The 288,358-nt window shown below is 40.4% G+C and overlaps 1 pseudogene; it reads left to right on the forward strand.

Moving 5' to 3' along the window:
* Nucleotides 1–33,033: 33,033 nt before the first annotated feature.
* Nucleotides 33,034–33,151, forward strand: LOC126196045 (5S ribosomal RNA; annotated as a pseudogene).
* The last annotated feature ends 255,207 nt before the right edge of the window (nt 33,152–288,358 follow it).

Below are 288,358 nucleotides of genomic sequence, written 5' to 3' on the forward strand. Positions count from 1 at the left end.
CGTGTTCCGAAGCTGTGACTCTTAATTACAAAGACGAAATTTCGTGTCTGCGTTATATACAGTTCCGCTGAGTTATGAATACCAGTACTTTGTTAATTTCGTCCGAACGATAACTCGTGTCCTTAGACCTATTCGTTTCGATTCTCCAATATCATTACAGAACACAGCAAGTATATCACCTGAGTTGCACTCCCGACCGAGCGATAAGGTTACAACAAGGCGATAAAGTGTTGTGAGATAGCGGGTTTGTACCTGCAAGCAACAAATAAAATCACTCAGGCAGCAAAAATCAGAAACTGTCAATTGTAGACACTTTTATTCAAGTTGAGTTATCACGATACTGAAAACGAAGTAGAATTCATGTTTTATGGCCACGATTTCTGAGAATCACGCCACCTAATATACGTGAAGGAGCATTATCTCTCTTTTATGCGTTGACAATTTTGTTGTTCAGTCTTACACTGCGAGGCTGTTTCCCATCATAGAAATAAACAACTTCTTAATGACAAAGAGCTTCCTTGAGGCGTTTTGAATTACATAATTTCTTTCAAGGCTATATGTAAGAAAAGTCTTCAATTTCGTCCTCTACGATAATTTAACACTGGCATAACTGTCACAATGACAGCGGAATTATTAAAGAACTCTGGTTCATCTCTTTCTTTTTGAGGGGGGAGGGGGCGCCACGAATTCCAGTCTTGTGCCATAATTTTCATCTCAGCGTAGCTCCTGCAACCTATGTCATCCACTATTTTGCTCTATGTGTTCTAATCTCTGCCTTCCTCTACAGTTTTTACCTCTACAGCTCCCTCTAATAACATGGAGCTTATCCCCTGATATCTTAACAGATGCCCTCCCATTCTCTCCCTTCTTATTGTCACTGTTTTCCATATACTCCTTTCCTCGCCCATATTGCGGAGAACCACCCAATTTCTTACCTTATCAGTCCATGTATTTTTCAACATTCTTCTGTAGCACCACATCTCAAAGGCTTCGATTTTCTTCTGTTTGGTTTTCCACAGCCCATGTTTCAGTACCATACAATGAAGTACTCCAAGCATAGATTATCAGAAATTTCTTCCTCATATTAAAGGCCTATGCTTCAAACCAGGAGACTGCTCTTGGCCAAGAACTCGCTTTTCCCAGTGCTAGTCTGCTTTTTATGTACTCCTTGCTCCGTCCGTCATGGGTTACTTTGCTTCGAAGGAAGCAGAATTCCTTAACTTCATCTGCCTCGTGTTCATGGATCTTGATGTTATCTATCTCACTGTCCTCATTTCTGCTGCTTCCCATTACCTCGCCTTTCTACGATTTACTCCCAATCCACACAGACCGTTCACTCCATTCGTCATGTCCTGCAATTCTTCTTGTCTTTCAATAAGGATGGCAACGTCATTAACGAGTCTTATCTATTCTTCTTTATGGACTACTTTTTCTTCTTCCATCAAGTCATCAAACATGTTTCTCCTATTACAGAAGCCTCAATGTACTATTTCAACCTGTCGTTTTCTCCTCTTCATTTAACAGTGGAATTCCCGTTGCATTCTTAATGCTACCAGCCTTGCTTTTAATTTCACGGAAGGCTGACTTTTATATAAGCTGAGTGAGTCCTTCCAACAAGCATTTCTTTTCGAATTCTTCACATTTTACCTGCATCCATTTCACGTTAGCTTTCCCTCACTTACCACTTATTTCATCCATAAGTCATTTGCATTTCTGTATTTGTCAGTTTTCCTGAACATTTTCGTACTTACTTCTTCCACCATCAACAGAAGTATTTTTCCTGTTACCCATGGTTTCTTTGCAGTTACCTTCCTTGTAGCTACCTTTTTCTGTGCAACTTCTGGGAACCCTCAACTGAACCGTCTATTAAGGTATTCATTATCAAAGAATCTATAGTCTCAGAGAAATTCAAGGGTCTCATTTCATTCCTTAGTATTTCAGTAAACCATGTCTTTGCACACTGATTCTTCCTGGCTCGTTTCTTATGCTTAAGCTTGCTTTTCAGCACTACTAGATTGTGATCTGTGTCTATATCTGCTCCTGGTTACACCCTACAGTCGAGTATTTGATTTCGGAATCTCTGCCTGACCACGATGCAGTGTAACTGGAATCATCCCGTATTTCTCGGCCTTTCCCAAGTATACCTCCTCCTCTTGTGATTCTTCTACAGATTATTCGCCGTTACTAGGAAAAAATTTATTGCAGAACTGAATTAGTCTTTCTCCTGTCTCATTTCTACTACCAAGTCCATATTCTCCCATAACCTTTTTTTCCCCTGCAACCACATTACAATCCCCCATGACTATTAAATTTTCATATCCATTTACATACTGAATTACTCGTTCAGTATCCTCATATTCTCTCTCTCTATCCCTTCACATTTTTTCGACGTCGGCATGTATACATCAACTATGGTTGTCGATATTGATTGCTGTAGATTACGTTGAGAAAAATCCTGTCACTGAGCTGTTCACAGTAACTCATTCTCTGCCCTACCTTGCTACTCATAACGAATCATACTCCCGCTATATCCTACCCCGCTGCTGTTGTGTTGCCCTATACTCGTCTGACTTGGAATTCTCATCGTCTGTTCATTTCACTTCACTGATCCCTACTATATCTAGACTGACACTTGGCGTTCCCCATTTCAGATTCTCCATCTTCCGGGCCACGTTCAAATAACTGGTATTCTGCGTCCTGACTCGTAAAACACTATCCTTTCGTTCTTTCAGGAAATTCAAAGTTACTTGCACCCCAAGTCCATTCTCACGAACCCCTTGCTATATGTATCCAGTACAATGTAGAATAAGATCAACAGAACTGTTTTGGAACTAAGCGTTACTTTGTTCACTATGTCGCGAACACTTTTTGAGCAACGCTTATGGGGTTTGAAATACAGTGTTTCGATGTTGGGATTCTTAGTGACAAATATGATACTGCATGGGTACATTAGATATACTTCCGTTCAGTTTTGAACTATACTACTCTGTTAATTTCGTCTGAACGATAATTCGTGTCACTTAGACTTACTCCTGGCGATCTCCAGCATCATTAAAGAAGACAGCAAGTATGTCAGGTGACTGAGCTCCTGAATCGGGGAAACGAGAGATAAAGCTACGACAAGGGAACAACCTGTTGTGAGATAGCAGGTTTATTACTGCGCACACTAAATTAAATGATTTAGGTAGCAGATGGTAGGCACTACAGAATGTAGACACTTTCATTCAAGTTGAATTCCCACGATACTGAGATTTAGAACTCATCAGCAAGGACCACGGGTTTTGGAAACCCCACCACCTAAAATATATGGGGGACCATTAACTTTCTTTGATGCACTAAGACTTTTATTGTTCCGTCTTACGTTGCGAGGCTATCTACCTCGTAGGAATAAACATTATTTTTAATTCAAAGTGTTTCCTGGGGAATTTTGAATTACATAACTTCTTTCCTTCCTTTTGGGTTTGTGTAATTCAGAGCCCAAGAAAGAAACAGATACAGCCCCCCCCCCCCCCCCCCCCCCGACACACACACACGACGAATTTTTAATTTTTAACGCGTCACATTCCTCCTAGATAAGGCAGTTCTAGGTTGGCAGTAATATTCTAGGAAATGTGTCCTCACAGTCTTTCATGCAGTCATACCTGTCAAAAAGACAGGTAATTCATTAGAGAACTATTTCATGCCAACTTAAATGCTGAAGAAATTAACGGCAGGTGTCGCCAGACATCCCAGGCTTCATGAACCGCACAGATACACAAGGATCATTTCCGTCTCAGTCCTACCGTCAGTGTAATCAGTTCGCCGACTTTTTTTTTTTTTTTTTTTTTTGGGGTCATCGCTCTTGTGACTGGTTTGATACTGCCGGCTACGAAATCCTCTCCTGTGCTAACCTCTTCATATCAGAGTAGCACTTGTCACCTATGTCAACAATTATTTGCCGGATGTATTCCAATCACTTTTCCTCTACAGATTTTGTCCTCTACAGCCTCCTCTAGTACCACTGAAGTCATTCTCCCACGTCTTAACTGATGTCGTATCATCTGGTCCCTTCTCCTTATTACTGTTTTCCACACATTCCTTACCTCTCCGATTCTGCGCAGAACCTCCTCTTTCCTTATGTTATCAGTACACCTGATTTTCAAAATTCAATTGTAGCTTCGATTCTCTTCTGTTCTGGTTTTCCCATAGTCACGCTTCACTAACATACAATGCTGTACTCCAGACGTACAATCTCAGAAATTTCATCCTCAAATTAAGGCTAAACTTTGATGCTAGTAGACTTCTCTTGGGCAGGAATGCCCTTTTTTCCAGTGCTAGTCTGCTTTTGATGTCCTTCTTGCTCCGTCCGTCATTGTTCCTTTAACTGCCTAGGTCCGTCATTGTTCATTTTACTGCCTAGGTAGCAGGATTCCTGAACTTCATCTGCCTCGTGTTCATGAATCTTGATGTCAACTATCTCACTGTTCTCATTTCTGCTGCTTCTCATTACTTTCGTCTTTCTTCGATTTACTCTCAATCCATACTCTGTACACATTAGGTTGTTCATTCCATTTAGCAGAACATGTAATTCTTCATCACTTTCAGTCAAGATAGTAATGGCATCAGCGAATCGTATCTTTGACATCCTTTCACCTTAAATTTCAATTCTACTTCGTTCTTGGTCGTTCACTCTTATTATTGCCTTATAGCTCTTGTACATATTATTTATTAGCCGTCTTTCACTATAGCTTACCTCTATTTCTCTCAGAATTAATGACTGGTAAAAACCTGGTAGGTTTGTTAGCACCCAAACTGGGACCACGTTGTTAACTCGCAGACGTTTGTTGAGGTACTCAAAAACTGAAAATTGGCCAAAATGACATAGCGGTTAGTCCAGATGTGGTGTTACTTTTCACGAGGGTGCCAGCAGAGGACGCGCTGGATCGTTTGGTTCAACACTCTCCACCTGGGATCGTCACGTTGTTGTGCCATGCCTTAAAGACAAAGTACTTCATGTACCGCGACGATCATTGTAAGATGACGGACGGCACAGCTGTGGGATCCCCACTGTCTGAAGCGAAGGAAGCAACCTTCGCTGTGTTGACACCTTCCTGACGTGGTCTCATGTTGAAGATGCGCGGCAGCGATTCGTTCATCACGTGAACGGTGTCCATCCATATATTCAATATTCTGTCATGAAGGAGCTACCATTCTTGGATGTTTTAGTTAAGCTGAGCTTTAGTTGAGATTGGTCATTCAAAGACAGGAAACCTATGTATACTGACCGATACTTAACAAAAATAGTTTTCACCACTCTGTACACAAGAAAACGGCCGGAAAAGTTTTCTATTTTTGACGACGACAACGTGACCACCATCACCGCCAACAGTCTGTCACGCAGCATTTGAGATGCTTGTTAAAAGAAAATAATTACAGCAGGGAAAGTAGTTACAAACGCCCTCAGATGCCACTGCCAAGGGATGCCTCGTGAAGAGGCAAAAGAGTTCAAGACGGCAGCATTCTTTCCATAATGTAGGGCAACAAGCAGAAAGACAGGAGGTGTGCTGCAGAGATATGTACAAAGACAAGAGTTCCAGCCCACTCCCCCATTAATACCAGCATCGTTCTTCAAGTGCCTGGGGTGCACGGCGTCTCAGTGAATGCAGCAGCATGCACGTAGGTCAAACTATTTTCTCTGCTACTGAGCATTGTGCTAAACATATGAGACGTGTTAAACAAAGGAACATGAGAAGTTCACGGTATCTAAATATTGTCTAAAAACCTAACATAAAATACAAATTGAAAATACAACAGTCTTGGCTCATAGTCATCATACATGGATCTTTTCTTAGAAGATGTTAAAGAGTAGAGTAAATCCCAACGATTTTAACACATAACGGAAGAAAGGCCCACATTTGACATTTGTGAGAAGGCACAGTTTGAAACGTAGCGCCGGCCCCTAGCACCACCTGACGTCATTGCTCCCCATGGCGAACCTAAGCTCCTCTGAGCTGCCCAACTCGTATTACTCGTCCCTTAGACCCCCTCTGGAAGGTTCCGCCGCAGCTGCAGCGCCTATATAAGCAGAATACCGTGCCGGAACCTGAATTCAGTGATGTTTTATTCGAAGCGACGTGGCTAGCAAACTAAGAAGTTTCTTAGCATTCTAGGAAATATCCTAAGATGCGTATAGTTTGTCGTTCGAAATACACTTTCATTAATAAGCAAAAGTTGTATTTTTCCCAGTACTGTTTTGCTTGGTTTCTAAACAGTCTGCTGCGACTTCCTCTCCTGTGGTAATCTCTGCATCTCAGAGCATCACTTGCACCCATATTTTACAGTTATTCACACCTTGGTTCGAACCTCGCCACTGCTTAAATTTCGAATAAATATCATCAGCAACGGCCTGAGAAGGTGGAGGAGCGGACAAAGGTGCTGGGCACTCTCTCACACTTTTTACAGACTAGCCTGAACAGTCAATTTGGTGCAACTTCCCCCCATGATTTTAGAAATTCTAATGGAATGTTATCGGTCCCTTCTGCCTTATTTGATATTATATCACCCAAAGCTCTTTTAAATTCTGATTGTAGTACTGGATCCTCTATCTCTTCTATATCGACTCCTGTTTCTTCTGCTATCACCTTATCACACTAGCCCTACCTTCAAAAAAGCCTTCGTGTACTCCTTCCACCTAATCGCTTTCTGTTCTGCATTTAAAAGTGAAAATCCGATTGAAATCTTAATATTATAGCCCATGCTTTTCATTTCACAGTAGGTAAACTTTTCTGTGCGCTGAGTAAGCCATTCCGACAAATATTTCTTTATCGCTTTCTTCATATTGTTCATGCAGCCATTTCTCCTTAGCTTTCCTGAACTTCTTAGTTATTTCATTCCTATGTGACTTGTGTTTTTGTATTCCAGAATTTCCGTGAGCATTTATGTACTTCTTTCATTCGTCGACCAATTGAAGTATTTCCTCTGTTACTATGATTCCTTCACAGTTACCCACCTTGTAGCTGTAACAGGACATTCTCCTCTAGCATTAATTTTCCTTAACAGCAGTTGTCGACGCCAGTTTCATTTTTCGAATTTCGGACAAGTCAATATTATGTCAGACGTTTTTCTGAAAACTTTCAGGTAATTTTATACTCAGTGTGTTACACTTCAAGCTCAAATTCATAAAATGAATTACTTTATGATACGTTTCAGTCTCGATGCCATGAACGATTAGTACTAGTCCTGAATGTTTAATTAAAATTATTGTTTTAGAAACATTTGAAATTACGAATTACTGGCATACTCAAAATCTCTATTATTAATTACGCAGCAATTTACTGGTTACTACGTTCATTTCTGGATTATTTTATGAAATAGTAATCCAAAGTAATAATGTAACAGAAACTGGTAGAAATTCATTTTGTTTGAAAATTTTTTAACCCTTTGGAACACGGTTATTTCCGCAGTGTATGAGAGTCGTAAGCACGCCTCTGATGTGATCTAATGTAATTTTTTTTTATTTTGTGCGAACAGTGTAATTTCGACTTTGTTATTGTGAAAAATCAACAGATTGTATGCTGTACTAAAATATGAGTAAATATATTAACATACAAACAAAAATTCTGCAACAACAATCTTCAAATTTATTTACAACAATTCAACGATGAGGACCTAAAATGTGACATGTTCAGCTTCAAGAATCAGACCCCTAGACTAGAAGAAATGGAGCCAGATCTACGTGAAAAGCTAAATAAACCAGAAATCTTCATAAAAGACTAATGTGGACAATAGGTGGAATAAGGAAGGAGGAGGGACATTACATAGCTATGTTTTTCTTTCCGTTTTCTGTGATTTTCCTCTTCCGAGTTGTCCATTCCCTTCAACTGAACTGCCTGCTGGGCTATTCATTATAGCAGAAGCTATAGGCTCACACAACTTCACAACTTCAAGCGTCTTTCTTCATTCCTTAGTTCAAATGGCTCTGAGCATTATGGGACTCAACTGCTGAGGTCATTAGTCCCCTAGAACTTAGAACTAGTTAAACCTAACTAACCTAAGGACATCACAAACATCCATGCCCGAGGCAGGATTCGAACCTGCGACCGTAGCGGTCTTGCGGTTCCAGACTGCAGCGCCTTTAACCGCACGGCCACTTCGGCCGGCCATTCCTTAGTATTTCCTTATAACACTATGCATATTAATTCTTCCTGACTAATCTCTTTAACTTCAGCGTATTCTTCATCACTACTAAATTGTGATCTGAGTTTGTATGTGCTCCTGGCTAAGGCCTACAGTCCAATATATGATTTCGGAATATCTGTCTGACCATGATGTAATCTAACTGGAGTCTTACCGTATGCCCGCCGTTTCCCTAGTATACCTCCTCCTCTTGTGAATCTTGAAAAGAATAATAGCTGTTACTAGCTGAAATTTTTTGCAGAACTGAATTAATATTTCTCCTCTTTCATTCGTACTACCAAATCCCTGCTCTCTGGCAACGATTTTTTATATTCCTTCTCCTATAGCACTACTGCAGTCCCCCATGACTATTATATTTTCATCTACCTTTACATATTGAGATACTCGTTCAATATACTCGTATACTTCCCCTACCACTTCTTCTTTTGCTTGTGACGTCAGCATGTATACCGGTACTATCGTTTCTGGTGTTGGTTTTCTGTCGATGAGAACAATACTATCACTGAGCCGTTCACGGTAACTCACTCTCTAGCCACGTTTCCTGTTCATAGTGGCTTCTACTTCTGTTATACCATTTCCTGCAGTTGATGATATTATCTTATAATTTGATCAGAAATCCTTGTCTGGTTTCCATTTACTTTATTGACCCCCACAGTATATTGAGTGAGCCTTTGCATTTCCCTTGTTCCACGCCCAGGTAGTATAGCTTCACCCTTTCATTGGTTGTTCAGTCTTTTTCTGCTGGTCACCTCTGTCTTTGCAGTCCCCTCTCGGAGATCCGAACAGGGGACTGGTCTGGAATATTTTGCCAATTGAGAGATCATCGCCCCACTTTTTCAAGTAAAGGCCGCATTTAGTGTGGATCCACATCATGTCTTTGTTGTTGTTGTTGTTGTGCTCTTCAGTCCTGAGACTGGTTTGATGCAGCTCTCCATGCTACTCTATCCTGTGCAAGCTCCTCCATCTCCCAGTACCTACTGCAGCCTATATCCTTCTGAATCTGCTTAGTGTATTCATCTCTTGGTCTCCCTCTACGATTTTTATCCTCCACGCTGCCCTACAATGCTAAATGTGTGATCCCTTGATGCCTCAGAACATGTCCTACCATCAGATCCCTTCTTCTAGTCAAGTTGTGCCACAAGCTCCTCTTCTCCCCAATTCTATTCAATACCTCCTCATTAATTACGTGATCTACCCATCTAATCTTCAACATTCTTCTGTAGCACCACATTTCGAAAGCTTCTATTATCTTCTTGCACAAACCATTTTTCGTCAATGTTTCACTTCCATACATTGCTACACTCCATACAAATACTTTCAGAAACATGTGTTTACTGCAGTAGTTTTGCCTTAACCATGCTCATGCCGTAGATCATTGACGATTCTTCCACCTTTAGGGACAGTTTCCCACCCATCAAACTTTCATGAAAGACATCATCCACATAGCCCTCAGAATTGCAAAAGCCAAGAGCGACAATTATCGTTATCAGCTTACCAACTCATGCCTCCACATTCCTGGCAAGCTTCATATTCAGAAGAATGGAAGAGAAAAGTGAGGATATGTTAGATGACGATGAGTTTGGCTGGAGGGAAGGTGAAAGGACCAAAAAGACAGTACTGACGTTATGGTTGATAATGGAAACAAGACTGAAGAAAAATCAAGACACGTTCATAGGATCTGTAGACAGTGTAAAATGTTGCAAGACTGAAAACTCTGAGAAAAATAGTGTCAGGCTACAGGGAAAAACGTGTAATGTAGAATTTGTACAAGAACCCAGAGAGAACACTATGAATAGGAAACCAGGAAGGAAGTGTTAGTATCTAAAAAAGATAGTAAGACAACGTTACTATTGATTGTACATACCTAAGAAGCAACAAAGGAAATAAAAGAAAGTTTCAAGGGTGGGATTAACATTCTGGGTGAAATGATACCAATGATAAGATTCAGTGATGACATTCTTAATGTCAGAATTTGGGACCACGAAGCTAAGGTATTCTGCTTCCTAGGAAGCAAAATTACCCATGATAAACGGAGCAAAGAGGTCACAAGCAGCAAAATAGCACGTGGAAAAGGGCTTTCCTGGGCAAGAGAACTCTGCTAGTATCAAACTCGGGCCTTAATTTGACGAAAAAATTTCAGATTGGGCACATCATTGTATGGGAGTGCAGCAAGGGCTGTGGGAAAAATGGAACAGAAGAGAGACGAAGGATTTGAAATGTGCTGCTGCAGAAAAATGTTGAGAATTAGGTGGACTGATAAGGTAAGAAGCGAGGAGGTTCTGTAAGAGTCGACGACGAAAGTAATTTAAAATACTGACAAGAAGAAGGGACAGGATGATAGGACATCTGTCAAAACATCAGGGAATTATCTCTATGGTGCTACACCGAGCTGCAGTGGTCAAAAAGTGCAGAGGAAGACAGAGTTTGGAATACATCCAGCAAACAATTGAGGACATCGTAAGGGGGATGATCATCTGATAAAACGATGGGGACAAATAGTTGAGTACACCTACAGCTTAAATAGTGACATTAATGACTTAATTTCATACAAGCTCGTAACAGATGCGGTTGGGGGGGGGGGGAGGGATAGGCATTTTTTTTATCAAAATTACAGAACAGCTCTACGATATGCTGGCCAAGACCCATACTAATAAAACCATACATGATTCAAGAAACGAGGATGGCGTGTTGGATTGGGAATGGGTCAGAGGAGGGCACATGACAGAACAAAAGGAATACTGAAAGGGAAGTAGAAAACAAAATATTACAATAGGATCTATTCTAATCAATCAGATGAGAGCCAGATGTGTGTCACATATACAATCCTATAAATATCTAATTTTACATACATTTTGAAACAACAGACCATACCCAGTATCTCTGTTATGTTTTAGAAATAAATAATAAAATATTATTGTCCGAAATTCATCAAAATATTACATTTAACATTTACATATTTTACCTGGAGTATTCTGTTTCCAAAAACAAAGTTAACCAATCTAAATTAGAAAACATATTGTACATAGAAAAATGTTAAAACACAGTTTTGCTTAAAGAGTGAAAAACAAGGCTAACATGAGGAACGTATATATACTTAAAACTCATGATCAATTTTGGGGTCAAATAAGAGAGAGCATCTCCATAATTACTTGAGAAGATCCAACCTGTGTATGCTTACAAAATCTTGACATAGAATAGACTTCACATAAGTAATATTATCGACCAATATCAGTACTGCAGTACTACAGAAGAATATACAGCATGACGTATATTAACTTTATATTGGATCTACTAAAAGACATTAATGTGTTTAAGAGAATCCAAAATAATTATAAGGGCCTAGAAAATATAAAACATACATGATAATTTCCAGAAATAATTGACATGCATTTATGCACATCTACCAATTTACGTTCAGTAATGGTGCCCACAGAGAGAGATCATTAGTCTCCAAATATTTACATCCTTACATGAAAAATCCAAACATGTACACACACACACACACACACACACACACACACACACACAGACATTGCATCTAGTGTATTCAATGTAAAATCGTATCAGATCTGAGTTGGTGTACTAAAAAATAAAATAAATAAAAAAGTGACAATTTTACAAAAGTATCTACAGTGTCAGCTTGTAAACTTTATACTTGCATTGTCATTACTATGGGACCCATACAGATAAAAGGGGGAGAGGAAAACCGTTGTACACCTAAAGAGTGAAGCATTTAAGATAATGAATGATCATTGTATCTATAATTTTAAAGCATACATGACAATTCCATAAATAACGACATTCCCTGAAGTGCACATAAAAATTTGTTTTCATTAATGTGGCACAATGAGGGAGACCATCAATCTCCAAACATTCCATAATTACAAGGGAAAGTCTAACATACCATGTCTACAAAACACTTTCCATAGAAACAGTTATCAATTCATAGCTCAGAGGGTTTGGTACACTAGGACTCAAATTACAAAACCTCTATAGGAAATACAACACATCTGGCCTTTATATTTGCATTGTAATTAATATTAATTTTCTAGGGAGGAGGAAGAGGATAGGGAACCTTGTTTACAACCAGAGAGTAATTCATATTAAAGTAAATTACAAGACTCATATAAAACATAGAGCAATGTTAAATTTTTCATAAGTAACTGACATGTATTCAAGTACAAAAAAACACCTTAGTGATTAAGATATACTCCAAAACATTGTAACTGTACTCAGTAAAAAATTTCATCCCACTAGAGAGGGTAAAGTAAAGCCTAGTATTCAGAAAAGGGCACATATCTATCCTACCTTATAGCTTACCAAGTACCTACTGTATTAAAACTGGGATAATGTTCCAATTTTGTCTGTAGTGTGTTCTAGAGTAGTCCCTCTGGCCACCTGAATCTTCCATTCGTTATGTCGAATTAATATTTTAATAAACTTTTAATACCTACTTCTACATCTGCATGGTACTCTCCAAATCGCATTTAAGTGCATGGAAGATGATTCATCGAACCACCTTCACAATTCTGTATTCTTCCAACCTTATATAGCTCACGGAAGAAGCGAACACCAGTATCTTCCTGTGCGAGCTCTTATTTTTCCTTATTTTATCAGGGTGATCGTAGGTCGGCGTAGGCCGGCGTCAACAAAATATTTTCGAATTCGAAGGAGAAAGTTGGTGGTTGAAATTTGGCGACAAGATTCCGCCGCAACGTAATAGGCCTTTGTTTTAATGATGTCCACCCGAAATCCTGTTTCATTTCAGTGATACTCTCTCTCCTATTTCGCGATAATAGAAAATGTGTTGCCCTTCTTTGCACTCCATCAGTACTATCTGGTAAGAATCCCACACCATGCAGCAGTATTCTAAAAGAGGTTGGACAAGCGTAGTGTAGGCGGTCTCTTTAGTAGCTCTATGTGTTCCTTCCAATTTAAGCTTTTCGTAATTGCAATACCTAGGTATTTAGGTGAATTTATGGTCTTTAGATTGGACTGATTTATCGCGTAATCCAAGTTAAACGGATTACTTTTAACTCTTATGTGGATGATCTCACACTATTGGTTATTTTGGGTCAATTGCCAGTTTTCGCACCATACAGATATCTTTTCTAAATCGTTTTGCAATTCCTTTCCACTTTTGTAGTCGATAAACGACAGCGTTATCTGCAAACAACGTAAGACGGTTGCTCAGATTGTCCCCCAAATCCTTTATGTAAATGAGGAACAGCAAAGGGCCTTTGTCACTACAACATTGGCGAACGCCATAAATCACTTGTGTTTTACTCGATGACTTTCTACCAATTACTCCGAAGGACAGTGAGTTCTCTGACAGGACATCACGAATCCAGTCATATAATTGAAGCGATATTCCATAAGCACTCAATTTCACTACAAACCACTTATGTGGTACAGTGTCAAAAGCCTTCCGGAAATCCAGAAATAAGAAATCCATCGGAAATCCCTTGTCAACAACAGTCAGCACTTTGTGCTAGTAAAGAGCTGGCTGTGTTTCACAAGAAAAATGTTTTCTAAATCCGTGTTGACTGTGTGTCAATAGACCGTTCTCATCGAGGTAATTCAAAATGATTGAACACAATTTATGTTCCAGAAACATGCTGCATACCGATCCTTAATGGTATGGGCCGTAATTTAGTGGATTTCTCCTACTAACTTTCTTGAATGTGGTGTCATCTGTGCAACTTTCCAGTCTTTGGGTACAGGTCTTTCGTCGAGCGAAATGTTGTATATGATTGTTACGTATGGAGTTATTGTATTAGCACACTCTGAAAGAAACGTAACTGGAACACAGTCTCGACCGGAAGTCTTGCTTTTGTTAAGTGATTTAAGTTGCTTCACTACTCCTCGGATTTCTACTTCTAGGTTACTCATGTTGTCAGCTGTTCTTGATTCGAATTCTGTAATATTCACTACATCTTCTTTGGTAAAGGAATTTTGGGCAGCTGTGTGTACTAACTCTGCTTTAGCAGCACTGTCTTCGATAGTATCTCAATTCTTATCGTGCAGAGAAGGCATCGATTGAGTCATCGTTAGCGTACTTCACATACGACTAGAATCTCTCTGGATTTTCCGCCAGGTTTCCAGACAAAGTTTCGTTGTGGAAACTGTGATAAGCATCTCGCATTGAATTCCGCTCTAAATTTCAAGCTTCCATAAAAGATCGTCAATCTTGGAAATTTTGCATCTGTTTAATTATGGCATGTTTTTTTCCTTGTTTATGCAACAGTGTTCTGATCCGTTTTGTGTACCAAGGAGGATGGGCTCCGTTGTTTGTTAATTTATTTGATATAAATCTCCAAGTGTAGACGATATTATTTCCTTGAATTCCAGCCACATCTGGAACGCATGTAAATTGTTAATTTGGAAGGTGTGGATACTGTCTCTCAGGAAGGCGTAAGTGAATTTTTATCTACTTTTGTGAATTATTATATTTTTAGTTTGTTTTGAGGGATTTGGGGGTTACAATATTCAATCTCGCTACGAAGACCCTGTGTACACTAACCTCTGTAACTAACTGTTTTGATGCTTGTTATTAGCGCAGGATTATTTGTTGCTAAGAGTTAAAGTGTGTTTTCACAATCTTTTATTATTCGCGTGGGCTCATGAACTAACTGCTGGAAATAATTTTCAGAGAATGCGTTTAGTACGATTTCGAATGAGGTTTTATGTGTATCTCCAGAATGAAACACGTGTTTTCGCCAACACATCGAGGGTAAATTAAAGTCACCACCAACCGTAATTGTATGAGTCGGGTAAGTGTTTGAAACAAACTCCAGTTTTGTTTGAAACTTTCAGTAAATTGTAATATTTGACTAGGGAGGACAGTTAAAGGATCCAATTATTAATTTATTCAAGTACCCAAGAAAGACCTCTGCCCATACTAGTTCACAAGAGCTACCTACTTCAATTTCGCGACAAGATAAACTAATTCTAACAGCAGCAAAATCGCCACCACTAACTGCGTTTAGCCTATGCTTTCGGAACACCGTTAGGTGCTTCCCAAAAATTTCGGCTGCACTTACGTCATGCTTTAGCTAGATATCAGTGCCTGTAAGGAAGTGGTAACAGTGCTTTCTACTAGCGCTTGGAGCTCTGGCACTTCCCCCAACAAGGCTACGACAATTTGAAGTTGTTATACCGATGGTTCCTGTATCTACGTTCCTTCTGCGTTCGGGATGCATCCCTTGTGACTGAAACCCTTTTTGTCTTCCCGAGGCCCTCTTAACCATAAAACCACCCAGTCCACGCCACAGAGCCCCTGCTCCTTGTGTAGCCGCTTCCTGCGTATAATGGACTCGTGACCCATTTAGCGGAAACAAGAAACTCAACCACCCTATGGCTCAAGCCGAGTAATCTGCAGCCTACACGGTCGCAGAACCGTCTGAGCCTTTGATTCAGACCCTCAACTCGGCTCTGTACCAGACGTCCGCAATCGGTCCTGTTCACAAAGCTGAAAATGGTCAGTTTTGCTTTCATCTCACAAGCAAGACTGGCAGCCTTTACCAATTCTGTTAGCCAGTCGACACCAGAGAGAATCGCTTCCAATCCGAACTGTTACACATTACTGGCACCGACGTGAATCACCAACCTCAAGTTGGCTGCTCCCTGTGCTCTTTGTGAAATCCGGAAGGGCCCATTCCACATCTGTAATGACTCCAACCGGTATGCACACTGAGTGTACATTCGTTTTCTTTCCCTTCTTGGCAGCCATGTTCCTAAGGGGCCCCACAATGTGCCTAACATGGGAGCTCCCAGCTATCAATAATCCCACCTTCTGTGATTGCCCAGATCTTGCAGGCTGAGAGGTTCCCTCTGAATCAGGACAGGCGACAGCATCTGGCTGAGCGACATTGTCAGCCACAGACAGCACCTGGAACCTGTTTGTCAGGCTAGCCAGGGAGGCCTTAGAACGGCTGCCTGAGAAATCTTTCACCACCCACCACCCCCCAAGGCCACCTCCCACTCTACCACAGGTCACAGGTCAACCTCACAGCGCGCAGTAACTGGACTGGCCATTGGTGAGGACTGACTGGAGGGCTCTGACATTCTGGATGTGCATTGGATCCCCACTGCCAGCCCACAACCGTGATGCCCAGCTTCAAAGTGTGTAACCGAAGCCATCACAGCCTGGAGCTGAGAGCGTAGCATCACAAACTCGGTTCACATCTGCACACAACAATCACAGTCCCTATCCATACTAGAGACCGTGGAAAACTGAACTACCCAGACAAACGAACTATCGGCAAGTGTTGCGCAACTCTACTGTAGACGCTGACTAAAACGCAGGAACTATGTGTAATAGCTGGCCGGGGTGGCCGAGCGGTTCTAGGCGCTACAGTCTGGAACCGTGCGACTGGTACGGCCGCAGGTTCGAATCCTGCTTCGGGCATGGCTGTGTGTGGTGTCCTTAGGTTAGTTAGGTTTAAGTAGTTCTACAGGACTGATGGCCTCAGACGTTAAGTCCCATAGTGCTCAGTCAAAAAGAACAAAAATCGGAACCAGAATCAAGGAGGCTGTCGAACTAGACGCCTTTCGGGACAGCAGCTGCAAAGCGAGGAAAAGTGCACTGCCGCGAAAATACGGTAACCTCCAGGGCAAGTAAATGGGGCTTTAGCGGCCCCTGGGTAGAAAAATACTGATGGTTGAACTTCGTGAATAAACACAAGGAAGTCAATGATTAATAATAAGAGGTGGAGGATGGCTAATTAATTTCGCTAACTCCAAACACTCCACTCGTTGCTCTTCGTCTCAGCGACCCTGTGAGGAGCAACGCACGAACAAACGGCGTTATCTCAAAATAAAGAAGGTTTCACTACTGGGTTAATGTTCACTCAACTCAAACGTCCTGGGTTCGGCGGACAACGAGGTTGTGGCCCTCGCAACTACAGTCCCTCGATGGGGCAATGCCTGCGTGCTGCCAGAGGCCCCGGCATGTCCTTGCGCTGCGAGACCATCCTCCAGCTCCGTCCCAACCGAACTACCGACACACCCGACCCGGAAAACACTTCACGTCCTTCCAAAGAGAGTACCACGGTACTAGATATCAATAAACGCTGCTACTGCCACTAGCGGACAGACAACGCTAGCAAACGTAGTGGTGCCAGTAAACACAAGAAGAAAACGCGACGCCCCTATCACTATTACACAATGCGAGCCGCACACGGATCAGGGAAGGTTCAAAAATTGAATGTTGAGGTACCAGATGTCCTGAGCCAAAATCACAAAAATCTGCGTGTGGATATATGTGCATCTTTGTCTGCTCTTCGTCAATTGGTTCCTGAACGGCACCGACCACTCCTGTCCTAGATTACTATTGGTTTCGAGAAATGGTGTTTTAATGCTAACATAAGGAAAGAAAAGCAATACTTGAGCCCAAACAAAGGAGCAACTCCCCATACAAAGATCTGCGCGAATTCGCAAAAGATGATATTATGCTTCTGCTGCAATAGCTACGGTGTGCTGTATTGCGAATACTTCCTCAAGGTGTAACTATTACTGCTGAACTTTATTGTCAACAACTGAGACGTCTTGCAGGCGCAGTCCAAGGACAACCACAAGGAAAACTAGCTCCGGCCCGCATTCTGCTGGACTGACGAAAACACTACTGGAGTTGTTTTGAGAAGTTACTCTGTACCATTCTTATTCACCTGATCTTGCGCTCTCAGATTTTCACTTTTTTCGCCCTCTATCGAACAACACTGTAGGAATTTCCTTTCCGTGTGAAAATACGCTCTGCACATGACTCAACGAGCTCTTCTCCTCAAAGCTACGTGATTTCCACACTCGCGGAATCTAAGAGTTACGACCACGTTAGCAGACTGTTGTAAATGGTGAAGAAGACTGTGTTATTGACTATTAAAGTTCCCATATAGTGCATCTGCTGTATTTATTAAATTTATGGAAAAATGCTAGGAACTTGTAACCTCCCCCTCACTTATCGGCCTTAATGACAGTGAAAAATTAAACCACGTGCACCAAATGGAGATTTGGGAAAAGCAAGCGTCACCGAAGTTAATTTGTCGGTAAAGAGGGAGGAAAGGAGTACATCTAAATGACAGGAAAAATGCAAATGAAATTTGTGGAAATTAATTTTGAGAAAAGGGTCAAATAAATAAAGAAAGTAAATGTGCGGTCATTACGTTAACAATTAATTGGCGTTAATTAGATATTTTAGGTTTGGCGGAAATTACGGTCGCCAGTCCTATGGACAACTACTATAATAACTGAAAATGAAAGATTAATGCACATATAATTAGCACTAAAAGCGTGGTAACTGAAGGTTGACATGTGTTGTGTGAAAACTGAATGTTTGTCAGGAGTAATAAATTTCGCTACACTCTGACTTAATTTAGCAAAAGAATTAACAAAACCGGAAAATTGAAAGTTAATTTAGTGACTGAAATTAATAGTGAACTTGGTTTCTCAAGCACTACGAAATTCAGTAATATAAGGTTTGTCTTGGGCTACCTCAACAATCATTTCAAAAGCTACTTGAATCTACGCAATTTTGAACTTGAATTAAATGACTCTGAACAATTAACAATAGTAAAATTTAGTATGTACCAAGCTGAGCAGCAGTCACAGGTAAGCTGAAATATGGTAACAAAACTCGCACTCTTAATTTCTCCTTGTGTAATCTAAATATTGTAGCCAGCTATGAATACTTTAACTGAACTTTGAAATTAAAGCACTGAAATGGAGTGATATTACTTTAATGCTAACGTATGAATTTCAACGACACTCGGGTTCATTCCAGAAAAGGAAGGGACCATACTTGGTAATGCAATTAGGACAATGAGCAACAAAGGTTCATGCTAAGTTGCTGTATTTTTGTGATGCACCAGTTAGAAAAGCTGAGGTCTGCCATACAGTTCTAAAACCTTATGTGCTTTTAGTCTTCCTTGTTGGTTGATTGAAGGTTTGCAGTCGTCGATCGGGGAGGTGGCAACAGTCACTCATTGTCGGCCGTCGCTGTAGCAGAAGCTGGATGTTGGCGCGCCTTCTTCTCGACACGGTCACCAGGCGAAACGGGATCTTGATGTGCGCCAGCTAATGCTTCCCGTCCGCGACGCTGTGTCAGAAACTATCATAGCAAGTCGAGCGCAATTACATGCTGCCAAACACCGAAAGCGCGGCAACTCGCGGGAGCGTCACCCAACACACCTGCTCCACCGCCCTACTCCAGGCAGACTCCGCTCTGCCCGCGCTCCACACGGCCGAGTTAACACTATCAAAGATCCTAAACACTTTGGTTCTCCACATGACCTATCGATGTAGTCGTTCGATAGCATAGTTTTCCCTAGGCCAGACCCAACGTAAAAATACAAATAATATTTACAAAACAAACCAATTATACATCGACATAAATGCATATATATATATATATATATATATATATATATATATATATATATACAAATAGTAAAACAATTACAATATATAAAGACACAGAAATGTCATATCTTCAGGTAAGAAATAAAGGAAAAAAAATTATAGTGCAATAGATGGAAATAGGAGGATATGCATTTCCAGCTTTACAAACTTATGAACCAAACTAATATGATGCGTCTGTTGCTTTACGCAATGACAGTAGTGATAGATCGGTCACCCCACTGTTGATCAGACAACGATTTCACCCTGTAGCTTTCATAAACCGGAAAAAAACAACGATCACTGTGCTCACATCCGTTACAATATCCACAAAAAACATTTTTCGGAGATGAATGAATGTGAATTCGAGTTTCATACTCAGCATTCACGAGTTATTCCGCAAATAAGGTGGTTTTTCAGTTAGTATGGAGCAATGGCACGTCTGTAAAAGTAAAATGTTTTCACAGCTATCACAGCCGCCTGCTGCCTGGGAAGGAGTGAGGGACGCGCTGGAGGAAGTTGGGACCAGTTGCTACCAAGACCGAGATGGCTACCTGTTCGGAGACGAGGACTGCCTCTGCCTCAACGTCTACACTCCCACGGTACGTCCCCCACCTGCCGTCTTTCGTCTGTGTTTACGCACCTGACAATATCTTTGACAGAAGCTGGCGGTTGCTCTGTTTGGTATCCATCTCCACAGTTGTCAGTTTGCAGGTTTTCATTGCCGTTGCCATTGGAGGTAAAATCTTTCTTCGTTAGGCTGTATCATGTATCTTTTCCAATTTTTCCTTCATAGCAAACTTCTGGACACCCCTCCTGACACCTTATTGAGAATATTAATCTTTGAACTGGAAGAAAAATCTGAATACGAACATAAAGTTCCTAAGAACCGAGTATATTTCCCCATTTATTGTTTCTTAGCTTACAGTAAGTTAAAAACACGCGATGGACAAGTATTTTTTTTCACCTTAACTCCATGTGGTGTTGTGTGAATAGAGAAAAGTTTGCAATAATAGTGCACAAGGCATTTGTGACGGAGTGACGTTCGAAAACTTCACCGTTGCATGGGACCTGCATAGGCAGTTAAGATGTATATTTTGAAACTGCAGACGGCTGCAGAGGCCTTTTTCCTGTAAATCTCTCCCAATATCTAATGAGATGGTTTGTTAATTCCAGGTAAAGGCTTCCCTTTTCTTTTCTTTTTTATTTTAGAAAATAGGTAATATATCAGCCCATGACTGATGTATTAGCGACTACTTTCTGAAAGTATTTGGAGTCTAGCATTATATGGAAGCGAGAGAAGGGACATTCAACAATACATAAAAGACTAGAAGCTACTGAAGACTAGATAATTGAATAGGGTAACTGAGTAATCATAATGGGGAGAAAAGAGATTTAGACCGAAAATTACGAAAAGGAAATACAGGCTGAAAGGACACACCCTGATGCTTCAAGCAATAGATAATTTCGCGTTGGACGGAAGTGTTTGTATGGTTTGGAAGGGAGAGGAGAGTAGGGGCGGGATGGGAGAGACCAAGGCTTGAAAGTTTAAAAGTATTTGTCAAGCTTGTTGAAATTGTCAACCGGGAGATCCGCGGTCTGTTGTAAAGTTTTTTATTTGTTATAGGGATTGAAAACCCAAGAATTCAAGGTCGCACATGAAATCCCATTTACGTGAAGGAATTACAAGTTTCGTTTAAAATCTAGCCATCTTCAGTTGATAAAACTTTCTTCTACAATTTTAATGCCATTACAGCCTCAAACATCATTTAAATCTTTCTTAAAATGACAAGATTTTTTCATCGTCCGTGTCCTGTGTAATTGAACAATCCTCGAAAAAGCTTAGTAACTGACACAGTAAATATTATGTATGGTTCAAAATGGTTCAAATGGCTCTGAGCACTATGGGACTTAACATCTGAGGTCATCAGTCCCCTAGAACTTAGAACCACTTACACCTAACTAACATAAGGATAGCACACACATCCATGCCCGAGGCAGGATTAGAACCTGCGACTGTAGCAGTCGCGCGGTTCCGGACTGAAGCGCCTAGAACCGCTCGGCCACCGCGGCCGGCAATATTATGTATGGATGTTGTCAATTTTAAGAAATATTTCAAAGATATTTGAACCTGTAACTGCACCAACACTAATCAAGAGCGTTTTTATGATCTGAAGATGGCTAGATTGTTAGCCGAAACTAGTAATCAGTCCAAATAATGAACTTTTCACGTGCAATCTTGACGTCTTTAGATTTCAATCCCTAACATAAACAAAAGGATTTGGGTTACAGTGGTTAAGCAGACTCGCAAAGGATAGACAAGATGTACCGAATTAATCGTCGGTCTGGTTACAGTGAATAAGACGGCGTTCTTTTAGATGAAGTGTCATTACTGCAGCCTGACTGTTATTCTTTTTAAAATCCTCCTTCTCCTTTTTTGAACTAAATTGGGCGCATAACTGATATAATTTCAGTGAAAATTCCCTGAATATATTCACGTTTTTATACAAAAATCTGGCTCAAGATTGCATAGAGTTATGACCTAGATTTGATGGATATATTCAGAAGTTGTGAATACTTCCATAGCGCAACGAAAAGTGCAAAGTGATATATAACGGAATGCAACATTATAACATCACCCTCTAATTTCCTTGCAATATCAGTGTCATTGCCTCCTCCATTGCAGAAAGGGCTAGTGCTACGAAAACATAAAAATTCACTTTGTACACCCTAGAACATATTCACAAATGAACTTGATATGCAACAACACAATTAAGCATAGTAAGGATCAATATGAAGTTTCGAAGTTCACGGAAGCACCAGCTTACCTTATAATGGTCTTAAAACGCGTGCAAAGAATTGCAAAATACATCTGCTGACGGGAGCTTGTTTGAACAATGAACATGCTGAAGATACAATACATTTAATAGCATGAGCGCGCATCAGCTACTGATTTAAATAACAATAGGAGAGCGCATGACAACAACGAAGAAATATGTTATAATTTTAATAAATTACAATGGGACGAAAAGTAAATCTATGGGATTTAGATGGCATTATTCAATAACGTAGTAAGAAACTGCAATATCAAGAATGACATCGCCTTCCGACGATCCACGTAAGATGCAATTACATAAACGCAAGACCCAAAAGGAAAGCTCACTCCATACAATTTAGAATGCCCCTAGGCAGATAATGTATATCATTTCCTACATTTAATGATGAATAAGTGAACTAGCGATGTTGATCCTTCAATGGGGGAGACGGTCTCTCTCATTGAAGAGCGAATCTTGAATACAAAGGAGGGTACTACCATGAAACTGAAAACTCTGCAACGAAACATTACGCCAGGTTGCGCCTGCTAGGAACGCCCTTACCACCAGTTCTTGTCTGTTGGCGCGTAGAAATGTCCATCGAAATGAAAAATCAGACAAATAATTGTCTGACTACAGGCAACGACAAAGCGTTCTAAGTACTCCCGACTCCGGAAACAATAGAGCTCAGAACACCTTGCAGAGGCGGTAAGCAAAATACTAAATGCTTTATCCCACCGTCTGTTTGAGCACACTGCCTGCAAACTCTCGCATGCTGACCAGAGGTGTACAAATTTTCCCTCCAGCCTGCCTTCCTCGAACTCGCCCGCAAGGACTGAAACATCTCAGTCTATGGATGGGCAAATTTCTGAAAATATCGATATAAACTGTATCAATATTTTTAGATTACATCGATATTACGGTGGCTAAAGTATGTACGTTTCGATGGTATAGTCGATATTTTCAACACCTACAGGTACTTTAATAAAAGCTGATAGAAGTCACAGAAATAATCAACAAATATTCAAAGACTGAATAATACATTAAAAAATAAAAGACACAAAATCAATAAGTTACAAAAAAAAAAAACAAAGTAATGAAACCAATAATAATCACTGATAGACATTATCAGAGCTCTTTGTTTAACATGTTCCCCTGTCAGTCAGCTTCTGTTATCTGGCACAACCAAGTTTACAAAATACCAGTGCTGTAATATGTGCGATTTTTATGCCGAGTGCTTGTTGTTTTACAGTGCGTCTATCTTTTCCTGATTCAGGCAGTCAGTTGGTAAGAGAAGCCCACATTATTCCTCATAGTTGGGAGCAGGGAGTAATAGTTTCCACCATTCCCATTCACTACTGTTACAAAATGTGTGCGTTGTCCACCTCGTACCTATCATTTGCACTAGCAGAAATGATTGTCCACCTTGTACCTATTATTTGCAATAGTAGAAACGACTCACGGAAGTAACAAGCTCTCATAAATATTCAGGCCGCGCGGGATTAGCCGAGCGGTCTATGGCGCAGCAGTCGCGGACTTTGCGGCTCGTCCCTGCGGAGGTTCGAGTCCTCCCTCGGACATGGGTGTTTGTGTTTGTCCTTAGGATAATTTAGGTTAAGTAGTGTGTAAGCTTAGGGACTGATGGCCTTAGCAGTTAAGTCCCATAGGATTAAAAAAAAGAAAAAAATGAATATTCAGTATAGATACATTCATGTTCAAATATAGTACTCATTTGCAGTTCTGAATATAAAATTAAAATAAACTCATTGTAAGACATTTACTGTCAGACTGCAAATATTGATGGTAGTTGGAAAGGCAAGAAATGTGCAGATGGGGACTATAATGGCTATGAATCAAGAAAAGATTGACAACAAAGTATCGCTATCGATATTCAGTATTAAATGCCAATTATCGATATATCCATAATTTTAAGTCCGCAGTATAAACCGATTTTGTTTTTAAGAAATATCGATTTTATGATGTATCAATATGTTTTGCCCATACCTTGCTCAGCCTGCCGCACCGGACACCAAGGTATATATATGTACTGAAGTACAGTGGTTGAAGCAGGCTAACTTGGGTTTCCGCGGACGTGGTAAGCTTCACAGAATCCTTTCAGCCTGCTGTACCCCAGGTTGCGCAAACTATCCAACTTGACTAATACATGTCTGAGTACGTAGTTCCACAGCAGATCATTTATCATAACGCTCAGATCATCAAAACGAACTTACCAAACTTAACGGAGATGGAGGATAAATTAAGAATAGAGGAGTATATACTTGTCACGAAACAGAGTTGAAGTGCAGCAGAGGAAAAGATGTGTGTCTATAAGCCACCTTCAAATAAATCGGTAGGTGTCGCGAAATGCAAATTGTATGAAACTTATTAAACACTCATTCGGAAACCTCGAGCCTATCACGATATGTTTGTAACTTTGACCAGCTGTTTCCTCTCTCCATAAATATTTTATGAGAAGAGAAGGATTAAGTGGCTGACAAGCGTGTGGAAATGTGTGCTACAGACTTGAGACCATTTAGCAGTATATGAGCTATCTAAATTTACGGCAAACATTGGCGAAAATAGGAAAAAATATGGCTCTGTAGATATTAAAAACCTTATTCTGGCGGTATGCAACTTACTGCGAAGAACGTTTAGTATGAAAGAAAAACTTCTTATTTCACACATGTGCTTTTTAGATTAACATAAGATGGTAAACGAATTGGTGTTCGCTAAACTGCGTTTGGGGAATTTAGAGTCAACCATCTCGTCCGCCTAGAATGAATTCAGCGAATCCACAGTACACATCCTGCAACAAAAAATTAAAATTGGTGTAACTGGGATCATATTTGGCTGAAGAACAATAATATTACAGAAACTAGACTTTCAGAACTTTACTTGGCGTTGCCGTATAATAGAAATCGTCAGGTTCCTAGATACAAAAGGATCTCGAGTTTCATAGATGGTTCTCATTACTACAGAAATCGTCAGGTTCCTAGGTACAAAAGGATCTCGAGTTTTATAGATGGTTCTCATTACTACAGAAAACATGTATTAGAGGTGACCTGATGATGATTCGAACTGATAACAGCCGGCACTTGTCGAAAGAGGGTGAAGCCGCAGAGAAAACAGTGTGCATCGAAATAAATAAAAATTCCCGAAAATAGCCGAAAATGAAGAAAAAGGACAGATAAAATTCACCATTTTATGGCCTGCAATCACCCAAAATGAATTTTACATTTAACTGGGTCTCGTCTTGTGATACTGGGGTATTTTCATCAACTTCCCAACGCTACTCATAGCACTACAGTGAAAGGAAACAGAATAAAATGCCACGAGGCGTAGCACAGTGGGCAAACGCTTGGGTTGCCTGCTTGGGTTGGGCACAGCTTGGCTTGGATGGGAGTAAAGCAGCCTGCCATTTCTGCTGATAATGTACGGCATCTTGCCTGCCTGACTAACAGGCGAACATGGGAAGATTAAAAGCGGAACGTGTACACTTCTGATGCTGGCACCTCTTTGGTTAGTCAGCTATCCTCGAAACACAGCTTATACGTATACCTTCACTACCTCGCAAAATACTTACCAGATGAGAATCCGAGCACAGAAGACACTCTGGTACCTCGCCAGCGACTCATAACTCACGTAAAAGTGAATGACTTGAAAGACATTTTTTAATGTATGGAATTCAACTTTACGTCATTTACATAGAATGACTTGTCAAGTCATTTGAAAATAATATCCTCGTTGAGGATATATCTCTGAAATGCAGGACACAGTGTCATTTCTGTTATTGAAAAGAACTGTCCCAATTTTCTGTACAGAATGAAGTCGTTGGCGCTTGCTGTCACTATGCACCAGAAAATTTAATTTGATGGCCTCTAGAAAGTGCTCTTCGTTCATAAATAAAATGATTGAGTTTCCAAGGGCACGCGTTAACCATCGATTTCGCTCAGATGCAAAACAGAGATCAGTAACCAAGTTAGTTGATTATATCGTTGGTCACTGACGGACAGTAGCATTGTAGGACAGTTGAATAGCGGTTCGTCTGCAGACTGAACCCGCGCACAGCGAGTAGCGGATAAAGTATGGGGGGAAGAGAATTGTTAGATGTAAGCAAAATCTATAATGTCTTAAGAACAAGTTATGATGCAACTTCAATAAAATCAAAACATGGGTTATGGTTTGTAACCGAATTGCGTCAGGTGACGCTTAGGGGATTAGATCAGGAAATGAGGAACTAACTGTGATGGTTGAAGATGCGAAACCAGACTGGCAACAGAAAGAAAATCATTTCTAAAAGGCAGATAAAATTTTTGGTACTCATCAGAAATTTAAGTATTACGAAATAATTTTTGTGAGTATTTGTTTGGAATGTCATCTAGTACGGAAATGAAAAAAAAAGTTAACCTCTTCAGGCAAGAAAAGACGCTTTTACAGTGTATCCAGAAGTATGCTGAGGATTAACTGGGTAGATCGAATAAGTAATGTGGAGGTATAGACTATAACAGTGGAGAAACGAAATTTACGACACAACTTAACTAAAAGAAGGGATGGGAAGACAGGACAAATCCTGAGGTTTCACGAAATCGTCAGTTTGGTAAAGGAGGAATTAAACACTGTAGCAGGGAACAAATGGTTGATTACAACAGCAGGTTCACTGGATGTAGCCCGCGGTGGGTATGCGGAGCTGAAGAGCCTAGCTAGCACATAATAAATTAGATGGAGAGCTGCATCGCAGCATACTTTGCACGAAGACCACAACGACCAGAAATATTTCAGATGTCTTAAAGTAGCAGACTAATGACTTCTTACCATTTGCGGTCTAAAACAACTTAATAAAGGTAATTTTTCTGTACAGCCACAGAATACAAATGTATGAAATACAAAATAAAAAAAAATGAGGCTAGCATGCAAACTTTCTTTGCCCTCACACTGTCGCTTCATATAATGTGCCCATATGTTCAATTTCCTCACAGAGCGGGAATGGACTAGTAATTTGAAGTTGCTAATATGTGTATCCGGAGGATAATACAAATACATGCGAGAACAAATACTGTGTTAAGTTGTGACATTACTGCCATGTTTCGCTGTGCGATATTAATTCACTTTCTGTCGCTATTTCGTGGTTATTTTATAGAGAATACTAGAGCTGTGTGCTTGGAAAGATAACCGTGTTCCTCCCGACTCCCCCCCCCCCCCCCACATTGGGGTGGCGTATCGCTGGGATTGGCTCTATGGTCTCTTTTATTGGCAAAAGGCAGTCTGCCAATCTCTAATGGGGATAAAGGAATTTGTCGCCGAATGCGTACTAGTAACCTGCTTCACAGCTTTTAAAAGCCGGTTGGGCGCCTGCACCCCTTGTGGTCAGAGAACGATATGGCCGTCCTACAGTTCCCAGAGAATAACTGAACATGTCGTTTCTGCCTTTCTGTGCGAACATGAAAGAGAAAGACAGCAAAGCATCATCCAACGAGAGCGACGGGGTCAGTTGTGTTCACTCGAAAAATTTGGCTTAGGTACTAGAATTGCATCGCTATAGGAAGTTGTCATGGCACGTAAGGCTTACCAATCTTTAAAACACTGATTCTGCCCAGTGCCAACTTCGTGTTTAAAAATAGAGGGGAGTTACTTGTGCATTTCCCTGGTTTTTCCTGAATTTATGAGTAATTATCCCCTGCCATATTGGAAACAGCGTTGCGTCATCCCTCCCGTGTAGAATTTTTTTTTTAACGGGTGTTAGGAAAAAGCAAGGAACTGAGAATAAATCGGCGGCTTGCTACTTTTTGGAGAGGTAATTTTGGGGAATGGCGTCCTAATGGCCATCTGGTGCTGTTCTGAAATCTTTGCAGTTGTTGAGAAAATGTAGGTCCGCAATCTGTGGTAGCACGAGCCTTATTCTTCTAAGCAGATCGTTTGCTTTGGTATTTCTAATATCCAGCTTGCGTCGCTGATATGATTTACTATATACTGGAACTGTGGATTGACAAAATCGCTTCATTCTTAAGGTTTGTTTTCTTTTTTCTATTTTCCCGTAACTAGACCACGATCCGTTTCGGGCTTTTACATGCCCGAAAATAAACGAGAGACCGAAGTTAATAATAATTTTTACACGCAGTAGTACGCATGAGAAAACAGAGAAAAAGTAACATGTACCACTTCCAGAAAACAGCGGTGTGGCTGGTTGCGGGAAAACATAAGTTAATGAAAAAGCGACACCTGAAAATACAACGGACGACTGCCTGGGTACAGAAAAATAGAATAGACACTAGGGCTCTTACACTTCAGCTACAACCGCGAACACCGTGGTGGACGAGTATAGGACCCGTTGTACCACCAGCGAGTGCAGAGCACCGAGTAGCGTAAACGATAGCTGGAAGTAAATTGGTGAATCAGATTGGCAAAAGTACTGCCATCTATTGACGAGAAGCGTGGTGAAGGACAAACTAGCCGGGCCATTCACAATGTCAATTAGTGATTTACACGCAAAAGGAAAAAAATTTACAAAAAAAGCTGCATGATTACACTATGAGTGGTACAGGAACATATCGAATCGGATGCAGAACTGGCACTAACTTACGCTTTACCACTCCTAGCCCGACCGCCGTTTTCTATAAAAGTTATAGGATACTGTTTTGTTTTCTCATGTATACTGCTGTGATTAAAAACCATTATTAGCTTCAGTCTCTCGTTTATTTTAACGGATACAGATCCTTTACATCCCCCGTAAACTAGATCCCATCACCCGCTTGTCTCTCTCATCCTTTCCCACCCCTGTCTGCTACGGCGCCTGTACTACTACTGCATCCCATCCAATCTCCATCTTACCAAACTCCATACCCTTGCCCAAGGTGGCTTCCACCAACTTCCCCTCCTGGATGATGCCCTCGTCCCCTCTGTCAACCCCAGCTACCATCTTTGATCCTCCCCTTCCTCCTCCTGTGTTTTGTCCGCGAGGGCACCCTCTCTCCCTTCTCTCCACTTCCTCCCTCCTTTCTCCCTCTCCTCCCCCCTCCCTGGGCTTCCACCCCCCCCATACCCCCTCCTCTCTCCCTCCAATTTTCTCTCTACCTGGCATCCTTCCCCTCTCCCCCCTCCCCTCCCGTATTTCCCTGAGGCAGACCCACCCCCTTTCTTTCGTGCAACAGAGTGTTTATAGTGCGCCGAAGATCGCCGACATTGTGTTAGTGTTGCTCTTTGTCTTAGTGCAATGGTGTTTCTTCGTCAGTGCTCCTACATTCACGTGCTCAATCGTCTGTCTACGTTTGTGCACTGAGCTGAACTTCCCTGTGCGACCAGTGCCTTCCGTGAACGACTTCATTTCTTTTTCATTTGTCTGTCTCCTGTTTTTATCCTACATGTACTTCTGTTTTATGTCTTCACGTTTCTTGTATGTTTTTTTCTGTGGCCAAAGAGCGGCGTGGACAGGACGCTGCTGGCCTACCTTTTGTAAAGGATTAAAATAACAATAAAGGGAAAAAAGAGTATTTTCAGTATCACAAGTGATGATCGGCATGTAATAGCCCGACATCCTTGGTGGTCTAATAATTGAAAATGAAAGAAAAGATCTAGAGTTGAAGCGATTTTTCAATCTCTACTATAATGCTCAGTTGCGGATGTTCTTCCGGCAGGATTGCTTTAACTTTGAATTCACGAATTGAACTGATAAGGACCTTGGTGTTGAATTTTCTATGAAGCCTTCTAGGTAAATTTTGGTACGTTCCAACGTGTTAGCGTCTTTCTAGGTCAGTTTCATTGAATATTGAGAACGCATTGCTTTCAGTCAATTTGTTGTTAACTTCATGAGACACAGAGAAAATAAACGCCTGTTACACACAGAATTGACTTAGTTCAAGATCCTTTAACTCTACCTACAGCTTTTCCGGGTTAGGCGGCCCATTAAAAATAAATGTAACCTGCTGTTACCCAGTTGGCTAACTTCACAATGTCACTGCTGCAATGTGCACAGGGGCCAAGTGCAAACCAAGGAGCAGTGCACTCGGTCGTCTTGTATGAGTACAATTTCGTTTTGGTTCTTATTCTGTGAGACTAACTAGTATTGGGCCCACTGGTCTTGAATTGCTGCGATTTGGTTAATTAAACTGTGGAGAGAGGAGTCCACTTCATCTGCCTGCGCGGCCCCTCCCGCCAGACGTTCGAGTCCTCCCTCGGGCACGGGTGTGAGTGTTGTTCTTAGCGTAGGTTAGTTTAAGTAGTGTGTAAGTCTAGGGATCGATGACCTCAGCAGTTAGGTCCTTAGGAATTTACACACAGTTGGACAGTTGGGAACCAATATTTCTGTAAGACTATTGCGTATGAAACGGTGTAGTTTACGTCCATGTTCATAATATTCCAGAAAAGCACAATATTCATCATAAGTGTGTCCATTGAACTTCACGGTGGAATAATTGGATAAAATGTGGTCGATTTTGAAGCAACAGTAATTGAGAAAATTTTTTTCTGATTTTCAGTAGCTGTCTCCGCCACCCTATTTAGGAACTACTACTTCTCACTGCTGGATTAGGCAAGGTATACACAGTCAGACGTCTTAACTACTGAGGAAAATGGTGATGATAGCTGCCGAATGCTCGATTTTTTTATTTCACTTGGTTGCTTTCAAAGCCCTCAGTACTATGGTTGTATTTCTGTATATGACAGGTGCCCGAGGATGCACTGCTACCAGTCATGGTCTGGATCTTCGGTGATCACTTCACTGGTGGCAGCAACTCTAATGAGGACCGGGGGCCCGACTTCTAGCTCGGCCAAGGGGTCGTTGTTCTCTTCCTCAACTACTGACACGAAGTCATGGGTAAGTCCCGCTCTGAACACCAGCTGTGTCGCCAAATAAATACTACCAGAGCGTGCTGAAAAGTAATGCCTCCTTAACTGTTTTGGGAGAATTCTTAAAGCTTTGTGAGGAAAAGAAACGTTACTAGCATTCTACAAGTTTATTATTCACATCTACTTATTTGTAGCCGTCTCCCGCCAGAAGGATCCGAAATTTAGCGTGTAACCTTCAGCATGACGATGACAGACCACAGTCGAGCGCTGCGACATCTGACGCCTTCTGTTCACTCTCATCGATCACCTTCCATGCAGTCCTGATGTGGCCCCATCCAACACCAGCTAATGGTGGGTATATGTTAGAAGCTTCAATGGCATCTCACCTAATATTAAGAGTGCTCAACTTGTTTTGCCACGCAGGTTATTTACTTCTGTCGTACGATTCGTTAAATCTAACGTCAGGATATTATGTTCAAACAGTTTCATTTTTGTATCGTATGTTTTCCTCATTTCCGCCTAATGATACAACGGTTAAAGAGAACATCTCCTCGGCAAATTGTGTAAATTCGTGACTAATTCGTTTATCAGTATGAGGATATTTGGTAGCAGTGTTAATCAACTTGACGAAGGCTTCGTATATTGTAACCTCCCCGCAGAATTTTGAAAAGACAATAATTAAATGTAAATCGGCATCGTGCTAAACGTAACCTCCCAGCTAATTTTTACAAGACAATACAAACGTTAATGTGAATAGGCCCAAGTGTAACCTCCCCGCAAATGTTATAAATGACAATAATTTCCCCGCAAATAATGTCAAAACAATAACCTCCCCGCAAAGTAATGTAAAAAGACTATATTTGAATGTTAATCGAAACAGAGCTAAATGTTGTTGAGCTCCCACAAAACATCGTTAAATTGAAATAAAAGCAACTATACCTTCGCTACAAAAATATTGAAAAATAATGGCCCAATGTACACTCGACACAAAAAAATTAAGAAATGAAGATTAATCATTAAACCCACAATAATACGGCAGCAGCGCTGACCTTAGGCCCTGTGCAATAATTAATCTGATAAATTGATTCTGGGAGGAAAAGCATAGGAAATATTGTTTCAATTGGAATGATTCTTTTCTTAAAAACGATTGCTTTGAAAACAAAATTATTATTGGGGCATTTCTTGAACAAATTAATTACAATTAACATACATTACATTATCAGATGTGCGCAATGCTGCTTCATTACCTTATTTAACAATATACCTCGTCCCGAACCTTGACCAGAGATGTAAAGGGCGCACGCCGCCGACCCATGCCGACGACCGCTCAGTACTACCGTCCACTCGCTACTACAGTCGGCTGACTACTGCCGACTCAGTGCAGCTCGCAACTTCCTACTCGCTCTGCCGACTCCACACACACTACTGAACTCTCGCGCGGTCAAGAGCAGACTAGCAACGATAAACAACTCTCTGGTCAGAGATTCTGTCATGCCTCGCCATCGCTGGTACTGAATACAAACGCGTTTCAATATTTGTGTTCCATTTCTTAGGTACTCCTCGTAGCCTACGACCATCTTATCTAACGTAGAGTGACGAGCGAGACAGCACACAGGACTTGTTTTGGACAGGATGTCGCTTCAAACCCCTATCTAGCAGTCATGCTTGCCCTTGTTCACCTGAGAAAAACGGGTGGCTAATTTGGAAACGCCTTTGACGATTTCCTTCTCCGTCCTTAACCAAACTGAGCTGTTGAGTCTCTTATGACTGATTTGAGATCCTGCCCGCTCGTCTGTTATAGGGTGCCTAGGAAACTGCTTTCTCGGATCGCAAGCAATTTGTGATATGCAAGAAATCAGTGTCCTTCGTTATATACACTAACGGCCTTGCCGCAGTGGTAGCACCGGTGCCCGTCAGATCACCGAAGTTAAGCGCTGTCGGGCTAGGCTAGCACTTGGATGGGTAACCATCCGGTCTGCCGAGCGCTGTTGGCAAGAGGGGTGCACTCAGCCCTTATGAGGCAAACTGAGGAGCTACTTGATTGGCATGTAGCGGCCCCGGTCTCGTACTCTCGATATACGGCCGGGCGAGCGGTATGCTGACCACATCATGGCTCTCCATATCAGCATCCGGTGACGCCTGTGGGATGAGGATGACACTGTGACCGGTCGGTACCGTTGGGCCTTTCAAGGCCTGTACGGATGGAGTTTTTTTCGTTATATACAATGTCCATGCAGGTAATCACTCTAGTTCATAAGTCACTGCCATCGTGAATATCACTGCTCTTCTAATGCGGCTCTTTTAATGTGACTCTTCTAGTCCTCTCTTCCATCGCGCCCGAGGCAAGGCGGCGCGGCGCTTTTATCCTCTTCGTGTAAAGTCCGTTCCTGTAGTGGCGATGTCCTAGTCAGCGTGCTATTGGCTGACGTTATCTCACAGTAATCTCTGCTTTATCGATCTTGATCTACGTGCCGGAACAACTGACTCTTATAAGTGAATGTAGGAGGACAGAAGATAGCTTAGACAAAATTTGCAATTGATGTGATGAACTGCAACTAGCTCTAAATGTAGAAAAATGTAATTAAACGCAGACGAGTAGGAAAAAGAAACCCAGCATTAGTAGTGTTCTGTCTGACACAGTCAAAGTGTTGAAATATCCAAACATTAAGTTGCAAAGTAGTATGAAATGGAATGAGCATGTATGGACAGTAATAATGAAGGCGGATAGTCGACTTCGGTTTATTGGCAGAATTTTAGGAAGATATGGTTCTTCTATAAAGGAGACCACATGAAGGACACTCGTGCAACTCATTGTTGAGTACTTTTCTGGTGGCTGTGTTCCGCACCAGCTCGGATTATTGGAAGACATCGAAGCAAGTATTACGGAGATGGTTCGGGAACTCAAATGGAAAACGCTGGAGGGAAGGTGGTGCTCGTTTCGAGGAGCACTGTTTATAAAATTAGAGAACCTGCATTTGAGGTTGACTGCAGAATGATTCTACTGCCATCAACATACCTTTCGCTTAATAACCATCAAGATGAAATTAGACAGTTAGGGGTCGTAAGGGGGCATATAGATAGTCGTTTTTCTGTCGCTCTGTTTGCAATTGGACACGAAAGGAAATGACTCGTAGTGGTACACGGTATCGTCCACAACACACCATACAGTGGCTTACCTAGTATGTATGTAGATGTAGACGTAGATGCAGATGTAGAAGTCGTCGACGAGACGTTAAATACTAATATTCGTCACTTCCTATGCAATCTTGCTTTCCTCTTCTTTGTCTTACCTAATTTCAACATTAAGAAATATACTATTTTCCCTTCCGCTGTTCCTCATGGGTTCCACGTTGGTTACATTTATCTTGCATTCGACCACACAGATTTAGTGTTTCCGTGAAATCCCTGAATCTTTCATGGTAAATGCCGGCATAGTTTCTATGAAATGGCACGACCGATTTCCTTTCTCACCCTTAAAAAATGCTATCCGACCGCCTGCTCCATATTTAAAGACATAGTTACCGAAGGCACCTTAAACCATCGTCTCCCTTACATACTTCCTTCCTTCCTTACGTTTATCTTAACCGATGTTTGGTGCTGTGACGCCCATTCCACGTAACCCATCCTCCAACTTGCTTTGCATTTTCCGCAAGCACTCACGTGTCAGCTATCTGCGATACTTTATATTTGTGTCATTCCTTACATTCCTTACATGTTTATAGTTTTCTACTTTCTTCTCTGTAGAAAGTTTATTTTGTAGCTTTGATCAGGTTCTGACTTCACATGAGGTGTTATGTGTTCTGCGCAGGACTGCTGAGTCTGAGTGACCCCATCGCCATGGGCAACAACGTGTTGAAGGACCAGGCAGCTGGTCTGCAGTGGGTGCAGGACAACATCCACGCATTTGGTGGCGTCCCGGACGAGGTGACGCAGTTCGGAGAGAGCTCCCGTGGCTGCAGTGTCGAGATGCACATGTACTCGCCGCTCTCCAGAGGTGCGCATCTGTCGTCATCTCAGAGTTCACACAAATTATGTGCTGGTGCGTCTGACGGGCAGTCAACACGGACTAGTTTTGTAGGGATTTGAGTAGCGTTACCCGCTTTGCAGATGTTCTAGGGAAAATTTCGTCAATGTATCTTACCATACTTGGCTGCCTGAGAGCACTATCAACTAGTATCTTTGTGTTCAAGAGAAAATTTAAACTTCAAAATAAAAGCCTCCTTCAGGAAGTACAGATATTGACAGACGGAAACAGAAAGAAAAATTATTATTGGGGTGTTGAACTTCTACTGCAATGAAAGTAACGACAAATAAATTTTGGTACTTCCTTCCTTGCTAAAGCAGATTTATTTTTATAATCCGCTCTGTAATTCAGATTATCAGGTAAAGACACTATTTCTAGAAACGCCTCGTTTTTGTCTTTTATTTACATGCTAATTATAGCAATTCAAAATCGTTAATCCCCTCCTTTAGCGGCTGCGTGCTCTATAATTTCTGTAGTACTATTCCACTCTCCAGTTATATTGCGATTTGGGACTGATATGTGAATGAAATGGAATATGATATTCATGTAAGCCAAAACAAAGCATACAAAATTATAAAGCACTTGATTAAAGAAGAACTATGTATTTTACAAGTAAATGTAATATCGGAAAAGTAATGGTTGTGATACTTCAAATATCTCCGGACATATTATGAAGAAGAACCAGAATTAAACACCACTACCAGCGACTCTGTAGATCTCATAACAATGGGTGAGCTACAAAGTGTGATTACAGAAGCAAAAAACAGTTAATATAAACATATAGTTTATTAAATATACATCTGATCAACTACGGCACAGTCACTTAAATTTTATGAATTTTTCCTGGACAAGGGGACTTGCTCCCCAAGAACCATGGACCTTGCCGTTGGTGGGGAGGCTTGCATGCCTCAGCGATACAGATAGCCGTACTTCAGGTGCTACCACAACGGAGGGGTATCTGTTGAGAGGCCAGACAAACGTGTGGTTGCTGAAGAGGGGCAGCAGCCTTTCCAGTAGTTGCAGGGGCCACAGTCTGGATGATTCACTAATCTGGCCTTGTAACACTAACCAAAACGGTCTTGCTGTGCTGGTACTGCGAACGGCTGAAAGCAAGGGGATACTAGAGCAGCAATTTTTGTCGAGGGCATACAGCTTTACTGGAGAGCTGCATCAATCCAGACTGAAGACCACAATAACAACGAGAAGTGGACATATGTCAGACGCATGGAATGAAGCTTTGATATACCCTGCTTACATGAAATGCGATAAATCACAACGCACAAATTACCGTGGAATAAGTCTACTAAATTCCTGTTACAATTGTATGCTGTAATATTATCAAGAGATACGTACCAATTGTGGAAGCACGTATGTTACAGATAAAACATGGTTTTAGAAAAGGTAGATCGTGTTCTGACTGTCTTTTCACTTTCGCACAGGTAACCGAGGAAAGAAGCGGATTTAGAGTGCCAGTTTATTATGATTTCACCGACTAGGAAAAGACGTTTGACAAGAGAAAGCAGAAAATGCTATGGTAATCACTTAAGGAATTGAAAATGAAATGATCGTATGGCATTGTTGGCCAGAATGTCCCAGTCAGGTTTGGCCGCCAAGTGCAAGTCTTCTTTCAGTTGGCGCCACATTGGGCGACTTGCGGCCGATGATGAGGATGAAATGATGGTGAGGACACCACAACAGCCGGCCGCGGTGGTCTAGTGGTTCTAGGCGCGCAGTCCGGAACCGCGGGACTGCTACGGTCGCAGGTTCGAATTCTGCCTTGGGCATGGATGTGTGTGATGTCCTTAGGTTAGTTAGGTTTAAGTAGTTCTGAGTTCTAGGGGACTGATGACCACCGATGTTAAGTCCCATAGTGCTCAGAGCCATTTGAACCATTTGAACCATTTGACACCATAACACCCAGTCCCCGAGCGGAGACAATCTCTAATCCGGCGGGGAATCGAACCCAGCCCAATGCATGGCACGTAAGCATGTTACCACGCAGCTAAGGAATCGAACACTTAAGAAATTGGAAGTACCAGAACATCTGTCTTCGGCATTTCGGTTATTACACAAAAGCAACAAAATAAGTTTTACGAAGGAAAATCACCAAAGCAGCCGTATCTTTTGAGATGTTATCCTATTCAGACAGCCAGTTTCGGCATCTCAATAACGTCTTCAAGTCCCTATGCACTTCATGTATAGACAATTAGATATATCGATACTTGCGTGTGGAGCACTCAGTATCTGGATTCCGTGAATACGTTTCTGAATAGTTTACTTCTGGGATTTGTCATTAAGGCTTCGAAGTAAACACACCATGTCCGAAGGAACAGATACCATATCCATATAAGTATATAGTTCTGGCAATACCGGCCATGACCTCCTTCTTCTGTGCGGATGCACAATATTCCCCGAACTCTTATGGGACTTGGTAAGAATGTCTTCCACGAGTGAGAATGTGGGTCTCGCGGGAGGCATGTGCGAGATAGTCCCTGCAGTCTCTCTATGCTCTGTACACTTGGTGGTTCAGGTGGATAGGGCGTCTGCCATGTAAGCAGGAGATCCCGGTTTCGAGTCCCGGTCGGGGCACACATTTTCACCTGTCACCGTTGATGTATATCAACGCCCATCAGTAGGTGGAGGTATTAATATAATTCTAATTTCCTTTTGAACTCCATCTGGCGTGAGCCCGACCAAAACCTGGCCCCTGACTCTGACGAGCAGAAGGTGCACTCCACGGTCGTCAAGCTGTGGACGAACTTCGCCAAGTACCAATGAGTATTTGCTGACACACTACATAATTTTTGTAGACTAACTATGGCTTTACCTTGCAGTTGGTTCAAATGGCTCTGAGAACTATGGGACCTAACATATGAGGTCATCAGTCCCCTAGAACTACTTAAACCTATCTAACCTAAGGACATCACACACATCCATACCCGAGGCAGGATTCGAACCTGCGACCGTAACAGTCGCGCGGTTCCAGACTGAAGCGCCTAGAACAGCTCGGCCACTGCGGCCAGTGCTAAATAGCAGATTGTGGAATACTCTTAGCGTATGTAAATTGTATGGCCTGACTGTCAACATAACGTAACACGCCAGCAATTCACGTGGTCACAACGGCATATACGACGCTGTTGTTGAGTCTCGATGAACTATAACTGACGTTAAACGTCAGTCTCATGCTGCTACCTCCGTTGTTGGTTAATTAACTATTACTTTATTACGTTACTAACCAATTTCGGACTCACAGGCAAATCTCAAGTGGTAGCTACAAAAGAACACATCACGAATACGAAGAGTTTATGTTTGGCGTAATAACAACCAAAAATATATCAGGTACTACAAACTAAACGTTAATACTGTAATTAGTGTACATGATAGTTCCGAAAGTGAGAAAATACTTGTGCAAGCGCCATGTTTAAACTATATTTAGTGAATATTTTTTTAAACAATGACCTATTGCCAACTGGGAGCATGTGACCTTTGTAAATGGTTGTATGATAATTTATCACGTCATGATCGTTTAGATATACAAGAATAATTCACATTAATGGCTTCGGCAAATAGTTTCCATCTTCAGATATGGTTAACCTATAAAAAAGCTTCTTACAGGTATACAAAAAAGATGGTTCTGCATTTTGAACATCATGAAGTCATTTAATGTATTTCAAAGAATATACAGCATATAGTCACATGATGAAAAGGCTAACTATTCCTGCAGCCAGTTTCCCCGCACTTTCAATTTATTCCATTCCTAAGTTAGTAATAGAGTTGTATTCCTGTCGTTACCTTAACATTTTTGTACTTTCTTCTTTCGGAATAAATTGAAGGGTTTCTTTTATTATTCAAGGTTTCTCTACAGTTATGTTCCTTGTACCTATGACAGTCAGTCCAATTTCTGTGATCGCCTTTTTTTTCAGATGTCAATTGGACGTTATCTGACCTGTCTGCTGTAGTATTTACTACTGCAGTGTCTGCAGCCTTACAGAACCTCAAAGGCATCTCGTCATTAACCACTTGTTAATTCACTTTCTCCCACAATGATTCTTCCGAAAGATTCTCTTACACTTCAGTCTCCTATTCGTCATTATTAAATTGTGATCTGTGTCTACGTCTCCGACAAATTAAGCCTTAAAACCCAAATTCTCATTACAAAATCTCTGTCTGACCACAATATAGTCCAGCTAAAATCTTACTCTGTCCGAAAATACTTACTGCTCCGTAATTCTGAACCAAGATTTTCTACTATAAGCTAAAATTTGTTGCAGAACTCTATTAGACTTTCTCATGTTTTACTCTTACTACCAAACTGACATTCTTCCGAAACTCTATTCCTTCCCCTGCAATAGCGTTGAAGTATCCGTGATTATTGGATTTCATCTCGCTTCGCATATCGTCGCATAGACTCATGGAATTTCCGTGTTTCTTCATATTCTTTTTGACGTTCTTATTGACGCTTTTTGCTGTCGACAAGAATCACAGTAAGCTGTACGGAACTCATTTTCTTCCCTACCTTCCTATTCATAACGAATCCTTCTCCCCATGTACCATTTTTGCTGCCATTGATGTTGACCTATAATCGTCTAACGAGAAATCGTTACTTCTTTCCATTTTGCTTCACTGATCCTAACTGCAGCTAGTTTGAGCCTATCTCTTTCAGTTTTTCTAGTTCCTCCACCAATTTCGAACCTACGACAGCCGAATCTCCTACCAGTATAATGTTATCCTTTCGTCGGTTATTGAATCACTTTCACATGATTACCTCCCCCCTGGCCTTACGCCTCCGGAGATCCAATCCGAAAGGGCGACAGATCCGTAATTTTTTGCCAATCGATAGATTATCATTACACTTTTTCAATACAGGTCATATTTCCTTTGGATACAGATTATGAGTAATTCAATGGTTTCGTTGACCTTCCCTCCTCATGCTTCTTCGTTGTTTTTATGGTCAGTTTCCTACCTCGAAGGCAAGGTGTTGTCCACTCCTCTTCCCTCTTTGACAAGGCTGTTGGCAGAATGAGAATGATTCTAGACATAAGAAGTCTTCATATGCCACTGATATTGACTTCCACTCAAAATATTAGTACTGGTGGACTTCGAATCTAGGAAACAGGATGTCTTAGTTACGTCATAAACGCTACTTTTAGACCACATATTCTGTCACTGTTATTTAGCAAACACAATAAACGTTGATCATTCGCAAAACTGCGTTGATAGGTAACCAGCCGAGATCGCTACCAAGAATGTTAGCAGTCGCACCATAAATCAGTTAGCTGGCAACAACGGGTGACGAGTTACGTTAACAAGGTACCAGCACTGCCTGCTAGAGCCAGAGAATCCAAGACATTTTTTGTTACATTTTTATTAACGCCGTGTGTATGTGACCAGTGGCACGTTTTCCAGAATGTCTTGAAATGAATAAGTGGCTTACCAAATAAAAAATGCAGACTGCAGTTTAAAAATGCTATTCATACCTTTGTAATGGACAAAGTTACAAGAATAGTTATGACGGTTTTGTCAGCATGAACCTAAACAGCATTGGCTTCATACGTTATATTGCTCGGAATACATAAGCACAAGAGAGCCGTATGTTATAATATCGTAAAACGAATCATAGTGCATCGCAAGTTGTCAGAAAAAGCACAGTTTCGTCGGTAGTGGATGTGCCCTGCAAGACTGCGAGTTATTTGTGTATCGCCAGCGTTTCTGACGATGTGACAGCCTTCCTTCGCCGTCTCGCAACGGTCGGTGCCGTCGTCCTCGGAGACTGTATTATGTTGTCGATCTCGCTATCGGAAGACAGAAGTTGTAATATTATTGGGTTTCGGATACTCTGTATGTAAAATATTTGTCATAAAAGAGAAGAACAGCCACGTTACACATCACAGCGCAAATGTAAAGAATAGAATTATTTTTGTAATGTGCGTCTACACAAAGACGCTAGTCTAGCATTAACTGCTTCAAATAAACACTACGACTCACCGAGTGGAGATATGCAAATAATTGCAGCAGCGCTCGATCCTGATAAGATACGAAACATATGAAACATAAAAGTTTTTTCTTTTGTTATGAATAGTTCTAGAGACTTGGTTACCTTTTACTGTTTCGATGCTGACGTGTTAAGAAGTGCAGTGTAGCATCTAGAAATGTTTTATATAATATTTGTGTACCAGTAATGGAAATTTTCGAACGAACGCTTCGATCAACAGTGTGACGCTATGAAATATTCACGCGCACGCAAGGAGAATTAATTCTGAAAAAATATTGAACATACAAGAAAGGTCATCGCCGTTGCACGGAATGTGCGTAAGAAGTGCAAAATGTAAGTTTTACATTCCATGGTTATTTGTTCGTTCTTAGTGGTATGGATTCTATCAGAATATAATGATGTGTTATAATGAAATCCCTTTTTTCTTTAATTCTTTTCTTTGAGCAACCTCAGTGCTTTTACGTTGTATGCATACTATATTACAGGGCAGCTCATTACAGCGGTATCTTGGTTGTTTTCGTGAGCCTACTAATATATTCAATTGTAGATTTCATAACCATTTCCATAACCCACTTTCCTTCATGTATTTCCCTTTCAATACTCAGTTAGGTCCCTTAGGCATTTGTATCGAAAAATCAGATTGCGTGAAGGCAATTCGGGTTAAATGTCAGGTTCAAACCACGTTCGCGTAATCAAACACTATTCCTTCTGGACACAATCGAGCACCGAGGCAACGCAGTTCACAAAATCTGCTCTCCCTCTCCAAGCTCTACCAAAATCGGTGAAGATCTAGTACAATTAGCATCGTCATACCGCAGTACATACAACTTATAAAAATATATTCTTTATATAGAGTCTGTACAACTTCTGTCTTAACTACATGGGTCACACTGTTTTGTAAAGGGATTCTGGTCTCCTTTTGCCGCAGAATAGCTTTAATAGAGCTATAAGCGTCACGTCTTGGCCGACCACCGAGGTATTATAGTAAATGTTCTAAAATTTCTCTCTCAAGTTTAAATCATTCTCTCTCAACACAAATATTATACTAAATGTTCTAAAATTTCTCTCCCAAGTTTAAATCATACTCTCTCAACACAAATTCGTAACTCCCACCATGATCTCAATTCCAAGTATAGATGGATCTTATTTTCGGAATATCCATACAGCTCGTACACCTAACTCAGTCTCCTTTGCTGTGTTGTCAGAATCAGTGATGGAGCACGCTCTTCAACCCCCAACGATGTTCTAAGTTTTTCACGCTCTCAGTATTTTCATTGACAGTCATATGACTTTTTTTTGAGTTGATTGATGAGTTCCTAGGTAACAGAACGCTCTTAATGGAGAGAAGTCTTCCGAAGTAAGAGTCATTTCAGGTGTGCCGCAGAGGAGCGTAGTAGGACCGTTGCTATTCACAAGACACATAAATGACCTTGTGGATAACATCGGCAGTTCACTGAGGCATTTTGCGGATGATGAGATTGTAACAATTGGAAATTGTACTGAAATGCAGGAGAATCTGCAACGAATTGATGCATGGTGCAAGGAATGGCAATTGAATCTCAATGCAGACAAGTGTAATGTGCTGCGAATACATAGAAAGAAAGATCATTTAGCTACAATATAGCAGGTCAGCAATCCTAAGGAAATACAAACCGAAAACAAAGGAAGTAGGTTACAGTAGAATTGTTCGCCTACTGCTTGAATATTGCTCACCAGTGTGGGATCCGTACCAGATAGGATTGATAGAAGAGATAGAGAAGATCATTTAGTAATCGCGAAAGCGTTACGGAGATGATAGATAAAATCCAGTGGAAGACTCTGCAGGAGAGACGCTCATTAGCGCGGTACGGGCTTTTGTTGAAGTTTCGAGAACATACCTTCACCGAGGAGTCAAGCAATATATTGCTCCCTCCTACGTATATCTCGCGAAGAGACCATGATGATAAAATCAGACAGAATAGAGCCCACACAGAGGCATACCGACAATCTGTCTTTCCATGGACTGTACGAGACTGGAATAGTAGGGAGAACCGATAGAGGTACTCAAAGTACACTCCGCCAGATACCGTCAGGTGGCTTGCGGAGTATAGATGTAGATGCAGAAAGATCAGTAAAATCGCTTTTATTCGTACACTAACTGTCTCTTTTTTCTCGCCTTTTATCCTTTAGAATATGGTTCCAGTATTTTCTGTAGAATCTTGGAGAAAACTTTGTAGGCTGTGATTATTAATTAGGTGCCACTTCTAATTTCTACATTCTTGTTTATTGTCCTTTTTATGGATTGGTACTATGATGGCTTCAGTCCACTAATCTGGCGTTCCTTTTTCGTTTCAACGGATAGTCACGAATTTGTGTACTCGTTTTTCGATTTTATCTCCTCTCTTCTTAGGTAGTTTAGCTCTTATTCTACATCTTTATGTAGCTTTGTAGGTTTCAGTATTTTGATTGCGTCTACATTGTCTTTCATTGTCAGCGGTCCAACTATGCGATCTACGTTCTAATATTTGTGTTGTTCCTGTATTGTTTACACCTCATCTTCATCATTTAGAAACTCTTCATAATTTTCCTTCCAAATATCGGTACTTTTTGTTCTCACCAGACATGTACTGCTAATTTCAACTTTAATGCCGTATATCTATGGTCTATATCAAATGCTTCATATGGCTCTAAGCAATATGGGACTTAACATCTGAGGTCATCAGTCCCCTAGACTAAGAACTACGTAAACCTAACTAACCTAAGGACATCACACACAGCCATGCCCGAGGCAGGATTCGAACCTGCGACCGTAGCAACCGCGTTGTCCCGGATTGAAGCGCCTAGAACAGCTCGATCGCAGCGGCTGGCATGGTCTATATCCATTTGTGAAGAACGCAATTGACGAAATCTCTTACATTCCCTGGAATTTTGTACTATTCGTTCCTTTTAAATTATACCCATTTCCTCCCTATTTTTCTTCTCAGTCAATTTTTGGTTCCACTATTGGCGTTTTTATATGCTACTTTGCTTTCTCAGTCTATCTTTCCCTACTCTTTTGGCTTACGTTCTTCTGAGAGTTATGCATGTTTCTTCCATCTTTTTCTTTTTTTGAACATTTCTACTGATAATTCCTCCACTTTTGTTTTTAATCATTCCCCACTGATCATCCATTGCTAGAATCTTGAATCTTTTTTGAAGTAATGGCAAACTCCTCTGCCTTGTCATTAACCTTCATTTTCTCTATGCCAATATTTCTTTCTGCTATGCTGTTTCCTCTACTTGTCTTTTCTATTGCTTGCCGTACGTCTTTCATTACTAAATAGTGTTCTATTCCTGCCTTGAATTCCTTTACACTTTTCACATTGAGACACTGCTTCAGTACCTTTGTTGTACCAGTACATGGCCTATTTGGGATCTTGTTCTACCATCTGACGATATTCAAGATGGCTCCTGAAGAAAATATCTGCTCATAGCCTGTAGGGTGGCTGCACTTCATAGCTGGGTTGTCTCATACAGGTTCGTCACTTTCGGAGCTAAGGCTCTCAGCAAATTCTGTTCATTGCCAAATAGTCCATCTACCGCCGTTTGCACTGGCGTGTCCAATTATGGTTTTCATATTATACCTCGGTCGCTTACTAATTTCTTTGTCAAGTACTTCACTTGAGTAACAAGGAAATAGGATGCGTCGGTGTGGCGAAACAACTTAATTACTTAATGAAGGTAAGTTTCCGGTACAGACTGTATAACAATAAGGTTCCTTTCCAAGTATGCTTTATTGGTCACTGCTGCTCCTAATCTAGCATACAAATGATTAGTAAAAGGAATCCGTTAAATTTCGATACCACAAGAAATCACACAAAAACCAATGACCATCAAAGCAGCTAATATCTAAGGTTTATCACTGCGGATACCTTAAATTGTAACGATTCCTTACATAACGTTGTTGGCAAGGCGAACGAATGACTGTGTGTATTGGCAGAACACCTAAAAGATGCAACGGGTGTACTAAAAGACAGCCTACTACGTACTTTTCTGCCGTCTTCTGGAATATCTCTATCCCGGAGTGGAATCCGTACCAGATCGGATTGACGGAGGACGTCGAAACATTTCGAAGATAGCCAGTTTATTTCATTTATTCGCCAAACATGGGAGACAATGTCAAGGATATGGGAAGAGAATTGTGGTGGTTTCAATTAAAACGACAGCGTTTCTCTTTGCGGCGTCACCTTGTCAAGAAATTTTAATCGTCAAATTTCTGCTCCGAATGCGTAAATATTTTGTTCACTCCAGCGTACAAAAAGAAAAATTTTCGTGGTGATAAAATGAGAGGAATGAGATCTCGCACTGAAAGATGTAAGTTTACGTTTTTCCCACAACGGTAGAGAAACAGTCTGAATGTGCTTCGAAAATCCTTTTGTGTGAACTGCAGAGCAGTCTTGTAGATGTAGATGAGTGAGCGCTCGGCGGATTCGAGTAAATTGTAAATGAGAGAACAAACTGAGCAGCACAACTGCATAAAATATTGCAAAAAAACTTGACGATATCAGAATGAAGATCATCCGCAAGATTTAAGTAATATAGGGACGATGCTATGAGCAGCTAACCGATAAAGGAGTGGTAGAACCACTTCAAGGGTAGTCCGACCTCACCGGATAGCGAACCGTCGTGACACAGATCCTCAACGAGTCAACAAGTCTCAATGTCATTGAACAAGTACGCAATTTGGTCATGGAAGAGCACTGTAAAACATTACGAGAACTTGAGGAAGGGGTAGGCTTACGGACTGGATTGGTACATTCGATATTGATCAACGGAGTATGATGTATGCATAAGGAGAGTGTATAAGAAATTCGTATTGAAACTGCTGTCCACTGAGCAGATGCAAAGCCGCCTGGAAATTGCACAGAACGTGCGAGACCTTGCAGAACGCAATCACACCGGTTCGAACACCACGAACAAAGGCGATGAGGCGTCGGCCGTAGTCTGAGTGGAAATAACCGACATCCACGAGGGAGAAGAGGGGCAGGTTAGCAGCGATATAGCGATATCAAAGTAATGTTGACTGTCCTCCTCGTGCCTCGTGGGATGGTGCACCATGAGATGGCACCACAATCCATACGCAGTGGAAACGAACGCGTATGTTGTGTGCAGGAGAAAGCTGGCGCCTTCATCATTATATCACATCCATCTACTCGGAGCACCTAATTCATACTTCTCTCACGAAAAACTACCCCTCGTTAATCATGGCCACAAATGGCTTATGGCTAGTTCCAAAGTTCAAAATGCTCTTGAAACGATCACTGTTTGAGTCAAAAGAAGAAATCATGCGGACAGCCATTCAAAAACACTCCAGAACCGTTTCCAGCAATGGAACTAAAATGTGTGCATTGAGAAGAAGACTACGTTGAAGGGGATTAGAGTTCTATAGCTCCATCATCAAGAGTATTACTGCCAACCATATTTTCGATACTCTTTGAGATCTTCCGTTAATTTAGTTTCTAATGAATTAATAAATTGCTATACTTTAATAAATCATCATTTTGTCTACATAACCAACCGCTGGTGTTCTTTTAGAAAACACTTTAATGACGATATGGGTTTTAACAAGATTCATAACGTCGAAGGGAATACGATTAAGAGCTTTGACAGTGTAATTGCCCTGTTTAAGCAACAAACTATTCTTAAATGTGCGTTATTAGAATCAGTGGTTCGTTAATAATGTCGTAATAAATAACATTTCGTAAACGGGAAATACGAGTATATGGAAGAGATACATCAGCTCAAGAGAAATGGACGAATGGATAGAGTCAGGTGTTTGTTAACTAGTTACTTGTACATTGCACAGTCCACGTTAATAATTCTTTTATCAAAATGATGTGGAATGAGTTAATAATATGTGATAAAAAGTATCCGAACACTCCAGAAACATACGTTTTTCATACTAGGTGCATTGTGCTGCCACCTACCGCCAGGTACTCCATATCAGCGACCTCCATCGTCATTAGACATCGTGAGAGAGCAGAATGGGACGTTCGGCGGAACTCAGGGACTTCGAACGTAGTCAGATGATTGGGCGTCACTTGTGTCATACCTCTGTACGCGTGATTTACACACTCCTAAACATCCATAGGTCCGCTGTTTCCGATATGATAGTGAAGTGGGAACGTGAAGGGACACGACAGCACAAAAGCGTACTAGTCGACCTCGTCTGTTGACTGACAGAGAGCGCCGACAGTTGAAGAAGGTAATAGGCACACATCTATCTGGAGCATCATACAGAAACTACAAACTGAATCAGAATCCACGGTGAGTAAACTTGGATTTCATGTTCTAGCGGCTGCTCATAAGCCACACATCACGCCGGTAGATGCCAAACGACGCCTCACTTGGTATAAGGAGCGTAAAAGCTGGACGACTGAATAATGGAAAAGCTTTGTGTGGAGTGATCCAAAAAAGGCAACACAAAGGCGTCTTTGGTCGATCTTGTGATACAATATGAATTTAATGGTAATTAGAGAAAATGTCAACAGTCGAAAGATAGCAGTAGTTTCTCAATCTATCCGATGTTTCGTCGATACGGGGTAGAGGGTAAGTGTCATGAGTCAATACCTTATTTACCCATGTAATATCGAAACATAGATTATAGGTTTTCTCTCCATTGACTGATTTCGTTCTGACCCTGAAGGTTAGTGATGACCAGGGGATGGCAGAACGTTGAACAGTTTCCTCAACAACAGGTTGTGGATGAAATCGTGGTCTGTATGGTTTCTGACGGACTGGTCTAGTCTCTCTATTAGAGATTTCATATGGTACCTGAATAGTAACAGGAAATGCTTCCATTCCTCGCATAGTCGCGTAAATTCTTCAAAGGCTGGGAGTAAAGGATTCTATTCTGTCTCAGATAGATGTACTAAATTCTCTTGTAACAGATTCACTAAAAAAGGCATAACTGCGCAGAACTTCCTAAATAACAACTACTTCTTCTTACTCTGCTTAAACTGCTTCTCACATTGAACTAATTCTTCAATAATTTCTTCTCCACTAGCTTCTCCACTCGTTGTTGCACACATGATCTTGACATTTTTATGAACAAAATTTAACAACACACACCAGCACTGAAATTTTCTTTCCTATTGCTTCCGCGTTGCTTTTGCTTCTTTTGACTGGAATTTACAGCTGGTCGAGACATCGTTCAGGCTAATTGGATCATTTGGAAAGCCTGGTCTTTGCGGTATCTGAGTTTTGACATCAATCCAAAGACGTTTGGTTGTACCTCCGCTGATTCTGAATAGCGGTGCTAGTTTTTAACGCCGATGTACACGGTTCTATGAGAGATAGGGAAGTTGCCTTACACACAGATACCTCATGATTGAGGCACACGCTTACAGTCCAGATAGTGAATTGTCTCATTGGACAGCGCAGTTCCTATCCAATAATAAATTACAGCCTTGATACAGTTTAGGAAGTTGTTTCCTAAAATTAGAACAAAAAGCCGGCAGCGTCATCCCCATGTTGAATTCGTATTGGCTCCCATCAGTCTGCAAACGTGCCAAACAGATACCTAAAGGAACTATTATCTCCTCACCTACTCGACCTATGTTATAATACAGTATCTGAGTGCACACGTGTTTTGTGAAACAATTAAAACAGTAATCTAGTCTCCTGTATCTATTAAGATTTGGTATTCCTTCCTCTGAGCTTGCTTCTAAGACTGTGTTTGCCATCTCTTTGATTTCTCCATTTTTCGCTGGGTTCATTGTTCTTGCAGGGGGTGAGAGTGGGTGTCGGCCTACCTCACACTCGTTTCCCCCATCTGCATTCTCGTTTCCTCACTGCTACTTTTCATTCCGCGTATTACTTGCGCCTCTGAGTTTGCAGGCAGCTACAGTTGCATGCTCTATCGAACGAAATTTCGTTCAACAAGGAGGACGACAGCTCCAAGACAAATCGTCTGGCATTTCACACAACTGAGAGTTTCTACCATTTACAAAAAGATGCCAAGGCTCATTGCGCGAGCAGGATCAGAAACAAATCGTCCGCCCTTCCTCCCACAGCACAGCCAGTCTAACGGCTTTATGTGATGAGGTGGGAGATGCCACCTTAACCTCAGCCCAAATCTGTGCATTTACTCCTCATGATATATGCATCGATATCTCTTGCTTTATCTTCTGTAAAAAGAACCTCATTAAAACGTAGTATCATTGCACAGTTTGTATTCTCTCTCTCTCTTGGATCAGAGCTGCATTATCTAACTTAGCATAACGGACAGCAGCCATTCTTTACAGTTTCTGCAGTCCATTGACCGAAACCTAGTGTCAGGCATGGTTACAAAACTGAAGGCCAAACTGCTAGAGGAGCTAAACGTTAAATAGAAAATTAAAGTATCGACATTAAACCCCTAACATAAAAACCGTATCAGGAAGGCGTTCATCGGTGACAGCTCTCTGAAATATTTTCATGTGAAATAAGTGTTCATAACAGCTATAGGTGGAGAAATTCGGTAGCGGCGGCATTGGTGTGGTCAGCGACACGGCACATTGTTTTGGGAACGATGGAGTCGTCGGCGTCGGTGTAGGCGTCGCCATGGACCCCCACAGGACGGTGCACTGATGTGAGAAGTCTCCTCAGCCCCCGACACCAGTGGTTCTGACAAGACGTGCACCAGCTAAGTCGACACAGCAGAGAGGTGTGTGGCGTGGTAGCGCAGAGGCAGCGATTCCTGGGCCTAAGAAACTGTCGTCGTGGCAATCTGGATGTAGGCGCTCGGCTGTGCTAAAAGTTTTCTAGAAATGAAAGTCGTAACAAGGAAACTTTACTGTTACATCAGGAATTTATTGTCTCCTATTCATAAAAGTAAGAGATACGTATGATGGGTGCTACAGTGTCAGGAGACTGCCACTGTCAGCCTGAGGGCATAGTGTTCTAGGAAAGGAACTAGGAAACACTTCTTGGTTGGAAGAGAGCCTGTAGGAGAAAGCGTGACCGCCGGCCTGCTCTACGTCCCACAAGTGTCTATTTGCAGCTTTCCTATTTGTTGGTAGAGGAGCACCTGTAGGCGTTTCACAGCAGTGCCTTCGGGAGTGAGTCCCCTACCAGCGGGATCCGCTGTGGGATTGCTGTCTACACGAACTGAGCATGGCCAGAGGCGCGTCTGGCAACATCCGGGAGGCACCAGCCCATGCGCGGCCGCTGTTTCATCAAAGCAATTTATAACAGTATCTCAGAATGGAAATTCATTAGATATTCCTCCCTGTTGGACTGCTCGCCAAGCACACTTACTTCCAGTAGAATGAGATTTGCATCTGCCGAGAAAACATCATTGTTTTTGATGCGAACTGTCTTAGGTAACGTCTCATAAATGTTGCTGTATAAACATACACTGTTATTATTAATCTTATCATATTATGATTTTTTAAATTTCTCTTTGAATACCTGTGCTTCTATAACGTTAATGTTTGGTTTACTTACGTTGTAAACAACGACCAATTTGTCGTTTATGAATGATTTTTCAGTTAATGTTTTAAAATTTTTCTCTTGCTACTTCGAAGTGCCGCTGATGACTTGGTGTTAATAGACTTACGAAATGACAGGAGCGTGTTCTCGCTTTACATCTCTTTTGTAGCTATGATTTCCGACAAATCTTTCGAAACACGCAATCCACTAAACGGCTGGTTTTAAGCCTTTTCTTCCACAACTTAAAAGTCGGTATGCGCACAACAAGTGAAACTGTAGAGTGTAATTCAAACTGTCCCTTACTAACTGGTAAAAGGAACTAACTTCTTCAAAAAAAAAAAAAAAAAAAAAAAAAAAAACGACCGTGATACCTTTAAATCATTCAAACACTACGATAAAAGTTTAGTAACATTTAATTAGAATTATACACAAGGTAAAGGGAAAAGAGATACTTTCTTTTGCGAATGATAGGCCACTCTTTGGCATCCTAACGACTTGTAACAGATAAAGGGGAAGTGGAGAGTCATTCCTAACGTCTGCACAACAAAACGGGCACCTTTATTCATGATTGATTGAGAGAGGAAACTCTAATACAACGGAAGAAGAACACTGAAGCTCTTTCCAGTTGAAACTTCCACTAGACAAAGCTCTTGCGAAGAAATAGAACTTTATGAACCAGAAACAGACGCTGTAACTTTAACTTTAACGACTCCAAAGAACTAGTGGTGCATGGCGATGAATACTGTTCCAGAATTAACAGCTGCTGAAAACGTTGACAGTAGCAATCATAACAACTTTTCAAAGAAAGTGATAATCGCTGTGAGTCCCAGAGATTCCATCATGTCCAGCAAAACAACAAGCCTTGGGGTTGGGGATTTACTGAGTAGTGGATAACTGGGAAATCACCGATAATATTCGTGCAGTATTATGTGATACGACATCAAACAACACAAATCACACCCTTGGATCAGGGTCGGTAAGAAAATATTGTGTAGCTTTGATACTATTTTTAATCTGTTACTTTCTAAAATGTTTAGAGAATCCTCGACGAAATATGCTGTAATGTTTTTCGTGGCTGGTAGCATTGAAAAGCATGACCGTGTGCGGTTTACTATTCTTCGATTTCTTGTACACTACCTTTACACGCAACAAAATTACTGAGATGATTGTCGAGGAATGCTGGAATCTAGTGGCGACATTCCCAAAGGTTCCTCAACGTATACCATGAGCTGGAAGTCTTACTAGCTCGTTGCTAAAGACCGTTTCCATTTCCGAGACATACCTCTTTCTAGATTAGGTTCATTAACTTTGCTGGGATAATAACTCGTTAAGCAGAATGATGTATACATTTCCTTTTTCACCAGATCAAGTTTAAATCCCTGATTTCATACTAACCGCTCATGTAAGATACTTTCACAATACTGAACTGGAAATCTGTACGTTTTTTCCCTGAGTTTTCCAACTGTCCCAGGAATACAGCTCCTGAATGTATTACTATCCTTAACTGATGCTGATGTTCATACAGCGATTAGGTCAAATACAACATAAGCACCCAAACGCAATGGTATCTTCATATTCATCTAAGTATTATTCTGCAACTCACATTCAAGTGCCTAACAGAGGATTCACAGAAGCACTTTCACGCTGTTTCTCTGCCATTCTGATATCGCACAGTTTGCGGATGAAAGGAACAACTAAAATTTTCCGCGAGACCTCAGATACCTATTATTGTTTTTGATGATTATCCCAATCTATATAGGCAATCACCAAAATTATATCTCTCCGTCGGAGGAGAAAGTTGGTGTTCGAAATTTCGTGAGAGACCACGCCGCAACGAAAAACCTCTTTGTTTTAATAACTGGCAGCCAAATTCACTTATCACACCCACATTCCACGATAGTACAAAATGAGCTGCTCTTCTTCGAAGTAAATCATTTCTATGAAAAATAACGTTCAGTACCTATTCGCTCACACCATGTGACTGATTAGTAGAATTTGCAGATAGGAATGTTGTTTCTGTTTTAGACGTTTCTATCATTAATAAAGAAAAACAGTTTTTTAAACTTTTTATGTTTTCACAAAATTATGACAAACTTAATTGGAAAGATTGGTCGAAATATTCTTAAGATACGCATTTATGAACTTGATATGTAATTCTTAAACTCCTCTTACAATAAAATGGTGCAGACGAAAAGTATGCCAGTTTTGAACGCTGTGAATCAACGTCTAGTAGTTACTCCGTTGGATAGGTGTTTTGCAGACTTCCAGACTGGTACAGAACAACGTCCGTGTGCAGCAAACCTTCACCTTTCAGAAAATTACCTATCGGTAGTGGCTAGACTTATAGCTACTCATGTTATCTCCTTTGTCGCTGCGGATGTGAATATTGGTATATTGCTTTTCCTCTGCGTACGTATTTCTGGACACGGATACCGTGGTATGGCTAATGTCTTGTGACTAAGCTTTAACAAATTATGAGGTTATTTTCAAAAGTACGCTTTGATTTACTAACTTTGTTACAAGGGTAGTACCACCAATTGAACACACATTTCCACTAAATTCATCAAACATTTAAAAATTTCCTGTCATGGTTCATGAAAACATCTCACTATTTTACTATTTCCTGCATGTTACAAATACAGCACAGGCCTGGGAAGTGGGCGGATACATTCATGTCTCCTTTTTGTGCTACCACAAAATGGTTTGCGTTATTGGGATGCAAAAGTGTGTGCACAAGGTCTTTCCTGGAGACGTTAATTCACTTGGGGGACATAGTAATTACTTCCACACACGCATTTCGAACCTGTTTTCAACCGTAACATCACCTCCTGCATAGATTCCTCCTTAAATAACTGTCATTATATTGGAAGTGGCGGCATTTGGATCTAAGGTGACTCCTTTAAACCATAGCAGCTATTTCTTAGACTCGTTTGACTCTCGAACGATTTGTACTCCTTCCTAACTTTTATTCAGTAACTGAAAGAAGCATCTGACTCAACAATGAACCACAGATCTGCTCACTGCATCGGCCATAAAACCTCAAAAATGTCTGATGCCAACATATTTCGTCGAAGTAGAGGTTCAATGTTATCTAATCCTTGCAAGATGTGGATCACTCAGACTTGTTCATGTGCATAAGCTACGTGATGTAGTGATTTAAAAATACAAGAAAGGCGGTTCGTCGACCTGTTACACAGTTCTTCAGCCACCTGCATGTAGCTCCTCTCAGTTTCAACAACTTATCTCAGAGAGTGACGTCATTCCGTGACTTTTGAAAGAGAGATAATTCCTTTATATAGTATTACTTAAGAAAAAAATAATCTGAGGGCGAAATTTTATATTCAGTGCTAGCTAATTCACTGTTGGAAGTTACAAATACGTTTTTTAATTGTGCTTGTACTCTTGTAATTTGTTATTAACGTAACACTCCACTAACGTATTACGAAGGCCCTGTGCTATATATAGACAGAAGTGGTCATCGCTCTTTAGCTTTGGTCCCGCGAGAATTTGTCAACAATGATATAGAGCACGTCATGATGCGAGCAGTTGCGTGGCAACATTGCGATTGCGAATCGTGTTGCGTAAACATATTGTCTGTGCTTACGTGATTTTTCTTGAGCAGTTCTTTGTGCTGTAGTGTTTATTGTTGTGTGAGACAAGCGCATTCACTGAATATCTGCATTGCTTGTCGAGACCAGTCTTCCGGTAGAAGAACGCACAAAGCCAGCGTTGGAAGGGACGCTCTACGGAACCGTAAGTGAGCAATCAGCATCTTCTCATGCTCTCCGCTTACCCACACAACATTCTCTGCTGTTGTCTCTAAACTACTAATGCTGTAAGCTTTATCATCACATGCCAGATCAGACGTATTTTTTTAGTTATACGTTTAGCCTTACAGCTACATTTCTACCGAACAAAAAAAGATCATTTCCAGAGCTCCGAGTTGGCGATTAATCTATGAGAAAAAGTTTACAAAATCTTCAGTCACGGTTTCGGATTTTCACGTACCGCGCTGTGTTCATAGCGCTCAATAAATGCTAATGCAGTTTTTGTTTGGATTATCACGCTGACTTCTTGGCTGTGGGCCGAAGTTGTTCAGCGTGGTATTAGCTAACTGTATAATTAAATATTCTGCATCTTGCGTAGATTATCAAGATTCTTTATTTCGTTCTTATCCCAGTCAACGATGGCCAAAATTGGTCGAATCGGGAAAAAATTCGTATAGTTGCAAATTTTTGTGCATTGGTAATAGGAAGCGTCATAAACATTACATTAAAAGTACAGACCGGTGGGATGTCAGCTAGATGGTGTTCCGGATTGTGGAAGTGAAGTTATTGTTTTACTGAAATAACTCGAAATCTGCGGCTTCAGACAAACATATCTCTCCACACACAATCAAGATACATTAAATTTCCAACAAAATTGGTGCTATCAATTTTTTCTCTATTCAGTTTTCTCACAGACGGAAAAATATTGAAAATAATGATTTGTGGAACAAAAGTAATGTTTACTTCCAAATGATTTCTGTAGGATGAAATATTCAACTGATGTACCACATCTAAGTGCAGTTGCACCGTTTTAAGGGATGAATTGTTCTCTGTGTGTTTTCTGGGTCTGTGACAGGATTGGGGGGGGGGGGGGGGAAAGGAGGCAGTAAGTGTGGTACATGTGTGAGGGAACGAATTTTTCCGTCATGTGCTCACGCATTTCCCTCTTCGTAGTCCTGGAAACATAATAGCGACCTGGCAATTCCCTACTACCTCTCTACCCTACTATGTCTCAAGAAGCAACTACAGGGCTTTCAGAAAGTTTTACTGACGCTCCCACTGCTCGCCTGTTGAATTACTTGGGGGGGGGGGGGCAGTGCGCACATACGTCCAGGTGCTTATTTTCGACAAAGTGTGTTAACACTACTCGGAATACGCAGGTGCGTTGCTAATAATAACAACGAAAGAAATGCATATGGAGAGATTCTATATAAATGTCCTAAATGTCTGCAACCTGTCTATACAGCTAGAGGGAAACCCGATGTCAGTCATCATGTACAATAGTTGTAGTGCCTTCCTATAGCACGAGAGCTACTCGCTATTCAGCTTACAGGGAGGCTATACGTTTTCGCCCTCACCCCTCCCCAACATTTACTATACAGTTCTATTATGTGGGTACAAAAACTAACCTTGCTTGTCGATATTGAAGGAGACAAATTTGTTCTGAAATTTTTCATGTTTCCAGAAAACTGTGCAAAATTTTAGGTGTATAATTCATTTGCAGTATTTTTTGGGAAGTGTCTTGGTGACCTGGATGTGTCTTCCTTAAGTTTATTATTACAATGCGAAAGGGAGTGCCAGATGTGAATCGGAATAAATCAGTGTGTATACTAAAATATTTATCTGTTGTGTGGCTGCCTGGAGGATTTATAATTTATTGGTTCTTTCTTTTAGATATATATTTTTAGTTTTGAGTGTTGACAATAAAATTTTTTACTGCTGTTGCATTGTTATATGGCTAATGTCTTGTGACTTAGCTTCCACTTTCATAGCTCTGCTGACGTTATGTTAAAAAATATCCTGTGATTATTCGTTATGTCTCACTTTGGACCATATATAGTATATGAGATTTACCATTAATTTTGATAGAATACTTTTCCGTTGTCAGTGGTAAACTTATCCCAATATGTCCATGATTCCTCAATATTTCACTACATAGATTTACTTCCATTTATCAATTTTTCTTTTGTTTTCTTGAAATTTTTATTCCTTTGTGGGAAGTCTCTCGTCTATAACACTTCCTTCACATCACAAAATGTTTCACGTTCGTAGTGTTCAAACATGTGTATATTTGGTCATTACGAAGAATATTAAATCGCTTGAGGAACCTAGCATTTACAACGACACAGGCAAATCGACTGTGTCTCACCGCTTCACTTCCTGAAATTTATTCGCCATCGTGTTATATATGTGGTCTTCGCGAACGGGACAGGCCCTTTCAAAAGCAGCACTATGCCTTCAGGACGCAAGTGGCCCATTGTGACCATCCGACCACCGTGTCATCCTCAGCTGAGGATTCAGATAGGAGGGGCCCATCGCTCTCCTGGTCGTTATGATACTTTTCTTTGACCAGAGCTGCAACTATTCGGTGGAGCAGCTCCTCGAATAGCATATCGAGGCTGAGTGCACCCCGAAAGGTGGTAACTGCACGTGGCGGTCCGGGTGGTCACCCATCCAAGTGCCAGCCACGCCCAATAGCGCTTAACATCGGTGACCCGACGGAAACGGTGTATCAACTGTGGAAAAACCGTTGCCTATCCTTTGAAACAGTCTCATCTATTTTTTAGTCTCTTTGGACACTAGGACTGTGAGAACACCATCTTAATTTCATTCGAGATCTGAATGGACACATCTTCACACCCCAATGAACCACACACCCACTGAGTGCGTATGCTTTCTTCTTGGTAAATGACACATACAACGTACTAAATTCAACAAAAAGTTCAGTGTTATTCAAACTTTACAAGATGTGGATATTTCAAATCTGCCCACATTCATAAGTACTCATCACCATCACCTGACAACTCATTACAAAATAACAGAAGGTACCCCTCTGGCCAGAGAGACGTGTTGTAGTAGTCAAACAAATATGGGTACTCGTGAAGTCCACTGACCACGTCTGAATCAAAGTTATTATGCAGTTGTGCAGTCACCTGCGTGTAGTTGCCCACCCATATGTCGACTTGTACCACGTTAGCTTCATTTCATATATTTTCTACTTGACATTATTCCTTTATCTTGCTCAATAGGTGAGTGACATTTTAATTCGATACTAACTTGCTGTGTGATGAAAGTCACAAATGTCTTTGTGCATGTAACTTCTACTTTTGTACTGCAGTCATTATGGTATATTATGATCCTGGCAGAGCAGACTGAGACATGTTACTTATAGTTGATAAAGCGCTGTGGTAAAACAGTTGAACTCTCACTCTTTCGCTAAGGTCCCAGATGAATTTGTCAACAATGAAATATCAGACGACATGTCACGGGCAGCTGCGTGCTAACATTGCTATTGCGAATCCATTTGCGTAGACATCTGTGATCACGTGATTTTCCTTGAGCAGCTCTTTGTGCTGTACTGTTTATTCTTGTGCTAGACAAGCTCATTAACTGAACATCTCAATTGCTTGTCCAGAACAGTCCTCAAATAGAAGAACGCATAAAGGCAGCGTTGGGTGGGACGCTGTACGATCCGTAAGCGACCAGTCAACATCTTGTCTTAGTCTTCTCTAGCTCACACTAACACATTTGCTGTTGATGTCGACTCTACATCGCTAATGCAGAACGCTGTGGTTCCCCATAATAAACGGGTAATTTTATTTGGATGTTTAACTTTACCAGCTACATTTTACTAGAAAAAAAACGACGATCCTTTCCAGTAATCCCAGTTGATGTTGAAACTTCAACTACAGTTTTACGAAAATTTGACACCATTTGGGTAAATGGTGTACCCTGATTGGTTTTTTGTATTCTGTAAATTCCGATGAATTTTTGTTTCCATTGTAAAGCGGGTTTAATGGTTGTGAAACAGCGTTGTTCTGCATCGTATTAGTTTAATTTATTGTATTAAGTACTGCATTACGTGTACGTTATAAGGGACTTTATCTTCTTCTCCGTGACATACCAGCTTTGGATGTATATACAGTACATACGCAGTTGGTTTTTTTATGGTTCTGGATCATGGACATATAAACCAGGGCTAAGAGGGGCGAGGAGCAAGCTTACCTCTCCAGGGAGATATTAGCATCCTGTCTTAGGAACTATAGAGGCGTAAGAAACGGATTATCAGTGTAAAGAAAAGCGTAACACGTATTGTGTACTGACTAGGGGCGTGTATCCTGAAATCTCTACGTCATTCCAAACTTCACAGCAAAGCTAATGTACGTCACCTACACGCCTCTCCCCATGACAGCCCTCCTACCAAGCATTAGAAGTACGCAGTTGTTCTGTAGTGTAAATACATGCTTTTTATCACGTTGTGTATGTTTTAAATAAATACAATACATGGATCACTCAAAATACTGATCATACACCGGAGGCTTCCACGACTTGCTACTTAGGTACTGGTTCATTTTTCGGGATCTTTGATCGTTACCCATAAAAATCTCTCTTTCTGACACTTCCTCCAGAGTTTCGTTGGACGTCTTCAGAGGTGCTCCTAATTCTGCTGACTGTCCCAGACAGAATAGGTCAGCCAGCAAGACGTGGTGGAATGACGAGCACCCCAATAGTTGCCCAATGAAGATCTGGACGAAACACTACGAACAAAAAATATTACGTGTCACGACTTTACAACACACAACATTCACCAGTAGGTGTTTAAGATATTGTTTAACATAGAGTTTTCATCCATGTGCCTTTTCGCTTTAGAGATGGCTGATCTTAGTATGATACTGTAATTTTGTGTGAGACAACTGGTAGAGAAGCAAAAAGAATTTTAATTTGAGACGTAATAAATTTTGCAATTTAAGAAAAAGCGATTAACAAAATGCTGTGGCAGTTTATGAATAGAATTAGGCTTCCCGAGGTATCTATCATTTCTGTTGAAGCGTTTTACAAAGAGAAAAAATTATAATAGAGGATGTAGTTGACTTGTCTAAATAACTAACAAAAAAACAGGCAGTGCGACAAGAATGCGGTCTTCCAAAAGCTTTGTCACTTCTGCGTAGATGGGCTACTAAAGCCCCGGACTACGACACTGAAGGTCAACATGGAGAAACATTGTCGTAGTCCTGCATATGAAGACGATCAAATGAACGCAATCTGCCGAACAATTGGAAAAATGCTACGAAAAGAAACCGTGAAAGATATAAAGAAGAAGTTTACTAAGTCAAATCAGGACCGAATACGCTCTGTGGATCTTAAACCTGCTCTCACACGCAAGCGGATGTGAGCAGCATTCAAGCTGCGGAAATAAGATATCTCCCTATTGTCAAAGGGTGCACCACGTAATATAGTTTCCGAAATGCAGACATGAAGAATGAACTACAGGTTCATTCAAAGCACAAGAAAATAGACTTAGGCTAAATAGTGAAGCTGAAGTCGTGTGCCAAACGTTGATTAGAACTCTAAGCCTCGACTTCAGCGGGCAGACCGTCTACCCTTTGTCCGAAGCAAGCACGTGTTTCTGTTTCTCTGCCTCTCTCCCTACCTCCCCCCCCCCACCCAACTCACTCTCTCTCTTTCTCTCTCTGTCTCTCTCTCTCTTTCTCTGTCACTCTTTCACCCTCCAATACACTTACACGAATTTCTTTACACAATGAAATGTTAATCCACGGTGTTACTTTTTTTCCTAGAAGCACAACTCTGAAAATTATGTATTTAGTTAATAAGGACACTGTTGCCCACAAGAACACATCTGGGATCGAATATGCCAGTGGCATACAGCTGTCGCACGTTTAGCTGTATCTGACTCATACTCTTGTCTTGACATATGAGTATATGATTCATGAATATGTGAGTGCTTACCTGTACTGTTTTCTCCTTTCATATGATATTTCTCTAATATGACATTGCCACAAAAGCGCCATTTTTCACAATGTTTCTGTCCGATTGCTTTCTCGTCTGTTTGCCAGTTTCTTAAACATTTTGCAATTGATTCTAAATTAACTTACCAAGGAACTGGAGGACTGAAACTTTCAACATAGCCCATAACTCGATGACAGTGGAATGTTAACTCTATTTTGTGTTTTGCTTGTGACGGAGGGTACTTCGCTAAACAGTGCCATTTCCCAATGAGCTGGACATTGGAAACTTCCATCTTAGCTCCAAAGTATTTGACAATGGATTATTATCTTACTGTCTTGTTTAGTATGTGGTGGAGGGTACATTGTGTACCGCTGCTATCTATCCCATTTCCTGTTCGTGTTGCGAATGGGACAGGGCAAGGACGATTGCCACTAAGTCTCCTTGCGATTCCAAATCTGTTTCTTATCGCAAGATTGGTGCGGGAGGGGGCAAAGAACTTGTGATCTCGGCCGAAGACAAACATATTCATTGTTGTGATACCATCATGATGTTTGAAATGGATTGGAAAATGCCACACAGATATAAGTATGAGTAGAAGATGATTATCTCAATTAAAATGAGTTTTTAATACATCAAATTTTTAAATTCAACTGAAAAATAGTAAGTAATTTCTCATTGCCCCATACAGATTCCTAAGCACGTCATGTAAGTCTTGCGATTTGTGATGGTGATTTTACAATACTTATGAAAATAGTTGTAAGATCTAAAATGAAAAATATTTGGCTTAAACGATATATAATTGATGCATGAATAGTTTACATCCTACCTATCACATATTGTATACGCTCCATGCCTTTTGTTTTAAAAATACTATATTTTCATATACATTTCTAACTTCACATTTAGAAATTTTGAAGACAATCTCTGTGGTGTTAGGAATTCATAGTTCTCAGTCCGATTTAAATCGTGATGTACTAAAAATTTATTTGATTTAAACAATCAACTGTGATTCTTACTCTAGGAATATTTAAATTTTTGAAAGGACCTCAAATGCTCCGCAATCACATCAGAGACGTGTTGTATATTAGAAGTTTATTCCCGATTCTTTTCATCTAAGCTAACGCGTTTACTGCTTTCTCTTACATGTATATCGCGGTATGTGCTTTTTTCTTCGTTCAGTTTAACGTTTCAGGGTTATTGCGATTAGGAGGACATCAACACTGCGTATTTGGATGCCGGTACACTCCTATGAGCTAGAGTTTTATTTTGCTTTGAGAGATATTTTTGGACCCTTGATTGTAAATCACATATAAATCACTGTGAGCTTCAGCGAACGCACAAAGTTGCAAAAGGGAAACACATAAAAGCAGATTCAAGAACAGCATGTTGAGTTCCGCTTCACTGCCAATATGAGCAATAGAAGCTATCTACGCTAATTGACTAGTGACTAGTTTCAAAATGCCACATTGTAGATGCAGTAATCGAAAGATATATGCTACTAAACATTATTTTTTATGTATGAGAAGTTACGTGTGTTACTCTGTACCCTATTCCATCTCCAAATGAAGTGGTCAGTGGTGTTCCGTAGCTTCAATAAGGAATAAAAGTTAAGCACCTCAATTACCAGTTCACATACAACGTTTACTGTTTCAAAATGTACATCTAACTATCGGAAATTTTGACTTCGCCTACAGGATAAAGATGAGGCAAAACAAAGGTAAACTGTAGAGAATATCTCTTTGGTGGCAGAATTGGAAAACTATGTGACGGCAAACCACCATTTCCTTATCAGAAGGGAAATCACAAAATCACGTGTTACCCCTCATGTGCCGTACCTAAGGCAACTATTAAAGTCAGTTAAACTGGATCAACAATGAACAATAATCTGAAACCAATTAAAGCCGTATAAAGTACAAATAACACACTCCCACCTCACTCAACTATTTCTTCTCGTGCTTTTTTAAGATATGCGCCACGGCGTACGTGGAAATTGATCAAGAAGTGGAAAGTGGGTGGTTGGAAATTCGGAAATTTTCACATCGGCGTCTCCGTTTCTTTTGGTTTCCGTTTACGAGCAAATAGCTAGTAGTCCGTTTACGTGTCGAAGTCTTTTAATATTTATAGGCGTGGAGGGTGTGGAAAGATCTGGAGAGGGCACAAATACGTCGAGCGACACGCCCTGGTGTGAGCCATAGCTTGTCCATGTGCAGTCAGTTGACGAGAAGAACAGAGAAAGATACCGAAGAGAAACAGAGAAACGTATCACATGGGTAACGTATAACGCTGCATCCTGTTCCATGACATCACGTGTACTGTTGGCACTACGTTTCGAAATGAACAAAGAAACCGCTCACCCTTCACATTGTGTTCTAACATAACTGTAATCCGAAAACATTTTGAGTTGCACTTTTACCGGCCAACGTATGTTCCCACAACGCAACTGACCCTTACTCACTGATTTATTTGTTTCTAAATAGGTTGATTCTGTATGTAGCATTTTATCGCCTAAAACTGTCACACTGTCCCGAGTTTATAAATTTTACGTGAACTTCTATTTTTATTTAGTAGAAATCCAAGACTATCACAGAGTTTGACGCTCCAGTGGTTACATCTGCATACTGTTTAGACTAAGAAGTTTTTGTAGGACCTTCGCCTTATTCAACAATGGACGAGCTGTAACTGTATTACATTAATGTGTAGTCCCACCTCTACTTCATGTGATATTTATCATTGCTTCGCAGATGTTCCGGAGGCTACTGGGCGTGTTCTGCCTCCGATCTCGGAGGGAGTCTGACCTAGTAGACGCAGATTTGGTTGGAAAACCAAAGGTGAGGAACACCGAGATGTACTGAAAAAACACCAATCCATCTTATAATCATACATTTTCTACTGTATAAAACCATTAACAATACAAGACAGATTACGGTGACGACTTTCGGAATTTGCAAATATGTTTTATTTACAAATAGTTATGAACAGTATATCGTGGAAAAACAACTTGTTATGTACATAGGTATAAACTTACTTGTAGTGTCAACCAAACGAACTGCCGATTGATTGGCTAAACATTCGTTATTAAGAACTCTACATAGACGACGAAATTACTCTTAGTAGAGAAGGTTACATAGAACGTTAGAAGTAATAGTAACTGAAGTTCGCTAGGTTATTTCTCACTTTTGATGTCTTATGGAAGTTTTGGAGCTCACGACAACAGCTTCATACCAATCCGCACCATGTGGAGAAACGTCTTCTTACAATCTTCTCTGGTGGTTCCCAAGTCTGCAACCGTATAATTTACAGCTCATATAACGCATGCTATAACATCGTTCAATCACTGCGGAAATTTCCCATCTAGATTCTGATATAATTGCTGTAGAAATTTTACCGAGCCATATCGACGCATCTTAGTGTATTTCTGGAAACTGTCTAGGCAAATTACATTTTCATTTCACAAGTAGTTGTATTAGTACGGTAAGAGCTTTGGACAAGCTTGTCCATTGAATAGAACTGCTTTGTTCCTAATCACTGTGCTTTATGGACACAATCTGCTCCCAGCTAGAGTGGGAAACACCCAAGAAGGTGGCGTGGTTGTTGGAACAGTGAAATTAAGTAAGGTTATGATCCTAGTCGGACAATCCAGTTTCACTACTTCCAATACTTCCTCAAATAACTGAACGGGCGGCTCTTCCAGCTGCCTAAGGAAGGACACAGCTGATATCATGGGTCATCATTCCCCACTCTGAGCTGCTGTATTGACATCGTTATCATGTTATGTTTAGGTAGCATATTATGAGAGTGAGTTGTTAGATACTAGTTGGAAGATATTTAATGTCTGTTTGGGCTAATGATTCTCAGTTCGTGTTGACATATGTCAGTGTCATCTGGAAGTAGTTTTGATGCAGGAATTTATTGAGTGATATAAAAGTGGTGTCCCGACTTTCATAGTGATTAAGTTGACCGATATTGGCACTTAACCAACATTTACAGCTGTCCAGAAAATTAATCATGGTCTCCCAAGAAATTTTTTTTCAGTATGTTTGCCGAGGAACTCATGAATCCTCTATGTCTTTACACGTCTAGGTGCGGAGAGATCCTCCACATCGCTTTATATTGAAAAAATAATTGATGAAGTATTTCGCTTGTATCGCTGTACTAACTACCACATACTTTCGATCCACACTTACGGCAAATTAATACTGAGATTCTCACCTAATGGCACTCTAGACAACACTCAAACAGTGTTCTGTCTAGCTTGTACTTTTGGCCCGTTTGCTCTTACTTGAAAGGCTGCATCATTTCATAACTCCAATGGTACAATAATTTTTATTTTATGGCATGAATAAACACAAAGAATGTATAAAATATTAGATCAACGGTATGAACAAAATGCTAAAACCAATAAATGAATGAATTTTGACGGTGAATCAAATCTCCCACAGAGGATGGGCGCCGCGCGTTGGCGGCTGCGCTCAGAGGTGGACGAGTTGGTGCTGCTGGCAGTGCAGGCGGAGAAGACCCGGCCACAGCCTGCTGCTGTTGATGGAGCCTGCGGCAAAGTCATCGGGAAGGTAAGGCGGCGCTGAAGGCCAACTTAATTAATAACGGACTAGTAATAAATGAGTTAGATTATATCTAACTAGTTATAGAAGGTAGTATGTATGATCCTTGTCTCCGTTATGATCCTTGATTCTGTTAAGGAGCATCATTGAAGCTCTTTCCTTACTTTCATACCATACACAAAATATAGAAAGTTGTCGTCTCCTGGTGAACGCTTTGTGCTTCAATATCAGTGTTGTGAATTTTTTGATACTGATGTTAGATGACATAAATTTTAATTATTTAATGTGAAGAACTCCTCTTCTGTGCAGGTGAACGATGGCTGGGTAGTTCTGACGACCGCCGAGGTCCACGAGCCACCAGTGACGGAGTGTGAGGAGGACATACCGCCGATTCCTCGCAGCCGGAGGGGGTGTCGCAGGTGCTGGGAGGAGAGAGTCGGGGCGAAGGCTGTGATGCGTCCAGGCGGTGGGCGGCGACATCGGCTCACTGCTCGCTAAACGTGTTAACGACGAGGACATCACGTCGATGTCTCTTCGTTGGAGAGGAAGTTGGGAGTGCTGAGTGAAGAAAGACAGTGATACGACTTTTTGTGTGTGGAAAGTGGACAAAGATACCGTCTCTTTACCCAACAAATTATTCACTAAGAACTCAGAACAGTGTATAAGAAAGACAAATCAAGTGTTCCTCAATGTTGGTAAGGGTGGTGGAAGTGCTGGACAGAAAAATTCAGGGCTAAGACTGTTGCGTGACTGCGAAGAGAATAGGGACACTGGCTAACTAGTCAATAAATCTATTCAAGTGGAACCAAGAAGAGTGGACGATTGGGACATCACGCCAATGCTTCATCGTTGTAGAGGCTGTTGCATGTTTTGGGAGGATAAAGTTAAGGCTAAGAGTGTTGTGTGTTGCCAAATTGGACCGGGACACATGTTTGCTAGCCAATAAACATATCAATGATTAACCAACAGAGGACTGTGAATGAGGGTTTTGGATGTGCTGAATGAAGAACGTCACGGCTGAGACAGTAATGTGCCTGGGCAGTGGATGGGGACAACGACTCACAAATAACTAAACTGAATAAATTATTAAACGAAAGAATAAAATATCTTGGAAAGTCGGACTTAATATATCTTCTTGTAAAACAATATTAATGAAGCATTAATCTCTCTCAAATCCAATTAAACAGATGCAGAATAAAAATTATTACTTTAACCAAAGTTGTTTTATTTTGTTTCTATTTACTTATGGGGCTCCATACAGACAAATATTTGACGCGTTATCTTTTTAGATGTTCATCTCCCACAGCAAAATTACACATGGACTGTCACACAGATATAACGTTAGAGGGTGAATGATGTGAACAAAATTAAAACATTCATATAACTAACTCCTAGAACAGATAAGCTTGAAAGTCACTTGCTCTCATCTGAAGAGAAGGGATACGAGTCACGATATAATGAAATTAATATTCTTTCGGTTAATGGTATAGTTATGATGTTACAGTGCCGCTAAGGGCTACAGAAATTACATTTGGTATTCGTGCAGAGCTTCAATTGTGATACAACAGATGAAGATATCGAGACACTGTTTATCACTCTTGAAGATTTACTGGTAAATGCAATTTCTGGTTTAAGTAGTGAATGAAATTCATGGCTAATTACACTGACACCGAATTGCAGAGTCAATTTACATATATGTATTTATGATGTAGAGAAGAAAAGGATTTCCAACTCGTGTTGACCAGCAATTTAGCAAGTTGTGTACTCTTTACTGGACCTATTGTAACGTCTTGTAATAAACAAAGACAATATATTATGTAATAATTAAAATATTAGATGTGTCATATTGTGTCATTATGTAAAATTATGTATTATTTTCTTTATTTTTTATTTTTGAGAACGTCTGTGTCGGCGAATAATAAGACCGACACAGAAGATAAATGTTGTACAAAGATCACCAAATGAATTTGTATATAAGGCATGATGTAAAGCAATGTCTTTGTCTTCTTAATCTGAAAGCTGTGAGAGAAAGATCTCCTGTTATTGTCGAGAGCGCGAAGGTAGCATTCTTTTGTCGAGATTGTGAATTGGACGCCATTGCGCGTGAATGTACACAGGTCTGTAATTATTAAGATATTTAAATGTTTAAATAGAGTTGTTTAAATGAAAACTTGTATTACTTAAATGTTAAAGTGTGCCTGCCTATTATCCCATCCTGTTAAGATATTTTTCAGCCATATAAAAATATTATCTGTGGAGCTGAGCTGTGTGGAGAAAGAAGAGCCGCTGCCGCGGCGTATTTAAACGACTTACAATATAGTCGAGTATACCGCAAGGAAGCGGTAAAATAATAGTAAAAAATAATATTATTTCTTTTAGCTCCCAGGCTGGCAGTGAAGATCAGCAGATTTTATGATGTGTTGCAGGTTGACGCGGGCTGCTGATAGGATATAATTTTCAGTGCAAATAACTTTATGTACCTAAAGAATCTGATAGGAAACTTGCTGTGCTCCGTTCTGATCTGGCTAAATTTTATAGTGAATACGTAATTTTCTTTAATGAGAGTCTCATGTTCTTGGGCTAGCCGTGGTATGAAATAGCATTTAGTAAGAAATAAAATCCACTGCAAACTTGTATTTGTGAACGATCGTACGAACTGTAACATCAGTGATCATAGGACATTAATTTCAACTTTGAATAATTATGAAGTAGGAAGGATATATTGATACTTAGCATGAGTTGCAGTTACTAAAAATCGTTCTTTAAATTGTAGGCCAGATTCAGAACAATAATACTTCCATCATTTTATTTTGCTAAAAAAAAGGTAACGATGATAAAGCAATTAAAAGCACAGCATTGTTAAAAGAATTTCACGTCACTCTTTCCATATATGCGTTGTTACGCCAATAATAATTAAAAATAATTAAATAAACCAGAAGGAGCAAAAACAATTTTTATAAAAGCAACAATTAACGAAAGGGCAGTCGGCAACAGCTATAGTAGTTTTTTTCAGAGAGACGTGAAACTGGCGCCCAAAAACGCGGGGCCCGAATTTGCAGTGGCCACAATTATAAAATTTTATGTATTTTCTTTCAGTGTCTATTGTTATGTAGGTGTATATGTATATGTATTTAGTGTTAAATGTATGTATATCATGATCTATGCTATGTATTAATGAATGTTCAAACACTCTTACATGACAAAACGTACTACTGCAAGCGAGTTTGAGAAGACGATCCTGATTGTACTGAGAAGCTCTAACGACTACGTAATCCGGGGGCAGCCGGACCCCGAGATAATAGAAACTAAAGGTAAGACTACAGTGTAGTTGTCCTGTTTGTAGAAGTTGAGCTCCAGTGAAGTAATCTCATATCGCTAGTGGTGTGCATACTGTACGTAGTTTGATGTTAGTATTTGTGACAGGACAAAGTTGATGTAGATAGTAATTTTTAGTGTGCAGTGTAGTGTATATAAAGTGATGTATTTTGTGTGCAAGGGGAAAAACTGTTAGATTTTGTGTTTTAGTAAGCAATTTAGGAATATGGTTAAGTTGCGTAGTCAACGTCCAAGCAATATGGATACTGAAGAACAACAATTAGCTAGTGAAGGAAATGTGGAACCGGGTGCCTCAAGTAGTACTAGTACTCTCTTTGAAGATATAACTGGCGAAAATGTGGGGGCAGGGCCACAGGAAGTAGTGCCACCGCCCACTAGTCATCAAGTCGATGTTGATAAAGAAATTGTACCACCACCAGAAAAGCAGGAACCAGAGAGTGGTAATCTGCCTGGTGGGTATGCAATTCAGGCTATATTAGAGCGTGTGCTAAATTACCAGGCAAAATTTGCGCAACAGCAAGCCGAGCGAGATCGCCAGCAAGCTGAACGAGATCGTCAGCAAGCTGAGCGAGATCGCAGGCTAGAAGAAAATTTACTTGCCCAGCAAGCCGAGCGAGATCGCCAGCAAGCCGAGCGAGATCGCCAGCAAGCCGAGCGGGACCAGCAACTTGTGCAATCGTTAGAAAATATGAAAAAAGAGATAGCAGATATGAAAAAGAATTACGAGTCGATACCTAAGGCCGTGCAGGAGCTGACTGAACAGGTCACCCACCTGCAAGTAGCAAACACTAACATGGTAGATGAAATAGGTGTCTTAGCCAACAGAGTAGAAAAGCTAGAAATAGATTCCACACAGCTTGTAGAGCAGAAGTGGAATGAACAGGCAAATAAAATTGAAACAGAATTTAAATCATGGATAGAAGTGAAGGAGACTGAGATTGACACGAATATTAATTCTAAAGTAGAAGCAGCAATAGCAAATAGAGATTCAGAGTTCAGTACCGCCGTAAATAGTCAGGTACAGAACGATGTGCAAACCATTAAACAAATACTCAGTGAGGATATTCCGCAGTGGCAAGTGAATGTTAACAAACGGATATCCGATCTGGAGAAGGGTTTAGCACAAAGCAGGAAACAAGTGGAACAGGAACCTCTGTCGCCAACAGCCCATGGTTTTGGCAACGCACAAGCTTATATGCGATACAACAATGGGGAATCTGTAGTCGATAATGCGAAGAGCTGTAGCTCCGGTTCGGAGCACCCAGCATATGTCCCAGCAGCAAACCCCTGTAGTTCAAAAATATTAGTGGAAGAAAGTTTAATTAAAAATAGACAATTTCAAACATTTACTACTGAAAGGAAATCAGTACACCCAGTAGTATTTATAAAAAGCTTTAAAAATATCTTACCCAGTGTATGGAACGAAACACAGAAAATCCAATACGTAATGTCGTACATTCAAGGTGACGCAGCACTGTGGGCTACAGAAGTAGCAGACAGCTGCAAGACATACGAACAGTTTGAAAGGGCATTTTTATCGAAATATTGGTCGCCGTGTATACAAGAGCGACTAAGAAAAGAGGTATATAATCCCGAACCGTACTCACCCCGTCTTGGGAATTTGAGGCGGTACTTTGAAAAATATATAAACAAAACACGCTACTGGGACGAGCCTATATCACCGAGAGACATAATAAGACTACTCAAATCCCATTTACCAATTCAGATCAAGGAGAAGTTAATACATGTACCAGAAAGCGACATGGAAAACTTCCTGTCGGTCCTAGATTCCATAGATTTGATACAGGAAGATGTAAAATCGGCGTGCGACCATTTGCGGAATAATGGGTCAGGATGTAATCACGACAGAAACAGTAGTGCACAGAACCACAACCATAGAAATGGTGGGGGTGGTAGCAAGCGACAAGAACAATCGCAAAATGGTAGTAACGGTAGAGGCCAAAACGGGTATGGACAACCAAATTATAACAAAAAGCGTCGATTTGACGACAGATACGAATCCGGAATGTCAGGGACCAACCGCTGGAAAAATGCGCGAGGTCAGTGGCAGAGTAATTGTAATGATAGTAATCGAAATTGGCAACAGAATCAGTGTAGAAGCCCAGAGCGACAGGCTAGTGACCGGTATGACAACAATAGACCACCACCGCAAAACGCGCCTATTGCGCAGCCGTGGCGGCCTACAGATCAGAACGTACATATAGTGGAGGTCGCGGACAATAGCCGTCCAAGTACCTCCCAAGTAACTAATCCAACAAACTAGAATCGGCCTCGATATGCTCTCCATCGACGGCCGAGGGATGGAGTGAGAGCAACTCGAGTAATAACAGTAATAGACCTGGGATACGCATGCTGCGATACAACGAAGGTGTCAGTATGGATAAAGATCTGCTGAACAAACCGCACGAATGTAAGAAGGATAATAACGAAAATGTGCAAGCTATTATTGAAGCTAGAATCAATGATGTTGCAGTAAACATAATTATCGACACAGGTGCCTCAGTAAGTGTGATGAGTATGGAGCTATTTAAAGCACTGGGAAAGGGACATAGTATTCCGACCTTCCCGGTTAATAATTGTAAGGTGTCTGGAGCCATTAGTGCACAGAGCCAATCAGTTAAGTACCAGGTGCAGGTGGAGATTTATAAGGAGGGCGAAGCCATAGTGAGCTCGTTCCTCGTGGTTAAAGGATTGAAGGTGGCCTGCATTCTGGGAGTAGATTTTCTCCGTGAGAGGGACGCATTGATCGACCTCTCCGTGGGGAAACTAAGCATAATTAATAGGGGTAGAAGGATTGAATTATCTATGATGAAATCGAAGGAGGTACTTGTGCCGTACTGTAATCGAATCGATATCAAAGGTAGGAACCCTTGGGTACTACACATCGATGATTTTTCACATGCAACAGACCTCTATTACCCGAACTTAGAGGATCAAAATTTCGAAACAAATGTTGAGGCATTTCAGACTAAAGTGCACGAATCGGAAGGTTTAAATGATACGCAAAAGCAACAGTTGACGCAGCTGCTATCGGAATATACTATGGTATTTACCGACCGTCCAGGAATAGTCAAAGGGTACCACTATCACATAGAGGTGATACCCCATAATACATACTGTCGCGCAACCTACTCCATCCCTTGGTCGAGGAGGGAATTCGTAGCTAAAGAGATTCAGAAGACGTGAAGTTATTTATTCAGTGACACATAATATATAAAGAGTAATAGGTGTAAAAAGATTTTAATTGTGTTTTAGAATATAAGTGTGTTAGTATTTAGAAAGAAATTTGTGTGTAATGAAGTTGGGAGGAAGTGGAACCAGAAAGTGAGCAATAGCTTACACAGGACAGATTTTGTTTACAGACAATTAGTCATTAAGATATTATGTGCTTATTAAAAAATGAACAATTTTCTTGTTGTATAAAGGATTAATTTCTTGAACCATTTTCTATGTGTAGTGTGTAAGTGCAATTAATGATGCAATCTTATAGAGTAAGGGAATAGCTGTAATTGTATTAGGATAAGAAACCCTGAGAGAGAGAGTCTTTACTAGCCAGACATTGACTTTGCAATAGGCAACAATGATGTAATGTGATGTTGGCTGCCAGTAGTGATTTGAGAACGACACTGGAGCAGAACCTAATTAAAAACGAGCCCGTTCCGTGGAAACTCCGTTCTGTATGTAGCAATGCTTCAATTGAAGCCTGTGTACTTGGTACACGACCTTGAATATTCATTACGCGATACGCGAGTTAAGTCAGACAATGCAGAACCTACACTGTAGTCATATAGGAAAAATCATTAAAAAAAATGTTATTGCTGAACGAAGTATTTATTGAACAATATGCCCGAGTCAAGCTGTCATGCACATGGTAAAATCTGTTTGATAGATGGGTGATAATCAGGCAAGCTACACTAAGAAAAAAAAAATATGTATAAAAAAAAAAAAAAAAAAAAAAATTCACACACCGTTAAAAAAAAAAAAATTACAAAGGGCCAAATACGCCTAGCAACAATATGAAGAGTATGTTGTGATAAAGTGAAAACAAATAAATGCTATGTAAATCAGAGTGACTATGCAAAGAACAGTTAAAAGGTGTTAAAAAATAAACTGTGTGCATAAACACTTAAGGACAGGACGGAATATTGTGTGTAGTAGGGACAGAAAATGACTGTTGTATCTGCACCAATATATACGTCGATAAATCTAGTGTTGAGTGATAGACTGTCCTAGTGCAGCGCTCAACGAACAATAGACAGTGTATAAAAACAGTAGTTATTGATCCGTTCGGAGACGATTTACACAAACATCGCTCAACGGAGACATGTGGTATGAGTGTAACGAACCATTTTCGCGTGTTGAAAGACGCTCTGGCAGTGTATCAACCGTGGAAGTGAGTGAAAACGTGTAGTACAATGTGCGTGTGACGAACTCTGAATACCAGTGTCACGATGCCACAAAAAACCTGTTATCACGACAAAACATCCTGTGCATACCAGTGAAGCGACGGCTTACTGAACAATAAACGCTTTTAACAAATTGCCTCTTCTTCCACAGCTAGTAATCTGTGTCCTTAAAGACAGTACACCGTTGTGGAATGTTTGTTTCATGCGCCACGACGGGGAGCCATGCGGAGAAGCAGAGACGAGTGCCGTGCCGCCATCCAGCCGGTTGCGGTAAACCACTGCCACTCGCCGACAACAGCGAATGGTTCAGCGCGGTTCGCGACTGCTTGGACGCCACGCTAGCACGACCTCACTGTTATTGAGAGCCGGTCGTCGAACCCAGCGGCCGTCGGTACGCGGCGTTCCAGACGACGCTACTCAACAATTGCTTCGCGCCGCCAGCTCCATACCACATTGTTGTCATTCAAATGAACTATTAACTATATGTATAATGTGCTAACATGAATGGTGTTTAATGGACACGCAATGACGTGATAAACATTTTTTTTGTTGTTATCCAACACGAACTCACAATATTCATGGATTTAGTGATGTATCGATCTAATATGTTTGCGTCATGTTAATGAAAGGTACTCGCACGAATGCTAGACATTTTAAACCAACTGTCGCGAGTAAGTGCAAAGACGGTTCATTATACTATTGTAAAAATGCGTAATAAGTGACTTTCATAACAATCCAAAATACAAGTAGTAGATTGATAACAAAGAGACTAAAAGTGTAGCATGCTATCACAAATAGCCTTTGTTATATGTGGACATTGAATAGAGTCTAAACTTTTCGTGAGATGACCATGGCTCCGGCGCAGTTTTCCCAGGTTTTCTGATCGCACGTAGCCCGAATGGGGGAGCCAAATAAATGTAATGACCCTGGGACTAGGTTGACGGTCACCTCGCAAAGTGTAAGAACAGTATACGAAGTGTAATTAAACCTACCGTGTAAAAGAACTGAGTAGTGTAAAGTGAATGTTCCAACCAAAGTAATAAACCATAAACAAGACAGACGTTAGTGGCAGCATATTGCCGAACATTTTCATCGTTAGTCAAATGCTGCCAGGGGGCAGTGTAACGTCTTGTAATAAACAAAGACAATATATTATGTAATAATTAAAATATTAGATGTGTCATATTGTGTCATTATGTAAAATTATGTATTATTTTCTTTATTTTTTATTTTTGAGAACGTCTGTGTCGGCGAATAATAAGACCGACACAGAAGATAAATGTTGTACAAAGATCACCAAATGAATTTGTATATAAGGCATGATGTAAAGCAATGTCTTTGTCTTCTTAATCTGAAAGCTGTGAGAGAAAGATCTCCTGTTATTGTCGAGAGCGCGAAGGTAGCATTCTTTTGTCGAGATTGTGAATTGGACGCCATTGCGCGTGAATGTACACAGGTCTGTAATTATTAAGATATTTAAATGTTTAAATAGAGTTGTTTAAATGAAAACTTGTATTACTTAAATGTTAAAGTGTGCCTGCCTATTATCCCATCCTGTTAAGATATTTTTCAGCCATATAAAAATATTATCTGTGGAGCTGAGCTGTGTGGAGAAAGAAGAGCCGCTGCCGCGGCGTATTTAAACGACTTACAATATAGTCGAGTATACCGCAAGGAAGCGGTAAAATAATAGTAAAAAATAATATTATTTCTTTTAGCTCCCAGGCTGGCAGTGAAGATCAGCAGATTTTATGATGTGTTGCAGGTTGACGCGGGCTGCTGATAGGATATAATTTTCAGTGCAAATAACTTTATGTACCTAAAGAATCTGATAGGAAACTTGCTGTGCTCCGTTCTGATCTGGCTAAATTTTATAGTGAATACGTAATTTTCTTTAATGAGAGTCTCATGTTCTTGGGCTAGCCGTGGTATGAAATAGCATTTAGTAAGAAATAAAATCCACTGCAAACTTGTATTTGTGAACGATCGTACGAACTGTAACATCAGTGATCATAGGACATTAATTTCAACTTTGAATAATTATGAAGTAGGAAGGATATATTGATACTTAGCATGAGTTGCAGTTACTAAAAATCGTTCTTTAAATTGTAGGCCAGATTCAGAACAATAATACTTCCATCATTTTATTTTGCTAAAAAAAAGGTAACGATGATAAAGCAATTAAAAGCACAGCATTGTTAAAAGAATTTCACGTCACTCTTTCCATATATGCGTTGTTACGCCAATAATAATTAAAAATAATTAAATAAACCAGAAGGAGCAAAAACAATTTTTATAAAAGCAACAATTAACGAAAGGGCAGTCAGCAACAGATATAGTTTTTTTTTCAGAGAGACGTGAAACTATCTGAACGTATGGGTACAAAAGGAGTCACAAATAGTCCTCACATCACACTACATGCGTTGACGTACACATAATTGGTCCAACAGACCAAATGAAGGCATCACATAAGTAACTGTTCTGTAGTAAGTAATGAAATTTGCTTAGTATAACTAACTGAATTACTAAACGCAGTAAAGGATAAACAATGTATGTAGAGAGAAGAATATTTGCATCACATGAGAAAAGGCTTACACAATATGTATCACAAATATCTACAGACCGAATGTGACGGAATTCATAAGACCGTTCGCCTTATAGTTATGCGGAACTGCACAGCTGTATTGTCTCTTCCACAGAATTGATTTGATTATCCCCCCCCCCCCCCGCCCCTCCCCAATGAACCACGGACCTTGCCGATGGTGGGGAGGCTTGCGTGCCTCAATGAACCACAACGGAGTGGTATCTGTTGAGAGGCTAGACAAACGTGTGGTTCCTGAAGAGGGGTAGCATCCTTTTCAGTAGTTGCAGGGGCAGCAGTCTGGATGATTGGCTGACCTGCCCTTGTAACACTAACCAAAACCGCCTTCCTGTGCTGGTACTGCGAACGGCTGAAAGCAAGGGGAAACTACAGCCGTAACTTTTCCCGAGGGCATGCCGCTTTACTGTATGCTTGAATGATGATGTCGTTCCCTTGGGTAAAATATTCCGAAAGTAAAATAGTCCCCCATGCGGATTTCCGGGCGGGGACTACTCAAGAGGACGTAGTTATCAAGAGAAAGAAAACTGGCGTTCTACGGCTCGGAGGGTGGAATGTCAGATCCCTTAATCGGGCAGGTAGGTTTGAAAATTTAAAAAGGGAAATGGATAGGTTAAAGTTATATATAGTGGGAATTAGTGATGTTCGGTGGCAGGAGGCACAAGACTTTTGGTCAGGTGAATACAGGGTTATAAACACAAAATCAAATAGGGATAATGCAGGAAGTAGGTTTAATAATGAATAAGCAAATAGGAGTGCGGGTAAGCTACTACAAACAGCATAGTGAACGCATTGTTGTGGCCAAGATAGACACGAAGCCCACGCCTACTACAGTAGTATAAGTCTATATGACAACTAGCTCTGCAGATTATGAAGAAATTGATGAAATGTATGTTGAGATAAAAGAAATTATTCAGGTAGTGAATGGAGACGAAAATTTAATAGTCATGGGTGACTGGAATTCGACACTAGGAAAAAGAATAGAAGGAAACGTAGTAGATGAATATGTATTGGGGCTAAGGAATGCAAGAGGAAGCCGCCTGGTATTGCACAGAGCATAACTTAATCATAGCTAACACTTGGTTCAAGAATCATGAAAGAAGTATACATGAAAGAACCCTGGAGATAATAGAAGGTTTCAGATAGAAAGACGTGAAAGTGCGTCCGCATTACCATGTTGAGCTGCCGGACGATACACAATCTCGTACTGGTATCGAGACAACAACAAAACGCATCTTTGCAATTTTGGGCAGTTCGTACAGGAACAAGCTTCATCGGATGAAATAAGCTCTTCAAGTCTTGTAATCCGTTACTAAGTAGAATTTTCTGCCACACGAATAGTGATTGAAGTTAATGATACCATGCAAAATACTTAATGCCTCTTTCTCTGTTTGTGAATAGTTACACAGAGCTTTGGATAACACTATTGATGCAAAAGCATTAGGCCCGTCTTCACCACCAAATCTGTGTGCAAGCACTGCACATATTGTGTAAGGAGAAGTTTTTGAAAAAGACTCTTGGCCCTCACCTGTCCTAACAAAGAGGGCATCCTTGCAACGCAAGCGATGCAATGGAGCTGCGATTTGAGCAGCATTTGTTATGAACAGATTATAATAGATCATTTTCCCTAAGAGTGACTGCGATTCCGTGACACTGCGAGGAACTGGCAGTCACGTATGGCTAAGAAATCTGACTGAAGAGGATGTACACCTTCACTGCTTATGACGGAATAAAGACACTGCAACTCAGGTTTAAAAAAATCACACTTGTCCAGTCTACACTTTAGTCCTGCATCAAATAACACAAGAAACGATGCACGCATATTTGCTATGTGTTCTTCAGGTGTGCGACCTGCTTCGACAATAGCGCCCAAATAGTCTGAGTAGTTTGGTGCTTGAGCAGTCAGCTCTTCCAAATACTGTTGGAAAAGGGCGAGTGCGGAAACACTGCCAAAAGGGAAACGCAAATATGTAAACACTGCCAAATGAGTGTTGACGACACACACGGTTTGAAATTATTGATATAGTGGTATTTCAAGATATGCGTCGCACAAATCAATTATTAAAAAGTAACGACCAGCGCCTAATCTGTCCATGACATCCTCTTGCCGCAGCAACGCATAAGTAACAATTATAGTTTGTGGGTTGACTGTTGACTGAAAGTCAAAACGGAGGTAAATTCGACCTGCAGGTTTGCTCATTGACTAGCTTGTATGGGCACAATATCTCCGCTATCTTGCAACTCTTTAAGTTTTGCAGCCACTTTGTAAAGCAATGGAAACAGTTCTGGTCTGGAAAAATTTCGGCTGAGCATTGTGTTTCAGAGTAACATGTGCATTAAAATTGTTAGCCTTGCCTAAACCTCCTGAAAAGAGTTCAAGGATACCTTTCAGCAAGCGAGCTTTAGTGTCATTGGTATTGAATGCAGTCACTGACAACACATTTTCCTGTATTTGAAAGCCAAACAAATCACAATCCCGTGATGTAGAGCAGTGAAAGTCACAGTTCGTGTATGCGATACCTGGCGGGAAAAGTACGTTTTATGAGAATGGCAATGCTGGTCTCTTATAAACTGTCAGGTGCGTGGTAGTTTTAGACACACATTGAGGGCCTAACTGTTCATATGTTTTACGATTCAGGAATGCAACAGAGGTACCCGTGTCCAACTGAAATTTCACACCTTTTTCACTGAGATACAAATGAACAAAAAGCTTGTTGGACTGGTGTAGCACTGAAGAGGCTGTTTGCTTTCTAGTTTCGCTAATGACTGCAGCATGCTTTAAATACATTGCATCGATTACATGGCCCATGTGACTAGATTTTTGTGATAGAGCAAAATTCTAATGTTTGTTCCGTTGGAAACGTACAGATTGTACGTAACCTTTCTTTCCACAAGCGCAACACTGTGCTTGTCTGGGCGAGCAGTCTTGGCGTTTGTGCAGTGAATTGCATCGTAGGCTTGACCTAATTCTATTCACTGATGTAGCAGCCCGTTTAGAGAACTGTTTATGCGGCTTGGTGCATGCGTGTTGGCACTGCCTACTGGGTCAGTCGTGGGCAAGGCACCACGCAACCTGATAAATATGTGGCTGCTCAAGTTTGTTGGCCACTATGACACCTGAATCATACTGATCTAGAATTTGCACTATGTGATGAAATCAAGGATCTGACTGTTTTAAAATGTTTTCTCGGAGTTTGACACCAGTTACATTGTACACGATTAGATCATGCTACATCACATCGGAATATGGAGCACCATAAGCAAATCTGAATTTGCATTTCCTCATCATACCCCGCAAATCTGTTACCCACTCGCGATAAGTTTGTTCTGACCCTTTCTTGCAACAAAGGAATTGGCACCTAGCTGCCACTACATTCACTTGTTGATCATAATAGTTAGTTAGAGAACCTATAACCTGACCAAAGGAAAGTTGGAGTGGAGTGGCGTTAGGGAACAATTTCTGAACGAGGCAAAAGACTGTACTTCCTACCGTTGTCAAAAAGACACCTAGTTTCACAGTACCTCATAATGTTTCAATCACTTGCGCCATTCCTCTTGTTCTTCGTTAAACCTGCGAAAAGATTTTATGGCAATCGGAGCTACAGTTCATGAGTTTGTTACTTGGTTGGCGAAGAACTTCTGTACCGTGTTTTAGATGGGTTGCAGTCTGCTGTGTCTGGAACTGAAACATCTGTGTTAGCTGCATTGCATGTATTTCTTGCAGCTGAGGCGCCTGAGCAGGGGGTGGAAGAGGCAGGTTGCTCATTTTGGAATAGGCAAATGCAATAAACAGACAATGGAAGGAATATAAATAAGCACACAAACAAAGAAAATTTCTGCAACGCCCACCTGAAAACACTAAATAGGAGAAATACTATAAGAGATACTATTAACCATGAAAACACACCCCTGCAAAGAAAAGACAAGGCAGAATTAAGACACCAGAAAAACCTAAAGCCCAAGACAAAACAATCTGGGCGCTACAGTTTGGAACCGCGCGACCACAACGGTTACTGGTTCGAATCCTGCCTCGGACATGGGTGTGTGTGATGTCCTTAGGTTAGTTAGGTTTCAGTAGTTCTAAGTTCTAGGTGACTGATGACCTTAGAAGTTAAGTCCCTTAGCGCTCAGAGCCATCTTAACCAAAACAATCTGTGGCAACTGTTGCACGGAGTTCGAGGCGTTAACAGGTAGTCGCTATGTTATTCTTACAGCTTTTCGCCAGTGTTAGTCATCCCATCCTCATCGCCAATGTTGTTGTTTCTAGGAATCCACCCTACTCGGTTCGCTTGAAAAGCAATCAAACAACTCGTATTAATGAGTTTTATTGAAACAAAGCAATTACGATAGTCAACTTTGGCAACTACACAGATGTGTTGAAGCAAAGGACGACACACTTAATAATCAGTCGTTGTAGTGACTGCTGAACTCTGACAAAAGTCTGTCCTGAACTGCTACCGAAGAGGCTAACGTTAAAGCTGCTTTTGAAATGGGTTGCCATCAGTTTGGTGCGGCACTCATATCCTCTTCACCTAGGGTCTGAGGCTGATGCGTTATCGTTCTGGAAGGGAGGTCGATCAGTGTGCGATCGGCTGACTTCTTCTCACAGCCTTCTCTTCCTGTTGCTCCCAACCGGGGTGCTGGTGCTGACGTTACGCCATAACACTTATCATTTCTGTTGTTTACTTCAACCCCCCGATATTTAAAATCAAATATTTGATTATCAGTCTGTTGAGTTTTCCTCCTTTTTGTCTTGTATTTCTTTCTGCATTCACGAGTTTTGTTTTCTCGACATTTTATCTCTGACCCCACTACCTTTGCTTTTTGAAACAGATTTCTTGTCAGTGATTGCAGGTCATCCAGATTTTCAGCGGTAAATTATACATCATCCACAAAGGTTAATAAACTCGTTTTTATTCCTGTGCTAATTGTCCCTTTTTTCTAATCTTCTATCCTTTTGAATATAGTTCCAGGGTTTCTGGAGAAACTTAGAGAAAACTTTGTATGCTGTGATTATTATTAGATACCTCTTCTGGTTTCTGCATTCTTGTTTACTGTCCTTTTTACCGATAGGTACTACGATCGCTTCAGTCCACTAATCTGGCGTTCTTTTTTCGTTTCAAAGGATAGTCACGAATTTGTGTGATAGTTTTGCGATTGTATCTCCTCCCTTTTTAGGTAGTTCAGCTTTTATTCCACATCTTTATGTAGCTTTGTAGGTTTTAATATTTAGATTGGATCTACTTTGTATTTCATTGTCAGCGGTCCAACTAAGTGATCTAAGTTCAAATATTTGTGTTGTTCTTGAATTTCTATATTCCATTTTCATCATTTAGAAACTCCTCATAATATGCCTTCGAAATATCAGTACTTTTTGTTCTTACCAGACAGTTATTGCTACTTTCAATCCCGTATATCCGTGATCTGCATCAAATGGTTCAAATGGCTGTATGCATTATGGGACTTAACATCTGACGTCGTCAGTCCCCTAGACTTAGAACTACGTAAACCTAACCAACGTAAGGACATCACACACAGCCATGCCCGAGGCAGGATTCGAAACTGCTACCGTAGCAGCCCCGTGGTTCCGGTCTGAAGAACCTAATACACCTCAACCACAGCGGCCGGCGTGGTTTATATCCATTTCTGAAGAACGCAATTGACGTAATCTCTTGCATTCCGGGGACTTTTGTACTATTCTTTCCATTTAATTAAATTATAAACTTTTCCTCTCTTTTTTAATTGTGAGACAGTTTTTGGTTTCTCTACTGGCTTTTTCAAAGGTTACAGTGTTTTCTTACAAAATTGTTAAGGCTTTCGTGGCCACTTGTTGACAAACAGCCTATTGGCTTCTGTCTCGGATTCCTCGGCCGACGTTCATCTAATGATTTTTCTGACGTTTCGCCAGCACGAGTGGCTGGCATTGTCAGAGCTTCACCCTCCATTGCCGGTGGTGAACTGGAGCCGTGCTCGCGGGCGCAGACTATATGAACTTGGCGCGCCAACTTCCGAGGGCTTCTCCGCGGTCATTTCCGGTGCGGTTCTCCTCTTGCTACCTGCGACGGTCGTTCGCTACAGTACGGGAAGCCAGGATCCGTTTACCTTAAGGCTTTCCTCTTTCTTGTTCAAACTGTTCGCGTGTTTTTGTATTTCTACAGCTTCTCTGAACAATCGCGTGTGATAGTGCTTCTCTACAGCCAGAATTTCCGTGTCGGCGAGTTTTATTACGTGGTAGGTCTCATTCAGTGCGTGCTCTGCCACGGCCGATTTCTCCACCTGCCCCAACCTGCAATGTCGCTTATGCTCTTTGATCCTGGTGTTGATGGATCGTCCAGTCATTCCGACGTAAACTTTTCCGCATGTGCATGGTATACGGTATATTCCCGACATTGCAAGTGGGTCTCTTTTCTCCTTCGCCGATCTAAGACACTCTTTGATCTTCCTTGTCTGTCCACGAAACGACTGGTTTTAAGCCTTTTCCTTCACATGTTAACAGTCGGTATGCGCACAACAAGTGAAATTGCAGCGTTGTTATACAAACTGTCACTATTTGGTAAAAGGAACTAACTTCTTATTAAAAAAATAATAAAAAGGAAGAAAAAGAAGAAGAAAAAAAAACCTTCCGTGAGACCTGTAAATCCGACAAACGCTACGATAAAAGTTTAGTAACATTTAATTAGAAGTACATACAAGGCGAAGGGAAAAAGAGATATTTTCTTTTGCGAATGATATGCCTCTCTTTGACATCCTAACTACTAGTAACAGATAAAAGGGAAGTGGAGAGTCCTTCCCTAATGTTTGCACAACAAACGCATCACCGGTATTCATGGTTGATTGAGATAAAAAACTATAATACAACGGAAGAAGAAAACTGAAGCTCTTTACACTTGAAACTTCCACTAGACAAAGCTATTGCGAAGAAATAGAACTTTATGAACCATAACAGAAGATGCAACTTTAACGACTCCAAAGTACTAGTGTTGCATGGCGATGAATACTGTTCCAGAATTCACAGCTGCTGAAAAGGTTGACAGTAGCAATCATAGCAACTTTTTAAAGGAAGTAACAATTGCTGTGAGTCCCATCACTTTCAGCAAAAGAACAAGCCATTGGTATTTACCGAGCAGTGGAGAACTGGGAAATCACCGATTATATTCGTGCAGTATTATGTGATACGACAGCAAACGACACAAATCTCACACATACAGCAGGGTCGATAAGAAAATACTTATTACTATTTTTAGTACGTAGCGTTCTAAAATGTTTAGAGAATCCTGGGCGAAATACGCTGGTAATATTTTACGTGACTGCACTGAAACGCATGATCGTTTGCAGTTTACTGTTCTTGGATTTCTTGTACACTATGTTTCTACGCAACAACATTAAAGAGAGGAAACCCGAGAATTCTGGAATCTAGTGGCGGCATTGCGAAGATGTCTCTCGTATACCACGAGCTCGAAGTCATACTAGCTGGTTGTTAGAGGCCGTTTTCACTTACAAGGTATCACTCTTTGAAGATAAGTTTCGTTGACTTTACTAGGTAACACATTAAGCAGAACGCATGTATACATTTCCTTTTGCATCAGAACCAGTTAAAATCCTTGATTTCGTAAACATTGGTCAACTAAAATACTATCACAGTACTGATCTCGAAATCAGTAAGATTCTTGCCTCAGTTTTCCAACTGCCCCAGGAATACAACTCCTGAATGCGTGACTATAACTATTTGGTGTTGATGTTCACACAGCGATTAGGGCGAATACAACACAAGTTATGCTTCAGGACGTGCAAGAAAATAATTTATTCAGAAAAGTGCTGTCTGTGATAAAGAGATTTTTTTTCCTTCGCAAGCATCGAGTTCCCCTCTTTTTTATCTACTGCTATTAACTTTCATCTTGACGTTTTTCATCGTCACCGACTTCCTCATCTACATACAGCCGAACTAAGTTAATAATTGGCTCCTTCTACCGACCCCCAGACTCCGATGATATAGTTGCTGAACAGTTCAGAGAAAATTTGAGTCTCGTAACAAATAAATACCCCACTCATACTGTTATAGTTGGTGGGGACTTCAATCTTCCCTCGATATGTTGGCAAAAATACTTGTTCAAAACCGGTGATAGGCAGAAATCATCTTCCGGGATTATCCTAAATGCTTTCTCCGAAAATTATTTCGAGCAGTTAGTCCACGAACCCACGCGAATTGTAAACGGTTGCGAAAACACCCTTGACCTCTGAGCCACAAACAATCCAGAGCTAATAGAGAGCATCATGACTGATGCAGGAATTAGTGATCACAAGGTCGTTGCAGCTAGGCTCAATACCGTTTCTGCCTAATCCACCAGAAACAAACGCAAAATAATTTTATTTAAAAAAGCGGATAAAGTGTCACTAGAAGCCTTCCTAAGAGACAATCTCCATTCCTTCCGAACTGACTATGCAAATGTAGACGAGATGTGCCTCAAATTCAAAGATATAGTAGCAACAGCAATTGAGAGATTCATACCTCATAAATTGGTAAGAGATGGTACTGATCCCCCATGGTACACAAAAAAGGTCCGAACGCTGTTGCAGAGGTAACGGAAAAAGCATGCGAAGTTCAGAAGAACGCGAAATCCCGAAGATTTGCTAAAATTTACAGACGCGCGAAATTTGGCACGGACTTCAATGCGAGATGCCTTTAATAGGTTCCACAACGAAACATTGTCTCGAAATTTGGTAGAAAATCCGAAGAAATTCTGGTCGTATGTAAAGTACACAAACGGCAGTGCCGATGGTACTGTTACCGACGACTGTGCCGCTAAAGCGGAGTTATTGAACGCAGTTTTCCGAAATTCCTTCACCAGGGAAGACGGATGGAATATTCCAGAATATGAAACACGAACAGCTGCTAGCATGAGTTTCTTAGAAGTAGATACCTTAGGGGTCGCGAAGGAACTCGAATCGCTTGATACGGGTAAGTCTTCAGGTCCAGATTGTATACCGATTAGGTTCCTTTAAGATTACGCTGATACAATAGCTCCCTACTTAGCAATCATATACAACCGTTCGCTCACCGATAGATCTGTACCTACAGGTTGGAAAATTGCGCAGGTCGCACCAGTGTTCAAGAAGGGTAGCAGGAGTAATCCATCGAACTACAGACCTATATCATTGACGTCAGTTTGCAGTAGGGTTTTGGAGCAATACTGTATTCAAACATTATGAATCACCTCGAAGATAACGATCTATTGATACGTAATCAGCATGGTTTCAGAAAACATCGTTCTAGTGCAACGCAGCTAGCTCTTTTTATTCGCACGAAGTAATGGCTGCTATCGACAGGGGATCTCAAGTTGATTCCGTATTTCTAGATTTCCGGAAAGCTTTTGACACCGTTCCTCACAAGCGACTTCTAATCAAGCTGCGGGCCTATGGGGTATCGTCTCAGTTGAGCGACTGGATTCGTGATTTCCTGTCAGGAAGGTCGCAGTTCGTAGTAATAGATGGCAAATCATCGAGTAAAACTGAAGTGATATCAGGTGTTCCCCAGGGAAGCGTCCTGGGGCCTCTGCTGTTCCTGATCTATATAAATGACCTGGGTGACAATCTGAGCAGTTCTCTTAGGTTGTTCGCAGATTATGCTGTAATTTACCGTGTAGTAAGGTCATCCGAAGACCAGTATCAGTTGCAAAGCGATTTAGAAAAGATTGCTGTATCGTGTGGCAGGTGGCAGTTGACACTAAATAACGAAAAGTGTGAGGTGATCCCCATGAGTTCCAAAAGAAATCCGTCGGAATTCGATTACTCGATAAATAGTACAATTCTAAAGGCTGTCAATTCAATTAAAATTACGTACAACTTCAGTTGGAAAGACCATATAGATAATATTGTGGGGAAGGCGAGCCAAAGGTTGCGTTTCATTGGCAGGACACTTAGAAGATGCAACAAGTCCACTAAAGAGACAGCTTAGACAACACTCGTTCGTCCTCTGTTAGAATATTGCTGCGCGGTGTGGGGTCCTTACCAGGTGGGACTGACGGAGGACATCGAAAGGGTGCAAAAAAGGGCAGCTCGTTTTGTGTTATCACGTAATAGGGGAGAGAGTGTGGCAGATATGATACGCGAGTTGGGATGGAAGTCATTAAATCAAAGACGTTTTTCGTCGCGGCGAGATCTATTTACGAAATTTCAGTCACCAACTTTCTCTTCCGAATGGGAAAATATTTTGTTGAGCCCAACCTACATAGGCAGGAATGATCATCAAAATAAAATAGGGTCCTTACCAGGTGGGATTGACGGAGGACATCGAAAGGGTGCAAAAAAGGGCAGCTCGTTTTGTATTATCACGTAATAGGGGAGAGAGTGTGGCAGATATGATACGCGAGTTGCGATGGAAGTCATTAAAGCAAAGACGCTTTTCGTCGCGGCGAGATCTATTTACGAAATTTCAGTCACCAACTTTCTCTTCCGAATGCGAAAATATTTTGTTGAGCCCAACCTACATAGGTAGGAATGATCATCAAAATAAAATAAGAGAAATTAGAGCTCGAACAGAAAGGTTTAGGTGTTCGTTTTTCCCGCGAGCTCTTCGGGAGTGGTATGGTAGAGCGATAGTATGATCGTGGTTCGATGAACCCTCTTCCAAGCACTTAAATGTGAATTGCAGAGTAGTCATGTAGATGTAGATGTAGATGTAGATATTTATCGCTCAGCTAAAATACTTTCGCAATACTGAACTGGATATCGGTTAGTTTTTTGCCTCAGTTTTCCAAATGTCCCAGGAATACAGCTCACGAATGTATGTCTATCCTTATTTGATGTTGATGTTCGTACAGCGATTAGGTCGAATACAACAAAAGTTATACTGCAGGAAGAGCAAGGAAATAGGTTATTCACAAAAGTGCTGCCTGTGTTAAAGAGATTTTTCTTCCTTAGCAAACATCGAGTTCCCTTCTTTTTGTCTACTACTATTAAAGCTTTCATCGTGACGTTTTCCATCGCCGCCGACTTCCTCATCTACATGAACGTTTGCCATGATTACAACGGTGGATATGGAAAAAGTCAGAAAAAAGTAATGTGCATAAATAGATTACAAACTCATCCACAGTTACAAAAATGGCTTCACAACAGATAAAAATGAGAAACGAATTGTTTGACAGATCGTTATTGAAGAGAGTGGAATAAGAGCACTCAAACGCAGTGGTATCTTCATCTTCATCTAATTGTTATACTGCAATTCACATTTAAGTGCCTAAAAGAGGATACACAGAAGCACCACTTTTTTTATGATAATCCCTATCTATATAGGTGAGCGCCAAAAATATCTTTCTCCTACGCAGGAGAAAATTGCTTATCGAAATTTCATGACAGACCCCGTCGCAACGAAAAGCCTCTTTATTTTAATAACTGGCGGCCAAATTCCCTTATCAAACCAATATTTCGCGATAATAGAAAACGAGTTGCTCTTCTTTTAACTAAATCATTTCTATGAAAAAATAACGTTCAGTACCTATTCACTCACACCATCTAACTGATTAGTAGAATTTGCAGATAGAAACGTACTTTTTGTTTTAGACGTTTCTGCCATAAATAAATAAAACACAGTTTCTAAAAATTTTTACGTTTTCAGAAAATTAGGTAAAACTTAAGTGGAAAGTGGGGTCGAAACATTCTTAAGATATGCATTTATGATCTCGATATGTAACCCTTAAACTTCTCTTACAATATAATGGTGCATACGAAAATTATGCCAGTTTTGAACGCCGTGAATCAAAGTCTAGTAGTTACCCCGTTGGATAGGTGTTTTGTAGACTTCCATACCGGTAGAGAAAAACGGCTGTGTTGAGCAAACTTTCACCTTTTAGAAAATCACCTGTAGGCAGAGGCTAGTTTTATAGCTACTCGTGTTCTCTCCTTTGTCGCAAAGGAAGTGAATATTGGTATATTTCCTTTCTTCTGCATACGTACTTCTGAAAACGGATACCGTGGTATGGCTAATGTCTTGTGACTAAGCCTTAACAAATTCTGAGGTTATTTCAAAAGTCTGCTTTGATTTACTAACTTAGTTATAGGGGTAGTACCAGGAATCTGATACACATTTCCACTAAATTCATCAAACATTTAAAATTTGATGTCATGGTTTATGAAAACATCTCACTGTTTGAGTACTTCCTGCGTGTTACAAATACAACACAGACCTGGGAAGTGGGCGGATACGTCTTTCTTAGACACGTTAATTCAGTTGGGGAACATAGTAATTACTTCCACACACGCATTTAGAATCTCTTTTGAACCGTAACATCACCTCCTGCATGGATTCCTCCTTAAATAACTGTCATTATATTGGAAGTGTCAGCATTTGGAACTAAGGTGACTCCTTTGAACCACAGCAGCTATTTCTTAGACTCGTTTGACTCTCGAACGATTTGTACTCCTTCCTAACTTTTATTCAGTAACTGAAAGAAGCATCTGACTCAACAATGAACCACAGATCTGCTCACTGCATCGGCCCAAAAATCTCAAAAATGTCTGATGCCAACATATTTCGTCGAAGTAGAAGTTCAATGTTATCTAATCCTTGCAAGATGTGGATCACTCAGACTTGTTCATGTGCATAAGCTACGTGATGTAGTGATTGAAAAATACAAGAAAGGCGGTTCGTCGACCTGTTACACAGTTCTTCAGCCACCTGCATGTAGCTCCTCTCAGTTACAACAACTTATCTCAGGAATTGACGTCATTCCGTGACTTTTGAAAGAGAGATAATTCCTTTACATACTATTACTTAAGAAAAAAATAATTAATCTGAGGGCGAAATTTTATATTCAGCTCTAGCTAGTTCACTGTTGGAAGTTACAAATTGGTTTGTTAATTGTGCTTGTACATTTGTAATCTATTATTCTGAACAATTTTGAACGTAACAGTCCACTAACGTATTACGAAGGCGCTGTGGTATAGTCAGAAGCAGTCATCGCTCTTTAACTTTGGTCCCAGGAGAATTTGTCAACAATGATATATCGCATGTCATGATGCGAGCAGTTGCGTGGCAACATTGCGATTGCGAATCGTGTTGCGTAAACATATTGTCTGTGCTTACGTGACTCTTCGTGAGCAGTTCTTCGTGCTGTAGTGCTTATTCTTGTGCGAGACAAGCGCATTAACTGAATATCTGAATTGCTTGTCGAGACCAGTCTTCCGGTAGAAGAGCGCACAAAGCCAGCGTTGGAAGGGACGCTGTACGGAACCGTAAGTGACCAATCAGCATCTTCTCATGCTCTCCGCTTACGCACACAACATATTCTCCTGTTGATATCGTCTGTGAATTAATAATGCTGTAAGGTTTGGCATCACATCTCAGATCAGACGTATTTAGCTTTATTCAGACGTTTAGCCGTGTCAGCTACATTTCTACCAAAGATCTTTTCCAGTGCTCCGTATTGGCAATTAAACTGTGAGAAAAATTTACAAAATCTTCACTAACGGTTTCGGATTTTGACGTACCGCGCTGTGTTCATAGAGATCAATAACTGCTAATTATGATTTTGTTTGGATTGTCATGCGGATTTCTTGGCTGTGCGACGACGTTGTTCTGCGTGGTATTAGCTAACTGTATAAACACATGTTCTGCATCTTGCGTAGTTCATCAAGGTTTTTTATTTCGTTCTTATCCCAGTCAACTATGGTCAAAATAGGTCGAATCGGGAAAAAATTCGTATACTTGCAAATTTTTCTACATTGGTAAAAGGAAGCGTCATAAATTTTACATTAAAATTACAGACCGGTGGGATGTCAGCTAGTTGGTGTTGCGGAATGTGGAAGTGAAGTTATTGTTTTCCTTAAATAGCTCGAAATCTGCAGCTTCAAACAAACATGTCTCTCCACACACAATCAAGATACATTAAATTTCCTACAAAATTGGTGCTATCCATTTATTCTCTAGGACTATTTTAGTTAGTTTGTCGCAGATGGTGAAATAAAAGATTATTGAAGATAATGATTTGTGGAATAAAATTAATGTTTATTGCTAAATGATTTTTTTGGAATAAATATTAAACTGACGCACCACATCTAAGTGCAGATGCACCGTTTTAAGGGATGAATTGTTCTCTGTGTGTTTTCGGGGTCTATGACAGAATTGGTGGGGAGGGAGGGGGGGAGGCAGTGAGTGTGGTACATGTGTGAACGCAGATTTCCGACATGTTCTCACACATTTCACTCGTAGCTCTGCAAACTGAAAAGCGACCAGGCGACTCCCTACTCCCTACTCCCTCTCAACTCTACTATGTCACAAGAAGCAACTACAGGGCTTTCAGAAGTTTATACCGACGCTCCCACTGCTCGCCTATTGAATTACTCGAGGCAGCTCGCAGATACGTCCAGGAGGGTGTATATGTTCTACGTAGTGCCTTGACACTACATAGAATACAGAGGTGCTTTATTAATAATATCAACGCAACAAAATTATATGGAGGGATTCCACATAAATGTCCGCAAACTGCTGTACACAGCTAGAGGGACACCCGATTTTAGTCAACTTGTACAAGAGTTGTAACGCCTTCCCCCAGCACGAGAGCTGCTCGCTATTCAGCTTATAGAGAGGCTATCAGGGTATACGTCCCCCTCCCCCCCTCCCCCCCCCCCCCCATTTACTGTACAGTTCTCTTATGTGGGTATAAAAAATAACTTCGGTTGTCGGTATTGAAGGAAACAATTTTGTTCTGAAATTATTCATGTTTCCAGAAAACTATGGAAACTTTATGTGTATAATTTATTTGCAGTATTTTTTGGAAAGTTTCTTGGTGACCTGGATGTGTCTTCCTTAAGTTTATTATTACAGTGCGGAAGGGAATGGCAGATGTGTTTCGGAATAAATGAGTGTGTGTACTACAATATTTATGAGTTCTGTGGCAGCCTGGAGGATTTATAATTTATTGGTTCTTTCCTTTTGATATGTATTTTTAATTTTGAGCGTTGACAACAAAATCTTTTGGGTGCTGTTGCATTGTTATATGGCTAATGTCTTGTGATTTAGATTCCACTTTCATAGCTCTTCTGATGTTGTGTTCAAGAATATGCTCTATTTATTCATTATGTTTCACTTTGGACGAAATATAGTATACGAGATTTACTATTAATTTCGATAGAATACTTTTCCGTTGTCAATGGTAAACTTATACGGCTATGTCCATGATTCCTCAATATTTCACTACGTAGATTTATTTCCATTTATCAATTTTTCTTGTATTTTCTTGAAATTTTTGTTCCTCTGTGTGAAGTTTCTCGTCTGTAACACTTGCATCACATAACAAAATGTTCAGTCTTCGAATTGTTGAAACGTGTGTGTATTTGTTCATTACGAAGAATATTAAATCGCTTGAGTCACTTAGTATTTACAACCACACAGGCAAATCGACTGTGTCTCACCGCTTCACTTCCTGAAATTAATTCGCCATCGTGTTAGATATGTGGTCTTCGCGAACGGGACAGGCCCTTTCAAAAGCAGCACTAAGCCTTCAGGACGCAAGTGGCCCATTGTGACCATCCGACCACCGTGTCATCCTCAGCTGAGGATTCAGATAGGAGGGGCCCATCGCTCTCCTGGTCGTTATGATACTTTACTTTGACCAGAGCTGAAACTATTCGGTGGAGCAGCTCCTCGAATAGCATATCGAGGCTGAGTGCACCCCGAAAGCTGGCAACTGCGCGTGGCGGTCCAGGTGGTCATCCATCCAAGTGCCGGCCAACAGTGCTTAACTTCGGTGACCAACAATGAAATGTCAGACGACATGTCACGGGCAGTTGCGTGGTAACACTGCTATTGCGGATCCATTTGTGTAGACTTCTGTGATTACGTGATTTTCCTTGAGCAGTTCTTCGTGCTGTACTGATTATTCTTCTGCGAGACAAGCTCATTAACTGAACATCTGAATTGCTTGTCCAGAACAGTCCTCAAATAGAAGAACGTATAAAGCCAGCGTTGGGTGGGACGCTGTACGAACCGTAAGTGACCAGTCAAATTCTTGTCTTGGTCTTCTCTAGCTCACACTAACACATTTGCTGTTGATGTCGACTCTACATCGCTAATGCTGAACGCTGTGGTACCCCATAAAAAAGGACAGTTTTATTTGGATGTTTAACTGTACCAGCTACATTTTACCAGAAAAAAACGACGATCATTTCCAGTGATCACAGTTGATGTTGAAACATCGACTACAGTTTTACAAAAATTTGACATCATTTGAGTAAATGGTGTACCCAGACTGGTTTTTTGTATTCTGTAAATTGCGATGAATTTTTGTTTCCATTGTCAAACTGGTTATTGGTTGGTAAACAGCGTTGTTCTGCATCGTATTAGCTTAATTTATTGTATTAAGTACTGCATTACGTGTACGTTATAAGGGACTTTATCTTCTTCTCCGTGACATACCAGCTTTAGATGTATATACAGTACATACGCAGTTGGTTTTTTTATGGTTCTGCACCATGGACATAGAAACCAGGGCTAAGAGTGGCGAGGAGCAAGCTTACTTCTCCAGGGAGATATTAGCATCCTGTCTTAGCAACTAGAGAGGCGTAAGAAACGGATTATCAGTGTAAAGAAAAACGTAACACGTATTGTGTGCTGACTATAGGCGTGTATCGTGAAATCTCTATGTCATTCCAAACTTCACAGCAAAGCTAATGTACGTCACCTACACGCCTAACCCCATGACACCCCTCCTACCAAGCATTAGAAGTACGCAGTTGTTCTGTAGTGTAAATACATGCTGTTTATCACGTTGTGTATGTGTTAAATAAATACAATACATGGAGCACTCAAAATACTGATCATACACCGGAGGCTTCGACGACTTGCTGTCTTAGGTACTGGTTCATTTTTCGGGATCTTTGATCGTTACCCATAAAAATCTTTCTTTCTGACACTTCCTCCAGAGCTTCGTTGGACATCTTCAGAGGTGCTCCTAATTCTGCTGACTGTCGCAGACAGAAGAAGTCAGCCAGCAAGACTTGGTGGAATCACGAGCACCCCAATAGTTGCCCAATGAAGATCTGGACGAAACGCCAGGAACAAAAAATATTACGTATCACGACTTTACAACACACAACATTCACTAGTAGCTGTTTAATATATTGTTTAACAGAGAGTTTTGATCCATGTGCCTTTTCGCTTTAGAGATGGCTGATCTTAGTATGATACTGTAATTTTGTGTGAGATAACCGGTAGAGAAGCAAAGAGAATTCTAATTTGAGACGTAATAAATTTTGCAATTTATGAAAAAGCGTTTAACAAAATGCTCTGGCAGTTTATGAATAGAATTAGGCATCCCGAGATATCTATCATTTCTGTTGAAGCGTTTTACAAACAGAAAAAATTATAATATAAGATGTAGATAACTTGCCTAAATAACTAACAACATAGGCAGTGCGACAAGAATGCGGACCTTCCAAAAATTTTGTCACTTCTGCATAGATGGGCTATTCAAAGCTCGGACTACGGCACAGCAGATCAACAGGAAGAAAAATTGTCGTAGTCCTGTATATGAAGACGATCAAGTGAACGCAATCTGCCGAACAATTGAAAAAATGCCACGAAAAGAAACCGTGAAAGAGACAAAGAAGAAGATTACTAAGTCATATCAGACCTTAATGCGCTCTATTGATCTTAATCCATCTCTCACACACAAGCGGATGTGAGCAGTATTCAAGTTGCGGGAATAAGATATCTCCCACTGCTAAAGAGTGCACCATGTAATACATTTTCTGAAATGCACACATGAAGATTGAATTACACGCCACGCGGGATTAGCCGAGCGGTCTAAGGCGCTGCAGTCGTGGACTGTGCGGCTGGTCCCAGCGGAGGTTCGAGTCCTCCCTCGGGCATGGGTGTGTGTGTTTGTCCTTAGGATTATTTAGGCTAAGTAGTGAGTAAGCTTAGGGACTGATGACCTTAGCAGTTAAGTCCCATAAGATTTCACACACATTTGAACATTTTTTTGAATTACACGTTCATTCAAAGCACAAGAAAATAGACTTAAATAGTGAAGCTGAAATCGTGTGCCAAACGTTGACTAGGACTCTAAGCTTTGACTTCAGCGGGCAGACCGTCTACCCTTTGTCCCAAGCAAGCACGTCTTTCTGTTTCTCTGCCTCTCTCCCTCTTCCCCCACCCCCACCCCTCTCTCTCTCTTTCTCTCTCTGTCTCTCGCTCTTTCTCTGTCACTCTTTTACCCTCTAATACACTTACGCGAATTTCTTTACACAATGAAATGTTAATCCACGGTGTGACTGTTTTTCCTAGAAGCACAACTCTGAAAATTATGTATTTAGTTAATAACGACATTGTTGCCCACAAGAACACATGTGGGATCGAATATGTCAGTGGCACACAGCTGTCGCACGTTTAGCTGTATCTGACTCATACACTTGTCTTGACATATGAGTATAATTCATGAATATCTGAGTGCTTACTTGTACTGTTTTCTCCTTTCATATGATATTTCTCTAATATGACATTGCCACAAAAGCGCCATTTTTCACCATGTTTCTGTGCGATTGCTTTCTCGTCTGTTTGCCAGTTTCTTAAACATTTTGCAATTGATTCTAAATTAACTTACCAATGAACTGGAGGACTGAAACTTTCAACATAGCTCATAACTCGATGACAGTGGAATGTTAACTCTCTTTTGTGTTTGGCTTGTGACGGAGAGTACTTCGCTAAACAGTGCCATTTCCCAATGAGCCCGACATTGGAAACTTCCATCTTAGCTCCAAATCAATTGACAATGGATTTTTATCTCACTGTCTTGTCTGGTATGGGGTGGAGGGTAGTTTCTGTACCGCTGCTTACTATCCTTTCCTGTTCGTGTTGCGAATGGGTCGGGGCAAGGACGATTGCCACTAGGTCTCCTAGCGATTCCAAATCTGTTTCTTATCGCAAGATTGGTGCGAGAGGGGGCGAAAAACTTGTGATCTCTGCCGAAGACAAACATATTCATTGTTGTGATATCATCACGATGTTTGAAATCGATTGGAAAATGCCACACAGATATAAGTATGAGTAGAAGATGATTATCTCAATTAAAACGAGTTTTTAATACATCACATTTTTAAATTCAACTGAAAAATAGAAAGTAATATCTCATAGCCCCATACAGATTCCTAAGCACGTCACGTTAGTCTTGCGATTTGTGATGGTGATTTCACAATACTTATGAATATACTTGTAAGATCTAAAATGAAAAATGTTTGGCTTAAACGATGTATAATTGATGCATGAATAGTTTACATCCTACCTATCGCATATTGTATACGCTCCATGCTTTTTGTTTTAAACATACTGTGTTTTCATATACATTTCCAACTTCACATTTAGAAATTTTGAAGACAATCTCTGTGGTGTTAGGAATTCATAGTTCTCAGTCCGATTTAAATCGTCATATACTAAAAATTTATTTTATTTAAACAATCAACTGTGATTCTTACTCTAGGGATTGTTAAATATTTCAAAGGACTTCAGCCGTTCCGCAATCACATCAGAGACGTGTTGTATATTACAAGTTTATTCCTGATTCTTTTCATCTAAGCCAACTAGTTTACTGCTTTCTCTTACATGTATATCGGGGTATGTGCTTTTTTCTTCTTTCAGTTTAACGTTTGAGGGTTATTGCGATTAGGAGGACATCAACACTACGTATTTGGATGCGGGTGCTCACCTATGAGCAAGGGTTTTATTTTCCTTTGAGAGAATTTTTGGAGCCTTGATTGTAAATCACATATAATTCACTGTGAGCTTCTGCGAACGCACAAAGTTGCCAATGGGAAACACATAAAAGCAGATTCAAGAACAGCATGTTGAGTTTCGCTTCACTGCCAGTATAAGCAACAGAAGCTATCTACGCTAGTTGACAAGTGACTAGTTTCAAATTGCCACATTGTAGAGGCAGTAATCGAAAGATATATGCTACTAAACATTATTTTTTATGTATGAGAAGTTACGTGTGTTACTCTGTATCCTACTCCATCTCCAAATGAAGTGATCAGTGGTGTTCCGTAGCTTCAATAAGGAATAAAAGTTAAGCACCTCAATTACCAGTTCACATAGAAAATTTACTGTTTCAAAATTTACATCTGATTAACGGAAATTTGAGCTTGTTGCGACTACGCCTACAGGAGGAAGATCATGCAAAACAAAGGGAAATTGTAGACACTATCTCTCTGGTAGCAGAACTGGATAACTATTCGACGGCAAACCACCATTTCCTTAGCAGATGGGAAATTACGTGTTACTCCTGATGTGGCGTACCTAAGGAATCTATAAATGTCAGTTAAACTGTATTATCAATGAAAGATAATCTGAACCCAATTAAGGACGTATAAAGCACAAATAACACTCTCCTACCTCACTCAACTATTCCCTCTCTTACTTAGTACAAGATATGCTTCTCGGCGCATGTAGTAATTGATTAAGAAGTGTAAGGTGGGTCGTTGGATAATTGGAAATTTTCCCATCGGTGTCTCTCTTTCTTTTCGTTTCCGTTTACGAGAAAATAGCTGGTAGTCCGTTTACGTGCAGAAATTTCTTAAAATGGATAAGGCGAGGGGCGTGTGGAAAGATCTGGCAAGGGCACAAATACGCCGAGCGACGAGCCCTGGTGAGAACCATAGGCTGCCCGCGTGGAGTCAGTTGACGAGAAGAACAGAAAAGATTCCGATGAGAAATAGAGAAACGTATCACTTGGGTAAGCTATAACGCTGCATTCTGTTTTATGACATCACGCGTGCTGTTGGCACAACGTTTAGAAATGCACAAAGAAACCGGTCACCCTTCACATGGTGTATCTAACATAACAGTTATCCGAAAACCTTTTGTGTGGCACTTTTACCGGCCAACGTATGTTCCCACAACGCAACTGACCCTTACTCACTGATTTATTTGTTTCTAAATAGGTTGCTTCTGTATGTAGCATTTTATCGCCTAAAACTGTCACTCTGTCCCGAGTTCATAAATTTTATCTGAACTTATATTTTTATGTAGTACAAATCCAAGACTGTGAGAGAGTTTGGCGTTCCAGTGGTTACATCTGCATATTGTGTAGACTAAGAAGTTTTTGTAGGACCTTCACCTTATTCAACAATGTACGCGCTGTAATTGTATTACGTTAATGTGTAGTCCCACCTCAGCTTCATGTGCTATTTATCATTTCTTCACAGATGTTCCGGAGGCTACTGGGCGTGTTCTGCCTCCGTTTTCGGAGGGAGTCAGACCTGGTAGACGCAGATTTGGTTGGAAAACCAGAGGTGAGGAACACCGAGATGTACTGAAAAAACACCAATCTATGTTATAAGCGTACATTTTCTACTTAATAAAACCGTTAACAATACAAGACACATTACTGTGACGACTTCCGGAATTTGCAAATATGTTTTATTTTCAAATAGTTATGAACAGTATATCGTGGAAAAACAACTTATTATGTACATAGGTATAAACTTACTTGTAGTGCCAACCAAACGAACTGCCGATTGATTGGCTAAACATTCGTTATTAAGAACTCTACATAGACGACGAAATTACTCTTAGTAGAGAAGGTTACATACAACGTTAGAAGTAATAGTAACTGAAGTTCGCTAGGTTATTTCTCACTCTTGATGTCTTATGGAAGTTTTGGAGCTCACGACAACAGCTTCATAACAATCCGCACAATGTGGAGAAACGTCTTCATATACTCTTCTTTGCTGGTTCCAAAGTCTGCAACCGTATAGTTTACAACACGTACAACGCATGCTAAAACATCGTCCAATAACTGCGGAAGTTTCCCATCTAGATTCTGATGTAATTGCTGTAGGAATTTTATCGAGCCATATCGACGCAAATTAGTGTATTTCAGGAAACTGTCTAGGCAAATTACATTTTCATTTCACAAGTAGTTGTATTAGTACGGTAAGAGCTTTGGACAAGCTTGTCCATTGAATAGAACTGCTTTGTTCCTAATCACTGTGCTTTATGGACACAATCTGCTCCCAGCTAGAGTAGGAAACACCCAAAAAGGTGGCGTAGTTGTTGGAACAGTGAAATTTCGTAAGGTTCTGATCCCAGTCGGACAATCCAGTTTCACTATTTCCATTACTTCCTCAAATAACCGAACGGGCGGCTCTTCCAGCTTCCTAAGGAAAGACACAGCTGATATCATTGGTCATCATTCCCCACTCTGAGCTACTGTACTGAAAACATTATCATGTTTTGTTTAGGTATCATATTATGAGTGTGAGATGTTAGACACTAGTTGGAAGTTATTTAATATCTATTTGCGCTAATCCTTCTCTGTTCGTGTGGACATATGTCAGTGTCATCTGGAAGTAGTTTTGCTGCAGGAATTTATTGAGTGATATAGAAGCGGTGTCCCGGCTTTCAAGATGATGAAGTTGACCGATAGTGGCACTCAACCAACATTTACAGCTGTCCAGAAAACTAATCAGGGCCTCCCAAGAAACGTTTTTGAGTATGTTTGCGGAGTAACTCATGAAGCCTTTATGTCTTTACACGTCTAGTTCCGGAGAGCTCCCTCAACATTGTTTTGTATTGAAAAATTAATTTAAGCAGTATTTCTCTTGAATCGCTATACTAGCTGCCACAAATATTCAATCCACACATAATGTAAATTAATACTGATATTCCTACCTAATGACAATCTGGAAAACACTCCAACGGTGTGCTGTCTATCTCGTTCTTCTCGCCCGTTTGCTCAGCCTTGAAAGGCTGCGGCATTTGATAGCTCCAGTACTACAATAATTTTTATTTTATTGCCTGAATAAACACCCAGAATGTATAAAATATTAGATCAACGGTATGAACAAAATGCTAAAACCCATAAATGAACGCATTTTGACGGTGAATCAAATTTCCCACAGAGGATGGGCGCTGCGCGTTGGCGGCTGCGCTCAGAGGTGGACGAGATGGTGCTGCTGGCACCGCAGGCGGAGAAGACCCGGCCACAGCCTGCTGCTGTTGATGGAGCCTGCGGCGAAGTCATCGGGAAGGTAAGGCGGCACTGAAGGCACAACTTCATTAATAACACACTAGTAATAAGTGAGTTAGATTATATCTAACTAGTGATAGAAGGTAGTATGTATGATCCTTGTCTCCGTAAACAAACATCTTTGAAGCACTTTCCTTGCTTTCATACCATACACAAAATATAGATAGTTGACGTCACTTGATGAACGCTTTGTGCTTCAATATCAGTGTTCTGAATTTTTTGTTAGTGATGTTGGATGACATAAATTTTAATTATTAAATGTGAAGAACTCGTCTTCTGTGCAGGTGAACGATGGCTGGGTAGTTCTGACGACCACGGAGGTCCACGAGCCACCAGTGACGGAGTGTGAGGAGGACATCCCGCCGATCCCTCGCCGCCGTAGGGGGTGTCGGAAGTGCTGGGAGGAGAGAGTCGGGGAGAAGGCTGTTGTGCGCCCAGACGTTGGGCGGCGACATCGGCTCACTACCCACTAGACGTGTTAACGATGAGGACATCACTACGATGTCTCTTCGTTGGAGAGGAAGTTGGGAGTGCTGAGTGGGGAAAGCCAGTGATACGATTTTGTGTGTGTGGAAAGTGGACAAAGATACCGTCTCTTTACCCAGTAAATTTATTCACTAGGAACTGAGAACAGTGTGTAAGAAAGACAACTCAAGTGTTCCTCAATGGTGGTAAGGGTGGTGGAAGTGCTGGACAGAAAAATTCAGGGCTAAGACTGTTGCGTGTCTGCGAAGAGAATGGGGACACTGGCTAACTAGTCAATAAATCTATTCAAGTGGAACCAAGAACAGTGGGAGGTTGGGACATCACGCCAATGCTTCATCGTTGTAGAGGCTGTTCCATGTTTTGGGAGGAAAAAGTTAAGGCTAAGAGTGTTGTGTGTGCGCAAATTTCACAGGGACACATGTTTGCTAGCCAATAAACATATCAATGACTAATCGAGGACTGTGTATGAGGAGGACTTACCACCGATGCCTCATTCTTGGAGAGGGTTTTGGATGTGCTGAGTAAAGAACGTCAGGGCTGAGACAATAATGTGCTTGCGCAGTTAATGGGGACAACGACTCATAAATAACTAAACTGAATAAATTATTAAACGAAAGAATATAATATATCTTTCAAAGTCTTTCGTAACATGCCTCCATGTAAAACAATATTAATTAAGCATTAATCGCTCTCAAATCCAATTAAACAGATGCAGAATAAAAATTATTACTTTAACCAAAGTTGTTTTCTTTTCTTTCTCTTTACTTATGTGGCTGCATACAGACAAATATTTGACGCGTTTTCTTTTTAGATGTTCATCTCCCACAGCAATATTACACATGGACTGTCACACAGATCAGTACAGAGTATATCAGTCTTCAAAATAGAAAAAAAAAATCAACAGATTATTTGGTTCGCAACTAGTTACCAGATAAAGTATAGCGATTTTTTATTTACCTCAGTATTTTAATGACTTCTTCCCATTGGGCTCTGTGTAGTAATAAATGCATGTTATCCTGACCAAGTGGCAAAAGATTTTGAAGTATAACATTATGAGCAACAATGGCCGAATGTGTGTCATTCCTCGAATGCCCGGGACAGCTATAACGTTAGAGGGTGAATGATGTGAACAAAATTTAAACATTCATTTAACTAAATCCTAGCACAGATAAGCTTGAAAGTCACTTGCTCTTATGTGAATAGAAGGGCTACGAGTCACGATATAATGAAATTAATATTCCTTTGATTAATGGTATGGTTATGATGTTGCAGTGCCGCTAAGGGCTGCAGAAATCACATTTGGTTTCCGTGTAGAGCTTCTATTGTGACACAACAGATGAAGATCTCTAGACACTGTTAAGCACAATTGAATATTTACTGGTAAATGTAATTTCTGGTTTTAAGTAGTAAATGAAACTCATGGCTAATTACACTGACATCGAATTGTAGGGTCCATTTACTGAATTACTAAACGCAGTAAAGGATAAACAATGTATGTAGAGAGAAAAATATTTGCATCACATCAGAAAAGTCTTAGACAATATGTATCACAAATATGTACGGAATGAATGTAACGGAATTCACAAGACCGCTCGCCTTATCGTTATGCGCAAATGCACAGCTCTATTGCCTCTTCCACAGATTTGATTTGATTACCCCCCTCATGAACCACGAACCTTGCCGTTGGTAGGGAGGCTTGCGTGACTCAACGACACAGATAGCCGTACCGTAGGTGCAACCAAAACGGAGGGTAATCTGTTGAGAGGCCAGACAAACGTGTGGTTCCGGAAGAGGGACGGCAGTCATTTCAGTAGTTGCAGGGGCAACAATCTGGATGATTGGCTGAACTGTCCTTGTAACACTAACAAAAACGGCCTTACTGTGCTGGTACTTCGAACTGCTGAAAGAAAGGGGAAACTACAGCCGTAATTTTTCCCGAGGGCATGCAGCTTTACTGTATGATTAAATGATGATGCCGTCCTCTTGTTTAAAATATTCCGGAGGTAAAATAGTCCCCCATTCAGATTTCCTGGCGGGGTTTATTCAAGAGGATGTCGTTATCAGGAGAAAGAAAACTGGCGTTCTACGGATCGGAGCGTGGAATGTCACATTCCTTAATCGGGCAGGTAGGTTAGAAAATTTAAAAAGGGAAATGGATAGGTTAAAGTTAGATATAGTGGGAATTAGTGAAGTTCGGTGGCAGGAGGAACAAGACTTTTGGTCAGGTGATTACAGCTTTATAACTACAAAATCAAATAGGGGTAATGCAGCAGTAGGTTTAATAATGAATAAAAAGATAGGAGTGCGGGTAAGCTACTACAAACAGCATAGTGAACGCATTATTGTGGCCAAGATAGACACGAAGAGCACGCCTACTAGAGTGGTACAAATTTTCTATGCCAACTAGCTCTGCAAATGTTGATTAAATTGAAGAAATGTATGACGAGATAAAAGAAATTGTTCAGGTAGTGAAGGGAGACGGAAATTTAATAGTCATGGGTGACTGGAATTCGACACTAGGAAAAGGAAGAGAAAGAAAAGTAGTAGGTGAATATGCATCGGGGCTAAGAAATGCAAGAGAAAGACACCTGGTAAGATTTTGCACAGAGCATACGTCAATCATAGGTAACACTTGGTTCAAGAAGCATGAAAGAATGTGGTATACATGGAATAATCCTGGAGATGGTAGAAGGCTCCAGATAGATTATATAACGGTAAGACTGAGACTTAGGAACCAGATTTTAAATTGTAAGAGATTTCCAAGGGCAGATGTGGAATCTGCCCGCTATCTATTAGTTACGAACTGTAGATTAAAACTGAAGAAACTGCAAAAATGTGGGAATTTAAGGAGATTCGACCTGGATAAACTAACTAAACCGGAGGTTGTACAGAGTTACAGGGAGAGCATAAGGGAACAATTGACAGGTATGGGGGAAAGAAATACAGTATAAGGAGAATGGGTAGCTTTGAGGAATGAAATAGTGAAGGCAGCTGAGGATCAAGTACGTAAAAAGACGAGGGCTAGTAGAAATCCTTGGGTAACAGGAGAGATACTGAATTTAATTGATGAAAGGAGAAAGTACAAAAATGCAGTAAGTGAAGCAGTCAAAATGAAATACAATCGTTAAAAAATGAGATCGACATGAAGTGCAAAATGGATAAGCAGGGATTGCTAGAGGACAAATGTAAGGATGTTCAGGCTTATCTCACGAGGGGTAAGATAGATTCTGTCTACAGGAAAATTAAAGAGAACTTTCGAGAAAAGAGAACCACTTGCATGAATATCGTGAGCTTAGATGGAAAAACAGTTCTAAGGAAAGAAGGGAAAGCAGAAGGGTGGAAGTAGTATACAGAGGGTCTGTACAGGGGCGCTGTTCTTGAGGACAATATTATGGAAATGGAAGAGGAGGTAGATGAAGATGAAATGGGAGATATCATACTGCGTGAAGAGTTTGACAGAGCACTGAAAGACCTACGTCGAAACAAGGCCCCGGGAGTAGACAACATTCCATTGGAACTACTGACAGCCTTGGGAGAGCCAGTCCTGACAAAACTCTACCATCTGGTGAGCAAGATGTATGAGACAGGCGAAATTACCTCAGACTTCAAGAAGAATATAATAATTACAGTCCCAAAGAAAGCAGGTGTTGACAAATGTGAAAATTACCGAACTATCAGTTTAATAAGTCAGAGCTGCAAAATACTAACGCGAATTCTTTACAGACGAATGGAAAAACTTGTAGATATCGAACTCGGGGAATATGAGTTTGGATTCCGTAGAAATGTTGGAACACGTGAGGCAGTACTGACCCTACGACTCACCTTAGAAGATAGATTAAGGAAAGGCAAACTTACGTTTCTAGCATTTGTAGTCTTTGAGACAGCTTTTGACAATGCTGACTGGAATAGTTTCTTTCAAATGTAAAGGTGGCAGGGCTAAGATACCGGGAGCGAAAGACTATTTACAATTAGTACAGAGAGCAGATGGCAGTTATAAGAGTCGAGCGACATGAAAGGGAAGCAGTGGTTGGAAAGGGAGTAAGACAGGGTTGTAGCCTCTCCCCGATGCTATTCAATCTGTATATTGAGCAAGCAGTAAAGGAAACAAAAGAAAAATTCGGAGTAGGTATTAAAATCCATGGAGAAGAAGTAAAATCTTTGAGGTTCGCTGATTGTAATTCTGTCAGAGACAGCAAAGGACTTGGAAGAGAAGTTGAACGGAATGGACAGTGTCTTCAAAGGAGGGTGTAAGGTGAACATCAACAGAAGCAAAACAAGGATAATGGAATATAGTCGAATTAAGTCAGGTGATGCTGAGGGAATTAGATTAGGAAATGAGACACTTAAAGTAGTGAAGGAGTTTTCCTATTTGGGAAGCAAAATAACTGATGATGATGGTCGAAGTAGAGAGGATGTAAAATGTAGACTGGTAATGGCAAGGAAAGCATTTCTGAGGAAGAGAAATTTGTTAGCATCGAGTATAGATTTAAGTTTCGGGAAGTCGTTTCTGAATGTATTTGTATGGAGTGTAGCCATGTATGGAAATTAAATGTGACGATAAATAGTTAAGACATGAAGAGAATATAAATTTTCGAGATGTGGTACTACAGATGAATGCTGAAGATTAGATGGGTAGATCACTTAACTGATGAGGAGGTATTGAACAGATTTGGGGAGAAGAGGGGTTTGTGGCACAACTTGACCAGAAGAAGGGATCGGTTGGTAGGACATGTTCTGAGGCATCAAGGGATCACCAATTTAGTACTGGAGGGCAGCGTGGAGGGTATAAATCGTAGAGGGAGGCCAGAGATGAATACACTAAGCAGAATCAGAAGGATGTAGGCTGCAGTAGGTACTGGGAGATGAAGAAGCTTCCACAGGATAGAGTATGATGGAGAGCTGCATCAAACCAGTCTCAGGACTGAAGACCACGACACCAACAACAACAACAACAGCCTTAAGGAGTATTGGGAGACGCTATACGGCTTCCTTGCCAGACTCTATTTTTCGGTCTCTATCGACGTGATCAGTTTGTGGTTTCGTCCCTCCTGAGCTTCGCAATTGAAAGATTGGGTGTGGTGGTTACATGCTTCTCAGTACACGTCTACACCTACGGGATTCTCACTTAGTATCCATCGTGTGTAGATGTTTTTTAAGACACCCATAAACAATCATCAGTCCTAATATGACTTTGATCTATCTCCTGTTCACCTTTAGTTTTACAGAAATTCTCTTGAAACATGGCTTCGGCATCATTACGTTGACTTATTTTGTTTTTTGTTCGTATTTCAGTATTCTACGTGCTGCTTCGTATTCAACAATGTAGTTGTCATTTTACCACAGCCTTAGTGACCGTTAGGTTATGCTCCTGTCCAGTAAATGGAGTTGTCGTGCCTGTCCTATCTAGTCTATCAGCATACTCATGGCCACTACCACAAAAAATGTTCAAATGTGTGTGAAATATTATGGTACTTAACTGCTAAGGTCATCAGGCCCTAAGCTTACATACTACTTAAGCTAAATTTTCCTAATGACAAACACACACACCCATGCCCGAGGGAGGACTCGAACCTCCGCCATGACCAGCCGCATAGTCCATGACTGCAGCGCCCTAGACCGCTCTGCTAATCCTGTGCGGTCCACTACCACAGGTCCTTGTACTACTAATAAGAATCCATTATGGTTTGCAACGTGTATTCCTTACGATCACAGAAAGTGTCCCCAGCAGCGTTGAAGCCGTCATAAAGTTAAAGGCTGGACACAGCCTACATTAAGGTCCACTAACAGATGCCCAGATACCTTCTGATCAGATAGTGTGTACATTTTTCTTTACAGTGGTTTCGATGCTGAGGAACTGTTAATGAAGATGGTTTTGATAGTAATTCAGTTTAGTTAATTTAAATTATATTTGTTCTGAGGTGTGTATATACGTTGTATTAAACAGCCAGAGCTAGTTCGCGATTCAACAACGAAAAAGAATTAAGGAAGTGCAGGAAACCCGACCACCGAGCATCATACGGTTGGAGTTCAATCGTAGACGAAACGCTAATGAACAACTGTGTGTTAAGAAAACTAGTCGATTAAATACCTTGGAAAATAGACACAACGGACCGAAAAATCCTATCACAGAACCGTGAAAAAAGTGTGGTGAGTTCGTCGATTCGATGACTGTGACAGCCGGTGTGGCGTGGACACTGGCGAGCCAGAGAGATAGCCGCGGACCGGACACTTTATGCATACAGGTTGCTAGTTTATATCGCTGCCTTTATACCAAGAATAGGCGCGAAGGTATATGTCCAGAGGCAGCCGTTTCATGAGCGACCTCTGTGACTTACGTGCTCTCTGCCAATACTGCTCCGCCAAGGGCGCACAAGTGCATGCTTAATGTGATTCTATGTAGGAATGCGCGCTCGCGCAGTTATAATACAGTTGGCAAAATTAATAAAATTAAATGTCAGCTGACGTTTCTATGGTAGTAAAATATTTTCATTTTGAAGAAATTATATGTCACTGGGTCCTATGCATTAACAAGTTGAAATCCATTCTCACAATTTGTAGGCTGCAGCCTTAATAAAGCTGTAAGCTACAATATATCTCGTCAGTGTGGCAAAGCCAACATTGGTCGGACGATGCGCACAGTGCGTGAAAGATACTTGAACACAATCGTCACAGTCGTCTTTCGCAGTCCGCTAAGTCAGCCAGAGCGAAGAATTGTATCTCCACAGGACATTCCGTGGATTACTCTGCCACGGAAATCTTGACCTCGACTAAATCCTTCGGGGATTTAATTATTAATGGAGCGGTGGAAATTGGTTTAGCATAAGATCTTATTAATGTTAACAGAATCTTATGTACGTTCTTGGTAGGACAACATTATAATAAATGAATAGCACCAGTTTGCGTTTGTTCTAAAACAATACTTTTATTGTTAACCGAATTCCGGCTTACAAGGTCGTCTTCAGACATTTACTGAGTATTATCACCAAAGAAGTTACAATGTTTACAAACAATATTGAAAGAGAAGTAACAAGTCTAGACTGCAGAAGAAACATACTGTAAGTAACATCTTTGACAGTGTGGCAGTAATGCAATGAAAAAATAAAAAATCAACGGTACATAAATAACAATGGAGTATACAGGAAAAACTTTAACACGAAATAGGAATAGCATGCCTACATAACAGTATCTTTTAATAAACAAAACTAATAAATAAAATAAAATTAGCACTAGACAAGGTTACATCTGGAGGTATGAAACAAGGAGAGTGATACCCAAACCAATTAAAAGAGAGGCAATTATCAATGTAACTGTTGTTGTTGTTGTTGTTGTTGTGGTCTTCAGTCCTGAGACTGGTTTGATGCAGCTCTCAATGCTACTCTATCCTGTGCAAGCTTCTTCATCTCCCAGTACCTACTGCAGCCTACATCCTTCTGAATCTGCTTAGTGTATTCATCTCTTGGTCTCCCTCTACGATTTTTACCCTCCACGCTGCCCTCCAATGCTAAATTTGTGATTCCTTGATGCCTCAAAACATGTCCTACCAACCGATCCCTTCTTCTAGTCAAGTTGTGCCACAAACTTCTCTTCTCCCAAATCCTATTCAATACCTACTCATTAGTTACGTGATCTACCCACCTTGTCTTCAGAATTCTTCTGTAGCACCACATTTCGAAAGCTTCTATTCTCTTCTTGTCCAAACTAGTTATCGTCCATGTTTCACTTCCATACATGGCTACACTCCATACAAATACTTTCAGAAACGACTTCCTGACACTTAAATCTATACTCGATGTTAACAAATTTCTCTTCTTCAGACACGATTTCCTTGCCATTGCCAGTCTACATTTTATATCCTCTCTACTTCGACCATCATCTGTTATTTTACTCCCTAAATAGCAAAACTTCTTTACTACTTTAAGTGTCTCATTTCCTAATTTAATTCCCTCAGCATCACCCGATTTAATTTGACTACATTCCATTATCCTCGTTTTGCTTTTGTTGATGTTCATCTTATATCCTCCTTTCAAGACACTGTCCATTCTGTTCAACAGCTCTTCCAAGTCCTTTGCTGCCTCTGACAGAATTACAATGTCATCGGTGAACCTCAATGTTTTTACTTCTTCTCCATGAATTTTAATACCTACTCCGAATTTTTCTTTTGTTTCCTTTATTGCTTGCTCAATATACAGATTGAATAACATCGGGGAGAGGCTACAACCCTGTCTCACTCTTTTCCCAACCACTGCTTCCCTTTCATGCTCCTCGACTCTTATAACTGCCATCTGGTTTGTAACTACAGAATACATAAGGAACTTAAGCAATATCAATAAGATAAACAGAAATAAATAAATGCAGGAAAATGGAGGCATTTGAGGGAATCAAAAGTAAATGCAATCTTTGAGAGTGTGGTGGTACTGCAATTTAACTTGAACATTATAATCAAAATAGTGGCTGTGTAACACAGTGTATTAAATAAATGAACAAAGTAAAATATGAACAATGTATGATCAGACCACTACAAGGGGTGTTAAACATGGACAGTATTACAAATACCAGTTAAAAGAAAGCCTGAACTATTGAAAGTACTGTCTACATCTACATCTATATCTATACTCAGCAAGCCATCTTAAGGTGTGTGGCGGAGGGTACCTTGAGTACCTCTATCGGTTCTCCCTTCTATTCCAGTCTCGTATTGTTCATGGAAAGAAGGATTGTCGATATGCCTCTGTGTGGCTCTAATCTCTCTGATTATATCCTCAATGTCTCTTCGCGAGATATACGTGGGAGGCAGCCATATACTGCTTGACTCCTCGGTGAAGGTACGTTCTCGAATCTTCAACAAAAGCCCGTACCGAGCTACTGAGCGTCTCTCCTGCAAAGTCTTCCACTGGAGTCTATCTATGATCACCGTAACGCTTTCGCGATTGCTGAATGATCCTGTAACGAAGCGCGCTGCTCTCCGTTGGATCTTTTTTATCTCTTCTATCAACCCTATCTGGTACGGTTCCCATACTGCTGAGCAGTAGTCAAGCAGTGGGCGAACAAACGTACTGTAACCTACTTCCTTTGTTTTCGGTTTGCATTTCCTTAGGATTCTTCCAATGAATCTCAGTCTGGCATCTGCTTTACCGACGAACAACTTTATATAATGATTCTATTTTAAATCACTCCTAATGCGTACTCCCAGATAATTTATTGAATTAACTGCTTCCAGTTGCTGACCTGCTATATTGTAGCTAAATGATAAGGGATCTTTCTTTCTATGCATTCGCAGGACATTACACTTGTCTACATTGAGATTCAATTGCCATTCCGTGCACCATGCGTCAATTCGCTGCAGATCCTCCTGCATTTCAGTACAATTTTCCATTGTTACAATCTCTCGATATACCACAGCGTCATCCGCAAAAAGCCTTAGTGAACTTCGGATGTCATCCACAAGGTCATTTATGTATATTGAGAATAGTACCGGTCCTACGACACTCCCCTGGGGCACACCTGAAATCACTCTTACTTAGGAAGACTTCTCTCCATTGAGAATGACATGCTGCGTTCTGTTATCTAGGAACTCTTCAATCCAATCACACAATAGGTCCGATAGTCCATATGCTCTTAGTTTGTTCATTAAACGACTATGGGGAACTGTATCGAATGCCTTGCGGAAGTCAAGAAACACGGCATGTACCTGGGAACCCGTGTCTATGGCCCTCTGAGTCTTGTGGACTAATAGCGCCAGCTGGGTTTCACACGATCGTCTTTTTCTAAATCCATGCTGATTCCTACAGAGTAGATTTCTATTCTCCAGAAAAGTCATTATACCCGAACATAATACATGTTCCAAAATTCTACAACTGATCGACGTTGGAGATATAGGTCTATAGTTCTGCACATCTGTTCGACGTCCCTTGTTGAAAACTGGGATGACCTGTGCCCTTTTCCAATCCTTTGGAACGCTACGCTCTTCTAGAGACCCACGGTACACCGCGGCAAGATGTGGAGCAAGTTACTTCACGTACTCTGTGTAAAATCAAACTGGTATCCCATCAGGTCCCGCGGCCTTTCCTCTTTTGAGCGATTTTAATTGTTTGTCTACCCTCTGTCGTCTATTTCGAAATCCACCATTTTGTAATCTGTGCGACAATCTAGAGAAGGAACTACAGTGCAGTCTTCCTCTGTGAAACAGCTTTGGAAAAAGACATTTAATATTTCCGCCTTTAGTCTGTCATCCTCTGTTTCAGTACCATTTTGGTCACAGAGTGTCGGGCCATTTTGTTTTGATCCATCTACCGCTTTGACATGAGACCAAAATTTCTTAGGATTTCCTGCAAGTCAGTACATAGAACTTTACTTTCAAATTCATTGAACGCCTCTCGCATAGCCCTCCTCACACTACATTTTGCTTCGCGTAATTTTTGTTTGTCTGCGTGGCTTTGGCTATGTTTATGTTTGCTGTGAAGCTCCCTTTGCTTCCGCAGCAGTTTTCTAACTCGGTTGTTGTGCCACGGTGGCTCTTTTCCATCTCTTACGATCTTGCTTGGCACATACTCATTTAACGCATATTGTACGATGGTTTTGAACTTTATCCTCTGATCCTCAACACTATCTGTACTTGATACAAAACTTTTGTGTTGAGCCGTCAGGTACCCTGAAATCTGCGTTTTGTCACTTTTGCTAAACAGAAAAATCTTCCTACCTTATTAAATATTTCTATTAACGGGCATTGTGACCGTTTATTAATGAGAGCAGTTCTGGGACCTTTCTATAGACGCTCCTGCAGTTTACTATTACCACATTAATATTCTTATTCCTTGTTGCATTTTGCCTACTCCTACCTTGCAACATCTCAGCAGACGTCTTGTCCGGCCTAGGGAGGGAATTCTCTAACTTAAAAACCCCACATGTGCACTCCACATGTACTCCGCTACCCTTGTAGCCGCTTCCTGCGTGTAGTGCACGCCTGACCTATTCAAGGGGACCCTTAATTTCTCCACCCAATAGCGGAGGTCGAGAAATTTGCACCCCAGATCTCCGCATAATCGTCTGAGCCTATGGTTTAAGCCTTCCACTCTGCTCCACACCAGAGGACCGCGATCGGTTCTGGGAACGATGCTACAAATAGTTAGCTCGGATTCCACCCCGCGAGCGAGGCTTTCCGCCTTCACCAACTCCGCCAACCGCCTATATGAACTGAGGATGACCTCTGAACCCAGACGGCAGGAGTCATTGGTACCGACATGCAGTCGGGTACACCAAGTTCCCTCTATAGCCGCCGGCAAGGCCTCCTCCACATCTCCGATAAGACGCCCCGGCAAGCAGACTGTGTGAACACTTGCCTTCTTCCCCGACCTTTCCGCTATTTCCCTAAGGGGCTCCATCACCTGCCTAACATTCGAGCTCCCAATCATTAATAAATCCCTGCCACCATGTGCCTGCTCGGACTTTGCTGAAGGAGCGGCCACATTTCCACTGACAGGCACAGTGGGCGATGCCACACAGCCAGCCTCCACATTGACCCTCCAGCTCGTGCGCCGCGAACGCCGCTGAATCCGCCACTCCCCTTGAGGAGAGGGTGGCCCAACCGCGTCCGGTACCCGCGAAGAGGTCTCCACAACAGGGACTGTGGGTGAAGCAAGTAACACCTGGGTTGTACCATGAGTCGCACCAGACTCCCCACTGCCGCTACACTCCGAGGCAGCCTGAAGACGGCTGACCGCGGCCATCAACACATTCAGCTGTTCGCAAACAGTGGCCAGCTGCTCCTGCGTCTGTACACAGCAGTCACACATCCTAGCCAGCCTAAGAAATCAATTTACTGTAGAGAGTTAATAAACTTTTAACTAGACTGCTAATTCACTAAAGGCGGCTGATAGTTGACTAAACTGTGGTTACTAGACACTTCTTGAAGAAAACAGTGAAAATAGCACTACCTGTCTCTAGGCTGTATTCAAAACAAAGACTAGCACTACTGGCACTATGGCTGACTAAAGGGACCCTCTCTGACTGTATTCAAAACAAACACGAAATCTATGGAACACTATTACTAGAACTCGACAATTAAAGCTTCCTAAAAGCAAAAACACACGGAAGAAGAAGTGATAAGTAAGAAAAATACAGTTAATACTTAAATTAACGTAGCTCGCTGCGCAGCAGTAGCGAATACGGAATACAAGGACAACTTCAACAAAACAAAAGAATACAGGAAAATGGGAATATGGAGAAAGAGACAGCGTGGGAAGTAATGACCACAGAGATGAGTACATGGAGCCTAGGAGAGGGGAAGTGTTGAGCTTCTTCTGGTCATTTAGGATTAGACCTGGACTGTGAGCAAGATGTTTGTTAATATCCAGGGCTTCCAGCATGTTGAGTTTATGGCCTTTGATTGTCAAGTGAAGAACATGGGACACTGGCTGGTAGTTGTGACCGTCACTCAGTACATACTCAGCAAATGCGGAGTCTGAATTCTGCAACCTCCAGCTGAATTAATGTTCAGCCAGCCTAGTTGCTATGTCTCTGCCTTACCGACCAATGTGAAATTTGTCACAATCAGAACAGGTGAGTTTGTATACCCACTGTTAGCTAATAACTGGATCTTGTCTTTGCTATTAAAAACACACTGAGCTGTCGTTTTCCTGACATAATAGGAAAGCCTACACTTGCAGGGTTTCAGTGCTTTGGTTGCAATCTTTGATACCTCACCTAGAAATGGTAGTGTACACCATTTCTTGCAGACAGTGGATGGGGAAGCAGGTGGGGCACAGAGGAGGGGTATAATTTTTCGTTTTTGTTTCCTGTGCAAGATGTGGTCAATAAGATCTGGATTGTAGCCATTGGCTGTAGTAATAAATTTTATTGTATCTAACTCTGCCTTAAAATCATCCCCTGTACATGCGGATAGATATGAGACGGTGTACCACTGAGTGGAAATCTGCAAGTTTTTGAGCTATGGGGTGTTGTGTGCAACAAGGTATTACGGTGTAGTGGTGATTTTTCAGTAAATTTTGAAACAATATGTTTGTGTGTACTGATGTCAGTGGCGAGATCTGAAAAGTTTAAGAATTTTTTGCCAATCTCCATTGTGAATTGGATAATTTTATGTTGAATGTTTAGGTTTTTTAAAAAATGTGTAGAGTTTGAAACGTCCCCTTAGAAAAAATTATGAATTACAATGCTGGTAAACCTCTTACGTAATTTGATTTTCAACCAGCTGAGCAGAACTGAACGTACTCAGACATTTCACTCTTTGCTTATTCTGATCATCACTAAACTGACACACAATATTTTTGCGCAACGCAATCTGACTTTCAATAATCCCTACGAAAGAATCTCCCTGACTAACAATAACCTATACCTTTCATGAACGACTTACCTCACATAAATATTCATTACTCAAACTACTGCAATGCAGCGAGCGCCAATACTGCCAGCTAAATAAATGTTTCTAACTACTGAATGCACTAACTACTAATAGGCATAGTTAGCAAATGAAAGAATCTGATAGAGAACAAACAATGTATTTACCTTAACAATGTTCACAAGTCATCATCTATATATATATATATATATATATATATATATATATATATATATATATATATATATATATATATATAAGTTAATGGTATCCAGTATAACAAATTTACTCTATCTGATGGACACACGTCCAGATCGTTTACTCTAAAAATTCTGCCATCTCTCTCCCCACGTTTATCACTGCTGGCCGCTCACCTCCAACTGCGCAACGCTAAGCGCTGTTCACATCCAGATGCCCAACACTACAATAGCACGTATTCCAACAAAGCAAACCAGCCACACTCTGCACACAGCATAGCCCGTGATTTTCATACAGAGCGCTACGTGATGTTACCAACATAAAAACCTAAACAGCCTATTTACAAGTTGTCTTGTAATCCAGTCGACATATACAGGACATCATCTACATATCGAAACCAATATTTGATATTTGCACTCAAAGATTCTGTTTTTAGAAAATTTTGTTCAAAATGGTCCATAAATATTTCAGCCGACACTGGACTGAGAGCGGAACCCACAGCTAAGCCATCTATTTGGTTATGAAGAGTCCCTTGGAATTGGAATTAGTTCTGTGCCAGACATGTCTGCGTGACCAGTCTCAAGTCATTCAATTCCACAGGATGCACATTAGACTTTTGCATCAGCTTTGTCAGAATATCAGTGCATTCTACCACTGGTATCTTTGAAAACAAACTGCTGACATCAAAGGATACTAATTTGTCACTGTGTGAGACAGATATACGTTTTAACTTATTTATTAGGTCCACAGATCATGAAATACCATGCTCTTATTTGAATTTAGTCTTTCTCTTAATTAGGACATCCAGTTTACTAGCTAGTTTGTAAGATGGAGTACTGAATGTTGATACAACGGGACAAATAGGAACATCCTGTTTAAGCAGTATAGGAAGCCCATACATTCTAGGAGGCACTGGGTTCATATTAGTGAACGGTTTAGCTTCAAACTCAGAGAATATGCTTTTGCATGAACTGATTGCGTAGTTAACATCCTCTTTGAACAAAACAATTTAATAGGGCCTTTGGAAAGGATTTGGAAGCCTTTGGTAATCGGGAAATCATTAACTTTATCCACATAATCACATTTGTTCAAAAGCACCCTACTGTTGCCTTTATCTGATTTTGAGGCAGTGATACCTAGGTGTTGTAATTACTGTTTTAAGGACTTGATGGTGTGAAAGTCAATAGACCGTAGGATGTTACACGCGAATTTGGTTTCATTCTTTAGTGCTTCGGCAACTATATATTTTGCAGTGGTGTCTTTCGTTAGAACATATTCAATACCTACTTTCATAACATCCAGTTGTTTTTCTGATGCACTGTGAAGAGGAGCATGTATAAAACCTTTCTCAAGTACATTTTGTTCGTTTGGAGACAGAAACAAGTTCGAAAAGTTAATTACGCGTTGTGAAAAATTTTGTTCACAATTTGAGCTTAGAGGTCGCCTCACCTTCCTGATCATAGATAATTTCTTGTTCTGCGGCAAAAATACTTTGTGAATAAAATAACTTACACTTTGACGAACTTCTCGATCGAAAACATCAAACACACAGGGGGGTAACATTGATGTGATTTCCATATGAATGATTAATTAATTGTTAATCGTGATAGCGGCCTTCTACTGGATTAGGCATGGGACCAGGTGATCCTACAATTTCTTCACATAGAAAACGAATGTTATCAACTGACAAATGCGAATACGTAAGAGTAAAGTCTTACTCCTACTGCTGGTAATGGGCATTAAGAGACTAATCAGTGTAGATGGTTGATGGGTCGCACTTATCGCATCACGTATGAGCAGGTCGGTGGACGCTGATTTTCATTCCTATTTATGGCATTGTGTATAATTGGTTATAGAACCAGAATTTGCCAATAGAGGGGTCTTATGGTTGTGTAGGTGACCACAGATATGCATTTAAATTGTGAGCAACAGATACACAGCTGACGGTATTACCTTTACTACTCATATATTCACGATGTGCCGTCCCACTATCCATCAGAGGCTGAGGATGGATGAAAAAATTTAGAAATTTAAGCTCGTCGGTCTCTTATTCACCCCCCACTCTCAGAACAGAATCTGTGTAGCCACCTGTATGTATCTAGAGTATATCCTGCTGGCGAGGATGAGCACGTTTTCTAAATGCGTTCATATCGTTTATGTGGATCGGGACTTGGGTATCAGCTCGTGGAATGTGTGAGACAGACTGAAAAGCAAATCCATGCTGGCTGGCGAACCACACCTGGTCGTTAATCTTACAAGCGGATTCGATCCGGGTCAGGCTCGCTCGCTCGTGTCCCGTATGTCGCTGGTTAAAGCGTTTGGCTGTCCACGTGGGTTGAAAGCTCTAGGGCTTTCCAGAACACGTCGGTGTGATTCACGTAAGCCTCGGAACAACGGGTTTCACAAATGTTTTCTCCAAAGTATGCTGTCAGTGGGACGATCGTCTGACTCGGTAGCCCATTTTACCATGCGCATTATTTTGCTTATTTGTTAGTTACTTTCGTTACTGTTGTTTAACAGAGTATTGCACCCGAAAACCAACATACACTATCGCTTCTTCAGTGTATCTCAGGGGAACTGTCAATATTCAAGAGCTTGACGGAAATCATTATTCGAAGTCAAGACTTTTAGCAACCGTGAGCTGCAAATTGCATACCTTAAGAGTTATGAGCACTTCTTCATCCTAGATACTGCGAAATAAATCTGTTGCACAACAAGTTCTCTGCTATGCTTATTTCTGGAGGCGTTAGTATGGACCAAAAAAGGAGAAGGGCTCTAAAATGAACATCCTTAGATTTACGAGCACTCATTGTGTAGATGTCTTCCACAGTAGTGAAGACGAGCAAATGCCCATAGCTCTTAAGGGATGCACTTTAGAGCATATGTTAACATGGCGTTCTTTCCTACCATTACTCGAAGTAAGGAAAGCAAACAGATATCGGTAGCACAGATTTGTTTCACAGCATCTAAGATGAAGATGCGATCACAGCTTTTGAAGCGTGCGTTTTAGATCTCATGTTTGCTTGACGATTGTAATTCGAATATTCGTTCCTGTCGCATCCCTGAATGTTGACCGTTCCTCCTGGGACAAGGTATATCAATGCGGCCGTGCAGTCTTTGCCATGTAATCCACGATGGCTGTTGTAAACGTCGTATCCAGTTTCTGATGTCTGTAGGAAGACAGCTTTGTCCATTCCATCGCGTAGATATGATTTTTACGTTCCACTTGCTTTTCCAAAGATCTAGTAATTCAACAGAGTGATTTGTGGTCGGTGCTACTTCCCGTGGATTGTCATTATCAGAAGAGAAAACTAGCGAAACAGAATGTCACAGATGGGTGACTTACGTTACAAGAAGCGGCCCACTGAGGCTGACAGTGAGCATAGACAGTCTGAAAATAATAACCCCTGGGAATATCATGCCAATTCCGTTCAACAACATCTCTAACCTTCATAATGGCATCAGTTCGGTGAGTACGAGATTCCAACGGTTTCTTCAAGCACTACGTAACGACTTGAAGCCACTCATTGGTTATTAGATCGCGTAGATATGATTTTTACGTTCCACTTGCTTTTCCAAAGATCTAGAAATTTTCTATCAGAGAAAGGTAGGTCAGTGTAAAGGGCGAGGGAAACAACAGGGAAAAATATTCGAATCGAAATCGTCTAGCAATCATTAGATCTAAAATGCATTCCTCACGAGGTGTGATCACATTTTCATCTTAGATGCTGTGAAACAAATCTGTGCTACTGAACGACGTTTGCTTTCCTTACTTCGAGAGATGGTAGAAAAGGACGCCCAGTTAACATTGGTTCTAAAGTGCATCCCTTAAAAGCTATGAGAATTTTTCGTCTTCACTACTGTGGAAGACATCTACAGAAAGAGTGCTCGTAGCTCTAAGGGTGTGCATTTTAGAGCCCTTTTCCTTTCTTGGTCATACTACCCCCTCCCAAAATAAGCAAAGCAGAGAACTTGTTGTACAAGAGACTTGTTTCACAGTATCTAGGATGAAAAGTGCTCATAGCTCTTGTTGTTGTTATTGTTGTGGTCTTCAGTCCTGAGACTGGTTTGATGCAGCTCTCCATGCCACTCCGTCCTGTGCAAGCTTCTGCATCTCCCAGTACCTTCTGCAATCTATATCCTTCTGAATGTGCTTAGTGTATTCATCTCTTGGTCTCCCTTTACGATTTTTAACCTCCACGCTGCCCTCCAATACTAAATTTGTGATCCCTTCGTGCCTAAAACAAGTCTAGGCAAGGTGTACAAGAAACTCCAATTCTCCCCAATGCTATTCAATACCGCCTCATTAGTTATGTGATCTGCCCATCTAATCTTCAGCATTCTTCTGTAGCAGCACATTTCGAAAGCATCTATTCTCGTCTTGCATAAACTATTTATCGTCCATGTTTCATTTCCATACATGGCTACACTCCATACAAATACATTCATAAATGACATCCTGACACTTAAATCTATTCTCGATGTAAACAAATTTCTCTTCTGCAGAAACAATTTCTTTGCCATTGTCAGTCTACATTTTATATCCTCTCTACTTCGACCATCATCAGTTATTCTGCTCCCCAAATAGCAAAACTCCTTTACTACTTTAAGTATCTCATTTTCTAATCTAATTCCCTAAGCATCACCCGACTTAATTCGACTACAATCCATTATCCTCGTTTTGCTTTTGTTGATGTTCATCTTATACCCTCCTTTCAAGACACTGCCCATTCCGTTCAACTGCTCTTCGAAGTCCTTTGCTGTCTCTGACAGAATTACAATGTCATCGACGAACCTCAAAGTTTTTATTTCTTCTCCATGGATTTTGATACCTACTTCGAATATTTCTTTAGTTTCCTTTACTGCTTGCTCAATATACAGATTGAGGAGAGGCTACAACCCTGTCTCACCCCCATCCCAACCACTGCTTCCCTTTCATGTCCCTCGACTCTTATAACTGCCATATGCTTCCTGTACAAATTGTAAATTGCCTTTCGCTCCCTGTACCTTACCCCTGCCACCTTCAGAATTTGAACGAGAGTATTCCAGTGAACATTGTCAAAACTTTCTCTAAGTCTACAAACGCTAGAAACGTAGGTTTGCCTTTCCTGAATCTTTCTTCTAAGATAAGTTGTAGCGTCAGTATTGCCTCAGGTGTTCATTCACTACTTAAAACCAGAAATTACATTTACCCGTAAATATTCAAGAGTGATCTTCATCTGTTGTATCACAATCGAAGCTCTGCATGGGTACCAAATGTAATTTCTGTAGCCCTTAGCGACACTGTAATATCATAACCATACCATTAACCAAAGGAATATTAATTTCATTACATCCACTCGTATCCCTTCTCTTGAGATGAGAGCAAGTGACTTTCAAGCTTATCTGTGCTAGGATTTAGTTCCATGAATGTTTTAATTTTGTTCACATCATTCATCCTCTGTCGTTATATCTGGCGCAGGCATTCGAGGAATGACACACATTCGGCCAGTGTTGCTCATAATGTTATACTTCAAATCCATTTGCCACTTGGTCAGGATAACATGCATTTATTATTACACAGAGCCCAATGGAAAAAAGTCATTAAAATACTGAGGTAAAACTGAAAATCGCTGTACTTTATCTGGTAACTAGTTGTGAACTAAATGAGCTGTTGATTATTTACTTTCTATGTTGAAGACTGATATACTCTGTACTGATCTGTGTGACAGTCCATGTGTAAAATTGCTGTGGGAGATGAACATCTAAAAAGATAATGGGTCAAATATTTGTCTGTATGCAGCCACATAAGTAAAGAGAAAGAAAATAAAACAACTTTGGTTAAAGTAATAATTTTTATTTTGCATCTGTTTAATTGGATTTCAGAGAGATTAATGCTTAATTAACATTGTTTTACATGGAGGCATGTTACGAAAGACTTTGAAAGATATATTATATTCTTTCGTTTAATAATTTATTCAGTTTAGTTATTTGTGAGTCGTTGTCCCCATTAACTGCGCAAGCACATTATTGTCTCAGCCCTGACGTTCTTTACTCAGCACATCCAAAACCCTCTCCAAGAATGAGGCATCGGTGGTAAGTCCTCCTCATACACAGTCCTCGGTTAATCATTGATATGTTTATTGGCTAGCAAACATGTGTCCCTGTGAAATTTGCGCACACACAACACTCTTAGCCTTAACTTTTTCCGCCCAAAACATGGAACAGCCTCTACAACGATGAAGCATTGGCGTGATGTCCCAATCAACCACTGTTCTAGGTTCCACGTGAATAGATTTATTGACTCGTTAGTCAGTGTCCCCATTATCTTCGCAGACACGCAAAAGTCTTAGAACTGAATTTTTCTGTCCAGCACTTCCAACACTCTTACTAACCATGAGGAACTCTTGAGTTGTCCTTCTTATACACTGTTCTGAGTTCTTGGTGAATAATTTGTTGGGTAAAGAGACGGTATCTTTGTCCACTTTCCACACACAAAAAGTCGTATCACTGACTTTCTTCACTCAGCGCTCCCAACTTCCTCTCCAACGAAGAGACATCGACGTGATGTCCTCGTCGTTAACACGTTTAGCGAGCAGTGAGCCGATGTCGCCGCCCACCGTCTGGACGCATCACAGCCTGCGCCCCAACTCTCTCCTCCCAGCACCTGCGACACCCCCTCCGGCTGCGAGGGATCGGCGGGATGTCCTCCTCACACTCCGTCACTGGTGGCTCGTGGACCTCCGCGGTCGTCAGAACTACCCAGCCATCGTTCACCTGCACAGAAGAGGAGTTCTTCACATTGAAATAATTAAAATTTACGTCATGCAACTTTAGTGGCAAAAATTCACTAGACTGATTTTGAAGTACAAAGAGTTTAACAAGAGAGGACAACTTTCTTTATTTTATGTATGGTATGAAAGTAAGGAAAGGGCTTCAAAGATTCTCGTTAACGGAGTCAAGGATCATACATACCACCTTCTATCACTAGTTTGATATAATCTAACTCATTTATTACTAGTACGTTATAAAAGAAGTAGTGCCTTCAGCGCCGCTTTACCTTCCCGATGACTTCGCCGCAGGCTCCATCAACAGCAGCAGGCTGTGGCCGGGTCTTCTCTGCCTGCACTGCCAGCAGCACCAACTCGTCCACGTCTGAGCGCAGCCGCCAACGCGCGGCGCCCATCCTCTGTGGGAGATTTGTTTCCACCGTCAAAATGCATTCATGTATTGGTTTTAGCATTTTATTCCTACCGTTGATCTAATATTTTATACATTCTGGCTGTTTATTCAGGCCATAAAATAAAAATTATTGTAATATTGAAGTTATGAGCAAGTCTGAGCAAACGGGCCAAAAGAACGAGTTAGACAGCACACTGTTTGCGTGTTTTCCATATTGTCATTAGGTAAGAATACCAATATTAATTTGCCGTATGTGTGGTCGAAAATATGTGGTAGTTAGTGCAGCGATTCAAGCGAAATACTGCATAAAATAGTTTTTCGATATATAGCCATGTGGAGGGAGCTCTCCGCGACTCGACGTGTAAAGACGTAAAGGCTTTATGCGTGCCTCCGCAAACATACTCAAAAACGTTTCTTGCGAGACCATGATTAATGTTCTGGACAGCTGTAAATGTTGGGTAAGTGTCAATATCGGTCAACTTCATCACTTTGATAGCCGGGACACCACTTCTATATCACTCAATAAATTCCTGCAGCAAAACTACTTCCAGCTGACACTGACATATGTCCACACGAACTGAGAAGGATTAGCGCAAATAGACATTAAATATCTTCCAACTAGTATCTCACACTCATAATATGATACCTAAACAAAACATGATAACGTTGTCAATACAGAAGCTCTGAGTGGGGAATGATGACCAATGATATCAGCTGTGTCCTTCCTTAGGAAGCTGGAAGAGGCACCTGTTCTGTAATTAGAGGAAGTAATGGAAATATTGAAACTGGATTGTTAGACAGGCATCAGAACCTTACGTAATTTTACTGCTTCAACAACTACGCCACCTTGTTCGGTGTTTCCTACTCGAGCTGGGAGCAGAGTGTGTCCATAAAGCACAGTGATTAGGAACGAAGCAGTTCTATTTCAAGGACAAGCTTGCTCAAAGCTCTCACCGTGCTAAGACAACTACGTGAGAAATGAAGATGTAATTTGCCTAGTCTGTTTCCAGAAATATACTAAGATACGTCGATATGGGTCGATAAAATTTCTACAGCAATTATATCAGAATCTAGATGGGAAACTTCCGCAGTGATTGGACGATGTTTTAGCATGCGTTGTAGGAGCTGTGATCTATACGGTTGCAGACTTTGGAAACACCAGAGACGAGTATAAGAAGACGTTTCTCCACATGGTGCGGATTGTTATGAAGCTGATGTCGTGAGCTCTAAAAGTTCCATAAGACATCAAAAATGAGAAATAACCTAGCGAACTTCAATTATTTTTTACCACTAAGGTTCTATGTAACCTTCTCTACTAAGAGTATTTTCGTCCTGTGCGAAGAGGTCTCATTAAACGTATGTTTAGGCAATCAATCGACAGTTTCTATGGTTGACACTACAAGTATTTTTATACCAATGTACATAAGAAGTTGTTTTTCTGCGATATACTGTTCATAACTAAATGTAAATAAAATATATTTGCAAATTCTATAAGTCGTCACAGTAATCTGTCTTGTATTGTTAATGGTCTTATTTAGTAGAAAATGGTTGCTTATAACATAGATTGGTGTTTTTTTCAATACATCTCGGTGTTCCTCACCTCTGGTTTTCCAACCAAATCTGCGTCTACCAGGTCTGACTCCCTCCGAGATCGGAGGCAGAACACGCCCAAAAGCCTCCGGAACATCTGCGAAGAAATCATAAAAATCGCATGAAGTTGAGCTGGGATAACACATTAATGTAATAGAATTACGGAACGTCCATTATTGACTACCGAGCAGTCGGGAAGTTTAGTATGAGAATAAGGCAAAGGTCCTACAAAAACTTCTTAGTCTAAACAGTATGCAGATGAAATCATTGGAACGTCAAACTCTCGGACACATTGGATTTCTACGAAATAAAACTATAAGTTCACAAATAATTTATACACTCTGAACACAGAGACAGTTTTGGTCGGTAAAATACAGCACACAGAATCAACCTATTTAAAAACAAATAAATCAGTGAGTAAGGGTCAGTGGCTTTGTGGGAGAATATGCTAGTCAGTAAAAATGCCACTCAGTTTTCGGATAACTGTTATGTTAGATAGACCATGTGAAGAGTGAGCGGTTTCATTGTGCATTTTGAAACGTTGTGCCAACAGTACACGTGATGACATGCAACAGAATGCAGCGTTATACGTTACCCAAGTGATACGGTATATTTCCCAGTTCTTTTCGTCAACTGACTCCACACGGGCATCCTATGGTTCTCACCAGGGCGCGTCGCTCGACGTAATTGTGCCCTCGTCAGATCTTGCTACACAATCATCGTCTTATCAATTTTAAGAAACTTCGACACGTAAATGGACTACCAGCTATTTGCACGTAAACGGAAACGAAAAGAAAGAGAAACACCGAGGGAAAATTTCCAAATGTCCAAACACCCACCTTTCAGTTCTTAATCAATTACCACGTGGGCCGTGACTTATAGCGTGTACTAAGCACGAGAAGTAATAGTTGAGTGAGGTAGGAGAGTGTTATTTGTGCTTTATACGACTTTAAATGGGTTCAAATTATCGTTCATTGTTGATCCAGTTTAACGGACATTTATAGTTGCCTTTGGTACGCCACATCGCAAGTAACACGCAATTTCCCATCTGATAAGGAAATGGTGGTTTGCCGTCAAATAGTTGTTCAATTCTGCCACCATAGTGTCTACAATTTCCCTTTGTTTTGCCTGATCTTCATCCTGTAGCCGTAGTCCCAACATGCTCAAAAATTTCCGTTAATCAGATGCAAACTTTGAAACAGTAAATTTTGTATGAGAACTGGTAATTGAGTTGCTTAACTTTCATTCCTTCCTTAAGTTACGGCCTACCAATCTTCACTCCATATGGAGATATAGTAGGATACAGACTAACACCAGTAACGTCTCATACATAACAAATGATGTTTAGTAGCATGTGTCTTTCGATTACTGCATCTACGATGTGGCATGATGAAATCAGCCTGTAGTGTGTAGCATACATAACTTCTATTGCTGACACTGGCAGTGAAGTGGAACTCAACATGGTAGCCTTGATTCTGCTAGCATGTTTGTCTCATTTGTAACTCTGTGTAGCCGCGCTTAGTAGCCGCGCGGTCGCAGTCGCCTTGCCACGGTTCGCGCGGCTCCCCCCGGCGGAGGTTCTAGTCCTGCTTCGGGCATGGGTGAGTGTGTTGTCCTTATCGTAAGTTAGGTTAAGTTAGATTGTGTGTAAGGCTAGGGACCGATGACCTCAGCAGTTTGGTCCCATAGGAACTTGCTACAAATTTCCAATTTTCCTATCTCCGTGTGTTCGCTGTAGCTCCCATTGAATGATGCGTGATTTACAGTTAAGGCTGCAAAAAAATCTCTCCAAGGGTAACAATGCTCGGTCGCACAGGAATTCAAGCTCGCCCATAACCAACTATCCGGTGTTGATGTCTACCCAAATCAAAACAGCCCTTAAACGTTAAGAACAATGAAGAAATGAAGAAAATTAGATCTACTGCGGTTTACATGTATGAGAATGCAATTAACTTGTTGACTTACATACGGAGAAACACAATTAAACCCTTAATGAACCACACATCTCTGTTTTGAACTCAGAATGTTTGAAGACGTTTGAAAAATTTGACTATCGTTAGACGAAACACAAATAATTAGTCAAATAACATCAGTTATTAATATATCACGAATAAAACCCGACTGAGTAGTATAAAATAATATCTCGTAGGCCCATACAGATTCCTAATACCACAGACATACTTTTCCAAATTTCTGATTGTGAAGTATTAATGTACATGAAATTACCGTAAGTTTTAAACGAAAAACATGGAGGGCATACAATATGAGGTAGGCTGTATGCAAATCATTCATGTGACACTTATATACCGATTGAGCCCACGTTTTTATTTAAGATCTTACATGTATTTTCATAGGTATTTTTAAAATCGTCATCAAAAATGTTCAATACTAACAGGATGTGCTAAGGATTCTGGATGGGTCTGTGAGAAATCATTTAATATCATTTAGTTCGATTTGGGAACGTGGTATATTAAAAACTGATTTTTATTGAGATAATTATTTTATGCCTACACCGTAGTCTGTGTAGCATTTTAAAATTGATTTGAAACATTTTTATGACACCATAATGCGGTTTGTATCATGTTTATTTTCGCTTCACGTCGTCTTAGACAACCAGTTTATCGTTTTCTCCATCGTGTATCTCTCTATCAGAACGTGAAGGGAAAAAAAGGTTTCAAAACACAAGGAGGCTTAGTGGCAGTTGTTCTTGCCCCGACGCATTCAAAGCAGGAACAGGAAATAGGATATACAGCAGATATAGATGTTTAGATATCAGAGGAACGGAAACTACCCTCCGCCACGTACCAGACAAGATAGTCAGATAATATTCCATTGTCATCGACTTCCGTGCTACATTGGAAGTTTCGAATCTCTACCTTACTGGGAAATTGCACTGTTAAGAAAAGTACCCTCCGTCAGAGGCCAGGCACAAGAGTTAATACTCCATCATCATCCAGTTATGAGTTATGTTGAAAGTTGCAGGCCTCCAGATCATTGGTAAGTTAATTTAGAATCATTTGCAAAATGTCTACACAACTGGTACACAGACGCGAAAGTGATCTAACAGGAACATGGTGACAAATGACGCTTTTGTGGCGATGTGATGTCACAGAAATAACTTATGAAATGAGGAAACCAGTACTAGTAAACACATATTCTCATATGTCAAATCAAGTGTATCAGTCAGATACCGCTAAACGCATGACAACTATATTCTGCTAACGTATTCGATCCCAGATCTGTGCTTGTAGGTAACAAGCCCTATTAACTAAATAAATAATTTTCAGAATTAGTGCTTCTAGAAAATAATGTAACATTGTGGATGAACATTTCATTCTGAAACGAACATTTCGGAAACGATATTCCATGGTGCATCCTTTAACAGTAGGGAAATATCTCATTTCCGTAACTTGAATCCTGCTCGCGTCCTCTTGTGAGTAAAAGCAAGATTTAGGTCCATAGAGCGTATTCTGTATTATTATGACTTATACACTTTTTCTGTGTCTTTCTTACGGTTTGCTTTTGTAGCATATTTCCAATTGTTACGCCGATTGTGCTGATTTGATCGTTTTGATGTAAAGGACTAGTACAATATTTCCCCTTGTTGACCTTCATACCGTAGTCCGAGGTCTGAGTAGGTCATATATGCACAGGTCCCAAAGTTCTGGGGGAAGGCAACATTCTTCTCGCAGTGCCATGGTTGTTGTTGTTACTTATTTAGGCAGCTTGTCTCCATCCTCGATTATAATTTTTTCTCTTTGTAAAGAGATTCAACACAGATGATTAGACAGCTTGGGAACCATAACTTTTTTTCCATTATCTTCCAGAGCATCTAGCCATCCCTTTTTAATAAACTACAAAAGATATTAAGTCTACAAGTACAATTCTTTCTGCTCGTATACTAGTTGTCTTACACAAAATTACAATATCATTACAAGATGCACCTTCTCTGAAGCGAAAAAGCACTTGTATCAAAACTCCCTGCCAAACAAAATATTCAACAGCTGCTGGTGATGGTTGCGTGTGGTACAGTTCTGGCGTGTGGTATGTACTGTTCCTGGCGTTTCGTCAAGATCTATGATGGGCAACTATTTGGGTGCTCGTGATTCCGCCACGTTTTGATGACTAACCTCTTGTTTCTGCAATACTCAACATAATAGGGAGCACCTCTGAAGATGTAACGAGGCTCTGCACGAAGCATCAGAAACGAAGATGTTTAATGGCGACGATCAAACATCCCGGAATTTAAACCAGTGGCTAAGACAACAAGTCGTGGAAGCTTCCAAAGTATGATCTGTATTTTGAATTCTCCAGGTATTGTGATTATTTAATACATGCACAATGTGATAAACAGCGTGTATTTACACTATATAACAAGTCCGTACCTCTAATGCTTGGTAGGAGTGGGATCATGGAGGAAGGGGTGCAGGTGTCATATTAACTTTGCTGTGATGTTTGAAATTGCGTAGAGATTTCACGACACATGCTTCTACTCAGCGCCCAATAAATGTTACACATTTCTTCACAAATGGTAATGATTTTGAGAGTCTCTCTAGTTGCCGAGACAGGTTGCTCATGTCTCCCAAGGGAGGCAAGCTGGCTCCTATTCCTTCTTTACCCAGCTGGCTATGACCCAGAACAAGAAAAACTAGATTGACTACATCCAGAGTAAGCTACCTTTGTAACATACACGTTACGCATTACACAGTAACGTTGGTCCATAGCCATTAAATCCGCATGACAGTGGATACAAAAAGCTATAGGAATTTATAGAATACAAAAAACCAATCTGGGTACAGTTTTTTTCCTAAATAATGTTCTACAGTTTAGTAAAACTGTTCTCGAACGTTCAACGTCAACTAGGATCACTTGAAAAGGATTTACAGTCGACATCAATAGGAAATACGTTGGTGTGAGTGAGAGAAGACCAAGACATGGAACCGACTCGTCACTTAAGGGTCCGAACAGCGTCCCACTCATCGCTGGTTTAACTGTTCTTCTACCTCATAATTGGTCTCGACAAGCAATTGAGATATTCAGCTAATGAGCTTGCCTCGCACGGGAATAAGCACTAAATACTCAAGGAAAATCACGTAAGCAGAGACAGTAAATTTATGCAAATCGATTCACAATCCCAGCTTTGCACATCAACTGACACTCAAAATGGCTCTGAGATCATCAGTCTCCCAGAACTTAGAACTACTTAAACCTAACTAACTTAAGTATATCACACACATCCATGCCAGAGGCAGGATTCGAACCTGAGAGCGCAGCGGTCGCGCGATTCCGGACTGAAACACCTAGAACCGCTCGGCCACAGCGGCCGGCCAAAAACTTACAGTCGTCAGAGCGTCTTTTCTCTGTCCACAAATTCGTGTTGGACCTTAACTAAATAGTGACAGTCGCTTCCGTTTTACCACTGCACTCTATCAACCATACCTAATATATGACTGGTCTGCAAAGATTATGATATTTCAGAATAACTGCAGCACAAACGTAAAATTTCCACAAACAAGGAAATTGGTGTCTTTCATGACTGAACACGTAAGTATCGAATTTGTAATCTCACTCACCTATTAAGTAACATAAAAGAATAATGCCTAGTAGAAAAAGTTTCGAAATGAAGCTAATGTGATACAAGACGAAATATGCGTGAGCAGCTACACGCAGCTGCCTGCAGAACTTTATAAGTTTGCTTCATAAGCAGCCAGTGGACTGGCACCGATACCCATATTTGTTCGATGACTATAAGGTGTCCCTCTGGCCAGAGTGCTACCTTCTGTTGTTTTGAATTGAGTTGTCAGTTCTTGGTGCTGAATATGTATGAATATGTACAGGTTTGAAACATCCACATTTCTGAAGTTTAAATAGCGCTGAACTTTTAGTTGGATTTAATATGTTGCATCAGACATTTACCAAGAAGTTATGAGCTTTATGAGCATACGCACTGAGTGGGCATGTGGTTTAGTCGGATGTGAAGATATGAATTTTCAGAACTTGAATAAAATTAAGATGGTGTTCGAACATAGCTGGTGTCGAAAGAGAATAAGAAATAGATGAGATGGTTTCAAAGGGCGTGGGTAGTTCGCGTAGACCACAAATTCAATACGATAGCGATTTAATTTTAGGTGGTGAAGCGGTCGGACATTGTCGATTTCCATATGTGGTCGTAAATACTTGGATCCCAAGAGATTTAATATTATTCGTAATGACCACTTACACACACGCTTGCACACATCGAACACGGAAAATTTTGTGATGTTGCGGGAGTGTTACAGACGTGAGACTTCACACAAAGTAACAAAAATTTCAGGTATATAAAAGAGAAATAACTAAATAGAAATAAAAAATAGACACAGGTAAATATCGGGAAAACAAAGACATAGTGGGATAAATGTATTATTAACGACGGGAACGTAATCCATTAAAATTAAAGGAAAATTCCCCACATTGTTCTTGCATCCCAAGTGAGACAAAATACAGAAATAGAGCATAGGTTTTAACATAACGTCAGAAGCGCTATGAATGTGGAAGCTTAATCACAAGACATTAGCAATACAGCAATACAACGGCGTTCAAATAATCGTATTACCTTCCCAACAGGCTGCCACACAACGATAAATATGGTAATACAAAAACGGATTATAATAAAAATAGTAAGGAAGACACATCCAGGTCACCAAGACACTTACTAAAAATGCACTCTGAAATAAATTATCCATATAAAATTTTCCACAATTTTCTGGAAACACGAGAAAAATCTGCAAATTTTGGTTTTGTAATATTGACAAGTGAAGTTATTTCGTGCACCCACGTAAGGGAACTATATAGTAAATGGTGGGGACGTATAGCCTGCTTCTAAACTGAATAGCGAGCAGCGCTCGTGCTAGAGGAATGCGCTACAACTATTGTACAGGATGACCAAAAATCTGGTTACTTTCTAGGTGTGTAGAACAGTTTGTAGACGTTTACATAGAATCCGTCAATATGCTTTTCCTGCGTTGGTATCATTAGTAACGTACGTCTGTACTCCATATTGTGTCAACCCATATTCCATGTAGTGTCAACACACTTTGTGAAAAACAAACACACTCCTGGACACACCTGTGCACTGTCTCGCCAGTACTACATTATGGAGCAGCGGAAGGGTCGGTATAACTTTCTGAATTGCCCTGTAGTTGCTTCTAGTGAGATACTATGGTATAGAGAGAGTAGGGTATGACCAGGTCGCTCTTCAGTTTGCATATCTACGAAGAGGGAAATGCATGGGCACATGAAGGTAGCCTGCGTTCCCATAAACATGCACAACGTACACTGCTCCATATCCCCCCACCATGTCACAGCGACAGAAAACACCCAGACAACGATTCATCCCTTAAAACGGTGCTACTACACTTAGATCTGATAAATAAGTTAAATATTTCTACCTAAAAAAACATTCGCCAATACACCACAAATCATTATTTTCAATAATCTACTATTATTCTGTCCGCTGTAAGCTAAGAACAAGTCCTAGAGAGAAATTGGATAGGACCATTTTTGTAGGAAATATAATTTATCTTTCCAGAATGAGATTTTCACTCTGCAGCGGAGTGTGCGCAGATATGAAACTTCCTGGCAGATTAAAACTGTGTGCCCGACCGAGACTCGAACTCGGGACCTTTGCTTTTCGCGGGCAAGTGCTCTACCATCTGAGCTACCGAAGCACGACTCACGTCCGGTACTCACAGCTTTACTTCTGCCAGTATCTCGTCTCCTACCTTCCAAACTTTACAGAAGCTCTCCTGCGAACCTTGCAGAGCTGCACCCCTGAAAGAAAGGATATAGCGGAGACATGGCTATTAGAAGTAAAGCCGTGAGGACGGGGCGTGAGTCGTGCTTCGGTAGCTCAGATGGTAGAGCACTTGCCCGCGAAAGGCAAAGGTCCGGAGTTCGAGTCTCGGTCGGGCACACAGTTTTAATCTGCCAGGAAGTTTCATAATTTATCTTGATTGTGAACGTGGAGACATTTTTGTTTGAAGCCACAGAGTTCGAGTTATTTAAGGAAAAAGAGTTTCATCTTCACACCCGACCACATCATCTAGCTAATATTCCACCGATGTGTATATTTAATGTAATGTTCATGACACTCCCTAATAGCAATGTACAAAAACTTGGAAGTATTCGAATTTTTCCCCGATTCGACCCGGTTTGGTCTCCGTTGACTGGTCTCAGAACGAAATAAAGAACCCTGATAGGATACACATCATTATAACGAATGATTATACAATTTGCTGCTATTATGCAGAACAACGTCGTAAGATTGCCTATACATCCTCATGATTATGCAAACGAAAACCTTATCAGCATTAACTGAACGCTAAGAACAAAGCAACGTCTGTAGAAACAAAAACCACAGCTGAAAATTTTGTAAACCTTTACTCGTATTTTAATCGCCAACTTGGAGCACTAGAAATGATGTTTTTTGTTCGATAGAAATGTAGCTGGCGTGACTAAATGTCCAAATAAAACTAAATACGTCTGATTTGACAAGTGATGCCAAATCTTTCAGCAGTAGTGCTTTACAGATGATATCAACAACAGAGAATGTTAGTTTGGGTAAGAGAAGACCAAAAGAATATGTTGACGGGTCACTTACGGTTCCGTACAGCGCCCCTTCTAACGTTGGCTCAGTACGATCTTCTACCTGAAGACTGGTCTCGACAAGCAATTCAGATGTTCAGTTAATGCGCTTGTCTCGCACAGGAATAGATAGTAAAGCACAAAGAACTGCTCAAGAAAAATCACGTAAGCACAGACAATATGTTTACGCAACACGATTCGCAATCGCAATGTTGCCCCGCAACTGCCATCATCATTACATGCGATTTTTCATTGTTGGCAAATACAAATGAGACCAAAGCAAAAGAGCGACGACCACTTCTGACTGTACCACAGCGCCTTACCAAACATTCGTAATACGTTACTGACGTGTTACGCTCATAATTGTGCATAATCGTATATTACAAAAATACAAGTACAAGTAACAAACGAATGTGTAGCTTCCAACAGTGAGCTACGTAGTACGGAATATAAAAGTTCTTCATCAGTTTTATTATTTTTTTCTTATGTAGTACTGTATAATATTTCACGATTCACGATGAAAGCTTTAGTAGCAATAGGTTACAAAGACGTTTGCAAAATGAGAAAAATCTCTTTGACACTGATTGCACTCTTTTGGGATAACTTATTTTCTTGCTCTTCCTGCAGCACAACTTGGGCTGTATTTGCGTTAATCGCTCTATGAACATCAACATCAAATAATGATAGTCATTCATCCGGAAGCTGTAGTTCAGGGACAGTTGTAAAACTGACGCAACGACCTTACTGCTTTCCAGATAAACATTTTGAAATTTTTTTAGTTGAGCAATCAATATGTTATCATCATAGAGCATTTAAATTCCTTCTGTTGAAAAGGAAATTCCAAGAATTCTACTTAAAGAGTTATTATCCAAGCCAAATAAATGAAAATAATCTTGTAAGAGGTATATTTTGTAAGTGAAAACAGCCTTTAGCATCCAGCTACTATGATTTCCAGCTCATGGTATACGAAGAGATACCCTTCGTAATGCCACCACTAAACTCCATAATGCTCGGCAACTATTTCGATAATGTTGCTTCGTAGTGTACAAGATATCCAAGAATAGTAAACCGCACACGATATGCATTTGATTGTTACCTTTCACGAAAAAGTTTACCAGCATATATCGTCCAGGTTTCTCTAAGCCTCTGGAAAGCCTCATGCTAAAAATAAGATAAAGAATGTGCAATATTATCTTACTGTTCATGAAGCACGTGGGAAATCTGTGTCGTTAGCTGTCATATCACGTGATATTTCATGTATGTTGTCCGTAATTCATAATTCTCAACTACTGAGTACATAATTATGGCTTGTTCTTTTGTTAGACATTTGGGAATCCCAGGGACCCCCAGGAACTTTTACTTGCTTGAAAACGTACTATTATTGCCACTATCAACCTTTTAAACAGCTGTGAATCCTGGGAGCAAATTTTCATCGCCATGCGACATTAGTTCTTAGCAGTCGTTGAAGTTATATCCTGTGTTTCTCGTTCATGAAGTTACATTTCTTTGCAAGAGCTTCTTCTTGTGAAAGTTTTAACTGGAATGAGCTGCAGTGTTCTTTCGTCGTTGACTTTTAGTTTTATAATCTCAATCAACCATGGAATCGGGTAGTCTGTTTTGTTGTCAAAACGTTATAACAATACCCTCCACTTCCCTTTTATCTGCTCCAAGTCATTAGAATGTCAAAGAGATGGCTTCCATATGCACACAAAGATATCTCTTTTCAGTTTCTCTTGTCTGTGCATACAATTAAGATTACTTACCTTTTATCAGAGTATTTCAGTAGTTTACAGATGGAAGAGTTATTTTTTCTGGAAGAAGTTCGACCCTTTTGCCAAATAGTAAGTAACATTTGAATTATGAACATCGCTCTTTCCCCTGTTGTGCTCATTCTGACTCTTAGGTTGTGAAGACTAAGTTTAAAGTCGTCATTTTCGTGGATAGTGTGTCTCGAATGATTAGTCTGGAAAGGTACGCCACACAATAGATGTAATGCCGGAATAACCTCGTGCAATTTTGTTTCACTTTTAACACAAAGTTTAGGAACCCGCTTGGAAACCACAAGAGAAAAATTTAGTAACATTGTCTAAACAATCATGCATGAAAGTCAGTTTGAGCGTTGGCTACAAAGTAAGTAAACATGAATTTACCGTTAATGAAAAACAGATATTCGAAGGTAAATTGCACAAATCATAATGTGATTAGTTTTATAATAACAGTGTAAGTTCATTTAATAACGTTTAAGGCAAGTTACACAATACAGTTCACATCGGAAACATCACTGTTTTCTCGTGCAGTTACAAATCTCATGCTACTGCAGTTAAGTGTGTATGGTGAGCAGTCAGACTAAGAGGAATAACTAAAGAATTTCCGTTCAGTTTTACGACAGGGTTATAAATTCCTATGACGAAACAGTGATCGGGCACGGGCTGGTGCGTACCGGATGTTACCAGCGTCCTGAAGACACGGTGACGCTTTCGTCTACAACCTCTCTTGCCAGCTACATGTGTTTCCTGGTTCCTCTCTTACAACGCTGTGTCCTTAGTCTGTCTGCTAGAGCCTCCTGACGCCGTAACACAGATCACCTGCGTCCCTCAGTTTTAATGCTTTGAGCCAATAAACACAAGATGTGACAGGGAAACTTCCGCGTTATGATTTTCATCTCGAAAAATTTCCTAACACAGCGTGACGCGTACATCATACATCACCGCCCAAGGTAGTGTGCTCCTTTCCCACAACGACAGCTTCTTAGGCCCAGCAATCGCTGCCTGTGCGCTACCCACGGCACACGTCACGGTGCCGTGTCGACTAACCCAGGGCACTCCTAGCTAAATCCGCTGGCATCCACGTCTGATGACACTTCTCACAGTCGCCGCTCAGTCCTCTTGGTGTCCATCCCGCCACTGACGGCTTCATCGCTGCAGAATCCATGTGCTGAACTGCTGGCCTCACCGATGACACTGCCATCGCATTTCTCCACCTGCAGCTGGAAAGTAATGTGTAAGTTCCGCTGTTGTGCACACTTACTTCATACAAAAAATCTTCAGATAGCTACCGCCGACGGACGTCTTCCTGATAACGTTTTATGTTACTTAAATGTTGAAATCTTCATTCCCTTTGCAAAGATTTCAAGCCTTACCACTTTGGCCATCAGTTTTGTAACCATCTCTGACTTGAGCTCTGAGACGAACAAGCGGTAGAAATGGCCAAAAATCACTACTTAGATAATGCCACACTGATTCAAGAGACAATTAGAAAATCAACTGCATCTTGGTATTTATATGTGTTGGGCAAAGGTGCCACGTTAAGGAGGTTCGTATTGAAGAATCTGAAGCAGGAGCTATTGACGTATTTATTTGCGGAATAAATCCACAGTCTGGAACTGAGGTTAAGACGCCATTCCCTCTGCTTTCATATAACGTCATCAGACTGGCTCTACATGAGGAAGCCGGGCGATTTGTTTCAGATCCTGCACGCAGTGTGTTTCTAAATGACAAAAACTAACAGCAGTGTGAAAAACCGAACCGCATGGCTGAGCGCTGTAATGTTCCTTTCTGTATGAACTGTCATTCAGTAGCGCTTGCAGATCATGTCCACCCGCAAACTCAGAAGCAGAGCTTCCCACAGCTAAAAAGCAATGCAAAGTAATAGGTGTATTAACAGGTCGCACTGGAGAAACTCGAACGTACAGTGGAAACTAATGTGAGCCAAACCCTGCCATCCATCCTCGCCCCTGCAAGAACAATGAACCCAGCGAGAAACGGGGAAATCAAAGAAGTGCCAGACATCGTCTTAGAACTAAGCTCACTGGTAAGGCCATCAAAATATTAATATATTCAGGAGCCCAGATTACTGTTTCATTTGTTTCAAAAACTGATAAGCTTGCACTCAGGTTGCTATGTTATAACATCAGCGGATTAGCTGAGTAGATAATAATTCCTACCGGTACCAGTCCAGTTGATTTGCAGGTTGATGGACGGAAGAAGGAGTTCAACAAGGAAGTGGTGTGGAGACGCAGACGGGATTTTGATGTAGTTTAAGGGAACAACTTCCTAAGCCGTTTTCAGGCGGTGATTGGTTGTAAGATGCAAACTGGGCAATTCAGTGAGACCACTCAGTATTTCGATAGTAAGTTTGTGCCTCAGTCTTGATAAATTTGTGTTGTAAGGCCTCCGCTGCAGGCTCTGATAGAACGCATACGATAAAAGCAAGCAACCATGTTAGTATCAGCGGAAGTATGGCTAAAGCTTTCGAAGCTGTTATGCTGGCAACGGTTAAGTCTGGATCAAACTGTTCACGTAATTTGTTTTAACTTAATATTTACAAATTTCGATTTCTGACATTATGCTCATGGGGACGTTTAAATTAATAATGTTAACGAAATAATCTAATCGACAGAGACCAAAAGACGAAGTAATTCTAGTAGACGTGAATCTTTCTGAGTGGTAAGAGAGAGTGCCACAAACAAAAGATTAGAAATCATGACTGGTTGGCAGTGAGTGTGCGTTTGAATCTTACATTTATATGTTCTTGTGGAATAACTCGATAACCATAGGGTCCAGCGAAAACGTAACCCAAGACAAATTTTAGCTACATTACGATTGCTACAAAGAGGTCTTGCTCATTTTTTCCTTTGGAGCAGCTATAACATAGCGGGCTCTAGAAAACGACCTCGGTACGGGCAGCTGACTAACCCCGTGATAGCTTGACAGTGTTTGTGAGTGTTTCTTTACCACATCAAGCGACGCTAGAAAATTTCATAGGAATATCAATGCAGATCTGAAGGATTCTGTGCTTAGGCCAGTATGTCTAAAGCATCACAGTATGTTGAAACAACTTTAGTCACGAAAGTTTAGTTGTGGCTACTCTGTGTACTGATGAGTTAGAATTTTGGTCGCATACATTGAACACGTAGTATTAGCGCATTATAGAGTATTAGGTGAGTGTACTGTGTTTGGATATCCTGGTGACTTACAGTACGATGTGTTCTGGCAAACGTCAATAATCTGAAACCTAATAAAAGTTTTGAAGACAGTCGTAGCTAATTAGGTCTGTAGAGCAATAGCTGTTAAAGGTAGTAGGTAAGACGCTATTAAATAGTTTCGCATCACTTTTATAAAATAATTGTTCGTATTGTCTGTGCGATGTGCAACTACTTTATTTACAAACATATGATTCTTTCCATTTCACCAATTGTTTAGAGCGGTTGTATCTCTTCCATATATTTCCTCTTCATGAAATGTTATTTATTTTCAGTATATACTCCGAGATAATTCACGCTTCACTCCCATTAACGACTTATATATAAGAACCGTTTGTTCCTTTCACATGGTAATTTCACTGTCAAAGCTCTTAGTCATTGTTCCCTCCGACGCTTTCGAATGTTGTTAAATCCTCTAACTTCATTTAACTGGTTCATTTTTTTGAAAAATGATGGTTTGTAAATATATTGCTATTTATTAATTCATTTATTTTGCTGGCATAATAACTCTTTAAGTAGAATTCTTGCAGTTTCCTTTTGATCAGAAGGAATTAAAATGCGCTATGATATCATATTGATTGCTCAACTAAAAAATTTTCAAAATGTTGAGGTGGAAAGCAGTAAGGATGTTGCCTCAGTTTTACAACTGTCCCTGGACTACAGCTTCTGGATGGATGACTATCATTATTTGATGTTGATGTTCATAGAGCGATTAACGCAAATACAGACCAAGTTATGCTGCAGGAAGAGCAAGCAAATAAGTTATCCCCAAAAAGAGCAATCACTATTAAAGAGATTTTCCTTATTTTGCAAACGTCTTTGTAACCTATTGCTACTAAAGCTTTCATCGTGAAGTTTTACATCACCGCCGTATTTCTTATCAACGTGAACAGTTCTCCTGATTACAGAAGTAACGTGCGTAAAGAGGATACGCTGAACCACCTTCATGCTATTTCTCTACCACTCTACAACCGAACAGTGTGCGGATGAAACGAACATTATATCTTTCCGGGACAGCTCTATTCTCTGTTATTTTATTATGATGATCATCCCTGTCTATGTAGGTGGGCCCGAAGAAAATATTTCGGGTTCGGAGAGAAAGTTCGTGATCGAAATTTCATAAGAGATCCTGGCGTTTCTTTTAATAACTGGCAATCCAAATCCCGTATCAGGCCCGCAATTCACGATACTACAGAACGAGCTGCTCTTCTGTGAAGTATGTAATTTCTAAGAAAAAACAATGTCAGTATCTTTTCGCTCACACCATGTAACTGATTTGTGGAATTTGTCTATAGTAACGAGTTTTCTGATATAGACGATTAATAAAGACTTTAATAAAGGAAACACATGTCTTAAAATTTTCCACGTTTTCAGAAAAATTAGAAAGTTTGATCGTAACATTTTAAGATACAATTTGATGAATTTGATGTGTCACCCTTAAATTTCTCCTATAATAAAACGGCGCAGATGAAAGACATGGCAGTTATGAACGGAATTAATCAATGTCTGTTTCCCCGATCGATAGATATTTTGCAGACTTCTAGACTGGTACAGAATAACTGCTGTGTGGAACAATCTTTCACATTTCAGAACATTACATGTAGCTAGGTGCTAGGCTAATACGCATCTCTTCATCATTTTGGATGTGTCGGCATTTGGAACTGAAATGACCCCTTCAAACAATATCACCTATTTCTTACTTTCATTTGACTCACACCATACAAATTTTTACTCAGTATCTGAAAGACGTATCTGACACCCGAATGAACCCCTCATGTATTCACTGCACCGGCCAACAAATCTAAAAGATTTCGTTCTAAATGACTGATGGAAAGATATTTCGCCGAATTAAATGTTCAGTGTTATCTAATCTTCGCAACATGTGGATACTTATAATTTTATAAAGTACTACATAATAAAAAAGTAATAAAACTGATGACGAACCTTTATATTCAATATTAGCTAGCTCACTGTTGGAAGTTACACATTCGTTTGTTACTTGAACTTGTATTTTTGTAATATATGATAACGAACAATTATCAGCGTAACACCTCAGTAACGTATTACTATTGTTTGTGTAGCGCTGTGGTACATTCAAAAAGGTCATCGCTCTTTTGCTATGGTCTCATTTGTATTTGTCAACAATGAAAAATCGCATGTAACGATGATGGCAGTTGCGGGGCAACATTGCGATTGCGAATCGTGTTGCGTAAACATATTGTCTGTGCTTACGTGATTTTCCTTGAGCAGTTCGTTGTGCTGTAGTGTTTATTCTTGTGTGAGACAAGCGCATTAACTGAATATCTGAATTGCTTGCCGAGACCAGTCTTCAGGTAGAAGATCGCACAAAGCCAGCGTTAGAAGGGACGCAGTACGGAACCGTAAGTGAGCAGTCAACATTATCGTTTGGTCTTCTCTTACCCAATCTAACATTCTTTGTTATTGAAATCATCTGTAAACAACTACTGCTGAAAGTTTTGGCATAGCATGTCAAATCTGTCGTGTTTAGTTTTATTTAGACATTTAGTCACACCAGCTACATTTCTATCGAACAAAAAAAAATCATTTCCAGTGCTCGAAGTAGGCGATTCAAATACGAGTAAAGGTGGTTTTTGTTTTTACGGACGTAGCTGTGTTCTTAGCGTTCGGTTAATCCTGATAGGGTTTTCGTATGCATAATCATGAGGATATATTGGCTATCGTCCGACGTTGTTCTGCATGTTGTTGTAGTTGTGGTCTTCAGTACTGAAACTGGTTTGATGCAGCTCACAATGCTACTCTATCCTGTGCAAGCATTTCATCTCTCAGTACCTACTGCAGCCTACATCCTTCTGAATCTGCTTAGTGTATTCATCTCTTGGTCTCCCTCTACGAGTTTTACCCTCCACCCTGCCCTCCAGTACTAAATCGGTGATCCCTTGATGCCTCAGAACATGTCCTACCAACCGATCCCTACTTCTAGTCAAGTTGTGCCACAAACTCCACCTTTCCCTAATTCTATTCAATACCTCCTCATTAGTTATGTGATCTACCCATCTAATCTTCAGCATTGTTCTGTAGGACCACATTTCACAAGCTTCTATTCTCTTCTTGTCGAAACTATTTATCGTCTATGTTTCGCATCCATACATGGCAACACTCCGTACAAATACTTTCAGAAACGACTTCCTGACACTTAAATCTATACTCGATGTTAACAAATTTCTCTTCTTCAGAAACGTTTTCCTTGCCATTGCGAGTCTACATTTTATATCCTCTCTACTTCGACCATCATCAGTTATTTTGCTCCCCAAATAGCAAAACTCCTTTACTACTTTAAGTGTCTCATTTCCTAATCTAATTCCTTCAGCATCACCTGACTTAATTCCACTACATTCCATTATCCTTGTTTTGCTTTTGTTGATGTTCATCTTATATCCTCCTTTCAATACACTTTCCGTTCCGTTCAACTGCTCTTCCAAGTCCTTTGCTGTCTCTGACAGAATTACAAGGTCATCGACGAACCTCAAAGATTTTATTTCTTCTCCATGGATCTTAATACCCACTCAGAACTTATCTTTTGTTTCCTTTATTGTTTGCTCAATATACAGATTGAATAACATCGGGGAGAGGATACAAACCTGTCTCACTGCCTTGTCAACCACTGCTTCCCTTTCATGTCCCTCGCCTCTTATAACTGCCATCTGCTTTCTGTATACATTGTAAATAGCCTTTCGCTCCCTGTATTTTACCCCTGCGAAATTTAGAATTTGAAAGAGACTATTCCAGTTAACATTGTCAAAAGCTTTCTCTAAGTCTACAAATGCTAGAAACGTAGGTTTGCCTTTCCTTAATCTTTCTTCTAAGATAAGTCGTAGGGTCAGTATTGCCTCACGTGTTCCAACATTTCTACGGGATCCAAACTGATCTTCCCTGAGGTCGGCTTCTACCAGTTTTTTCATTCATCTGTAAAGAATTCTCGTTAGTATTTTGCAGCTGTGACTTATTAAACTGATTGTTCCGTAATTTTCACATCTGTCAACACCTGCTTTCTTTGGGATTGGAATTATTATATTCTTCTTGAAGTCTGAGGGTATTTCGCCTGTCTCATACATCTTGCTCACCAGATGGTAGAGTTTTGTCAGGACTGGCTCTCCCAAGGCTGTCAGTAGTTCTGGAATGTTGTCTACTCCCAGAGCCTTGTTTCGACTCAGGTCTTTCAGTGCTCTGTCAAACTCTTCACGCAGTATCATATCTCCAATTTCACCTTCATCTACATCATCTTCCATTTCCATAATATTGTCCTCAAGAACATCACCCCTGTATAGACCCTGTATATACTCCTTCCACCTTTCTGCTTTCCCTTCTTTGCATAGAACTGGGTTTCCATCTGAGCTCTTGATATTCATGTAAGTGGTTCTCTTTACTCCAAAGGCCTCTTTAATTTTCTTGTAGGCAGTATCTATGTTACCCCTCGTGAGATAAGCTTCTACATCCTTACATTCTTCCTCTAGCCGTCCCTGCTTAGCCATTTTGCACTTCCTGTCGATCTCATTTTTGAGACGTTTGTATTCCTTTTTCCCTGCTTCACTTACTGCATTTTTATATTTTCTCCTTTCATCAATTAAATTCAGTATCTCTTCTGTTCCCCAAGGTTTTCTACTAGTCCTCGTGTTTTTTACCTACTTGATCCTCTGCTGCCTTCACTATTTCATCCCTCAAAGCTACCCATTCTTCTTCTACTGTATTTCTTTCCCCCATTCCTGTCAATTGTTCCCTTATGCTCTCCCTGAAACTCTCCACAAACTCTGGTTCTTTCAGTTTATCCAGGTCCCATCTCCTTAAATTCCCACCTTTTGCAGTTTTTTCAGTTTTAATCTAAAGTTCATAACCAATAGATTGTGGTCAGAGTCCACATCTGCCCCTGGAAATGTCTTAAAATTCAAAACCTGATTCATCTCTGTCTTACCATTATATAATTTATCTGATATCTTTTAGTATCTCTGTTCTGCATAATAGCAGCATATTGTATAATCATTCGTTATAATGTTTTGTATTCTATCAAGGTTCTTTATTTCGATCTGAGACCATTCAGATTGAACCGGTAAAAAAAAATCGAATACTTCCAAATTTTTGTACATTGCTATTAATGAGTGTCATGAACATTACATTAAAAACACACACCGCTGGGATATCAGCTAGATGATGTAGTGGGGTGTGGAGGAGTATTTCTTGTTTTCTTTAAATAACTCGAAATCTGGCGCTTCAAAGAAAAATATCTCCGTGCACACAATCAAGATAAATTAAACATCCTACAAAAATGGTTCAATCCAATTTTTCTCTAGGACTGTTGTTCTTAGCTTACAACGGACAGAAAAATAGTATATTTTTGAAAATAATGATTAGTGGTTTATGTTTATTGGCGAATGTTTTTTTAGGTAGAAATATTTAACTGATTTACCACATCTAAGTGTAGTGGCACCGTTTAAACGGATGAATCGCAGTCTGTGTGTTTTCTGTTGTTGTGACACTGTGAGGGGATAGGGGGCAGTAACGTGGTGCATGTGTTTGGGAACGCAGGTTACCCTCATGTTCTCAAGCATTTCCCTCTTCGTAGATATTCAAACTGAAGAGCGACCTGGTGATTCCCTATTATCTCTATACCATAATATGTCACAAGCAGCAAGAACAGAGAGATTCATAAGGTTATATCGATCATTCCGCTGCTCGCATAATGAATTACTGACGAGGCAATGCACAGATATGCGTAGGAATGTGTTTGTTTTTCACAAAGTGTGTTGACACTACACGAAATTCCGACGTACGTTACTAATGATCCCAACGCAGGAATAACTCGAAATCTATGTAAACGACAAAAACTGTTCTAAACACCTAGAAGGAAACCAGATTTTTGGCCATCCTGTTAGTGTTGTAGCGCCTTCCCCTAGCACGAGCGCTGCTCGCTTTTCAGTTTACAGGCAGGCTATACGTCCCCACCATTTACTATACAGTTCCCTTACGTGAGTGCACGAAATAACTTCACTTGTCGATATTAAAAAAGGAAAATTTTCAGATTTTTTTCGTGTTTCCAGAAAATTGTGGAAAATGTTATATGGATAACTTATTTCACACTACATTTTTAGTAAATGAGCTGGATGTGTCTTCCTTAAGTTTTTTTATTACAGTACAAAAGGAAATGGGAAATATGAAAGCGTTAATCCGTTTTTGTATTACAATATTTCTCTGTTGTGTGGCAGCCAGGTGGGATAATAATAACATCTTTTGAACGCCGTTGTATTGATGTATTGCTAATGGCTTGTGATTAAGCTTCCACTTTCATAGCGCTTCTGACCTTATGTTCAAAAATATGCTCTACTTATGAATTATGTTTCACTTTGGATGCAAGAATAGTGGTGTAAATTTTCCTTTAATTTTGATGAATTACTTTCCCGTCGTTAATAATAAATTTATCTACTATGTCATTGTTTTCCCGATATTTCACTGTGTCTCTTTTTATTTATGGTTAGTTATCTGTCTTTTATTTTCTTGAAATTTTTATTCCTTTGTGTGAAGTGTCACGTTTGTAACACTCCCGCAACATCATAAAATGTTCCGTGTTCGGTGTGTTAATGGGTGTGTGTAAGTGGTCATTACGACTCATATTAAATCTCTAGGGGTCTAAGTAATTACGACGACATATGCAAATCGACAGTGTTCCACCATTTCACCTCATAAAATTAATTTGCTATCGTAATGGATTTGTGGTCTTCGCGAACTACCCACGCCCTTTGAAACCTTCTCATCTATTTCTCATTCTCTTTCGACACCAGCTATGTTCGAACACCATCTTAATTTTATTCGAGTTCTGAAAATTCATAGCTTCACACCCGAGTAAACCACACGCCCACTCAGTGCGTATGCTCATAAATCTCATAACTTCTTGGTAAATGTCTGATACAACAAACTACATTCAACTAAATGTTCAGCGTCATTTAAACTTCACAGCTGTGGATGTTTCAAATCTGTTCATATTCATACATACTCAGCACCGTGAACTGACAACTCAATACAAAACAATAGAAGGTAACACTATGGCCAGAGAGCCACTGACTGCTTATGAAGCAATCTTATTATACAATTAGGCAGCTGTGTATAGCTGCTCACCTATATATCGTCCTGTATCACACTATCTCCATTTCGAAACTTTTTCTACTAGGCATTATGCTTTTATGTTACTTAATAAGTGAGTGATATTGTGAATACTGTACTAACGTGTTCAGTGATGAAACTAACCAATTTCCTTATTTATGGAACTTTTACGTTTGTGCTGCAGTTACTCTGGGATATAATAATCTTTGCAGACCAGTCATGTATTAGGTATGGTAGATAGAGCGCAGTGGTAAAACGGAATCGACTGTCACTATTTAGCTAAGGTCCAACACGAATTTGTCGAGAGTGAAATGATGCACTGACGACTGTTAATTTTTGGCCCGCCCCTGTGACCTAAAGGCTCTAGGCGCTTCAGTCAGGGCCCGCGCGACCGCTGCGCTCGCAGTTTCGAATCCTGCCGCTGGCATGGATGTGTGTGATGTCCTTACGTTAGTTAGGTTTAAGTAGTTCTAAGTTCTAGGGGACTGATGACCTCAGATGTTAAGTCACATAGTGCTCAGAGCCAATTTGACTGTCAGTTGCTGTGCAAAATTGCGATTGAGATTCGATTTGCGGAAACTTACTGTCTGTGCTTACGTAATTTTCCTTCAGCATTTCGTGCTTATTCTCGCGCGAGACAAGCTCATTAACTTAATATTTCAATTGCTGGTCGAGACCAGTATTGAGGTAGAAGAACAGTTAAACCAGCGATGAGTGGGATGCTTTTCGGTACCTTAAGTGACGAGTCGGTATCTTGTCTTTGTCCTCTATCACTCACACCAACATATTTGCTATTGATGTTGACTGTAAATCTCTATTGCTGTACGCTATGGCCCTCCATCAAATCGGTAGTATCTAGCTTTATTTCGATGTTTATTGGTAGCAGCTGCATCTTATCGATAAAAAACAACACTCCTTTTTAAGTAATCCTGGTTGATGTTGAACGTTCGAGAGCAGTTTTACAAAACTGTAGAGCATTATTTAGGAAAATTGTGTAACCAGATTGGTATTTTGTATTCTATAAGTTCCGGTAACTTTTTGTATCCATTGTCTTGTGGATTTAATGGCTATGGACCAACGTTGCTCTGTACTGCATAACGTGTAGCTTATAAAGGTACCTCATTCTGTTCTACGTACAATAGCTGTACATGGATGTAGTCAATGTGGTTTTGTTGCTTCTGGGTCAGCTGGGTAAAGAAGGAATAGGAGCCAGCTTGCCTTCCTTGGGAGATATTAGTATCCTGTCTCTGCAACTAGAGAGACTCTCAAAATCATTATCATTTTGACGAAATGTGTAACGTGTATTGGGCGCTGACTGGAAGCATGTGTCGTGAAATCTCTACGCAATTTCAAACTTCACAGCAAAGCTAAAATGACTGGCCTGCCCCCCTTCCTCCATGATCCCACTGCTACCAAGTATTAGAGGTAATCATTACAAAATTACAATACCTGGAGCATTCAAAATACTGATCATACGTTGGACGCTTGCACGAAATGATGTCCTAGCCACTGGTTGAAATTCGGGGATGATTGATCGTCACCAATAAACATCTTCGTTTGTGACGCTTCGTGCAGACCTTCGTTAGACATCTTGATAGGTGCTCCCTATTCTGTTGAGTATTGCAGAAACAAAAGGTTAGTCAGAAAAACGTGGCGGAATCACGAGCACCCCAATAGTTGCCCATCGCAGATCTGGACGAAACTCCAGGAACAAAACATATTACATGTCACAACTATACAACACGCAACAATCACCAGCAGCTGTTGAGTATTTTGTTTAGCAGGTAGTTTTGATCCATCTGCTTTTTCGATTCAGAGAAGGTCGATCTTGTAATGATATTGTGATTTAGTGTAAGACAACTAGTATACGAGCAGAAAGAATTGTACTTGTAGACATAATATCTTTTGTAGTAAATGGAAAACGGATGGTTAGATGTTCTGGCAGATAATGGAAAAAATTAGGTTTCCCAAGGTGTCTAATCATCTGTGTTGAAGCTCTTTACAAAGAGAAAAAATTATAATCGAAGATGGAGAAGCCGGCCGCGGTGGCCGAGCGGTTCTAGGCGCTTCAATCAAGAACCGCGAAACTGCTACGGTCGCAGGTTCGAATCCTGCATCGGGCATGGATGTGTGTGATGTCCTTAGGTTAGTTAGGTTTAAGTAGTTCTAAGTTCTAGGGGACTGATGACCTCCGATGTTAAGTCTCATAGTGCTCAGAGCCATTTGAACCTTTTTTTAAGATGGAGACAAGTTGCGTAAATAACTAACAACAACAAAGGCAGTGCGAGAAGAATGAGGCTTTCCACCAGAATTTTGGCAGCTCTGCATATATGACCTACTCAGAGCTCAGACTACGGTATGTAGGTCAACATGGGGAAATATTGTACTATTCCTGTACATCAAGATGATCAAGTCAACACAATCGGCGCAACACTTGGAAATATGCTACAAAACAAACCGTGAAAAAGACACAGAAAAAGTTTACTTCATATCGGTACTGAAACCCCTCTGTGGATCTAAATGCTGCTTCCAGACACAAGAAGATGTGACCTGGTTTCAAGCTGCGGAAATATTTTCCTACTCTTAAAGGACGCATAATGGAACATGGTTTGCAAAATGTAGACATTAAGAATGAATTACAGGATCAATTAAAGCACAAGAAAGTAGACTTAAACAGTGAAGCTGAAGTCGTGTGCTAAACACTGACTAGTATTCTCAGCTTTGAAATTAGTGGGAAGCCCGAATTCTATTTGAGCCAGTCGAGCACGTCTGTCTGTCTCTCTCCCTCTCTCTCTCTCTTTCTCTGTCACTCTTTCTCCCTCTCATACACCTACACTTATTTCGTTACAGAATGAAATGTTCATCCACTGTGTTACATCATTTCCTAGAGGGACTAATTCTGAAAAGAAATTATTTAGTTAATAATGTCATTGTCACCACAATCACAGATCTGGGATCGAATATGTCAGCAGAACATAGTTGTCACACGTTTAGCCGTATCTGACTCAAATCCTCATTTAACATATGAGAATATAATTCATTAGTATCTATGTGGTTACTAGTACTGGTATCCTCATCTCATGCGATATATATTTGTAACATCACATCGCCAAAAAGCGCCATTTCTCACCATGTTCCTGTTAGATCTCTTTCGTGTCTGTGTATCAGTTCGGTAAACATTTTGTAAATGATTCTAAATTAACTTACCAATGAGCCGGAGGTGTGAAACTTTCAACACAGCTCGTAACTGGATGACAATGGATTGTTACCTCTCTTTTGTGCCTGGCCTGTGACGGAGGGTACTTTGCTTAACAGTACCACTTCCCAGTGACGTACAAACTTAGAACTTCCAACGTAGCTCGGAAATCTACGACAATAGAATATTATCTCTCTATATGGTCTGGTATATGGCGGAGGGTACTTTTTGTTCCTCTGATATCTCTCCCATTTCCTGTTCATGTTTAGAACGGGTCGGGATAAGAACGACTGCCACTAAGCCTCCTTGTGATTTGAAACCTTTTCTTTTCCTCCACGTTTTTATCTAGAGATACACGCGGGAGAAATCGAAAAACTGGCTGTCTCAGACGAAGTGAAGCGAAAATAAACCTGAAACGTACCGCATTGTGGTGTCATCAAAACGTTTCAAATCAATTTTAAAATGCCACACAGATTACGGTGTAAGCATAAAATTATTATCTCAATAAATATCAGTTTTTAATATACCACGTTTCTAATTCGAACTAAAAGATATTAAATAATTTCTCACAGACCCATACAGATTCCGAAGCACATCCAGTTGGTATTGAAAATTTATGATGTCGATTTTAAAAATACCTATGAAAATACTTGTAATGTCTGAAATGAAAAACGTGGGGCTCAAGAGGTATACAACTGTCTCATGAAAGGTTTGCATCCTGCCTATCGCATATTGTATGCGCTCCATGTTTTTCGTTTCAAACTTAGGGTATTTTCATGTACATTAGTACATCACATTCAGAAATTTAGAAAAGGATGTCTGTGATGTTGGGAATAATCCTACGAGATATTATTTTATGCTTCTCAGTCGGATTTAAATCGTGATATATTAATAACTGATGTTATTTGAGTAATTATTTGCAGTTCGTCTAGCGTTAGTCAAATTATTCAAACGAATTATTCTGAGATCACAACAGAAATGTGTGGTTTATTAAGAGTTTAATTCTGTTTCTCTTCATCTAAGTCAACAAGTTTATTGCATTTTCCTACATGTATACTGCGGTAGATCTCATTTTATTCTTTTCTTCGTTGTTCTTAACGTTTAACCGCTCTTTTGATTTAGTTGGACATCAAAACCGGGTATTTGAATTTGGGCACGCTTGTATTCCTGTGGGGCCGAGCTTTATTCCCCTTTGAGAAATTTTTTTTGCAGCCCCAACTCTAAATCACGTATCATTCAATGGGAGCTACAACGAACACACACAGTTAGGAAAATTGGAAATTTGAGGTAAGTTCCTATGGGACGAAACTGCTGAGGTCATCGGTCCTAGGCTTACACACTGCTTAATCTAACTTAACGCTAAGTACAACACACACACCCACGCCCGAGTGAGGACTAGAACCTCCGCCGCGGGGGGGGGGGGGGGCGGGGGGGGGGGGGGGGTGGAGCCGCGCGAACCGTGGCAAGGCGACTGTAACCCCACGGCTACCAAGCGAGGCTACTCAGAGTTACAAATGGGAGAAACATAGTAGCAGATTCAAGCCTACCATCTTGAGTTCCCCTTCAGCAATACAAGTGTTCTATGCTACACACTACAGACGGGTTTCATCATGCCACATTGTAGATGCAGTAATCGGAAGATACATGCTACTAAATATTATTTCTTCTCACTCGTTTCCCTGTGGCCTAGTTATGGTATGTATCCTACTACATCTCCGAATGAAGTGATCAGTGGCTTTTGTCGGTTCAAGAAGGAATGAATGTTAAGTAACTCAATTACTAGTTCACATAAAATGGTTACGATATCAAAATGTTACCGTCTAATTAAGGGAAATTTTTGAGCATGTGGCGATTACGTTTACTAGATGGAGATCGGGCAAAACAAAGGGAAATTTTAAACACTATCACTTTTGAGGCAAATTGGACAACTATGTGACAGCAAACCACCATTTTTTTCAGATGGCAAATTACATGTTTCTCCTGATGGAGGGAATCTAAGGCAACGTTAAAAATCAGTTAATCTCGATCAACGGTGAACGATAATCTGAAAACATTTAAAGCCGTATAAAGCACTAATAACACACTCCTACCTCACTTAACTATTACTTCTCGTATTTAGTACAGGATATGCGCCACGACGCACGTGGTAATTGATTTAGAAGTGGAAAGTGGGTAACTGGACATTTGGAAATTTTTCCATCGGTTTCCGTTTACGAGGAAGTAGCTGGTAGTCAGTTTACGTGTCGAAGTTTCTTAAAACTGACAAAGCGAGGAGTGTGTGGCAACATGTGGCGTGGGCACATCTACTTGAAGGGACAAGCAATGGTGTGAACCATAGGCTGTCCGTGTGGTTTCAGTTGACAAGAAGAACAGAGAAAGATACCGAAGCGAACAGAGAACCGTATCAGTGGGTTAACCTATAACGCTGTATTCTGTTCCATGACACCACGTGTACTGTTTTGTCAAACGTTTCGAAATGCTCAATGAATCCGCTCTCCATTCACATGGTGTATATAACACAACAGTTATCCGTAAACTGTTTTTCTGACACTTTTACTGGCCAACGTATGTTACCACAACGTCACTGACCCTTACTCACTGATTTATTTGTTTTTTTACATAGGCTGATTGTGTGTGTAGAATTTTAGCGCCTAAAACTGTCTCTCTGTTCAGAGTGTATAAATTAATTGTGAACTTATATTTTTATATTGCTGAAATCCAAGGGTGTCAGAGAGTCTAACGTTCCAGTGCTTTCATCTGCATACTGTCTAGACTAAAAGGCTTTTGTAGGACCTTCGCCTTATTCTCATACAAACATCACGAGTGCTCAGCAGTCAACAATGGACACTCCGTAATTGTATTACATTAATGTGTAAACCCAGCTCAACTTCATGTGATTTTAATGATTTCTTTGCAGATGTTCCGGAGGCTTTTGGGCGTGTTCTGCCTCCGATCTCGGAGGGAGTCAGACCTGGTAGACGCAGATCTGGTGGGAAAACCAGAGGTGAGAAACACCAAGATGTATTGAAAAAACACAAATCTATCTTATAGGCAACCATTTTCTACCTGATAAGACCATTAACAATACAAGACAGATTACTGTGACGACTTATAGAATTTGCAAATATATTTTATTTACATGTAGTTATGAACAGTATATCGCAGAAAAACAACGTCTTAAGTACATTGGTATCAACTTACATGTAGTGCCAACCAAACGAATTGTCGATTGATTGCCTAAACATTCGATTAATGGGAACTCTTCATACACGAGGAAATTACTCTTAGTAGAGAAGCTTACATCAAACATTTGTGGTAAAAGTTACTTAAGTTCGCTAGGCTATTCCCACTTTTTATGTCTTATGCAATTTTTGAGCTCACGACAACAGCTTCATAACAATCCGCAACATGTGGAGAAACGTCTTCTTATACTCGTCTCTGGTGTTTCCAAAGTCTGCAATCATATAGTTTACAGCTCGTACAACGCATGTTAAAACATCGTCCAGTCGCTGAAGATGTTTCCCTCTAGGATCTGATATAGTTGCTGTAGAAACTGTATTGAGCCATATCGACGCATTTAGTATGTTTCTAAAACTGACCAGGCAAATTACATTTTCATTTCTCACGTAGTTGTCCTAGTACGGTAAGAGGTTTGAAGAAGCTTGTACATTGAATAGAACTGCTCTTTTCCTAATCACTGTGCTTTATGGACACAATCTACTCCCAACTAGAGTAGGTAACACCGAACAACGTGGCGTGGTTGTTGGAACAGTAAAATTACGTAAGGTTCTGATCCTAGTCGGACAATCCAGTTTCACTACTTCCATTATTTCCTCAACGGGCGGCTCTTCCAGCTTCCTAAGGAAGGACACAGCTGATAGTATTGGTCATCATTCCCCACTCTGAGCTGCTGTATTGACAACGTTATCATGTTTTGTTTAGGTAGCATATTATGAGTGTGAGCTGTGAGATGCTAGTTGGAAGATATTTAATGTCTGTTTGCGCTAATCCTTCTCTGATCGTGTGGACATATGTCAGTGTCATCTGGAAGTAGTTTTGCTGCAGGAATTTATTGAGTGATGTAGAAGTGGTGTCCCGGCTTTCAAGATGATGAAGTTGACCGATATTGACACTTAACCAACAATTACAGCTGTCCAGAAAATAAATCATGGCATCACAAGAAACGTTTATGAGTTTGTTTGCGGAGGAACTCATAAAGCCTTTATGTTTTTACACGTCTAGTTGCGGAGAGCTCCCTCCACATCGCTTTATATTGAAAAACTAAATTATGCAGTATTTCGCTTGAATCGCTATACTAACTACCACATATATTCAATCCACACATAATGTAAATTAATACTGATATTCTTACCTAATGACAATCTGGAAAACATTCCAACGGTATGCTGTCTAGCTCGTTCTTCTCGCCCCTTTGCTCAGCCTTGGAAGGTTTCGGCATTTGATAGCTCCAATACTAGAATAATTTTTATTTTATGGCCTGAATAAACACCCAGAATGTATAAAATATTAGATCAACGGTAGGAATAAAATGCTAAAAACAATACATGAATGTATTTTGACGGTGGCAACAAATCTCCCACAGAGGATGGGCGCCGCGCGTTGGCGGCTGCGCTCAGACGTGGACGAGTTGGTGCTGCTGGCAGCGCAGGCGGAGAAGACCCGGCCACAGCCTGCTGCTGTTGATGGAGCCTGCGGCGAAGTCATCGGGAAGGTAAGGCGCCACTGAAGGCACAACTTCATTAATAACACACTAGTAATAAGTGAGTCAGATTATATCTAACTAGTGATTGAAGGTAGTATGTATGATCGTTGTCTCTGTTAACGAACTTCTTTGAAGCTCTTTCCTTGCTTTCATACCATACACAAAATATAGAAATTTGTCGTCTCTTGATCAACGCTTTATGCTTCAATATCAGTGTTGTGAATTTTTTGTTACTGATGTTGCATGACATAAATTTTAATTATTAAATGTGAAGAACTCGCCTTCTGTGCAGGTGAACGATGGCTGGGTAGTTCTGACGGCCGCCGAGGTCCACGAGCCACCAGTGACGCAGTGTGAGGAGGACATACCGCCAACCCCTCACCGCCGGAGGGGGTGTCGGAGTTGCTGGGCGGAGAGAGTCGGGGAGAAGGCTGTTGTGCGCCCAGACGTTGGGCGGCGACATCGGCTCACTACCCGCTAAACGTGTTGTCGATGAGGACATCACGACGATGTCTCTTCGTTGGAGAGGAAGTTGGGAGTGCTGAGTGGGGAAAGCCAGTGATACGATTTTTTGTGTGTGGAAAGTGGACAAAGATACCGTCTCTTACCCAATAAAGGTATTCACTAGGAACCGAGAACAGTGTATAACAAAGACAACTCAAGAGTTCTTCAATGTTGGTAAGGGTGTTGGAAGTGCTGAACAGAAAAATTCAGGGCTAAGACTGTTGCGTGTCTGCAAAGAGAATGGGGACACTGGCTAACTAGTCAATAAATCTATTAAAGTGCAGCCAAGAAAAGTGGGCGATTGGGACATGATGCCAATGCTTCATTGTTGTAGAGGCTGTTCCATGTTTTGGGCGGAAAAAGTCAAAGCTAAGTGTTGTGTGTGCGCAAATTGGACAGGGACACATGTTTGCTAGCCAATGAACATATCGGTGATTAACCGAGGACTGTGAATGAGGAGGACTTACCACCGATGCCTCATTCTTGGAGAGGGTTTTGGATGTGCTGAAAGAAGAACGTCAGAGCTGAGACAGTAATGTGCTTGGGCAGTGGATGGGGACAAAGACTCACAAATATCTAAACTGAATAAATTCTTAAACGAAAGAATAAAATATGTTGGAAAGTCGGACTTAATATATCTCCTTGTAAAGCAATATTAATTAAGCATTAATCTCTCTCAAATGCAATTAAACAGATACAGAATAAAAATTATTACTTTAACCAAAGTTGTTTTATTTTCTTTCTCTTTACTTATATAGCTGCATACAGACAAATAATTGACGTGTTATCTTTTTAGATGTTCATCTCCCACAGCAATATTACACATGGACTGTCACACAGATCAGTACAGAGTATATCAGTCTTCAACATAGAAAGTAAATAATCAATAGCTCATTTGATTCACAGCTAGTTACCAGATAAAGTACACCGAGTTTTAGACTTACCTCAGTATTTTAATGACTTCTTCCCATTGGGCTCTGTGTAATAATAAATGCATGTTATCCTGACCAAGTGGCAAAAGAATTTGAAGTATAACATTATGAGCAACAATGGCCGAATTTGCGTCATTCCTCGAATGCCTGCGCCAGATATAACGACAGAGGATGAATGATGTGAACAAAATTAAAACATTCATGGAACTAAATCCTAGGACAGATAAGCTTGAAAGTCACTTGCTCTCGTCTCAAGAGAAGGGATACGAGTCACGATATAATGAAATTAATATTACTTTGGTTAATGGTATGATTATGATATTACAGTATCGCTAAGGGCTACAGAAATTACATTTGGTATTCATTATGAGCTTCAATTGTGATACAACAGATGAAGATCTCTAGACCCTGTTAATCACTCTTGAATATTTATTGGTAAATGTAATTTCTGGTTTTAAGTAGTGAATGAAACTCATGGCTAATTACACTGACACCGAATTGTAGGGTCCATTTTCATAAATGTATTTTTGGTGTAGGGAAAATAGTATTCTTAACGCGTGTTAACCAGCAATCTAGCAAGTGGTTTACTCTTTACTGGACCTATCTGAACATGTGGCTACAAAAGGAGCCACAAATAATCCACACTTCACACTACATGCGTTGACGTACACATAATTGGTCCTACAGACAAAATGAAGGCATCACATAAGTAACTGTTCTGTAGTAAGTAATGAAATTTGCTTAGTATAACTAACTGAATTACTAATCGCAGTATAGTATAAACAATGTATGTAGACTGTAAAATATTTGCATCACATGAGAAAAGTCTTAGACTTTATGTATCCCAAATGTGTACAGACTAAATGTGACGGAGTTCACAATACCGTTCGCCTTATCGTTATGTATCAACTACACAGCTCATTAGTCACTTCCACATAATTGATTTGATTACACCCCTATGAACCATGGACCTTGCCGTTGGTGAGAAGGCTTGCGTGCCTCATCGATACAGATAGCCGTACTGTAGGTGCATCCACATCGGAGGGGTATCTGTTGGGAGGCCAGACAAATGTGTGGTTCCTGAAGAGGGGCAACAGCCTTTTCAGTAGTTGCAGGGGCAACAGTCTGGATGATTGGCTGACCTGCCCTTGTAACACTAACCAAAACGGCCATGCTGTACTGCTACTGCGAACGGCTGAAAGCAAGGGGAAAGTACAGCCGTAAATTTTCCCGAGGGCATGCTGCATTACTGTATGCTTAACTGATGATGGCGTCCTCTTGGGTAAACTATTCCGCAGGTAAAATAGTCCCCCATTCGGATTTCCGGGCATGGACTACTCAAGAGGACGTCGTTATCAGGAGAAAGAGTCGTTATCAGGAGAAAGAAAACTGGCTTTCTACGGATCGGAGCGTGGAATGTCAGATCCCTTAATCGGGCATGTAGGTTAAAAAATTTAAAAAGGTGATAGGATAGGTCACAGTTAGATACAGTGGGAATTAGTGATATTCGATAGCAGGAGGACCAAGAGTTTTGGTCATGTGAATACAGGGTTATAAATACAAAATCAAATAAGAGTAATGCAGGAGTAGGTTTAATAATGAATAAAAAAAATAGGTCTGCGGGTAAGCTACTACAAACAGCATAGTGAACGCATTATTGTGGCCAAGATAGACACGAAGACCACGCCTACTACAGTAGTATAAGTTTATATGCCAACTAGCTCTGCAGACGATGAAGAAATTGATGAAATGTATGATGAGACAAAAGAAATTATTCAGGTAGTGAAGGGAGACGAAAATTTAATAGTCATGGGTGACTGGCATTCAACATTAGGAAAAGGACGAGAAGGAAACGTAGTAGGTGAATATGGATTGGGGGTAAGAAATGAAAGAGGTACCCGTCTCGTAGAATTTTGCACAGAGCATAACTTAATCATAGCTAACACTTGGTTCAAGAATCATGATAGAAGCTTGTATATATGGAAGAACCCTGGAGATACTAGAAGGTTTCAAATAGATAATATAATGGTAAGACAGAGATTTAGGAACCAGATTTTAAATAGTAAGACATTGCCAAGGGCAGATGTGGAATCTGATCACAATCTATTGGTTATGAACTGTAGATTAAAACTGAAGAAACTACAAAAATGTGGGAATTTAAGGAGATTGGACCTGGATAAACTAACTAAACCGGAGGTTGTACAGAGTTTCAGGGAGAGAATAAGGGAATAATTCACAGGTATCGGGGAAAGAAATACAGTAGGAGATGAATGGGTAGCTTTGAGGAATGAAATAGTGAAGGCAGCTGAGGATCAAGTACGTAAAACGACGAGGGCTAGTAGAAATCCTTGGTTAACAAAAGAGATACTGAATTTAATTGATGAAAGGAGAAAATACAAAAATGCAGTAAGTGAAGCAGGCAAAAAGAAATTCAAACGTTCAAAAATGAGATCGACAGGAAGTGCCAAATGGCTAAGCAGGGATGGCTAGAGGACAAATGTAAGGATGTAAAGGCTTATCTCACGAGGGGTAAGATAGATACAGCCTACAGGAAAATTAAAGAGACCTTTGGATAAAAGAGAATCACTTGCGTGAATATCGAGGGCTCAGATGGAAACCCAGTTCTAAGCAAAGCAGGTGTAACGTCTCTTAGCGAAAGACATATTATATGTGGCAAAAAAAAGGGGAAAAGAATAATTGAAGTGGATGATTGTAATTGCGTGGACAAAGATTGTGTGAGCTTTATGTAATGAAGAGAAAGCATAATGTGATATGTTTTGTTCTTGTATAGAATTATGTACTGATTTTTGTTAAAGATAATATCTGTGTCGGCGAGTACTGAAACCGACACAGATGATACTTATTAAATATCAAACAAAGATGAGAATATGTGACTAGTATAATTAGTAATGACCTAACATTAATTTCTCTGTCGTCTTCTTGTAGTTACGTGAGTAGGAATTGCCTGTGACGTTATGTTGTACGCTTGCGTTGCATTCTTTTGTCAAAATTGAGAGAAGGGCGCCATTAGACATTGATTTGTAAAGGTGTGTAATAATTTAATCTGTTTAAATGTTTTGAATAGAGTTACTCAGTGAAAACTTGCATTTAGATTTGTAATAAGCTTGCCTGGTATTTTATCACATCCCTTTAAGACATTTTCAGCTATTCAAATATTATTCGTGGTGCAGAGCTGCTCTATGAACGAACGAGCCGCTGCCGGGGCGCATTCAAACTGCATTAAATGAAACCAATCATACCGCAAAGAAGCGGGCAGGTAATGGTGAACTAAAATTATTTCTTTCAGCTTTCGGAATTGCAGAGCAGAGGAGCAGATTTTATGATGTGTTTTTACAGGTTGACGCGGGCTGCTGATAATATATTATTAACAGTGCAAAAAGATAATTTACCTTCATAACATAAAAGAAATCGTCCTGTACGTAGTTCTGGTCTGGTAAACCTTATAGTAAAAACATCTTTTTCTATGATAATAGTCTCATGTTCTCGTGTTAGTCGTGGTACTTATTGGTGTCTTACTGAAAACAAAAATCCACTGCAAAATTTTGATGTTGAAAAACCATTGCGTACTGTAACATCAGTATTGATAACGAAGTAATTTTCATTAAACCTTTTCAATAACTGTAAAGTAAGGAAGATATGTTGAACTTTATTGCCAGTTACAGTAACGAAAAAATGTTCCTTTAATAGAAAGCCAGATCCAGAATAATAAGAACCTAACATATTCTGTTTTGTTGAAAATTAATGATCCAAAGAAAGTCACAGCACAGCATCACTAAAAGGCATTTCGGGGCTCTTTCCGTACCAACATATTTTATCTCATACATTAGTTGTTAGGCGAGCAATAAGAAAACAAAACAAAGAGAGCCAGCGAAAAAGGGAAAGCTGAAAGGTGGAAGGAGTATATAGGGGGTCTATACAGGGGCGCTGTTCTTAACGACAATATTAGGGAAATGGAAGAGGAGGTAGATGAAGATGAAATGTGATACTGCGTGAAGAGTTTGACATAGCACTGAAAGACCTAAGTCGAAGAAAGGCCCCCGGAGTAGAGAACATTCCATTAGAACTACTGACAGCCTTGGGAGAGCCAGTCCTCACAAAAATCTACCATCTGGTGAACAAGATGTATGAGACAGACGAAATACCCTCAGACTTCAAGAAGAATATAATAAATCCAATCCCAAAGAAAGCAGGTGTTGACAGATGTGAAAATTACCGAACAATCAGTTTAATAAGTCACAGCTGCAAAATACTAACGCGAATGCTTTACAGACGAATGGAAAAAACTGGTAGAAGCCGACCTCGGGGAAGATCAGTTTGCATTCCGTAGCAATATTGGAACACGTGAGGCAATTCTGACCCTACAACTTATCTTAGAAGAAACCTTAAGGAAAGGCAAACATACGTTTCTAGCATTTTTAGACTTAGAGAAAGCTTTTGACAATGCTGACTGGAATACTGTCTTTCAAATTCTGAAGGTGGCAGGGCCAAGATATAGGGAGCGAAAGGCTATTTACAATTTGTACAGAAACCAGATGGCAGTTATAAGAGTAGAGGGACATGAAAGGGAAGTAGTGGTTGGGAAGGGAGTGAGGCAGGTTTGTAGCCTCTCCCCGATGCTATTCAATCTGTATATTGAGCAAGCAGTAAAGGAAACAAAAGAAAAATTCGGAGTAGGCGTTAAGATCCATGGAGAAGAAATAAAAACTTTGATGGTCGCCGATGACATTGTAATTCTGTCAGAGACAGCAAAGGACTTGGAAGAGCAGTTGAACGGAATGGACAGTGTTTTAAAAGGAAGGTATAAGATGAACATCAATAAAAGCAAAAAAAAGGATAATGGAATGTAGTTGAATTAAGTCAGGTAATCATGAGGGAATTAGATTAGGAAATGAGACACATAAGTAGTAAAGGAGTTTTGCTATTTAGGGAGCAAAATAACTGATGACGGTCGAAGCAGAGAGGATATAACATGTAGACTGGCAACGGCAAGGAAAGCATTTCTGAAGAAGAGAAATTAGTTAGAATCGAGTATAGATTTAAGTGTCAGGAAGTCGTTTCTGAAAGTATTTGTATGGAGTGTAGCCATGTATGGAAGTGAAACTTAGACGATAAATAGTTTAGACAAGAAGAGAATAGAAGCTTTCGAAATGTGGTGCTACAGAAGAATGCTGAAGATAAGATGGGTAGATCACAAAACTGATGAGGAGGTATTGAGTAGGATTGGGGAGAAGAGTAGTTTGTGGCACAACTTGACTAGAAGAAGGGATCGGTTGGTAGGACTTGTTTTGAGGCACGAAGGGATCACTAATTTAGTACTGGAGGGCAGCGTGGAGGGTAAAAATCGTAAAGGGAGACCAAGAGATGAATACACTAAGCAGAATCAGAAGGATGTAGGTTGCAGTAGGTACTGGGAGATGAAGAAGCTTGCACAGGATAGAGTAGCATAGAGTGCTGCATCAAACCAGTCTCGGGACTGAACAGCACAACAACAACAACAACAACAACAAAAACAGCCTTACGGAGTATTGGGAGACTCTTTACGGAATTCCTTACCAGACAGTATTTGTTCTGTCTCTATCGACCTGATTAGTTTGTGGTTTCGGCCCTCCTGAGCTTCGCAATTGGAAGATTGGGTGTGGTGGTTACATGCTTCTCAGTACACGTCTACACCTACGGGCTGCTCACTTTGTATCCATCGTGTGTAGATGTTTTTTAAGACACCCATAAACAATCATCAGTCCTAATATGACTTTGATCTGTCTCCTGTTCAGCATTAGTTTTACAGAAATTCTCTTGAAACATGGCTTCGGCATCATTAAGATGACATATTTCTGTTTTTGGTTTGTATTTCAGTATTCTACGTGCTGCTTCTGATACATTTTGTCATTTTACCACAGCCTTAGTGACTGTTAGGTTAGGCTCCCGTCCAGTAAGTGGAGTTGTCGTGCCTGTCCTATCCAGTCTAGCTGCATGTGCATGGCCTCTACCAAAGGCCCTTGTACTGCTAATAAGAATCCATTATGGTTTGGAATGTGTATTCCTTACGTGAGGGGTTGCCATAGTTTCGTCTCCAACACTGTTCCTAGGTATTGCCATTCCTACACTACAGACATCAGACGCCTCACAGAAAGTGTCCCCAGCAGAATTGAAGCCGTCATAAAGTTAAAGGCTGAACACAGCCTACATTAAGGTCCACTAACAGATGCCCAGATACCTTCTGATCAGATAGTGTGTACATTTTTGTTTACAATTGTTTTGATGGTGAGGAACTGTTAATGAAGATGGTTTTGATAGTAATTCAGTTTAGTTGATTTAAATTATATTTGCTCTGAGGTGTGAATATACGTTGTATTAAACAACCAGAGCTAGTTCGGGATTCAACAACGAAACAGATACCACACAGTTTTGGTAATTAAGAAAGTGCAGGAAATTAGACCACCGATCATCATACGGTTGGAGTTCAATCGTAGACGAAACGCTAATGAACAACTGTGTGTTAAGAAAAGTAGTCGATTAAAAACCTTGAAAAATAGACGCAACTGACCGAAAAATCCTATCACAGGACCGTGCAAAGAGGGTGGTGAGTTCGTCGTTTCGATGACAGTGACAGCCGGCGCCTCGGTTTGGACACTAGCGAGTTAGATAGCCGCGGACTGGACACTTCATGCACACAGATTGCTGCTTTATATGGCTGCCTTTATACCAAGAATAGGCGCGAAGGTATATGTCCAGAGGCAGCCGTGTCATGAGCGACCCCTGTCGACTTACGTGCTCTCTTCCAATACTGCTCCATCCATGGCGCACAAGTGCATGTTTAAAGTGATTCTCTGTCGGAATGCACGCGCGCAGTTATAACTCAGATGACAAAATTAATGAATTTAAATGTCAGCTGATGTGCCTATGGTTAAATATTTTTTTTCATTTTGAAGAAATTGTATGTCACTTGGTCCCCTGCGTTAACCAATTGAAATCCATCCTCCCGATTTATAGGCTGCGGCCTTAATAAGGCTGGAATCTACATTATATCTCGACAGTGTGGCAAAGCCAACTTTGATCGGACGATGCGCACAGTGCCTGAAAGATACTTGAACACAATCGTCACAGTCGCCTTTCGCAGTCCGCTAAGTCAGCCAGAGCGTAGAATTGTATCTCCACAGGACATTCCGTGGATTACTCTGTCACAGAAATCTTGCCCTCGACTAAATCCTTCGGGGATTTAATTATTAATGAATCGGTGGAAACAAGTTTAGCACAAGTTCTTATTAATGTTAACAGAATCTTATGTCGGTACTTGGTAGACAACGTTATAATAAATAAATAGCACCAGTTTGCATTTGTTCTTAAGTAATACTTTTAGTGTTAATCCTTTTCTGGCTTACAAGGCATTTACTGAGTATTATCGCCAAAGAAGTTACAATGTTTGCAAACAGTATTGGAAGAGACGTAACAAGTCTAGACTGCAGTAGAAACATACGTAAGTAACATCTTTGACAGTGTGGTAGTAATGCAATGAAAAAGTAAAAATTCAACAGTAGCATGCCTTCATAACAGTATCTTTTAATAAACAAAACTAATAAAATTAAATAAAATTAGCACTAGACAAGGTTACATCTGGAGGTATGAAACAAGGAGAGTGAGACCCAAACCATTTAAAAGAGAGACAATTATCAATGTAACTACAGAATACTTAAAGGACTTAAGCAGTATCAATAAGATAAACAGAAATAAATAAACGCGGGAAAATGGAGGCATTTGAGGGAACCAAAAGTAAATGCAATCTTTGCGAGTGTGGTGGTACTGCATTTCAACTTTACCATTATAATCAAAACAGTGGCTGTGTAACACTGTGTATTAAATAACTGAACAAAGTAAAATATGAACAATATATGATGAGACAACTACAACGGGTGTTAAACATGGACAGTATTACAATTACCAGTTAAAAAAAAAAGCCTTAACTATTGAAACTACAGTCTACATGGAATACAAGGACAACTTCAGCGAAACAAGAGAATACAGGAAAATGGGAATATGTAGGAAGAGACAGTGTGGGAAGTAATGACAACAGAGATGACTATAAGGAGTTTAGGAGAGGGGAAGCGTTGAGCTGTATCTGGTCATTTAGGATTAGACCTCGACTGTGAGCAAGATGTTTGTTAATTTCCAGAGCTTCCAGCAGGTTGAGTTTATGGTCTTTGTTTCTTAAGTGAAGAACATGGGACACTGGCTAGTAGTTGTGACCGTCACTCTGTACATGCTCAGCAAATGCGGAGTCTGAATTCTGCAACCTCCAGCTGCTTTCACGTTCAGCCAGCCTAGTTACTATGTCTCTGCCTGACTGACCAATGTAAAATTTGTCACAATCAGAACAGGTGATTTTGTATACCCCACTGTTAGCTTATAACTGGATCTTATCTTTCCTATTAAAAACACACTGAGCTGTCGTGTTCCTGACTTAGTAGGACAACCTATACTTGCATGATTTCAGTGCTTTGGCTGCAATCTTTGATACCTCGCCTATAAATGGTAGTGTACACCATTTCTTGCAGACAGTGGATGGGGAAGCAGGTGGGGCACAGAGGAGGGGTATAATTTTTCGTTTTTGTTTCCTGTACAAGATGTAGTCAATAAGATCTGGATTGTAGCCATTGGCCGTGGTAATAAATTTTATTTTATCTAACTCTGTCTTAAAATCACCCCTTGTACATGCGGATAGATATGAGACGGTGTACCACTGAGTGGAAAGCTGCAAGTTTTTGAGCTATGGGGTGTTGTGTGCAACAAGGTATTACTGTGTAGTTCTGATTTTTCAATAAATTTTGAAACAATGTGTTTGTGTGTACTGATGTCAGTGGTGAGATCTGAAAAGTTTATGGATTTTTTGCCAATCTCCATTGTGAATTGGATAATTTTATGTTGGCTGTTTAGGTTTTTTAAGAAACAATGTGTAGAGTTTGAAATGTCCCCTTAGAAAAATTTATGAATTACAATGCTGATAAACCTCTTACGTAATTTGATTTTCAAACAGCTGAGCAGAACTGAACGTACCAGACATTTCACTCTTTACTTATTCTGATCATCACCAAACTGACACACAATATTTTTGCTCAACGCAATCTGACTTTCAATAATCTCTACGAAAGAATCTCCCTGACTAACAATAACCTATATCTTTCATGAATAACTTACCTCACAAAAATATTCATTACTCGAACTACTGCAATGCAGCGAGCGCCAATACTGCCAGCTAAATAAATGTTTCTAACTACCGAATGCACTAACTACTAATAGGTATACTTAGCAAATGAAAGAATCTGATAGAGAACAAACAATGTATTTACCTTAACAATGTTCACAAGTCATCATATATATCAGTTCATGGTATCCAGTATAACAAATTTACTCTATCTGATGGACACACGTCCAGATCGTCTACTCTAAAAATTCTGAAATCTCTCTCCCCACATCCATCACTGCTGGCGGCTCACCACCAACTGCGCAACGCTACGCGCTGTTCACATCCAGCTGCCCAACACTACAATAGCAAATATTCCAAAAACGCGAACCAGCCACAGACTGCACACAGCACAGCCCGTAATTTTCATACAGAGCGCTAAGTGACGTTACCGACATAAAAACCTAAACAGCCTGCTTACATAGCCCCCATGCTCCCCACAAAAATTTTACAAATTGTTTTGGGCAGAGGCCAATACAGATTTGAAAAAAAATTTCATACTTACAATAACAAAGATATCAAATGCACACACTTATTGATACACTGTTGGTCAAAAGTAAAGATTTTTTCACAGGCCATAAAGACAAAAAATTGTTCAAATGGCTCTGAGCACTATGGGACGTAACTTCTGAGGTCATCAGTCCCCTAGAACTTAGAACTACTTAAACCTAACTAACCTTAGGACATCACACACATCCATTGCCTAGGCAGAATTCGAACCTGCGACCGTAGCGGTCGCGCGGTTCCAGACTGTAGCGCCTATAACCGCAAGGCCACACCGGCCGGCCCATAAAGACAGTCCTCACCATTCATCACAGTAGTAATTGTAGTTTTTTTCTCCAAGTCTGAGTAGTAAAAGAAAATGCACATGGAAGTAATGGATTTCCATGCAGACTTGAAGAAGTAGTGTCGTCCTTTCAACGGAAAGACAATGCTGACTCTTGACTTGTAGACTGGTAATGGGCCACAACAGAGCAAACCCACAGCAGAGTCAGTCGAAGTTTTGATGAATATTGGTAGGTAGGTCATCATAGAGCAGACCCACTGTAGTCCTGGTAGAGAGTATGGTATTGGTGGGCCATCAAAGGTGTAAACCCACTGCAGTCCTTTTAGAGTCGGCCAGCAGACATCTGTCGAATTTGTGCAGGTGCACAATCACCATCGAAGAGTCTTGTGGAGTATATAGCAAGTCCATAAACCACCGCTTGTGCACTCACAAAGTTTTAGGAATTGTCCTTAGAACAAGTAATGCTGTTAACCAGTCCCTTGCTGCATTATTAACACACATGCAAACACTAACAGTCCCAACGTCTCACATATTGTGCATATACTATGACCAACAGAAACGTGTGTACTGAAATGAAACTTAATTTGAAGAACTGGTGTCTATACAATTATAAATTTACAACATAAGAATACAATTGCAAAGGTACAAAATACATCATTAAAGAACATAATAGTACAGATAATACTTGTAGTAATACAGGCTTTACAAAAGAATAGAAATAAAAATATACATCAGCGTTACAGGAATTATCACATAAGTAAATAAATAAATAAAATATGAAGAGCTTTCGAAAGATTAACTTCACGCCTGAGCATTAAAACAGAACAGAATAAATAATGTCTAAACATTTTTACAAAGCATTTAAAATAATATTAGAAAAATTCTACAACATAACTCTTATCAGATAAACACATAAAGACAGGAGAAACACAAAAACACAAGGGTACTCAAACACATAGCGGAATAACACAAAAGGAAAGGACAGGGTTTGTTTTACTGCAGTTTTCATCGTACTTGATTTGCAAAGAAAACTTTCTTTACTTCTTGGAGATCTCCATTAGTTCACTATTATTCCCAAAATGTCTTATCTATACCTGTTGTCCCTAAACCCTACTGTCTGGTTCATATCCTCTTTCAAAATAATTATTTCTCATTGCACAATACACATTTTCGCCCAAATCTTTTTCATATAACTTCTCAATGCATTTCTTCCAATTCATCACTACTCATTCTCTTATATGGCCTAACCCATGTTAAGCTAACTTAAATCTACCGAGCTTAGATGTATAAACTATGGGACGAGGCAATGCAGCAGCACAAAACAATTAATACAAACAGCAATGACAAAAAATGGAAATTGGCAAAGCAAGCAGCAATATATGTAAATCAGCAAGCAAATATAACATTACAACTAATATGAGCCAATGTGCAGCAAGAAGAAAAATAAATCTGTAGTAAAACTGGCTTAACAGAGTAATACAAAGTAAAATTTAGAAGCACTATGCCTGGCAAGCAGCAGCAGCAAATGCGATAACTTATATATAAACATAATAAAGCTCAAGCAGAAAAAATATTACAGTAAAGATAGGAAATGACTAATACCTAAGTCAGATCTTAGCACAAGAGAGATCCATCACAGAATCTTACTCTTTCAAAAAAGTTACCAAAAAAGTTGAAAAATTATGTATGCAGTTCCTGTAAAGGGAAATGTCTATTTGTGCTCCTCCCTCTTTTTTAAGAAAGTAGATGATATAATTATTATTTAATGGATCTTCATGGTGTTCAAAAGTCATTATATATATATATATATATATATATATATATATATATATATATATATATATATATAACTTCATGATATCCAGTATTACAAATTTACTCTTTCTGATGGACACACATCCAGATCATCCACTCTCAAAATTCTGCCATCTCTCTCCCCACATCCACCACTGTTGGTGGCTCACCTCCTACTACGCAACGCTAAGCGTTGTTCACATCCAACTGCCCAACACTACAATAGCACGTATTCCAACAAAAAGTTTATAGAAAAGTTTGTTCAAAGTGGTCCATAAATATTTCAGCCAACACTGGACTGAGAGTGGAACCCACAGCTAAGCAATCTAATTGTTTATAAAGAGTCCCTTGGAACAGGAATTTGTTCTGTGCCAGGCATGTCAGCGTTACCAGTCTCAAGTCATTCAATTCCATAGAACTGACATTAGACTTGTGCATCAGCTCTGTCAGAATATCAATGCATTCTACCACTGGTATCTTAGAAAACAAATTGCTGACATCAAAGGATTCTAATTTATCACTGTGTGAGACAGATATACGTTTTAACTTATTTACTAGGGCCACAGATTTTGAAATATCACGCTTTTCTTTGAATTTAGTCTTGTTCTTAATTAGGACATCCAGTTTACTACCTAGTTTGTAAAATGGAGCAGTGAATTATGATACCACTGGACGAATAGGAACATCATGATTATGCAATTTAACATCCTCGGTGAACAAAACAATTTAGTAGGGCCTTTGGAAAGGATTTGGAAGCCTTTGGTAGTCGGGAAATCATTAACTTTATCCACATAATCACATTTTTTAAAACGCACACTACTGTTGCCTTTCTCAGATTTTGAGACAATGATACCTAGGAGTTGTAATTACTGTTTTAATGACTTGATGGTGTAAAAGTCAATAGACCGTTTGATGTTACTCGCAAATTTGGTTTCATTCTTTAGTGCTTCGGCAAGTATATATTTTGCAGTGGTGTCTTTCGTAAGAGCATATTCAATGCCTACTTTCATAACATCCAGTTGTTTTTCTGATGCACTGTGGGGAGGAGCATGTATAAAACCTTTTTCAAGCACATTTTGTTCGTTTGGAGACAGAACCAAGTTCGAAAAGTTAATTACGCGTTGTGAAAAATACTGTTTACAGTTTGAGCTTAGAGGTCGCCTCACCTTCCTAATAATAGATAATTTCTTGTTCTGCGGCAAAAATACGTTGTTAATAATATCACTTATACTTTGACGAACTTCTCGATCGAAAAAATCAAGCTCACAGGGGTGTAACTTTGATGTGATTTCCATATGAATTATTAATTAATTGTTAATCGTGAAAGCAGCTTTTAACTGGATTAGGCGTGGGACCAGGTGATTCTACAATTTCTTCAAAAAGAAAACAAATGTTATCAACTGACAAATGCGAATACTTAATAGTAAAGTCTTGCCCCTTCTGCTGGTAATGGGCTTGAAGAGACTAATCAGTGTAGATGGTTGATAGTTCGTACTTATCACATCACGTAAGAGCAGGTGGGTGGACGCTGATTTTCATTCCTATTTATGGCATTGTGTACAGTTATAGAACCACAATTTGCCAATAGAGGGGCCTTATGATTGTGTAGGCGACCATAGATATGCATTTAAATTGTGAGCAACATATACACAGCTGACGGTATTACCTTAACTTCTCATATATTCACCATAGGTCGCCCACTATCCATCTGAGGCTGAGGATGGATAAAAAAATTTAGACATCTAAGCTCGTCGGTCTCCTATTCACCCCCCCCCCCACGCTCAGAACAGAATCTGTGTAGTCACCTGTATGTATCTGGAGTATATCATGCTGACAAGGATGAACACGTTTTCTACATGCGTTCATATTGTGTATGTGTGCCGGGACTTGGGTATCAGCTCGGTATTCACCTCGTGGGATGTGTGAGACAGACTGAAAACGATATCCATGCTGACTGGCGAACAAGTCCTCATCGTTAAACCTAAATGCGGATACGATCCGGGTCAGGCTCGCTCGCTCGTGTCCCGTATGTTGCTGGTTAAAGCGTTTGGCTGTCCACGTGGGTTGAAAGGTATAGCGCTTTCCAGAATATGTCGATGTGATTCATGTAAGCCTCGCAACAAGGAGTCTCATAAATGTTTTCTCCAAAGTGCGCTGTCAGTGGGACTATCGTCTGACTCGGTAGCCCATTTCTCTACCATGTGAATTATTTTGCTTATTTGTTAGTGACTTTCGTTACTGTTGTTTAACATATTATTGCACCAGAAAACAAACATACACTATCGCTTCTTCAGTGTATCTCAGGGGAACTGTCAATATTCAAGAGCTTGACGGAAATCATTGTTCGAAGCTAAGACTTCTAGCAAACGTGAGCTGCAAATTGCATACCTTAAGAGTTATGAGCACTTCTTCATCCTAGATACTGTGAAATAAATCTGTTGCACAACACGTTCTCTGCTTTGCTTATTTTGGGAGGGGTTAGTATTGACCAAAAAAGGAAAAGGGCAGTTAAATGCACACCCTTAGAGCTACAAGTACTCTTTCTGTAGATGTCTTCCACAGTAGTGAAGACGAATAAATGCCCATAGCTCTTAAGGGATGCACTTTAGAGCATATATTAACCTGGCGTCCTTTTCTACCATTTCTCGAAGTAAGGAAAGCAATCAGCTTTCGGTAGCACAGATCTGTTTCACAGCATCTAAGATGAAGATGTGATCACAGATCTTGAGAAGTGCGTTTTAGATCTCATGTTTGCTAAACGATTTTAATTGGAATATTCGTTCCTGTCTTATCCCGAGATGTTGACCGTTCCTTCTGGGACAAGCTATATAAATGCGGCCGTGCAGTCTTTGCCGTGTAATCCACGTTGGCTGTTATAAACACCATGTGTATAGGAAGAAAGCTTTGTCCATTCTGAAGACGATGGGACAGCCTTCTCATAATTCAACAGAGTGGTTTGTGGTCGGTGCTACTTCCCGTGGATTTTCATTATCATAAGAGCAAACTAACGAAATAGAATGTCACAGATGGGTGACTTACGTTACAAGAAGCGGCCCATTGAGGCTGACAGTGAGCACAGACTGTCTGAAAATAATAACCCCGGGGAATATCATGCGAATTCCGTTTAACAACATCTCTAACCTTCATAATGGCGTCAGTTCGGAGAGTAGAAGATTCCAACGGTTTCTTCAAGCACTACATAACGACTTGAAGCCAGTCATTGGTTATTAGATTCCGTAGAACAATAAGGTTGCAGATATGATTTTTAAGTTCCACTTGCTTTTCCATAGAGTTCTAGAATATTTCCATCAGAGAAAGGTTGGTTAGTGTAAAGGGCTAGGGAAACGACAGGGACGAATATTCGAATAAAAATCGTCTAGCAAGAATGAGATCTAATACGCACTCCTCAAGAGCTGTGATCACATCTTCATCTTAGATGCTGTGAAACAAATCTGTGCTACTGAAAGACGTTTTGCTTCCCTTACTTCGAGAGATGGTAGAAAAGGACTCCTAGTTAACATAGTTTCTAAAGTGCATCCCTTTGGAGCTATGAGTATTTTTCGTCTTCACTACTGTGGAAGACATCTACAGAAAGAGTGCTCATAACTCTAAGGTTGTGCATTTTACGGCTATTTTCCTTTTTTGGTCATACTACCCCCTCCCAAAATAAGCAAAGCAGAGAACTTGCTCTAGAAGAGATTTGTTTCACAGTATCTTGGATGAGGAAGTGCTCATAGCTCTTGTTGATGCTGTTGTGGTCTTCAGTCCTGAGACTGGTTTGATGCAGCTCTCCATGCTAATCTGTCCTGTGCAAGCTTCTTCATCTCCTAGTACCTACTACAACCTACATCCTTCTGAATGTGCATAGTGTATTCATCTCTTGATCTCCCTTATGATTTTATCCTCCACGCTGCCCTCCAATACTAAATTGGTGATCCCTTGATGCCTCAGATCATGTCCTACCAACCGATCCCTTCTTCTAGTCAAGTTGTACCAGAAACTCCTATTCTCCACAATTCCATTCAATACCTCCTCATTAGTTATGTGATCTGCCTATCTAATCTTGAGTATTCTTCTGTAGCAGCACATTTCTAAAGCATCTATTCTCGTCTTGTCTAAACTATTTATCGTCCATGTTTCACTTACATACATGGCTACACTACATACAAATACTTTCAGAAACGACTTCCTGACACTTAAATCTATACTCGATGTAACCAAATTTCTCTTCTTCAGAAACGCTTTCCTTGCCATTGCCAGACTACATTTTATATCCTTTCTACTTCGACCACCATCAGTTATTTTGCTCCCCAAATAGGAAAACTCCTTTACTCTTTAAGTCACTCATTTCCTAATCAAATTCCCTCAGCATCACCCAATTTAAATCGACTGCATTTCATTATCTTATTTTTGCTTTTGTTGAAGTTCATCTTATAACCTCCTTTCAAGACTCTATCCATTCCGTTCAAGTGCTCTTCCAAGTCCTTTGCTGTGTCTGACAGAGATACAATGTCAGCGGCGAACCTCAAAGTTTTTATTTCTTCTCCATGGATTATAATACCTACTCCGGATTTTTCTTTTGTTTCCTTTACTGCTTGCTCAATATACAGATTGAATAACATCGGAGAGAGGCTACAACCCTGTCTCACTCCATTCCCAACCACTACTTCCCTTTCATGCCCCTCTACTCTTATAACTGCCATCTGGTTTCTGTACAAATGGTAAATAGCCTGTCGATCCCCGTATTTTACCCCTGGCACCTCTAGAATGTGAATGAGAGTTCCAGTGAACATTGTCAAAACATTCTCTAAGTCTACAAATGATAGAAACAATGGTTTGCCTTTACTTAATCTTTCTTCTAAGATAAGTCGTAGGGTCAGTATTGCATCACGTGTCCCAATATTTCAACGGAATCCAAACTGATCTTCCCCGAGGTCGGCTTCTACCAGTTTCTCCTTTCGTCTGTAAAGAATTCGCGTTAGTATTTTCCAGCTGTGTCTTATTAAACTGATGGTTCGGTAATGTTCACATCTGTCAACACCTGCTTTCTTTGTGATTGGAATTATTATATTCTTCTTGAATTCTGTGGGTATTTCGTCTGCCTCATACATCTTGCTCACCAGATGGTAGAGTTTTGTGAGGACTGGCTCTGCCAAGGTCGTGAGTAGTTCTAATGGAATGTTGTCTACTCCCGGGGCCTTCTTTGGACTTAGGTCTTTCAGTGCTCTGTCAATCTCTTCACGCAGTTTCATATCTCTCATTTCATCTTCATCTACCTCCTCTTCCATTTCCATAATATCGTCCTCAAGTACAACTCCCTTGTATATACCCTCTATATGCTCCTTCCACCTTTCTGTTTCCCTTCTTTGCTTTGAACTTGGTTTCCATCTGAGCTCCTGATATTCATACTAGTGGATCTCTTTTCTATAAAGGTCTCTTTAATTTTCCTGTAGGCAGTATCTATCTTAAACCTACTGAGATAAGCCTCTACATCCTTACATTTGTCCTCTAGCAGTCCCTTTCGTGTCGATCTCATTTTTGAGACGTTTGTATTCCTTTTTCCTACTTCATTTACTGCATTTTTATATTTTCTGCTCTCATCGGTTAAATTCAATATTTATTCTGTTACCTAAGGTTTTCTACCAGCCCTCGTCTTTTTACCTGCTTGATGCTGTGCTGCCTACACAGCTTCATCCCTCAAAGCTACCCAATCTTCTTCTACTGTCTTTCTTTCCCGCATGCCTGTCAATTGTTCCCTAATCCACTTCCTGAATTTCTCTACAACCTCTGGTTCTTTCAGTTTATCCATGTCCCATCTCCTCAAATTCCAACCTTTTTGCAGTTTCTTCACTTTTAATCTACAGACCATAACCAATATATTGTGATAGGAGTCCACATCTGCCCCTGGATATCTCTTACAATTTAAAACCTGGTTAATAAATCTCTGTCTTACCATTATATAATCTGATACCTTCCAGTAATACCAGGCTTCTTCCATGTATACAACCTTCTTTCATGATTCTCTTCTTCCTCCTGCTTCCGAACTTCACTAATTCCCACTATATGTAAGTTTAACCTATCCATTTCCCTTTTTAAATTTTTTAACCTACCTACCCGATTAAGGGATCAGACATTATCTGCTTCGATCCGTAGAACACCAGTTGTCTTTCTCCTGATAATGACGTCCTCTTGAGTAGAACCACCCGGATATCCGAATGGAGGACTGTTTTACCTCCGGAATATTTTACCTAACAGCACGCCATCACCATTTAACCATACAGTAAAGCTGCATGCCCTCGGGAAAAATAACGGCTGTGGTTTCCCATTGATTTCAGCCGTTCGCAGTATCAGCATAGCAAGGTTTTTGGTTAGTGTTACAAGGCCAGATCAGTCAATCATCCACACTGTTGCCGCTGCAACTACTGAAAAGGCTGCTGCCCCTCTTCTGGAACCACACGTTTGTCTGGCATCTCAACTGATACCCCTCCGTTGTGGTTGCACCTACGGTACGGCTATCTGTATCGCTGAGGCACGCAAGCATCCCCATCAACGGCACGGTCGGTGGTTCATGGGGGGCTCACAGCTCTTAAGGTATGCAATTTGCAGCTCACGTTTACTAGAGGTTATGGCTTCGAATGATGATTTCCGTCACGCTCTTGAATATTGATAGTTCCCCTGGGATACACTGTAGAAGCGATAGTGTATGTTGTCTTTCGGGTGCAATAATCTGTTAAACAACAGTAACGAAAGTCACTAACAAATAAGAAAAATAGTGGACATGGTAAAGAAATGGGCTACCAAGGCAGACGATAGTCCCACTGACAGCATACTTTGAAGAAAACCATTTTGAAACCCCTTGTTCCGACGCTTACATGAATCACATCGACATATTCTGGAAAGCGTTAGACCTTTCAACCCGCCTGGACAGCCAAACGCTTTAACCAGCAACATATGTGACACGGGCGAGCGAGCCTGACCCGGATCGAATCCGCTTGGCGGATTAACGACGAAGACTGGTTCGCCAGCAAGCATGCATTTGGTTTTCAGTCTGTCTCACATCCTACGAGGCGGATACCGAGCTGATACCCAAGTTCGGGCACATGTAAAGGATATGAACGCACTTAGAAAACGTGCTCATCCTGGCTGGTAGGATATACTCCAGATACATACAGGTGGCTACAGATATACTGTTCTGAGAGTGGGGGGTGAATAAGAGACAGACGAGCTTAGATGACTAAATTTTTTCATCCATCCTCAGCCTCTGATGGATAGTGGGACGACATATGCTGAATATATGAGAAGTAAAGGTAATACCGTCAGCTGTGTATCTGTTGCTAACCATTTAAATGGACATCTATGGTGGCCTACACATTCGAAAGTCCCATCTATTGGGAAATTGTGGTTCTATAACCAACTGTACACAATGCCATTAAGAGGAATGAAAATCAGCGTCCACCGACACGGTCATACGTGATGTGAAAAGTATAACCAATCAATCAAATACTCTGAATTGTCTCTTCAAACTCATTACCACCAGCAGGAGCAAGAGTTTACTCTTAGATATTAGCATTTGTCAGTTGATATGTAATTGATTATAACTCGTTTTCTTATTGAGGACGTCGTAGAATCACCTGGTACCACGCTTAATCCAGTTGAAAACCAGTAACACGACTAATAAGATCTTGTGCTAAACGTATTTCCACCGACTCCTTAATAACTGAATCCCGGAAGGATTTGGGTGGCGAAGTAATCCATGGAATGTCCTGTAAAGACACAATTCTACGATCTGGTTGACTTACCAGACTGCGAAAAGCGAGTGTGACGATTGTGTTCAAGCATTTTTCACGCATCGTCCGACCAATGTTGGCTTTACCACACTGACGAGATATATTGTAGATTCCAGCCTTATTAAGGCCGGTGCTTACAATTCGGGATGATGGATTTCAACTGCATAATCCATGGGACCCAGTGACTTATATAATTTCTTCAAAAAGAAAATATTTTATGACCAAAGACACGTCAACTGATATGTAATTATAATCATTTTTACATCTGAATTACAACAGCGCGAGTACTGATTCCGACAGAGAATCACATTAAGCATGGACTTGCGCGCCATGGATGGAAGAGAGCCAGTAAGTCGACAGAGGTCGCTCATGAAACGGCTGCCTCTGGGCGTACACCTTCGCGCCTATTCTTGGTATAAAGGCAGCGATACAAACCAGCAACCTGTGTGCATAAAGTGACCGGTCCACGGCTATCTCTCTGGCCTCCCAGTGTCAAACCGCCGCGCCGGCTGTCACAGTCATCGAAACGACAAACTCACCACCCTTTTTTCACAGTTCTGTGATAGAATTTCTCGACAGTTGTGTCTGTTTTCAAGGTATTTAATCTACTTTTTTTTAACACACTATTCTTCATTAGCGTTTCGTCTACGATTGAACTCCAAGCGTATAGTGATCGGTGGTCTGGTTTCCTGAATTTTCTTAATTACGAAAAGTGTGTATTATCTGTTTCATTGTCGAATCGCGAAGTAGCTCTGACTGCTTAATACAACGTACTATATACTCACCTCAGAACAAATATCATTTAAATTTACTAAATTAAATAACTATCAAAACCATCTTCATTAACAGTTCCTCACCAACAAAACCCGTATAAACCAAAATCTCTACACTATCTGATCGAAGGTATCTGGACATCTGTTAGAGTACGTTAATGTAGGGTATATGCAGCCTTCGAGTTTATGACGGCTTCAGCTCTGCTGGGGACACTTTCTGAGAGGCGTCTGAATGTCTGTAGTGTAGGAATGGCAGTATCTAGGGACAACGTTAGAGACGAAACTATGGCAGAACCCTCACATAAAGAATGCATGTTCCAAACAATAACGTATTCTTATCAGCAGTACAAGGGCCTGTGGCAGTGGCCATTAACATCCTGACACACTGGTTAGAATAGGCACGACAAGTCCATTTACTTCACCGGAGCCTGCACTAACAGGCACTCAGGCTGTGGTAAAATGATTACTATGTTGGTGAATCAGAAGGTTGCACGTAGATTACTGAAACACGAACCAAAAACGAAAATATGTCAAATTAATGAAGCCGAAGCCGAGTTTCAAGAGAAGTTCTGTAAAACTAGAGCTGAAGAGGAGACAGATCAAACTCGTATTGGGACTGATGATGATTCTTTATGAGAGCCTTAGGAAACATATACACACGATGGATACAAAGTGAGAAGCCCGTAAGTGTAGACTGTGTAATGAGAAGATTGAAAGCGCATCACATTCTATCTTCCAATTGCGAAGCTCAGGAGGGCAAAAAACACAAACTAATCAGGTCGATAGAGACCGAATCAATACTTTCTTGTAAGGAACACGTAAAGGGTTTCCCACTACTCCCTAAGCGTAATCAAATGAATTCTGTGGAAGAGACAATAAGGCTGTGCTGTTGCGTATAACGATAAGGCGAGGGACCTCGTGGATTACTGTCTAAAACTTATCTCATATGATGCTAATATTTTTCTCTCTACATACATTGCTTATCCTTTATTGCATTTACTAACTCAGTTACATGTACTAAAATTTTCTTTACTTACTACAGAGCAGTTACTTATGTGATGCCTTCATTTTGTCTGTAGGACCAATTGTGTGTACGTCAACACATGTAGTGTGAAGTGTAGATTGTTTGTGACTATTTTTACATCCACACGTTCAGATAGGTCCAGAACAGAGTGCACGATTTGCTAAATTGCTGGTTAATACGTGTAACGTCTCCATTTTTTATCTGCACTACAAGTATATGTAAATAGACCCTACAATTCGTTGTCAGTGTAATTAGCCATTCACTACTTGAAACCAGAAATTACATTTACCAATAGATATTCAAGAGTGATTAACAGTGTCTAGTGATCTTCATCTGTTGCGTCACAACTAAAGCTCTACACGAAAACCAAATGTAATTTCTGTAGCCCTCAGCGGCACTGTAACATCAAAACCATACCAGTAACCAATAGAATATTAATTTAATTATATTGAGACTCGTATCCGTTCTGTACACACGAGAATAAGTGACTTTTCAGCTTATCAGGATTTAGTTCCCCGAATGTTTAATTTTGTTCATATCATTCGTCCTCTTTCTTTACATCTGCAGCAGGCATTCGAGTAAATGACACACATTCGGCCATTGTTGCTCATAATGTTATACGGCAATTTCTTTTGCCACTTGGACAGGATAATATGCATTTATGTAAATATTGTATTACACAGAACACCAATGGAAAGAAGTCATTAAAAAACTAAGGTAACATAGAAAATCTCTGTAATTTATCTCGTAACTAGTTGTGAACCAATTGACCTCATGATTAATTACTTTCTATGTTGAAGAAGGATATACTCCATTCTGCTCACTGTGACAGTCCATGTATAATATTCCTGTGGGAGATGAGCATCTAAAAAGATAACGCGTCAAGTATTTGTCTGTATGCAGCCACATAAATAAAGAGAAAGATAATAAAACAACTTTGGTTAAAGTTTCAATTTTTATTCTGCATCTGTTTAATTGGATTTGAGAAAGATTAATGTTTAATTAATATTGTTTTACATGGAGATATATCAAGTCAGACTTTCAAAGATATTTTATTCTTTCGTTTAATAATTTATTCATTTAGTTATCTGGGAGTCGTTGTCTCCATCCACTGCGCAGCACATTACTGTCTCACCCCTGACGTTCTTCATTCAGCACATCCAAAACCCTCTCCAACAATGAGAGACCGGTGGTATGTCCTCCTCATTTACTGTCCTCGTTTAATCATTGATATGTTTATTGGCTGGCAAACATGTGTCCCTGTCCAGTTTGCGCACATACAACCCCATTGCCTGCAACACCCTCTACAACGTTGAGCTGTTGGCGGTTTTCCCTTCTTATCCACTGTCTTTAGTTCGTCATTAATAAGTTTATTTGGTAGTTTGCCAGTGTCCCCTCCCACTTTGCGGACACACAAAAATGATAGCCTTGACCTTTTCGGCCCAGTACATACAACACCCTCAACAACGATGAAGCATTGGTGTGATGTCGTAACCGCTCAATGTTCATGGCTCCACTTGAATATATTTATTGACTAGTTAGCCTATGTCCCCATACTCTTCGCAGACACACAACAGTCAGTACTGAATTTCTCTGTCGAGCACTTCCAAGACCCTTAACAACATCGAAGAACCTTGATTTGTCTTCTTCTTCACTGTTCTCAGTTCATAGTGAATAGTTTTAGTGTGTCAGGAGCCGGTGTCTTTGTCCACTTTTCACACACAAAAGACGTATCACTGACTTTGTCCACTCAGCATCCACAACTTCCTCTCCGACGAAGGGACATCGACGTGATGTCCTCGTCGTTAACACGTTTAGAGAACAGTGAGCCAACGTCGCCGCCCACCGTCTGGGCCCACAGCAGCCTTCGCCCCGGCTCTCTCCTCCCAGCACCAGCGACATCCCCTCCGACGACGGGGGATCGGCGGGATGTCCTCCTCACACTCCGTCACTGGTGGATCGTGGACCACGGCGGCCGTCAGAACTACCCAGCCATCGTTCACCTATACAGAAGAGGAGTTCTTCACATTTAATAATTAAAATTTACGTCATGCCACATCAATGGCAAAAATTCACTACAATGATTGTGCCGCACAAAGCGTTCTACAGGAGAGGACAAATTTCTATATTCTATGGTGTAAAAGCAAGGAAACTCCTTCAAAGGTGTTCGTTAACGGAGACAAGTATTATACATACTACCTTCTATCATTAGTTAGATATTATCTAACTCATTTATTACTAGTGCGTTATTAATGAAGTTATGCCTTCAGTTCCGCCTTACCTTCCCGATGACTTTCCCGCAGGCTCCATCAACAGCAGCAGGCTGTGGCCGGGTCTTCTCCGCCTGCGCTGCCAGCAGCACCAACTCGTCCATGTCTGAGCGCAGCCGCCAACGCGCGGCGCCCATCCTCTGTCGGAGATTTGTTTCAACCGTCAAAATACATTCATGTATTGGTTTTAGCATTTTGTTTCTACCGTTGAACTAACATTTTATACTTTCTGGGTGTTTATTTGGGACATAAAATAAAAATTATTGTGCTATTGGAGTTATGAATTGATGCAGTCTTTCAAGTCTGAGCAAACTGGCCGAAAGACCGAGTTAAACAGCACACCGTCGGAGTGTTTTCCAGATTGTCATTAGGTAACAATATCAGTATTAATTTACCTTATGTGTCAATCGAAAATATGTGGTAGTTAGTACAGCGATTAAAGCGAACTAATGCATAAATTAGTTTTAAATATAAAGCGATGTGGAGGGAGCCCTCCGCAACTAGAGGCGTAAAGGCAATAAGTGTTTTACGTGTTACTCCGCAAAAATACTCAAAAACGTTACTTGGGACACAATGATTAATTTTCTGGACAGCTGTAAATGTTGTTTAAGTGCAAATATCGGTCAACATCATCACTTTGAAAGCCCGGACACTACTCCTACATTACTCAATAAATTCCTGCAGCAAAACTACTTCCAGATGACACTGAGATATGACCACATGAACAGAGAACGATTAGCGCAAATAGACATTAAATTACTTCGAACTAGCACCTAACAACACGCACTCATTGTATGCTACCTAAGTAAAACAGGAAAACTTTGTCAATACAGAAGGTCAGATGGGGAATGATGACCAATTATATTAGCTGTGTCATTCTTTAGGAAACTGGAAGAGGCGCCAGTTCTGTCGTTTGAGGAAGTAATGGAAATAGTGAAACTGGATTGTTCGACAGGGATCAGAACCTTACGTAATTTTACTGTTTCAACAACCACGCCACCTTGTTCGGTGTTTCCTACTCTAGCTGGGAGCAGAGTGTGTCCATAAAGCACAGTGATTAGGAACGAAGCAGTTCTATTTAAAGGACAAGCTTGCTCAAAGCTCTCACCGTACTAAGACAACTACGTGAGAAATGAAAATGTAATTTGCCTAGTCTGTTTCCAGAAATATACTGGGATACGTCGATATGGGTAGATAAAATTTCTACAGCAATTATATCAGAATCTAGATGGGAAACTTCTGCAGTCATTGGACGATGTTTTAGCATGCGTTGTAGGAGCTGTGAACTATACGGTTGCAGACTTTGGAAACACCAGAGACGAGTATAAGAAGACGTTTCTCCACATGGTGCGGATTGTTATGAAGCTGATGTCGTGAGCTCTAAAAGTTTCATAAGACATCAAAAGTGAGAAATAACCTAGCGAACTTCAATTATTTTTTACTTCTAATGCTCTATGTAACCTTCTCTACTAACAATTATTTCGTCCTTCATGAGTTCTCATTAAACGAATGTTTAGGCAATAAATCGACTATTCGTTTGGTTGGAGCTACATATAAGTTGATACCAATGTACATAAGAAGTTGTTTTTCCACGATATACTGTTCATAACTACATGGAAATAAAATATGTTTGCTTATTCCATAAATCGTCACAGTAATCTGTGCTGCATTGTTAATGGTATTATTAAGTAGAAAATTGTTGCTAACGTAGACTCGAGTTTTTTAATACATCTCGGTGTTCCTCACCTCTTTTTTTCCAACCAAATCTGCGTGTACTAGGTCTGACTCCCTCCGAGATCGGAGGCAGAACACGGCCAAAAGCCTCCGGAACATCTGCGAAGAAATCATAGAAATCAGATGAAGCTGAGCTCGGATTACACGTTAATGTAATACAGTCACAGTGTGTCCATTGTTGACTGCCAAGCAGTGGGGAAGTTCGTAAATAGAATAAGGCGAGGATCCTACAAAATCTTCTTAGTCTATAGAGTATGCAGATGAAACCATTGGAAAGTCAAAATCTCTAATAGTCTAGGATTTCTACAAAATAAAAATATAAGTTCACAAATACTTTTTAAATTCTGAACATAGAGACAGTTATAGGTGGTTAAATTCAACGTAGAGGATCAACCTATTTAAAAACAAATAAATGAGTGAGTAAGGGTCGGTGGCGTTAGGGGAAATTGTGTCGGTCGGTAAAAGAGCCACACAAACAGTTTCGGCTAACTGTTATGTTAGATACACCATGTGAAGGGTGAGCGTTTTCATTGTGCATTTCGAAACGTTGTGCCAACAGTACATGTGGTGTTACGGAAGAGAATGCAGCGCTGTAAGTTACTGAAGGATACGGTTTTCTGTTTCTGGTTCAAATGGCTCTGAGCACTATGGGACTTAACATCTATGGTCATCAGTCCCCTAGAACTTAGAACTACTTAAACCTAACTAACCTATGGACATCACACAACACCCAGCCATCACGAGGCAGAGAAAATCCCTGACCCCGCCGGGAATCGAACCCGGGAACCCGGGCGTGGGAAGCGAGAACGCTACCGCACGACCACGAGATGCGGGATTTTCTGTTTCTCTTCGGTTTCTTTCTCTGTTCTTCTCGTCAACTGACACCACACGGACAGCCTATGGTTCATACCAGGGCGTGGCGCTCGACGTATCTCTGCCCTTGCCACAGCTTTCCACACATTCCTCGCCTTGTCAGTGTTAAGAAACTTCGACACGTAAACGGACTACCAGCTATGTACTCTTAAACGGAAAACAAAACAAAGAGAAACACGATAGGAAAATTTCCAAATGCCCAAACACCCACTTTCCACTTCTTAATCAATTACCACGTGCGTCGAGAAGGAATAGTTGAGTGAGTTAGGAGTGTGTTATTTGTGTTTATACGGCTTTAAATGGGTTCAGATTATCGTTCAGGGATGATCCAATTTAACTGACTATTATAGTTGCCTTAGGTACGCCACATCGGAAGTAACACGTAATTGTTCATCTCATAAGGAAATGGTGGTTTGACGTCACTTAGTTCCCCAATCCTGCCACCAAAGAGATAGTGTCTACAATTTCCCTTCCTTTTGTCTGATCTTCATCCTGTAGGCGTAGTCCCAACAAGTTCAAAAATTTCCGTCAATCAGGTGTAAATTTGGAAACAGTAAACGTTGTATTTGAAGCGGTAATTGAGTTGCTTGACTTCCATTCCTTCCGGAAGCTACGGAACACCAGCGATCACTTCATTTGGAGATGTAGTAGGGTACAGGGTAACACCAGTAGCTTCTCTCAGATAGCAGATGATGCTTAGCAGTATGTACCTTTCGATTTCTGCACCTACAATGTGGTGGAGTGAAACTAATCACTAATGAAGTAGCGTAGATATCTTGTATTGCTCACATTGGCAGTGAAGCGGAACTCAACATGCTGTCCTTGAATTTTCTTTTATGTGTGTCCCATTTGCAACTCCATGCGATCGCTGAAGCTGACAGTGAACTATGCGTGATTTACAATTAAGGCTCCAAAAAAATGTCTCAAAGCAAAATAAAACAATGGCTCATAGGAGTGCACCCGCATCCAAATACGCTGTATTGATGTCCTCCTAATCGCAACAACCCTCAAACGTTAAGATCAACGAAGAAAATAGCACATACCGCGATCTACATGCAGGAGAAAGCTGTGAACGTGTTGGCTTAGAAGAAAAGGATCAGAAATAAACTTGTAACATACCACACGTCTCTGCTGTGATTTCAGGATGTTTGAAGTCTTTGGAAAAATTTAACAATCCCGAAAGTATGAATCACAGATAATTGTTTTAATGAAATCAATTTTAGTATATCACGATTTAAATCGGACTGGAATCTATGATTCCTAACACCACAGAGATTGCATTTAAAATTTCTAAATGTGAAGTAAAAATGAATATGAATATACCTTAAGTTTAAAACGAAAAACACGAAGCGTATACAATATGCGACAGATAGGATGTAAACTACTTATGCGTCAATTATATATCGCTTGAGCCATACATTTTTTATTTTTTCATTAAGAATTTTCATAAGTATTATAAAAACACCATCACAAATTCCCAAGACTAACTTGATGTGCTTAGGAATCTGTATGGGGCAATGAGAAATTATTTACTATTTTTTAGTTGTATTTAAAAATGTGTTGTATTAAAAGTCCATTTTAACTGAGTTAATCATCTTCTACTCATACAGATAAGTGTATGGTGTTTTTCAATCGATTTCAAACAATGTGATGAGATCACAACAATGCGGTATGTTTCTCTTGAGCTGAGACCACAAGTTTATCGCTCCCTCCCCCTCCCCCCACCAATCTTGCGATAAGAAACAAATTTAAAACCGCGTGGAGACTTAGTGGCAATCGTCCTTGTCTCGACCCATTCGCAACAGGAACGGGAAATGCGATAGATAGCAGCGGTACAGAAAGTACACTGCGCCATATACCAGACAAGACCGTGAGATAACATTCCATTGTCGATGACTTCAGAGCTAAGATGGAGGTTTCCAATCTACAGCTCATTAGGAAATGGCACTATATAGCGAAGTACCCTCCGTCACAAACCAAACACAAAAAAGAGTTATTATTGCACTGTCATCGAGTTATGAGCTATGTTGAAGGTTTCAGGCCTCCATTTCATCGGGAAGTTAATTTAGAATCCACTGAAAAATGTTTAAGAAACTGAGAAACAGACGAAAAAACAAACGAATAGCAACATGGTGAAACATGGCGCTTTTCTGGCAATGTGATGCTAGAGAAATATCATATGAAGGGAGGAAACCAGTACAAGTAAGCACTCAGATAGTCATGAATTATATACTCATACGTCAAGTCAAGTGTGTGAGTCATATATAGCTAAACGTGCGACAGCTGTATCCCACTGGTATATTCTATCCCACATGTCTTCTTGTGGGCAACAGTGTCCTTAATTTCCAGAGTTAGTGCTTCTAAGGAAAAAAGCAACTCCGTGGATGAACATTTCATTGTATAAGGAAATGCATGTAAGTGTCTTAGAGGGAGCAAGAGTGGAAGAGAAAGAGAGAGAGAGAGACAGACAGAGAGAGAGAGAGAGAGAGAGAGGGAGAGAGGAAGGGAGGGAGAGAGGCAAAGAAACGGAAGACTTGTTTGCTTGGGACAAACAGTAGACGGGCTTCCCGCTGAAGTCAAAGCTTAGAGTACTACTCAACCTTTGGCACACGACTTAGACTTAAAGTCTGTTTTCTTGTGTTTTGAATGAACCTGCAATTCCTTCTTCATGTCTACATTTAGGAAACTATATTCAGTGGTGCACATGTTAACAGTAGGGAGATATCTTATTTCCGTAACTAGAATGCTGCTCACATCCGCTTGCGTGTGAGAGCAGGTTTAAGATGCATAGAGCGTATTCAGTCCTGATATGACTTAGTAAACTTCTTCTTTGTCTCTTTCACGGTTTCTTTTCGTAGCATATTTCCAATTGTTTCGCAGATTGCGGTCATTTGATCGTCTTCATATACAGGACTTCTACAATGTTTCTCCCTATTGATCCTCAATGACGTAGCCCGAGCCTTGAGTACGCCATCTATGCAGATGTGACGAAGTTTTTGGAAGGTCCGCATTCTTACAAACTGCCTGCCTTGTTGTTAGTTATTTAGACAAGTTGTATCCATTTTGTATTATAATTTTTTTCTCATTGTAAAACGCTACAACAGAGATGATCAGATACCTCGTGATGCCTAATTCTATTCATAAACTGCCAGAGCATTCTGTTAAACGCTTTTTCATCAATTGCAAAATTTATTACGTCTCAAATTAAAATTCTTTTTGCTTCTCTACCAGTTGTCTCACACAAAATTACAGTATCATACCAAGATCAGCCATCTCTAAAGCGAAGATGCTCCTGGGGCAAAACTCTCTGTTAAACAATATATTAAACAGGTGCTGGTGAATGTTGTGTGTTGTAAAGTCGTGACACTTAATATGTTTTGTTCCTAGCGCTTCGTTCAGATCTTCACTGGGCAACTATTGGGGTGCTCGTGATTCCACCACGTCTTGCTGGCTGACCTCTTCTGTCTGCGACAGTCAGCAGAATTAGGAGCACCTCTAAAGATGTCCAACGAAGCTCTGGAGGAAGTGTCAGAAAGAAAGATTTTTATGGGTGCCGATCAAAGATCCCGAAAAATGAACCAGTAGCTAAGACAGCAAATCGTCGAAGCCTCCAGTGTATGATCAGTATTTTGAGTGCTCCATGTATTGTAATTATTTAACACATACACAGCGTGGTAAACAGCATGTATTTACACTACGGAAAAAGTCCGTACCTCTAAAGCTTGGTAGGAGGGGGGTCATGTGGGGAGGCGTGTGGGTGACGTATATTAGCTTTTCTGTGAAGTTTGGAATGGCGTAAAGATTTCACGATACACGCCTCTAGTCAGCACACGATACTTGTCAGGCTTTACTTTACACTGATAATCAGTTTTTACGTCTCTATAGTTGGTAATACAGACTGCCAATATCTCTCTGTGGAGGAAATCTGGCTCCTCGCCCCTCTTAGCCCTGCTGGCTATGTCCATGATCCAGAAACAACAAAAACAAACTGAGTACGTACTGTATGTACATCTGATGCTGGTGTGTCACGGAGAAGAATATAAAGTCCTTTATAACATACACGCTAAGCAGTATCTGATACTACAAATTAAGCTGATACAGTGCTAAATAACGTCATTTCACAACCATTAAACCCTCTTGACAATGGAGACAAAGATTCTTCGGCATTTATAGAATACAAAAAACCAATCTGGGTACACCATTTACCGAAATTATGTCCAATTTTTGTAAAACTGTAGTCGAAGTTTCAACATCAACTGGGATCAATGGAAAGGAACGTCGTTTTTTTTCCAGGAAGATGTATCTGGTACAATTAAGCATCCAAATAAAGCTAGAGGCTATCGTTTTTTAGGGGGAACCACATCGTTGAGTACTAGCGCTGTAGAGGCGACATCAACAGTAAATGTGTTAGTGTGAGTTAGCGAAGACCAAGACAAGATGTTGACTGGTCACTTACGGTTCGTACAGCATCCCACCCAACGCTGGCTTTATACGTTCTTCTATTTGAAGACTGTTCTGGACAAGCAATTCAGATGTTCAGTTAATGAGCTTGTCTAGCACAAGAATAAACAGTACAGCACGAAGAACTGCTCAAGGAAAATCACGTTATCACAGAAGCCTACACAAATGGATCCGCAATAGCAGTGTTACCACGCAACTGCCCGTGACATGTCGTCTGACATTTCATTGTTGACAAATTCATCTAGGACCTTAGTGAAAGAGTGAGAATTGCTAATGTTACCACAGCGCTTTATCAACTATACGTAATATGTCTAATATGATGCTGCTCTGCCAGGATCATAATATCCCAGAATAACTGCAGTACAAAAGTTAAAGTTCCATACACAAAGATATTTGTGACTTGCATCACAGAACACGTTAGAATCGAATTAAAATATCGCTCACCTATTAAGCAACATAAAGGAATAATGTCAAGTAGCAGATGTTTGAAATGAAACTAACGTGGTACAGGTCGACATATGGGTGGGCAACTACACGCAGGTGACTGCACAACTGCATAATAACTTTGATTCAGACGTGGTCAGTGGACTTACACGAGTACCCATATTTGTTTGATTACTACAATACGTCTCTTTGGCCAGAGGGCTGCCTTTGATTATTTTGTAATGAGCTGCTTGGTGGTGGTGATGAGTACTTATGAATATGGGCAGACATGAAACATCCACATCGTGTGAAGTTTGACTAACACTGAATTTTTTGAAAGGATTCTGTATGTTGCATTTACCAGGAAGATAGCATACGCACTCAATGGGTGTGTGGTTCATTGGGGTGCGAGCCGGCCGTAGTGGCCGAGTGGTTCTAGGCGCTACAGTCTGGAACCGCGTGACCGCTACGGTCGCAGGTTCGAATCCTGCCTCGGGCATGGATGTGTGTGATGTCCTTAGGTTAGGTTTAAGTAGTTCTAAGTTCTAGGGGACTGATGACATCAGAAGTAAAGTCCCATAGTGCTCAGAGCCATTTAAACCATTGGGGTGTGAAGATGTGTCGTTTCAGATCTTGAATGAAATTAAGATGATGTTCGCACATTGCTGCTGTCCAAAGAGACTAAAAGATGGATGAGACGGTTTATAAGGATAGGTAACTGATTTGCCTCAGTAGATACACCGGTTCCGTCGGATAACCGAACTTAAGCGCTGTTGGGTATGGTCGGCACTTGGATGGGCGACCATCCGAGCTGCCACGCGCTGTTGCCATTTTTCAGGGTTCACTCAGCATAGTTATGCTATTTGAGGAGCTACTCCACCGCATATTAGCGGCTCCGGTCAAAGAAAAGTATCATAACGACCATGTGCTCCTATCTGCATCCTCAGCTAAGGATGACACGGTGGTCGAGTGGTCACAATGGGCCACTTGCGGATGAAGACGGAGTCCTGCTTTCCAAAGGGCCTGTCTAGTTTGGAAGACCACAAACCTAATACGATGGCCAGTTAATTTCAGAAGGTGAATCGGTGAGACACAGTCGATTTGCATGTGTGGTTGTAAATACTAAGTGCCTCAAGCGATTTAATATTCTTCGTAATGACGATACCGACAGCACAGAATGCTGTGTGGGTAAGCGGAGACCATGAGAAGATGCTGATCGGCCACTTACGGTTCCGTACAGCGTTACTTCCAACGCTGGTTTTGTGCACTCTTCTACCAGAAGACTGGTCTCAACAAGCAGTTCAGATGTTCAGTTAACGCGCTTGTCTCGCACAAGGATAAGCACTACAGCACAAAGAACTGCTCAAGAAAAATCACGTAAGCACAGACAATACGTATACGCAACACGATTCGCAATCGCAATGTTGCTACGCAACTGCTAGCATTATGACATGCGATATATCATTGTTGACAAATTCTCCTGGGACCAAAGCTAAAGTGCGATGACCGTTTATGATTAAACCACAGGACCTGCGTAATACGTTAGCGGATTGTTACGTACAAAATTGTTCTGGATAATAGATTACAAGGGTACAAGCACAATTAAAAAACGTATTTGTAACTTCCAACGGTGAACTAGCTAGAATTGAATATAAAATTGCGCGCTCAGAAATATTATTTTTTTCTTAAGTAATAATACATAAAGGAATCATCTCTCTTTGTAAAGTCTCAGAATGACGCTGACTTTTTGAGGTAAGTTGTTGTAACTGAGAGCAGCTCCATGACGATGGCTGTAGAACTGTGTAACAGGTCGACCAACCGCCTTCAATCACTACATCACATAGCTTACGCAGATTAACAAGTCTGAGTCACCAGAATCTTGCGAGGATTAGATATCACTGAACTTCTACTTCGACGAAATAAGTTTGCATCAGACATTTTTGAGATTTTTGGGCCGATGCAGTGAGCGGATCTGTGTTTCATTGGGGTGTCAGATGCTTCTTTCAGTTACTGAATAAAAGCTAGAACGGAGTACACATCGTTCGAGAGGCAAACGAGACTAAAAAATAGCTGCAATGGTTTGAAGGAGTCACTTTAGTTCCAAATGCTGACACTTCCAATATAATGACAGTTATTTAAGGAGGAATCGATGCGGGAGGTGATGTTACGGTTCAAAACAGGTTCGAAATGCGTATGCGGAACTAATTACTAAGTCCCCCAAGTGAATGAACCTCTCCAGTAAAGACCATGCGCACACACATTTGCATCCCAACAACATAAAACATTTTATGGGCAGCACAAATGCAGACATAAGTGTGTCCGCCCACTTCCCAGATCTGTGTTGTATTTGTAATATGCAGGAAGTACTCAAATAGTGAGACGCTTTCATTAACCATGACAGGAAATTTACAAATGTTAGACGTATTTAGTGGAAATGTGTGTTAGATCCCTGGTACTACCCCTATAACAAAGATAGTAAATCATAGCTTACTTTTGAAAATAACGTCAGAATTTGTTAAAGCTTAGTCGCAAGACATTAACCATACAGCGGTATCCGTATCCAGAAATACGAATGCAGAAGAAAATCAATATACCAATATTCACTTCCGCTGCGACAAAGGAGTTAACATAAATAGGTATCAGACTAGCCCCTACCTATATGTAATTTTCTAAAAGGTGAAGGTTTGCTGCACACAGCCGTTGTTCTCTACCAGTCTGGAAGTCTGCAAAACATCTACCCAACGGGGTAACTACTAGACATTGATTCACAGCGTTCAAAACCGCCATACTTTTCTTCTACACCATTTTATTGTAAGAGAAGTTTAAGGGTTGCATATTAATTCATCAATGTATATCTCAAGAATATTTCGACCAACCTTTCCAATCAAGTTTTCATAATTTTCTAAAAACGAAAATTTTTTAAAAACTGTTTTATCCATTAATGATAGAAACGTCTATGACAGAAACAACGTTCCTGTCTGCAAATTCTACTAATCAGCTGCATGGTGTGAGCGAATGGGTACTGAACGTTATTTTTTGATAGAAATGATTTAGTTCAAAGAGGAGCAGCTCGTTTTTTAATGATCGCGAAATATGGGTTTGATAAGCGAATTTGGTTCCCTGTTATTAAAATAAAAAGGTTTTTCGTTGCGGCGAGGTCTCTCATGAAATTTTGATCACCAACTTTCACCTCCGAAGGAGAAATATATTTTTGACGCCCACCTATATAGATAATCATTTTAAAAAGAGAGGGATTAGAGGTCTCACGGAAAAATTTAAATGTTCATTTCTTCCGAAAATTGTGCGATATGAGAATGGTAGAGCAACAGCGTGAAGGTGTTTCTGCGAATCCTCAGTTAGTCAAATGTGAATTGCAGAATAATACTTAGATGAAGATGAAGATACCATTGCGTTTGAGTGATTTTTTCCACCCTCTACAATAACGACCAGCGAAACAAATCGTTCCTCATTTTAATCTGTCGTGAAGCCATTTTTGTAACTGCCGATGATTTAGTAATCTTTCTATACAGGTTACTTTTTCCTGACATTTTTCATATCCACTGTTGCAAACAGGACAATCGTTCATCTAGATGAGGAAGTCGGTGGCGATGGAAAACGTCAAGATGAAAGCTTTAATACTGTTGTTGTTGTGGTCTTCAGTCCTGAGACTGGTTTGCTACAGCTCTCCATGCTACTCTATCCGGTGCAAGCTTCTTCATCTCCCAGCACCTACTGCCACCCACATCCTTCTGAATCTGCTTAGTGTATTCATCTCTTGGTCTCCCTCTACGATTTTTACCCTCCACGCTGCCCTCCAATACTAAATTGGTGATCCCTTATTGCCTCCGGACATGTCCTACCAACCGATCCCTTCTTCTAGTCCTGCATGCCCTCGGAAAAAATTACGACTGTAGTTTCCCCTTGATTTCAGCCGTTCGCAGTACCAGCACAGCAAGGCCGTTTCGGTTATTGTTACAAGGCCAGATCAGTCAATCATCCAGACTGTTACCCCTGCAACTACTGAAAAGGCTGCTGCCCGTCTTCAGGAACCACACGCGTGTCCGGCCTCTCAACAGATACCCCTCCGTTGTGGTTGCACCTACGGTACGGTCATCTGTATCGCTGGGGCAGCAAGCCTCCCCACCAACGGCAAGGTCCAATGTTCATGGGGGGGGGGGGGGAAGCTTTAATTAAAGTAGATAAAAAAGAGGGGAACTCGATGTTTGCGAAGGAAGAAAAATCTCTTTAACACAGACAGCACATTTGTGAATAACTTATTTCCTTACTTTTCCTGCAGAATAACTTTCGTTGTGTAAATAAATTATACACAACTGCAACCAGTCACTTTTTTCATTAGTAATGCTTTATTACATTAACCGGTTTTCGAACCCTTTCAGGTTCATCTTCAGATGATTTCGGGAGAATCCGGGAAGCTACATCATTATTGGTAGTAGCATGATGCTGGGTGCTGGTTTGCGACAGTATAGGCGGCTTTTTTCGTATCTGTCTGCATCCATTTTGAAGTCCAGAACACTTTCACACAAGCTATATTAGTTCACACTTTAACAGTGACACTTCACCAGCATCCAGCATGCGCTTTACAACTGTTGCTCGTTGTATTCGACCTAATCGCTGTATGAACATCAACATCTAATAAGGATAGACATACATTCAAAAGCTGTATTCCTGGGACATTTGGAAAACTGAGGCAAAAAACTTACCGATATCCAGTTCAGTATTGCGAAATTATTTTAGCTGACCGGTCAATCTGAAATAAGGAATTTGAACTGGATCTGATGAAAAAGGAAATGTATGCATGCATTCTGATTAAGGAGTTATTATCCCAGCAAAGTAAATGAAACTACTCTTGAAAGAGGTATATCTTGGAAATGAAAACGGTCTTTAGCAACCAGCTAGTATCACTCCAGCTCATGGTATACGAAGAGATACCTTTGGGAATGCCGCCACTAGATTCCAGCATTTCTCGACAGTCATCTCAGTAATGCTGCTGCATGGAAAGGTAGTGCACAAGAAATCAAAGAAACACGATCATGCATTTCAAAACTACCAGTCACGAAAAATATTACCAGAATATTTCGTCCAGGATTCTCTAAACATTTTAGAAAGCAACATGTTAAAAATAGTATCAAGGCTGCACAATATTTTCCGCTCCACGTGTGTGATTTGTGTCGTTTGCTGTCGTATCACATAACACTGCACGAATATTATCGGTGATTTCCCAGTTCTCCACTGCTCGGTAAATACCCATGGCTTGTTCTTTTGCTGGACGTGATGGAATCTCTGGGACTCACAGCAACTATTACTTCCTTTGAAAAGTTGCTATGATTGCTACTGTCAAATTTTTGCAGCAGCTGTCAATTCTGGAACAGTATTCATCGCCATGCAGCACTAGGGCTTTGGAGTAGTTAAAAATAAAGTTTTATTTCTTCGCAAGAGCTTTCTCTAGTGGAAGTTTCAACTGGAAAAGGCTTCAGTGTTCTTCTTCCGTTGTATTATAGTCTTTTATATCAAACAACCATGAAAATCGGTGGTCCGTTTTGCTGTGCAAACGTTTGGAAAGGACTCTCCACTTCTCCGTTATCTGTTCGAAGTCGTTAGAATGTCAAAGAGTGGTCTATCATTTGCAAAACAAAGTATCTCCTTTCACTTTCCCACATGTGTGTTTCTAATTAAATGTTACTAAACATTTATCGTAGCGTTTGAATGATTTACAGGTGTCACGGTCGGCTTTTTTTTGCAGAAGTTAGTTCTTTTTACAAAATAGTAAGTGACAGTTTGAATTACAACGCTACAATTTCACTTGTTGTGTGCTTACCGACTGTTAAGTTGTGATATAAAAGGCTTAAAACAGCCATTCGTGGATAGCGTGTTTCGAATGATTTGTCGGTAAGCATACGCTACAAAAGAGATGTAAAGCCAAAATATGCTCGCACCATTTCGTAAAACTATTAACACCAAGTCATCAGCGAAACATCGAAGTAGCATCAGAAATTTTTTTAAATATTGTCGAAAAAATCATTCATGAAAGACAAATTGGTCGTTGTTTACAACGTAAGTAAATCAAACATTAACCGTATACAACCACAGGTATTCTAAGATAAATTTAACAAATCATAGTATGATAAGTTTAATAATATCAGTGTCAATTCATACAACAATATTTATGAGAAGTTACGTAACACAGTTTGCACCGAGAACACTAATGTTTCCATGGCAATGGCAAATCTTATGACAGTGGATTTAAGTGTGCTTGGCGAGCAGTCCAACCAACAGAGAGGAATATCTAAAGAATTTCCATTCTGTTTTGAGATACTGTCACAAACTGCTTTGATGAAACAGCGGCCGCGCATGGGCTGGTGCCTCCCGGATGTTGCCAGACGCGCCTCCGGCCATGCTCAGTTCATGTGGACTGCGATCCCACAGCCGGTCCCGCTGGTAGGGGAATCACTCCCGAAGGCACTGCTGTGAAACGCCTACAGGTGCTCCTCTACCAACAAATAGGAAAGCTGCAAATAGACACTTGTGGGAAGTAGAGCAGGCCGGCGGTCACACTTTCTCCTACAGGCTCTCTTCCAACCAAGAAGTGTTTCCTAGTTCCTTTACTAGAACACTATGCCCTCAGGCTGACAGTGGCAGTCTCCTGACACTGTAGCACCCATCATACGTATCTCTTACTCTTATGAATAGGAGACAATAAATTCCTGATGTAACAGTAAAGTTTCCTTGTTACGACTTTCATTTCTAGAAAACTTTTAGCACAGCCGAGCGCCTACATCCAGATTGCCACGACGACAGTTTCTTAGGCCCAAGAATCGCTGCCTCTGCGCTATCACGCCACACACCTCTCTGCTGTGTCGACTTAGCTGGTGCACGTCTTGTCAGAACCACTGGTGTCGGGGGCTGAGGAGACTTCTCACATCAGTGCACCGTCCTGTGGGGGTCCATGGCGACGCCTACACCGACACCGACGGCTCCATCGTTCCCAAAACAATGTGCCGTGTCGCTGACCACACCAATGCCGCCGCTACCGAATTTCTCCACCTATAGCTGGTATGAACACTTATTTCACATGAAAATGTTTCAGAGAGCTGTCGCCGATGATCGCCTTCCTGATACCGTTTTTATGTTAGTTTAATGTCGATACGTTCATTTCCTATTTAATGTTTTGCTCCTCTAGCAGTTTAGCCTTCAGTTTTGCAATCATGCCTGACACGATCTTTCGGTCAATGGACTGCAAAGTTAGATAATGCTGCCTCGATCCAAGAGATAGGTAGAATACAAACTGTGTCTTGCCATACATATGGAATGGGCAATGATACTACGTTTTAATGAGGTTCTTATTACAGAAGATAAAGCAAGAGTTATCCATGTACATATCTGCGGAATAAATGCACAGATTTGGAGTGAGGTTAAGGTGGCATCTCCCACCTCCTCACATAAATCCGTTAGACCGGCTGTGCTGCGGGAGAAGGACGGACGAATTGTTTCTGCCCCTGCACGCGCAATGAGCCTCGGCATGTTTTTGTAAATGGTAGAAACTCTCACCTGTGTGAAATGCCAGACGATTTGTCTTGGGGCTGTCGTGCTCCTTGTTGAACGAAATGTCGTTCGATAGACCATGCAACTGTGGCTGCCTGCAAACACAGAGGCGCAAGTAACAGGCGGAATGAGAAGTAGCAATGGGGAAACGCGAATGCAAATGGGGGAAACGAGTGTGAGGTAGGTCCTGACGCCCACTCTCACCCCCTGCAAGAACAATGAACCCAGCGAAAAATGGAGAAATCAAAGAGATGGCAAACACAGTCTCAGAAGCAAGCTCAGAGGAAGGACTACCAAAATCTTAATAGATTCAGGAGACCAGATTACTGTTTTATTTGTTTCACAAAATAAGTGTGCACTCAGATGCTGTATTATAACAAACGTCGAGTAGGTGAGGAGATCATTGTTCCTATAGGTATCTGTCTGGTACGTTTGCAGACTGACGGGAGGCAATATGAATACATCATGGGGATGACGCAGCCGGCATTTTTTTCTAATTTTAGGTAACAACTTCCTAAAATGTTTTAAGGCTGTAATTGATTATGTGATAGGAACTGCGCTATCCAGTCAGACAGTTCACTATGTGGACAGTAAGCGTGTGCCTCAATCACGAGGTATCTGTGTGTAAGGCCCCTTCCCTAGCGTCTCATTGAACCGTGTATATCGGCGTTAAAAACTAGCACCACTGTTCAGAATCAGCGGAGGTACAGCCAAACCTCTTTGGATTGAAGTCAAAACTCAGATACCGCTAAGAACAGGCTTTGCAAAGGATCCAATTAGCCTGAACGATGTCTGGACCAGCTGTAAATTCCAGTCAAAAGAATCATACGCAATGCGGAAGCAATAGAAAAGAAGATTTGAGTGCTGGTGTGAGTTGTTAAATTTTGTTCATAAAGATGTAAAGATCATGTGTGCAACAACGAGTGGAGAAACTAGTGGAGAGGAAGTTATTCAAGAATTTGTTCAATGTGAGAAGCTGTTTAAGCAGAGTAAGAAGAAGTAGTTGTTATTTAGGAAGTTCTGCGCAGTTATGCCTTTATTAATGAATCTGTTGCAAGAGACTTTAGTACATTTATCTGAGACAGAATAGAATACTTTACCCGCTGTTCTTGAAGAATTTCCGCGACTATGCGAGGAATGGAAGTATTTCCTGTAACTATCCACGTACAGTGTGAAATCTCTAATGGAGGCACTAGACCAGTGCCTGAGAAACCATACAGACCACCATTTCATCCGCAAACTGTTGTTGAGGAAGGGTAAATAAGGTATTGACTCATGACAATTACCCTCTACCCTGTATCGACGAAACATTTGATAGGTTGAGAAACTACTGCTACTTTTCGACCGTTGACATTTGCTCTAACTACCGCCAAATCCCAATTGCATCACAAGATCGACCGAAGACACTTTTGTGTTGCCTTTTTTGGATCACTCCACGAAACGTTTTTCCACTGTTCAGTCGTCCAGTTTTTACGCTCCTTACACCAAGCGAGGCGTCGTTTGGCATTTACCGGTGTGATGTGTGGCTTATGAGCAGCCACTCGACCATGAAATCCAAGTTTTCTCACCTCCCGCCTAACTGTCATAGTACCTGCAGTGGATTCTGATTCAGTTTGGAATTCCTGTGTGAATGGTCCTGATAGATGTCTGCCTATTACACATTACGACCTTCTTCAAAAGTCGGCGGTCTCTGTCAGTCAACAGACGATGTCGGCTAGTACGCGTTTGCGCTGTACGTGTCCTTTCATGTTTCCACTTCACTATCCCATCGGAAACAGCGGACCTATGAATGTTTAGGAGTGAGGAAATATCGCGTACAGAAGTATGACACAAGTGACACCCAATCACCTGACCATATTCAAAGTCCTTGAGTTCCCCCGAGCGTCCTATTCTGCTCTCTCACGATCTCTAATGACGACGGAAGTTGCTGATATGGAGTACCTGGCAGCAGGTGGCAGCACAATGCACCTAGTATGAAAAAAGTATGTTTCTGGGTGTGTTCGGATACTTTCGATCACATAGTGTAGTTAAGACCTTATTAACACGTTCCACATTATTTTAATAAAAGAATTGTTTACATGGTCTGTGCAATGTACAAGTAACTAATTAACAAACGACTTACTCTGTTCATTCCTCCGCCGGCCGGTGTGGCCTTGCGGTTCTAGACGCTTCCGTCTGGAACCACGTGACCGCTACGGTCGCGGATTTGAATCCTCCCTCGGGCATGGATGTGTGTAATGTCCTTAGGTTAGTTAGGTTTAAGTAGTTCTAAGTTGTAGGGGACTGATGACCACAGATGTTAAGTCCCTTAGTGCTCAGATCCTTTTGAACCAATCCATTCCTCCATTTGTCTTGAGCTGTTGTATCTCTTTCACATACTCGCATTTCCCGTTTACGGAATGTTATTCATTTTCAGTATTTATTACAACATTACGCACGAACCACTGTCGCTAATGAAGCACATTTAAGAATTGTTTCCTGTTTAAACAGGCCAATTACACTGTCAAAGCTCTTAATCGTATTTCATTCTACGTTATGAATCTTGATAAATCCTCTAATGTCATTACAGTGTTTTCTAAAAGAACACCAGCCGTTGGTAATGTAGACAAAATGATGGTTTATAAAAGTATTGCAATTTATTAGTCCGTTAGTAACTAAATTAACGGTAAGTTCTCAAAAAGTATCAAAATTTTGGTTGGCAGTAATGCTCTTGGTGATGGAACTATAGAACTCTAATCCCCTTCACAGTTCACACACTTTAGCTGCCATTGCTGGAAACGTTTCTGGAGTCATTTTGAAAAGCTGTCCACCTGATGTCTTCTTTTGACTCAAACAGTGATCCTTTCAAGGACATTTTCAGCTTTGGAAGTAGCCATAAGCCATTTGTGGCCATGATTAACCAGAAGTTTTTCGTGAGAGAAGTCTCAATCATTTGTTCAGAGTAGACGGATGCGATATCATGATAGATGTGTCAACTTTTTGCTCCACACAACATAGAGCGTTCGTTTCCACAGCGCAGCGTTTCTTTGTTATGGTATGGAATGTGGTGCCATCTCATGGTGCACCATCCCACGAGGCTCGAGGAGAACAGTCAACATTACTTTGACGTCGCTATATCGCTGCTAACTTGCTCTTCTTCTCCCTCCTGGATGTCGATAATTTCCACCCAGATTACTGCCGAAGCCACATCACCTGTGCTCGTGGTGTTCGAAACGGTGTGATTACTGTCTGCAATGTCTCGCACGTTCTGTGCAATTTCGAGACTGCTTTACACCTGCTCAGTTGAGACAGCAGTTTCAACACGAATTTCGTATACACTCTCCTTAGGCATACATCACACTCCGTTGATCAATATCGAATGTACCAATCCAGTTCGTATGCCTATTCCTTCCTCAAGTTATAGTTCTGTTATACAATGGTCTTCCATGACGAAATAGCGCACTTCTTCAATGTCATTCCGGCTAGTTGACTCGTTGAGGGTCTGTGTCACGAGGCTTCGCAATCCGTTGAGATGGAACTACGCTTGAAGTGGTTCTACCACTCCTTTATCGGTTAGCTACTCATGGCATTGTCCCTGAATGTTTCTTAAATCTTGCGAATGATCTTCATTTGATATCGTCAAGTTTTTTGCAATATATGATGCAGCTCCGCTGCTCAGTTTGTTCTGTCATTTCCAATTAACTCGAATGCGGCGAGCCCTCACCCAACTACACCTACAAGACTACTCTGCAATTCTAACAAAAGGATTATCGAAAGACATTCTGACTATTTCTCTACCGTTGCGGGAAATACGTAAACTTACATCTCTCAGTGCGAGCTCTCATTCCTCTCATTTTCATTACTACAATCATTTTTCTCTATGCACGCTTGCGTTAACAAAATGTTTCCGCATTCCGAGGAGGAAGTTGATGACTGAAAATTCTTGAAAGGGGACGCCGTAAGGAGAAACGCTTTCGTTTTAATTACAACCACAACAATTATCTCCTCATATCCTTGACATTGTCTCCCATATTTGACGAATTAACAAAATAAGCTGCCCATCTTCGACATTTTTCGATGTCCTATGTCAATCCGATCTGATACGGATTCCTCACCGGGAAGAAGACGACCGCAAAATAACTTGTGATCCTTTGTTAGCAACTCTTACTTCCAGATCTTCTATGGCCTTATAAACAGTTTGACGGGAACGTCGATATCTTCTGCTGTAGCGAGGCATCTCGGAACATGCAGTTGCACGCGCTGCTGCTCGCCGACTGACGTTGGCTATGACTGTAACTACTTATATACACGCGAAGCTCGTGACCTTGAACGGGACTTAGAAAATTCTGCACATTCGCAGACTGGCGCTTATCCCGTACGCGCGCGGTAGGATCTCTAGACCGCGCGCGGACGGCATAAGGCTTTGGAACTGCGCCAAGCGACAGATGCCTCGCTATGCGTCACAGCTCAGAGTATATTGCATCACACTGTTCCAACTCTATGGCCTCCGGTCTAGGGCGCTGCAGTCATGGACTGTGCGGTTGGTCCCGGCGGAGGTTAGAGCTCGCAGTCGGGCGGTTGGGTCAGGTCGCTCGCAGAGAGCAGTTGTCGAGCTGTATAGCGCACAGAGAGCACTTATGTCCTGGAGTTCGGACAATGCAGTCCAGTAGTGGAGTTTTGTAGCTCGAGAAGAGCAGTAGAATTATGGAATTACCAAGGCCGGTCAACCGAGCGAGGTGGCGCAGTGGTTAGCACACTGGACTCTCATTCGGGAGGACGACGGTTCAATCCCGTCTCCGGCCATCCTGATTTAGGTTTTCCGTGATTTCCCTAAATCGTTTCAGGCAAATGCCGGGATGGTTCCTTTGAAAGGGCACGGCCGATTTCCTTCCACATCCTTCCGTAACCCGAGCTTGCGCTCCGTCTCTAATGACCTCGTTGTCGACGGGACGTTAAACACTAATCACCACCACCACCACCAAGGCCGGTCATGGAGAACGATGGCGGTGCCTGAGCGATGTAGTGTAAGGTAAAAGCAAAAATTATTGTTCTTTATTGCCGCGCACATATGCTAATCGCTACAACTGATTTTTGCACTATTGTTATATCAAAGTCCCATGTAAATGTTTTCAAAAATCTTTCAATAATAGTTTTACTTATAAAGATAACTTGTGACAGTCATTCATCTGAATTTAGCCGGCCGAAGTGGCCGTGCGGTTAAAGGCGCTGCAGTCTGGAACCGCAGGACCGCTACGGTCGCAGGTTCGAATCCTGCCTCGGGCATGGATGTTTGTGATGTCCTTAGGTTAGTTAGGTTTAACTAGTTCTAAGTTCTAGGGGACTAATGACCTCAGAAGTTGAGTCCCATAGTGCTCAGAGCCATTTGAACCCATCTGAATTTAAAGTTTTTACTAATTTCTCCCATCCATTGTAATGCCGATTATCGTAAAGAAAATCAGTTGTTTTTCATACGTAACAAAATCTAGGGGCCAGCATTGCACTGGTCTGTGCCAGAAAAATTTCTTATAGGAGCATATATATACGCGTTATCTGGTGACATCACTGAGGTAAGAATTTTCAGTTTATTCGGAATGATTTTTCAGGGCCATGACGCAGCACTGCTGACGTCCAGATTTACCAGTTTAGATTCACAGTCAGTTAATTATTGAAAGGTCACATTACGAGATTTCTTTTGAAAGGTTTATATGAGTCACATTTTTATTGGGAGGTTAGTCACTTTTTGATTGGGAGGTTACGGAATTAATCTGTTGGGAGGTTACAAACTGTCACTTTGAAATAATAACACTAAAAGTCAAATTACTTGGGTTTATTTCTCCTTATGCACGTAACACACTTCCTTGACAATGCCTACTTTCATCCATCCTCGTTTACCATTTATTTTGGTTTCACATGCACTCTGAATTAACCATTGTTACGTTGCGTTTCCTCATTAAATCAATGATCAAGGAAGCCTTTCATTTAAGTTCACTCTCAATATGTTTCGCGAAATAGCTGAAGTTCACACTGACATAACACCTTTGACTATTAATTCCGCTTTCTGTCAAATTCTACATTTACTTATACGTACCGTATGGAAGCTAAACACCGATTCCCTTCCCCACACCAAGACGATGGGTGACACGTAGCACAGGGGCACTGTCGTCATTATACAGCAAGACAGTGCTCCCTTATACAAAAAGGCGTCCTTGGCTCCTAAAGTTCCAGAAGCCAGTTATTAAATAAGGAGGACAGTATCGATACGTTTGACGTCAAAGATAGCAGTGCTCCTTACACATTACATCAGACATATTCACACCCATCTTACAGCATATACTGTGGACGTGTAGTAAGTGGCTCCAATTAGCACAACCAACTCTAAGCGCCAACAACACCTGAATGAGAAAGACTTATACAGTCTAACAGCGGTACAATGGTGAGAGAAGCGCAGTACTTTTCTGGTTCATTAACTCACCACAAGTGACTACTGCACTATTACACAGCTTTACAATACTCTGCCAACCACAGAGAGCAGCTGTCCCTTCCCTATCATGACTACATAGGTCACCGACAACATCACACAAACAAAACATTTTCCAGCCATTGTTTACAGGAACGTATTTTATGTAGAAGTAATCTAATTAAGTACTCATTTAATAAACTGAGTCACGGGACAAAAGTTGCATGGGGCAACAGGGGCCATAATATGACGTTGGTTTTTGTTGCTAGGTGGGGTCGCTTCAGAGATATGAAGGTCAACTTTGTTTTTTTAAATGGGGTGCTATAGTTGATACTTATTTTCTGATAGCAGCTATCGAGACGAATCCAATGATGCGTAACAGTAAAGCCTTTGAAGGTCAAAAAAGGTCACAAAGGTGTTCGATGTGATGAACACTGGTATCAATGCAGTGCTGCAATCTTCTTATCATTGGCTGAGTGGTATTCCTTATCACTTCGGCATTTATCGAAGCACAAGCTCTGACAATTCTCTCTCACAATACTTCAGGTGTAGTTGGAACATCTATATAAACAATGTCTTAGCCGGCCGGTGTGGCACTTCAGTGTGGAACCGCGTGACCGCTGCGGTCGTAGGTTCGAATCCTGCCTCGGGCATGGATATGTGTGATGTCCTTAGGTTAGTTAGGTTTAAGTAGCTCTAACTTCTAGGGGACTGATGACCTCAGATGTTAAGTCCCATAGTGCTCAGAGCCATTTGAACCATAAACAATGTCTTATGAATCCCCACAAGAAAAAAATCCATAAGCATCAAGTATGTCAAATGAGCTGGCCACAGAGCCTCTACTCCGTGTTCAATTCAACGATTTGGGAATTGACTCTGCAACTCATTTCTAGCCATCAGCAAAAAAATGTGCCAGACACCCATTGTGTCGATGCCCCGTTCTGTTCCTTGTTCCTAAAGGTGTTTCTTCCAATAACAGACCTAATGTTCCTTGCAGGAATGTGGTGTACTTCCTAACATTATGATTTCCTTGGATTAAATAAGGGGCCTACAATTTCCTTGGATTAAATAAGGGGCCTACAATTCTGTCTCCCAGAATCCCACACCAAACATTTACCTACCGCGGTTTTTGGTGTGCAACTTCCGCAGCCAACATGGATTTTCAGTTGCCCATTAATGCATTTTATGCAAATAAACATTAAATGGTTCATGAATGTAGAATGTAGAATAAAATCAAATTAATAAATGTGTCATTCCTCTGAATCTGAAGTTGAGCCCATCGGCATAATTCAATGCGACACATACAATCCGTACCATTTAATTCTTTGTGGAGACTGATATCGTAAGGATGATATTTATGGCGATGCAGAAAATGAACAACACTACTCTGGCTCATGCCAGATTCCCTTGGGATATGATGTGAACTAACACAATGATCTTGAACCACAGTGGCAAGAGTACCAATTTCTGTTTCCTTGTTAGTAACTTTCCTTTCCCAGATATGTTTCTGATGCCTTAAAGACACAGTTGTCCGCAATTTATCATACACATATTTAAATGTACGATATGTAGGGTGAGTATGTTGAGGATATCTTTCAGCGTATAAGGCGTCCAGATTTTATGGAGCTTATATGAGCTTGATCCATAATGATAAGGTGATGCAGTAGGAGATTCTCAGAAAATAATAATTATATTATATCAACAAAAGGCAATTGCAGTTAATCTCATGTACCGAAAACTAATTAAACAATATCTACCAGTATATGGTCTGACATGAACAAACAAGTTGAAGTGAAATGCATTTTGGAGATGAACGGAGGAGGTGGTTAATGACATTAAAAAAATCCCATTTAGCAAGAGAACAGCGAGCTTCAGCGCAGAAAGGGATAAAGCCAGAACAATAATTTATTCCTTTTAACGTTAATGAGGTGGGGACCGAGGGTAAGTGGCTGCACGTCATTAATAGGGCTAGGCTGCGACCCAGCAAGAAAAATAAAAATGTATTCACCTCTAGCGAGATGGTGATTGGCTGAGGCCATACTTGGCGATGCAGACACCACACTGTGGGAAGATTCCCAATATATAATAGCATTTTGAGACCTTAAGGATCTGTATCTCTCTCTCTCATTTCGCAATGCACCACACAAGTGTGTGGAAATAAGCGAGGGCGTTGAGAGCTTTGCTTTCTGCAAAGTGAGGATGATACACTTCACATATCGTGGCGACAGTTAGTAAAGCAGTAATTAATTATTCCTGCGCGAATTTTTGTGGCCAAAGAAATTGTGCACGTTGCTCCAACCCAGAGGGAGTGTGCAATAGCCATTATTTCAACTAGGGAAAGATTAATGTTCCACGGAATGCAGGAAAGTTGCGACTGAGTGAATTAAGTCAAGGCCAGAGTAGGGAATTAGCGTTTCAGATCCAGCATGGAGACAACACCATTTCAGATGCTGCTAGGTAAAGTACCATTGCGCATTAGGCCACAGTAAATGTTGAGTCAAAATTTTGCTCACTCCAATTCGCATATGCTTTGACCATTGAATATCAAAAGCTAGGATACTAACCTACACTCACATTGAGTACATGAGAGTTTTTCATTGGATCAAAATGTAAATTTATTCTCCACCAACTCAGTGCATTGACCATCTATGACAACATAGATTTAAATGAGCTGATGAGGATTTTTAATAATCTTTCTTTTGTGTGATAAAAAATTTTCATGCGTAGAGATAACGATTGTAATACTCGTCATTTCAATATGTCCAAGAATTAAATATTTTGTAATTGAGTGTCAAAAGTAATTGAACATGATTGTTGTTCATCACTTGGCCGCTGAAAGCAACACTTGATAAATTATATGTAGAATAAAAAAGGGGATAGCAGTGATGTCTTTCTAGAATAGACCCAAACTTTCACTTTTATTAATTCATGCATTCTAGGTACGTGACAGCCATTTCTAATGATTTTTGTTACGATCCGCACCTGATATTAGGTGCCTTACAGGGCCAGGGTCATATTTATGTAGAATGTCTGTTTGACACCCTAGGGTTGAGAAGACAGTTCAGATTTTTTGTCCATTTTCGCGCTAAGTGGCAAGCTAAGTTTGCACATATTAGTACTCTCAATGTGCAGATACAAAGGTCGGATGTACGACAAGCGTGTAAGTCTCTAGCTCTCACTGCATTTCGTTGGCATTCTCCACAAACGAGAAGCATGTCGACTTGTTCTTCAAAGGAATGCATCTTTCACATTCGCTTGATTTGATAATACTAGTCTCGCCGTTCCTATTAGCGTTGTATTGTGAAACCATCGAATGGTGTTTACATGCCAATGGCACGTTAGATGGATACGCCGAATTCGAAGAATATTTACTATTTGCACGATATACGAGAGGACTTGTCAGGGCATGTGCTACGCTAAGTGCCGAAGTGATAAGGAATACCACTCAATCCATGATAAGAAGATTGCAGCACTGCATTGATACCAATGGCCCTCACTTCGATCACCTTTTTTACTGTTACTCATCATTGGATTCGTCTCGATATCCACTATCAGAAAATAAGTACCAAACTATAGCACCCCATTTAAAAAAAAACAAAGTTGACCTTCATATCTCTGACGTGACCGGAACTAGCAACAAAAAACCAACGTCTTATTATGGCCCCCGCTGTCCCATGCAATATTTGTCCTACAAACTTTTCTGCTACTATTGATGGCTCTCGATCTTCCACCATAATCGAGTCCATCAACATGAGGTGGCAAATATGAGGTAGCCAAGGAGTTGGAAACGTGGGTTCTACTATGCCAAGACTACTTGGTAGCTACAACAGGAAAACACAATTAATTAGCAGGAGTACAAAATAAGAAAGTATTTATTACTTAACTTTGCTGTAGTCCATGATCAGTTGGTTGACAATTATAGAAGCGTCTGTAGAATGACATAAATTACAAGTTACAAATTTTGCAGTGACGAACTAATCTCTCGTAATCTTGAATGTCGAATCCGGTGAATTTGAAGACTAACTTGAAACGGAGCTACAAAGACTTGATGGCAACAATGACTGAGCTGCAGACGATGACTAACATCGGCGCTGGCTGACCACTAAGCGCCGCTACCAGCTGTTGTCTGGCACAACCGCACTACTCTCCTGCTGCATATGAGTGGCCTAGCGGCGTCTCGCGGCGAGCATAAGTATTGCGACTGGCTGTGTACTCTTTGGCTAACACAGCCGTTCTTCTGTTCCGTTTATTCCGTTTATCGAGAGAATCGCATCCGGCGGATCGATCTCTCAGGCGGCGGTGTGGTCGTATGACTGACGACATCACAACTATCATACTTTCGGAATTATTCTAGCTGGCAATAGTTACTGACTCACCCTGTATAAACACTAGCTAAGTGAAGTAGTTTTGTCTACTCACACAGGGTAACTGAGTATGAAACGCCATAAACTGAAATGCAAGCAGGGCTCAAGCTAGGGGAAGTCAGCGTTGCCGGAAGAATGCTACATCTGCTGTCGAGGGTGACTAAGAATCTATTTTCCTTCCAGCTGTATGGAACGACGCGCGGAGCTTTTTATAGATATTCATACGCGTTTCTTGCGTTAATGTTATTAGTACCTCATATCTGTATTCCATGTAGTGTTAACACACTTTCTGGAAAATAAGGACCCACTGGACGTCTGTGCATTGCGTCAGCAGTGGCTGATAAGATAAGCTGTGGAAGTGTGAGTATAGCTTCGTGAAACGGCCTGTAGTTGCTTCTTGTGATACGGTGGGTTAGAGAGAGTGGGAAGTCACCCCTCGCTCTTCTGTTTGCAGACCTGCGAAGGAGGGAAGTGCATGAACAAAAGCCAGCGACCTACTTTTCCTCAAGCTTTTCCCCTCCACATCCACACACCCCTCATCTCTGTCACAGCCACAGAACACAATTTATGTCTTCATACGGTTCTGTTTGAGTTAGATGTGGCACACACATTTAATATTTGTCTTAACCCTCTTCATTTGAAGATAAACATAAAATTTGTACCACTGAAGATATATTTTCAATAATCGGCAGTTTTTTCATCCCCTGTAACGAGTGAACTATTAGGCCCACAGAAAAAATGAATAGAGCCTTTTGTGTAAGAAATTTAATAAACCCCATAGGTAAGCGTTTTTAAAGTGTTGTTCATGACACTTTCCCCTACTGGTGAACAAAACATTGCGATACACCTATCTTTTCCCAATTTACCTTCCTTGACTTGACTGTATGCTAATACGCTGCAAATACTTCTTGAGGAAAGAGGCCAAACTACAATATTACAAGTTTATAAATTTATAAATGATAGAGGGCAGCAATCAGTCGTCCTTTCTTTTGCAGGTTTTATTACGCAAATCCAGATTTCATCTAGTGCCTAGCCATTATCAGTGGACTATTTTTTAATCTCGATGCATGTTAGTTCCTTGTTGTTCGAGCGTCAGTCACAGTTATTTGAATATTACAAGTATTTATACTGGTTTTCTACATTTACTTATTAGTAATGCAGCTACGGATACAAATATGAATACGTGAAAGGGATAACAGCTAATTTTAATAGACAAGATCGGCAACATTACGTGACTTTGAAGGTATTGTACATGAGTTGGTCAAAAATATTCGGACACACCTATATACAGCAGAACTTGCCGCTAGATGTCACGAGAGGCGGACCCACCAGTGTAAAAGGAGGTGGTCAGTGAGAAGTGGTAACAGTGGGTTGGGTCGAACAGAACAACTCAGAGATTCCTGACAGGGATGGTCGTAGGACCGGTCGATCAGGACCCCTCACTGACTTCGTACGTGGAGCAGTTATTGAACGTCACCTGAGTAACGTATCCATCAGGGACATTTAAAACCTTCTGAAACTGCACATTTCGATTGTTGCGAAATGGGAACGTAAAGGAAGTACCACAGCCAAACCAGGACCAGGTAGATCTCATTTACTGGCAGATAGCGACCATAGAGCGTTGCGGAAGGTGGTTGTACAATCCAGTTAGCACGATGACTGTGCGTAGGGGGTTGGAAAGAAAGGGGTGCAGTTGTCGAGCAGCTCTTCTTAAGTCACAGTTTTCTGTATTCAGTGCTGAGTGGTGCTGGAGGTGGTGTAAATAGAGACGCCACTGGACTGTCCATGCTGGAAGAGAGTGATTTCGGGTGATGGTTTACTCTGTACCCTGCGGCAATCCGACGGAAGGGTTTTGGTTGGCGAATGCCTAGAGAACGTTATGTGCCATCATTTACAGCATTGTGTAGTGCGCACAGTGGAGGAACAGTTCAGATACGGTGATTTTATCAGTATGACAGTGCAGCCTGTCATAAAGCATCATCTGTGAGGTTAAGGTTAAATAGTGTGTAAGCTTAGGTACTGATGACCTTAGCAGTTAAATCCCATAAGATGTCACACACATTTGAACCTTTTTTTTCTGCCAATAAACACGGTCTGTCGTTCGCATTCCGCACAACGTTATTTATGTGATCGTTACAATTTAAGTTATCCGCAATGATAAACCTGAGGTATTAGCTGCTTCGATGGCCATTGATTTTTGTGTGATATTTCGTGGCAATGAAATTTAGCGGATCCCTTTTACTAATCATTTGTATGATACAACACTTCACGTTATATAGAATCACTTGCCGCTTTTCGCACCATATAGTTATTTTCTCTAACTCATTTCCAAGTTGTTTTGATCTTACGATGGATTAGTAGCAGTAAATGACGGCATCATCTGCAAAAGTCTAAGAGGGCTGCTTAGTTTGTCTTCTTAATCGCTTATATAGATTAGGAACAGCAGGTCACCAATAAAGCTTACTTGGGAGCGCCAGAAATCATTTCCGCTTTCCATTTCTATTTTTTTGCGATATTTGACGCAGTTTCCGACAGGAAATCACGAATCCAGTCGCTGCAGAGAGACTACACAGTCATGCAAACTGATTATAAGTCGTTTGTGTGGAACGGTTTTAAAAGCCTTCTGGCAATCTCGAAACAGGCGATCAATTTCAGATCCCTTGTTCATACCCACTCTTTACCGCTTGTGAATACTGACCTAGTGGTGTGCGCAAGAACGATATTTTATTAATGTGTACTGGCTGTGTGTGATAACGAATCGTTGTCTTCGATGTAATTCATTGGGTTCGAACAAAATGTACGTTTCAAAATTCTACTGCAAATTGAAGTCAATGACATGGGTCTATAATGTAGCCGATTACTGTTGAGTACCAGTGTGGCATTTGCAACCTTCCAATCTTTAGGTACAAATCTTTCGTCATTCAACCAGCTGTATATGATTGCTCAGTATGGAAGCTAAGCAAACTCGGAAAGAGCCTTATTGTTATACAGTCTGTACCGGATACCGACTTTATTAAGTAATTTAGTTGCTTCTCCACACCGAGGGTTCTTACTTCTAAGTGAAGTACTTGACAAATTAATTAGTAAGCCACCGTGGTATGATATGAAGGCCACTATTAGAGACGCCAATGCAAAGGTCAGAAGATAGGCTATTTCACAAGGAACACAATTGACTGAGAGCCTAAGAGCAGAACGTGACGTACCTATATTGGGCTACCCACCTATGGAAGTGCAGCCAACCTACAGGCTATGAGCAGATATGTTCTTCAGAAGCCATCTTGAATTTTGTCAGATGGTAGAACAAGAAATCAAATAGACCAAGTCCTCGTACAGCAAAGGTACTAAAAAGTATCTGACTGTGCAAATCATTAAGGAATTCGAGGCAGGCATGGAACACTGTTTATTCATGAAATACGTATGGCAAGGAAAAGCAATAGAAAAGTCAAGTAGAGGAAGCAGCATAGCACAAGAAATATTCACGTAGAGAAAGTGAGTTTGTCATTACTTCGAAGAAGATTCGATATTATAGCAATGGAAGATCAGCTGGGAATGATTAAAAATAAAAATATGGAAGAGAAAATGCATAACTCTCAGACGAATGTGAGCCAAAATCTAAAAAAGAGAGTAGGAAAAGACAGACTGAGAATGCGTATCAAAAAGCCATTAAGAGACCAAAAATTGCCTCAGAAGAAACAAGAGAGGATATGTGTATAATCTAATTAAAAGGGATGGGTAGTAAAAATTCCTGGAAATGGAAGAGATTTTGTCAGTTCCGCTCTTCAGAAATGGATATAGACAACGGATATATGGCATTAAAGATGAAAGTATCAATGCAGGTCTGGTAAGAACAAAAAAGTACTGATATTTGGAAGGAATATTTGCGGAGTTTCTAAGTAACGAATATGGAGTATAAAAATACAGGAATAACATAAATATTAGAGCGTAATTCGCTTAGGTGGACGGCTGACAATGAAAGACTAAGTAGGTGCAATCAGAATATCAAAACCAACAAAGCAACGTAAAGATGTGGAATAAGAGCTGAACTGCTTACGAAGGGAGTAGATACAACAGCAAAACGATTACTCAAATTCGTGACCATCCTTTGAAACGAAGAAAGAACTCCAGATTATTGAACTGAAGCGACCATAGTACCAGTCCTTAAAAAGGAAAATCAACAAGAATGCAGAAACCAGAAGAGGCATCTAACTAATAAGCACAGCCTACAATGGTTTCTCTAAAATCCTCCAGAAAGTACAGAAACCATATTCAAAAGTGTTAAAAGATGAGATGAAAGAGACAGCTAGGATACGAATAAAAATGAGTGTACTGACCTTTGCAGATGATGTAGATTTCATCGCTGAAAATCTAGATGACCTGCAATTACTGGCAAGAATTCCATTTCAAAAATCAAAAGTAGTTGGGTAAGAGATAAAATGACGAGAAATCAAAACTCGTAAGACAGAAAGAAATACAAGACAAAAAGGAGGAAAGCTTAACAGATTGATGAACAAATATTTGAAGAAGTAAATGTTTTTAAATATCAGGGGGTTGAAGTAAACAACAGAAATGATAAGTGTTGTGGAGTAACGTCAGCGCCAGCACGCCAGCAGGGAACAACATGAAGAGAAAGCTGTGAGAAGAAGTCAGCCAACCGCACACTGATAGACCTCCCTTCCAGAACGATAACGCAACAGCATCGGAGCCTAGGTGAAGAGGACATAAATGCTGCGCGCGAATGATGGCAGCCCCCTTCGAAAGCAGGTTTAATGTTAGCCACTTCGATAGCAGGTCAGGATAGACTTTTGTCAGTTAGGGTTCAACAGACACTGCAAAGACTGTTTATTTCGCATGTCGCCCTTTGCTTGCTACACATTACGTGGTTGCCAAAGTTAAGTATAGTAATTACGTCGTTTTAATAAAATTTATTAATACGAGTTGTTTGATTCCTTGTCTAGCGATCCAAGTAGGCAGGATTCCTAGACACAAGAACATTTGCGATGAGGATGGGACGTCTAACATTGGCGAAGAGGTGTAAGAATAACATAGTGACTGTGGTGTCACCGCCAGACACCACACTTGCTAGGTGGTGGCTTAAATCGGCCGCGGTCCATTAGTACATGTCGGACCCGCGTGTCGCCACTGTCAGGATTGCAGACCGAGCGCCACCACAAGGCAGGTCTCGAGAGACGGACTAGCACTCGCCCCAGTTGTACGGACGACATTGCTAGCGACTACACGTACGAAGCCTTTCTCTCATTTGCCGAGAGACAGTTAGAATAGCCTTCAGCTAAGTTAATGGTTACGACCTAGCAAGGCGCCACTTGTACCATTGCATGTATCTCAAGATAGACTCACTTGTATCATCAAGAATGCTGTATACCAAAGGACGATATAAAAGTTAAGTGTTCTAGTAGATACGTTCTTTTCTTTATCACATTCATTACGAATCCTGTTCCAGACTTCGCGCCAGTCGGCGTGTGTGTACGTGTGCCCTTTCGGCTACCCGTCACTGTGGACTGGCTGCCTTATCAGTCCACTACAGTGACTAACAGTTAACGTCTCGAACTCCGACCAACAGCCGCTACAGATTGTTTTATCAAGGGCTTTTGCGTTTTTCTGGCGCCTTAATTCTACCTTGTCTTTTTTGGCAGGGGTGTGTTTTCATGGTTAACAGTATCTCTTATAGTATTTCTTCTATTCAGTGTTTTCAGGTGGGCATTGTAGAAATTTTCTTTGTTTGTGTGCTTATTTTTATTGCTTCCATTGTCTGTTTATTGCATTTGCCTATTCCAAAATGAGCAACCTGTTGTACCACCTCCTACTCAGGCGCATCAGCTGCAAGAAATAGATGCAGTGCAGATAACACAGATGTTTCAGTTCTGGACTGCAACCCATATAAACACGGTACAGCAGTTATTCGCCAACCAAGCAACAAACTCATGAACTGTAGCTCCGATTGCCATAAAACCTTTTCGCAGGTTTAACGAAGAACAAAAGGAATGGCGCAAGTGATTGAAACATTATGAGGTACTGTGAAACTACATATCTTTTTGACAACGGTAGGAAGTGCAGTCTTTTGCCTCGTTCAGAAATTGTTCCCTAACGCCACTCCACTCCAACTTTCCTTTGGTCAGGTTGTAGGTTCTCTAACTAACTATTATGATCAACAAGTGAATGTAGTGGCAGCTAGGTACCAATTCCTTTGTTACAAGAAAGGGTCAGAACAAACTTATCGCGAGTGGGTAACAGATTTGCGGGGTATGATGAGGAAATGCAAATTCAGATTTGCTTATGGTGCTCCATATTCCGATGTGATGTAGCATGATCTGATCATGTACAAAGTAACTGGTGTCAAACTCCTAGAAAACATTTTAAAACAGTCAGATCCTTAATTTCATGACATAGTGCAAATTCTAGATCAGTATGATTCAGGTGTCATAGTGGCCAACAAACTTGAGCAGCCACATATTTGTCAGGTTGCGTCGTGCCTTGCCCACGACTGGCCCAGTAGACAGTGCCAACACGCATGCACCGAGCCGCATAAACAGTTCTCTAAACAGGCGGCTACATCAGTGAATAGAATTAGGTCAAGCCTACGATGCAATTCACTGCACAAACGCCAAGACTGCTCGCCCAGACAAGCACAGTGTTGCGCTTGTGGAAAGAAAGGTTACGTACAATCTGTATGTTTGCAACGGAACAAACATTATAATTTTACTCTCACAAAAATCTAGTCACATGGGCCATGTAATCGATGCAATGTATTTAAAGCATGCTGCAGTCATTAGCGAAACTAGAAAGCAAACAGCTTCTTCAGTGCTACACCAGTCCAACAAGCTTTTTGTTCATTTGTATCTGAAAGGTTTCCTTGAACTCTTTTCTGGAGGTTTAGGCAAGGCTAACAATTTTGTTGCACATATTACTCTGAAACACAATGCTCAGCCGAAATTTTTCCAGACCAGAACTGTTTCCATTGCTTTACAAAGTGGCTGCAGAACTTAAAGAATTGCGAGATAGCGGAGATATTGCGCCCATACAAGCTAGTCAATGAGCAAACCTTCAGGTCGCATTTGCCTCTGTTTTGACTATCAGTCAACAGTCAACCCACAAACTATAATTGTTACTTATCCGTTGCTACGGCCAGAGGATGTCATGGACAGATTAGGCGCTGGTAGTTACTTTTCAAAAATTGATTTGTGCGACGCATATCTTGAAATACCACTATATCAAGAATTTCAAACCGTGTGTGTCGTCAACACTCATTTGGGATTGTTTACATATTTGCGTTTCGCTTTTGGCAGTGTTTCCGCACCCGCCATTTTCCAACAGTATTTGGAATAGCTGGCTGCTCAAGTACCAAACTATTCAAACTATTTGGACGCTATTGTCGTAGCAGGTCGCACACCTGAAGAACACATAGCAAATATGCGTACATCGTTTCTTGTGTTATTTGATGCAGGAATAAAGTGTAGACTGGACTAGTGTGATTTTTTTAAACCTGAGTTGCAGTGTCTTTGTTACGTCATAAGCACTCAAGGTGTACATCCTCTTCAGTCAAATTTCTTAGTTCCTCGCAATGTCACGGAACTGCAGTCACTCTTAGGGAAAATGAACTATTATAATCGGTTCATAACAAATGCTGCTCAAATTGCAGCTCCATTGCATCGCATGCGTTGCAAGGATGCCCTCTTTGTTGGGACAGGTGAGGTCCAAAAGGCTTTTCAAAAACTTAAAGATGCATTGCTCAGTGATAAATGCTTCACTCACTTTGTTCCTGACAAACCATTTGTGTTGCAAGTTGACGCTTCTTCTTACACAATCTGTGCAGTGCTTGCACACAGATTTGGTGGTAAAGACAGGTCTACTGTCTTGCATCAAAAGTGTTATCCAAAGTTCTGTGTAACTATTCACAAACAGAGAAAGAGGCATTGGGTATTGTGTATGGTATCATTAACTTCAACCACTATTAGTGTTGCAGAAAATTCTACTTAGTAACGGATCACAAGACTTGCAGTGCTTATTTCATCCGATGAAGCCGGTTCCTGTACGAACTGCCCAAAATTGGAAAGATGGGTTTTGTTGTTGTCTCGATACCAGTACGCGATTGTGTATCGTCCGGCAGCTCAACATGGTATTGCAGACGCACTTTCACGTCTTTCTATCTGAAACCTTCTAGTATCTCGAGGGTTCTTTCATGTATACAACCTTCTTTCATGATTCTTGAGCCAAGTGTTAGCTATGATTAAGTTATGCTCTGTGCAATACGAGGCGGCTTCCTCTTGTATTTCTTAGCCCCAATACATATTCATCTACTACATTTCCTTCTATTCTTTTTCCTAGTGTCGAATTCCAGTCACCCATGACTATTAAATATTCGTCTCCATTCACTACCTGAATAATTTCTTTTATCTCAACATACATTTCATCAATTTCTTCATCTGCAGAGCTAGTTGTCATAGAGACTTGTACTACTGTAGTAGGCGTGGGTTTCGTGTCTATCTTGGCCACAATAATGCGTTCACTATGATGTTTGTAGTAGCTTACCCGCACTCCTATTTGCTTATTCATTATTAAACCTACTCCTGCATTACCCCTATTTAATTTTGTATTTATAACCCTGTATTCACCTGACCAAAAGTCTTGTGCCTCCTGCCACCGAACATCACTAATACCCATTATATCTAACTTTAACCTATCCATTTCCCTTTTTAAAGTTTCTAACCTACCTGCCCTATTAAGGGATCGGACATTCCACCCTCCGAGCCGTAGAACGCCAGTTTCCTTTCTCCTGATAACGACGTCCTCTTGAGTAGTCCCCGCCCGAAAATCCGAATGGGGGACTATTTTACCTTCGGAACATTTTACCCAGGGGACGACATCATCATTTAATCATACAGTAAAGCTGCATGCCCTCGGGAAAAGTTACGGCTGTAGTTTACCCTTGTTGTCAGCTTTTCGCAGTACCAGCGCAGGAAGGCGGTTTTGGTTAGTGTTACAAGAGCAGGTCAGCCAATCATCCAGACTGTCGGCCCTGCAACTACTGAAAAGGATGCTACCCCTCTTCAGGAACCACACGTTTGTCTAGCCTCTCAACAGATACCCCTCCGTTGTGGTTCATTGAGGCACACAAGCCTCCCCACCATCGGCAAGGTCCGTGGTTCATTGGGGAGGGGGGGGGGGGGATAATCAAATCAATTCTGTGGAAGAGACAATACAGCTGTGCAGTTCCGCATAACTATAAGGCGAGCGGTCTTACGAATTCCGTCACATTCGGTCCGTAGATATTTGTGATACATACTGTCTAAGCCTTTTCTCATGTGATGCAAATATTCTTCTCTCCACATACATTGTTTATCCTCTACTGCGTTTTGTAATTCAGTTAGTTATACTAAGCAAATTTCATTACTTACTACAGAACAGTTACTTATGTGATGCCTTAATTTGGTCTGTAGGACCAATTATGTATACGTCAACGCATATAGTGTGATGTGTGGACTATTTGTGACTCCTTTTGTACCCAAACGTTCAGATAGGTGCAGTAAAGAGCACACAACTTGCTCAATTGCTGGTCAACACGAGATAGAAATCCTTTTCTTCTCTACACCAAAAATACATATATGTAAATGGACCCTACAATTCGGCGTCAGTGTAATTAGCCATGAATTTCATTCACTACTTAATCCAGAAATTACATTTACCAGTAAATATTCAAGAGTGATTAACAGTGTCTCGAGATCTTCATCTGTTGTATCACAATTGAAGCTCTGCACGAATACCAAATGTAATTTCTGTAGCCCTTAGCGGCACTGTAACATCATAACTATACTATTAAACGAAGGTATATTAATTTCATTATATCGTGACTCGTATCCCTTCTCTTCAGATGAGAGCAAGTGACTTTCAAGCTTATCTGTTCTAGGATTAAGTTAAATGAATGTTTTAATTTTGTTCACATCATTCATCCTCTAACGTTATATCTGTGTGACAGTCCATGTGTAATTTTGCTGTGGGAGATGAACATCTAAAAAGATAACGCGTCAAATATTTGTCTGTATGCAGCCCCATAAATAAAGAGAAACAAAATAAAACAACTTTGGTTAAAGTAATAATATTTATTCTGCATCTGTTTAATTGGATTTAAGAGCGATTGATGCTTCATTAATATTGTTTTACAAGAAGGTATATTAAGTCCGACTTTCCAATATATTTTATTCTTTCGTTTAATAATTTATTCAGTTTAGTTATTTGTGAGACGTTGTCCCCATCCACTGCCCAGGCACATTACTGTCTTAGCCGTGACGTTCTTCATTCAGCACATCCAAAACCCTCTCCAAGAACGAGGCATCGGTGGTAAGTCCTCCTCATTCTCAGTCCTCGGTTGGTTAATCATTGATATGTTTATTAGCTAGCAAACATGTGTCCCTGTCCAATTTGGCAACACACAACACTCTTAGCCTTGACTTTTTCCTCCCAAAACATGCAACAGCCTCTACAACGATGAAGCATTGGCGTGATGTCCCAATCGCCCACTGTTCTTGGTTCCACTTGAATAGATTTATTGACTAGTTAGCCAGTGTCCCCATTCTCTTCGCAGTCACGCAACAGTCTTAGCCCTGAATTTTTCTGTCCAGTACTTCCACCACCCTTACCAATATTGAGGAACACTTGAGTTGTCTTTCTTATACACTGCTCTAAGTTCTTAGTGAATAATTTGTTGGGTAAAGAGACGGTATCTTTGTCCACTTTCCACACACAAAAAGTCGTATCACTGACTTTCTCCATTCAGCACCGCCAACTTCCTCTCCAACGAAGAGACATCGACATGATGTCCTCGTCGTTAACACGTTTAGCGAGCAGTGAGCCGATGACGCCGCCCACCGTCTGGGCCCACAGCAGCCTTCGCCCCGGCTCTCTCCTCCCAGCACCTTCGACACCCCCTCCGGCGGCGAGGGATCGGCGGGATGTCCTCCTCACACTCCATCACTGGCGGCTCGTGGATCTCGGCGGCCGTCAGAACTACCCAGCCATCGTTCACCTGCACAGAAGACGAGTTCTTCACATTTAATAATTAAAATTTATGTCATCCAACATCAGTGGCAAATAATTAACAACACTGATTGCGAAGCACAAAGCGTTCACCAAGAGACGTCAAGTTTCTATATTTTGTATAAGGTATGAAAGCAAGGAAAGATCTTCAAAGATGTTCGTTAACGGAGACAAGGATCATACATACTACCTTCTATCACTAGTTAGATATAATCTGACTCACTTATTACTAGTGTGTTATTAATGAAGTTGTGCCTTCAGTGCCGCCTTACCTTCCCGATGACTTCGCCGCAGGCTCCATCAACAGCAGCAGGCTGTGGCCGGGTCTTCTCAGCCTGCGGTGCCAGCAGCACCATCTCGTCCACGTCTGAGCGCAGCCGCCAACGCGCAGCGCCCATCCTCTGTGGGAAATTTGATTCACCGTCAAAATGCATTCATTTATTGGTTTTAGCATTTTGTTCATACCGTTGATCTAATATTTTATACATTCTGGGTGTTTATTCAGGCAATAAAGTAAAAATTATTGTAGTACTGGAGCTATCAAATGCCGAAACCTTTCAAGGCTGAGCAAACGGGCGAGAAGAACGAGATAGACAGCACACAGTTGGAGTGTTTTCCAGATTGTCATTAGGTAAGAATATCAGTATTTATTTACATTATGTGTGGATTGAATATTTGTGGTAGTTAGTATAGCGATTCAAGAGAAATACTGCATAAATTAGTTTTTCAATATAAAGCGATGTGGAGGGAGCTCTCCGCACCTAGAGGTGTAAAGACGTAGAGGATTCATGAGTTCCTCCGCAAACATACTGAAAAACGTTTCTTGGGAGGCCATGATTAGTTTTCTGGACAGCTGTAAATGATGGTTAAGTGGCACTATCGGTCAACTTCATCATCTTGAAAGCCGGGACACCACTTCTATATCACTCAATAAATTTCTGCAGCAAAACTACTTCCAGATGACACTGACATATGTCCACACGAACAGAGAAGGATTAGCGCAAATAATCATTAAATAACTTCCAACTAGTGTCTAACATCTCACACTCATAATATGATACCCAAACAAAACATGATAATATTTTCAATACAGTAGCTCAGAGTGGGGAATGATGACCCATGATATCAGCTGTGTCCTTCCTTAGGAAGCTGTAAGAGCCGCCCGTTCAGTTATTTGAGGAAGTAATGGAAGCAGTGAAACTGGATTGTCCGACTGGGATCAGAACCTTACGAAATTTCACTGTTCCAACAACTATGCCACTTTTTTGGGTGTTTCCTACACTAGCTGGGATCAGATTGTGTCCATAAAGCACAGTGATTAGGTACAAAGCAGTCATATTCAATGGACAAGCTTGTCCAAAGCTCTTACCGTGCTAATACAACTACTTGGGAAATGAAAATGTAATTTGCCTAGACAGTTTCCTGAAATACACTAAGATGTGTCGATATGGCTCGATAAAATTTCTACAGCAATTATATCAGAAACTAGATGGGAAACTTCCGCAGTGATTGGACGATGTTTTAGCATGCGTTGTACGTGCTGTAAACTATACGGTTGCAGACTTTGGAACCAGCAAAGAAGAGTATAAGAAGACGTTTCTCCACATAGTGCGCATTGTTATGAAGCTGTTGTCGTGAGCTCCAAAACTTCCATAAGACATCAAAAGTGAGAAATAACATAGCGAACTTCAGTTACTATTACTTCTAACGTTCTATGTAACCTTCTCTACTAAGAGTAATTTCGTTATCTATGTACGGTTCTTAATAACGAATGTTTAGATAATCAATAGGCAGTTCGTTTGGTTGGCACTACAAGTAAGTTTATACCTATGTACATAATAAGTTGTTTTTCCACGATATACAGTTCATAACTACTTGTAAATAAAACATATTTGCAAATTCCGGAAGTCGTCACAGTAATCTGTCTTGTTTTGTTAACGGTTTTATTAAGTAGAAAATGTACGCTTATAACATAGATTGGTGTTTTTTCAGTACATCTCGGTGTTTCTCACCTCTGGTTTTCCAACCAAATCTGCGTCTACCAGGTCTGACTCCCTCCGAGAACGGAGGCAGAACACGCCCAGTAGCCTCCGGAACATCTGTGAAGAAATCATAAATAGCACATGAAGTTGAGGTGGGACTACACATTAACGTAATACAATTACAGCGCGTACATTGTTGAATAAGGTGAAGGTCCTACAAAAACTTCTTAGTTTACACAATATGCAGATGTAACCACTGGACCGTCACACTCTCTGACAGTCTTGGATTTCTACTACATAAAAATATAAGTTCAGATAAAATTTATTAACTCGGGACAGAGTGACAGTTTTAGGCGATAAAATGCTACATACAGAATCAACCTATTTAGAAACAAATAAATCAGTGAGTAAGGGTCAGTTGCGTTGTGGGAACATACGTTGGCCGGTAAAAGTGCCACACAAAAGGTTTTCGGATTACAGTTATATTAGATACACCATGTGAAGGGTGAGCGGTTTCTTTGTGCACTTCGAAACGTAGTGCCAACAGTACACGTGATGTCATGGAACAGAATGCAGCGTTATACGTTACCCATGTGATACGTTTCTCTGTTTCTCTTCGGTATCTTTTTCTGTTCTTCTCGTCAACTGACTGCACATGGACAAGCTATGGCTCACACCAGGGCGTGTCGCTCGACGTATTTGTGCCCTCTCCAGATCTTTCCACACACTCCTCGCCTATAAATATTAAAAGACTTTGACACGTAAACGGACTACTAGCTATTTGCTCGTAAACGGAAACCAAAAGAAACGGAGACGCCGATGTGAAAATTACCGAATTTCCAACCACCAACTTTCCACTTCTTGATCAATTTCCACGTACGCCGTGGCGCATATCTTAAAACAGCACGAGAAGAAATAGTTGAGTGAGGTGGGAGTGTGTTATTTGTGCTTTATATGGCTTTAATTGGTTTCAGATTATTGTTCATTGTTGATCCAGTTTAACTGACTTTTATAGTTGCCTTAGGTACGGCACATGAGGGGTAACACGTGATTTTGTGATTTCCCTTCTGATAAGGAAATGGTGGTTTGCCGTCACATAGTCTTCCAATTCTGCCACCAAAGAGATATTCTCTACAATTTCCATTTGTTTTGCTCATCTTTATCCTGTGGGCGAAATCAAAATTTCCGTTAGTTAGATGTAAATTTTGAAACAGTAAACGTTGTATGTGAACTGGTAATTGAGGTGCTTAACTTTTATTCCTTATTGAAGCTTCGGAACACAACTGATCACTTCATTTGGAGATGGAATAGGGTGCAGAGTAACACACGTAACTTCTCATACATAACAAATAATGTTTAGTAGCATATATCTTTCGATTACTGCATCTACAATGTGGCATTTTGAAACTAGTCACTAGTCAATTAGCGTAGATAGCTTCTATTGCTCATATTGGGAGTGAAGCGGAACTCAACATGCTGTTCTTGAATCTGCCTTTGTGTTTCCCATTTGCAACTGTGTGCGTTCGCTGAAGCTCAAAGTGATTTATATGTGATTTACAATCAAGGCTCCAAAAAATCTCTCAAAGCAAAATAAAACTCTAGCTCATAGGAGTGTACCGGCATCCAAATACGCGGTGTTGATGTCCTCCTAATCGCAATAACCCTGAAACGTTAAACTGAACGAAGAAAAAAGCACATACCGCGATACACATGTAAGAGAAAGCAGTAAACGCGTTAGCTTAGATGAAAAGAATCGGGAATAAACTTTTAATATACAACACGTCTCTGATGTAATTTCGGAGCATTTGAAGTCCTTTGAAAAATTTTACAATCCGTAGAGTAAGAATCACAGTTGATTGTTTAAATCAAATAAATTTTTATTATATCACGATTTAAATCGGACTGAGAACTATGAATTCCTAACAGCTCAGAGATTGTCTTGAAAATTACTAAATTTGAAGTTAGAAATGTATATGAAAATACAGTATTTTTAAAACAAAAAGCATGGAGCGTATACAATATGTGATAGGTAGGATGTAAACTATTCATGCATCAATTATATATCGTTTAAGCCAAACATTTTCCATTTTAGATCTTACAAGTATTTTCATAAGTATTGTGAAATCACCATCACAAATCGCAAGACTAACATGACGTGCTTAGGAATCAGTATGGGGCAATGAGAAATTACTTACAATTTTTCAATTGGATTTAAAAATTTGATGTATTAAAAACTCATTTTAATTGAGATAATCATCTTCCACTCATACTGATATCTGTGTGCCATTTTTCAATCGATTTCAAACATCGTGATGAGATCACAACGATGAGTATGTTTGTCTTCTACCGAGACCACAAGTTTATCGCTCCCTCCCGCACCAATCTTGCGATAAGAAACAGATTTGGAATCGCAAGGAGACTTAGTGGCAATCGTTCTTGCCCCGACCCATTCGCAACACGAACAGGAAATGGGACAGATAGCAGCGGTACACAAAGTACCCTCCGCCACATACCAGACAAGACAGTGAGATAATAATCCATCGTCAAATACTTTGGAGCTAAGATGTAAGTTTCCAATCTCCAGCTCATTGGGAAATGGCACTGTTTAGCGAAGTACCCTCCGTCACAAGCCAAACACAAAGGAGAGTTAACATTGCATTGCCATCGAGTTATGAGCTATGTTGAAAGTTTCAGTCCTCCAGTTCATCAGTAAATTAATTTAGGATCAATTGCAAAATGTTTAAGAAACTGGCAAACAGACGAGAAAGCAATCGGACAGAAACATTGTGAAAAATGGCGCTTTTGTGGCAATGTCATATTAGAGAAATATCATATGAAAGGAGCAAAGCAGTACAAGTAAGCACTCACATATTCTTGAATAATATACTCATATGTCAAGACAAGTGTATGAGTCAGATGCAGCTAAACGTGCGACAGCTGTACGCCACTGACATATTCGATCCCAGATGTGTTCTTGTGGGCAACAGTGTCCTTATTAACTAAATACATAATTTTCAGAGTTGTGCTTCTAGGAAAAAAAGTAACACCGTGGATTAACATTTCATTGTGTAAAGAAATTCGTGTAAGTGTATTGGAGGGTGAAAGAGTGACAGAGAAAGAGAGGGAGAGACAGAGAGAGAAAGAGAGAGAGAGGGGGGGGAGGGAGGGAGAGAGGCAGAGAAACAGAAAGACGTGCTTGCTTCGGACAAAGGGTAGAGGGTCTGCCCGCTGAAGTCAAGGCTTAGAGTTCTAATCAACGTTTGGCACACGACTTCAGCTTCACTATTTAGCCTCAGTCTATTTTCTTGTGCTTTGAATGAACCTGTAGTTCATTCGTCATGTCTGCATTTCGGAAACTATATTACGTGGTGCACCCTTTGACAATAGGGAGATAACCTATTTCCTCAGCTTGAATGCTGCTCACATCCGCTTGCGTGTGAGAGCAGGTTTAAGATCCACAGAGCGTATTCGGTCCTGATATGACTTAGTAAACTTCTTCTTTGTATCTTTCACGGTTTCTTTTCGTAGCATTTTTCCAATTGTTCGGCAGATTGCGTTCATTTGATCGTCTTCATATACAGGACTACGACAACGTTTCTCCCTGTTGTCCTTCAGTGCCGTAGTCCGAGGCTTTAGTAGCCCATCTACGCGGAAGTGACAAAGCTTTTGGAAGACCGCATTCTTGTCGCACTGCCTGTTTTGTTGTTAGTTATTTAGACAAGTCATCTACATCCTCTATTATAATTTTTTTCTCTTTGTAAAACGCTTCAACAGAAATGATAGATACCTCGGGAAGCCTAATTCTATTCTTAAACTGCCACAGCATTTTGTTAAACGCTTTTTCATAAATTGCAAAATTTATTACGTCTCAAATTAAAATTCTTTTTGCTTCTCTACCAGTTGTCTCACACAAAATTACAGTATCATACTAAGATCAGCCATCTCTAAAGCGAAAGGGCACATGGATCAAAACTCTCTGTTAAACAATATATTAAACACCCACTGGAGAATGTTGTGTGCTGTAAAGTCGTGACACGTAATATTATTTGTTCCTAGTGTTTCGTCCAGATGTTAATTGGGCAACTATTGGGGTGCTCGTCATTCCACCACGTCTTGCTGGCTGATCTATTCTGTCTGGGACAGTCAGCAGAATTAGGAGCACCTCTGAAGATGTCCAACGAAGCTCTGGAGGAAGTGTCAGAAAGAGAGATTTTTATGGGTAACGATCAAACATCCCGAAAAATGAACCAGTACCTAAGTAGCAAGTCGTGGAAGCCTCCACTGTATAGTCAGTATTTTGAGTGATCCATGTATTGTATTTATTTAACACATACACAACGTGATAGACAGCATGTATTTACACTACGGAACAACTGCGTACTTCTAATGCTTGGTAGGAGGGGTGTCATGGGGTGAGGCGTGTAGGTGAAGTACATTAGCTTTGCTGTGAAGTTTGGATGGCGTAGAGATTTCAGGATACAGGCCTCTAGTCAGCACACAATACGTGTACCGCTTTTCTTTACACTGATAATCCGTTTCTTACGCCTCTCTAGTTGCTAAGACAGGATGCTAATATCTACCTGGAGAGGTAAGCTTGCTCCTCGCCCCTCTTAGCCCTGGTTTATATGTCCATGATCCAGAACCAACAAAAACCAACTGAGCATGTAGTGTATATACATCTAAATCTTGCATGTCACGGAGAAGAAGATAAAGTCCCTTATAACGTACACGTTATGCAGTACTTAATACAATAAATTAAGCTAATACGATGCAGAACAACGCTGTTTCACAACCATTAAACCCGCCTGACAATGGAAATCGGAATTTACAGAATACAAAAAACCAATCTGGGTACACCATTTACCCAAATGGTGTCAAATTTTTGTAAAACTGTAGTCGAAGTTTCAACATCAACTGGGATCACTGGAAAGGATCGTCGTTTTTTTTTCTAGTAAAATGTAGCTGGTAAAGTTAAACATCCAAATAAAACTACCCTTTCTTTATGGGGAACCACAGCGTTCAGCATTAGCGATTTAGAGTCGACATCAACAGCAAATGTGTTAGTGTGAGCTAGAGAAGACTAAGACAAGATGTTGGCTGGTCGCTTACGGATCGTACAGTGTCCCACCCAACGCTGCCTTTATGCGTTCTTCTATTTGAGGACTGTTCTGGACAAGCAATTCAGATGTTCAGTTAATGAGCTTGTCTAGCACAAGAATAAACAGTACAGCACAAAGAACTGCTCAAGGAAAATCACGTGATCACAGATGTCTACGCAAATGGATTCCCAATAGCAATGTTACCACGCAACTGCCCGTGACATGTCGTCTGATATTTCATTGTTGACAAATTCATCTGGGACCTTAGCGAAAGAGTGAGAGTTGCTACTGTTTTACCAAAGCGCTTTATCAACTATACGTCATGTCTAATAAAATGCTGCTCTGCCAGGATCATAATATCCCAGAATAACTGCAGTACAAAAGTAAAAGTTCCATACACAAAGATATTTGTGACTTGCATCACAGAACACGTTAGAGTAGAATTAAAATATCACTCACCTATTAAGTAACATAAAGGAATAATGTCAAGTAGCAGATGTTTGAAATGAAGCTAACGTGGTACAGGTCGACATATGGGTGGGCAACTACACGCAGGTGACTGCACAACTGCATAATAACTTTGATTCAGACGTGGTCAGTGGACTTACACGAGTACCCACATTTGTTTGACTACTGCAACACGGCTCTCTGGCCAGAGGGGTACCTTCTATTATGGTCAGGTAATGGTGATGAGTACTTATGAATGTAGGCAGATTTGAAATATCCACATCTTGTAAAGTTTGAATAACACTGAACTTTTTGTTGGATTTAGTACGTTGTATGTGTCATTTACCAAGAAGTAAACACACGCATTCAGTGGGTCTGTAGTTCATTGGGGTGTGAAGATGTGTCCATTCAGATCTCGAATGAAATTAAGATGGTGTTCGCACAGACTAAAAAATAGATGAGACGGTTTCAAAGGATAGGCAACGGTTTTTCCTCAGTCGGGTCACTGAACCTAAGCGCTGTTGGGCGTGGCCGGAACTTGGATGGGCAACCATCTGGACCGCCACGCGCTGTTGCCATCTTTCGGGGTGCACTCAGCCTTGTGATGCTACACCGAATAGTAGCGCTCCGGTCAAAGAAAACCATCATAACGATCAGGAGGTGAAGTTGTGAGACACATTCTATTTGCATGTGTCGTTGTAAATGCTAGGTGCCTCAAGCGATTTAATATTCTTCGTAATGACCAAATATACACATGTTTGAACACTACGAACGTGAAACATTTTGTGATGTGAAGGAAGTGTTGTAGACGAGAGACTTCACACAAAGGAATAAAAATTTAAAGAAAATAAAAGAAAAATTGGTAAATGGAAGTAAATCCATATAGTGAAATATTGAGGAATCATGGACATAGTGGGATAAGTTTACCACTGACAACGGAAAAGTATTCTATCAAAATTAATGGTAAATTTCATATACTATATATGGTCCAAAGTGAGACATAACGAATAATCACAGGATATTTTTTAACATATCGTCAGCAGAGCTATGAAAGTGGAAGCTAAATCACAAGACATTAGCCATATAACAATGCAACAGCAGTCAAAAATTTTATTGTCAATAATCTGAAAATTAAAAATATAAATCTAAAAGAAAGAACCAATAAATTATAAATCCTCCAGGCAGCCACACAACAGATAAATATTTTAGTACACACACTGATTTATTCCGATTCACATCTGGCATTCCCTTTCGCATTTTAATAATAAACTTAAGGAAGACACATCCAGGTCACCAAGACACTTCCCAAAAAATATTACAAATGAATTATACACCTTAAATTTTGCACAGTTTTCTGGAAACATGAAAACTTTCAGAACAAATTTGTTTCCTTCGATATCGACAAGCAAGGTTAGTTTTTGTACCCACATAATAGAACTGTATAGTAAATGTTGGGGAGGGGGGAGGACGAAAACGTATAGCCTCCCTGTAAGCTGAATAGCGAGTAGCTCTCGTGCTATAGGAAGGCACTACAACTATTGTACATGATGACTGACATCGGGTTTCCCTCTAGCTGTATAGAGCAGGTTGCAGACATTTATATAGAATCTCTCCATATGCGTTTCTTTCGTTGCAATTATTAGCAACGCACCTGCGTATTCCGAGTAGTGTTACCACACTTTGTCGAAAATAAACACCTTGACGTATGTGCGCACTGCCCCCTCCCCTCACCCCCCCCCCCCACCACCGTAATTCAACAGGCGAGCAGTGGGAGCGTCAGTAAAACTTTCTGAAAGCCCTGAGTTGCTTCTTGAGACATAGCAGGGTAGAGAGGTAGTAGGGAATCGCCAGGTCGCTATTATGTTTCCAGAACTACGAAGAGGGAAATGTGTGAGCACATGACGGAAAAATTCGTTCCCTCACACATGTACCACACTCACTGCCTCCTCTCCCCCCCCCCCCCCCCCAAACCTGTCGCAGACCCAGAAAACACACAGAGAACAATTCATGCCTTAAAACGGTGCAACTGCACTTAGATGTGGTACATCAGTTGAATATTTCATTCTACAGAAATCATTTGGAAGTAAACATTACTTTTGTTCCACAAATCATTATTTTCAATATTTTTCCGTCTGTGACAAACTAAATAGAGAAAAAATTGATAGCACCAATTTTGTTGGAAATTTAATGTATCTTGATTGTGTGCGGAGAGATATGTTTGTCTGAAGCCGCAGATTTCGAGTTATTTCAGGAAAACAAGAACTTCACTTCCACAATCCGGAACACCATCTACCTGACATCCCACCGGTCTGTACTTTTAATGTAATGGTTATGACGCTTCCTATTACCAATGCACAAAAATTTGCAACTATACGAATTTTTTCCCGATTCGACCTATTTTGGCCATCGTTGACTGGGATAAGAACGAAATAAAGAATCTTGATAATCTACGCAAGATGCAGAATATTTCATTATACAGTTAGCTAATACCACGCTGAACAACCTCGGCCCACAGCCAAGACGTCCGCGTGATACTCCAAACAAAAACTGCATTAGCATTTATTGAGCGCTATGAACACAGCGCGGTACGTGAAAATCCGAAACCGTGACTGAAGATTTTGTAAACTTTTTCTCATAGATTAATCGCCAACTCGGAGCTCTGGAAATGATCTTTTTTTGTTCGGTAGACATGTAGCTGTAAAGCTAAACGTATAACTAAAGCTAAATACGTCTGATCTGGCATGTGATGATAAAGCTTACAGCATTAGTAGTTTAGAGACAACAGCAGAGAATGTTGTGTGGGTAAGCGGAGACCATGAGAAGATGCTGATTGCTTACTTACGGTTCCGTAGAGCGTCCCTTCCAACGCTGGCTTTGTGCGTTCTTCTACCGGAAGACTGGTCTCGACAAGCAATGCAGATATTCAGTGAATGCACTTGTCTCACACAACAATAAACACTACAGCACAAAGAACTGCTCAAGAAAAATCACGTAAGCACAGACAATATGTTTACGCAACACGATTCGCAATCGCAATGTTGCCACGCAACTGCTCGCATCATGACGTGCTCTACATCATTGTTGACAAATTCTCGTGGGACCAAAGCTAAAGAGCGATGACCACTTCTGTCTATATATAGCACAGGGCCTTCGTAATACGTTAGTGGAGTGTTACGTTCATAATTGATCAGAATAACAAATTACAAGAGTACAAGCACAATTAAAAAACGTATTTGTAACTTCCAACAGTGAATTAGCTAGACATGAATATAAAATTTCGCCCTCAGATTATTTTTTTCTTAAGTAATAATATATAAGGGAATTATCTATCTTTAAAAAGTCACGGAATGACGTCACTTTCTGAGATAAGTTGTAACTGAGAGGAGCTACATGCTGGTGGCTGAAGAACTGTGTAACAGGTCGACGAACCGCCTTTCTTGTATTTTTCAATCACTACATCACGTAGCTTATGCACATGAACAAGTCTGAGTGATCCACATCTTGCAAGGATTAGATAACATTGAACTTCTACTTCGACGAAGTATGTTGGCATCAGACATTTTTGAGATTTTTGGGCCGATGCAGTGAGCAGATCTGTGGTTCATTGTTTAGTCAGATGCTTCTTTCAGTTACATGAATAAAAGTTAGGAAGGAGTACAAATCGTTCGAGAGTCAAACGAGTCTAAGAAATAGCTGCTATGGTTTAAAGGAGTCACCTTAGTTCCAAATGCCGCCACTTCCAATATAATGACAGTTATTTAAGGAGGAATCTATGCAGGAGGTGATGTTACGGTTGAAAACAGGTTCGAAATGCTTGTGTGGAAGTAATTACTATGTCCCCCAAGTGAATTAACGTCTCCAGGAAAGACCTTGTGCACACACTTTTGCATCCCAATAACGGAAAACGTTTTGTGGTAGCACAAAAAGGAGACATGAATGTATCCGCCCACTTCCCAGGCCTGTGCTGTATTTGTAACATGCAGGAAATACTAAAATAGTGAGATGATTTCATGAACCATGACAGGAAATTTTTAAATGTTTGATGAATTTAGTGGAAATGTGTGTTCAATTGGTGGTACTACCCTTGTAACAAAGTTAGTAAATCAAAGCGTACTTTTGAAAATAACCTCATAATTTGTTAAAGCTTAGTCACAAGACATTATCCATACCACGGTATCCGTGTCCAGAAGTACGTACGCAGAGGAAGAGCAATATACCAATATTCACTTCCGCAGCGACAAAGGAGATAACATGAGTAGCTATAAGACTAGCCTCTACCGATAGGTAATTTTCTCAAAGGTGAAGGTTTGCTGCACACGGATGTTGTTCTCTACCAGTCTGGAAGTCAGCAAAACACCTATCCAACGGGGTAACTACTAGACGTTGATTCACAGCGTTCAAAACTGGCATACTTTTCGTCTGCACCATTTTATTGTAAGAGGAGTTTAAGAATTACGTATCAAGTTCATAAATGCATATCTTAAGACTATTTCGACCAATCTTTCCAATTAAGTTTGTCATAATTTTGTGAAAACATAAAAAGTTTAAAAAACTGTTTTTCTTTATTAATGATAGAAACGTCTAAAACAGAAACAACATTCCTATCTGCAAATTCTACTAATCAGTCACATGGTGTGAGCGAATAGGTACTGAACGTTATTTTTCATAGAAATGATTTACTTCGAAGAAGAGCAGCTCATTTTGGATTATCGTGGAATGTGGGTGTGATAAGTGAATTTGGCTGCCAGTTATTAAAACAAAGAGGTTTTTCGTTGCGGCGTGGCCTCTCACGAAATTTCGAACACCAACTTTCTCCTCCGACGGAGAGATATAATTTTGGTGATTGCCTATATAGATTGCGATAATCATCAAAAACATTAACAGAAATCTGAGGTCTCGCGGAAAATTTTAATTGTTCCTTTCATCTGCAAACTGTGCGATATCAGAATGGCAGAGAAACAGCGTGAAGGTGCTTCTGCGAATCCTCTGTTAGGCACTTGAATGTGAGTTGCAGAATAATACTTAGATGAATATGAAGATACCATTGCGTTTGGGTGCTTATGTTGTATTTGACCTAATCGCTGTATGAACATCAGCATCAATTAAGGATAGTAATACATTCAGGAGCTGTATTCCTGGGACAGTTGGAAAACTCAGGCAAAAAACGTACAGATTTCCAGTTCAGTATTGTGAAAGTATCTTACATGAGCGGTTAGTATGAAATCAGGGATTTAAACTGGATCTGGCGAAAAAGGAAATGTATACATCATTCTGCTTAACGAGTTACCCAGCAAAGTTAATGAAGTTAGTCTTGAAAGAGGTATAACTCGGAAATGGAAACGGTCTTTAGCAACTAGCTAGTAAGTCTTCCAGCTGATGGTATACGACGAGGTAGCTTTGGGAATGTCACCACTAGATTCCAGCATTCCTCGACAATCATCTCAGTAATTTTGTTGCGTGTAAAGGTAGTGTACAAGAAATCGAAGAATAGTAAACCGCACACGGTCATGCTTTTCAATGCTACCAGCCACGAAAAACATTACAGCATATTTCGTACAGGATTCTCTAAACATTTTAGAAAGTAACAGATTAAAAATAGTATCAAAGCTACACAATATTTTCTTACCGACCCTGATCCAAGGGTGTGATTTGTGTTGTTTGATGTCGTATCACATAATACTGCACGAATATTATCTATGATTTCCCAGTTATCCACTACTCAGTAAATCCCCAACCCCAAGGCTTGTTATTTTGCTGGACATGATGGAATCTCTGGGACTCACAGCGATTATCACTTTCTTTGAAAAGTTGTTATGATTGCTACTGTCAACGTTTTCAGCAGCTGTGAATTCTGGAACAGTATTCATCGCCATGCACCACTTGTTCTTTGGAGTCGTTAAAGTTAAAGTTACAGCGTCTGTTTGTGGTTCATAAAGTTCTATTTCTTCGCAAGAGCTTTGTCTAGTGGAAGTTTCAACTGGAAAGAGCTTCAATGTTCTTCTTCCGTTGTATTAGAATTTTCTCTCTCAATCAATCATGAATAAAGGTGCCCGTTTTGTTGTGCAGACGTTAGGAATGGCTCTCCACTTCCCCTTTATCTGTTACAAGTCGTTAGGATACCAAAGAGTGGCCTCTCATTCGCAAAAGAAAGTATCTCTTTTCCCTTTCCCTTGTGTATAATTCTAATTAAATGTTACTAAACTTTTATCGTAATGTTTGAATGATTTACAGGTGTCACGGTCGGTTTTTTTTTCTTTTTTTTTGAAGAAGTTAGTTCCTTTTACCAGTTAGTAAGGGACAGTTTGAATTACACTCTACAGATTCACTTGTTGTGCGCATACCGACTTTTAAGTTGTGGAAGAAAAGGCTTAAAGCCAGCCGTTTAGTGGATTGCGTGTTTCGAATGATTAGTCGGAAATTATAGCTACAAAAGAGATGTAAAGCGAGAACACGCTCCTGCCATTTCGTAAGTCTATTAACACCAAGTCATCAGCGGCACTTCGAAGTAGCAAGAGAAAAATTTTAAAACATTAACTGAAAAATCATTCATAAACGACAAATTGGTCGTTGTTTACAACGTAAGTAAAGCAAACATTAACGTTATAGAAGCACAGGTATTCAAAGAGAAATTTAAAAAATCATAATATGATAAGATTAATAATAACAGTGTATGTTCATACAGCAACATTTATGAGACGTTACCTAACACAGTTCGCATAGAAAACAATGATGTTTTCTCGGTAGATGCAAATCTCATTCTACTGGAAGTAAGTGTGCTTGGCGAGCAGTCCAACAGGGAGGAATATCTAAAGAATTTCCATTCTGTTTTGAGATACTGTCACAAACTGCTTTGATGAAACAGCGGCCGCGCATGGGCTGGTGCCTCCCGGATGTTGCCAGACGCGCCTCCGGCCATGCTCAGTTCATGTGGACTGCGATCCCACAGCGGATCCCGCTGGTAGGGGACTCACTCCCGAAGGCACTGCTGTGAAACGCCTACAGGTGCTCCTCTACCAACAAATAGGAAAGCTGCAAATAGACACTTGTGGGAAGTAGAGCAGGCCGGCGGTCACACTTTCTCCTACAGGCTCTCTTCCAACCAAGAAGTGTTTCCTAGTTCCTTTCCTAGAACACTATGCCCTCAGGCTGACAGTGGCAGTCTCCTGACACTGTAGCACCCATCATACGTATCTCTTACTTTTAAGGATAGGAGACAATAAATTCCTGATGTAACAGTAAAGTTTCCTTGTTACGACTTTCATTTCTAGAAACCTTTTAGCACAGCCGAGCGCCTACATCCAGATCGCCACGACGACAGTTTCTTAGGCCCAGGAATCGCTGCCTCTGCGCTATCACGCCACACACCTCTCTGCTGTGTCGACTTAGCTGGTGCACGTCTTGTCAGAACCACTGGTGTCGGGGACTGAGGAGACTTCTCACATCAGTGCACCGTCCTGTGGGGGTCCATGGCGACGCCTACACCGACGCCGACGACTCCATCGTTCCCAAAACAATGTGCCGTGTCGCTGACCACACCAATGCCGCCGCTACCGAATTTCTCCACCTATAGCTGGTATGAACACTTATTTCACATGAAAATGTTTCAGAGAGCTGTCGCCGATGAACGCCTTCCTGATACGGTTTTTATGTTAGGGGTTTAATTTCGATACTTTAATTTCCTATTTAACGTTTAGCTCTAGCAGTTTGGCCTTCAGTTTTGTAACCATGCCTGACACGAGCTTTCGGTCAATGGACTGCAGAAACTGTAAAGAATGGCTGCTGTCCGTTATGCTAAGTTAGATAATGCAGCTCTGATCCAAGAGAGAGATAGAATACAAACTGTGCAATGATACTACGTTTTAATGAGGTTCTTTTTACAGAAGATAAAGCAAGAGTTATCCATGCACATATCTGCGGAATAAACGCACAGATTTGGACTGAGGTTAAGTTGGCATCTCCCACCTCATCACATAAAGCCGTTAGAATGGCTGTGCTGTGGGAGGAAGGGCGGACGATTTGTTTCTGATCCTGCACGCGCAGTGAGCCTTGGCATCTTTTTGTAAATGGTAGAAACTCTCAGTTGTGTGAAATGCCAGACGATTTGTCTTGGAGCTGTCGTCCTCCTTGTTGAACGAAATTTCGTTCGATAGAGCATGCAACTGTAGCTGCCTGCAAACTCAGAGGCGCAAGTAATACGCGGAATGAAAAGTAGCAGTGAGGAAACGAGAATGCAGATTGGGGAAACGAGTGTGAGGTAGGCCGACACCCACTCTCACCCCCTGTAAGAACAATGAACCCAGCGAAAAATGGAGAAATCAAAGAGATGGCAAACACAGTCTCAGAAGCAAGCTCAGAGGAAGGAATACCAAATCTTAATAGATACAGGAGACTAGATTACTGTTTTATTTGTTTCACAAAACACGTGTGCGCTCAGATACTGTATTATAACATAGGTCGAGTAGGTGAGGAGATAATAGTTCCTTTAGGTATCTGTTTGGCACGTTTGCAGACTGATGGGAGCCAATACGAATTCAACATGGGGATGACGCAGCCGGCTTTTTGTTCTAATTTTAGGAAACAACTTCCTAAACTGTATCAAGGCTGTAATTGATAATTGGATAGGAACTGCGCTGTCCAATGAGACAATTCACTATCTGGACGGTAAGCGTGTGCCTCAATCACGAGGTATCTGTGTGTAAGGCAACTTCCCTATCTCTCATAGAACCGTGTACATCGGCGTTAAAAACTAGCACCGCTATTCAAAATCAGCGGAGGTACAACCAAACGTCTTTGGATTGATGTCAAAACTCAGATACCGCTAAGAACAGGCTTTCCAAATGATCCAATTAGCCTGAACGATGTCTCGACCAGCTGTAAATTCCAGTCAAAAGAAGCAAAAGCAACGCGGAAGCAGTAGGAAAGAATATTTGAGTGCTGGTGTGTGTTGTTAAATTTTGTTCATAAAAATGTAAAGATCATGTGTGCAAGAACGATTGGAGTAGCTAGTGGAGAGGAAGTTATTGAAGAATTAGTTCAATGTGAGAAGCAGTTTAAGCAGAGTAAGAAGAAGTAGTTGTTATTTAGGAAGTTCTGCGCAGTTATGCCTTTATTAGTGAATCTGTTACAAGAGAAGGTAGTACATTTATCTGAGACAGAATAGAATCCTTTACTCCCAGCCTTTGAAGAATTTACGCGACTATGCGAGGAATGGAAGCATTTCCTGTAACTATTCAGGTACCGTATGAAATCTCTAATAGAGAGACTAGACCAGTCCGTCAGAAACCATACAGACCACGATTTCATCCACAACCTGTTGTTGAGGAAACTGTTCAACGTTCTGCTATCCCCTGGTCATCACCAACCTTCATGGTCAGAACGAAATCAGTCAATGGAGAGAAAACCTATAATCTATGTTTCGATATTACATGGGTAAATAAGGTATTGACTCATGACACTTAACCCTCTACCCCGTATCGACGAAACATCGGATAGATTGAGAAACTACTGCTATTTTTCGACTGTTGACATTTTCTCTAATTACCATTAAATTCATATTGTATCACAAGATCGACCAAAGACGCCTTTGTGTTGCCTTTTTTGGATCACTCCACACAAAGCTTTTCCATTATTCAGTCGTCCAGCTTTTACGCTCCTTATACCAAGTGAGGCGTCGTTTGGCATCTACCGGCGTGATGTGTGGCTTATGAGCAGCCGCTAGAACATGAAATCCAAGTTTACTCACCTCCCGCCTAACTGTCACAGTACCTGCAGTGGATTCTGATTCAGTTTGTAATTTCTGTATGATGCTCCGGATAGATGTGTGCCTATTACCTTCTTCAACTGTCGGCGCTCTCTGTCAGTCAACAGACGAGGTCGACTAGTACGCTTTTGTGCTGTCTGTGTCCCTTCACGTTTTCACTTCACTATCATATCGGAAACAGCGGACCTAGGGATGTTTAGGAGTGTGGAAATCACGCGCATAGAACCGCTCGGGCACAAGGATCGGGCCGGAATATCTCATGGACATATTAGGCGCTGGTCGTTACTTTTCAAAAATTGATTTGCTCGACCCACATCTTGAAATACCACAAGATGAAGAATCTCAAACTGTGTGTGCCGTGAACACTCATTTGGAATTGTTTAAATGTTTGGGTTTGCCTTTTGGCAGTGATTCCGTACTCACCATTTTCTAACAGTATTTGGAAGAGCTGATTGCTCAAGTACCAAACTGTTCATACTGTTTGGACGCTATTGTCGTAGCAGGTCATACACCTGAAGAACACGTTGCAAATATACGTGCTTTGTTTCTTGCGTTATTTGATGCAAAACTAAAGCGCCGACTGGACAATTATGAATTTTTTAAAATCTTTATTGCAGTATCTTGGTTACGACACAAACACTCAAGGTGCACTTCCTCTTCAGTCACATTTCTTATCATACTTGACTGCCAATTCCTCGCAATCTCACAGAATTGCAGTCAGTCTTAGGGAAAATGAACTACACTACTAGCCATTAAAATTGCTACACCACGAAGATGACGTGGTACGGACGTGAAATTTAACCGACAGGTAGAAGATGCTGTGATATGCAAATGATTTGCTTTTCAGAGCATTCACACAAAGTTAGTGCCGGTGGCAACACCTATAACGTGCTCACATGAGGAAAGTTTCCAACCGATTTCTCATACACATACAGCAGTTGACCGGCGTTGCCTGGTGAAACATTGTTGTGATGCCTCGTGTAAGGAGGAGAAATGCGTACCAACACGTTTCCGATTTTGATAAAGGTCTGTTTGTAGCATACTGCGATTACAATTTATCGTATCGCGACATTGCTGATCGCGTTAGTCGAGATCCAATGACTGTTAGCGGAATATGGACTCGGTGGATTCAGGAGGGTAATACGGAACGCCGTGCTGGATCCCAACAGCCTCATATCACTAGCAGTCAAGATGACAGGCATCTAATCCGCATGGCTGTAACGGATCGTGCAGCCGTGTCTCGATCCCTGAATCAACAAATGGGGACGTTTGCAAGACAACAACCATCTGCACGAACAGTTCGACGTCGTTTGCAGCAGCATGGGCTATCAGCTCGGAGACCATGGCTGCGGTTACCCTCGACACTGCATCACAGACAGGAGCGCCTGCGATGGTGTACTCAACGACGAACCTGGGTGCACGAATGGCAAACGTCATTTTTTCGGATGAATCGAGGCTTAGTTTACTGCATCATGATGGTCGCATCCGTGTTTGGCGACACCGCGGTGAACTCACATTGGAAGCGTGAATTCGTCATCGTAATATTGGCGTATCACACGCCATGATATTGTGTTTTTCAGGGTTTTGAGCGGTAGCCGACAGTGGGAGCGAGGCGAGATCCTTCGTGGACTTGGAGTATGCATATATCACATTTCAGGCCCAGACGGATTCCAGCGCCGCCATCAAACTAATTTTGCCACTGTCATGTGCAGGGTGATCCTTCTGCATCTCATCCCCCAGATACACGGATCCCGAGGACAGCGCAGTCACAGCAGCCCCCAATGGTTGTCATCACGACACCGCGGGACGATCCCATGCAGACGGAGCCTTCGCCACCTCCGCCTCCTCTCGTCCTACCGATGGAGCTGGATCCGCACACGCTGCAGTGGCCGACACTTTCTGGATCATGGTATGGGCCTCAGGAGGTGGACGCGTACCCCTCTGGGCGTTCTCTGGGGGACGTTTCCACCAGAGTGAAGGCCGGATGCCGGGGTACGACCGAAAGTCTGCCGTTCCTTGCAGCAACAGCTTCGGGTCCATCAGAGCGTCCACGCTCCTGCCTCCCCCACACCCGGTTGGCTTGCGCCGGGACGCCAGTCGGAAAAGACAGGGCGAGAAGGCTCTGATAAAAAGTCAGCCAATCGCATGCTGAGGGACCTCCCTTCCAGGACGACAACGCGACAGCAGCGGCCCCCAGGTGAAGAGCACATACGGACCTCCCCCGGCTGGCGGGAACCAACTTCTATAGCAGCTTTAACGTTAGCCACTTCGACAGCAGTTCAGGACAGACTTTTGCCAGTTAGAGGCCTGCACTCACTGCAAAGACTGATTATTTCGCCTGTCGCCCTTTGCTTGCTACACGTCTGTGTAATAACCATAGTTACATATTGTATTTGTTCCGTTTTAATAAAACTCATTAATACGAGTTGTTTGATTGTTTAACTAGCGAACTGTGTAAGCAGGATTCCTAGGTACAACAGTAAGAAACGAGAAATAGAAGCGAGGATCGAAGCGCCATTTTAACGTCATATTCACTCAATAAGTTGCTGTCTTCCAAAATCTTTTCAAGGGAACAAAAAATTAAAACTATAAGAAGACCGTTATTACTACATGGTGGGTAGGTAACTACACAGAGAGGAAGATAATGATTTTTTAAAATAAAATAGTGTGAAGATATTTGGCCCAGTCTGTGACGGAGGAGAGTAGCGAAGAAGAAATAGCATGCAGCTCATATAGATATATAATAAACCCGATATTTTTGCTAAACCTCGAGAAAGAGAGTGACAAGTGTTTGCCACTTCTATAGAAGCGATGAGGGAGAGAGAAGTGTTAGAGAAGAAACCCAAAGTACTAAGCCATGGAGAATCCAGGTGGCCAACGATCCTCAAATACTTGGAGAAAGGAAAGAAGAAGCCAAACTCAGAACGCTGTAGAGAAGGTTACGTGACGAGACCAAAATGCAACTGCCGTTTAGGTGGCCCTGTGAGTAACTAAGTAAGAGAAAGGATGTTATTTTTATTTTCAACTATTCTCTATTCGAATTCTGAAACGCTTACCTCGTCTTCTTTGAAGACATGTCCCAAGTAACAGATACCATCTTCATATAGATTAGTCATACCGCCTAATGATCTTCTCAGTGCAGATGCACTCGCATTGCTCAAACTCTTACGGGAATCGGTAGATTGACTGCCAAGATTAATGAGTTTAGTGGGCAGCGGCACTACAAATATAGTGTGTGGACAGTAAGTGGAAAATATAGGTCTCACGGGGAGCGTGCTGGAGATAAGTCGCTACAGTCGCACTGTTATTTGTGTCTTCGATGGCTCCGTTGGATGGAGTGTCTGCGTTTCAAGCGAAAGATGCCAGGTTCGAGTCCCGGTCGGAGCACACATTTTAAATTGTCCCCGTTGGTATTTATCAACACCTGTAAGCAGCTAACGGTCTGGATTTCTCTGTAATTTCATTCTTCGATAGCTGCAAGGTCACCAATGGTGTCTGTTAGTTTGTACAAGTCCTAAAGAACAGATGTCCTTCATATTCATATTGATCGTAGTGTTTGGATACCAGATCAGACAGCTAATACCCTCCAACGAAATACCTTCAGCTCGCGTACGGTCGATGTCAGTCAGATGTGAGTGGTGTACCATTCTCTGCAGGCACGTTGGACGGCTGCGTTTACACACTAATAACTTTGGCTTCATTCATTGTGTGGTCACGGGCATGGACCTTTCTGGTATTGTGTAACGCCGCCAGGTCCTCCCATCTTACTCCACTCATTCGATACGACTGGCGAATACACATCACTTCACCGCAATGACTGCGTCCCAGGTTAAAGTGGAGCTGTGCGCCGTTCGGTGGCTGCATCGGTGCTCAGCGCCCAGGTGCAGCGCGGCCAGGAAGCGGCGTAACAGCGGTCAGGCTCCATAGCAAGGCCTGTGCACGAGCCAGCCTCTCTTCAGATTGTCTCCAACGATTTCGAAAGCAACTACTAGGGAAACAAAATCATTCTCGTGTGTCTCATAATATTATTCGTCCCCTTCAACGTGGTCTGCTTACCATTTCGTTAATCGACATTGTTATTGTGAGGTTTTAAAACAAAGCAAGGTATTGGAAGAAAATAGGATGGTATGCAATGAAAAATAGATGGTTGTCGCTATGAATATGCGCTGATGCATGTTTGATCACATTTTCCAACGTACAAAGTATAGTATACATACTGACCTATTCTTGAAAGCAATTAGCACACTGGACTCACATTCGGGAAGATGATGGTTCAAACTCGCGTTCGGCCATCCACAGTTTGGTTTTCCTCAATGTTCCTAAATTGTTTAAGGCAACTGACGGGATGGTTCCTTTGAAACGACACGCCCGTTTCCTTATCCATTCTTCTCTAATCTGTCCCATTTCTAATGACAGGCCGTTAAACACAAATATGCTCCTGCCAGGCCAGACGATAAAGCGAGAATTAAATATTCGTCGCAACCCCGTATCTTATAAACGATTTGCGATAGCGGAACAAGATTTTGGCAAATGATAGCATGCAAAGAGAAGAGTAGGGTGCCATATGGTTACCATGCATAACTTATTTAGCAAGTGTGATCTACAAGTAACTACAGACTTTTCTGAAAGGAATTATGCAATTTTTAACCGTCATCGACAGCTGTTGAAAGGAGTTCTGTTACACGTTAGTAGAAAATCAGAAGAAGTTTTCGGGACATGGCTCTCATATTCACATTAAGATTCATAACCATTGTAAGGATTGTGGAGTTAGCTACCCAAGTGTTGTGGGACTGCCTCCGGACAAAGCTCAAGAATAAATGCATTCTGAAGGTGATTTTTCTCTATACTGTAAATATTTGATCGAACATACAGAATTTTCGACATCCTGGAGGTGTGTTGACAAAAAACACATTCGTCTAAATGTGTTAGAAAATTTTGGTGCAAAGCAGTGGCAGATTCTCAGAAGTAAAACATTACGATCTATGATGGGCGATATGGGAAGGAAAGAGTTGAGCTTAATATAACGCTACAATCTTGAGTACCAAAGACATCCGGTGTTTGGTATTTTGTGTTCATTGTAGATGATTCATATCCAATGCTGAGGCATTTTACCACCACTTACAGTCGACGGGTGTTATCTCCAGCGAACGATTGTTTCGACACACTTTTCCAGATCACAACGATCAATTTCATATTCTCAGGAAAAGCGAACGTGGTGGAGCATGTTTTGGAAGGCAGTACAAACTTCAGCAGAATTCGCTAATGGTATTGTGAAATATAATGTTCTTCACGATACTGTCGTCGTCCTAGGAGTATCCCTGAGGTTCGATGACCGACATAAGGTAGAAATATAGCGTTCTGTAGAAGGCACTTATCCGGAACCACGAAACTTGATCATAACTTCCAATAAACCTGTCAAAGTGAGACTGTTTTCAGAGCATTATATCACATAATACACGATAATTTTCATGTGTGTGTCAGTTATGCTTCTTCAACTTTCTTCTCGCCTATCGTTTTAAGACAATAAAGGAAATAAGAGATTAAGGAAATGTATTCTGTACTTGTAGTTTGTAATACTGCTGCCACCTCATCAAAATGAATCATTAGCAATGGCACTTGTTTCGCTGGTTCCATGAAGTACGCCAGCAACGAACAGCTGCAATCAAGGCTTCTGCTGACGCCATTTTCTAAACACTGCAAAATAAGAAACACAAGAGCTAGCAACAGCACTGACGCTGTTACCCACAGCAACAGGTAAACGCAGCCAGCACTGCCTGCACACAGTCAGAATCGTTTGAAGGTCTGCCGTCGCCGCTCTGACGCCACTGTGTGCCACTCTATACCGCGCCGCTGTGCTTCCAGCGCCACTCCAGTCAAACACAGTGAACAGTGCTGGTTCGTTTCACCAGAGCTACTCTGCTATCCACACTGCTTTGCTCTGATGACACCGCGCTGCTCCACCATAATCACAACCTCATTTCCGTTATGGACAATATGGCTTCAGTTATACCCCATCTACAGGGTTCCAAATCAGTTAGAACTCTGTTTTAAGGGAACAGAAAAATAATTATCAGTGTGTACTACCAGTTTGAGGTATGGCGGCGAGAGACTTTTTTAAAACCAAAAGCCTCTCCATAACTGACGATTTCTAGGCGAGAGACAGAGGGATGTATAATGAAAGTATTGTGTGACAAAGCACAACAGAGAAAAGAAGCTGTGAGGAGAGTGGAGTAGAAACCGTAGTTACTACTGTAGAGAAAATCCAGTGAAGGTGGGGGAAGGTGCAGGACACGTCGATATGCGAATGGATGGTAGATGTACCATTAACACCACTTCTAAAGCTGTGTTAACACTGAACAATTATAGGGTACATACAATAATCTGAAGGTGTATCCTGGTAAATTATTAATTGTGTTCCACGTCGTGGAAAAATAAATAGTTGCACCAAGGAAACAGTTGATCGATTGTGCCAAGGAAGCTGTTAATGGATCCCCAGAGATAAGAAATAACCTAGTCGACTACCTACAGAGAAAATATGCACGCAGATGGGTGGATAAGACGTTTATCTCATAGAGGCTAAATAACTCTCACAGAAACATTTGTCGACATCAGAAGCGAATTTTGTTCAGTTCGTACACTCACATAGTATCTCGAAAAATCTACGGTAGACACAAACACGCAAATATTCCTTGGTGGTCCAAGAACTCTTCAGGAACCATGTTACTACAATCGAGGTAACCGAGCTCAAAATGTATCGAATCTACTTCTTTCCCGCTAAACCCAGTTAGGCGTGGTAGACGTCCTTCGGTTTTGCTCTCATAAGGGACAGAATTGCAGAGTAGTAAATTTTTTCTTGCTAGCAGTAATCGTCAGTCGCTAGCAATAGGCTTATGAATTATTTTGATTTACCTGTGTGCTTTTCAGCTTGAATTCGTAAATTTCTGACGTGTTTGTGTTTTTACCAGGCACAGTCTTGCGTTGTAATTACTGTGTGTTGCTCCCTTTCTGTATTATTACAGTATTTTTTTTTTCAAGCATTCAGTTACGGCTGTGACAAGTATCAGTTAGGCGGCAGCTTCCGCCCATGCAGCGGCGCAGCAGCACACGGCACTTTGAGAACGTTTCAAGAACTTCTATCTAAAAGTGACTACTTTGCTTCACCTGCGTGCCTTGTAAATTAAAAAGAACGCAAAATCTCCCACATTGGATATTTCTTACTAAATCTCGAACCTTACCAGTGGCATCCGTGCGAGATATTTTTAATAATCTCTACAACGGAACTCCCTCTCTCTACACCTGGCATCTCCAAAGGCATTCTGGTCTTATTTAAAGTACACCAGAGGTAAAACATGATGAGTTCCTTCACAAAGCGGGAGCAATGGTAATGTGGCCGATGGCAGTGCCACTAAAAAGGGGTTACTAAGCACGGTTTTCCGAAATCCGTTCTTGAAAGTAGACATAGTAAATTTTCCAGAATTGCAAAAAATTGTACCTGTCAATATGAGTAACATCGTTTCTATTACTTACTCATAGGCCACATAAACCACAGCTGCCTTTTAGCCACGACATGTAAAATACTCTACATCTTTCTGTATTTGCTATCGTATAAGTGTGATGATTCTTGGTTACCTGGTCTCTCCAGATTTTAGTCATTCGGGTTTCTTCTCTTAAATAGTTTTCTGTCTCCTAACTTCTATAGACTTCTATAGACGTACCCGACGCTTCTCAGTCTCTTTGCCTTGGCTTCCGTAACAATATCTGGTTTGTTATAGATCTCCCTGAGATCCATTTTCTTTCCTCTTCACCATTCTCTTCCCTCACAGTCTGGCTCAATTATCTTCAGCAGGATTTAATTTAAAAATATTATCTTTCTCTATGTACAGTTATCGACTCTTCGTGTAGTAATAACGGTTACTTATAGTTTCAAATACCAGTTATCTTGGTTCGCATAAAAGATTGTGGACGACAGTAATGTTTTGATTGAATATGACGCTCAGGTTGTCGCTTTGACCCTCGCTTCAGTTTCTTGTTTATCATCATTTCTCTTGTTTGCTTCCCCAACCAGCTATTTAAACTCATATACTTGTTAAAATATTTGGTTATCAATCTGTTGAGCTCCCCTCATTTTTGTCAAATTTGAAACAGCCGTTAACGTTAACCTTCTGTGAAGTGTTTAGCCTGACCGTGACTGTACTTATTGACGATAAATCGGACTATAATTTCGTAATCGCGAAGTAAGTGAAAGACTAACAACAGCAAAGCAAATGGCCTTTGAGCTTACGATGTACTAGTACGAAAGTAAACTCTAATTATACATACATACAGTCGCCAGGCTAATTAGGCAATGCGACATCAAGTTGTATACAAAGCGGAAATAAACTTGACCTAAGAAAACTAAACTCACTTTTACCCTAACTGATTGCTTCTAACACAGTTACTCTCAATATTATACAGTAGCTTGCCCTAGCAAACAACACAACAGCATACTATTATGCGGAACATAGAATGGCCAATAAATGCAGGAGTACACACGCTTTCACAGTAACACTTACTATTGTCAAAGACTAGTATGCAGTAAAATGAACAAATACAGAAGAGTATATGAACCTACTAACAAATTTGGACTAGCAATTGCATGAACTACATTTATCTTAATTTACTATCAGAAAAAGAATATGGTTTGAAACACTACCAAATACTACAGGCTTCGGAAATTTGCACATGAAGTTACTCTATACAAATGGGAAGTACAGTTATTATACATAAGAAAGTGTTGGTTCAGAATAAATGTTTCTACTGATTACTACACTTGCTCAGAGGGAGCCTTTAATTTCATTTATCATACAAGTTAAGTAGCTTATAAAGTCCCTTAAACTGGTATGATTTTAAGAACCATTATCAACGGTAAATAGTAACACACAAAAATAAGGAAATGGCAAATACCTTTAATAACAACTCTGAGTATCCTGAATAATGCAATATTGGTCCAACAGTAAACAAGGGTAGTTAGCAACTAGTCTCTCATTGGACTAAAAGTTAAATTGGTTTTGTAAACAACTGCTCAACTTGAAAAACAACTTTTAAAAAACATTTACAAAGAAACAAACAATAAAAGTTTATAAATTGGTTCAAAGTGAAATATTACTGCCGTCTTCTTATAATTTTTATTCACATACAGCTATAAGCACTGTATATTTTTGTCATTTATTATTTTAATGGCAGATTCTTACTTAATGAAGTGTTTTCTTTATGAACACACTTTAGGAAACATTAAAATGAAAATATATGTGGAGTAAATCATTTACTACTGTACAGAATACTAATCAAACTTCATACTCCACGAAGTTCGTAAAACTGCAGAATGTTTTTCTGACAAATTGTCAGTTTAATAAAAGTAGGATACTCCGAATTAATTGACTTTGAAAAGACTGCGTCCAGGAAAGTAGCTGGGTATAATCACGGTTGTGCATCCGTAACTTACAATTTCCACAATAGTAATTATTCAATACATAATATCTGCTCCACTGGATATACATATTTGGGTAACACCTCTGGTGAAGATGTTGGCACTTATGGCAAACTACAGTGTCTGTAAAACTGGCGGTAAAGCAACAATGGTTCTTCATGTCAGCCGCGCACAGACATAAAATTTCCTGCTGTCGTAAATTTTATCAAGCAGTGTTAAGAGTGACACTATGGTCGAGAGGCCACTTTACATTCCATCAGAGGGTAAATGACATGCTCAAAATCTCTTCTTGCCTCAATTTGTACATCCAAATTGACCACAATAGCTGACCAAGTGGGCACTCAGTATCACAGTCTGAACTAGAATTTTCCACTCACCATAAAATAATCAAGCGCCATGCACGCCATGTCCACCTCTTCCAGTCTCACCAAACTTCTTCTGCAGCGGCGGGGTATTACTAAAGCTTTTACATTTAGCTTCTCTATTTATGGACCAGCAAAATATACAGAGTTCTTACAAATTATTACATTCGCAGTGTATTACATATATAAAACCAGATGTGTAGTTACAATATAAGGTCTTAAAACGCCACAAATAATTAACACAATTACTACGCATTGACACAAATAAAGATCTTAACTATGCAGATACACTAAAGTACAATGTTCACAGAGAACTTAATAGGGAATATAGATAAATCTAGCGATTATTGGCGTCACAAGCAATCTACGTTCTAATATTTGTGTTGTTCCTGCATTTCTGTACTCCATTTTCAGTAATGACTCTCCCCGTAACATTCCTTCCAAGTATCCACACATATCGTTCTTTCCAGAGCTGTAAGGCCACTTTCATCTTTAATGCTAAATATCCATGCTGTACACTAATTTTTGAATGACTCAATTGACGTAATCTCTTGCATTCTCTAGAATTTTATAGTATTCTTTCCTTTTAATGAGACTATCGACCATTTCTCTCTTTTTTCTGAGATAATTTTTGGTTTCTCTAGAGGCTTTTTCATATGCTACTTTGCTTTCGTAAAAGTATTCCTATACGTGTTTTTCTTTCCCAACTCTTCTTTCTTTATCCTTTTGGTTCGCATACTTCGGAGAATCTAGTATTTTTCTCCCTTGTTTTTTCTCCCCAATTTTCCCAGGTTACCACACATCGGAGGATGTCTTCAACAGAATGAAATTTTAAGAAACTTATAAAATAATACATAGAAAATTATGTTTGATAATAACATTAGGCAAGATGACAAGTGTCCTGGCATACTAAGTTTACTTATGTAATGTCACCAGAAGGCAATGGTCGGCTTTTATAGAAGATATGCTCAAGTCAAAAATTGAAATTAAATACTTTCTAGCTTTTGGCATGTATAGCTTGATAGCGGCAACATCAGTTTGATCAGCTCAGTGGCTTATATTATGCCACAAAAACAAAAGAAAATGCGCGTCCTTTCGGTTGCGGACAGTAACCTGGCCCATATGTGAGATATTACAACAAAAAATTGAATAAAACAACAGTTAATTATAAGAAAACGAAAAGGAAGAGACTTTAATGTATGTTTGAAAATTCAAAGTAGTTAGGTAAATGAAGTATAACTAAGAGCCATCAATTAGGCTTTGCAGAAATTACCATTACGTAAAGCACAGACTACTGTAGAATATTCATACAAACACTTGTACAATACAAAATCTAGCTGTATGAAGGTAACTTTAAGAGTACACATATATGAGATTGGAAGAAGATTACGTTTCGGAAATAGAGACACGAAAATATAGTAAAAAAGAAATAAATATAAATTCCGCAAGTAGTAGATTAAAGTCACTGAAAAGAATTTCGTTACGTAGTTGTAACTGTTCGTTGAGAACGAGGCCATCGGTCTCAGAAATACGCTTGAAGGGTTCCAGCTATTCGAGTATGTGGAGCCTGTGACATTTCTTTTCCTCATGGGGATTGAAAATTTCTTCACAGCTTTTGATTTGTGACTGGAAATTAATAGACGATCAGGAAAGAGGAATTATGTACATTAGTGCCCCTTTTTCTCAATAAATGACCCCGAAATACACACTAGACGATGTAAGTAGTGTGTCAGATCTCTGCATCACATTGAAAATAATATAGCCAACTTAATGCTATTCTTTGCATTGTGTAAGATTGTAAATAAATAAGCCCTCAGATATCGATAATAACAATCTGAGGGCGAAACATGGAAACGCGATTCTAAATATTGTTGTGAGATGAGGTCTGTCTGCGATAGTGGAAGTAGTAGTATCCAGTGAGAGCTCGGAGACAGAAGACGAGTCATTCTGCTCCCATACTGGTGATGGGAGATCTTACCACACTCATGGCCTGATTTCATTTCCACAGCCAGGAGAGATCTAGATGTCTTAACTACGCTTGAAGATGTAATTCACGGTAAAATTCGCAAGCACAATGCAAAATCAATTGCAGGGTTAGGCTCATGATTGTATGTCGGAGTATGCGGTAATCCCCTGATTTGCTCGTCAGTGGAAGAAGCCTCCTAATCCTCAAAATAATAATAATTAATCTCCACATCTAATTAATAAGTAAGTGCTGTGGTTATAAAATGTTAATGTAACTTGAAACTGAAATAATCTGTTAATCTGACACTCAGCCATCATTGATACATATGCCATATTATTTATGATTGTGTATTATTGGTCATGATGGTTCTGAAGTTTTAAATAGATTTAATTTATGATATCCCTTCTCACAAGTTATTTAGTAGTTAAATGGACCCAAGAAAACTCCTCTTCAATAAAATACATTTTAGTAACAACAAGTTGTAGCCGCTGCTGCTGCGAATTGCTGTAAAAGAAATTGATGTGACATTTGTACTACTGTTACTATAAGAACTAATCAAATTTTTTCAGATGAAAAGACAAGGGAGAACGTATGCTGAACTGCATTACATAGTGAATACAACCATTAAAAAGCTAACTATACAATTTCCTTTACAGCAATCCATATCCTGTAGAAACATGAGTCCTCTAGTCTTGCGTATTTGGTGGTAGTTTGAGTGATGTTAGGATAGTACCTCCATTTTGCATCACAAATGCTCTTCTGATCATACAAGTACATGCTGGAACAGTACGATATTATTCAATATATGATCATTAAAGCATTAAGGTTACTTAAGTAAAACGCTGACGTATAGCTGCCTCAAGCAGCTTATCCTACATACACACATACAAAGCATTTATTATGCAATATAATATTTTTTGTGTCATTTTGTGTATGTCGCTGCAACATGCAATGCATTTCTTAGGCAACATAATTTATTTGTGACATTTTTATGTGTAACACTGTACAATGCAGCACACTTTATTTGATGTTTATGTTATACGGAAACACTTCTTGTGCAGAATTACATAATATTTGATGTGTACTTTATATGTTTACCTTCAAAAACTTCATGAACAGAGATCTTAATTCGTAAGTAAACAGTTCTCCTAATGCCACACTTGTGAGTTCTATGTGCAATAATTTTAGTTCATTTGTGTTCCATATAAAACAATTCAATAACTTTCATTCATTTAAACTGCATGTGCAATTACTTAATTGGCTATCATCACTTACGTTTAGAGGAATGTGTCAAACGTTTTGTAAAGTTGTTATGATAAGTTTTTTCTCTCCATAGAGTACCAAGTAACTGGGATCTGCCAGGGCACAAATACATTCCAAAATTCACATGCACATGTAATGTCTACAACAATGATGTCGTTTTCAATGATAGAAGCAGCCAAGGCAGTTTGCCACAATGAACGATGTCTGCAATAAATACAAGTTCATTAATGGAAATCAGTAACCAATGCTGAGATTTGCCTTAGAGAGCCTCAACTACACAGTACTATCTCAGTGAAAGGACACAGACTATATAAACCACTGTTTCACCAAAAAATGCAGTTTCTCCAAGTAAAGGTGTCAGTGACATGGACAATGTACACACCGCTGCATGATTCTACAACATTCTATGTTGAGGTGTTAGAGATATAGACACTAAACACGCGTCTGTACACAGTTTATGATGTTGCTTCTCTTCTCATATTTCTACAGGTGTGGAACGTGCAAAACATTACGAAACTCCCCGTGCAGTGAACATTCCCTTTTTTAAAAAACAATCAGACTCTAAAAATCTATTTTTTGTTATTTTTTTAAAATGTACAGGTTGAGATTTTTCATGTGTTAAAATTTGCCTAATTACTTATTTTAAAGGGCTCCCAAAACGGTCTTAAGATAATTGAGCCAATAATGAACAATCCTTCTAACATTATTAGAACTTCTACATCTTTATGTAATTTGTTTCAATATTTCAACATTTTTAGTAAACAAGAAATGTTTCACTGCATTCTTCGTAGAAACAATATTTACTGTCTAACCTCTATGTTTATATATACATATGTTTCATTATTAAGAATAGTTAGTTTCTTTTGTCCTATTTGCACATAAGCCTGGTTAAAATTCTTAAAGAAGCCACAGGGAAGCTACGTAAGCAGTGTTTCAGAACTCTCCATTACATTGAAAACAATATAGCCAACTTAACGCATTTCTTTGCACTGTGTAACACTGGAAATAAATAAGCACTCAGATATCGACAGTAACCATCTCAGGGCGAAACATGGGAGCGCAACTCTAAGCGTTGATGTCTGTCTGTGAGAGTGGAAGTAGGTGGAAGTGTTGGGCGAGAGGTTGGAGACAGAAGACGTGTCATGCTGCCCTCACGTTGGTGATGGCATATCTCACCACACTGATGGCCTGTTTTCATTTATACAGCCAGGAGAGATCTAGATGACTTAAGTACGCTTGAAGATGGAATTCAAGTTATGATTCGCAAGCACAGCGCAAAAGCAATTGCAGGGCTAGGCTCGTAATTGTAGGTCCGAATTTGCATTAATCCCATGTTTCGCTTGTCAGTGAAAAAACCCTCCTTCAGATAATAATAATTATTCTCCAGATCTAATTAATAAATAAATACTGTGGTTATTAAATGTTAATGAATCTTTGAAATTGAAATAATTTGTTAGTCTGGCACTCAGGCATTATTGATACCTATGTCAGTGTAATTGTCATTGTCTGTCATTGGTCATGATGATTATGAGGTTTCAATTTAGGAAATACCTTCTCAAAAGTTATTTAGTAGTAACTAGACCCAAGCAATTTCTTTTTTATTAAATTTATTCTTAGTAACAATAAGCCTTAGCCACTGCTGCTGCATGCTGCGGCGCATGGCTGTAAACCACACGCAAAACGGCAATCATCTAAAGAGGTGAGTGCAAAACGTAGGAGCAAATCAGAGACACTGACACATCACAAAATGCCATGTACTCTAATTCACTAAATTCCTTTGCACAATTCAGTTTCTGCATCACTTGTAACTTGTTGTTCAAAAACACAGTCAGATAGCTTACGTATTTGTTGTTACGAGTTCATTTGTTCCTGCAGTTCTTCATATTCAATTACCCAGTCAGTTAGCTTACCCAAATGTTAGTTCTAATTTTATCATGTAACGATCTCTTGAGGTCTGAAAGGACAGTGAAACTGACACTCGTACAACACACACACAGTGTTACGCAGGTTAGATTTCGTTTACTGATAGCTCAGGTTGCTTATCGAGTCGATTTTCACAGAGGAACATAGGCAATATGTGTTGTAGCTACGTTACATATTTGTTGTAGCTACGTTAAGAAGATCTTCCGGTTTGTCCTGTATAATAAACGGCACATAAGCGGAACATTTATCACAAGATGACTTTATAAACTCCTGAATTGTGTGTAGAAGCAACTGTGGACTTGAGATTGCGAATAAGATTTTTTCCTTAGTTGTTGTTAGTAGCAAAGATAACTTTCTATCCACGTTTCTTAACTAGAAGACGACGACTTCTATAAGAAATAGGGATCAAAAGCGGAAACGAAAAACTTTTTTATGCTCGTTACTGTCAGAACCAGCACTGAGGACTACAGTGGTCACTTTAGCGTCAGTTGTACCTTCGAAGATCTTTTCAACTAACGAGAGATCACATACGTTATTGAGAGCAATGTTTTTAATAAATTCACTGCAGATATTTAGTATTTCAAACATTGGTAACTCAAGATGTGCATTGTTCATACAGTTCATTACTGGACGTATCGGATGGTGAGTTTTCTGTAATTTTAAACTGTAAACGAAGTTTTGGTACCAGTTTACTCATATTCATATTTATAAGCTGTTTTTATGAAACGATTTAAGCAAATGCGTAGCATCGTTAGTGGCAAGTATAGTTTCTTTTTCTATCGTGGGGTTCGGATCCACATCGAGCTCGGACACATTTGGTTTAGAAAATTGGAACGCTGTAGACACATATTCGTTCTGAGTAGCAACGATTACAGCATTTTTCTTGCCTCACTTCGTTTTCGTTTAGCCTGATATTAATATTTTTAATCAGTTTCTTATCACCGTCATACTGACAGGAGTTTTAATTTCATGTTTCTGAGAAATACTACATACATCATGAGCTAACCTCGATTGCCTACAAACGTCTATTTTGAACTATCAAGCCTACTTTAAGGAAGCAGTCATACTTGTTAAAACATATTTGTGTGACACGTTAGGCATTACGTTGTATTGAATCCCTTTTGCCAGCAAGGTAAATTCTTCTGATTTAAAATCTGTTTTAGTCTTTTTCTGTCGAAAAATGTATGGTCAGACCATTGAAAACTGCTAACAACAGGCTTTTTTAAGGGTAAAATTCTCTTACGATTTGTCAGTATATTCTCATGACTTTTTGGAATAATCCTAAAAAAAATTAGAAAATTAAAATGTATATTAAAAATTTTAGCGAGCTCAAGACGTAAAAAATCGGCATCTTTATTTACTCTGTCCTTTTGCTCCTATAATGCACTAAGTTTGGAGGAAATAATTATTTGAACTAGGTACTCAAACATTTCTTGTACCTTCGTGCACTGTCTTAAGACAGGATTTAACGTATCTTGTCGAAAGTCGATTTTCTGCACAATACTTACTAAAATTAATAGCAATAACTGTGTTTAACGATTTTCTTCTGATGTCTTTGTATTTGTGTTTTACCATTTCCCAATAGTCTTCCAATGCAAGAACCTAACCTTTTTTTATAATTTTTATTTAATTTTATTGATTTATGTATTTATTTTATATTTAATGGCCAACTCCTCTGCCTTGTCATTATCTTTCACTTTCTTTACGTCACTATCCTCTCTGCTCTGCTCTTTGGTAAATTGTGTTATTTATTGCTATTCTTTGGCGTATCTCGTTCATGACTTCGCTGTGTTCTGTGCCTGCCTGGAACGGTTTTCACACTCGAACATTGCATAGACGCCTATGTTTTCCCAGGACTCGGTCTATTTGCTTTCTTGTTCAACCATCTTACGATATTCTTATTGCCTTCTCACGGAAATACTTGTTGGCTGCACTTTCACTGCTGTGTAGTCTCACTCCAGTACGGTCACTTTAGACACTTAGGCTTTCAGTCCAAATGTCTCCCTTCCGACTTAAGCACTGGTGTCTCCATCAATGGGCTTGATGTCATATCATGGTGTCTTCCTAATTACTTATTCATGCATTTCACTCGAGTAAATTAGGTACTCTCGCTGTGGCGAGGCCACTTTAATCGATTAATTAAATCAAGTCTTCCTTTATAGATTCTATACCATTTAGTTTCCTTTCGGAGTTTCCGTTACTTCCATCCATAGCAGTCATAAACAACCGCTCGCTCGACGAAATCTATGTACCTAAAGACTGGAAAGTTGCTCATGGCACACCATAGCTCAAGGATGGAAATAGGCCTAATCTGATAAATTACATACCCAAGTCACTTATGTCGAGTTGCAGTAAGATTTTGGAACATACACTGTGTTCCAACATAGTGAATTATGTCGAACGTAACACTCTACTGACACACAGCTGGCATAGATTCAGAAAGTATCGTTCTTGTGAAACGCTCCTAGCGCAGTATTCATAAGCCGTAATGTGTGGCCGGCCATGGTGGCCGAGCGGTTCTAGGCGCTACAGTTTGGAACCGCGCAACCGCTACGGGCATGGATGTGTGTGATGTCCTTAGGTTAGTTAGGTTTAAGTAGTTCTAACTTCTAGGGCACTGATGACCTCAGACGTTAAAGTCCCATAGTGCTCAGAGCCACTTCAATTTCGTAATGAGTTATTGTCAACGAGGGATCTCAAATTGCTTCCATATTTCTTGATTCCCAAAAGGCTTTTAACACCAATAATCACAAGCGATCTTTAATCAGATTGCATGACTGTAGAGTAACCTCGCTTCGGCGACTAGATTCGTGATTTCCTGACAGAATGGTTACACAATCGCAATAATTGACGGAAGCGATATATGGCGTTCCCAGGTATGCATTTAGGATCTCTGGTGTTCCTAATCTATGTAAACGGCAGACCGAGCAGCCCTCTTCGATTGTCTGTAAATAATGTTGTCAATTACCGCCTAGTGAAGTCACCATAAGATCAAAACAAATTGAAAAATCGGTTAAACAGAATAACTATATGGTGCGAAAAGCGGCAATTGACTCTATATAAAGAAAGGTTTGTGATCATCCATGTGATTACTAAAAGGAATACGTTAATAATTTTAAATTTCACGATAACACACATATCTAAAGGCCATCAAATCATCTAGTACCTAAGTATTACAGTTACGAATAACTTAAATTATAACGATCACATAGGTAATTTTGTGGAAAAATGCGAAACAAAGACTGTCTCGTTGGCAGAGCTGCCCATGCTAGTGCGTCCTCTTCTGGAGTATTGCTGCGCTGTGTGGGATCCATATCTGATCGGATTTGATAGAGGGTATCGAAAAATTTTAAGAAAAGTCATTTCATTTTGTATATACGTCAAATAGGGGAGACAGTGTTACGGATATGAGACGCGAGTAAAGGTGGCTGTCATTAAAAAAAACGCGTTCCTTTTTGCGGCGAGATCCTTGTCAAGAAATTTCAATCATCAACTTTCACGTTCAAAACATTTTGCTGATGCCAACGTACATAAGCAGATATATACATTGTGATAGAATAAAAGGAATCAAAGCTCCCATAGAAAGATTTAAGTGTTCTTACTTTCCGCAATGATAGGGTAAATTGAAGGTGGTTCGATAAACCGTCTGCCAGGCAATTGAATGTGAACAGCAGAGTAGTCATGTAGATGTAGACGAGTGAGGAACTGTAGTGAACACTCGCCGGATTCTGGTGCATTGAAAATGAGGCAATAAATTGAGCAGCGGTATCGTATCAACTTTTGCAGAAATAATTGACGATAATTGAGTGAAGACCATTCGCAAGACACAAGAAGCATTCGGAGACGAAGCTATGATCAACTAACGGATAAAGGAGTGATACAAATGCTTCAAAGACGGTCGCACATCAGTGGAAGGCGAACCGCAATCGGGCAGATCCTCAATGAGCCGAAAAGTTAATGAACAATAGTGGAATTTCCTCACTGAACACCATTCTATAACAGTACGAGAATTAGAGGAAGTGTCAGGGTTACGCATTGGATCGGTACATTCAATTTTTATCAAATTTGTACAGCATACACATAAGGAGAGTATCAAAGAAATTCGTGGTCAAACTGCTGACAACTGGACAGAGGTAACGGCATCTGGAAATTGCACAGAATTCGCAAGAGAATGAAGACGGTAATCCCACCATCATGAACACCACTAACACGGCTGATGAGACGTCGATATTCGTCTTAGTTGAAATGTCCGACATCCTCGAAAAGAAAGGAGAGGCAAGACCGCAGCGATGTAGCGATGTCAAAGTAATGTTAATCGTTTGCTTCGTGTCTCAAGGGATGATGCATCATGAGGATCCACCACAGTTCCTGCCGCAACAAAGTCTTAGTAAATCTGCGCTGTGCAAAAGGCCGCATATGTTGTGGGCAGCAAATACTTCGCAGCTCCATTATGATATCATGTAAATCTACTCTCAGCATCTGATTCAGGCTTTTCTCGCGTATGACTCCCTCTGGTTACTCATGGTAACGAATGGCTTACGGCTCTTCCAAAGTTGAAAATGTCCCTGAAAGGAACACTATTTGAATCAAAAGGTGCTATCATGCGCACAGTCATTCCAAAAGACTACACAAGCGTTTCCAACAATGGCAACTAATATCTGTGCATTACGAAACAAACTACGTTGAAGGGACTTAGAGTTCTATTCATCCAAATAAAAAAAAGTAGTGCTGCCAATGGGTTTTTCGACTGTTTTTTAGAAATCCTCGTGGATTTAGTTAGTAATGAATTAATAAATTGCAATTTTTTTACAAACCATCATTTTTTAAACAAAACCAAGAAGTTGTTGACCTTTAGGTAACTATTAAACGACGTTAGAGGATTCAGCAACGTTCAAACACGAAGGCAGGAACGACTAAGAGCTTTCTGACAGTGTAATTTCCATGTGAAAGGAACAAACGGTTCTTATATATACGTCGTTAATGGGAGTGAAGAGTGAATTATCTCGGAGTTAATACTGAAAATAAATAACATTTCATAAACAGGAAATATATCAAAGAGATACAACCGCTCAAAGGAAATGGTGAAATGGAAAGAATCAGTTCCTTGTAAATTAGGTTGTCTCTCTGAATTGCTCAGTTTACATCCTATAATCAATCACCGCCTGAAAACGGCTTAGGATGTTGTTCCCTTAAACTACATCAAAATCCCGTCTGCGTCTCCACACCAATTCCTTGTTAATTTCATTCTTTCGTCCATCAATCTGCAAATCAACCAGACTGGTACCGGCAGGAATTATTATCTCCTCACCTAAACCGCTGATGTTATAACACAGCAACCTGAGTGGAAGCTTATCAGTTTGTGAAACAAATAAAACAGTAATCTGGACTCCAGTATGTATTAACATTTTGATGGCCTTAACTTTGAGCTTAGTTCGAAGACCATGTTTGGCATTTCTCTGATTTCCCCGTTTCTCGCTGGGTTCATTGTTCCTGCAGGGGCGAGGGTGGATGGCTGTGCCTGCCTCACATTAGATTCCACTGTACATCCGAGTTTCTCCAGTGCGACCTGTTATACCACCCATTACTTTGCATTCATTTCAGCTGTGTAAAGCTCTGCCTCCGAGTTTGTGTGCAGACATGAGCTGCAATCTCTATCGAACGACAGTTCATACAGAAAGGAACATTACAGTGCTCAGCCATGCCGTTGGGTTTGCCACACTCCTTTTATTTTCTATCACTTAGAAACACATGGCACGTCTCGTTCTGAGTGCAGGACCTGAAACAAATCGTCCGGGTTCCTCGCGTAGCAGAACCAGTCTAACTCCATTATATGTACACATAGGGAATGCCGTCTTAACCTCAGTCCCAGTTTGTAGATTTATTCCGCAAATAAATACTTCAGTAACTCCTGTTTCAGATTCTTCAATAAGAACCTCTTTAACGTGTCATCATTGCCCAACCCATACATATACCAAGATGCAGTTCGTTTTCTAGTTGCCTCTTGAATCAGGGCGGCGTTATCTACCTAAGTAGCGACTTTTTGCCATTTCTGCAACTTATTCGCCTCAGAGCTGAAATCAGACATGGTTAAGAACTGGTGGCCAAATTGCTAAGGCCTGAAAACTTTGCAGAGGGAATGAAGGTCTCACATTTAAGAAACATAAAACCTTATGAGAAAGATGTCCATCGGTGGCAGCTATCTGAAGATTTTTCGTATGAAGTAAGTATGCATAGCAGCAGAACTTATTTATGTTAGGTGAGTTTAGATTAGGTTAGGTTATACTTTCCAGCTGCAGATGAAGAAATGCGTTAGCAGTGTTATCGATGAAGTCAGCAGTACAGCACATGGTGTCGGCACATGGAGCCGTCGGTGTCGGCATGGACACCAAGGGGACGGACCGGCAACGCTGAGGAGTGTCATCGGACATCGATGCCAGCGGACTTATCGAGGAGTGCACTGGGTCAGTCGGCACAGCCTAAGAAGTTGCCGTTGTGGGAAGGAAGGACACTAGCGTAAACAGTGCTGTAGGCGTGATGTGCGCGCCGGCTGTGTTACGAAATTTTTCGAGATGAAAATCATAACAAGGAAGTTATCCTGTCACATCTGGTGTTTATTGGGTCCAAGCATTAAAACTGAGGGACACACGTGATCTGTCCTACGGCGCCAGGAGGCTCTAGCAGACAGACTAAGGACACAGCGTTGTAAGAGAGGAACCAGGAAACACATGCAGCTGGCAAGAGAGGTAGCAGACGACAGCGTCTTGTGTCTTCAGGACGCTAGTAACATCCGGTATGCACCAGCCCGTGCCCGACCACACTTTCGTCATACGAATTTATAACCCTACCGTAAAACTGGACGGAAATTCTTCAGTTATTCCTTTCAGTCTGACTGCTCACCATACACACTTAATTGCAGTAGCATGAGATTTGCAACTGCACGAGAAAACATTGATGTTTCCGATGTGAACTGTATTATGTAATTTGCCATAAAAGTTTTTAAATGAACGTATACTGTTATTATTAAACTTATCATATTATGATTTGTGAAATTTACATTAATATATCTGTGTTTCATTAACGTTAAAGTTTGGTTTACTTACTTTGTGGCCAACGATAAAATTGCCTTTCGTGTTGATTTTTCAGTCAATGTTTCTAAATTCATCTCTTGTGGTTTCCAAGTGGCTTCCAAGACTTTATGTTAACAGTCTAACAAAATGATATGAGATTATTCCGGCATTACATAATTTTGTGGCGTACCTTTCCAGACCAATCATTCGAAACACACTATCTACCAAACGGCCGATTTTAAACTTTTCCATCACAACTAAGAGTCAGAATGAGCATTACAGGGGAAACAGTGATGTAGAAATCAAACGTTACTTACTACTTTGCAAAAGGCTCGAACTTCGTCCAGAGAAAATAACAGTGGCATCTGTAAACTACTAAAATACTCTGAAAAAGGTAAGTAACCTTAACTATAAGCACATACAAGGGAAATTGAAAAGAGATATTTTTTGTGCATATGATAGCCATCTCTTTCATATGCTAATGTCCTGGAGTGTATAAAAGGGAATTGGGGGGTATTTTTATAACGTTACCACAAAAAAACAGACCACCGGATTCCATGGTTCATTGAGATTAAAAAACTAAAATTCAACGGAGGAAGAACACTGCAGCTCATTCCAGTTGAAACTTTTACAAGAAGAAGCTCTTGCAAAGAAATGGAACTTCATGAACCAGAAACAGACAATGGAACTTAAACGACTCCAAAGAACTAATGTCGCATGGCGACGAAAATTTGCTCCCAGGATTCAAAGCTGTAGAAAAGGTTGATAGTCGCAATACTAGTACGTTTTGAAGCAAGTAAAAGTTCCTGGAATTCCAGTGATTCCCTAATGTCCACCAAAAGAACAAGCAATAGATATTTACTTAGCAGTTGATAATTATCAATTACTGACAACATACATGCAGTATCACGTGATATGACAGAAAACGACACAAATCGCTCACTTGGTTCATAAAAGTAAGATAATATTGTACAGTCTTGATCTTATTTTTAACATAATGTTTTCCAGAAACCTGGATGAAATATCCTGGCAATTTTTTTCGTGAAATTAAACAGCAAAACGCACATCGTGTGCGGTTTATTGTTGTTGGATGTTTTGTACACAACGGAGCAACATCATCGAAATGATTGTCGAGGATTATGGAGTTTATTGATCGCATTTAGAATGGTATCTCTTTCTATACGATGAGCTGGAAATCATAATAGCTGGTTGCTAAAAGCCGTTTTCACTTACAAAATATATCTCTTTAAAGATTAGTTTCATTTATTTTCCTGGAGTAATAACTCTGTAAGTAGAATACTTGCATTTTTATTTTCATCAGAAGGAATTTAAACACCCTACGATTTCATATTGATTGCTCAGCTAAAAAATTTTCAAAATATTGATCTGAAAATTAATAAGCTTCTTGTCTCAATTTTCCATCTGTCCCTAGACTACACATTCTGAATGTATGACTATCCTTTTTGATGTTGATGTTCATACAGCGATTAGCGCAAATAAAACACCAGTTATGTTGCAGGAAGAGCAAGAAAATAAGTTATCTCCAAAAAGTGCAATCAGTGTTAAAGAGATTTTTCTTATTTTGCAAACGTCTTTCTTACCTACTGCTAGTAAAGCGTTCATCGTGACGTTTTCCATCACCACCGTATTTCTCATCAACATGAACGGTTGTCCTAATTACAACACTGGAATTGAAGAAGTCACAAAACAGTAACGTACGTAAAGAGATTAAAAACTCATTCACAGTTAGAAGAAATGCTGGAGAGGGATAAATACACTCAAATGCAATCACATCTACATCTACATGATTACCCCTCAGTTCATATTTAAGTGCCTAACAGAGGATAAACAGAACCACCTTCATAGTATTTCTCTACCACTCTACTGCCGAACGATGTGTGGAGGAAACGAACACTTAAATCATTCCGGGAAACCTCAGATCTCTGTTGTTTTATTATTATTATCATACTTGTCTATGTAGGTGGGCCCCAACAAAATATTTCTGGTTCGGGGAGAACGTGATCGAAATTTCGTAAAAGATCCTGGCGCAACGGAAAACGCCTTTGTTTTATTAACTGGCAATCCTATTCGTGTATCAGACCCTCATTTCACGATAGTACAAAACGAGCTGCTCTTATGTGAAGTATGTCATTACTAAGAAAAAATAATGTTCAATATCTTTTCGATCGCACCATGTAAATGATTAGTGGAATTAGTATATAGCAATGTGGTTTCACATATAGGCGTTTAATAAAGACGTTAATAAAGTAACTCAATTCTTAAAATTTTCCACGTTTTCATAAAAATTAGAAAGTTTGATCCCAAAATTTTAAGATACGATTTGATCAATTCGATGTGTCTAGCTTAAATTTCTCTTACAATAAAATAGCAGATTTCAACGGCATTAATTAATGTCTAATAGTTTCCCCGTTCGATAGATATTTTGCAGTCTTCTAGACAGGTACAGAATAACGGCTGTGTGGAGCAAACTTCCACACTTCAGAACATTATTGTTACTAGGTGCTAGTCTAATAACCATTCGTGTTATCCGTTGTGTCGCAGTGGAAATGAATGATGGTTTATTGCTTTCCTTCCGCATACGTATTTCCGGATTCGGATACTATTCCTTGACTAATGTTTCGTGATTAAGATTTAACAAATTCTGCAGCTCTTATGATGTTATTTCCAATAGGATGCTTTCATTTACCCGTGAAGTCGTAATTCGTTACAGGCCTAGTACCAAGAATCAGACGTTACGTTTCAATTAAATTCATCAAACATTTGTAAATTTCCCATGATAGTTTATAACATCATCTCATTATTTTCGTGTTTCCTGCGTATTCCAAATACGGCACAGACCTAGGAAGTGGGGTCAAAATCTCACGTATGTCTCTTTAGTACTACGACATAATGTTTTGCATTGTTAGAGTTCAAAGGTGTGCGCATATGGACAAAACTGCAGAGATTAATTCGTTTGGGGGACATAGCACTTACTATTGCATATGCATTCCGAACCTGTTTTCAACTGCAGTTTCACTACCTCTGTGAATTCCTTCTTAGTTGTAGTTCAAATGGCTCTAAGCACTGTGGGACTTAACATCTGAGGTCATCAGTGCCCTAGACTTACGACTACTTAAACCTGACTAATCTAAGAACATCACACACATCCATGCCCGAGGCAGGATTCGAACCGATGACCGTAGTAGCCGCGCGCCTAGAACCACTCGACCACAACGGCTGGACCTTCTTACTTAAATCGTCATTAGGTTGGAAGTGTCGGCATTTGGAATAAAGTGTCCCCTGCAAACCATAGCATCTATTTCTTACTTTATTTTGACTCACGAACGATTTGCACTCCATGCTAATTTTTACTCAGTATCTGAAAGACGTATCAGACACCCCAATGCACCACACATGTATTCACTGCACCGGCCCACAATCTAAAAGATTTCCTACTAAATGTCTGATGCAAAGATATTTCGTCGAACTAAAAGTTCAGTGTTATCTAATCTTCGCAACATGTGGGTAATTCAAATTTTATGCAGTACTACATAAGAAAGAAATAATAAAACTAATGACGAACTTTTATATTCAGTACTAGCTAGTTCACTATTTGAAGTTACACATCCGTTTGTTAATTGTAATTTGTAATATATCATTATGAATAATTATGAGCGTAACACGACAGTAACGTATTACGAATTTTTAGTAAGGCGCTATTGTACTGTCAGAAGCGGTCATCGCTCTTTTGCTTGAGTCCCAGGTGGGTTTGTCAACAATGAAATATTGCATGTAATGATGATGGCAGTTGCGGGGCAACATTGCGATTGCGAATCGTGTTGCGTAAACATATTGTCTGTGCTTACGTGCTTTTTCTTGAGAAGTTCTTTCTGCTGTAGTGTCTATTCTTGTGTGAGACAAGCGCATTAGTTGAATATCTGAACTGCTTGTCGAGGCCAGTCTTCAGGTAGAAGCTCGCACAAAGCCAGCGTTGGAAGGGACGCTGTACGGAACCGTAAGTGACCAGTCAACATTTTCTTTTAGTCTTCTCTTACCCAAACTAACATTCTTTGTTGGTGATATCATCTGTAAACAACTACTGCTGAAAGCTTTCGCATCACGCCTCAAATCAGTCGTATTTAGTTTTATTTAAACATTTAGTCGCACCAGCAACATCTATATCGAAAAAAAGATCATTTCCAGTGCTCCGACTTGGCGATTAAGCTACGAGCAAAGGCTTACAAAATTTTCAGTTCTGGTTTTGGTTTTTACGGACGTCACTGTGTTCTTAGCGTTCAGTAAATACTGATAGGGTTTTAGTTTGCATAATCGTGCGGATTTATTGGCTGCCCTCCGACGTTGTTCTGCATAATATAAGCAAATTGTATAATCATACGTTATAATGTTGTGTAGACTATCAAGGTTCTTTATTTGGTTCTGAGCCTAGTCAACGAAGACCAGAACAAGTGGAATCGGGGAAAAAATTCGACTACTTCCAAATTTTTGTACATTAGTATTAGGAAGTGTCAAGAACATTACATTAGAAATACACACCAGTGGGATATCAGCTAGATAATGTAGTGGGGTGTGGAGGTGAATTTCTTGTTTTACTTAAATAATTCGAAATCTGTGGCTTCAAACAAAAATATCTCTGTGCACACAATCAAGATAAATTAAATTTCCTGCAAAAATGGTCCTATCCAATTTTTCTCTGGGACTGTTATTCTTAGCTTACAGCCGACAGAAAAATAGTAGATTATTGAAAATAATGATTTGTGGTATATGTTTATTGGTGAATGTTATTTAGGTAGAAATATTTAACTGATTTATCGCTTCTAAGTGTAGTAGCACCGTTTTAAGCGATGAATCGTTGTCTGGGTGTTTTCTGTCGCTGTGACAGGGTGAGGGGGCAGGGTGCAGTGTAGGTGGTGCATATTTATGGGAAAGCACGTGACCTTCATCTGCTCAAGCATTTCCCTCTTCGTAGATCTGAAAACTGAAGAGCGACCTGGTGATTCCCTATTCTGTCTATACCCTATTGCGTCACAAGGAGCAAGTACAGGGCGATTCAGAAAGTTATACCGAGCCTTCCGCTGCTCGCATAATGAATTATTGGCGAGGCAGTGCACAGATATGTCTAGGAGTGTGTCTGTTTTCCACAAAGTGTGTTGACACTACATGGAACACAGACGTACGCCACTAATGTTACTAACGCAGGAAAAGCATATGGAGGGATTCTATGTAAACGTCTACAAACTGTTCTACACACCTAGAAGGAAACCAGATTTTTGGCCATCCTGTTGTGGTTGTAGAGCCTTCCTCTAGCACGTGCGCTGCTCGCTATTCAGTTTAGTTTACAAGCAGGCTATACGTCCCTAACATTTACTATACAGTTCCATTATGTGGGTGGATGAAATAACGTCACTTGTCGATATTAAAGAAAAGAAAATTTTTCGGATTTTTTCGTGACTCCAGAAAATTGTGGAAAATCTTATATCGATGTTTTATTTCAGAGCGCATTTTTATAAAGTATCTTCTTGACCTGCATGTGTCTTCCTTAATATTTTTATTACAATACAAAAGGTAAAGGGGCAATATGAAAGGGAATTAATCCGTTTTGTATTACGATATTTATCTGTTGTGTGGCAGCCATGTGGGATGATAATAACATCTTTTGAACGCCGTTGTATTGCTGTATGGCTAATGTCTTGTAATTAAGCATCCACTTTCATAGCACTTCTGACATTATGTTCAAAAATATGCTCTATTTATTCATTATGTCTCATTTTGGATGCAAGAATAGATAAGAAATTTTCCTTTAATTTTGGTGTATTACTTTTCCGTCGTTAAAAATAAATGTATCCTACTAACTCCCTGTTTTTCCAATATTTCCCTGTGTCTATTTTTTATTACTGTTTAGTTATTTCCCTTTTACTGTCTTGAAATTTTTTTCCTTTGGGTGAAGTGTCAAGTCGGTAACACTCCCGCCACATAAAAAAAAGGTCCGTGTTCGATGTGTTCAGGGGGGCGTGTAAGTAGTCATTACGAAAAATATTAAATCTCTTGGGGGCCAAGTATTTACGACCACTATGCTAATCGACAATGCGTCACCGCTTCACCTCCTGAAATTAATTCGCTATTGTATTGGATTTGTGGTCTTCGCGAACTACCCACGCCCTTTGAAACCATCTCATCTATATCTTTATCTCTTTCGACACCAGTTCTGTTCGAAGACCATATTAATTTTATTCAAGTTCTAAAAATACTCATCTGCACACCCGAACGGGCCCCATGCCCACTCGGTGCGTATGTTCATAATTCTCATAACTTATTGGTAAATGTCTGATGCAACATACTAAATCAGACTAAAAGCTCAGCGTTATTTAAACTTCACAAATGTTGATGTTCCAAATCTGTTCATATTCTTAAGTACACAGCACCATTAACTGACAACTCATTACAAAACAATAGAAGGTACCACACTGGCCAGAGAGAAACGTTGCAGTCATCGAACAAATATGGGTATCGGTGCCAGTCCACTGACTGTTTATGAAGCAAACTTATTATACAATTCTGCAGGCACCTGCGTATAGCTGCTCACGCACATATCGTCTTGTATCACATTAGCTTCATTTCGAAACTTTCTCTACTAGGTATTATTCTTTTGTGTTACTTAATAAGTGAGTGGGATTATAAATTCGATACTTACGTGTTCGGTGACGAAAGTCACAAACTTCCTTATTCATGGAACTTTTGCTTTTGTACTGCAGTTATTCTGGGACATGATAATTTTTTCATATATTAGGTATGGTTGATACAGCGCTGTGGTAAAACGGAATCGACTGTCACTATTTAGCTAAGGCCCAACACGAATTTGTCGACAGTGGAATAATGCACTGATGACTGTAAGCTTTTGGCCGGCCGCTGTTGTCGAGAGGTTCTAGGTGCTTCAGTCCGGAACCACGCGCCCGCTGCGGTCGTATTTTCGAATCCTGCCTCGGGCACGGATGTGTGTGATGTCCTTAGGTTAGTTAGGTTTAAGCAGTTCTAAGTTCTCTAGGGACAGATGACCTCATATGGTATGTCCCATAGTCCTCAGAGCCATTTTGACTGTTAGTTGCGGTGCTAGATTGCGATTGCGAATCGATTTGCGTGTACTTATGATTTGTGGTTACGTGATTTACCTTGAGAAATTCGTTCTTATTCTCGTGCGAGACAAGCTCATTAACTGAATATCTCAATTTCTTGTCGAAACGAGTGTTCAGGTAGAAGAACAGTTAAACCAGCGATGAGTGGGACGCTGTTCGGAACCTTAAGTGACGAGTCGGTACCTTGTCTTGGTCTTCTCTCACTCACACTAACATATTTGCTATTGATGTCGACTGTAAATCTCTACTGCTGTATTCTATGGGCCTCCATCAAATCGGTAGTACCTGGCGTTATTTCGATGTTTAATAGTAGCAGCTGCATCTTATTGAAAATGAACAACACTCCTTTTCAAGTGATCCTAGTTAATGCTGAAGTTCGAGAGTAGTTTTAAAAAACTGTAGAACATTATTTAGGAAAATAGTGTACCCAGATTGGATTTTTGTATTCTATAAATTCCGATTACTTTTTATATCAATTTACATGTGGATTTAATGGCTAAAGACAAACGTTGTTCTGCGTCGTATTAGCTTAATTAATCGTGGTATGTACTGCGTAACGTGTATGTTATAAAGGTAGCATACTCTGTTTTACATGCACCAGCTGTACAAGGACATAGGCAATCTGGTTTTGCTGGTTCTGGGTCATAGCCAGCCGGGCAAAGAAGGAATTGGAGCCAGCTTTGCTACCTTGAGGGATATTAGCATCCTGTCTCGGCAACTAGAGAGACGTCAAAATCATTATCAGTTGTGAAGAAATGCGTAGCATTTATTGGGTGCTGACTAGAAGCATGTGTCGTGAAATCTCTACGCCATTCCAAACTTCACAGGAAAGCTGATATGACTCACCTGCACCCATTCCTAAATGATCCCACTCCTACCAAGCATTAGAGGTACTCCCTTGTTCGATAGTGTAAATACATTCTGTTTATCGCCTTGTGTGTGCATTAAATAATTAAAATACCTGGAGCGTTCAAAATACTGATCTTACGTTGCAAGATTCCACGACTTGTTGTCTCAACCACAGATTTAAATTCTGGGATGATTGATCCTCGACAATAAATATCTTCGTTTCTGACGCTTCGCGCAGAGCTTCGTTAAACATCTTCAGAAGTGCTCCCTATTCCGTAAAGTACTACAGAAACAAGAGGTCAGTCAGCAAAACGTGGCGGAATCACGAGCACTCCAATAGGTGCCCACCGCAGATTTGGAAAAATTCCAGGAACAAAACATATTACATGTCACAAGTATAGTACACGCAACATTCACCAGGAGCGGTTGAATGTTTTGTTTAACAGGTAGTTTTCATCCATGTGCTTCAGAGATGGTTCGATCTTGTAATGATATTGTAATTTTGTGTACGACAACTAGTAGACAAGCAGAAAGAATTGTACTTTGAGACTTAATATCTTTTGTAGTTTATTAAAAGGTGATGGCTAGATGCTCTGGCAGATAATGGGAAAAATTAGGGTTCCCAAGCTGTCTAGTTATCTGTGTCGAAGCTCTCTAAAAGGAGAAAATATTATAATCGAAGATGTAGAGAAGTTGCCTAGATAAATAACAACTAAGACAGTGCGAGAAGAATGTGGCCTTCCACCAGAACTTTGGCTCCTGTGCATAGATGACCTACTTAGCGCTCGGACTACGGTATAAAGATCAACAGGAAGAAATATTTTACTACTTCTGTACAGCAAGATGATCAAATCAACGCAATCAGCTGTACAGTTGGAAATATACTATAAAAGGATTCCGTGAAAATGACACGCAAAAAGTTTACAAAGACATATCAGTAGTGAATTCGCTCTATGGATCTAAATCCTGCTTTCACATACAAGAGGATGCGAGTAGGATTCAAGCTGCGGAAATGAGATATTTCCCTACTGTTAAAGGATGCACCATGGAATATCGTGTCCGAGATGTAGACATTAAGAATGAACCACAGGTTGATTCAAAGCACAAGAAAATAAACTGAACAGTGAAGCTGAAGTCGTGTGCCAAACACTGACTAGTAATCTCAGCTTTGACTTTAGGGGGCAGCCCGAATTATATTTGAGCCAGTCGAGCACATCTGTCTGTTTCTCTCTCTCTCTCTCTCTCCCTCCCTCCCTCTCTCTTTGTCTCTCTTTCTCTGTCACCCTTTCTCCCTCTCATATACTTACACCAATTTTGTTACAGAATGAAATGTTCATCCACGGTGTTACATTGTTGCCTAGAGGCACTAACTCTGAAAATTATTTATTCAGATAATAGTGGCATTGTTACCCAGAAGCACAGATCTGGAATCGAATATGTCAGCAGAACATAGTTGTCACACGTTTAGCGGTATCTGACTCATACACTTGATTTGACGTATGAGAATACAATTCATGAATATCTGTGTGGTTACTAGTACTTGTTCCCTCATTTCATATGATATATCTGTAACATCACATCGCCAAAAAAGCGCAATTTTCCACCATGTTCGTGTTAGATCGCTTTCGTGTCTGTGTATCAGTTTGGTAAACATTTTGCAAATGATTCTAAATTAACTTACCGATGAGCCGGAGATCTGAAACTTTCAACACAGCTCATAACTGGATGACTATGGAGGGTTAACTCTCTTTTATGCCTGGCCTGTGACGGAGGGTACTTTGCTTAACAGTGCCACTTCCTAGTGAGGTAGAGATTAGAAAATTCCCAAGTAGCTCGGAAGTCGAAGACAACAGAATATTATCACTCTATCTGGTCTGGTATGTGGCGGAGGGTACTTTCCGTTCCTCTGATATCTCTCCCATTTCCTGTTCCTGTTGCGAATGGGTCGGGATTAGAACTACTGCCACTACGCCTCCTTGTGATTTCAAACTTTTCTTTCCTCCACGTTCTTATCGAGAGATAGACGCAGAAAGAAAAGAAAAAGTGGTTGTCTCAGACGAAGTGAAGGGAAAATAAACCTGAACCGTACCGCATTGTGGTGTCATCAAAATGTTTAAATCTATTTTAAAATGCTTCACGCACTACGGTGTAAGCAGAGAATAAGTAGCTCAATAGAAATCAGTTTTTAATATACGACCTTTCTAAATCGAACTAAAAGATATTAAATAATTTCTTACAGACCCCTACAGATTCCTAAGCACATCCAGTTAGTATTGAAAATTTATGATGGTGATTTTGAGAATGCCTATGAAAATACTTGTAAGATCTAAAATAAAAAACGTTGTGCTCAAGCGATATATAATTGTCACATGAATGGTTTGCATCCTGCCTATCGCATATTGTATGGCTCGCATACTGTATCTTTTTCGTTTTAACCTTACGGTATTTTCATGTACATTAAAAGTTCACAATCAGAAAATTGGAAAAGAATGTCTGTGGTGTTAGGAATCTGTATGTGCCTACGAGATATTATTTCATGCTTCTCAGGCCGATTTAAATCCTGATATATTACTAACTGATGTTATTTGAGTAACTATATGTGGTTCGTCTAGCGACAGTCAAATTTTTCAAACGACTTCAAACTTTCTGAGATCACAACAATAAGGTGTGGTTTATTAACGGTTGAATTCTGTTTCTCCTTATGTAAGTCAACAACTTTATTGCATTCTCCTACATGTATACTACAGTAGATATCATTTTCTTCGTTTCTTCGTTGTTCTTAACGTTTAAGGGCTGTTTTGATTTAGGTAGACATCAACACCGGATATCTGATTGTGCGCACCCTTGAATTCCTATGAGCCCGAGCTATATTCCCCTTTGACAGATTTTTTTGCAGTTTTAACTCTAAGTCACGTATCATTCAATGGGAGCTACAGCGAACAGACAGAGTTAGCAAAATTAGAAATTTTGGTAAATTCCATTGGGACCAAACTGCTGAGGTCATCGGTCCCTAGGCTTAAACACTACTGAATCTAACTTAACCTAACTTTCGCTAAGGACAACGCACACACCCATGGCCGAAGGAGCACTCGAGCCTCTTTCTGTTCAGAGTTTATAAATTATTTGTGAACATATATTTTTATTTTGTAGAGATCCAAGGGTGTCAGAGAGTTTGACGTTCCAGTGTTTTCATATCACACTGTTTAGACTAAGAAGTTTTTGTAGGTCCTTCGCTTTATTCTCATTCCGAACTTCCCCACTGTTCAGCAGTCAACAACAGACGCACTGTAGTTGTGTTACATCAACGTATAATCCCACCTCAACTTCAGGTGATTTTTATGATTTCTTCCCAGATGTTCCGGAGGCTTTTGGGCGTGTTCTGCCTCCGATCTCGGAGGGAGAGAGACCTGGTAGACGCAGATTTGGTTGGAAAACCAGAGGTGAGGAACACCGAGATGCATTGAAAAAACACGAATCCTACCTTACAGGCAACCATTTTCTACTAAATAAGACCGTAAACAATACAATACAGATTACTGTGACGACTTCTGGAATTAGCAAATATGTTTTATTTACATGTAGTTATGAACAGTATATGGTGGAAAAACCACTTCTTATGTACATTGGTATAAATTTACTTGTAGTTCCAACCAAACGAATTCTCGATTCATTGTCTAAACATCCGTTTAATGAGAACTCTTCGTACAGGGCGAAATTACTCTTAGTAAAGGTTACATCGAACATTAGTGGTAAAAAATAACTGAAGTTCGCTAGGTTATTTCTCACTTTTGATGTCTTATGGAAGTTTTGGAGCTCACGAGATCAGCTTCATAACAATCCGCACCATGTGAAGAAACGTCTCCTTATACTCGTCTCTGGTGTTTCCAAGGTCTCCAGCCGTATAGTTTACAGCTCGTACAACGCATGCTAAAACATCGTCCAATCCCGGCGGACGTTTCCTTCTAGATTCTGATATATTTGCTGTAGAAATTGTATCGAGCCATATCGACGCATCATAGTATATTTCTGGAAACTGTCCAAGTAAATAACATTTTCATTTCTCACGTAGTTGTCCTAGTGCGGTAAGAGCTTTGGACAAGCTTGTCCTTTGAATAGAACTGCTTTGTTCCTAATCACTGTACTTAATGGACACACCCTGCACCCAGATAGAGTGGGAAACACCGAACAAGGTGGCGTGGTTGTTGAAACAGTAAAATTTCGCATGGTTCGTATCGCTGTCGGGCAATCCAGTTTCACTACTCACAGGATTTCCTCAAATCATTGAATGTGCGCGTGTTTCAGCTTCCTAAAGAAGGACACAGCTGATACCATTGGTCATCATTCCCCAATCTGAGCTCCTGAATTGACAGCGTTATCCCGTTTTGTTTAGGTTGCATATTATGATTGCGAGTTGTTAGATAACAGGACATTTAATGTCTATTTGCGGTAATCGTTCTCTGTTCATGTGGTCATATGTCAGTGTCATCTGGAAGTAGTTTTGTTGCATGAAATTAATGAGTGATATAGAAGTGGTGCCCCGGTTGACCGAAATTGGGACTTAAGCTTCATTTACAGCTGTGCAGAAAAGTAATCATGGTCTCCGAAGAAACGTTTCTGAGTATGTTTGCGGAGTAACACGTAATGCACTTTGTGTCTTTACACCTCTAGTTGCCGAGTGTTCCCTCCACATCTCTTTATATTGAAAAACTAATTTATGCAGTAGTTCGCTTGAATCGCAATACGAACTACCACATATTTTCGATCCACACATAAGGTACATTAATACTGATATTCTTACCTAATGACAATCTTGTGAACACTCCGACGGTGTGCTGGCTAGTTCGGTCTTTTGGCCCGATTGCCCAGACTCGAAAGACTACAGCTTTTCATATCTACAATACTACAATAATTTTTATTTTATGGCCTGAATAAACACCGAGAAGGTATAAAATTTTAGATCAATGGTAGAAACAAATTGCGAAAACCAATACATGAATGAATTTTGACGGTTGTAACATATCTCCCACAGAGGATGGGCGCTGCGCGTTGGCGGCTGCGCTCAGACGTGGACGAGTTGGTGCTGCTGGCAGCTCAGGCGGAGAAGACCCGGCCACAGCCTGCTGCTGTTGACGGAGCCTGCGGCAAAGTCGTCGGGAAGGTAAGGCGGCGCTGAAGACACAACTTCATTAAAAACGCACTAGCAATAAATGAGTTAGGTTTTATCTAACTAATGAAATAAGATAATATGTATGATCCTTGTCTCTGTTAACGAACATGTTTGCAGCCCTTTTCTTACTTTCATACCATACACAAAATATAGAAAGTTGTCCCCTCTTGTTGAACGCTTTGTGCTTCAAAATCAGTCTAGTGAATTTTTGTCACTGCTGTTGCATGACGTAAATTTTAATTATTTTAATGTGAAGAACTCCTCTTCTGTGCAGGTGAACGATGGCTGGGTAGTTCTGACGGCCGCCGAGGTCCACGAGCCACCAGTGACGGAGTGTGAGGAGGACATCCCGCCGATCCCCCACCGCCGGAGGGGGTGTCGGAGGTGTTGGGAGGAGAGAGCCGGGGCGAAGGTTGCGGTGGGCCCAGACGGTGGGCGGCGACATCGGCTCACTGTTCGCTAAACGTGTGAACGACGAGGACATCATGTCGATGTCTCTTCGTTGGAGAAGAAGTTGTGGGTGCTGAGTGGAGAAAGTCAGTGATACGACATTTTGTGTGAGGAAAGTGGACAAAGATACCGCCTCTTTACCCACTAAAGGTATTCACAAGGAAGTGAGAACAGTGTATAAGAAAGACAACTCAAGAGTTCCTCAATGTTGGTTATGGTGTTGGAAGTGCTGGACAGAAAAATTCATGGCTAAGACTGTTGCGTGTCTGCGAAGAGAATAGGGACACTAGCTAACTAGTCAATAGATCTATTCAAGTGCAACCAATAACAGTGGACGATTGGGACATCATGCCAATGCTCCATCGTTGTAGAGGCTGTTGCATGTTTTGGGCGGAAAAAGTCAAGGCTAAGAGTGTTGTGTGGTCGCAAATTGGACAGGGACACATGTTTACTTGCCAATAAACGTATCAATGATTAACCGAGGAATCTGGATGAGGAGGAGGCACGATGCCAATGCTTCATCGTTGTAGAGGCTGTTGCATGATTTGGGCGGAAAAAGTCAAGGCTAAGACTGATGTGTGGTGGCTAATTGGACAGGGACACATGTTTACTTGCCAATAAACGTATCAATGATTAACCGAGGATTATGGTTGAGGAGGACATTCTTGGAGAGGGTTTTGGATGTGCTGAATGAAGAACATCAGGGGTGAGACAGTAATGTGCTGCGCAGTGGGTGGGGACAACGACTCACAAATAACTGAACTGAATAAATTATTAAACTAAAGATAATAATATATCTTTCAAAGTCTTTCGTAACATACCTCCATGTAAAACAATACTAATTAAGCATTAATCTCTCTCAAATCCAATTAAACAGATGCAGAATAAAAATTAAAACTTTAACCAAAGTTGTTTTATTATCTTTCTCTTTATTTATGTGGCTGCATACAGGCAAATACTTGCGCGTTATCTTTTTAGATGTTCATCTCCCACAGCAATATTATACATGGACTGTCACAGTGAGCAGAACGGAGTATATCCTTCTTCAACATACAAAGTAAATAATCATCACCTCAATTGGTTCACAACTAGCTAAGAGATAAATTACAGAGATTTTCTATTTTAACTTCGAGTTTTAATGACTTCTTTCCATTGGTGCTCTGTCTAATAGAATTTTTACATAAATATATATTATCCTGACCAGTGGCAAAAGAAATTGCCCTATAACATTATGAGCAATAATGGCCTAATGTGTCTTTTACTCGAATGCCTGCTCCAGCTGTAAAGATAGAGGACGAATGATGTGAACAAAATTAAAACATTCGGGGAACTAAATCCTGATAAGCTGAAAAGTCACTTATTCTCGTGTGAACAGAACGGATACTAGACTAGATATATAGATATAATAAAATTAATATTCTATTGCTTACTGGTATGGGTTTGATGTTACAGTGCCGCTAAGGGCCATAGCACACACATTTCGTATTCGTGTAGAGCTTCTGTTGTGACACAAGAGATGATCTCTAGACACTGTTAATCACTCTTGAATATTTATTGGTAAATGTAATTTCTGGTTTCAAGTAGTGAATGAAACTCATGGCTAATTACTATGACGCCGAATTGTAGGGTCCATTTACATATATTTGTAGTGCAGAGCAAAAGGGAGTCGTTACACGTATTAACGAGCAATATAGCACGTGGTGTACTCTGTACTGGACCTATCTGAATGTGTGGATACAAAAGGAGTCACAAACAATCGACACTTCACACAACATGTGTTGACGTACACATAATTGGTCCTACAAACAAAATGAAGGCATCACACATAAGTAACTGTACTGTAGTAATTAATGAAATTTACTTAGTGTATCTAACTGAAATACTAAATGCTATCAAGGGCAAGCAACGTGTGTAGCCCGCATCTCGTGGTCGTGCGGTAGCGTTCTCGCTTCCCACGCCCGGGTTCCCGGGTTCGATTCCCGGCGGGGTCAGGGATTTTCTCTGCCTCGTGATGGCTGGGTGTTGTGTGCTGTCCTTAGGTTAGTTAGGTTTAAGTATTTCTAAGTTCTAGGGGACTGATGACCATAGATGTTAAGTCACATAGTGCTCAGAGCCATTTGAACCATTTGAACGTGTGTAGAGAGAAAAGCATTTGCATCACATGAGAAAATATTTTAATTCAATGCGTATCACAAATATGTACTGACTGAATGTGACAGAATTCAGGTGACCCCTCGCCTTATGGATATGTGCAACTGCACAGCTTTACTGTCTCTTCCACAGAATTGATTTAATTACCGTTAAGGAGTACTTGGAGCCCCTTTTCCAGTCCCTTACCAGGAACTATTTATTCGGTCGCTATCGACCTGATTAGTTTGTGGTTTCGGCCCTCCTGAGCTTCGCGGTTGGAAGATTGGGTGTGATGCGGTTTCAAGCTTCTCATTGCACAGTCTACACTTACGGGCTTCTCACTTTGTATCCATCGTGTGTAGATGTTTCTTAAGGTTCCCATAAACAATCAGCAGTCCTAATATGACTTTGATCTGTCTCCTGTTCAGCTTTAGTTTTACAGAAATTCTCTTGAAACATGGCTTCGGTATCATTAAGGTGACATATTTTTGTTTTTGGTTTGTATTTCAGTATTCTACGTGCTGCTTCTGATTCATCAACGTAGTTGTCATTTTACCACAGCCTTAGTGACCGTTAGGTTAGGCTCCCGTCCAGTAAGTGGAGTTGTCGTGCCTGTCCTATCCAGTCTGGCAGCATGTTCATAGCCACTACCAAAGACCCTTGTACTGCTAATAAGAATCCATTATGGTTCGGTATGTGTATTCCTTACGTGAGGGGTTTCCGTAGTTTCGTCTCCAACACTGTCACTAGATACTGCCTTTCCTACACTACAGACATCAGACGCCTCACAGAAAGGGTCCCCAGCAGAATTGAAGCCGTCATAAAGTTAAATGCTGAACACAGCCTACATTAACGTCCACTATCAGATGCCCAGATACCTTCTGATCAGATAGTGTGTACATTTTTGTTTACAATTGTTTTGATGGTGAGGAACTGTTAATGAAGATGGTTTTGATAGTAATTCAGTTTAGTTAATTTAAATTATATTTGTTCTGAGGTGTGTATATCCGTTGTATTAAACAGGCGTTTAAACAACAGAATAGATGCCACACACTTTTGATAATTAAGGAAGTGCAGGAAATCCGACCACCGATCATCATACAGTTGGAGTTCAATCGTAGACGAAACGCTAATGAACAATTGTGTGTTAAGAAAACTAGTCGATTAAATACCTTGAAAAATAGACACAAGTGACCGAAAAATTCTATCACAGAACCGTGAAAAAAGGGTGGTGAGTTCGTCGTTTCGCTGACTGTGACGGACGGCGGGGCGATTTGACACTGGCGAGCCAGAGACATAGCCGCAGACCGACCTGACACTTTATGCACACAAGTTGCTAGTTTATATCGCTGCCTATAAATAAAGAATAGGCGCGAAGGTTTATGCCCAGAGGCAGCCGTTTCATGAGCGACCTCTGTCGTCTTACGTGCTCTCTTCCAATACTGCTCCGTCCATGGCGCCCAAGTGCATGCTTAATATGATTCTCTATCGGAATGCGCACTCGTGCAGTTATAATTGAGATGGCAAAATTAATAAAATTAAATGTCAGGTGACGTATCTATGGTCGTAAAATGTTTTCTTTTTGAAGGAATTACATACGTCACTGGGTCCCATGCATTAACCAGCTGAAATCCATCATCACGATCTGTAAGTTGCAACCTTAATATGGCTAGAATCTACAATATATCTCGTCAGTGTGCCAAAGCCTACATTGGTCGAACGTTGTGCACAGTGCGTGAAAGATGCGAATGATGTGCGCTGTGCGTGAAAGATGCTTGAACACATTCGTCACACTCGCCTTTCGCAGCCCGATAAGTCAGCGATAGCGTAGAATTCTATCCCAACACGACATTCCATGGATTACTCTTCCACGGAAATTTTCCCCTGGAGTAAATCCTTCCGGGATTCAAATATTAAAGAATCGGAGGAAATAGGTTTCGCACAGGATCTTATTAATGTTAACAGAATCTTCAGTCAGTTCTTGGTAGAAAAACATTATAATAAATGAATAGCACCAGTTTGCTTTTGTTCTAAATTATTACTTTTGTTGATAACCGGTTTCCGGCTTACAAGGCGGTCTTCAGACATTTACTGAGTATTTTACCACCAAAGAAGTTACAATGTTTGCAAAAAACATTGGAAGAGAAGTAACACGTGTAGACTGCCGTAGAAACATACAGTAACATCTTTGACAGTGTGGTAGTCATGCAATGAAACAGTAAAAATTGAACAGTACATAAATAACAATGTAGTGGACAGCAAAACCTTTAACACAAAATAGGAATAGCATGCCTACATATCAGTTTCTTTTAATAATTAAAAAATTAAATAAAATTAGCACTAGGCAAGGTTACATCAGGAGGTATGTAACATGGAGAGTGATACTTAAACCAATTAAAAGAGTGACAATTATCAATGTAACTACAGAATACGGAAGGAACTTAAGCAACATCAATAAGATAAACAGAAATAAGTAAATGCAGGAAAATGGACGCATTTGAGGGAACCTATAGTAAATGCAATCTTTGAGAGTGTGGTGGTACTGCATTTTAACTTTAACGTTATAATCAAAACAGTGGCTGTGCAACTGTTTGTATTAAATAAATGAACAAAATAATGTATGAACAATATTTGATGAGACAACTACATGGGGTGTTTAACATGGACAGTATTACAAGTACCAGTTAAAGGAAAGCCTGAACTATTGAAACTACAGTCTATATGGAATACAAGGAGAACTTCAACAAAACAAAAGAATACAGGAAAATGGGAATATGTAGGAAGAGACAGTGTGAGAAGTAATGAACAATAGAGATGACTATATGGAGTTTAGGAGCGGGGGAGTGTTGAGCTGTGTCTAGTCACTTAGGATTAGACCTAGAATGTGGCTTCCAACAGGATGAGTTTATGGCCTTGGTTTGTTAACTGAAGGGCATGGGACACTGACTGGTAGTTGTGACCCTCACTCAGTATATGCTAAGCAAATGCGGAGTCTGAATTCTGCAGCCTCCATCTGCGTTCATGTTCAGCCAGCCTAGTTGCTATGTCTCTGCCTGACTGACCAATGTAAGATTTGTCACAATCAGAACAGTTGATTTTGTATTCCCTACTGTTGGCTAATAACTGGATCTTATCTTTGCTGTTAAAAACACACTGGGCTGTCGTGTGGCTGACATAGTAGGAAAGCCTATACTTGCAAGATTTCAGTGCTTTGGCTGCAACCTTTGATACCTCATCTAGAAATAGTAGTGTACACCATTTCTTGCAGACAGTAGATGGGAAAGCAGGTGGGGCATAGAGGTGGGCTATAATTTTTCGTTTTTGCTTCCTGTGAAAGATGTGGTCAATATCATCTCTGTACATGGGGATCGTTATGAGACCGTGTACCATATGATATCTCTTAAAAAAAAGTAATGTGTAATTATTTATTTAGAGGAAACACTCTTCTAGTAAATTTGTTTGTCCTTTGATTTATCGTGATCTGTTGCTGATATTTAGTGAGGTTAGTTTTTACGTTTAGCTTTCAAAAAATACAAAAGAGATGTAATAAGCAAAGTAATGAATTTCTTAGGTTTCCAATTACGTATTATATCTGGTTTTATCAAGCGCCAGGCTCCCTACAAATTACTGTAAATGCAATAGCGTAGTATTACTCAGCTCCAGTTCAGTGATCTGAAATTATTACTATCACAGAAAATAGACAAGTTTTAATAAAATTATTTCACAAGGTTCCTTCAATTAATCTCACTGAATATTTTTACATAATTTCTTCCGCTCCGGCTATCAGACAGTGTGCTGTGAAAAAATATTTTTAAATGTACCGCGTAATGGCGGCTAATTGTTAACAGAGATCACTGTTACTCGCTCCGCAGCAGCTGGAAACATGTTAAATAATTTTCATTAAATATTGTTTTCATCGGATAAATGTGGCGTAGGTTCTTGAAATAACACACGGAGATCACTTTATACTAATATATTCTTACTAGGACACAGTTTACACCATTAAATATTTGCAATTACGTTACGACAGAAACAAATGTTAGCGCAGCACAATAGCTTGCGTACCTTATTCCAGCTAACACCAGAACGAATAGAACAAAACAGACTAGACAGAAGAATGAGCATTGCATTGTGTTTTATACTCTTACAAAGATAATATTTCTTCTTTTAATTACTTACACATTATAATCTCATACAATAAAAATATTGTTTTTTCTGCATCTATCGATATATATTGTATATTTTTACAGTTGTTGTTATTACCTTTCGCAGATAAATCGATGTTTGCAGTTCATTTTGGGTCACATACAGTCATTTTTATTTATGTTTCACCTTGATAGTGGTGAATATTGCAAAAGGGACACTACAACCTTTGAAAGGAAGGCTGCATGTTTGTGAGCTACGGGGTATTGTGTGCAAGAAGGTAATACTGTGTCTGTAGTTGAAATTTTTATGTAAATTTTGAAACAATGTGTGTGTGTGTACTGATGTCAATGATGAGATCTAAAAGTTTATGGATTTGCTGCCAATCTCCATTGTGAACTGGATAATTTTGTTTTGACTGTTTAGGTTTTTAAAAAATGTGTAGAGTTGTCCTGTAGTCCAGTCCACATACACAGGACATCGTCTACATATCTAAACCAGTATTTGATATTAGCACTCAGAGGTTCTGTTTCTAGAAAATGTTGTTCAAATTGGTCCATAAATATTTCAGACAACAATGGACTAAGAGGGTAACCCACAGCCAAGCCATCTAATTGTTTATAAGGATTCCCTTGGAACTGGAATTAGTTCTCTGCCAGGCATATCTAAATGACCAGTGTCAAGTCATTCAATTCCACAGGACTGACATTAGACTTGTGCATCATCTCTGTCGGAATATCGATGCATTCTACCACTGGTATCTTAGAAAGCAAACTGCTGACATCAAAGGATACTAATTTATCACTGTGAGAGACAACTTAGTTACTAGGTCTACAGAGTTTGAAATACTATGCTTTGGTTTGAATTCAGTCTCGCTCTTAATTAGGACATTCAGTTTATTAGCTAGTTTCTAAAATGGAGCAGTGAATGATGATACAACTGGACGAATAGGAATATCTTGTTTATGCAATTTAGGAAGCCTATACATTCTAGGAGGCACTGAGTTATATTAGTTAACAGTTTAGCTTCAAACTCAGAGAATATGCCGTTGCATTAATTGATTGCGTATTTAACATGCTCTTTGAGAAATTTAGTATGGTCTTTAGGAAGGACTTGGAAGCCTGTGGCAATCGGGAAATCATTAACTTTATCCACATAATCACATTTGTTCAAATGCACAATATTGTTGCCTTTATCAGATTTTGTGGCAATGGTACCTAAGGGTTGTAATTTCTGTTTTAAGGATTTGATGGTATGAAAGTCAATAGACTGTGCGATGTTACACACGAATTTGGTTTCATTCTTTAGTGCATTGGCAACTATATATTTTGCAGTGGTGGCTTTCGTTAGAGCATATTCAATACTTACTTTCATAACATCCAGTTGTTTTTCTCATGCAATGAGGGGAGAAGCATATATAAAACCCTTCTCAAGCACATTTTGTTCGTTTGGAGACACAACCAAGTTCGGTAAGTTAATTACGCGTTGCGAAAAATTTCCTATACAGCGCCTCGCCTTCCTAGTCATAGATAATGTCTTGTACTCCGGCAAAAATACGTTGTGAATAAGATCACTTACACTTTGACCAACTTCACGATTGAAAACATCAAACTCACAGGGGTATATAACTTTGATGTGATTTATATATGAATTGTTGTTGTTCTGGTCTTTAGTCCAGAGACTTTTTTGATGCACCTCTCCATGCTACTCTATCCTGTGCAAGGTTCTACATCTCCCAGTACCTACTGCAACCTACATCCTTCTGAATCTGTTTAGTGTATTTATCTCTCGGTCTCCCTCTACGATTTTTACCCTCCACGCTGCCCTCCAATACTAAATTGGTGATTCCTTGATGCCTCAGAATATGCCCTACCAACAGATCCCTTCTTCTAATCAAGTTATGCCACAAAATTATCTTCTCTCCAGTTCTATTCAATACCTCCTCATTAGCTATGTGATCTACCCATCTAATCTTCATCATTCTTCTGTAGCGCCACATTTCCAAAGCTTCTATTCTCTTCTTGTCCAAACTATTTATCGTCCATGTTTCACTTCCATACATGGCTATACTCCATACAAATACTTTCAGAAACTACTTCCTGACACTTAAATCTATACTCGATGTTAACAAATTTCTCTTCTTCAGAAATTCTTTCCTTGCCATTGCCAGTCTACATTTTATATCCTCTCCACTTCGACCATCATCAGTTATTTTGCTCCCCAAATAGCCAAACTCATTTACTACTTTAAGCGTCTCATTTCCTAATCTAATTCCCGCAGCATCACCCGACTTAATTCGACTGGATTCCATTATTCTCGTTCAGCTATCGTTGATGTTCATCTTATATCCTCCTTTCAAGACACTGCCCATTCCGTTCACCTCCTCTTCCAGGTCCTTTGCTGTCTCTGACAGAATTACAATGTCATCGGCGAACCTCAAAGTTTTTATTTCTTCTGCATGGATTTTAATACCTACTTCAATTATTTCTTTTGTTTCCTTTACTGCTTGCTCAATATACAGATCGAATAACATCGGGGATAGGCTACAACCCTGTCTCACTCCCTTCCCAACCACTGCTTCCTTTCATGCCCCTCGACTCTTATAATTGCCGACTGGTTTCTGTACAAACTGTAAATAGCCTTTCGCTCCCTATATTTTACCCCTGCCACCTTTAGAATTTGAAAGAGAAAATTCCAGTCACCATTGTCATAATTTTCTCTAAATCTACAAATGCTAGAAACGTAGTTTTGCCTTTCCTTAATCTTTCTTCTAAGATAAGTCATAAGGTCAGTATTGCGTCACGTGTTCCAACATTTCTACGGAATCCAAACTGATCTTCCCCGAGGTCGGCTTCTACCAGTTTTTCCATTCGTCTGTAAAGATTCGCGTTAGTATTTTCCAGCCGTCACTTATTAAACTGATAGTTCGGTAATTTTCACATTTGTCAACACCTGCTTTCTTTTGGATTCTTTGGGATTGGAATTATTATATTCTTCTTGAAGTCTGAGGGTATTTCGCCTGTCTCATACATCTTGCTCACCAGATGGTAGACTTTTGACTCTGAGCACTATGGGAGTCAACTTCTGAAGTCATCAGTCCCCTAGAACTTAGAACTACTTAAACCTAACTAACCTAGGGACATCACACACATCCTTGCCCGAGGTAGGATTCGAACCTACGACCGTAGCGGTCGCGCGGTTCCAGACTGTAGAGCATAGAACCACTCGGCTACCCCGGCCGGCGTAGAGTTTAGTCCGAACTGGCTCTCCCAAGGCCGTCAGTAGTTCTAATGGAATGTTGTCTACTGCTGGGGCCTTGTTTTGGCTCAGGTCTTTCAGTGCTCTGTCAAACTCTTCACGCAGTATCGTATGTCCCATTTGATCTTCATCTACATCCTCTTCCATTTCCATAATATTACCCTCAAGAACATCGCCCTTGTATAGACCTTCTATATACTCCTTCGACCTTTCTGCTTTCCCTTCCTTGCTTAGAAATGGGCTTCCATCTGAGCTCTTGATATTCATACAAGTGGTTCTCTTTTCCCCAAAGGTCTCTTTAATTTTCCTGTAGGCAGTAACTATCTTACCCCTAGTGAGATATGCCTCTACATCCTTATATTTATCCTCTAGCAATTCCTGCTTAGCCATTTTACACTTCCTGTCGATCTCTTTTTTGAGACATTTGTATTCCTTTTTGCCTGCTTGATTTACTGCATTTTTATATTTTCTCCTTTCATCAATCAAAATCACTCTTCTGTTACCCAAGGATTTCTATTAGCCCTCGTCTTTTACCTACTTGATCCTCTGCTGCCTTCACTTCTTCTACTGTATTTCTTTCCCCCATTCTTGTCAATCGTTCCCTAATGCTGTCCCTGAAGCTCGCTACAACCTGTGGTTCTTTCTGTTTATCCAGGCCCCATCTCCTCAAATTCCCAGATTTTGCAGTTTCTTCCGTTTTAATCTACAGTTCATAACCAATAGAGTGTGGTCAGAGTCCACATCTGCCCCTGGAAATGTCTTACATTTTAAAACCTGCTTCCTGAATCTCTGTCTTACCATTATATAACCTATCTGAAACCTTCTACTATCTCCAGGCTTCTTCCATGTATAGAACTTTCTTTCATGATTCTGGAACCAAGTGTTAGCTATGATTAAGTTATGTTCTGTGCAAAATTCTACCAGGCGGCTTCCTGTTTCATTTCTTCCCCCCCCCCCCCCCCAAATCCATATTCACCTACTACGTTTCCTTCTCTCCATTTTCCTACTATCGAATTCCAGTCACCCATGACTACTAAATTTTCGTCTTCCTTCACTATCTGAAGAATTTTTTTATCTCATCATACATTTCATCAATCTCTTCTTCATCTGCGGAGCTAGTTGGCATATAAACTTGTACTACTGTTGTAGGCGTGCGCTTCGTATCCAACTTGGCCGCAATAATGCATTCACTATGCTGTTTGCAGTAGCTTACCCGCATTCCTATTTTCCTATTCATTGTTAAACATACTCCTGCGATACCCCTATTTGATTTTGTATTTGTAACCCTGTATTCACCTGACCAGAAGTCTTGTCCCTCCTGCCACCGGACTTCACTAATTACCCACTATATCTAACTCTAACCTATCCACTTCCCATTTTAAATTTTCTAACCTACCTGCCCTATTAAGAGATCTGACATTCCACTCACCGATCCGTAGAACGCCAGTTTTCTTTCTCCTCGTAACAACGTCATCCTACAGAAGTCCCCAACCGGAGATCGGAATGGGGTACTATTTTACCTCCGGGATAGTTTACGCAAGAAGACGCCATCATCATTTAACCATACAGTAAAGCTGCATGCCCTCGGGAAAAATTACGACTGTAGTTTCCCCTTGCTTTCAGCCGTTCACAGTACCAGCACAGGAAGGCCTACGGTACGGCTATCTGTATCGCTGAGGCACGCAAGCCACCCCATCGACGGCAACGTCCATTGTTCATTATTAGTTATTAATTAAGATAGCGGCTTTCAACTGGAATAGGCATGGGACCAGGTGATTCTACAACTTCTTCAGAAAGAAAACATATGTTATCAACTGACAAATGCGAATATGTAAGAGTAAAGTCTCCTGCAGCTGGTAATGGGCTTGAAGAGACTAATCAGTATAGATGGTTGATGGGTCATACTTTTCACATCACGTATGAGCATGTCGGTGGACGCTGATTTTCATTCCCCTTTATGGCATTTTGTACAGTTGGTTATAGAACCACAATTTGCCAATAGAGGGGCCATTATGATTGTATACGCGACCACAGATAAGCATTTAAATAGTTAGCAACAAATATACAGCTGACGGTGTTTCTATTACTTCTCATATATATTCACCAGGTGTCATCCCACTATCAATTAGAGGATGAGGGTGGATGAAAAAATGTAGACGTCTAAGCTCGTTGATCTCTTATTCACCCCCCACGCTCAGAACAGAATCTGTGTAGTCACCTGTATGTGTCTGGAGTATATTGTGCTGGTGAGGATGGACACGTTTTCTACTTTCGTTCATATCGCTTAAGTGTGCCGGGACCTGGGTATCCGCTCAGTATTCACCTCGCAGGATGTGAGAGACAGCCTGAAAACGACATCCATGCTGGCTGGCGAACCAGCGCTCGTCGTTAATCCGCCAAGCGGATTCGATCCGGTTAGGCTCGCTCGCTCGTGTCCCGTATGTTGCTGTTTAAAGTGTTTGGCTGTGCAGGTGGTTTCAAAGGACTAGAACTTTCCAGAATATATCGATGTCATTCGTATAAGCCTCGGAACTAGGGGTTTCACCATAGTTTTCTCCAAAGTATGCTGTCAGTGGGACTATCGTCTGACTCAGTAGCCCATTTCTCTACCATGTGCATTATTTTGCTCATTTGTTAGTGACTTGATTTACTGTTTATTAACAGATTATCGCACCCGATAACAAACATACACTATCGCTTCTACAGTGTATCTCAGGGGATCTGTCAATATTCAAAAGCATGACAGGAATGAATATTCGAAGCCAAAACGTCTAGCAAACGTGAGCTGCAAATTCCATACCTTAAGTGCTATGATCACTTATTCATCCTAGATACTGTGAAACAAATCTCTTCTACAGCAAGTTCTGTGATTTACTTATTTTTGGAGGGGGTAGTATGGACCAATAAACGGAATGGGCTCTAGAATGCACACCCTTAGTGTTACGAGCACACTTTCTGTAGGTGTATTTCACAGTAGCGAAGATGAACAAATTCCTATAGCTCTTAAGGGATTCGATTCAGAGCCTCTGTTAACTGGGCGTCCTTTCCTACCATCTCTCGGAGTAAGGAAAGCAAACGGCTTTCAGTAGCACAGATTTGTTTCACAGCATCTAAGATGAAGATGTGATCATAGCTTGTGAGGAGTACGTATTAGATCTCATGTTTGCTAAGCGATATTGGTGCTTAATTTTGACTGTAGGACCACCTATGTGTACGTCAACACATGTAGTGTGAAAAGTTGATTGTTTGTGACTCCTTTTGTATCCACACATTCAGATATGTTCAGTACAGAGTACACCACGTGCTAAATTGCTGATTAATACGTGTAACGACTCCTTTTTCTCTACCCCACAAATACATATATGTAATTGGAACCTACAATTCGGAGTCAGTGTAATTAGCCATGAGTTTCATTCACTACTTAAAACCAGAAATTACATTTACAAATAAATATTCAAGAGTGATTAACTGTGTCTAGAGATCTTCATTGGTTGTGTCACAACTGAAGCTCTACACGAATACCAAATGTGATTTCTGTAGCCCTTAGCGGCACTGTAACATCAAAACCATACTAGTAACCAATGGAATATTTATTTTATTATTTCGAGACTCGTATCCGTTCTGTTCACAGCAGAGTAAGTGACTTCTCAGCTTATCAGGATTTAGTCCCCCGATTGTTTTAATTTTGTTCACAACATTCATTCTCAAATTTACATCTGGCGCAGGCTTTCGAGTGAATGACACACTTTCGGCCATTGTTGTTCCTAGTCTTATACGGGAAACTCTTTTTCCACTTGGTCAGGATAACATGCAATTCTGTAAAAATTCTATTACACAGAGCACCAATGGAAAAAAGTCGTCAAAGTACTGAGGTAAAACAGAAAATCGGTGTAATTTATCTGGTATCTAGTTGTGAACCAAATGAGCTGCTGATTGTTTACTTTCTATGTTCAAGCCGGGTATACTCCTTACTGATCACTGTGACAGTCCACGTATAATATTGCTGTGGAAGATGAACATGTAAAAAGATAATGCGTCCAATATTTGTGTGTATGCAGAAACATAAATAAAGAAAAAAAAGAATGAAGCAACTTTGGTAAAAGTTATAACTTTTATTCTGCATCTGTTTAATTGGATTTCAGAGGGCTTAATTCTTAATTAATATTGTTTTACATGGCGATATATTAAGTCAGACTTTTAAGGATATTTTATTCTTCCGTTTAATTATTTATTCAGTTTAGTTATTTGTGATTCGTTGTCCCCATCCACTGCGCAGTCACATTACTGTCTCAGCCTTGACGTTCTTCATTCAGCACATTTACAACCCTCTCCAACAATGAGAGATCGGTGGTATGTCCTCCTCATCCACTGTCCTCGGTTAATCATTGATATTTTAATTGGCAGGCAAACATTTTTCACTGTCCAATTTGGCCACACACAACAGTCTTAGCCTTGACGTTTTTCCGTCCAACACCTGAAACACTCTTTCCAACGTTGAGATGTTGTCGGTTTGGTCTTCTTATCCACTGTCCTCAGTTCGGCATTAATAAGTTTATTTGGTAGTTTACCGGTGTCCCTGCCCACTTTGCGCACACACATCGTTATCCTTGACTTTTTTCGCCCGGTACATACAACACCCTCTACAACGGTGAAGCACTGGCGTGATGTCTTAATCGCCCACTGTTCTTGCTTCCACTTGAATATATTTATTGACTAGGTGGCCAGTGTACAGATACTTTTAGCAGACACGCAACATTCTTAGCCCTGAATTTTAATGTGCAGCACTTCCAACACGCTTACCATCCATGAGGAACTCTTGATTTGTCCTTCTTATAGACTGTTCTCAGTTCCTAGGTAAAGAGACGGTGCCTTTGTCCTCTTTCCACACACAAAAGTCGTATCACTGACTCTGTCCACTCATCACCCCCCAACATCCTCTGCGGCGTAGAGACATCGACATGATGTCCTCGTCGTTAACACGTTTAGCGAGCAGTGAGCCGATGTCGCCGCCCACCGTCTGGGCCCACAGCAGCCTTCGCCCCGGCTCTCTCCTGCCAGCACCTGCGACATCCCCTCCGACGGCGGGGGATCGGCGGGATGCCCTCCTCACACTCCGTCACTGGTGGCTCGTGGACCTCGGCAGTAGTCAGAACTACCCAGCCATCGTTCACCTGCACAGAAGAGGAGTTCTTCACATTAAAATAATTAAAATTTAACGCCATCCAACATCAGTGGCAAAAATTAACTAGACTGATTTTGAAGCACAAATCGTTCAACAAGAGAGGACAACTTTCTATATTTTGTGTATGGCATGAAACCAAGGAAAGGGCTTCAAAGATGTTTGTTAACGGAGACAAGGGTCATTCATATTATCTTACATCATTAGTTAGATACAATCTACCTCATTTATTACTGGTGCGTTATTAATGAAGTTGTGCCTTCAGCGCCGCCTTACCTTCCCGATGACTTTGCCGCAGGCTCCATCAACAGCAGCAGGCTGTGGCCGGGTCTTCTCCGCCTGCGCTGCCAGCAGCACCAACTCGTCCACGTCTGAGCGCAGCCGCCAACGCGCGTCGCCCATCCTCTGTGAGAGATTTGTTTCAACCGTCAAAGTACATTCATGTATTGGTTTTCGCATTTTGTAACCGTCTCTACTAAGAGTAGTTTCGTCCTGTATGAAGAGTTCTCATTAAACGATTGTCTAGGCAGTCAATCGAGAGTTTGTTTGGTTGACACTATAAGTATTTTTATACCACTGTACATAAGAAGTTGTTTTTCCCAGTTACACTGTTCATAACCAAATGTAAATAAAATATATTTGCTAATTCCATAAGTCGTCACAGTAATCTGTGTTGTATTGTTAATTGTCTTATTAAGTAGAAAATGGTTGCTTATAACATAGTTGGTGGTTTTTCAATACATCTCGGTGTCCCTTACCTCTGGTTTGCCAACCAAATCTGCGTCTACCAGGTCTGACTCCCTCCGAGATCGGAGGCAGAACACGCCCAAAAGCCTCCGGAACATCTGCGAATAAACCATAAAAATCGCATGAAGTTGAGCTAGGATTACACATTAATGTAGTACAATTACAGCGCGTCCATTGTTGACTGCTGAGCAGTCGGAATGAGAATAAGGCGAAGCTTTTACAAAAACTTCTTAGTGTAAACAGTATGAAGATGAAACCTCTGTAACGCCAAACTCTCTGACAGTCTTGGATTTCAATGAAATACAAATATAAGTTCACAAATAAATTATTAACTCTGAACATACAGACTGTTTTAGGCGTTAAAATGTTACACACATAATCAACCTATTTAAAAACAAATAAAAGAATGAGCATGGATCGGTGGCGTTTTGGGAATTTATGTTGGCCGGTAAAAGAGGCACACAAACAGTTTTCGTATAGCTGTTATGTTAGATACACCATGTGAAGGGAGAGCGGTTACATTGCGCATTTCGAAACGTCGAGACAACAGTACACGTGGTATCATGAAACGTAATGCGGCGTTATAGCTTACCTACGTGATACGGTTCTCTGTTTCTCTTCGGTTTCAAATGGTTCAAATGGCTCTGAGTACTATGGGACTTAACATCTGAGGTCATCAGTCGCCTAGAACTTAGAACTACTTAAACCTAACTAACCTAAGGACATCACACACATCCATGCCCGAGGCAGGATTCGAACCTGCGACCGTAGCGGTCGCGCGGATCCAGACTGCAGCGCCTAGAACCGCTTGGCCATTCTGGCCGGCTCTCTTCGGTTTCTTTCCCTGTTCTTCTCGTCAACTGACACCACAGGACAACCTATGGTTCACACCAGGGCGTGTCGCTCGACGCATTTCTGCCCATGCCACAGCTTTCCTCTCACTCCTCGTCTTGTCAGTTTTAAGAAACTTCGACATTTAAATGGACTATCAGTTGTTTTCTCGTAAACGGCCATCTAAAGAAAGTGAGACACCGATGTTAAGATTTCCAAATGTTCAGCTACCCGCCTTCCACTTTTTAATGAACTACGACGTGCGCCGTGGCGCATATCTCGTACTAAGTACGAGAAGGAATAGTTGAGTGAGGTAGGAGTGCGTTATTTGTGCTTTATACGGCTTTAAATGGTTTCACATTATCGTTCATTGATGATCGAGTTTTACAGACTTTTATGGTTGTCTTAGGTACGCCACATCAGGAGTAACACGTAATTTCCCATCTGATAAGGAAATGGTGGTTTCCGTCATAGTTGTCCAATTCTGCCACCAGAGAGATACAGACTATAATTTCCCTTTGTTTTGCCTCAACTTCATTCTGTAGGCATAGTCCCAACAAGCTCATAAATTTCCATTAAGAAGACGTAAATTTTGAAACAGTAAAACGTTATATGTGAACTGGTAATTGAGTTACTTAACTTTCATTCTTTCCTGAAGCTACGGGACACCACTAATCACTGCATTTGGAGATTTAGTAGTATACAGAGTAACACCAGTAACGTCTCATTCATAACAAATGATGTTTAGTAGCATGTGTCTTTCGATTACTGCATCTACAATGTGGCATAGTGAAACTCGTCACTTGTGAAGTAGCATAGATAGACTGTATTGCTCACATTGGCAGTGTAGCAGAACTCAACATGCTGTCCTTGAAACTGCGTGTGTGTGTGTGTGTGTGTGTGTGTGTGTGTGTCATTTGTAACTCTGTGTGTTCGTTCTAGCTGTCACACAATTACACGCAATTAACAGTTAAGGCTGCTAGAAATATCTCTCAAAGGGGAATAAAACTCGGACTCACAGGAGCACGTGCACCCGCAACCAAATACACGGTGATGATGTCCCCCTAATTGTAATAACATACGTTAAGAACAACGAAGAAAATGGCATATACCGCGATAAACGTGAAGTAGAAAGCAATAAACAAGTCGACTTAGACGAAGAGAAACAGAAATAAACTTGTAATATACCACATATCTGTTATGATTTCAGAATGTATGGAGCCGTTTGAAAAATCTGACAATTTCTAGAGGATGAACCGCAAATAATTATTAATGAAATCTATTTCTAATATATGACGATTTAAATCGTAGTGAGAACTATGAACACCACAGAGATTGTCTTTAAATTTTCTGAATGTGAAGTGTAAATATGTATGAAAAGACCTTAAGTTTAAAACGGAAAACATGGAGCGCAAACAATATGCAATAAGGAGGATGTAAACTATTCATACGTCAGTTATATATTATCATTTGAGCACCACGTTTTTCATTTTAGATCTTACAATCATTTTCAAAGGAATTATAAAGTCACCATCACAAATATTCGAGACTAACTCTATGTTCATAGGTTCCTGTATGGGGCTATGAGAAATCACTTAATATTTTTCAGTTCGAATTAAAAGCACGGAATATTAAAAACTGATTTTTATTGACATAACAATTTTCTGCTTATACTGATGTCTGTGTGCCATTTTTCAATCGATTTCAAACATTTAGTGACACCACAACAATGCTGTATATTTCAGGTTTATTTTCGCTTCTCTTCGTCTGAGACAACCAGTTTATCGCTTCCTCCAGCGCTTATCTCGTGATAAAGCGGACGAAAAAAAAAATAGGTTTTAAATCACAACTAGGCATAGTGGTAATCGTTCTTGTTCCGACCCAATCGCAACAAGAACAGGTAATGGGATACATATCAGAGGTACAGAAAATATCCTCCTCCACATATCACACAAGACAGCGAGGTAATATTTCATTCTCATCGAACCCTGAGCTAAGATGAAAGTTTCAAATCAGTTCATCGGTAAGTTAATTAAGAATCAACTACAAAATGCTTACCGAACTGACAGGCAGACGAGAAACCAAACAGGAACACGGTAAAAAGTGGCGCTTATGTGGCGATGTGATGATACAGAAATATCGTATGAAAGGAGGAAATCAATACAAATAAGCACTCAGTTATTCATGAATTATATATTCATATGTCAAATCAAATGTATGAGTCAGATACAGCTAAAAGTGTGCAACTATGTGCTGATAACATTTTCCATCCCAGATGTGTCGTTGTGGGCGTCAATGTCCTTATTAACTAAATAAATAACTTTCGGAGTCAGTGCTCCTGGGAAAAAATGTAACAACGTGGATGAACATTTCATTCCGTAACGAAATGTGTGTAAGTGTATGTGGAGAGTGAAAGAGAATGAGAGAAAGAGAGAGAGAAAGGAAAGAGAGATAGAGAGAGGAATAAAAACAGACAGATGAGCTCGGATGGCTCAAATGTTAATCGGGCTGCACTCTAAAGTCACAGCGTAGAGTACTAGTTAATGTTTGGCACACTGCTTCATCTTCACTGTTTAAGTCTATTTTCTTAAGCTTTAAATGAACGTGTAAGTCATTCTTCACATCTACATTTCGGAAACGATAGTCCACGGTGCACCCTTTAACAGTAGGGAGAAATCTTATTTCCTCAGATTGAATGCTGCTCACATTCACTTGAGTGTGAATGCAGGATTAAGATCCATATAGCGTATTCAGTACTGATATGACTTAGCGAACTTCTTCTGCAACTTTTTCACGGTTTGTTTTTGCAGTATATTTCCAATTGTTCTGCAGACTGAGTTCATTTGATCATCTTCATATACAAGAGAAGTACAATATTTCTCCCTGCTGGTCTTTATGTCGTAGTCCGAGACCTGAGTAGGTCATCTACGCAGAAGTGCCCAAGGTTTGGAAGAGGGCGGCATTCTTGTCGCACTGTTATTAGTTATTTAGACAAGTTGTCTCCATCTTGAATTATAATTTTTTCTCTTTGTAAATAGCTCCAACAGAGATGATTAGATACATTGGGAATCCTAAAGCTTTCCATAAACTGCGAGAGCATTTTGTCAAACGCTTTTTCATAAACTATAAAATTTACTAGGTGTCTAAGTAAAATTCTTTCTGCTTCTCTACCAGTTACATAATCAGTATTTTGAGTGTTCTATGTATGGTAATTATTTAACACATAGACAACGTAATTTACAGCATGTATGTACACTACAGAACAAGTGCGTACTTCTAATGCGTGGTAGGAATGGGGTCATGGTGTAGGGGTGCAGGCGACTCGTATTAGTTTTGGTGTGGAGTTTGGACTTCCGTAGATTTTTCACGACACGCGCCTCTATTCAGCACTCAATGCATGTTAAGCTTTTCTTAACAATAATAACGAAATTTTAGGTCTCTCTAGTTGGCGAAACAGGATGCTAATATCTCCTAAGGGAGGAAAACTGGCTCTTTCTCCCTCTTCGCCCTGCTGGCTATGTCCACGATCCAGAACCAGATGATGATGATGATTATTAGTGTTTTAGGGCGCACAACAGCGAGGTTATCAGCGCCCGTTCCCAAAAGTTCAATTCAGAGCCGAATTGTCAGAGAAGCAAAAACAAACTGAGTACGTACATCTACATAGAACAAAATAACGCACCTTTATAAGATACACGTTATGTGGAACGTAATAAAATAAATTAAGCTAATACGACGCAGATCAACATTGGCGTGTCGCTATTAAACTCACATGACATGGGAAACAACAAAATTCTCGGAATTTATGGAATACAAAAAAACCAGTCTAGATACATTATTTACTGGAATCATGTTCAATTTTTCTAAAACTGTTCTCGGAAAAGTTTCAATATTAACTAGGAACACAGGAAATGATCGTTGTTGTTTCGGTGAAATGCGCTAGCACGAATAAACATTCAAATAAAGCTAGATATTACCGAATTGATAGGGAGCCACAGTGTTCATCGGTTGTGGTTTACTGTCAACGTCAACAGCAAATGTTTTAGTGTGGGTTAGAGAAGACCAAGGGAAGCTGTTGACTGGTAACTTAGGGTTCCGGAAAGTGTCCCACCAAACGCTGGCTTTCTGCGATCTTCTACCTGAAGACAGGTCTCGACAAGAAATTCAGATATTCAGTTAATGAGCTTGCCTCGCTCAACTATAAGCACTGCAGCACTAAGAACTCCACAAGAAAAATCACGTAAGCACAGAAGTTTACGCAAAAGGATTAGCAATCGCAATGTTGGCACGCAACTGCCCGCGTCATGTCGTGTGTGACATTTCATTGTTCACGAATTATTCTGTTACCTTAGCTAAAGAGTGTCTCTCGCTTCCATTAGTACCTACGTGCTTTATCAACCATACCTAAAACGTGGCTGGTCTGACACGATCATAAAATCTCAGAATAACTGCAGTACAAAAGTGAAAGTTCCATAAACAAGGAAATTTGCGACTTTCATCACTGAACAAGTTAGTATCAAATTTAAAATCTCACTCACCTATTAAGTAAGATAAACGAATAGTGTCTGGTATAAAATGTTTCGAAATGAAACTAATGTGATATAAGTCGATATATGTGTGACAAATTAAGCGCAGGTGTCTGCAGAATTGTATAATAAGTTTGCTTCAGAAGCAGTCAGTGGATATACATTCATACCCATATTTTTTCTATGACTACAACAAGTCTCTCTGGCCAGGGCCGTATCTTCGATTACTTTGTAATGCGTTTTCAGGTGATGCTTATGAGTACTTATGAATATGAACAGATCTCAAACATCCGCATCAAGTGAAGTTTGAATAACACTGAAGTTTTGTTGGGTTTAGTGTGTTGCGTCGGACATTTACCAAGAAGTTATGAGATTTATGAGGATTCACACTGAGTGGGTGTGTGGTTCGTTGGTGTGTGAAGATGTGTCTTTTCAGGTCTTGAACAAAATTAAGATGGTATTCGAATAGAGATAGCGTCAAAAGAGAGAAATAAATACATAAGATGGTTTCAAAGGGCCTGTGTAGTTCGCGAAGACCTCAGATCCTATACGATGGCAAATTAATTTCAGGAGGCGAAGCAGTACTGTGGATCACAGTCGATTCGCATATGCGGTAGTAAATACTAGGTCCCCCAAGAGATTTAATATCATTCGTAATGACTAGTTACACTCACGTTTGAACACATCCAACGTGGAATACTTTGTGATTTACGGAAGTGTTACAGCGTGACATTTTACACAAAGGAACAAAAATTTCAAGACAATTAAACAAAAACAGTTAAATGGAAACAAAAAATTGACATACTGAAATACTGCGAAAACAGAGGCATAGTGGGAGAAATTTATCATTGACAACGGAAAAGTGTTCTATCAAAATTAATGGAAAATGTCCTATATTTTTCTTGCACCCGAAATTGAGACATAATAAATGAATAGAGCTTATATTTGAACATAAGAAGAGTTATGAAACAAATTAGCCATACAACAATACAACGGCGTTCTAAAGATGTTACTATCAAGACTCAGAATGCAAAAATACGTATCTATAGGAAAGAACTAATTACTTATAAATCCTCCTTGCAACCTCACAACAGATAAATATTGTACACATACTGATTAATTCCCTTTCACATTGTCCATTTTCTTCTGTACAGTAATAAAAAACTTAAAGAAGAGACATCGAGGTCACCAAGACCCTTCCTAAAAATGCACTCTGAAATAAATTATACATATAAAGTTTTCCACAATTTTCTGGAAACATGAAACATTTCAGAAAAAGTTTGGTTTCTTCAATATTGACAAGTGAAATTATTTTGTGGAAACACAAAGGAGTACTCTACAGTATATGGTGGGAACATATAACCTGCCTGTAAATTCAATAGCGAGCAGCTCTCGTGCTAGAGAAAGGCGCTAAAACTATTGTACAGGATACCTAAAAATCCGGTTTCCCTCTAGCTGTGTGGAACAGTTTACAGACTTTTACGTAGAATCTTTTCATATGCTTTTCTTGCGTTTGTAATTTTAGTGACGCACATCTGTATTCTATGTAGTGTCAACACACTACGCACATGTATGTGCACTCCCTCGCCAGTAATCACGAGGGCGGTGGGGCGCTGATATAACTTTCCGCAACGCCCTGTAGTTGCTTCGTGTGACATAGTAGGGTAGTGAGAGAGTAGGGATTCACCAGGTCGCTCTTCAGTTTGCACTGCTACGAAGAGGAAAATGCGTGAGCACATGAAGGAAATCTGCGTTCTTCACTCATTTACCACACACACCGCCCCCTCTCCTCTCACCCTGTCACAATGACAGATAACAACCAGACAACAATTCATCCCTTACAACGGTGCTACTGTACTTTGATGTGGTATTCAGTTTAATGTTTCTTTCTAAAATAATTCATTTAACAAGAATCTTTAATTTTATGCCACAAATCATTATTTTCAACAATGCATTTTTTCCTCCGCTGCAAACTACGGTTAATAGTCCTAGAGAAAACATGGATAGGACAATTTTCATATGAAATATAGTATATCTTGATTATGTGTGGGGAGACATTTTTGTTCGAAGCTGCACATTTCGAGTTATTTAAGAAACACAAGAAATTGGCTTCCATGCCTCACCATATCATCTAGTTGGCATCCCACCTGTCTGTTTTTAGCGTAGTGTTTATGACACTCCCTACTACCAACGCACAAAAATTTGCAAGTATAAGAAATTTTTCCCCGAATCGATCTATTTTGGTCTGCGTTGACAGGGCTAAGAACGGAATAGAGAAAATAAGAAAATCGATCATCTCTGCTACATGTAGAACGATTGATAATACAGTTTGCTAATACTATGCAGAATGAATTCGGGACACAGCCAATAAATCCACATGATAATCGAAACGAAAACCCTATATGCATTTATTGAACCATAAGAACATAGTATGGTATGTCAAAATCCAAAACAATTACTAAACAGCTTGTAAACGTTTCCTCGTACTTTCTGTGTCATCTTGGAGCAATGGAAATGATCTTTTTTCTTTTGGTAGAAATGTAGTTGATACGACTAAACGTCTAATTACAGCTAAATAAGTCTGATCAGACATGTGATGCTAAAGCTTACAGCATTAGTAGTTTACAGACGACATCAACAGCAAAGAATGTTGCTTTGGGTAAGAGAAGACCAAAAGAAAATGTTGACTGGTCACTTACGGTTCCGTACAGCGTCCCTTCCAACGCTGGCTTCGTGCGAGCTTCTACCTGAAGACTAGCCTCGACAAGCAATTCAGATATTCAGTTAATACGCTTGTCTCACACAAGAATAGACACTACAGCACAAAGAACAGCTCAAGAAAATCACGTAAGCACAGAAAATATGTTTACGCAACACGATTCGCAATCGCAATGTTGCCACGCAACTGCCAGCATCATGACATGCGATATATCATTGTTGACAAATTCGCCTGGGACCAAAGCTAAAGAGCGACGCCCACTTCTGGCTGTAACACAGCGCTTTACTGATCATTCATAATACGTCACTTGCATGTTACGTTCAGAATAATAGATTATAAAAGTACAAGTAAGAAACG

This window comes from Schistocerca nitens, chromosome 7 (assembly GCF_023898315.1).
Source record: "Schistocerca nitens isolate TAMUIC-IGC-003100 chromosome 7, iqSchNite1.1, whole genome shotgun sequence".
NCBI lineage: Eukaryota > Metazoa > Arthropoda > Insecta > Orthoptera > Acrididae > Schistocerca > Schistocerca nitens.